Raw genomic sequence first — 224,276 nt, 5'->3', positions numbered from 1 at the left:
GTTTAGATTGGACATCGGGAAGAATTTTTTCACAGAAAGGGTGATTAGACATTGGAATGGGCTGCCCGGGGAGGTGGTGGAGTCACTGTCCGTGGAGATGTTTAAGGAAAGTCTGGACGTGGCACTCGGTGACGGGGTCTGACGGACGCAGTGGTGACTGGTTATGGGTGGGAATCGATGATCTCAGAGGTCTTTCCCAACCTGATTGATTCTGTGACTCTGTGTGGTTCTGTAATATTTCTGACTTATTAAGTGTATCGTAGCTTAAAACATCTCCACCCGTGGCTTTCCACCCCGGGTGCCTGGACCACATTTCAGTGCTGGGGAGGTACCTGGGCCACGTTCGATGCTGGGGAGGTGCCACACTGGTGCAGCGCCCTTGGCAAGCACAGAGGTGCCAAAGGCCAAGTGTCGCTCCTGAACTAGGCTGTGATTTCCCTCTTCAACGAATGTTTTCCCCATTTCGCCTGCAGACATTTCCCAGAGGTGCTTGAGCTTCCCTCTGCTCGGTGGTGACACCCAGTTATGGCAGAAACCCCCGTGCCCCCTGCCTGCCATAAATAACACACAGCACCCTGCAGGTAAATGGCACCGCCCTGGTTTTTTACCTTCACAGACCAGTGCCCCTTTACCATGAGGAGAGGGGTATGGGAATTGGCAGGGTGCTGCTGAAATCCAGTTTCAAGAGGCGGATGTGTGGGAGGCACAGGCAGCCCTGCCTTCATCCTTCCTGGCTAAAGCTCCCTGTACGGTCTCTGGGAAAAACCAGGCAACTCCCAGGATGAGCCTGTCCGTTTTGGGGTGAGACAACTCCCCTCTGCCTCTGCTTGTCCCTTGGCTTTTTAAGAAAACCGAAAGTGCAAAGACCTAAAGTGCTCTGCAAATTTTTCATCCCAGTCCACTTGACCTGGGAGCATCCCTTTGCATTTTGTACCACCAGATGAGTGCAGTGGCTTACTGCATGCTGTCTTCTTAACATCAGGGAAGATGCTCCTCTTTCTGTCCCAGATTCACCAGCAGGAAAAAAGTCCTGGGTTCACTCCAGGACTTCAGCAAAGTCCTGAGCCTTTTCTCCAAACATTGATAGGAGCTTGCTGTTATCTTCAGTGCAAGAGCAGCCCTACTCCTGTCCTTGCACTGGTAATTAAAATGCTTTGATTTAAATCTGTCGCTCCATTCCTACAGCTCAGCTCTCCTGTGACCCCCACATCCAACACCTGCCAGCCAAGAACACTATGTAGATGTTCTCCGGATAGGACCAGAGCAAATTTGTATAGCTGTCCTGGGTAATTACAGGATAATTACAGGCATGATTTATAGGGTAAGAAACACAGATAACTTTTTATCTGCCAGCAATAAAACTAATTCCAGTGACCTGTCTTACTGTGGTGAAACCAGGAGAAAACCCTCCCTCCTTCACTGAGTTTTGTGGAAGTAAGGGAGTAATCAAGACTGAGCACCAACTGTGTTGCTTAGGATGAAGGTAACCAAAACCAGCAAATTTTGGTAAAACTCTTGAGTCCTCAGAGCTCTGGCAGTGTCCTTTTAGGAAATAAAGCTGCTGGGCTGATAAGGTCGGTCCACACCCAAGCAACTTCTCCTGACTCCTTTGGCAGGCATCAGCTGGAGGACGGATGGAGGAGAGGCTGTGCAGCACAAAACCAAAAAAAACCACTTAATTGCCCTAGAGCTGTATTAAAATGAAGGAGAGGTTTGCAGCCTCCCGATGATGATGCTCCCAAAACACCAACCAGGAATGCTCAAGGAGCAACATGCTGGCAGCCCATCCATCTGCACCAACATTTTGGGTTAAGTAGACATAGAAATGCCAAAAACAAGTCAAAAGGGCCCGAATGAAAATTAGGCTTTTGCTCCCCCCATGCCTGATGTCACCATTTCACCCAGGCGGTTCAGCATCTTCTGGGAACATCAGGCTGGACTGCATCACAAAGTACCAGCTTGTTATTGGAATCAAGGCACCAAACCCAAACCACCGCCTGGTTTTATGGCTCAAAAATAAACTGCCCCGTAAATATGCCTCGAAAATAAATAAATAAAATTATCGTGATTTCCTTTGGTTTTGTCAACAGAGAAGTTTACGCCAATGCAAGACGCTGCCAAAAGAACTGGTCCTGTCCTCCCCTTACTCCATCCCTTCTCCCCATCCCACTTTTGGCTCAGCACTGGCAGTTTTTGGCTGGGAAAGTCATCTTTTGGGTGGGCTCATTTCTGGTTTGCAAGTGGGTGGTGGCAAGGGGAGGTGGAAAAGCCCTTATGGATACCCAGCATCATCCTTGCATCGCACTCTCATTTATTTCTTCTTCAGCATTCCTTGTTAAGTTTCCCACTGAGGATATTAACTTTCCCTCTCTCCTCTGTCTGTTTTTCAGTCGCTTCATTTATTGCCAGTTAACTGACTCGTTCGAGCTGAGCAGGGTCAGCAGATAATGGGAATCTGGCCATTTTTGGGGGAAAAGACACAGTGCAAATGCCAAGGAAATATGGCCAGGAGGCACTTGGAAAGCCAAGGTGTGAACATTTTAATTTACTGACTAGGAAATAATAGAAAAAAACTTTTTTGTTGTTACCCAAATAGTATAAATAGTAACACAGGTGCTTTATGGCCATTTCTCAGTTAATTATATATATTTAATAATGATATATGCTACAAATATGGTATCTACACATAATACACATAATATATAATATCATAGTAATATGTATATATGATTTCTGTATCTTACGTATATTATCCACACATGATATATTTTTCTACATTATATAAATATATATTTACAGCTTTTTCTATAGTATAAATATACATTTAGAAATCCAAGCATTTTTGTTATATACATATAATCCCAGGAGGTGTATCTGGGCATCCAGCAAAGCAAGCATGGATCCCCAAGGATCTGCATATGTATGTATGTGTGTATGTGTGTATAAAAACATATATGTCTATCAAATATATATTAATATATAATTAATATATAATTGTGTGTTCTGTATATCTTATGTATTTATATTTTAAATATTTATAAATTTATATTATAAATGCATGTATTTACACAGTTTATAAAACCTATATAATATATGTATAGTTATAGATTGTAATTTTTCTTTTTTATTTTTCCCAGTGAGTGACTGGGAAATGGTAAAAATGAACCTCTCAGCCCTCTTGGGTGGGGCACACAGGGCACGCTGCACCTGAGCTCCGCCAACTCCTGTTTGTCCAGCGAGTGCACCAACCACCTGACACATTCCCGGTTGCTCCTCCGGAGCTTTGTTTCCTGTGACCAACACCCATTTGCACTATTTCCTAGACAAGCAAGGGCTCATCAGCGAGTGCCATCGGTCCCACTCCTGCTTTCCCTTTGAACTGTCTCTGCGGGCTGGGGAACAGCCAAGTTCAAACAACCCGTGCTCGGGCATCAGCCTGGGAGGACATAGAGCATTAACGGATTTAATAGCACCAAACAGATCAAAGCTTTCAAATTGCATAATTAAAAAATATCCCCGAGGCACCAGTCTGTGATACCACAGGACGCCAACATGGGGTGCAGAAACCTGTGACTACATTCATCTGAAATATTTCCCAAGTGTTTAAAAAGGTGTAAAAATCCACTATTTATTTTATTTTAAAACACATTTTATTCCAACATATGAACCATGTGTAGTGGAACAATGGCTGTGCAAGCAGGACATGGGGCAGGGAGAACCCTGTTTCTTAAAATAAAGATTAAAATAAAATATTTTTTTTAATTCTATGCCTTTCTCTCTCTCTTACTTTTCCATGTTTAAAGCATGGACACACAGCGCACCTTTGGGGCAACAGCTGAAAGCCACTGAGTCAGAAACAAGCCTGGTTGCACCTAAAAAATCTCCTGTTAACAACCTCACTGGGGATGGTCCGGAGGTCTCGGATGCTCCCCCTTGGATCTGCAGGATTCTTGAACAGTGTTTTTGTAGCATAGCCAACAGGGAACACAGCAGAGGCGGCAAGGGCAGGGTCTCCTGGTTTGGGGGCGTTCAGTGGTGGTGGGAATAGCTGGAGCTGTTCAGGCGCCACAAGGGAATGGGGGTTATTTTGTCCACAGATAGGCTGGACAAAAGCTCTGGAATAACTCTGTGTCTATTTTTAACTCCCTTCTTGCAGGAATTTTGCAGCGCCTGGTGGCACGCTGGCATGCACACGGCATGCACAGCGCTCCCGATGCGAGTCTGAGGGCAGGATAATGTCATTTGGAATAACGAAGCCCTTCTTGGTCTGGAGGTGCTGGAGGCATTGACCAGCTAGAGGTTTCTATAGGCCCTGTCCTGTCAGCTGCTTCTCTGCACGCTCAAAGTCTTCCTACTGATATTTCATAGGAAACAAATCCCTCAGGATGAGCCCTTATGGCAAACGACAGATGAGCCTCGTCCTTACCACCACCCGGTCGTCACACTTTCACATTTGCCCCTGGGCCTGTTCCCACCACTATAATTAACCACAAATCAGGTGTCAGCTTGCTCTGTTGGACATGGCTGTAGAAATTCTTGGCATGGTGCTCTTCCTTTCAGGGCTGGGAGCCAAGCTCTGGAGACACAGGAGAAAAACAGCTCATTATGCCTGCAGTGGGGTGAGAGCTTTCCCCTATCTCCCCTACATGCTCAAGGCTAGATCCGGGACCTAGTTGAGACAAAGTGACCGTGGCTGGACATCTGTGTGTCCAGTCGGCAATCCCAGGTGGGGAGAGTGTCACAGCACTATGCCAGGCTCTGCCAGCTCCCAGCATCTGCATCCAGGGTCAAGCAGGTCCCCTGCAACAAGGAGCATGGTGGTGGACCTTGGAATGCTGGCAATGGGGGGCCTAACATGGGCCTGGAGGTCTGGAAGGGGTGGGACTGAGCCACTGGATGAGCCTCCCTCGCTGCCCCAGTGAGGCTGACTGGGGATGCTAACAGCAAACCTTCCTAGCCCAGAGGATTAGGGACTAGCACTGCTGGTGACTCCTCCTGTGGGTTTGGTGAAATGTCTCAGAGGGGGTTTGGTGACTGACTGGCAGCTGGAGGTAAGGGAAAGAGAGATGGTTATCAAGTCACTCCACTTGACCAAGTGGAGCATGAAGAGGTGTTTGACCGGCCAGTAGTTAGGTCTTAAATGTTGGACATACAGAAAGAAGGGCCATGCACTGGGGCATGGTGAACCTGGCAATGTAAAAAAACAAACGTGGATTAAGAACAAGACTAAAGGAATTGTTATCTCTGGTTTCTCCACCAATAGACCATGGGTTTTTTCTAATGAGTCATAGATCTGCAGAAAAGCAGAGGCCAACAACAACCTCTGGAGGTCCCTCCTCCAACCTCTGCTAGATCATGTTGCTCAGGGCCAAGGTTTTCATCTCCCGAAACAGAGATCCCACAGCCTCACTGGGCTCCATCATTGGATCACCCTCACAGAGAACACATTTTTACTTAATGTCCAACTGACACTTCTCATCTTTCACCTTGTGCCCATTGCCTGCCCTTATACTTCCCCTGCACACCTCCAAGAGGAGCCTGGCTCCATCTCCATCTCTGCTATGGCATTTCCCTTTACTGGGCTTTGTGAGGTTCCTGACAGACCATTTCTAGGGCTGAAGTTGTCAGGTCTCCTCTCTGGGTAGTTCCTGTTCTCAGTCATGAGAGAGGAACTGAAACTACCGACATGTCTTAATACAAAATCCCAGATTATCACAACAGGGAATGCCTTCAAGTAGTTAAGGGACACATGCCTAAGTACAGTAGTTTATGATTCATGCAATGAGGTGTACAGAATTTCAGTATTTACTTCTAGAGGTAAGTTTAATTTAAGGTAACATTAGAATCTGAATGAAAAGGGAATTATGTAATATTCTCATGGAGTTGAACAGCAGCAGAGCCTTAAGGTGAGAGAGAAGGTTAACCCTTAGTTATAGATCAATTTAACCACAAATTAGAACAGTAAATTTATCTGTGCTAAAATGTCCATCTCCTATCCCCACCGATCACAAAAAATAGTTTGACTGTATACTTACTTAACAACTACCTCTATATCTATTTCTTGTATCTGCAATTCTGTATTAACCACGTGCTATCAAATTTAAAGAGGAAAAAAAGCAGAACAAACAAAATCTGAGCTTCCTTCTGACTGCTGAGTTTCTTAACATATACACACATTAATCCCCAGGTTAAATAAGGACAAGAAGTACACGGGAAAAACCCACTTGCATCGTTCAATGTTGTGTTTGTCCAGCAGCCCTGCCCTCCAGCGTACCAGGGACTGTGCCTGGACTTCTGCAGCAGCCCCAGCTTTTCACAGCTCTCTCCCTACCAATGTCCCCTGCAGAGAGGTGACTTTTTTTTTTCCAATTCAGGACATTTCTGAATATTTTTTCTTGCACAGTTACCCAACCAGCTGGTTTCTGAGGGAAAACAAAGCCCAAGCTCACAAGTACACGTGCAGCAGCACAGTGGACTTTGTCCCAGAGAGGGAATGGTGCTTTCAGCCAACTCCTAGTCCTGCAGTGCTGCAAAACCAAGCAGAAGACCAACCCCAATGTGTCCAAGTGACCCTTTCCCCCCCCCTGAAATGCATAAAATTAATCCACTTCCATTTTATTTCTTGCAGTGGTTGTGTCCCTTACCAGCAGACCACCACCACCTTCCCAAGCATGTGCAGGATTACCTACACCACTATTGGAGTAAGGTAGTAAGGAACACTATTGGAGTAAGGAACATCACCTGTTCTCAAGCATGTAAAAATTCTCGAGGCCACCAGATCTTTTCTGGGCCCCTGTGGTTCGACTGGCAGAAGTGTATCCCTTGATGGTGGTGCTGCCAAGCACTCTGAGGGTGGAGCAGCCCTCAGTGCTGCCATGTCCTCAGTGCTGCCTTTAAGGGAGCTGGCAGAAAAAAACTGGACCCACTGCTTTGTTTTGTGTTAGTGGGCTACAGGTTGGGGTGACAGGATCGAGAAGATCCAACAGGAAGACGCAACTGAAGCCATCCCAAAACTGAATCGGCAACGTGAAGGTTCCTGACAGCCAAATGCCTCTCCACAGCTGCTTCTCATAGACATAACACGTGGTGTAAATACCACCTTCATGAGGTCACACTGCAGTAAGTTCACAGAGGAGGAATGAGGCGTCCTCATGGGATTTGGCAGGCTCTTGCTGGAGCAGATTCAGGATGGCCTCAAGCCTGGGGCCACGGCTCGGTGAGGTTGTCCTGCCCATGGGAGAAATCTGCAAAGAACCTGTGGTCCTGTTGGGCCCCCTAAGTCCCTTCAGGTGCTTATATTTAGGGAGATTTAGGAGGAAGACAAGAAATCCCAGATGCTAACCCATTTCAAGTCAGAGAGTTGTTATCATTGACTTGTTGCCTTCATCATGTTTTAATTTTAGACCTGCTCATTTTGGGCACATTCTCTGAAACTGTAGTCTATAATAGGAAGGAGAAGATTATGTGTTTATCACTACAAATGATCATGTTTCTCATGTCTTCCATGTCACTTTCTAGCCAAGTCATCCACTGCCAGGCAACCTCCCTGGAGCCCCTAGGAAATGCTCTCGAGGATTTTTGTGGTAGGACAGTGGTAGGACACTCCCCACAAAGTCTGCTCTGGTTTTTTACCCCTTCTGCAGTGGAAATGGGTGCATTTCATCCTTTTAGCTCTTGTCTGATACACACTGGACTTCCCATCTCCATCTCTGCTGAAGCAATCCTATTTCACACACTACCCTACTTAGTAAATCCTTTTATTTAAGGCCATGTTTGCTTCCCTTCCTTAGTTAGAGAGTGATGAAATCAGCTGGAATCCCTGCTAAAATGTTTTCCTCATGCTACTAAGTAGTCATGGAGAAGCCAGACGAAACATCAGAAAACAATTTATTTTTAGCATCCGCACCACTGCACGTTGTCCTTACCCAGTGGGGGAGTCAGAATTTTAAGGTCCCTCCCAACCCAAACCATTCCATGATTCGATAAAATTGCCACCATAATGCCATTTTGGTGTCGAAATCAGAATCTCAGATGAGTTTGGATGACATGTCACAGCTGTTCAGGCTTTCCTGGTGGCAGCACAAATCCTCTTGGAGCACTGTCAGCTGCTGTCCTTTCCACCCAAGCTCGGAGTGGAGGGGGTTAAATTTGCCCACAGTAGTGTTCTTTAAATGCTGGATGATAAATCTGTTGGATGATACATCTGCCTGTTAATTGTAGAACACATTTAACGTTTTATCCATTTTCAAGGAGGTACAACCCATGCCTTTGTTGAGGTCTTGAAGTCTTCCTGAGGGCAATAATGGTCCATTCTGGTGGGTCAGGCAGTGGCAGTGGAGAAAACATCTGGAGAGGAGCAAGCAAGCAGCCTCATGCCACCGAGTCTCCTCTCCAAACCAAAGCCATACAGGAGGTCTTCAACAAAAATGGGTGAAAGCGAGCCATGGTTGCACCTCGAAACCTCTTGAGAGGACATGACAGCACCTCCCTACAGAAGGGATTCTTCATTTCTTGATAAGAAATAGTGACTCCAAGGCTTGTGAGTCTCTCCCATCCTGCTCTGGGTGCTGGGCAGCAAGGGAGGAGATGACATCTGTGCCCTGGTTGTCAGGCAGCATCATGTCCTGAGTTGGCATTGGCGCTGCTGGAGGAGGCTCAGAGGGGAGTGGTGCAATACTTTTCCCATTAATCATTTACCATGCAGTGACGTTTTCTGCAGCAGAAGGGAATGGGCCTAGTGCACACATTTTGGTTTTCCACAGTATTACAGTGACTTGGTGCCTAACACTGCGCGTGTGTAAAAGGCCCATCCAGGCACAGAGCAGGTGTGTGGTACAGCTTGTGTCCTCCTTGGCGTGGGAAGCTGGTCTCAGGCTAATCTTACTCATCTGGCTGCAGCAGACCCCTGACAGCCTGTAGAAAGCCATTCACACCTCCATCACTCATATTCAGGAGCGGGTGTCCATGAGGAAGTCCTTACGGAGGCTGTATGTGCAGGGGTAGCAAGAAGGGCCAAATCTCAAGGTCCTGGCTAACCTTCTTACCCAGAAGTGAAACTGTGCTTTGACTGCAGCCATGGAGTGAAATATCACAAACATAAAGCCAGACCTTTCTGTCCTGGGTATATTTTCATGGAGGAGGGATCCTAACATTTTCAATCCTGATTAAGTTTCACTGGGGGTGACATGCAATGAGCCCAGAAGATCTTTGCCCCAAAGAAAACTTGTCAAGGGAAGTACAATGAGTGATTCCTAAGGATCATTGCTCAGCACCTCAGAAATAGAGGGTAGGATAGGAAACTAGGTCTCTGGATGTGTGACTTCTGGACAAGATGAGGCCAGTGAGCAGCCTGAGTGAACAGCCTCATGCCAGGCAGCAGAAAGAGCCACAGCTACTGAAAGATAGGAGACCTGGGGTGTCTCCACTGCCTTGGACTACACATGTTACGGGAGGATACAATGCCATATGCTCCATGAGCTGTTTTTTGTCCCATCAATAACTGCTGAAAGCCAACAGCACTTCCCATTCTGCATTTCAGTCCCGATCATATTCCACTAAAAATATTTAATGGTTGGACTTGATGACCTTAGAGAGATCTTTTCCAATCTATGATTCTATATGAGGGTGTGTGCTTCAAAGCCAGGCTTTTCACCTCACCTAAACCCCACCTGACCTGTCCAGGAGCACTTTCCCTTTTTTTTGCCCTAGTTTCATTAAGCTATGGGGTGAAACGCAAGTGAGTTCAATCTTGTGCTACGTGGCTTTGCCGGAGAAATCCAGGAGCAGCCAGAAATGTTTTACGAGCTTATCAAAGGCAATAAATGTTCTCTGCTTGAGTGAAGAGGCTTTTGCAGGAGTTTGGCTGTACTGATGCAGAACTAGCTCTACAACACAGGCAGGGTCCCTGAGCTTTATCCGTAGCTGTGGGCAACGACCTCAAATGCCGCCAAGTTCAGGCTGTGGAGAGCCCGCGACGGCACTGCCGCATCGCAGGGTAGCGAGGAGCAACCTCTCACTGAATACAAATTGCACTGAGAAGCCAAATCCTGCAGCTTTCAGTGAAAAAATTTGGAAAACGATTCACTAGGGAGAGCATGCCAAGGGGGTTGCGGGGTTGCCGGTTGGAAGCCTCAAATAAGGAAAGCAACAAGTTGATTTACTGGGATGGCAAACGTGCTGGGCCACATTCCTGTGCATAGTAGTGAGGGGACGGTGCTGTTGGCTTTGTCAGCCACATAGATTTGACCCAATGCTGTGCCAGGCAGCAGCTGAAAGTGCTCTGTATGGGCTGTATGTATAATATGACCAGGCTGGCCTGACCTTTGGCATCTCTTGTCCACACTCCACCACACTGGGCTTTAGGACAGAGTTTGCCATTCTGCCCCTGTGGAAAGTTTGGGACAGAAGAGTTCAGAAAATAAAATTAAAAAAAAGGTATTTTTTCATTGAAAGAGAAATAGGCTGAAAAAATCAAGATCAGAAAGTCACATGGCCACACAAGAGGTTAAACCAACAGGTACTGCCATGCTATTTTTGCTTGGAGCTGTTCCTGTTGAGCCTGAAGTTCAAGGGGCTAATCCCCCATCCCAGCAGCTCCTTGGCTGCTGGAAACTCTGCCCAGCCCAGCACAGGTGCCAGCTGTCCTCCCTGCCCTCTCTCCCAGTGTCAGTGCTGAGCTGACTGTGCTCCTGTGCAGCTGCATGGCAAGATCAAACCCTGCCTCCAGCTGTGGAACCACCACCCTGCCTCTTCACAGCCACTAGCTGCCTGCTCACAGGTGGCTCTGACCACTTGGGAATGCACTGGAGTGCTGCGGTCCCCCAGCCTGCAATAATCCCCATACCAGACCCTTTGGAGAGCTCCCAAAAGCCGGCATGGCAAAGCAAAGAGCTGGTTAAGGCAGCCTGCAGGGCTGCTGGAGGACCACCTCGTGCTCCTGGTTATTCAGAGTCCCTCTTTTACAGGTCTCCCATGAGGAATGCAGTTACTACAGCAAGTATTTATGGGCAGAGAATGCATGCAGCCCTGTCAGCCCCCTGCAGCCCTGCACAGCCCTACACGCCCTACATGGTGCTGCAGGACCAAGGCTGCAATGTCTGCACTGCAGGGCTGGGCACAGCAGCATCCTTGCTGCTACAGACATTTTCTTACCTGCCCCAGCAGCAGAGAACCTTGTAATAGGCATTAAAATGCTGAATTCTCAAGTGACACCTCCAGGATTGTGCTGCACTTTCTCAGCTTCTTGGGTATCTCCCAGCACCACCATCACCGTGTGTTGGTTGCAACCCCGTGGGACAGGAGATTTCATCTGAATGGCTGGGAAGTGGGGGCACAAAGCCACACAGCTAGGAACATGACAGCTTGTGAGGAAATAAGCACAGGATTTTTTCCTGGAGATGGAAGTTTGATGAGGTCAGCTGATGAATTCAGCTCAAGGCACAGAGCAACTTTTGCATTTTTTAGAGGCCTGGAAGATTGGAAGTTCCCATAAACTTTAATGAGATACTTCTGCAAAACCATTAGTAGAAGCTGTTGAAAAGCAAATTGTAGCCATTTATGGGGACCCACGAAACTCCAGCAGCTATTCACTCAAAAAGAGCTGGCAAAGCAGCTTTCCTTTCAAATTTCATAGTCCCTTTTGTCAAGAACTTCCTCCTTTCTCTTGTCAGCCTTTAATTAATTTTGCCCAGGATGGACATATTTTCGTTCCCAAGCTGCTTCTCTGTGGAACAGCCTGGAGCTGGATTCAGCTGGACAGATCACAGACTGGGCACCAAACCCGCAATTCCCTGGGGAAAACCATGACCCTCAGCAAACCAAGACCTCACCTGATGTAACTGAAAGGATGAGGTAAGAGATGGCCTCCAGGGAGCCCAACTGCTGGGCAATTGGATCTCTTAAAGCTGATTTAAAGAGACTCCTGATCTGGTCAGAAGAGAGGTGGATATGGCTTTTGAACATATCAAATGTCTTTTTAATGCCTTTAATGAAACCTGGGGAGAGGGTAAATTTCTTAGCTGCTCGACTCTCCTATTAAAAAAAGGCACATCTCAGCCTTTCCCAGATAAGAGAGCAAGTCTAGCATGTCACCCTTCACCTTCAAGCTTTGTCTACAGGGCTGAGTCATTACTGCAGCTAATTAGAGACTTCAAGCTGATTATGAGAATTGCAGTAAGTGGAGTTACAAAATCTCTGGGCCTGATACTCCTTAATACAAAAGCCACTTTACACTGACCCAGCCTTAAAATACCCTGGGATGATGCAAAGTGCTCTTAAAGCAAATGGGATGAGACCATTTGCATTTGGAGGGACCGGCACACATCACAGACCCCAAGCTTTCGAGGCTGATGGGGCTCTCAAAGGCTCCATCTGCCCCCAGGTGAGATGAAAGCATCTTCCTGCTTAAAGAGAGTCAGGTTTTCACAACAAATAAAATAAAAACAAAACAAAATATGTTCAGGCAACAACTACCTGAAGAGCTGACTGATATTGATCCAATAAAAGCATAATAAAAATGTTGCCCAGTCCATTTGCAGGTGCCCCTAGGGGTGTCTTAACCTCAACAAGACAGTAGAACTCCCCTCCGGGTCAACTCCTCAGAACTTCCATCACTTGGACACTTCTTAAACTTTAGGCATGTTTTAAACTGGATACAAATCTGAAAAGAAGAGCTCAACTTTTCCATATTAGTGACACAGAGAAAGGAAAGGATCTTCTAATTTTGCTTTAAAATAACTCAAAGCAATAGATTGCCCACAGAACAACTTTTGAACCAAAAATGCCAGAGATGCAAAATGCTCTTGTGGCCTGGAGGTGAACATTTGGGTACAAGTTTCCCTCTTTTCCCAAGAGGGAAAAGCCATCCTCCCCAAAACAGACAGGATCCTGCCAGCTTCAGCAGCCCAAGAGCTGCTCCATCGTCACCCGTTGGGTCCTCCCAGAAGCTGCCGGTGCTGCGTTCCAGGGTGAAGGACCACAAACATATGGCCATAATCTTTGCAGAGAAAGGAAGTTGGAAGGGAAGCCTTATCTCTGGGCTAAGCACAGCTCCGAAAATATGACAGCAGTCATGAGACCCACACCCCCGGTCACCCAATGTAAGGTTACTGCCATGGTGACATTTGGATTACAGCGTCATCTATCACAGCTTTGAGTCAGCAAATAAGTGCAGCCAATGGTTTAGGTTTCCCTGCCAGTAAAATAAAACAGGAAAAGTGTTTTGCTGGCAAGCCAGTGCCACCTAATCCCAGCAGCTCCCCCAGCCTATGGGGCAGGGAGGGAAGGAGGGAGCTGGGGAGTTTGAGCATGTGGGACCAAGACCTCTATTCACTCTGGGCACCACGAGGTCCTGGGTACCAGCATCGGGGGGTGCGCGGGAGCTTGCACAGAGAAGCCAAAATACTACGTTCCCTCCCACTCACTTCCCAGAGCACATCAGCCCCCTGATGTGCAGAGGCAGCGCTGCAGCTCCAAAGTATCCTGTGATACGTAAAGGAACGTGAAAATCCAGCTAAACCAGTATGCCCAGGTGGCAGTATCGAGGAGAACAGCTCGACCCTGGCTGGTGGAAACTGGGACTCTGTCTCCTTCATGCCCTACCAGCACTTCAGGCAAGGGGAAACCTCTGTGGTCACCTTTGCTCGACAGCAGATTAGAAATCTTGGGAAAGACTGTTCTACTGCAGTGGGAGGTTTTGCTTGGAAACAGGTACGAGCTGTGGGATAGCACAGGGTCAGCCCCACACCAGTGGGTTAATGGAGGGGATGGGATCAGCTCCGGTCCCTCCGTTGACAAAACTAGGGCTTGTATTGCTGCCATGGCTCTTTAAGGAAAAATTATGGGTAAGTAGGATGAAGAACTGAGAAGCAACATGTTCCTGCATGGGGGAAGAGATGCTTTTATATAAATAAATACATGTATGCATGTATACAAACATTTTCTAATTTAAATAAAAATACGTGTTTATGTGGCTTGGCGATCTCGTATTAAAACAAATAAAAAGATGTAAATATTTCTTCATGTCCTGAAACTTTCCTGTTGCCCTCACCTGTCTAGATATCTGATCCAGAACAAATGTTGTTCCAGGAGACAGAGAGGCAGAGTAGGGCAAAGGACTGGCACAGCTGGAGCTTGGAATACTTCTGGATCATCTCCTGATCACAGCCTATATTAAAAAAAGCACAACAGACCTTCCTGTGATCATTTTGGTGGCATGTGGTTTCCTACTTTCTCTCATTCAACCCTCACTTTTCCCTCTAGGACTTCTGTATTTCCCACTCTTAACCTGATTTTTCTCCAACCACTGTCTTCTGCCATGATGTTTCTCCCCCCTTTCCTTCTCTGTTTCCCCAGGTAGCTCTATCCTTTTCAGCAGCAATGCCTCTTCCTTCTCTGTTTCATCTGGACTAGCTAGAAGGACAAGAGTCCTGAATCCATTTCTTGTCCCAGATGCAAGAGTATCATTTTGGACCTTGAGATGGTCAGGGAGCACTTCCAGATGTGCTGTAGCTTTGCTAGAAAGGCTGTCCCTAGCAAGCTGGACCTCAGCTGGGTTATCTGCTCCTCTGCTTTATGAAGAGCAGGAGCTTGCTTTCCAACACCAGCCCTCTTGCATCAGTGTGTGGGTTGTGGTTTGTGTGTTTGCCACAGCTACAGTCCTCTGGGAAGTGCAGTGTTTATGGGAAGAGCAGAAAAGACTCCCTTGTTGTCCTTGTGCTGGCTGGATTACATGGCACAGAGAAATAACAGAGCTGCAAAGTTGCCATGTCAATTCAAATCCTTGCTTTTCCCATACGTGAGGTGCTCAGAGCCTGATTTGGGATTTCTTTTAAAATAAGGACCCAGCTGTTTATTTCTGATCCAGCTTCTCTGAAGCTCAGGAGGGTTTAGCTGGTTTGGAGCCTTCACACCAAACCAAAACCGGAGACATCCAGCAATGTGTGAGTTAGAAAGCAGGGAACACAGAAATAGAACTTAAAATATCAGGAGTGTATCAGCTTCTCTTGTATATCCTTCAGTTCTGCTGTGATTATGTCAGCAGCACAGGGCAGGGATCACTCAGGACCTCAGCACAGCCCTCCAAAGCATCGCAGTCCACAGCTTGACCTTCCTCCAAGGCAGCTTGGATGTAGTAGGAGATAAACCAGTGAATGTGTTTACAACCTGCTTTTTGCCAGTGCGCCCCCAGTACCAAAAATAACACCTCAAATGCATGTTTGCAGCTCGGACAGGGGGATTGTGGAGCTGTGTCTAGCAAAAGCCTGAAGAAAAGGAGCTACAGAAATATTCCACATGTCCATATTTCCCAAGGTGAGGAGGTGTGAGGGCCAGCTCCCTTGCTAAGAAAATGTGTTTTGCAGGAGGAACTGTTCCATCAACCCTGTTTGGACCCAAAATCCCAGGAGGAAAAAGTCCAAAACCTCTACTGTGGACTCGCAGCCTGGTTTTATACCATTATATATTAACTTATACTACGTAGGTAGCCAGGGATATTCCCAAATGCAGGTCCTTGATCACCTCTGTGGTTATGCAGAGGTTATATCGCAGCCACAACAGTTTTGTCCAAGCCAACCAGCCCAGTCCCAAACCATTTCCCAGCACCTCTTCTAGCTCTGCAATGGGCAAAGGGGTTGAGCAGAGTGGGCATCTTCCATACAGAAGAGGTCCTTGGTGCCTTTGGTGGAGGCACCTAAAGAGAAAGGCAGAGCCAACCAGGACTGCCATAGAGAGAAACACACTTTGAAAATACTCATCTGCAAGTGTCAAGGTGGAGAAAAAGCAAAGTGAGAAGAGAGGCATTTTTCTCTCTGGCTCATTGTACATTTGCATTTGCTCCCACAAGTGCACCAGCACCCGGCTGAGCAGCCATGGAGGAGCCAGCGTGGAGGAAAAACAAGCAAAACTCTTCCCTAATAAACCCGGTATGCAGTAGAGCTGCTACTGTGACTGCACATAAATAATAGTAAACCAGCATGGGAAAAATATCCATGGTTGCCAGGCAAATTAATGTTCCAGCAGAAACAGCAAATATAAATTAGCTCAGGGTGCACACAAAGGAACACAGCCTTTGTGGGGGCATGGGACACTTAAAAGCTAAATCCTGGACCAGGCAGTGGTGCCTGTTGTTACAAAAACTGGGCTGGGGAGGTGGGGTGCTGGCTAGGGAGGAGTTTGGCAGTGCATTGCTCCCATTAAATCTTCCCCATATGTTTTTTTGGGTGCAGCTGTAGCTAGCTGAGTCTCTCTGTACCTTTTCTCAAGCATGTAATAAGGTAATGGCTTGTAATTCCTCATGCACAGCTTTCCATGTCTTCCAGGTCAATCCAGCACCCCCATTTTGCTCTCCTGGAGCAGACCCTGGCTGTGTCTCCCGTGGTGTTTTGAGGCCAAGCTGGTCCCATGATGAGATGGTTAAAAGGCACCAGAAATAGCAGAGGCTGTTGAAAAGGCAGCTCTGTGCTGGGAAGGCTGCAGACGGACCTCAGGAAGGGAGGGAAAGTTGCATTACAATCCTGGCATTGATAGGCCCACATGCTGAGTGCGCTTTTCATCGCTGGCTGCTGCGGAGAGACACAGGGAAGGGTTACTGAGCCATTCCACATCCCAGTCCCACCGGCTCCAGTGGTGTTGATCTTCTTGTACTCCTTTCAGGTGGGGAGGAGAGGACAATTCTGCTTTTTTTCTCCTTAAAAATACATCCTTGTTGGACTCAGCAGCATGCTAGGACTTCAGTGGAATATTTTCAGTGCTTGTGAGTTGTCCCGTGGTTAAATAATAAACACAGCAGTAAAATGCCGGTACATTTTCCTAGCACAGAAGACAGATCATCTATTGTCATCAGTTCTTAAAAAGTGCTATTATTATGTGTGGTCCCTGTCCTCCTTTCTTATCCAGTTGTCTGTTCTCCAAATGCTTTGCTGGGAGCAGATGCCAAATATGTGTCATTAATTCTTACCATATATTGTTCTTTTGATATTCAGCAGTTGCTGTCAATGAAATGAGAAGTGAAAATTAGATGGCCAGTGCTATTCAGTTAAAGAGATTTCACTTCTTAATCCTGAAGGAGGGTATAAGCAAGTAACTTTACTCATATGAGCAACACTTGGACTGAACCTGTAAAAGTGGATCCTTTATAATTAATTCTGTCCATAAGCATTTGCCATCTAAGTGTTAAATGGCATAATGCAAGGAAAAAAATTGAACACCAAGAAGAATTTAGGTTTTAAAACACTGCAGTGTTTAAAATTCTTCATTGCCTCTCTGAATTGTAGAATCACGGAAACATAGAATATCCTGAGCTGGAAGGAACCCACAAGGATCATTGAGTCCAATGCTTCCTACCAATAATTCTACCAGGAATTTTTCCTCTTAAATGAAATAATTTTTTTTCAAGACTGGCCTGTAAATCCAGACTATAATGAGACCCACTGTGAGATTCACCATTTCCATGGGAAATTAGGGAGCTTGGCATGTCTGGATTGAGAAATACCCACAGAAAACTGCAAGGAACACTAACCAAAATCTGCTCCACAGAGGAACACATCCAGCTGGTATTAAAGAACCGTGTTCTGCTATCAAGGAGCAGCAATTCCCACTGACGTAAATAAACCCATCTGAGGTGTCCCGAGTCCCGGTTCAATGACAGCACACGTGATTAATTATGCAGAGACAGGATTTGGCCTTCCACTACCATCACAGGAAAAATTAATGATAAACCTGTTGATGCCAAATTCAGATGGAGGGTGTCTTGTGTTCAATTTTCCCAGAATAACTCAGGAAACTCCTATCCACGAGGCTCCACATGACCGTTTTCATTAAGCTGTACAGCATGTACCAAGCCCCCTGTCTTTAAGGTGACATTCCAAACCCCCATAGAGGAGGGACAGTTGTCAGGGCTGTGCTTAAAATAGATCCTTGTTTGTTGGCGTGACTTTTACTCGGCTCCCAAGAAATGTTGCACTGAGCTGTGCCACCTCTCCCAAAATGAGACATGATCCAGATGGAGGCACATCCTGCTGGAAGTTGTCTTTCAATCTGCCCTGGCTTGCACCCGTGTTAGTAGGGTTGGTGATCACCTCTGAGCATCTTTTAATCACACGGGAATCACCCAGGCTGCGTTCAGGAGTTTCAGATGGGTTGGCACACCTGGGGGGCAAACCTAAAACCTGGTCCCACGGAAGGCAAAGTGCAGTGATTTTCTGGGAGAGCCAAGAGCAGTAATTCAAGGTTCCGAGGGTGGCATTTGCTTGTGCTTAAGCAGTTTAATGACTTTTGGGGGACTGCAAGTATTTATAAGGACGCCCAGGGGCTCATGCCCCGTAGCACATCCATTAGTTCACACAGCCCTGGTGGTGAACTCAGTCCCAGCTATAAATAGGGCTGAGCCGGCGTGGCTGAGCCCACTTAAGCAGCTCTAAAGCAACACCTGCTAATCACTGGCCCCGGGCAAGACAGGCATGTGGAGCTTCCCTGCCAGGGTGGGTTTCCAGAGCTAATGCTGGAAGACAAACCTTTTTCTGACGTTACTTTCTCAAATGGAGTGAAAGCGATAAGGGGGAGCAGCTGTGGCGTTTGTCATGTTGGACACTGAGACCCTGAAGATGTCCACATGCTGGCAAGAGGCAAGGCAGAGAAGACAGGAGCTTTGGAGGGAAACATGAGACAGTAAAATCATTTTGTGACTCTTGCCATCTTCTTGAAAAAGCTCTCTAAGAAACTCCAGCTACTTGCTGAACAAGAGCTGGAAAAACAGCCTAAGTACCCCAAAAGCAACAACCCAGGATGCATCCTACCCAGTGGAGTGGATTGTCCCTGGGCTGTAAATTTAAAAGACAGGCTTCATTGCCACTCTTCTCCAGAGATGCCTTTTCACCATATTTTACTCTGACTTCAGGAGCCTCCTGACAGGGATGTGATACCTCCCATTACCCAGACCTCATCAGCTTGTAGTTGTGCAAGCATCTCAAATCTTCTCTTTTTTTATCTTGTCATATATCCCAGCTGGTTCAACAACTTCCTTGGAAAAGGAAGAAGCTATAAAAATATCATCTCCTTTCTAATGTTATGTCTTCCACCTGTCATCCACTCCTTCTCAAAATCCTCAAAAGTCAGGCCCAGAATTTTTGGCAGAGGTGCCAGCAGACAAGACCCGTGACTCAGTCACACTTCTCTTCTGAAGGTGAGAGCTGACGAGGGCTGGGAAAATGCCAGTGCTGGAAGCCAAGGCTAGCTCAGCTCCAGCTGATCCGCCTTTCCCAGATGGCCATGGATGACCGGGTCTGCCCATCACCTGGCAGCCCTGCAGAGTGAAAGACCAGGTGAAATAAATAGAAACCAACTTAAATATTGCTTTATAAAAGCATTAGGTGATTAGGAAGAGTAGGTTTTTTATTCTTTGTAACCAGGGAAATCCCTGGTTTGTCTCTGAGTCTGGCCTGTGGTCTAGTGGGACTACTGCAGAAAAAGCAAAGCAAACTTTTATTACTGCTTTTTCTGAGGATAACAGCTCCTAAGGTGACTGAGTTTCTCTTATCAAAGGGACTTTGAGACGTTTAAGGTTTCGTCCTTGGTGCCAAGGGGGCAGTGTGTGTACACTGTGACCAGAGGCCTTGATCCCTGTCTCCGGCCTGTGTTGCATGTGCCAGAGGGCTGGCAAACTTCACGTGATTAAATATTAACATTTATTGCAGCGCATTCACTTTGTTCTAAATCCAATGTAATCTCTTTCTTCCAGGAATGTGGTGGTTATGGTAAGTTGAACAACATGGGAGTTCAGTTATTATGCTTAAAATAGATCTGTACTGATTGTGAATAAAGCTTTCAGCTGAGTTGATGCCATACAGTAGGTGAATAGCTACGTAATAACAACATCTGATCCACCCTTCCAGATCTGATTTAATTTTTTAAGATTGGGCTTTTTTAATTACAGTTCTTGCTCTACAGCTGCTTGAGAAAAGTTGTTACATGTCTTTGAATGAAACTCTCCAGGGAGAGAGACCCAAACTATTCCTTTTTCCCCAGCTGGTGTGATTTCTGTTACAACTCTTACAGTGTGCTTCATGGAAGCATCACGTCTGGTTTTATGTACAGCAAATAAAATCTTGGCTCGCCTGTGAAACAATCACTTCTCAAATGTAGCAAGTTTGGGATCAAATCAGAAAAAACAGAGGAGAAAAACACATAAAAAGGGAGGAGTGTTAGATACTGGATGCAATCATAGTTAAGGCCTTTTTGTCTTACCATCTTCTTCATATTCCTCTGCTGTGTTGAAAATTGATGACTGCTTCAAGAGCTCAAATGTAGTGGCGATTATACAGCTCCATAGGGAGGATGTTAAAATAGTTACTGAGAGAGCACAGACAGAGCAGGATTGTGCAAATTCACCTCCCAGCCCCATCATATCTTCCATGGCACAGCTAGGTAGAGGTTGGTGGTGGATTAATGATTTGCTTTTCCCCCCTCTTCTCATGTAAAGGTAATAAATCTCTGAAAAACCTGTGCTCGTGTACAAAAGCTAACACAAATGTGTTCACCCAGGGGAGTCTGGAAGGGAAACAGTAGTTTGGAGAAACAATTCGTCTTTATAATATTGATTCTGTCAAAGCAGCATAAATGAAGAAAAGCCTTTAAGTCTGAGTACCAAAGCACAGCCTCCATTTGATATAATGAGCACACATTTTCGGGAACTGTGGTGGCCTGGGAGCTGCCTCCTTCCCAGTCTTCTGGCAGGTCAGCTCATGGGCTCGGATGAACCTGTTTAAATGATGGTGGCCTGAAAACTATCGCAACCGTTTGCTTTTGTGTACCCAGTGTAGCACACCAGGATATGAGTCAGGAGAAAAGGTGAGGCACGTCCTGATTGCTCCATGTTATTTAGCTGTTCAAAAGCGTGGGTAGAAAATCATGCGGTAACAGCACAGATGCCCCTTTTCTCCAGCTAGGACCCTTGCCTCGTCTTTTTGCTGCAGGTGGGAGTTTGGCTGAATTTCCAAACAAACCACAGCTCTGGGGTTGCTGCAGGACACACCACGCATTCACTTCTCAGAGAAGGATCCAGCTGGTGTCCATTCGCCTCCAGCGCTGCTGCACGCCTGGGTGGAACTGGCCATTAGATACGGCTGTCTGACTGCTGAGACTGTGCCCAGAAAGGGAAGAAATGCCTGTTCTCTGCCCCTCCAGACTCTCACCTTGAGCTGTGCTGGATCCCTGCTAGGTCCAGAGAAGGAACGTCCTGCAGAAAGGGCTGGGTGGGGATAAGGGCAAGAGCACAGAGGGCCCCTACAGGCCCCTTGTTCTCCTTGCTGAACCAAAAGATTTGGCTCAGTGGGGATGAGAGGAACATTTCATGGAATTTTGGAAAATTTCATAAGCCCTGTCATAGCTCTGTACCTAGGGTCATTTCCAAGCACAGGCTCTCCTGCTGTCACTGCCTTGGTCTTGCTTTTTAATCCGCATGATTTTCTCCTCAGCCTTCCCTGCAACCTCCAATGCTGGCCTTTGGCCCAGACTTCTCCATGGTGGTGTCAATCAGAGTTTTCTGAGCAGCACTTTTCCCCCGTCTCTGCTCCCATGCTATGACTCCAGTGACACACCCCAGCCACGCTGGCTGCCACCTGCACTCTGCTTCTGTCCCAGTTGTCCTCGTTTGCCTTGCCAACACCAAAGCAAACACAGCGGAGGCACTGCGCAACACTGACACTTCCCCCACCACGTGCTCCCACAGCTGTGTCCTTGTGGTCTTTGCTGGAGCTTGGTGACCTGCCAGTGTCCTTCAGAGACGTGCCGGGTGTGACAGTGCTGCCGTCCATCTCATGCCTGCCCAAGCAGTGGGTCAGGTCATAAGGTGGATGTTACCCAGCCACTATCTCCACATGCTCCAAGTGCTGACCTCCTGTCCATCCTACTTCTACCTTCCACCAGCACTATCTGTCCCATCTCACCTGCTTTCTCCTTGCCATAATAATATATCCATCCTTCCTTCTCCATTGCTCTAAATTCTCTCTATTTCTGCACATATTCCCCTTCTCCCAGATTCAGTAGCTTTGGTGATTATCCCTCAGACCAGCCTGGCTCTCTTCCCACTCCTCGTATTTCCACTTAATCAGCTCCTCCTATTTTGAGGTGATGTCCTCATCCTCCTTTCTGGTCAGGTTGTGTTTCTAACAGTTTCTTCTTTTGTGTCCCCTCTCTTTGGGTTCAGGCACTGTTTTTGTGAGCTTCTGTTACTGGTTTCTTTAACTCATCTCTTTGTTTTCTCCCATCTCTTGAAATCCATGCTGTTAATTGATGTTTCTGATTAGCTTCCCTCACTTTGCTTTTAAAAAGTGGGTTAACCTGTGCTAGAGTCAAAAACATACTAGAGAGAACATGCTAGAGAAGAACAAGGAAATTATTAAGTGCGCACACAAGAGATTATTCTCAACTCATTCTAAAACGGAAAAAAACCCCAAACATTTTATCTGGAGTAAATGGAAGATGATGACACATGATGCAAAAAGACAGGGAAGGATGCCACGATCAAAAATGAGGGATCTCATTACAGATAAGTTGTTTGGACAGTACAGTGTTACCTACTGGACAGGCAGAAAGTGTCTTAAGATGAAGCTCGTGAATTAACCAGGGGAACATAAAAATTTGTCATGATGAAAAATACCAGTTGCTATCAATAGCATATAATGGACTGAAAAATAAGGGTGAAAAGCAGCATTGATTTTGTGTCTGGCCTGCTTTTATCAAAGTCTATAACCAAACCCAGTCAAAATCAATAGCAAAAGTGGCTGGGAAACCACAAGGCAGCTTTGATCATGTTGCATCTCTGTGGCTTTGATTTTCAGTTTGAGGTCACTCAAATGGCATTTCTTGACATTTTGCAGTCCAACCTTCTTAAAAAAAAGATATCCAGGAGCCCCTTTATACCATGACACCCCAGTTTTTATTTTCCCAGTGAGAGGAAAAAAAAAACCAAGATAAACTTTGCGTAATCATTTATTACTTTTTCTACTCTCCTTTTGTTTGTCGTGTGCCCAAGGATTTAAGTGATTTGCCTTCTTGCACTCACTTCCCTGACCTTTTCCTCCTGCCTCCCAGCAGCGCTTCCCACATCCCAGGCAGAGTAACACCACGTAGGAGCCATGTGAGTCAGCAAACAAATTATTTGCTAAGGTATTAATCCCATTGCCAAGAGACATTTTAGCCATAGGTAGATGTGGAATTCACCACCTGCTTTGCGAACATACCAGGAACCAGGTGAATCATGACATAAAGAGTTTGCAGTAAGAATCCGGAACAAGGCAGCCCTTCTCTCACTGACAGGAAGTGCTTGAGGATTTTATGACTGGTACTTTTGATGGAGATACGTAGTAAGGCAAACTTTGCAGGCAGTATTTCTAACAGCTTATTTCCCCTGTAGGATTCAAGCAGTCTTCCAGGATTATCTGTGCTGATGAATGTGTCAACGAAGCATTATCACTTGGGTGCTTTAAGAGGGACGAGTGTCAGCTCCCAGAGTTTTGGCAGCATCATGGGTAGCTTGTAGCAAGATAGCCTGGGATTTGGAAGAGGAGCTGCAGTAACCCTTCAGCTGTGGGGTACCTCCTCAGCTGATATGGGAAAGTGGTTAACTTGCTCCAGCTCCCCACATTCACTGTCAGCAATTTCCATGCCAAGAGCAAAGATAAGAGGTCACTCTCCGCTCATCCCGTGACCAACATCATTACCCAGGTTCAAAGACCAGGTTGAAAGACCATGGACCTTCAGCACAGGTTACTCTGACCCTGTCTTAGTGCAGACAGCTGGGTTTGCAGAGACTCTCCAGCAGATATTTTTCTGTCTGACAGACTTTCCTTCTGTTGACTTCTCTAGTCTGGAAGGGAAAACAACCAGTGCTGAAGAGCATCACCATCAGACAAGTCCTGTGTTATATTTTAGAATAGCAGCCTCGTTCAATTAATAGCAGTAAGGATGGGAGGCCTGATAGTCAAGTGTAAATGTAGAAACTCTGAGACATCTTTTCTTCTCTGCACTCACCAAAAAGCAATGAAACCTCTGGGGTTTTCTTCCATCACCAAAGGTTTCTCTGTGCGCCAAAATGAAGCGTGTAATTTCTGTGCTCAGGTGAAAAGTAAAAGAAAGGAAAGGCTGGTTTCACATCATGGTGGTGCTTTTGGTTGTGTCTGCCAAGTAGCTCAGAGCTTCACAAAGGGCTGTTGCTTCTGCTGTCCTCTTCGTCTGAGAGAATTTGAGCTGCTCAGAAAAAGGCACAAATTCTGCATTTTTTGGGGAACAATGGAAATTTCTCCTAATCTCACCTTGTAGAAATAATCATACAGCAGCAGGAACTGATACCCTCAAGACCCATTTGCTGTCATCTCCATGAGAAGTTATTTTGTTATTTTGCTCTCTGGATCAAAAACCAGGAACTAGGATGAAAACTTTCTGTACCAAAATGATCAGTTTTTGGGAAGTTACTGTTTGGCCAAGAGGCATCATTTCTCTAGATCACTCCTCTGCCTCTATCTGGCAGGCATGCTGAGACAGCAGGGCAGTAGGACTAGAACTTCTATTTTCCTGTGCACCTACATTGCACCTATTCCTTTTAGAGATGCAAGGGAGACTGGGAAAGACTGAGTGTTTTTCTCCCCAAATGGAAGTGGATCACTGTTTCTAGCACAAGACAAAAAGTAGACATTCACCATTTAAAAAAAAAAGAAAAAAGGGAAAAATAAAATATCAAGCGTCAGAACTTCATGCCCGGCACTTCAGAGTTGTGTCTTCTCCTGTGCCTTCCCTCCAAGTCTTCTTCAAGGCTGCCCTGTGGGGACACCTCGTGGCTCAAGTGGCACCTTTGTTTTGGGTGCTGGTGGCTGTCTTTGGGGAAACAGCACCCCTTAATCACACCACGATCTGTGCAAAATATATTAACTGCCAGTGTGATAGCTGGGAGGAGAAACACAAAGTCAAATTTGGAGATAGGAGCTGCAGGGGAAAAGTCTAGACCCACTCTTCTAATGATTATTTTAGCACTTAGTGAAATGATAAGTGACTGAGTTCAAAGCCCCCAGACCTTCAGGTGCCCTTAAACAGCAGTACTCGGCTGCTGTGCATTCCTGCCGGCCAGTGCAGGTGAGTCCCATTAACACCAGTCCAGGCCTGCAGGGGGCAGGGGACAGAGGCGTTGAGGAGATGCTGCCAGGGATCCAGCCATGGGGATTTGGTTTGTGGCAGCTGAGATCAAACAGTTCCTCAGATTTTATTGTTACCAGCCTGGGCATTAACAAGAAACTTAATTTACCCCACGTCCAGTTTCGCAGCGATGCAGCAGCTAGATAGGAGCATAGCATACGTGGAGCCTGTATTAATTATTTCTGTGTTTTGGAATGTGCAGATGAAACACCTGGCACTTGCCAAAAAAAGCCAATCTCATCTCCTGTGGCTTTGCAGAGAAAAATGGGAACGGCTGTAGTTCTGTCTGGCTCCCACATATTCCAGGTATTTCCATTCAGTGACATCAACAAGCCCTAAACCCACAGAGGTGGCTTCTGGCTGGTCTCCATGTGTCTTGTCTCTCTCTCCTCAGGAAGGCAGAGCTCTGGTGGAGGCTCTCCTGGTTCTCAGGAGAGGCAGATGTTTATCCTGTGCTCTGCTCTGCAGACACCAACACCAGCACTGCCACCAGGCCACACTGAAGAGAAGTTACCAAACACCGTTTGTGATAGTATTTTATAATGAGGAGCTAGGCTTTTATGTTTTTGTCTTAAAAGACCACAGAAGCAGCACAGCCTTCCTCACCTGTATTTAGCTTCTCCAGTTAGGAGAGGAGAAGTCAGTGGGTTAGGATTACTTATTTTGTGGTTTGCCTGTTGATGAAGAGGTGGCTGAGCTTTCCCGCTCTGCTTGACTGTCACGCCAGTGTCCCCCGGTGCACCCTGTCTCCTCCAAAACACTTGCAAGGAAACTCAGACCATGCCCTTTATAGCATCCTCCAGCCAGGGCTTTCAACTCATTTTGCAAATGTCAGCTGCGAGAAGCTGAGGGGCAAAGACGGGTTATCTGGCTGCTGTTGGCCAGGATGTCTCCTGCAGCGCCAACAGCAGGACTCATTTCCTGAATTTATTATTCAATCTCTAGTGCTGTTCCTACTCGGGAATGGAAGAGAGGGTCACCAGCAGGGGTGGTGCCAAGCGTGTCTGTAGGTTATTCTCCTTGCCGTGGAGAAGGCACCTTTCATGTGGACATCTTCCCTGCTGGATGGAGGCACGTTGTCCCCACTGCTGGAGGTGAGGGTGTTTGGCCAACACTTTCCCTCTCCTGTCCAAGAGTTTCCTGGGCCCCCAGCCTTGTAACTGCAGATTTGGAAGATTTGTTTGCTTTCTCTTGAGCAAATATTTAAATTCTCCAGGCTCGCAGGTGGAGGGGAAAAAAAATCTTCCCAGTGTGACTCCCTCTCTACTAGCTCCATCTGGAGGCTCCTAGAAAACTTGCACTGCAAAATTATTTTTATCTGTATTTATTTATTTAAGTATTTATTTAGGATTTAAGGTGGTCTTGGCATTGATAACTGTGGTTAGCAGACCTGAAAAAAGAAAGCATCTGTGTAATTAGATTTATAGTAATAAATTATTAAAGATTCTGTAAAACCAAAACAATAGGCCTATTTCTGGCTAAGCTGAAGACTGCATCTCTATCTGTTAATTTTTCTATTTGCCTGCAGTTACAGTATTTTAAGCAGCTGACTGATCAGCCTCTGCTTTAATTCAATAGCATTTATCATTTTCCTATTCAAAGCTGCCACTTAAAGAGCTGTTGGAATGTTTTTTTAAAAAAAAACCCAACTTTATCTTTGAACATAACACATCTTCCCTTTAAGCTGCAAATAATTTTATTTCTGTAAGTTCCTCTTTCATTACACTGAGCTGTAGTTATCCTCTAGGATTTGCTATTTGGAATTCAAAATGTGTCTATAAATGTTAAAAAGTCCACAAACCACAGGAAACAGGGGGGGGAAAAAAACGAAGAAAAAAGGAAGTAATTCAAATGAACTCATCCATGACACCTTTCCTCTGTTTTGTAAATCCAGCGCTCTGAAATCTGCATCTCTCTTACCTGACAGAGAAGTTCTCCTGCCTTCCCTCATGCAAAGTGAGATTCAAAACCTATTGATTTGATAAGACACCTTATAACTATGCCCAGGTAAAAAGTTCTGTGATGAGCATCAGTGTAATGTTGATTTAGATTCATTCCTTGGATCTGGAGTTTTCAAAAAAAAGAGCAGAAATAGCTGTAGTGGGAGAACGATGATGTGACACAAACTTGAAATCAGTTTTTCATTCATTTGGGGAAAAGCTTTACTTCTCCCTCTCAAAAGAATTCTTGCTGGCAATGGAAAGCTGTCAAGAAAGCACAAAGAGATCAGCTTAGCAGCCTGCCTTGTACAGCTTTCACAAGCACGAAGGGAGGATTTATGATCCATGGATTTGGCGCTCCACAACAAGGAATGCCAGTCACGCTGAAGTTTTCAACCTTCCCTGGGAGCCTTTCTGCTGACACACAGACTCAGCCAGGAGCCCTAATGTTCTCAGCTACTCCATCCAGAAACTTTCCAGGAATGCATCTGACACTTCAAGTCCTAATTTCCCCCAGGATTTGTTTCTCAAAGAACACTTGTACACACTCACTCGGGAGCTGCTGTTTGAAGTCCTAACTTTTGTTCTCTTGGAGAGATACTCAGCAAGTGAAGAGTGGATGTAAGATCCCTTCCTGCATAGAAAGCCTGTATGTCCTGAAAATACCTCACTGCTAAGTGAAGAACAACTTTCAACACATGTGCATTTAGAGCTGTTTAAAAGATACAGTTGGTGTGAAGACATTCAGTGGCTTTCAGTCACAGAGTTCAGCAGCTGTTCAGTACAAGTTCCTGCTAAATGCAGGGGTAGGGCCAAGGTTGAAGCTCCCACAACCTCTGTGGTTGTTTCAGTATCTGATTACCCTCAGATTTGATAAAGACTGCACAAAGTAACCCGAGCCACAGTGAGAGAGAACTAACCACAGCAGGAGGAAATCTCCCAGAAATAAAAAAACTGGAGAGAGTAGAACAGAGGACAGAGCAGTCCAGAAACATGAATACAAAGAATAGCCACCACGTGGTAGCTTGAGAGTTTGTAAGTAGTGGGATAGTAAAGTGCGCAGTCAATGAGCAGATGAGAGATTTCTTGTTGAATTGCTTCACAGAAATCTGGAGGGAAGAGAAATGGTGTGCAAAATTCAGTATGAGTAGTCCAATGTAAATTCAACTGTTAACATGAGGAGTTTGGTATATCATGAGACAGTCTATCAAGTACTGAGGTTAGTTATGCAATTGTTCTGATACCCTATGTGTTATAAGCATTACACAAAGTGAGTTGTCTGCTGCAGAAGGCAGCTTTAAAACAGACATCAAAAACCCTGAAGAGCCAGATCTTCCACATTTTCTTTTTTGAAGCTTCTTCCCTACATTGTGATGCTTCTGTAGGTATGGCACAAAGCACACTGCAAGGGATTTAGCATCCCTTATTTTTGTTTATCAGGCACAGATGTGCACTCTTCCCTTTCCTTACTCTTTTCACACCAAGTAAGAGCATGCACTGGAGCTATCTCCTGTAACATTCACTGTAAAACACATTATTTTAAAATAAGCTGTAGCATGGTAATTACTGTAATGAATTCCTTTGGTCGCTGGGCTTATGTTGAAATGAGATTTCACTGACTGCATGGAACACCACAAGACAGTCATCACATTGGCAGCTTTCCTTCCCTCCCTAATTCCTGCAGAAGTGCCCAAACTGTTGTGAAAAGACAGATGTATGAAATTTTCTTCTGATAACTTCTCCATGGCTAAACTCTAGGGGGCTTAGACGAATAACTGAAAAAATACAACTGTGTGTATTTCTTGTCTATTCCTAAGACTGCAATAATGCATAAATTCTTGCAACAGCTGCTTCATAAACATTCATGGCATTCGCTGACTGTGCCCTGTCCCAGTTCTCCTGTGCTGCAGCACATTCCCATTATCTGAAATGCTTGTTTTCCCTTTCAACCCTATGTATATTCTTTGCTGCATCACTGTCACTGTACTCAATAGGTACCGTTATGTTCTGAGAGCAGACTTATTTTTACAGATAAGCTTATTGATGATGGCTGATGTATTCTATATTCTTGTTGCTAAATCCTCAAAGAAACCATTCAATTTGCTTATAATTCAGTTTAACCTTTGCTTTTTTGGTCAAAAAAGTTCTACTTTTGTATCCTTATTTAATGAAAACAAACTGAAAAAGAAAAATGAGATGACACCAGATCCGACAGACCAAGATTTACTTTAGTACAAGGCAAAAAATTCTATTGGAACAGGACAGTCAGCAACTTAGACAAAGGGTGGTGCTAATCATCAATAAAGCTTCTTAGAACTCATTTCCCTCAGTTTCTTAAAATAGGCTTTCAGGGTTTTTTTTATCTTCTACTAACAAACTCTGTTAGTTACGTAACTAAAACATGCAAATAAAGTGCAACAGACTACTGTGATTAAGCAACTTTTAATATTTCTATTGACAAACATTGTAAGCATAACCCGAGTGAACTGTGTATATTTGAAGTCTGTCCAGTGATAGACTCGCTGAACTACTGGTTCAAGGGCAATTACATTCTAAGATCATTTTCAGTTGAGCCATAGGATGCTGAAGTGATCATGGACTAGGACGTGTTCCAATAGTGCCAAATTCTAACCGGATTGTGCGTTAGTAGCCAAGGCTGAGGCAAACAATTATCCTGTACCATACACAGAAAGCAACTAGTATTGAAAAGACAAAAAGTTTGGTCAACAAACTAGTTTTACTTCTTTAATAACATTTTTGCTAATAACTCCAGAGGCACAACAGTACCAGTAAGCTTATGAACTTTAAAATGCACAATGGCCACAGACAGTTGACTTGGATACAGTAATAGTGTTTGGTAGCAGACCTAAAGACGACTCTTGGATTCTTCCACTCTTAAATGATTTTGTATTTCCTCATGACCTAGTCACGCACTGGAGAGGAATTCCACAGCAGTCTCCTTCTCTTCAGCTAACTCCTTAGCAGTAAGATCCATCTTCTCACGAGAAAAATCATTAATAGGAAGACCTTCAACAAACTTCCAGGTCTTGTCCTGATTGTAAACGAAAAAAATAAAAAGGCCCCACCACGTAAGAACAAGCTTTCATTCAGTCTGCATGAAGGACACTTTGCAGCATAAGAACCAAAGTTTACAGCCCTAAAAAACACATCAGGCAGCAGTTAGTTTTGTTTCAGATAAAGAATGCAACCAGCACCAGCCAGTCATGTCAGATTCTACTCATCTATCAGCACTTAGTTGGCAACCAAGTTAAATTACTTGGTTAAGAACAGCCCTCTCTGTGAAAGACTAAAACCTCCACATCCCAGCAACCGCAGTCCCACACAAAAATCACTGCTATTAACAAGCTCACATGACAGTTTTTACATCTTGCAGAAGATACATGGATTTAAATACAGTCTAGTTACCTTGATCACAACAGGGAATGAATATAGCAAGTCTTCAGGAACACCGTAAGAATTGCCATCAGAAATGACTCCCATCGAAACAAATTCCCCCTGAAACCAGAAAAGTAAGAGATGAACACATTTTTCACTGCTAGAAGAAAGCAAAATTTTGATTTTTCAACATCCTGTATTCTCCTATGACACCCTTTAGTCCAGAAGAAGACGGATTCTTTCCTCTGAACACACATACACAATGGAGGTCAATGATGCTGGCATGTAATCAAAGCAAATTAGGCAAACATGCACTTACTCAAAAGTAACATCTTACCGCTGGAGTACCAAACCAGATGTCCCTCACATGATCACAGATAGCTTTGGCAGCTGACATGGCACTGGACAGCTTCCTGGCCTTGATAACTGCTGCTCCACGTTGCTGAACAGTCTGCAATTAAGAAAAAAACCCCCAAACCCTAAATTGTAAAGCAGCAAAATCATGGCTTGGTCTAAGTGGTGTTAGTAAATGCCATGAAGAAAGATCATTGTACATAATTATGTAATTTCATCAGTCAAGATACAGTTCTATCATTAAACAAACGTGGCATACAATCCAGAAGAGTGTTGTCAAGACAAGAACATAATGGAACATTTCAGAGGCTGGCTCAATCTTTAGTACCTGCTTTACAGCTTCTCACATAACAACCAGACGTCTCAAGCTTTTCCCACCAAGAGACTTTGTGCATGTCAACAGTAACAGATGTCTAGAGCAACACTGTCAATTAAGGTTTTTTGCTGAATACCAATGTGAACTATTTGCTGGTCTCAATCCTACAATATTTACTGCAGAAAATTCATGTAATTCCTGAAGATAGTTGAACAGACCTCCTTTTATTTAGAAATTTTGTGTTTGTGAATTAGAGTTCTCAGAATAGGCTTCACTATAGTTTTGGTACAGCTTTATGCCAACCACACCCCAGTCCACAAAGCAAGAACTATGAAATCTTACCTTATCTTAGGTAAAGCATTCTAATACAGTCCAGCATTACAATGCACCTAGAAGGCCAAATCTGTTTTGGCCATGTAAGATATAGCTGGATCAAGGACAAGGACAGCTTTCTGCTTACACTCTGGCTCATGAACTTTGGTTGCCAATCATTTATTCCACAGCAACAAGCATGAACTGAAATATTACATCCAAAACAGGACAGAGCACTGCCATATGACAAAAAACATTCTCTGTCCCGAACTAAAGCTTCCTTGGCTAAGGTGTAGTACCTGGCTGTTTGGATGCCAGTAACATTGCAACACCAAGCAGAGCACAGCTATTCAGAATCACAGGCACCTAGGGCTTTCATAAGCCTGTCTGACTTCATAGATAGCCTGTGCTCTCAATCAATTAATGCCATTATTACAAAACTGCCCCCAAAAGTCACTGCAGTGAAATGGCAAAGGTGCTTCTTGTGTCAGACAAGTTTCACCTGAGTTATGATCAAAACTCTTTTTGCTGAATCATTTTAGCACTCCAAGTGGATTTTTTCTAGTAGGGTTTACATAGGCCTTCGTGCCTTAAATTTTTCAAGGGCAAACAACTGACAGCAACAAGCTACATAAGGATGGCTTATACTAGTGAGATAGAAGAGCTGCTTCACCAAGTCACTCAGGTACATAGATCACAATTTCAGATGAGGTTAGGAGAAAGCACAAGCACAGAATGACCGTTAAAAAAAACCACCTGTCTTACCAGGATAAAGTCTCCCTTCAGCCAGCTGTCATCTTTTATAGCTTCATAAACTCCAACTTCCTTTCCTTTCACGTTTACCTTCGCATGGTTGACATCTGGATATTGAGTGGAGGAGTGGTTGCCCCAGATGATGACATTCTTCACATCATTAGCAGTCACACCAAGTTTCAGAGCAATCTAATGGGAAATTAAAGATTTCCATTGCATTGACTTCAGTTTCTCAATTCACAGGCTCCTTTGAAAGCACTGTTCTGTTTGTGTTTAGCAGAGATAACAGAATAGGCTCTTTTTACCTGAGATTTGGCTCTGTTGTGATCCAAACGAGTTAAGCAGCTGAAGTTTTCCTTTGGTATAGACGGAGCTGACTTTGATGCAATCAGGCAGTTAGTATTTGCTGGATTCCCAACTACCACAACCTGAAAATGAAAAATGGGAAGATGAAGTCGGTATTTCTGCAAAACAACTCCCTCCAGTGAAATACACTGCTCTGCCTTCAAAGAAACTATCGAAGAAGTGAAGTTTTCTACATCTCTTGGTTGTCTTCAATGTGATTGTTTTCTAAGCGTGTTGTTCATAGTCACTCAGTCTTCTATAACTGTACAGAAAAATATTTTCTAGGTAGGTATTTTCTTTATAACTTGAGATTCAAATGTGAAAGAGAACAAGATTTCCAGGGAGATCTACATACTGATCCACAGCCTGGCTTCAAATCTCATGCTACCAGACACAGGAAAAGCAAGGTACATGCACACTAGTCAGTCCACAGTGACTTCACCAACGCCTTTTAAATACTCTTTAGTTTGGCTGCCACTGCTTTATATAATTGCTTTATAATTAAGAAAGCCAGAACAGTTACTAATCTCAATGTTCATAAGCAGTTAGAAGTAAAATACTGCCTCAGCTTAGATCCATTTATAGCTATGGAAAACTGATTTTTATTCATCCTTCATTTGTGCCTCAAATGACTAATGTTAAGCTCCATATACCCTCAATCACACAATCTGATCTGCAAACCTCCCTTTGTATCTCCCCTTTTGAAAGTGAGTTCAGTAAATTTTCCACTATTCCATAATAGTTATATTGATAGTTTTTATTCCAACTGGATAAAGAAGCAAACAAGTCTTTAGAAGCAGTAGGAAGTTCATCAGCAGAGGAAGCAGACATTAAAAAGTCAGTTACAAAGCACAGTCGGAGTCTGGGTTTGAGATTAAGAGCAGTGGGAGAGCAGCCCCATGATCCCATTAACCGTGCTGAAGGAATCTGAGAGAGAACAATTAAAATCTTCTAATGCTCCAAAGAACAAGACACAAACAACCCAAATAAAGCCGATTTTTTGTGCAACTGTAATTCCATATTGATACTGAAGTTAAGGGCCATTCTGTTAAAGCCACAGATGGATATGAAGTAGGCAGCTGCATGTAGAAGATTTAGTTCTCCCAGAGGAGAGAGATAAGGAGCAAAAGACTGCTCATTTTTTTTAATACGGTTTTGTGGGGTTGGTTTTGACTGTGGTATATTTTCCAGGGCTTAAGGAAAGGAATGCCTGCACTGAACAGGCTCCTGCTTGCGCAACATCATTCTACAATATATTTAGATCTCTACATAACCATGTTAATGTTTTAAATTCAGTTTCTATATTCACCTTGACAGACTTTTTGGCATACTTGTCCAAGGCTGCACCCTGAGACTTGAAAATTTTCACATTTGCTTTGAGTAAATCCTTCCTTTCCATGCCCTCTCTCCTTGGCATGGAGCCAACCAGAATCGCTATGTCAAGGTCTTTGAATGCAACTTCCTCCTTGTCTGTTGGAATGACCTCTAAAAAATGGAAAGAGGGGAAAAAATCAGTAAGATAAATACTCATGGCATAGCGTTAACAGGAATATTCTTTTGTTCATAAAGAGTATATAATCTAATCTGACAATATCACCACCTTCCCCTTCCAAAAACACAAGTATAGTCACAGATTAAGTACTTGCCAGTAAATGATTTATATGTACAAATTTTTATCTAAAGTGGAAAACACGGGAGAAATCTATGTAAAAATATAAGTTTCGTGTGTCTCTATTTAAATATATATATATTAGTACATATGCTACTCTTTACTTTTACAAAAAAGTTTCAATGGCAAATATCAACACAAGTGAAATTTTCCTCCCCCTCTAACAATCCCAACCAAAGATTCTGAATTGGGTTAGGTTACAATTCAAACCGAAGGTCTGAATTATACAACAGCTGGTAGCTACATGGGTTTTTTTCAAGTATTCTAATACTGTAACACCTACTCACTCCCTTTCTTCTGCTTGTTTAAAGTACCAGAACTTGTTTACATGACTTAATGGGTCATTTTTTATTTCATGTCCTTATACAGAACATATTTCTGAAGTCTAAAATTATGGTGTAGTTTTTTTCTTTAGCAAAGAAATATCTAAAGATTGTTATTTCACCACTGGGCTAGAACACAATGCACATATGCACAAGTATCTGACAATTTGCTGTCCAGGCTGAAACCCCAGGATTTGCTGATATAAACCAAACCCCACATATCTGTGTTGTCAGTTCTTTTCACAAAACTCATTTGATGTCATTCTTTCTAGCTTACAGCCTAAGTTAATTTATCTTCCAAAAAATATAAAACCAAGGATCATATAATATTTTCTTCTGTTAAACTTCCTGCCAGCTACAGGAACTCATAAATGCAGCAGCTCTTTTACAGCCTATTGTAGGTATAAGAAAAAATTCTTTTGGACACCTCTGAGCAGTGGCAGAGCACAGTCCTGCAGCTCCATCACCACACCTTCCAGTACAGTCATCATAGGAGTGATGTCCAGCAGCACAAGAATAAGAGGCTGTAAAGAAAGAAAAGGTTTAGTGCAAGTTGGGCATAATGAATTTTGTCTTGTACTCTGCCAGAAACTGCTATCTCCTGCAAGATTTAAAACCCATTTAGAGAAAACAACTTCAGCACAACCAACAACTGAAAGCTTGTGTAACAGAGCAGGACACCAGTTTTCCTCACTTAAAGAAGAAATTACTTGCACATTGGTAAATCAGTGAGTGTCTACAAGAAAACCAGTCCCAGGGACTGCAGTTGTGACAATTCAGTGTGAGAGTTACCTGGTCTTTGCCAAAGACATCCCCCTTGGCAATGCTGTAGAGCAGGGAGTAAGCAATCTGCCCAGCAGCTCCAGTCACCAGGACTCTGACAGGTTCACCCTGTAAGAAAATTAGACTCTTATCCACTGCTACACAGTGCAGGTCACACCACTTGAGTGTTAAAAATTAACAGTTACCACAGCAATATCATGGATTATTTAACCTAGATGCTAATGTGTGCCTAAATGCAGATCAGCCCCAACTCCTTGGATCATACTTCTGTTCTACCAGAACCACCAGCAATTTCTCTACTTGCTTTTACAGAAACAGACCACACTTGCAAAAGCATCCTGAAGAATCGCTCCTAGAATAACTTCCAAAATGCCAGGAATAACAATGTATTTGAAAAACTCTGTATTCCCCTTAACAACATTGTCTTTTCAACATAGGACAATACAACAAACACCCACTCATTAGAGTAGCCATTCATACTTGAAATTTCCTACAGTTTCACAAGCTGTGACACTTCACCAGTTTTCACATTCTTCTCCATTTTGAGGGCTGTTTCCATTAAGCATTTTGAATGTTTATTTGCAATCAAAGACTTACCGAATGCCAGAGACCAAAGAATCTAGCGGACTTAAAACTACTGCCCCCCTAAACTGTTTGGCAGTAATTTAAGAAATCCACAGACAAAAGGTACATTATGGACAAATCCAGACGCTATAATCCATAATACAACTGTTTATTGTCAAACTGACCCTAAACTCCACAAGACTGGGAGAAGACTGCCAACATGTTGCTATATTGCAAATAAAGGGGAAAAAAAATGCATGCTTTATAGTAAACATCCCATTTTGTTAAGCAGAACTAAGATCTGGGGAAATCCAGAGGTTATTCAATATTGAAAACTGAAGGCTGAGAGAGTTTGGGTTGTTCATCCTGGAGAAGATAAGGTTCCAGGAAGGCCTTATTGTAGCTTCTCAATACTCAAAGGGGACTTTAAGAAAGACTAAGACAAACTTTTTAGTAGGGCCTGTTATGAAGTGACAAGGAACAACAGTTTTAAATTAAAAGAGGGTAGATTTAGATAAGAAAATATATTTTCCAATAGGGCTGGGGAAACGCTGGCACAGATTGCTCAGAGAGGTTGTAGAAGCCCCATCAGTGGAAACAGTCAAGGTCAAATCGGAGCTTTGAGCAACCTGGTCTAGTTGAAGATGTCAGTGCTCATTGTAAGGGGGGGGTGGACCAGATGACCTTTAAAAGTCCCTTCAAATGCAACATTCTATGATCCTCTGAAAATGGAACACATGCTAAAGGACCTTCATAACTCAGTACTTTGCAAGCCTGTTTTTTGTATTTCCATGTTTCTCTAGAGGCAATAGAGCTGGGACAGATTGTGCACGGACAGGAACAAGCAGACTCTGACCGGGCTGCTGGAGTGTCAAATCCACTTTGTCAAATAATTAAAAGGTGACCATTTGAGATACAGACAAAACACCAGGCACAACTGAACGTGAAAGAAGTGATTTAATTGCATCCTGGGCTACATTACGAGAAGCGCAGCTTGCAGACAAAGACATTCCACTCAGTGCTGGTGATATTGCAGCTGGAATACTGAGTCCAGTCTTGGCACCCTGAGTTCATGTCCTGTAAAGTGAGGCTGAGGGTGCTGGACATAGCCTGGAAAGGCAGAGGATGGAGGGTGATGTAACAGCAGCCTACCACACCTTCACAGAGTGTTAAAAAAAATAATGCTTCCCAACACCTCTCCTAGTGGCAGATGGCAGAACAGGGTGCACTGGCTACAAAAGGGTACCCAGAGAGTCTGCGCAATCTTCTCCCTTGGTGGTTTTCAAGACTCAGATCAAAACACACATATGATACGATTTATCAGTGACAACAGCCTTGCTGTCAGGCTGGACTGGACAACCTCCAGACTTGGAGTGAAAGAGGGCGGACCGTGTGACCTCTAGAGATCCTTCCCAACCAACGTTCCTGTCACTGATATTTATAGGAAAACCATTTTGGGCTTTGAATGTATCCTCTCCACAGAAGTGACCAGCCAAGCACAGCTGCATCAAGCTATCCTTAAATTATTACAAAAATGAGGCCACCTACCCCATCTTCCCACATACCGGATAAAATGAGAGTGTAAGTGATGACGTTAAACTCCTGAACTTGTAGAATTAGACCTGGCCTGATTCTGCCTTCATTATGGGAACGATTCTTTAAATATCTGGTTACATGATTAGCAGTTACACAGCATTGAACTGCATTGTTTTCTTTTGAATCTGTCCTATTATGAGCCTCATCCCTCATGGAAACTCCATAAAGAGGGGGAAGGAGGACAGACAAACAATTCTTGCTGGTTTAAATCTCAAAACTAGTTTTGGTATTGTATTCCTGAGTAAGGAAATGTACCATAACATCTGAATGATGATGGACAGCATGGATTAAGATGCGTATCAAATTTTAAAGCCAAGTTTACAGCATGTTTCTAAGGAGATCCTACATTTTATTTATATTAAGGCAACAATGAATACTCTTTCATGGTAGCTAACCCTACTAGTTAGTAAAATGAGAATTTTTTCCCACTATATGCACTTTATATGCTAATTTGATTTAAACATAAAAAATGTCAATCTATCCACTAACATTACAGTGAATATTTAGCATAACAACAGGAGAAGGAAGGAGTAGAAAATAAAAAAGGTAAGAGATAGAATTATTTATTATACTTTTACTGAGACAAACTTAGCATTTAGCCTTTTTTTGGAAAAAAAACCCCAACAAAACCACTTCGGTCATGACTCAGCTCCACCTTCTCACCATAATTATGTTTGCTTACAACCATCCTTCCTGTTCTCCCCCCCAGTGTAAGGCTGGAGACAGAAGAAACACAAGCTAAAATAAAGTGAAGAGTGCTGCCTACTTGCTTTTTCTCTCCCAGCCTTCAGTCCACTGGATTCAATACATTCCCCAGACCCCTTTACTCCTGCACTAAATGTGAGCAATTAGTATCAAAGAAACTTCCATGCTGTCTCAAATCCAGAAGCTAGATTAAGAAGCCAAAAATGCTGTGGTTCTTACAAAATGTGGATAACACTCACCAAAGAAAGAAAAAACTTACATCACATATCAAAATTGGTCTTATTGAGCATCAGAGGCTACTTTTGGAGGTCGGATATTTAGAGAAATGAGTAGCTCCCCAGTGGAAGTTGTAGGTTCCAAACATTCATGTCCAGGCCCTTCAACTCGTGACTTGGCTCCTGCAAGACTACTTTCATGTGGTAGCTACAGGGGTGACCTTTACTCACCCTCAGGTATAGAACTAGAGGGCAAATTAAGCAACAACTAACTGAACTATTTTGTTTCAAAGCCTTCCCCACTCCACATTCAGCCAGTGTACAGTTAAATAGCTTTAGGAAACTAATGGAGTAGCAAAGGTAGTGATAAAAAGGATGAGGAAAAAAAACCCCAACAACCGAACATTGCTGGGTACCCTTCTTTGTGTAGTTCAGCAACCATGTAGGATTTCTCCCCTTCCTCAACTATGACAGATGAAAGTGAAGCTTCCAATACCAAATGAGGCAGTTGTGGGCTTATCGCCCTCCCCACAACACTTTGGCTGAAGAACTCAGTGCCTCGGTTATGTCTGTGATTTACAGGTGATAACAGCAGACCTAAAATATTAGTGCTATACAGGCAAATAGCACTACACTGCAAAACTGATTCAGGAGGTTACAAAGGTGAATTAAAGATAACTCACAACCTAACAAATGCTGTGGCAAGAACACCCTGTCTACTTTGCATTGCAAATTACAAATGAAAGACCTCCATATACATTGCTGCTGATAAACTTATCATCAACTTAACTTTTTTCCTGAATAGTAAAGCCAACTAAGCTATCCCACCTTGCTTCACAAAGCTGATTTAAGCATCAAGATAAACTTTATCTCCTCAAGAGTCTAGAGTCTGCCTAGGAAACTTTCCCTTTGCTCTCCCTTCTTTAAAGCAGAGATACGGGTGACAATAAACATGTTTGGAAACGGAGTAGAAAGTGTCAGCTCTGCACTTGAGGAGAGCCACCAGCACAGTCGTTCAGAGACCGAATTCCAAAGGCGTTCTTTCCTTAAGAAGTGACCTTGACACAGGTGCCCTGAAAGACTTTTTTCACTTCATTTATCTAACGGTGGTTGCATCAATAGACAGATAATTTAATTTCTGGAGTTTAAAGCCTCTGCCCACCACCACATGCATAACTAGAACAGCAAAGGCAAGATAAAAACAGTGACATTCTGAAAAGTCTGGACACCGAAGTAAATTACAACCAGCAGTTCTCTGTGAGATTGGTACATTCATGTCAGGCAATGATCTGAAAGCTCAGGTACAAACTAAAACCTGTTATCTTGTGTCACTCCTCTGAATCCACATTTTAAACAGAAAGAGCAGAGAAGTTTACAGACTTTGGTATTTTTTAGGGTATAGCTGAAATAAGCCACGTCCCAGAGCATGCAAGCATCCTTTCTACAGCAAAACATTAAAAGTACAGGTTTGAATAACAGGGTATAGAGTCTAGAAAAACCTGGAGATGTTTTCAGGGTTACAAAGGAAAGGAAGGTCTCTGTGCAGGTTTGTGTGTGCACACATGTAAGTATATATGCTGCAGAAAAGCAAAGCGCTGCAGTACACTGTAATAACCTCAGGGCAGAACTATGACAATCTGCACAAACAGCAGGATTTCTGACAGCACGCAGAGATTGAACAATAAAGACATTTCACAAGCACTTCCCCTTGAGCTAACACAGAACCGCTCCAAACCCGTTAAGCTCTCGCGGACTAAGGCGAAGGCTTTCCCGACCTCTCGGAGACAACGTCGCCACCCGCGGGGCCCAGCGGTGCCATCCCCCATCGGGAGGCACCACCGGGGCGGGGGGGGGTTCGCTCCGCTCCCACATCCCGCCCTCCCCCTCACGCCGCGCTGGCACAGACGCCGCCAGGCCGCCACCGACCCCACGTCTCCCGCTGGAAGGTCACCCCTGCGCGGCCTCTGCGGGGGCTGCGGTGAGCCCTGGGGCCGCCGCCAGGCCCGGCTCCTCCGGGTGCCGCCACCACCAACCACCTCCAGGTCACCCCTATCCCTCACACCCCGCGAGCAGCGCGACGCCATTTCGCGGCCACCTCCGCCCGCCGGATCCCCCCGATCCGCCCCGGAGGGACGCGGAGGGCGCGGTGTGGGCGCCGGCGCAGCGGGCCCGGTGCGCGGTACCGACCATGTTGGCGGGAGCGGCGGGAGCGGCTGCTCGGGGTCACCTCTGCGACGCGACTGCGGCCGCGGCGGCGCTGCGCCCAGGAGCCGCGGAGTGGGGAGGGGTGCCCCGCCCGCGCGCGGCCGCCTGGGGGCTGTAGTCGAGGCTACCGCCGACATGCACTACTTCGCTCTCTGAAAGAACTACAACTCCCGGCGTGCCCGGGGTCCAGGGCGCCGCGCCCCCGCGCTCCATTGGCGGTTGCCGCCCCTCGCGTCACCCCATTCATTGAAGCGCAGAGCGGCGCGTGAGAAGCGGAGGGGCGGGGGCTGCGGCAGCGCGGGCGCCCCGGGCTACGCATGCGCGCTACGTTGCGAAAGAGGTGGCGGCGCATGCGCAGGGCGCGGCGTGTGGCTGTTGCTGTGGGAAACAGGCGGGAGGGCGGGACGGGGAACCGGGACAGGCTCCGGTACTGGCGGTGCCGCTCCCGCGCTCCCCGCGCCCCGGCCCGGCTCCTCGGAGCGCTCGGTGGGTGCGAGTGCGCGGCCTGACCCTGCCCTTTCCCGGGGGGGAGGGCGTCCCCGGGAGCCCCGGTGAGAGCGGGCGGAGCGGTCCCCTCACGGTCCCCTCACGGTCCCCTCGCGTTGCTCGCGCCGCTCTCTCCTGCCCGGCCTGCTCTGGGGAGTTGCCAGCGCGTCCCTGCATCTGCAGCCCTTTGTCCTGTGACTCCGGGTGTCTTCCCTCGCCTCCTCCCTCACATTCCCTTCGGCCCTGCGGGAGATGGTGCAGAGCTGCGTTTCACACTTCACGAAACCCCCTCGGCTTGTGTTTAACCCTTTATTATTTTTAGGGAAAGCTGAGAGCTTACCTGTGCTATCCCGCTGCTAGAACTAGCGACCTCTTGTACAAAAATAAAGTTTGTCGTCTGCTTGTGTTTTGGACTATTGGGTGAAGTCAATTCCTTTTGGTCTGGCTTAAAAGTGAGGCTGATGCTAGTGTAAATACATCAGGAAAATACAGCTTCATAAACTGTGCTGGTTATGCTATAAAAGAGGGTCTTGGGTGACACAGTTGATTTTTCTTTTCCCTCGAATCTTGACAGGATTCCTTATTGCAAAAACTCTGTAATTCAGTGAAATCTTTAGTGAAGTCTCACTTGTGCCAATATATTTCTGCAGGATTAGTTTTAAATCTCGCTCTAATCCTTAGAGTAGATAGTATTATTTTTTAAAAACAGTCTAAGCAGCCTGTATGCTTATGCAATTTCTTCTTCAGTCTGTGACAGAAATAAGAAGTCACTCCTTTAGGGCAGTGGGTGTAAAAACCAAATATTTATGCTTGTCATGCAAAATGTTCTCCTCTTAGTGAGTCGTACTCATGCCTCAATTCAGAACGTCCTATGTCTTGAACAAGTCTTTAGCTGAACCCCTGACAGCTCCTGCAGTACAGAAAACTTTGCAGTCAGAGTGGGAAAGGTACAGTCATGCTTAGTTTATTTTAAATGTCAATCTGTACTGATTTATGTCAGTTAATAACTGTACATTTTTAATATGAATGAAGATTGTACCCAAGTTCCCTTCTGGGGATGAATTTAAAAGCCAAATAGCTGCAAGCAAAGCTGAAGTCTGGCTTGCTGTGAAGTGTAGAGAAGCTTGGTAAGTAGGAGGGAGCTTGTTTTACAGTCAGAGTTTTCCAGAGTGTCCTGAGGTGCTTTACCCTGGTGACTGTAAGCTCTTCTGCACCAGGACATTGTATGGACTTAATTAACACTATTTAAGATGTAAATGTACACAAAACCTGACATGGGCCCACATAAGGTAATTTCCACCAAACATAATTAGTTCAGTTTGAATTGATTCCTTATCAATTTTCAGGTAAATCACTGTTAGCATGCTGTAAACTGATTTGTCTGTGTCAGCATAGCGGATTGTATTGATTTAGTGGATTTCAGATAAGAGCTTAACTTGAAACTTTCAAACTTTCTGTAGGTAAGACTTCCTTTTCATTCTTGGTCCTTTTTTTGCCTAAGCTTGTGCTCCTGGAACTATTTGCTGCTGGAGATAACAACAAATCTTGTTGTTATGTTGTATTGAAAGTGATTTGTTATGAATATGATGGAAAGGCATTTGTAAATGCTTTTGTTTGTCACTTTATTTTCAATCTGTTTCCAATATAATTAGTCCAAGAGAGACTGAATTGTCATCTATGCTGATTTAACTGAAGATATTGTAAAATTTAGTGGTTTGCGAATGTGGTGTATTTTTTAAACTCAGCAAAACTTAACAATTCTAGCATTTCCTTCTTAAATGGCTTACATTTTGTTTCTACTTGTTAAACTCTAATGTTTTCCAAGCAAGATTTAAGTGTAGTTTTTTTAATATTCTTTAATGCTTCCCCATGTTTTATTAGTATGAGTCTCTTGTGTAGCACTTTAACCCAAAAAGCTGCATAAATGAAAACATTACGTGCAAATGAAATAGTGGAAATTTAGTATACATGTGAATTGGGCTCTTGGCTGATTCTTCAAATACATTTTAAAATTTTTGCAGTCAAAAGATATTGAAATACGTGGAAATCGGTAATTAATCAACACACTGAAGTATTAAGATGTTTTAATCTCAGTTTTCTGGGGATCGAGTATTATTTTTCAAGGCAACTAGTGGTTTTGAAGGGTAGTTGCCAGAATTATCTCTTAATTTTTTTTATATATATTTTAAAATTAATTATTCTCTGTTAACAGCTGGCTGTGTTCTTTAGCTGTATTTTGGATGGGATTTTCTTTTACTTCATTGCCATCTATAGAAACTGGTGAATATTTTAGGTAAGTTTTTACGCTTAATTTTCAGTAGTTTTTGAAGTTTTCTTTTTATCCTCTCTATGTATGACACTTGCAATTGTTGTTACAAAATCATGTCTCCTGTAGCTAAGTCTGTGTGATATGATTAACATTCAAAATGTTTAAGACTCTGTAAGAAAAATTAACTATATAATGGCTGGGTTCAATCCTAGAAATACTAGAATAGAAACAGTTTTGGAAGCCTCTTCTAGATTATTGTCCAAGGAAATAATAATAAGAGATTTTTCGGAAATAAAAGCATTGCAAAAAAATACTGAAATAGAATTAAGAGGATCAAAAGCTGTTTTGTAAAGTATGTGAGAAATCTATCATGGAGTTTATAAAAGATAAAGATGTAGATATAAGCAAGAAGAATTAAAATTGTAGTTTAGAAAACCATCACAGGATTTATTTTATTTTTTATTCCTGGTGCTAATGTTCAAAACGTTATTTTTCACTGTTTGTTTCTGAACTTCAGTCACATGATACTGCATGGACATTAAATGTTATGAGGAAACTGATGTATCTATAAATTCTGCTTATAATCCTGATTTTATTCTCGCTGTGGTTCAGAAAACTTTCTAAAGGATAAATTTTGCCTTCTATGGATCTGGTTTGATTTTATCCTATGGCTTATTTTTTACATGTTAACAGTTTATTTGGTTTTTTAATCAAAGGCGAGTAATTAATCATTAATTGATTTATACAACCTTTAGTGTGTTTTTGAGAGGTAGATAGGATGCAATAACACATTCTGTACTCATGTGCCTATGAAGAGACACAAATGATGTATGGCTTGCTTGTAATATGGTCCCTTCCAACTCGCATAATCTGTGACTCTGTGAACATGTATTAGTAATCTTTAGGAACTATTCATGAGTCAAATCTTAATAAAAATTGTCAACAGAAGGTGCTTTTTTATTTCTTTTTTTTTTCCCTAAGTAGTACAAACAGCTATTTGTAGGTTTGACAGAGCACGCTGTAACAATCCAGGCCTCCTTTGCTGTCTGTGCCTCCTCAGGTCTGAGGTGGGTGGTCTCTGGTTCCTGGAGTGCAGCTCAGGTGTTCAGGGCTCCATCACTGACCAGAGGTTTGGTAATGGCACCCCCGCTGTGCACCCCCAAAGCTGAGAGACCCTGGAAGCTCTGTCGTCATCCACCACCTGTGCACCATTTCTGGAAGATTTTCTTCTCTCTTCTGGTTGTTACAAGGGCCAGGGTATAGAGAGTCCCTGTTTAAGAAACAAAACCAAACAAAACCAACCCACAAAACAAACAGCCAAAATGCTCACACACACATGGCACAAAGACTTTGGTGTATTGGCTGTAAATTCAGCAGAGTTGATCTCTGAATTGTTACAAAGAGAATAGAAGAGTTCCTGGTGCCTGAGAAGTAGCCTTACTGGATTCTTTTACCTTAACACAAGTCTGTCTTTATCTTGGTTGAACAGAGACTTTGTGACAGCCGTGTGTGGATTTTTTCTACTCACTAATGTCAATGTGTGGAGGAGAAGAGGCAGGTTGGTTATCTAAACAAGAAGTGACCTGTGTAACAATTCAAGTTCTACCAAATCAAACCTTGTACTTTTAATTAATTGCAGCAATTTAAAAAAACCCCCAACAAAACAAACACTACCACCCCTTCCTCCCAGTAAATTAAGTTGATGTTCTTCCGAGTTTTTTAAATGAGGTAAGCATTCAGTCAAGTGGAAAAACAGCTTCTGCTAAGAATGTATGTTTGCTTTTTCTTTTATATGATTTCCTCTTGCACTTGTTTGTTATAACCTGATAATCAAGTAATAAATTTGATACAAGAGGTTAGCAGCCATCGTGATGACTTTCCGTTTTCTAGACTCAGTGCAGGGGGGTGAATCCATCTGCTTCCTTTATCCATCCTTTCCATGTCAGAATGACTGATGAATGTTGTTCCATGCCAAATCTCTTGCATAATGACAAGAGTTTTTCTCATTAGGTTTATTTCTTTGAATTATGGTCACGTAGTTTGATTAAAATATTTCAGGTTGTTTTACAACATCTGTTTGAATTTGTTTCTGTATTTTCACAGAGCTAAGTTGTTGATAGCTGCCATTACACGGACTAAATTTTTCTCCTTTTTTTTTTCCAAGTATTGAATAGTGTTTCAAAGAAAATATCCGTAGGAATACCTGGTAAGGAGAGTGATGTCTTATTATGTCGATTTTTTGGCATTAATTCTATAAAACATAATTCTTTGCAGAAGGAAAATACTGATAAACTTTTATCTTAATGACATTATTCATATTTGAAACATAACTTTTAAAACATGAATTTATCACTAATAAGCAAAAGAGCCAACTAAACACTTTGTGTCCTGTGTGGAGGTTTTTCTTCTGCTTCACAGATTCATTTTGGTATCTGGCCTGCTTTTGGAAACCTTATCCAAACTGATTTTTATGCAGCAGCAGAGTCTATGGATGGCTTTAGTACCATGTGTGCTTATAGTACTGACCATGCTCAGTGTCTTTACTGATATTTGATTAAAGAAAGAAGAAATTGTATTTATTCATTCTGCTCACATAAACAGAAGTACTCAATTTTTGTACATGCTTGTATTCATTCAGGCTAAACTGTCCCCGTCTCTGAAGAAAAGTGTAGGCACATAATTCCAACTGTGTAGATTCTATTGGCTGTACCAATGCTACGTAACTTGGAGTTTTCTGTAGCTCAAAAACGTGGAGACATATATTTTTTGTTGGTTTTTCAGTTCAGAGTCTTGACAAGGGTCATGCTGGAGCCCATGAGGATGGTTTTTTTAGAGCATGAGACTGAGGACCAATGTTTAAAACTTTTGGTCATGTCATGAAGTCATTTAGAGTTGTCTTGTGGGGCTGGGATGGTGCTGAGGAATGACTTCATTTGAACTCATGGTAGTCCTGCTGTCTGAAGCAGCATTCCAAGCCTTTTTGAGGGGGGTTGTCAGGCTTCCTGCAGGGGAGAGCTAAGGAATGAGTCTGCATGTGCCCAGTATAAATGATAAGGGAACCACATAGAAGAAAACTGGGAGATTGACCACTTATCTTGTGACACAGATGTTGTAAAAGTAAGCAGCTGCATCTTTGAATGGAGGAGACTTTCCCATGAAGTAATCGAGCAAAAAGAATCGTGATTATAATTTGTCTTTTTCTGATTTTATTTTTTTTTAGAATGATATACAACTATGCCTTTTTGTTTCATTTGCCATCTACCCTTACCTGTATGGAGTAACCATGGTAAAGCACTAACACATGTATGGTGCAAAAATTGGATCTTAATTGGATAAAAGCCTTTTGAATATTTTGAGTCTGATTGGAAAGGTCTTACCTTTGACTATATAGTAGAATATATACTTTCAATATGTCATGTGCATTTACTTCATGACCAGTAATCCCATTTATTGACAATAATGAGCCAAATGCAGTTTTTCAAGTTGCTCTCTCTCTGACTTAGGAGAATAGAAAGTATTGCTCTGAAATGGCCTTTTATATTTGCCTGACATACAGGGTCTGGCCTCAGTGTGTTAGGCAAGGGAGCTAGAAATACACCACAGTTAAATTATGGGTTTGTATCTCCAGGTGGTGCGTGAATTCATGGTTGAAGACTGAAGAAATTAATTTTGCTAAAGCAAGAAACAACAGGACATTAAGCTACTATGCCAGCTTTAGATGTACGCTTCAAAAATTTTTTGCTGCTCAGCATTATGCAGTAATCTTTAACTCAAATTGCAGGAAATATTTGAAATTCCATTCTAACAATATCCAACAGAGAATATTAAAGAAGCATTAAATTTCAAATGCCTGAGGGAAAATGTTCTCTTGCAACACCATGGGCATTTGGATCTCACTACTATATGCAGTATTATAGTCTAATATTATGCTTTACTTGGTCTAAAATGAAAGCCCAATTTTAATTCTATCTCCAAAAACTTGGCATACTGCAGTGCAAAATAATTTATTTGAATGTTGTTTTTTAATACATTGCAACTAACTTTAAAGCTTCCTCATATAATACTCCCTCTATGACTTTTTGTAATCTGACCCTTTCATTAGGACTTCAAATATATTGCCAAAGACTTATCTCAGTGCTTTCATTGCTAATTTACAAGTTATAAGATCCCAAAGTTACCAAAGAAGTTTTTCTCATTCTATGGAATTTTTCTCTTAATAAGACTAAACTTTAGTGTGTCTTTGTAAGTATATAAAACACCAAAGAGAGGACTAATTCACTCCTAAGATTCAGGTAATATGCAAACTCAAAATGGGGTTTAATAATATATTCACACAGTTCTGGGCTGGTTAATTTGGCAAACCCATTATTGAATTTAGGTCAAAAAAGTGCTGATTAAAGCTTTGTGTTTTTATAACCTATATATGCCTTATTTGATAGCAAAGCTATTTCGGAAGTGAATCCCCAGGTTACAAGATTTGGGGGAAAGGTTTAGAAAATTTCTAGCATGAATATATTTTTCAGTGTCTGATCAAGTATCTTGGTATTTGGCACAGTAAGGGCAAGTGCTGTGTTTCTGTTGGAAAAATAGTGGTCTTTAGAGAGGAATAGTAGGGTTGTTCTCCACCTGCAGCTGGCTTTTTTCCTGTTTGCATTTTTGACTGTTACAGGCAGAGTAGTGTCCAGGAAAATGTCAATACTGTCTTGTGATATTTCATACCTGCTTAGGGTTTGACAAGAAGCAGGTTTTTTAACAGTAGTGGGCCAGTTGCCTGTGAAATTGGACCGTTGTGACTTGCCTGACAAACAAGACTGGGGGGGGGAATGTGATTTAAGGACTTAAAACCTGCAGAGAGAATTCAAAAGAGCAGCATCCTCCAGGTGGCTACAACGTAGCCATGTGGGACATAAATTAGTGAAGTTTCATCAACAGTATCATTAGTTTAGCTGCAATGCTAGGCTCTATTCTGGCCAAATTAATGTCACTCATTTCTATAATGGAAGCTGGTGGAATATAACAGCCCTACCACAAGATCTGCTGTAGTGCTGGTGGACAGCAGCTTGCCTGCTGAGGGCCACTGGTGGGCTCTGAATTGCCACATTCCTTTTAATGGGAGCTGAGGCCTACTGAAAGTTGATAAGGTGACTGTTTTTCCATCTTAGTCGGTCTCAGGCAGTTGTACCCAAACTTCTGAGCAAGTAGAGTGAGACACTCTCTTGAAGATGCAGTTGTCATTGTATAAAATCTGAGAGATGATCATCTGTTTGAATGTGCCTCTGAGAAGGCAGGAGTATCCACCACAGGGTAATAACACCATCTTGTTGCGTAATTTTTAGACAGAAATGACTAAACTCTTAAAAAATACACCTTTAAAGAATTGTCTGCATTTTGGATGACACTTAGGTGGTTTTGTAAATGTTGAGCCTGTCTTCCTTGAGAAATGGAAGGCTTGTAAAATGCATTAGAAATACATCTTGAAAGAATAGGTCTGTATGGACTTCAAAATCTGTCTTATTACATGGCTTTGTTTCCAATTCTGTTGTCATAATTTTTTAAAAATTACATTTCTTTGATAATGGTTATATTAAGGGAGTCTTCTTTAAATAGTAGTATAAAGAAAAGCTGAACCAAATTTAAAGCTTATTGTGCTAATGTACAAAGCTATTTTCCACTCTTTCTTATCTGAGTCGTATATTTAGGAAGATGCTTCCCAATCCATTGTTTTGCTAGTTTTTGTTCTGATAACTTGACCAGATGCAGTGAATTGCAATGATTTGCCAAGTGCTTTTATCACAGAATGGTTTGGATTGGAAGGGACCTTTGAAGATCATCTCGTCCAACCCAGTGTGGGTGGGGACATCTTCCACTAGACCTGGTTGCTCAAAGCCCCATCCAGCCTGGCGTTGAACACTGCCAGGCTTGGAGCATCCACAACTTCTCTGGGCAACCTCATAGTAAGCAATTTCTTCCTTATATCTAATGCAAATCTCCCCTGTTTCAGAAAAGAACCGTTGCCCTTTGTCTTGTCGCTACAGACCCTCATGTAGAAAGTCTCTCTCCCTCTTTATGATAAGCCACCCTTCAAGTATTGAAAGGCTACAGTAAAGTCTCCCCAGAGCCTTCCCTTCTCCAGGCTAAACCCCAGGCCAAATTCACTCATCCTTTTGAAAAAGGGGACCTGTTCCATCTCTCCAGTCTTTTTTATGGCTCTTCTCTGGACATGTCTCTAACAGGTCCATGTCTTTTGCTGGGGGCGCCAGAGCTGGACACAGCACTCCAGGTGGGATCTCACCAGGGTGGTGTAGAAGAGGAGAATTCCCTCCCTCAACCTGCTGACCATCTTGCTTTTTATGCAGCCCAGGATGCATGAAAGTTGGCTTTCTGGGCCATGAACACGCATTTCTGGCTCATATGTTATTTTTCACCTGCCGATATCCCCAAGTCCTTCTCTGCAGATCTGCTCTCCATGCATTCATCCTCCAGCTTGTACTGATTCTGCTAATTGCTCTCACCCAGGTGCAGGACCTTGCACTTGGCCTTCTTGACCTTCATGAGGTTTATGTTGGCCTATGTCTCAAGCTTGTCCAGGTCCCTTTTGGTGTTATCTGCAGACATGAGAGTGCACTCGATCTCACTGTGTCATTAATAAAGATAATGAGCAGTACTGGCTCAGTCGGACACAGCACTTGTTACTGATCTCTTTTGGACATGGAGCTGTGGCAGTCTGTATACATCGTTATATGGGAGGAAGCAGACGTGGGTTTTAAAGGTTGGTATATCTTTTAGGTATTGGAAAAGGTCCTTTGTAAAAGGAATTAGTACATTTAAATTGGAACAAAATTCTTAGTGATGTAATGTCAGTGACCGAGGTGCAGCTTAGGACACAATTCATGTGAAAGCTCAAGATGGTTCCTGAAACACTGCTGGAAAAGTCCCCTCTCTTTTAGGAGTGCTGTTAACTTTGTTACTGCTTCAGCTGGCTGCAGAGGTCTCTTTGTGTGGAGTTCAGGGTAAGACTGGTGCTAGAAGACTTGTAACACAGTGCCACGCTTGTGTTAAAGTACAAAATCCTGGCAGCTGTGAAACAGTGGCATTGGTGGTGATTTCGTTTGAATAAATACTTGGGTAGTAAGCAGAGCTTACACCTTGGGACTATTTCAAAATAACTTGATTAATTGACATTTCATCAAAGGGCAAATTAAATATTGAGATTCCATAAAGACCTAGGTAGACTAGCTTCTTTGGCATCTGTCAGTGATGAAATTTAACTTTATCAACTTTTTCCTCTTGCTAAGAGTGTTTTTGGTTTGTTTTCTGGATAGAATTTTTATATGTGATATTAGGAAACCCCTTAAGTGGCTTTTTCTGTCTCTCTGCTTTGCGATGTATCAGGTTGCTTCCCTATTCAGTAAATTACTTAATAAATGAATTGCACTGCAGTCATGCTTGTTTTCTGAATCTGATTACCAAAACTATGCAACACGTTCAGGTCCAGAGCATGGCTGAACTTCAATGCAATGATCTTGAAATCACACACGATGTACAGGTGGGTGAACATTCCTTAAAAAAGCAGCCTGCAAAATATACCGCCCATAATGTCACTGAATAAATGCCAGCTTTGGCATGAGTGCTCTTTTGAAATGTGTGCCTTGCTAAGGTTATTAGTCACTCTGAATTCAAGGACGTGAGCGTGGACTTTGCGTACAGCTCCGGGAGTGACATACCTGTGAAGTGCTGCTGCTTGATTTTCAGAAAAATGGCATGCTGTGAATTTTGAAACTCCCTCATTGTGGATGAACTGCAGTAAATGCCATTTTGTAATTGAGGCCATGTAAGTTAGTTATTTTACATGTATTTCTAACAATGAAGTTTCAAAAATCTCTTTGCTGGGATCAAAGAAATGTTATCATCATGAAAGGAAATGCTGCAGTATTTGCTGAATAGGGCAAGGAAAGAGGAAAATGAAAATTCTGCATCTTTTCTCACATATATATAATTGTCATCTGTTTCATGGATTAGTGTGAAGATTATGCTGTTGGCTTTCTGTTTAAAAGTAGAGGAATAATGATAATGGTGAAAATATTGCTTCTTCCCTTAACATGAACGTGGATGAAAAGGAAGCATCACACAGAAATGTAGCAGCAGCTAAGACTGCCCATCATGGGCAAAACTGGCTTGACCTGGTGAAATCAGTTCAATTCGTTACCAAACTATCAGGGTAGGATAATGAGAAAATTAAAATCTAAAGCTTAAAAGAGCTTCCCCCACCCCTCCCTTCTCCACAGGCTCAACTTCAGTCCTAATTTCTTTCTCTCCTCCCGTCCAGCAGCACAGGGGATCAGGAATGGGGGCTGATACTCACAACAGTAATGATAATGACTAATTGCTATATCTGTTTAAATTCTTTTTTTCTCTTTTTTCTAATTTTTTCATTTACTTTTTTAAAACCCTGTGAAAGTATACAAAAGAACCAGGTTATTTGCCAGTGATTGACTGATGCTGTCAAGGCATCCTTCCTTGCATGTCCATCTGCAGAATAATTGTCAAGGAATAGGTTGTTTGCTTGGTACTACCCTTTCCATTACGTTGCCATTTACCTTACATGTAAATTGGAGCCACATGACAAATGGGTTGGTAAAAAGAAGGGGTCAAACTGTGAAGTGATTAATAATTAATTAAAGATATGCACGATGCAAAGAACAAAGTTAAAAGATATGACTGTACCACTTGAAATTTTTTAAGTTGTCTGATTCCTTATAATTTCAGTTTTTTAATTTTATGTAGTACCAAGGTAGTCAAGATTATGTGAGAGCTGGGATCATCTTTTTGAGGAAGGGAATAGAGAGAACATGCAGCATTTTAATGGTTGTTGGTAATTTGGGGCTGCCAAACCAATGCTGTTCATGCTGACATCCTGCCTTTTTAGACAATGAAATAATATGTTGGGGTAATTAAAGACAATTGCTTGTAATAGCAGAAAATTATTATAATCGTTTTGTTTTCCAGATAACAATGCAGATTTATAATTTCTGTGACCGCATCCAGAGTTTTACTGACAGAATTCGCAGAGAAACCATAAATAGTTGTTATTCCATTAAGCTTCATGTCAGGGGTATGAATTTAACTCTGTTTTATTTAAAAGTCCATCGGGACAGGTTTCATCTTTATTTTAAATGGATCCACAGCAGCTGAACATAAGCCCATTCTTGGTCATCAAAAACTTGTTTGTGTTTTCTCACACCCATTGGTCACAAGTCATATAGGCAGCTTGTATGGGAATGAACAGTTTTTGAAGGTTTTATAAGGAGGCTTTGAGTTAATCTTGAGGTGAAAGAAAGGCAAATTTCAAAATGCTTCTGCCTTGCAGTGATGTCATCAGGTAACTCCAAGCCTATTAGCAAACTTGGTCACTTGTATGCTATTTCCTCGTGTTCTGTGACCTTTACAGGATGCCTATAATGACATTTTCCCCTCCAGAACTGGGAAGGCCTTTGCTGTCAGCTGTTTTAAAAACTATTTGAAAACCAAACCAAACCAAAACACGTTTGTTTCAACGATTTCTTTTAAAACATAGCCTGAGTGTGATGCAGCCAAGAATGTTCAGTAACCTGGAAAGCTGTAACAGAATGTGCAACTTTGCCTATACCATAGAGTTACTATTCGATTAGACTTCCTTTTTCTATGTTAATTATTGTGGCTGAAAAGCTTCATGAGATTGTAAAGAGCAGTCACTCATAGAGAGGACATTCATATCTATGTTTGTTGATCTTTGGTGTTTTTATCAGTTTGGAGGTCCCACATACATAGTGAAGCTGTATATGCTGTGTTGAGAATTAATGCAGATTATTCTGATCTCGTTCACACTAATTGTACTGGTGCCAGTTTCTTTATTATGTTATGGTTTGTTATGTTTTTCCCCAGACTATTGCAAGCTTTGTCAGTGTAAATTTTGGTTATGTACATAATATAGCCTCTTTTAAAAACATTCACTCATTACTTTAAAAACCTAAATTTTTTTGAGTGATGTAAAAATACCTATTTAGATATAATTGCAAGGTTTTTTATTTAAAGCATTTTAGTCGTCTCCAGTTTTGCCTGTTAGCAAGGTCTTTTTTATCTTAAGAAACTAAAAGTGAAAGACAAGCAAATGGTTTGAGATTATATGAATAATTATGTTAAATGGTTGTGAAATAGGACCTGAGGAATGAAAAAATATGATACAGGAGCATCAGGATGGTTTTCTAAGTGCTGAAGGTTTTGATATGCTTGTATAGGACATGCAGCATAGTGACTGAGAGAATCACAGCCTCAGGGGTTTGGTCTCTGGCTTAAGCCAAAACTGAACATTCCACGGGGGCAGTTTCCCACCTTGGCCCCATCTGTGTGCAGGTACAGACCCGATCATATTCTTCGGATCCCCTTGCAAAAGTCGCCTGGACAGAGTAGATGCTCTTATAAAAGTTGCTTCGTAGAGGAAAACAAAGCCAAAAGGACTGGGAATGTAGTGCATTAACATCAGGATGCACTAGAGGGCCCAGGCTGCGTAGAACCATTTCCCAAGAGGAAAAATGGGTAGTAAGCTGAAGGAACCTCTGAGAAATTACAGCAATATTAGGAGGAGGAAGAACTGTCTGAAGCCAACAGGGCTCAAAACAGGACTGAATGTGGAGAAAGGTGATAGAATGACAAATGCATTCAACCTGAAAATGTAATCAGACAAGCATGTTCCCCTGCTGGAGAAGGGATTTAGCAACTTTGAACTCAAAATCATGTGATTTTTCTTCCTCCTCCTGGCTAGATTAAAAAGGGGAGTGATGTTTTTAATATTATATCATGCTTAACAAACCACTGCGTGCTGTGTCAAGTTCATTTTCCCTATCAGCCCTGGCTAAAACCCATTGCTGTCTGTAGTCTAGCCTGAAGGTGACAAGAGATTTGAATCATTGTAATTAGGCACTCATCATACTGCAAAAAGATACAACTATCTTGATGAATCAGTATGAAAAAAAAAAAAGCTGTGGGGGTTTTTTTATTTTTCTTTAACTGCAGTTGGTATCTTGGCAATGTAAGAGAAGAAATGAGTTCGGCAAGAATTGAGGCAGTTTCCTCGGCACGACAACAATTGTCCTGTTCTCTGTGCAGAAAAAGTTAAGTGTTTCTTGCCCCTCCAAGTCCTGTTGACACCTTCAAGTGTTCTTGGACCTGTCCCAGATTTTACTTGACAAACATTTTCATATGTCTCACTTCTTTCTGATTCTGAGAAATAATAAGAATTCACTTTCTGCACTTAAGCAAGAGGTATGAAGTGAGTTATTGTTTGCCTTTTAGAGTTGTAGCTCCAGGGCACACTTTTGCTATGAAGTACAAGTGATGAAAAAGTGGATCTGCCCAGCAAAGTCAGGTTTGTGGTTGGATATGGCAGGAATGGGGTATAAGGAACTTTATCCCTCTAGGGAAAGGTATTTCCCTGCATACCAAAATGTAGGTTTTGTGACCCCTATTACAGCTGCTTTGTATTAATAATCACATTTTGTTCTCATTTTTTACCTGTGTCTTAGAAAAAGTGTAGAAAGAAATCCTGAAATACTTATGGCTTTCACCAGGTAGGGGTGCATTGCTATTTTTACCTTTTCTTTCTGGGAATAATGAGTTACCCTTCATTCTTTTTCTCTGAAGATACTTTATCTTATCACTCATCCATGCATCTTTCCTCAAAGCTTGGATAACATTCCTTTTGATTATTAAGATGTTACATTGTTTGAAAATGAATCAGGGAATGGCATTTATTGCCCAGTAACATGCTTAATGTGCAGTGGAGTCTTGTCATAACCACAAAGTGTCTAAATTCAGAGTTCTAATGCCAATTTCTAAGTGCCCTAGTTTTCAAAAGTGAAATGTGAATATGGATTTTCATACTTATTTTAGGTAGTGGCAGTTGAAATGGAATAATGTACTTTGGGAGACGCAGGGAACCAGCAGTATGTTGCTAACCCTACGTGACTACCCTGTGAACTATGGATGTTTCTTGGGTGTTTTAATGAATATGTGGTATAGTTTAATGGATAATTTTTAAAAGTTACACAGTTTTGCTAAGTAATGTCAAAGCTAAACAGCTTTGGAATGTATTGAAAGTAGATTTCAAGCTGGGGTTTGTAAAAATTTACTCTTCTGGAGTGAGCAAACACTAATTTTGTTGGTCATGGAAACTGTGTTTTTGTCTCTTATGAGATTATGTTTTAAATCAGTTAATCTGCAGAACTAAAATATTAGAATCAATTTCGGTTTGCAACCTTAGATATTTAACAAGAAATGTACCTGAGAGTTTTCCTGTCTTCAGATTATGAACTAAACACAGCCCAACACAGCAGCCCTAATTTCCAGATGGACAACAGATGCATTTATATTCAGAACACTGTTATTTCCTTTTTTTTTTTTAATCACCTGACTTACGTGAGTAAAATCTGCTGAGTAAGGAAAGGGCATTTTTCTTTGATTACCTAAAGGGACACTCTCACAGTCTATCTTTCAGTTCCCGCATTCATTTTTGGAGCTTGCTGGCTAATTTGATGGGTTTGGTGGATAAGGTAGGGATCTCAAAAGCTCCAAATATGAATGTGTTTCTTGAGAATTTAAGGAATGCAAATTGGTGTCCCCTTCCCCAGACTCCTCAAGAAAAGACTGTGACCTGAGCTCAAGGATTTTTTTCAATTTGGCCTTTGATATCAGTCATTGAATGCATATGTACCGATGGCTGAGAAAGCTTATCGCTCTGGAGCAGCCACAGCGTGCTGCTTGTGCTTGGCTGGCATCAGAGGTGCGTGTAGTGGCAGAGGAGAGGGAAGAAAAGGGAATTGAAGGGCATGGCTACAAAGAAGTGAATGAGCTGAGTGTAACGTAGAAGGAATTTGGGAAACTTGAGAGAAAAGCAGGGAACCTAAACGTGGAGGTTTGGGATTATGGGGTTGGGCTTGTAGATAACCAATGCATAGAAAATCAGACAAGTTACAGTGCCCTTCACTATTTTGTCTGTGCTTTGGATTACAACCTGAGTGTGTTGTGAGCATACAAGAACACTGAAAGTAAATTTTTAACTAATGTGTAATTCTTGTTGCCATTTCTTTTTTAGTTTGATAACTTATTCATCATGGGCAATGTTTTCTTTGTTTTCTGCTGACAGAAGAATGCTTCCCTGTTCTTACATGTTGATATATTGCTTCGTTTGAGGGAGAATGTTGGTGTTGCCTGTAGCACAAATGATGTATACATTTGCATTTCTGGAACACTTTCAGAGTTTCCCATTTGCTTTTATCTCCTTAACAGAATGAGCAACTGTTTTCTAGTTTATCTTTTCTGAAGATCAGCATAGATTGTGGATTACAGAGTGCAATAAATTAACTTGTCGACTTTTGCCACACTTCACATTTATGTTATATATCTGAACAGTGTTGAAGATTTATAGAAAACTTTAAAAATTAATCCGAGATGTAAACACTTGAGAACAAAAGAGGTTTCTTTTAAACTGGATTTTATTCCTAAAAGCCTGCTACATAAAATTGCATGTCACTTTCTAGAACAAGCCTTCTAATTTTAGTTGCTAAAGGGGTTTTCTAGTGATTTATGAGACACCTGACTGTGCAAAACTGAAGGTATATCGTCATAATCCTAAACCTTTTTGTCATCTTTATTTGTCTAAACCAGAAAACCAGAGAATTTGAAAACACAGTGTTTAATAAGGTAAAAAAAATTACACTTTTTGTCATGTTGAGTTCTTCAGTTTGCCTTTAAAGGAATTTGTTTTTCCACTATATTGCAAAATAGACCTTGAAAACTTCTCTGTAGTCACAATCTAATTATTCGTTAATTTGTTACCCACAGTTACTGACTAGGTGAGAGAAATTTGTCAATTTTACTTTTTCAGTAGAATCAGATGAATTACTCTTTCCTACTTGTGGGCAGCATGCTGTTTTGTTTTCCAGTTCCAATATATAGAAACAGTTAGTTCTTGCCTCTCTGTTGCATTTTGGTATTCTAACCGGAACTGTTAAGCAGTAAAAGACTCTGAATTCTACCAAAAATCGGACAAGGCCTTTTAACAATTTTCTGAGAGGAAAGTTAATGATTCCTTCACCTATTCTCCTCCTGCCCCACTGCCTTTCCCCAAACAGGACCTTCCTTTTGGCCTTGGGCAGCTTTTTTTCCCCTTCCTTTACCATATAAACTCGATTACATGTCTCTGAATGCAGTTTAGGGGATTCCTAGACAAGGGGTAAGTCAGACCTGAAAAAGGAAAAGGATTCTTGCTCCCTAGAAATGAATTTGGAAGTTTACCTATTTTCTCCAGGTAATTTTTGTCTTTTAAAAGCAGCATATAATTTTTTCTTTTTGTGGTCTTTTCCAGTTCTTCTGGAATGTTCACCCCTAAGTATCTCATAAGTTTCCTTGCCTGTTGAAATTTAAGGACCTCTGCTAACTGTGTTTTCTTTGTCAGTGGTGTTTCTTGCCCTATGGATGTTTTTGTCTTAGAATTTGTCTTGAATTCAGACACTTTTTTGGAGAGCCCAATTATTTTTTTTTCCTACTATGGGTAGGATTGACAGCCTGAGGTTCTTTACCATAATTGTTTCTTAAATTATCCTACAAGCTGGAGTTTTCTGTGTTTTGGCAGGTCAGGTGTGTATGTTAGTACCTCTTTTACATGTTCTTTGGGTTTGATATATTATAAACTATTGAAGACCTGAGTTTAATTTGGTGGTGATGGTGTTAATGATGCGAGCTGAGAATTCAGCTTGTCTGGTTTTGGAGCTGTGGCTTTCATGATTTTTTAAGTGGTTTTAAGGGATTTTTAAAGTGTTGTAAAGTAGAAAAAATAGCAATTACCTCGTAATGGACATTGTGGTCTTCTCCTCCAGATCCCTGTTTGCACTCAACCTGAGTTACCACATGCATTGCTCTGAGAGATTGGGAATAACCAACAAAATCCCAACAGTGGGTGCTATGGAAGCACACAACTACATGGGAACATTGCAATGCGTTTTAGAATTATTTCTTTTCAAGTGTCACAAGTTTCATAAGTAGAATGGTAAGAAGTTCCCTGAAGTGATGGTGGATTTTTTTCTTTTTTAAATGGCATGTGGTAACTCAGGTTGTGCAAAAACACAGGCCTGGAGGATGAAATTGAAAAATCCTTTACAATGTGATAGATATTTTCTTATATTTTCCAACAAATAAATTCTAAATATTCTTATCTTGTTAGGATTATCCTGATAACAAATAAGCTGTACAGTTCCTGGTCATCTTTTTTTTTTTCAATGCTATTTTCTTGCACCTGTATTGCTTCATGCAGCCCCTCTGTCACTCTTGTGAGAGAATGATCATGATGGGTTTTAGCAAATTTGCTGAAGTTGGTAGGGCTAGACTCCACTATTATCAAGGTAAGAACCACCATTTATTGTGAGTCACTCATTTGGAACATTCTCTTCAGGACGTGTCTGATGAAGTACAATCCTAATTCTTTGTCTTCGAAATCACAAACCACCGGTGGCAGTCTTTGTTCTCTTAATGTTGCCACACGAGAAGCCTTCCCAAACATAGCTCTATGCCTTTTCCAACAAAATGGATTTTGGGTGGGCTTTCCCCCTTTCTGTCTGCCTTCTACACGTGATTAGTAAGACAAAGGAAGATTTGAGCCTTATGGAGAGGGAGTCAGGTTGAACTGACTGGAAGTAAGAAGTGGCATTTGAATTTACAGTTTGTGTTTACTGGCTTGGGACAACATCCTGCAAGTTTCCCACCTCCGCGTGTTTGCTGGCACATGTACCAAATTTGCTTAAAAAAATAGTAATAAAATAAAACTTCCTTATGCAGATCTTTTCACTCAAGGTAAGTTTTAGTGACATCTGTATTTTTGCTCTTGTTTTGACAACAGCAGTGTTAACATCTGCATCATTAATATCAAGGGCTACTGAATATTGATTGTAATGGAATAAATTTTAAAGTTATCTTTGTGTTGGGAATAATTTCCATTTAATTGCATTGAAGTCAATTATTATTATAACTTGAAGACAGAAAAAACATATTGAGAAAGGTTTGAACAAACTTTCATGTAGTGGCCAGCTACATCAGTTTGTGATTAGATGAAGTGCCATACATTTATTAATGGGACCATTAAGAAGAGTATCATTACATCAATATTGAATTTAATTTTTTCTCTCTTTGTTCTCATTGGGCAAATAATTATTGTAGCAGGTTTGAGAATGGGGAATTTCACTCCACAATTTTGTTTCATGTATATATAAAAGTGTGCATGTGTTTACAGGCAAGCAAATAGGTGTGACTTGCCTCCATATAAAATGCTGGTTTATGAGAGATATATCAAGAACTGCGTAGTATGAACGGGTGCTTTGAGGCTTAAACGGCAACCAAGCAAAAATGTGCAGCCTGCCCCTTTTGTCTATAATAGGGTCGACATTGGGAACCATGATCCCTTTGATCTTTACATAAAACAGATGAAAATGCATAAATTGCTTCTAATCAGAGATGAATTAAAGGAAAATAGCCTCCCGGAGGACAAAGCACCCCAGGCACCCATCAACAGCCTTACCAAATGACAGACCTGGAGGAGACTTCAAAGCTGCAAACACAACTGCCAGTGAAATCCACCAAGAATCAAGATGCCATTTAAAAAAAATAATAATTTTCACAGTTTACAAGTGCCTAGAACTCTCTCTTTAAGAAAAAGTGACAGAAACACACTACGTGGCCTTGCTTTTTAAGGCACTAAATGTTCTTTTTCTTTTAGGAGAGTTGATAAAGGCAAGACTTGCTTGTTTAATTTAGTCCAAAAATGTGTTCAGACATGACAAACATTGATAATTTTAGTGTCAGGTAGGGTTTACTCCATTTGAGTGGCATATTGTTTTGAAGCTGAAGTATATGTTTTTAGTGGAGGCAGATCAGACATTTATTGTAATTGCTTCCTTGATTGTCATTCTTATTTGTCCCTGTGAACACAAGCACAGTTAACATTCCTCAAACTGCAGAAGGAGGAGGAAGTGTAATGAAATATCAGGCTTGATTTTGGAGGTAAGGGAAGGAAGATTTGAAGCAATAATTTTATTATGAACATTTTCTCTTTGTGGAACAAAGAATAATTTATCCTGAGTTTAATCAGAATTGAGATCCTCTTTTAGCTCAGGTAACTCATTTAAATATTATTTAGATATTAATATCAGTAATGTGAAATATAAGAAATAGACTTGAATAAAAAATATTAATTGCAGGGTTGTTTCAAGGAAGAGGTAACCTGAACATAAATTTTTAACTTTTTCTTGGCATTCTGTTTATGAGATGATATCAATAGTGCATTTAGCATTTTTAAGAATATAGGATAAACACAATTTTATGGAGTACTAAAATACCACTTTTAATAGACTGATAAAGTCTTCAATATAAATACTGTATTTGGAAGGATTTTACCTGCTGCCAATTGTACACTTTGCTTATTTGTTGTGTACAGCATAACATCAATATCCAAGCCCACACAAATTTGAGAAACTCTTGGTCACATAAAAGGAACAAATGACATTTCCAAATATGTAACTGCATATGAAATTGTTCAGTGGACTGAATGATTTGCTGTAGGTGAGGTCAGAAAGGTCGCCTAATTCACGTTGTAAGAACTTACTTTCAGTTGCTTATGACCTTAATTGCTGCAACTGAAGTATTTTATGTCTACAGCTATTGGTTTTTGTAAGAAGTAAAAAGATTTTGCCAGCCTGTCTAAGGATGAAATTAGGAAAAATTGCTGAGGATTTTCATTCTCTTAAATTTTTTTAAGGTTTTTTCCCCCCTTCCTGAAGACACTGATATCTCTGTTCTTTGGAGCAAACATTTTAAATGGGTTTTGAAAAATTGAAGTTTGCCTATGGCTTGTGAGACCTTCAAGAACTACTGTTCCAAAGCTTGCATCTTCACTGAATGCACTTGTCTCACTTTTGGGCCACTGACCAAACTACGCTTGAATGAGTGGAGATCAACTCCTGGCACAACAGACATAGCTGGACTTCCTTCATAAGGACTGATCCTGACTGATCCTGTCAATCACCGGACTGGAATGGCAGAAGGCTGTAAGGCAGAGCAGGAAGTCTGTCTTGTTCTATCAGGTGGGATGAGAGCTACAAAGAGAGGGAAGTGAAGTCTGAAACTCAAAAAAAGGAAAATCAGACGTCTTGGATAGAACTTGATGACCTGTAACAGTCCAGAGCAACAACCTATCTGATTATGGACTTTTTCCCGGCATGAAGAAAGGTCTTTGCCACAGCTTACACAGGGAATCTTCCCCATTCCCTTAGCTTTTGCTCTGACACTACTTTTCTGCCTAACAGCCAAACCTCCTCTAATAATGAGTCATATTTCATTGGCTGATCAGCATACAAAGCCTGAAAACAAAGTCAATCATCCTTTCCTTTCGTGAGTACCTTGAGATTATTGCAGATAACATGCTTCAGCACTGCTGTTTGTTTCTCCTATCTTAAACTTTTTATCACTGTGAATCCCTTGGATTAGACTGGGCCTCATGTTGCTGGGGCTTCCATCTCTGTCTTAACTTGGCAAAGAGAAATCTCAGTTCACCATGAGTGAAAGTGGGTGGTGGAACACAGCATTAATGCCTTCCTTCTGTAGCACAGGTACAAGTTGCTACTGCAAGGCATCACATCTTACTATGCTTTTTTGTTTTTAAAGAGGGAACTCATTTTCTCAAATCCCCTTTCTAGATACAAGGGACTTTTTACTGTTAATTTCATATTTGCTGTCTCAATCTACTTGGAAAGGAAAGACCTTGTGTGACCATCTGCGTTAAGCAATCAGCATGATGGACTCATCAAACTCTTTGCAACATCTTCAGGCTCCCCCTAAGGTTGGTGTATGTGTTCACCAACCAGTTAAGAGTGCCAAAGTGCTGCTGCTTCCAAACTGGGGCTCACAGGGGCATGAGATGCCCCAGGGATCTGATGCTCAGTCCGTGACTTTATTTATCTTGGGATGGTTGCTGTGGTTATTGCGCTGCCTCTGCTTTGGGAACAGTTCAGTTGCTTATGTTGCAGGTCTGCAAAGTACAGGTTGGCAAATTAAGGCAAGCTGAAATTGGTGCTAGTGCACCACTGGCACTGAGCTGTACCTTGCATCAGTGCAGGACTGTGAAATCCCTATTTCACAAGTAGCTTAGCCACCCTGCAACAGGGTGAAAACCCCTTCATCCCCAAGGAAAAGAGAATTAGGGGTACAACTGGTATGAGCTATTGCATTTGTCCTCTAATAATCTGCCCTGCTCAAGAACTGGCACACTGAACTAGAGCGATTGTATCCTTTGGCTTTTCCCTCAATCTTTCAGTATCCACATTCAAAGCAAGGTAGATAAAGAATAAACGATTTAATGCCTTGAGTACTGCAATGCTCTCCTGCACAGAGATATCCAGTTCACCTTCTAGATGCACTCTCCAGCAACAAAGATATTTTTGAAAGAATTTATTTACAGGATTTCTCTACCTGCATGGAAATCAATTTTTTTGCGATCAGGATTTTTCTGCTTATAAAGGACCCAAACAAAGACTTAGAGTTCTCAAAAACTTTTAAACTTCTTCGGATCTAATAAGTTTGTTTGTGTTGAACAGGAGTCATGACTCTGACATGTGCATGCAATCAGTTCTCTCTGGTTATGATAATTTGATCAAGAATATGTATCCAGTTTTTCTGTTCTTTTAATATTTACTTTAGGAATTGGGTAGTGGTAGCCTAATGTGAGAGGCCTTCATCCTGGCAGGAATGTGTAGGCACTGCCATGCTTACAGGTTTCCTTGCAGAAACCCAGTCTTGAACAGCTTTTAGTATATCTGCTTGTCAAAATACCATTCTTCTTCTTTTTCTTCATCATCATCAACTTTGTTAGGAATTTGTGACCTTTATGGCTTTTCAGTCCACAGAGATGGAGTTATCGTGTGGTCTTGAGTTCATTTGTGCCTACATTTACCTTTTGATTTTCATCTGACACAGTATGCCTCATTTTTCTGGGCTGTGACTAAGCAGTGCAGTGAATTTGAATTTTCAAATTACCTGTAATCCCATTTTATTCAGGAAGGACAAAAATGTTTGTCACAGTCTTCAGTTTGTTCACTCCCTTGCCTTCAGCAGCTGAACTGACAACCATTGCTCTGTCTTCAGCCTCCTTTTCTTCAGAGAGAAAAAAAGACTAGAAAAAGCTGCTGTTTACCTGCCTGTAACTCAGTACAAGATATTTGGGGCTTGCTGATGTGCTGCTGCTGTCTTGATCTCCCAGAGGAGCTGGCATGCAGAAGGCTGTGTCCCCTTCCAATCATATGGAGTACAGAGAACAAAGCATGCAAGCACAGCTCAGTCTGTGAGGAACATGTCACTGTGAGATGCCTCTAGTTGTTCTAGCCTCTGCTGCTTATAAAAACAAGTTGAATCATCCCAGGTTATAGTCTGGCAGATTAATATAAACTGTGACTGGTTTTGGTTAGTGTTAATACGCCAGTCTTGTGTTTGTTCAGCAACTCTGATGCAATGTCTGTGGTACTGGAGTGCAGGGGGTTGAACCGTGGGAGAAGAGAATGAGTAGAGATGTCCTGGGGTAAATAACTGATAGAATATAGACTTGCTTGGTCACACTGTCCACTCAACTTCTACTGCTATGCTGGGGAGCAACAGGACCGTTCCAGGCATCTTCTGAGGTATTCTCTCCTTGTGGAACTGTTGTGTCCAGCTGACTCCAGCTGAAAACCCCTTGCAGATATCAGTGGTTCACATAATATCTCTCCTGAGAATTCAGTTTTAAGAAGCATGTTTTTGGCAGCCCTGCCAGCTGACACAGCTCTTGTTTTGTCCTTGCATCACTGGCATAATTGCACTGGCAAACTATCTGTAGAGTTACATGATGAGCTGGTTCACAGAATTGGACTGGCTTTGAATTGAACATTTTAATTTGTATGGCCTTATAAGCGGCTGTACCAGCACACCTGAAGGGAGATCAACAGCTTTGGCTTTTCTTAAAGAGGTCCATTATCAGGATGCTCAAACTCCTGGAGCTCCTTTGAAGGTATAACGCTAAAGAATTTTGGCAATAGATTTATAAAGAAGGTGTGCAAAAGTCTGCACAAGAATATTCTAGAAAAGTAGTGTTTTTATGACATTGGTGACTCAAGGGGACGTGTGACCATTACATCAGGGGCCTCAAATACTGTGCAGTGGACTCCTTTGTAAACATCTGAGGAAATATGTAGGTATTTTTTGACAAAACTTGCCTTTATAGATTTTGCCTTTATTTATATTAAGCAAATGTGACTTGAATATAGCCTATAATTTAAAAGATCCGGCCATTTCTTTAAAATAAATTATGTGAAGATAAAGAAGAAAATAACAGGTGGAAGAGTAGAATAGAGAGAAGGATTGCACCTGAAGTAAGGGTTAGGTTTGTGAGGAGGAGCGTATGAGATGGAGAAGTATTAACTGCATCTGGGATCAGCATCTGGGTGTCTGCAGTGGAGGGACAGTGGAAATAATAGGATGCTTTTATTTGAGATGCAAGGAGGGGACTCAGAGTAGTACTGCCTAATCAGCATAGAGAACAGGGAGACTGGAGCATCCTAAATAGGGATGGAACTTTTGTGGCCCTTATTTTTTAAAACTGATTTTTTTTACTGAGTAGTTGTGAACAACATGGTTGCTTTTCCTGCCAAAGGCCAGAGATTTTTTTTTTCCCAAGGTCCAGCTTAGGTATAGTAGGGCATGTGTTTCAAAGATAATGATTCACCCTGTAAAATAGAAGCAACTGAAATTGGAAATTTACTGGAATTTGCTGGAAAATTACTTCACTTTCCACTTCCAGAATAGTCAACCTGGTGAAGACTTATTTGGTTTTCAGCTCACACAGTTGAAGTTTTGCAAAGTTATTCACAACTTTTAAGTACAGTTGTAAAATTAGTAAAGTGCTTTGACACTTCTAAGTGGCACGGCTGCCACTCTGCCCATAACAATAAAAGCTTGGGCACTGGATGATGCTTTTTTCTAATGTTGTAATGTCTGCCTTTAATCTTTTAAGTAAACATTTTTACAATACTTATATTTTTGAATTATCCATTTAGTAGATAATGGTTTAAATTCCATATATATGTAGCTTGATTTCCACTTAACCAAGCACTTACACCCCGCTTTAGAGACGATTTTACTGACTTTGACCCCAAAATAGGTCATCCATCAGGACCTGTGCATTTCTTTTAAATTAAAAACAACCCGGGACTAAATTAAGAATAAGCTCACAGAGGTTGTGTTGTAGGTTATTTTGGACATGGAAGACACAAATGCAAACTGGCAGAAAGTGGGAGGAGTCTCATTTGAAATAAATAGTAATATTTTTATTATATATTTATAGATTATGAAACGACATCAAAATTTTAATTAATAAATCTATATTTAAATATCCGATACGTTTATATTTAAATAGTTATGGTTTTCATCAACTGTGAGTGAAAGGTAAGGAGTTGAGGTCAGCGTAAGGATTGAAAATTGGTATTTGAAACACAAGGTGGTGCCATTGTGTAAAGTTGTGTTTCTGCGGAGTTTCTGAAGGCAGTGGAGGTGAAAACGGTGTTTAAAAACTTGTGAGAAATGTGTACAGAGAAGTTAGGAGTTGCAAATGAAAGATTTTTAGCACAGGATGAAGGGGAGTGTGCCTGGAGTTCTGGTTTTGTGATATGCAGAAGGAAAAGGGATCTCTCAGCAAAGAGCTGTGCGACAAATTGATGTTTTATTTTGACTTTAAGTCTGCTTGCAAGTATTTTCTTTTTTGGTTTCAAACGGAGAGAGAACTTAACTCACAGTGTGAATCTAGGAGCCATCTCCTAGCAGCTTTATATTGTGAATATATCAAAACAAGCTTCCCTTGTGTTACTTCAAATACACCCTAAAATGCCTTAGGATTAAAGCAATCATCTGTAATACAATATCTGTGGCTCATTGTTGATTGGCTCAAAACATGAAATACAGCTTTTTTTTCTTGGAACAGTCAGTATGTTTCCTTCATTGTCTGCTTTACCAAAATTCTGCATTCCTTGTCTAATCCTGAGATATTAAAATAATTAAGTGGGATAGTCACAGTTTCACTAATGAAGCATAATTGAGCTTTGGAATACTTTGATATTAAAATGAAAAGAAAAACATAAAAATGGATTTGCTGAGCATATACACATTATTTCTATATATTGCTCCCTGGTTTAGGCAGTAACTGGGGAGCTGGCTTGCCTAAGGACACTTGGGCTGTCCTGCTAACAGGTTTTTTTAGCCTGCAAATCTTTATCACAGAGTGTGTGCAACTATGCTTATTGCATCTGTGAGAAGAGTTAGCTCTAACCAAAGTAATCATTATAACTTTAGGATGCAAAAATTTGATTGCATCAATGTTTATTCTTTTAGGTAAAGTGGTCAAAAGAAAATCGAAGTTTGGCAATAGCCATTCAGATCTGGTTGCTCTATGTAAATGATAAGTTTTTAATTAACTTGTTGGAAGAAACGTGTTTGAATTTATTCAGCAAATGCTGAATAATGTTTCTGAATGATTGTTCCTATTGAGTCAGATAAAATACATTTTAATGTGCTTTGTTACTTAAATATATCAGGTCCTAATAACAATTTATGTGACCTAGAAAACACTAAAGACTTGGCATCAATTTTCAAATTACTTCTTTCTTTCAGACCAAGAACCCTGTTCTGTAATAATATCTTGCACACAGGGTTGCTTATTATAGATGTTGCATATACTTTAACTGCTGTGCAAAGCACCTCTCCCATGTAATTACACAAGCATATTCTTAATTAATATGACTTGTGTTAGCGTGATCGAGCAATGGAATATTTTTTAGGTGTGTGTTTTGCAATCCTGAAAGAAGGCTGACAAATGAGGAATGTAGTTACTAAATACCACACATCTCAGGAAGAAATCCTTAGAAAGGACAAAGGCCAGGACAGCTGTGAGACTTCATGGCAATGAATTACCTTTAAAAGTCCCCACATGTGTATTGATGCAGGAATTGCAATATCCCAGGCTCCTCCTGATCTTTAAGGATCTGTATAGAAAGGTGTTGTCAGATATGAAGAGCACTTGGGGGAACCGGAATAGTTTGTTTGTTCCATGTGGAGCAACTTGACTCTGTCAAACTGAAATGCCTCTCTATAACTTCAGTATGCTGGAGTAATGCATTTTGTGTTCCCTGCTTTTGTAATTTAACCACGGGGTATCCTGAAGTTTGGACCTATTGTGCAATGTTATGCTGCTCAGTTCCATGCTGTGAATCAGTCACTTTTTTTATGTGTTTAGGCAATTTTTCATATGTCAGTGCCTGGAATACTTGCAGAAATATTAGTATTGAGAATGAAGCTGGAAGAGTTATGGTTCATCTCCCCCGTCCATTAATTTTGCCATTTCATTTTGTACTGCTGTAAGGCAGCACAGAACGTATGTTGTAGATCGTGATAATCATTAATGGAAATAAGACTGTGCACGTGCATGTGTAGCCATGTAGAGAGATGGTTTTGGCTCTGTGATTTCATAGAACTTCTGAAGTCGTGGCCATACAGCTACTGAAGGAGGAGGAGCGGGTCCATGACGTGAGCAGTTCCTTGCCGGGGACGTTTGTCCAAAGCCGCTTTGTTTGGTGGAGCACTGCTTTAGGGATAGATCAGCTGGTGCTGGTATATGTGGGGAAGTAGTGTAATGGTGCACGTCTGGGATGACGAGTGGTGGAAGCAAAAATTCAGCGAACCCAGGCCACTGACCATCTCTGAACTCACTCCAGCGAGTGAGGTAGACAGGAGAGTTCCTAGCAGTGCCAACAGGCATTTTGCCATTCCCATCTGAAAGCTCACTCAGTTGCAAACTAGTTGAATATTGAGAAACAGGTGTTGGGACTGTTGTGGAAATTTCTGATGCTTTTAGGGAGGAGGCTGCTGTGAAATGCAACAGCAGAGGGGATGTTTCATAAATAGAGTGCTCAATACATTTAAGTAGTAGTAGGAAGGCAAAAGTACCTACCCTCTTTCCCATTCTTCCATTACCCTATACAAACAAAAATTTTGATGGGAAAAAATATTTTATAGGATGTCACAAGCAGACAGCATGAAGTATGGACAAATGTACTTAAGTCTTCCAGCTGATACTGCCAAGGGGAGTGGGTCAGAGGAGAACAGATGTCAGCAATTTAGTCACTGTGAATAAATCTTAGCAATCTGTCTTGACGCTGGAGTATGTCTAGAGGCATATTCCCAGGAGACATTGAAGACTGTGTTCAGAAAATCTCTGGACAAAAAACCAGAGAAAACACTGCTGCTGTTTACCAAGATGGCATCCATCTCTGGGGATGCAGCAGTGGAAAGGGAACACCAACTGTGAACCACTGGGGAGGAAACACTGGACGTGGCTGTAGACACACCAAAGTCTTTGCCTTTTGTTTTCTCATGACCTGAAGGTATGAGAAAGACATGGCTGCTGTAATGTCTGTGTTTCTCATCGTACTGAGAGGAGACATTCCTGGTTTCAGCTTCATAGGCTTGGAGCCTGCGTAGGTATGAATACAAGACCTGCTTAGATGTGAAGCAGTGCAGTGAGGGACTGAACTGCAGTAAGACTGCCTGAAGAATAGGTAGGAATGTGTCTGTAAAACCAGAAAAACCAACAAACATTCTCTATAAAATTATTCCTTTTCATTTAGAGTGACATAAAACATGAAAAAGTCAGCTCAATTAAAGTATGAGGACATCATTTTGGGGAGGTCAGCTTAAGTGCCCTATCTGTTTGAATGTCTTTTTTTAGACAAACCCTGTGTTCTGGTGATTGCCCTTCCTCATAGATGTATGGCTCCACTAGAGCCATACTCATTTGGCTGAGTTTTCCCATGACTGCTCAATAATAGTACAGAGGGAAACCCACAGAGAATTAATCCAGTCATGGTTGTGCTAATTTCCAAAGAAGCAACTGAAAATAAGGGGAGTTTGTAATAAATGCAATATAAAACCTGTTTACATGACTGATTCTCCTCCCCACCCCCACCAGTCTGACCTTACCTCATTCCAGATTTCCCAGTTCTAGCTGAAAGCATTTTTGTGAAGAATGCTACCAGGAAAATTCCCTTTTTTATCTTGGCTATGAAAGACTTGTATGAAAGACCTTTCAATAGAAAGAGGGAATCTGTCTAAATGTGTTGCTATTGAAAGATGATTGGTTTATGGTCGCATAGTTCGATATTCTTAGGAGGACTATACATTTAATCTTTGATCTAGAAGTGATTTTAAGAGTCTGCTCATAAGCTAAAGGAATTTCTATCTACATGTGCCATCTTCAGCTCCAGATGCAACCAGAAGGATTGTATTTTTTCTGAGTGAATTTTCTCAAATATGGTTTCACTGGATAATTTCAGGGGGGTTCTTCTATCTTCATTTAGCTGGTATGTTGTTTTCAGATAAAACACTTTGTACAGGCTCCATGTAAATTATTTTTTAATTCTTTATTCAAGGAGAAAGTATGCTGTCCTCTTTGAGGTTGTGGTGCTAACACCAACAAACTAGGGAATCCAACAAACTAGGGCTCCCAACAAATTAATTTCTATGGAAGATGCATACAGTTAGGTATTATGCCTGACGTATTCCTGTCTGATTTCCAGGAAGAGTAATTTTAAGGAAGGTATGGCAAATCTTCAGGTATGAAAAGAGCGTCACTGAAGATTTATTTCCCAGATTTTAGGAAGTGAATATGATTTGAAGCAGTTCATTGACTTAATGGATTGAGATGCATCAGAGGCCTGAAAGAGTCTCAGTATAATAAAGGGTCAACACTGTGTTGTCTTTATGGGCAGTTGTAGCTCTCAGGTAAATAAAGCATTTATGCATGTACTTTAATACCAGTGAAGCCCAGTGTTTATAAACATGAATTTTAGTGCTTTGCTAAAGCAAAGTATAATTTTGGCATAGAAGTTGTTTGGGCACTTTTTTTTTAAAGCTGTTGTGGAGATTGAAATGGTGAGCTCAACTGGTCAAGTAGGCTTCTAAATTAAAATTGTAAAAATTGCAAATGGGAGTAGAAAAAATGTTGACAGTATGTCCCCCACCCCTGCTTTTCAAAAATGGAGGGCAGGTGCTGGTTTTGTGCATAGAAGCCCTTCCCACCTTTATATTTTCACAGTCTATGTAACAAACATCCCTCACCATCTTTACACAGTGCCTCAGCCACTGCTTGCAGAGACTTCTGTTGTCCCAGTTGTATTTTGGCTTTTGGTAGGGATGTAGGATAATTTCCAATTCTTTCAGACTATTGACTTTCCTAAATACTGTATTTTCTTCAGAAGTATAAGTACAAATACATGCTGTTCTTAATTATACTGAATACTGTTGAACCAGTGCATTGTGTATTTAATGATGAGAAAAATCCAACTCAATCTATATATTATTTTTGTAAAATGTACAATTAACTAAACTCATCCCTTTATGCAGTAAACATGCACTTCGGATAATCTGTTCAATGAGAATAATGCAGACATTACACCCATTCTGATATGTAGAAGATGATCCATGGGGGGAGAAGATATATGTGCATAAGTCAATTATTTGAGAATAGAGTCCTTAATTTCTTCAGGGTCTATAAAAAGAATTTTGGCATCTGCACATATTTATTTTAGAGATATAGGGGTAAATCTTCAGCACAGAGCATGGGGAGTTAACCATGGAACATTCATTAATGTTAATGGGATTTCTGTGGCTAATTCCCCACACTGAAAATTTAGCCCAAAGAGATTTGAAAAGTGATGTTGAGAAGCAAGTTGGTCGGTTAGCCTCATTACTTTCATGTTATTAACTGCTCTATCTGCCACTGGCTTTGTATGAACACTGAGATATTATACTTAAGAGTTAATAATAATGAAGGACTGTACGCTAAGTACACATTTTAATGTGGAGGTAAAATAATGCAGTTATGTGAGCAAATTTTGGATATTTTCAGGAAAAAAAATCTGCAAAACCATAGAATAGAAGGGGGAAAAAAACTATTAAGGCATATATTTTGACAGCAGAAATGGTTTACATTTCCAGTACAGCTTAGGCACCAAAAGGAATTTATTTTTCCTAATATATTTTACTATTGGGATGTAACTTCAGAACTGGCCAACTTAAGCAGGGGATTGGACCCAACGACTTCCACGTTCCTTCCAGCCTAAATTATTGTAAAATTTGGACTTAATATAGCATTTTTCTTAAAGCCTTTTTCGACTAGTTTTCTTTTGTAAAAGTTAATTGAGATAAGAGAGGAAATTCAGTTTCTGTTTATCTTGAAATTTTGAAGAATGGTTGGAACCTGGGAAAACATAAAAAGCTATTTCATCTGCTAAATTGAGAATATTGTTTTAAAAGGAAATACAGGCTCTAATTAAAAAAGTTTATCAGATTCATGGTGCTCCTTTTCTGTGTTGGGGATATACAACAGAGAATGTATGTGAAATATGGATATGTGTGTGTGCATATGTTTATTCACATTTTTTTTTTTTTTTTTTTTTTTGTATCTTAGCAGTTTCCCTTGCTTTTTAAGGGAGCTATTAAATTGCTTTTCCAGTTGTTATTCAGAGCAGTCAGGAGCCAGCCATTAGAGGGTGCTTCTGCACCAAGGAGCTCTCTTTCCTTAAAACCCAATTTACTTAATGCTAAGTATTTCTAGATTTAACGAGGAATCATTTTATGTTTCCTAGAATTACCTAACTTCCTCTTTAATTCACATTCCTATTCTTGGAATTCAGAGGGTTAAGATGCAGATAACTAAAGGGGATTGAGAGAAGGTGGAATGATTCCAAGCAGCAAAATTATTACATTTCATAATTGTTACAGTAAAACCAAAAGAAAATATACATGGACCCCATGCCAGTGAAAAAATGGGCTGGTCTCTTACCTAGTTAATGGCAGAGATAAGCATCTGTATTTTATAACACTTGCTGCAATATTCCTGTCTTGTTTAGAAATAGATTCATTCATTATAACCCCAGTTCACGTATTTGCAGCAAGAATAGTAAAATAGATGCAGTTTGCAAATTTCTGCCATTGCTAGTAAAGATTTAAAAATAAAACTGAGTACAATAAAGTCGGGGTTTTTTTCTCTAAAATCATGATTCTTCATTCACTAGCAAACTTAAAAGTGCTATGTCTTTGCAGTAAGGATGTGCAGGCAGCAGAGTAGGGAACGGGTTTTGTATTTGTATTCCTAGAACATTTGTCCTAGGAATACAAATTTAAAGCCTGCACTTTTGACCTGGGACACTGGTGCAAGGTGAGCGAAGGAGGATGGAAACAGAAAGATTTTTAAGAGAAAATTCTGCTGTTATGGAATCAGTTCCTAAGACTGAATAAAAGCCATTACATTTCACAAATGGAACATAGTACGAAGCAGTACATCTCAGTTCCGTGCCCAGGAATGATCACGAGCACTCAGCAAAGAAATCTGCCACCTGCGAGTCTTTGTTAAATTCAGCCCATGGGGATAGTGATTCTGAAAATATTCCTCCCAGAGAAGTTGATACATCTTTGCACTAATTTTCAAATTCGAATTAAGGATTTCTGATTTCCAGCTGCTTTTGAAAGCTGCCCGGACTTCCAAAGACCTTCTCTAGTAAAGTGTTGGTTGACAGCTGGAGGAACTGGCACAGAGCTCAGAAAGGAAAGGGATCAAAGTCTTCTTCGGGAGCTTCTTAAGAAGCTATATAGCCTTCTGAGCCTTAAAAAGGGTAGCAAAATATCCCTTCAGGCATAAGTGTCCACATCTTTATTGCACCAGTATAAGTTGATAATGCTCATAGTAGTATGTTTATATGAAGGGCTGCAGGTACTGTGTCTCCAGTTATACATATACAGCACTTGGATATCTTTTCTGAGATTGTGAGGACATTTCTTCTCAAAGGACAGTTCTTACATTGCAAGAACAGGTGGAATTAAAATCAGTGAATCTTCCTAATGTCATATTCACTATCAACTTGGGAATTGAGTATTTGCATCTATATTTAAGTAGTATAAATTTCAGCATCAGTGGGTGTGCTTTGTGAAGCCGACATCCATTGTATAACTAATTAAATTCTAATTCTTCCAAGATTTTATACGATACTCATTTGTTTGTGTTTCTTTTTGCTGTTAAAAGGTGTTCATTTTTTCTTTAGTGCTTGTACTGTTTGGTTCAGATTCAAGTAATTTGTTTTCTAATTCGAGAGTAGAATCTAAGCAAAAGTAAAACATCTTTCTTTGGTGTGGACTGAATAATTGGATATTGTGAATGATTGGATATTGGATATTCTGTTCTTTCTCTATAAAATTTGGACCTTCTGAATGAATGCACAGGTAACTGGAAGCATGTGAGTGCTGTGAAGGTATTAGGCATTGAAGGTTATGTCATGTCATTTTGAAAGTACTTGTTCATAGATTTTTAAGGAGATTTTTAGATCAGACCTATGAAAACAATATAACCAGGTACTAAGGAGATCTGTAATGCAACAGTTTATGATGTTTGCCCAGCAAACTTTAGCCCTAATCTGATAAGTGTGTTTGGCATTAGTCTCATGCCAATCATAATAGTATTATAATTTGGAGCAAAATATTGGTGTACACACTCTGCTCTCTCATAGCTTGGACCAATTGACCCAGTAGTAGTTTTTCCTCTGAGCTGAATGATAACAGGATCCTATTTTAAGTTATAAACTCTTAGAAACTTAGCTAGATGGATTTTTCTGCTGGTAGCATATTTGAGTAGCTGTTGTAAATCATTGGTTGAGTTCACAACTGGTGTTATAAAAGTAGAACCAGGTCTACCTAATCGTATACTTTAGTAAGCTAATTACACCTTCTCTTAGGACTCTCACCGCTGCGACCCAGGTTCGATTCCCGGCCCCCTGGGCAGATGGAGCTCGTCAGCCCTGTGAGGCAATCCATCTAAGAGAAGGTCACTCTAAACAAACCTACGTTCTGAGACCCTCACTGCCACTGTCCGAGTTTCACTCGGCCCCGGCAGATGAACCTCAGGATTAAAGGGTGGGCTCAGTTCAGCGCACGCTGTGTCTCACCTAAAAAAAAAAAATCCACTGCGCAGGCTTGAAGGGTTAATGACCTTTCCCAAATCTTCGCTCGCGAAGACTGGCCATTATATTATACTTTATAATTTTAACAGGATTGATTCTTTCAGTAAATATTTCTTGTATTAGCAAGAGCTGCTTTGTATTATTTTTTTTTCCAATAAGTCCATAAATCCATTGCTTAATGATGGAAGTAGAGCTAATAAGCATTTATATGAAAAGAAAGGGTAGATGAACAAATATACTGGACATGCTAACTGGTGGCTAAAGATAGTAAGGATACACATATTTTGATTGAGTAAATCTTGGCTCTTTCAAATCTGTCCACTAGAAAAACACCCTCAATATTCAACTAGACAAGTAAGACAGTAAGCCTGAAGCCAGAGAACATATCACCAGTATTATCTAAAAAAAAAAAAAAAAAGATGGCCATTTCTGTGGAGAACCAATTCACATTTCTCTCCATAGTTTGGCTACATGTTGGGAAGATGCTGCAAGCTACCTGGTTGTTTCTGAGTATTAGGAGTTGTCTAAAAGTCCATTTTCATTTCAGTTTTCGTTTAATATATAATACATATAAATCCCATCACTGCATTATTTTACAGAAGCTAAGAAGAGCCAACTCATTCATACCAACCAGAAGTTAGAGCACTTGCATACATGAAACTGAGGTTGGTGGATGCAATTACTTCTTCATCAGTATCAATATCCAGAATATCAAATAAAGATGCTGTAATATTCCACTTTTTCAGGCAGATGAAGCTAATCATGAAGTGGCACCTAGCAATGTTTATCCAGTGGTGATGGTATTGTTAGCAAGAGAAGTTTTCCTTAAGAAATGTTGGATGCTATCCATTATCTATGTGATTTCTTGCAGATCCTAAAACAATTTCTCTTTACTGTGGATACTCAAATGTATAGCAGTAGTGCTGGAAGTTAGTAAATCTGTTGTTGTTCTGTTGTAGGACAGGTTTGAGACCAAAACTGTTTTAAATACTGGTCAAAGACAATTGCAGGAATCTTACTGACAGCTGGTCTTACTCTGCTCACATAAGAAGTAGAATGAAGCTGATCTGAGCTTTTGACCATTTTGGACCTATTTTGTTTGCATTTTTAATAAGGCAGATTTCTGAAACTAGCTGTACTTATAGAACAGGTATTTCTCTCTCATGGTTTTCTTAAGAGTAGTAGAGCAGTTTGTAGTTCAGTATAAAAATCTGTGTATATTTTGGTTTTGTATATGACCCCACTGCTCAACAGTTTCAAATGTAATTATGAAAATGTTTAAACGAATGCGTTTCTTCCTTCAAAGTTGTTTTCCCTAATGCATATCTGCATAATTAGAACACAACATAAACTGTACTGTAACATCACAATCAGGAATTAATTATTGTAACGTGAAATTTTCATTTTTTTTGTCTTTCCTAACTGCAAAGGTGAGTATGGCTTAAAATTGAAAAAATATTAGTCCTTTTCATAGAAACTTGTTTGAAGATCATAAAGGAGTACAAAAGAAGAAAAGCTTTTTGTTTGTGTTTGCAATCAAATCTTTCTTAAAAGGAAGTCTGACACACAGCCATTGTAGTTTTTTTACTATTACATTGAAAAAACCAAGATACAAGTCTCACTGGATTAACTAGAATTCAAGTATAGCTGAAAAAAAATTAAAAATAAATGCTCTCAAACCAGAATCTCAATGAGCCTTGCAAAAGGCTATTCAAAGGTGATTTTCAAGTATTAGTGAAGCTTAATTTGTTGCTTGCCTAATTTATTGCCTGCATCTAAACAAATTAGGTCAACGTAAAATAGCTTCTGAAAAATTTTTAAATAACAGAACATTCTAGGAAAGAATGCAAAAAATACATTTAAAGATATTGTAGATCTAAAAATAATCTGTTTGTTCTAATAAGTTTATTCAACTCATACCATATACTCAGAAATACATTTCTGTTTTTAAAAGCAGCTTGCAAATTTGCAAGATTTTTGAGTTAATTCGATGTGTTTATGAACATTCTTTTGAAAATTCTTTAAATACACACTCAGTGAACATGAAGTGTATGAAATGTTAAAGGTAAGAGCTGTACAGTTCAGTGAGAAATTTGTTGGTACAGCACATAAACAAATGGAAAACTAAATAGATGTTCATGCTGTATTTTTAGTGCTACTCTTTAAATTAAGTGACATCCATACAGATTTGGTTAGTTGTGTGATAGATAAATCTGAAGCACTGCATAAAAATATAGAAGAATCTTATTTGCTTAGGTGCAAGTGTAGTTAAAATTCAGATTGAATTGTGGCTAACCCATTGCTTTGTACTTAACTGTTGTTCTGGTCACTGTTTATTTAATAGTAGCAGCCCATGCTGCAAGGCAGCTGATGAACTAAGATGCCTATGCATAGAGGCATAAATAACAATTCAGATCTGCTGTCAGTAGTACTGCTGTAAACCCACTCATTTACACCATGAATTTCCTATGCGAACTGGTGTTCTGAGTTTAACCAATATAAACCTCCTTCCTTGCAAACAGGAGTCGCAACAATGGTAGGGCAGCAGAACAAGGACTTTTCCTGTGCTTGGATTATTTGCAGGTCCTTCCACATCCTTTCTGCTTAGCTTGAAAAAAGAGAGATTTTGTTTCCTTCTCCTTTGGCTGACAGTAAGAAATAACTGTTACGACCTTAATTTTATGACCTACTGACCTTTAGTATTGAAAAATTGGTTTATTTACAACAGAAATCACTATCTAAAAGAATGTCGAAGAACAGCTTGACATTTAGTACTTCTGTAATTGCCTTATGTCATGTGTCAGTACTGGATATCTATAGTTTGGATCACTTATCTGCTATCTGGTTTATATAAAGGCCTTCAGGGTCTTTATCAAAATGTGTATATGAACTTTTCACTCTGTGAAGTAAAAACGCAGGTCAATTATATCTATTTTCTGTGACCTTCTTAACTTTTCACACCCACTCTGTCTGAGAGTTGTTATAGATTGTAATACTTGCCTGCAGTATCAATTGGAGAATGGTTCCTAGCCTCATCGGTGTCGTCAGAGGTGTGGCTGATACATAAACTTAAGTGTCTTCTTGACAAATGGCATTACCTCCCTCAAATTAATTCTGCTTAAACGTTGTTAATCTTATTATCTGTTCAGTTAATCAATAGCTGTCTTTCGAAACACCAATAACATTTATGGGAAGTGTGCTTCTGAAGGTGAGAACAACGGTAGTGTGGCAGGAGAATTCAGTTTCTGATCCTGTCATCACCTACTTGGGTGACAACTCGGCAAAAACTGTGCCTTCAGTTTTGACACACGAACAAGCAATTTGGTGGCAACAAGTTACCCCCAAATAAATTTTTTGTAGTATTTCTGCATGTGTCCTTGAACTTCAGCACACTCTATCTAGTAGACAGAGTTTTTAGTTCAGAGCTCAGAGGATGAACTGGACAGCTGTCTCATCCAACAATTCCCATTCTGAATAATGGCCCTTGTGGCTTTTTTGCCAATTATGCAAGAAATAATTTTAATTGATATCAACTGGAGATAAAATGTTTGTTCTGTTTTACGGCATTTACAGATTTTCAATGTTCTTACTATGTGACAAATAGTCTTAATGTTCTTAAGGAGTTATATGTATATTTCATTAGTAAATATGTAAATAGCTTAAAGTATGAAAACTCAGTAAATACAATTGTCATTGCAAAAAAAAAGGATTATTTGCAGACCCAGAAAACAATAAAACAAACCTCACAAAAAATAATTCAATGGAACATGATACAACTTCACAGCATATGGGAATAAATTTACAATGTATAATTTTCATGCCAGAATTCTTGAGTTATCAGATAATGTATTTCCTTTCCATGATTATTTTGCAAGCCATACTTAGGCCTTTCTTACAATAGAAGTTTCATTGTGTATTTCGATACAGCTCTTGTGTGTTGTTCACCCATCTACAAAATAGTTTTCCTATTTAGATTGGGGGAGTTGGAATAATTAAAAGAATTTGCTTCATTCATGTGTTTGGCAAAAATATTCTGAGTCATCAAATTCTGAAGAAAGTAGCAAGAGTAAATATTTGCCTAGAGGTTCAGATTTATGATAATTTATCAACTTTTTATTTGTGTTAGTTGGAAATACACCAATATTATAGTATGAATTATTATGCACTGAATAGATTTATAGAAGCATACCTGTATTTCTATTTCTTAAAGTCAGAGGTTGGTCTTAGTGACAGGGGATCTGATTTTCATTTATACTACAAAATCTACACTTCTTTTCTCAGTGGAAAAGGGATTTAAAGGAGAAATAAATGAATATAAGGATAAAGCTCACTATGCTACTAAAGATAGCCAAGATCTCAGGTGGGGAGTTTCAGTCCTGGTAGTTGTGAGGAGGGGCTGGCCTAGGCTCAGAAAGAAGGTGAGAAGGATTCTGAGTTCGGTGAGCATCTAAGAAAAGGGAGGAAAAAGAAGATGAGCCCAAGCCTGCTTATAAAGGGCAAGGTACCAAACTGCAGTGGTGATCTGGAAGCAGAGGCATGGGGGAGCCAACACAGTGGAAAGAATGGGGACCACCAAAGCCAATTTTGCAGTTGCCATTACAGAAGAATTAATAACGCATTTGATTCAAATTTGATCAGGTCAGTCTTTTGCTTTATGTAGCCAAAGTCATTTTTGATCTGATCTTGAATGACAGAATAGAATTCACCATTGTGCTTAACCACAGTCTCACTGTGACCCTGAACTGGATGCTGTTTGTAAAGCACTGAAGAGCTTCTGTTGATCTCAGACTTTGCCACTGCGAAGCAAAAAATGAAGATTAAAACCTCTACTTATCAGAAAATAAGGTTACGCTTTCTTTTAATAAAAGCAATCTGGATTCTGTGCCTGGTACGGGTCAACCCTGGATGTACATACAAACTGGGGAACTGCTGGAGAACAGCACTGCAAAAAGGGACCAGGAGGTCCTGGTTGATGGCAAGTTGAATATGAGTCAGTTATGCCCTGGCAGCCAGGAGGGCCAACCGTGTCTGGGGGCATCAGACAAAGCATCGCCAGCTGGTCAAGGGAGGGGATTGTCCTACTCTGCTCTGCACTGGGGTGGCCTCACCTGTCCAAAGGAGGGTCTCAAGGATGGTGAAGGGCCTAGAGAGGAAGCCTTATGAGGAGCGTCTGAGGTCACTTGGTCTGTTCAGCCTGGAGAAGAAGAGACTGAGGGGAGACCTCATGGCAGTTACAACTTCCTTGAGAGGGGAAGAGGAGGGACAGGCACTGATCTCTTCTCTCTGGTGACCAGAGACAGGATCCAAGGGAATGGCCTGAAGTTATGTCAGGGAAAGTTTAGGTTGGATATTAGGAAAAGGTTTTTCACCCAGAGGGTGGTTGGGCACTGGAACAGGCTCCCCAAAGCAGTGGTCCCATCACCAAGCCTGTCTGAGTTCAAGGAGTGTTTAGACAATACCTCAGGCAAATGACGTGATTCTTGGGCATGGTCCTGTGCAGGGCCAGAAGTTGGACTTCAATGATCCTTGCAGCTCCCTTTCAACTCAGGATGTTCTATGACTGTGTGATTTTATGGAATAGGATAACACAAAAGAATGCTCTGTGACAATTCTTATAAAATAATTCCTGGTATTTTATTATTTGCCAAGAAATTCTGATACCATGTGAGTAGTGAAAATTAATTCTGCAGCATTTTCTTTTATTTGGGCCTTCTGTCCTATAATATCTGCCCAAATCCACATCTGAAGCACCTTTACTAGTATATGTACACTTGCCATCGCAGCAGCTCTGTAACTTTGCCAAAGCATAGAGGGACCTGCTTTCTGACTGGCTTTGTATTTCACCTTGTTTCCACTCCTTAGGAGTGTATCCCAAACTACAGCAATATTTTGGAGGAGATTGCCCTTATTTATTGCTCTTTCAGTGGGAATGTTGTGTTTCTGGGAGCACGTTGGCCCACCTTCAATGGAATAGGTCATCAAATGCTGCCCTGTAGCCTGCAGTTTACTCTTAGAGGGGCATTTCAGACAATATTGTCACACCAAGCCTTGCTTCTGGCACATGAACTACAAAATTCAGATGGTCTGTTGTAGTCAGTATCTCCTTTTCTCTAGCTCTAGATTGCTCCTAGTATGTTTTCAGAGGTCATGTTCTTGGGATGCACTCACCTCAGGAGCTGAGCATTGCCTTTCACAAGCACCCCACTCTCCCAGGTAACTATGGAAAGAGAAGAAATGCAGTATTACTGCCCCAAATCACTCAGGCAGTGCACAGTTTATAATTGTTTGTTATGACAGCATCTCTATTGGAGGTGTCAGAAAGGACTCTTGATATCAATTTTGGCATTTGTTGAGGTTTCAGAGGGGCCAGGCAGTTATTTTCTGGATGATTTACTAAACTGAAGATTTTTTCTTAAACAAAACAATCAACACAGACACTGGCACAGGCTGACCATTGCAAAACATCTCCATTTGTCAGTAAGCTTTTGCAACCACGAAAATATCCCTGTTGTTCGTGATATTGTGAAAGCACACAGTTGGTATTGTGTGAGCCAGAAAAAGAACAGCTGGTAAATTCAATTCCAGTTTTACCTTAACGGTAGAGTTATTTCATCCCATTTTTTTCCTGATTCTAATCAGTTTTAAAGAGGGAAGGATGGAGTCCTTAAAGCTCAATGGGAGGAATTTTTATGTTTTCTTACCTACCTCTTGGCAATAGCGGGGCCCAGCTCATGGAGTTGAAGGAACATTGTAAATTCTGAGAGGCACTTTTCAAATACAGAAAGGTCACTTTGTAGTCATCATCCTCATCCCCATTGTGCTGGAATATAATGATGTGGGAAATGGTGAGATGTAGTTGCATAACTCTGAAAGTTACCATGTATTCCTTCAAAAGGAACAAGAAAGAATAGTTCCTCTGAACAAAATATTCAGACTTTACAATGCCATATTTTGTTACAGAAGCAAATTTTCTCTCTTTTTTTTTTTCCCTGTAGAGTATAACTAATCAGAAGGTATTTGAGATTAGAATTTGTTAGACTGGAGCAGTATTTTTGGGCAGATGTCCATTCTCACTGGCACAACAGTAACAAGCATTCCAATAATTAACTGATTAGTGAGTGTTCAGAGTCCAAGGAAAGGGAGCAGAAAAAAAGCTAAACTCAAGATTATAATAATTGACAAAATCTCTTCTCCCTTTTTAGGTACATTGAGAATTTTGCTTTGTCAGTGTGGAACTGAAGGGCTGTTCTTTAGAAGTCTTTGAGTTTTGACATTTTCTTACAAACTTTTTTTTTTTTCCACATTTTTAAGGACAAATTTTTGAAAAGTACGTGTCTTGCACACTGGGTATTTAGTGCTCACTTGAAAAATTACTTCTGTTTTTTTGGCAAGTTCCCTCCATGTGTCTAACAGTGAAAAAAATAAGGACTCAAAAGTCGTCTCTGATCTGTCAGTTGGGAAGGCACACGGCAGTATTATGGGAAGGCTTGGGAGGACACAACTGGAAATGCCCATGCAGCCTGCATACAAGAGCTTTGGAATAATTCGGGGAATTCATGTTAGGTTATCTGTCATGCCAAAGTCTTCTAGTCTTAGCTTGTGTTTTGAGTTTGTGCAGTAAGATTTTAGTCGGGGGGGAGTCTACGGGGGTGACTTCTGTGTGAAGCTGCTGGAAGCTTCCCCATTGTCCAACAGAGCCAATGTCAGCCAGCTCCAGGACAGACCCACCGCTGGCCAAGGCTGAGCCCATCAGTGATGGTAATAATGCCTCTGGGATAACGTATTTAAGAAGGGGGAAAAGTTACAGTGCAAGAGCAAATTGCAGCCAGAGAGAGGAGCGAGAATATATGCGAGGAATAACCTTGTGGACACCAAGGCCAGGGAAGAAGGAGGGGGAGGAGGTGGTCCAGGCACTGAGCTGTCCCTACAGCCTGTGGTGCAGACCATGATAAGGCAGCTGGGTCCCTACAGCCCATGGAGGTCCACGGAGGGGCAGAGATCCACCTGCAGTCCATGAAGGAGCTCACACTCAAGCAGGGGGATCCCTTAAGGAGGCCCAATAGAAAGTCCATGCTGGCAGGATCTGTAGCCCCCTGGAGAGAGCAGCCCACGCTCAAGCAGGTTTGCTGGGAGGACTTGTGACCCCACACTAGAGCAGCCTATTCCTTATGGGGGAATAGGAATATTCCCATGAGGGGCCCACGCTGTAGCAGTCTGTTCCTGAAGGACTGCACCCTGTGCAAGGGACCCACACTGGAGCAGGGGAGGAGTATGAAGAGTCCTCCCCTCAAGGAGGAAGGGGTGGCAGAGGCAAAGTGTGATGAAGTGACTGCAGCCCCCATTAACTGGGGGGAAGAGGTACAGAAATCAGGAGTGAAGTTGAGCCCAGGAAGAAGAGAGAGGTGGGTAGAAGGTGTTCTTAAGATATGATTTTATTTCTCATTATCTTGCTCTGTTTTGTTTGGTAATAAATTAAACTGATTTCTTCAAGTCAAGTCTGTTTTGCCCATGTCAGTCAGAGATCTCTCCCCATCCTTTTCTTTACCCACAGGCCTTTCATTATATTTTCTCTCCCCTGTCCCCCTCAGCAGGGTAGTGAGGGCAGCTTTGGTGGGCACATGGTGTCCCGTCAGGGTCACCCCACCACACCTTGCTTCTGGGCAATGTGCCTTCTCTCCAGCTGAACAGATCATCTGCCACTCAAAGGTGTGTGAGGGTTTTTTTAAGTCAAGCCATGGTAGGATTTTGAGAAGGTCACTCAATTTAATGACTTCCTATTAGTGAGAGATTCTGATCTAGGATCTATGGGCCCTGGGGAATACAAGTTTTGTTTCACTTGCTAAAGTAAGTAAGGAAAAAAATGAGAAAATAGATAAAATTATAATGTACAGTCTTCTTTTAATTTAGTCCATATGGAAAAAGATGGGCTGCTGTCATCCATATTTTTGCCAAAATGGTTCCCATGTTCAACAGACCACCATGCTACTAATCTCCTTGCATTTTTTTCCAAACCTCATTCTCACCCAAGATGAAGGTGTATTTACTAGATCTGTGTTGTGAGCTTTCTTTTTTTTTTTTTTTTGATAGAACTATGGGATTTAGTAAGTCAGCAAGACTTTTTGTACATTTGGGGATCAGTGGAAAGAAAATGCTATTTCCACTTGGTGCTATTTCAGTGGATTAGGCAGTACTTCAAAACGTACACATTAGCTTGAGTGATAATGCCTCAAGGTCTCCCAGCTCTGCTGGGACCATGATAGCTTCCTTGATGCCACCTGAGATTCTTGCACATGTTTTTCTTCATGGCACTCTTGACACAAAGGTCTGGTACTCTATGTGACACAAATTCTGCAATCATCTCGTAATTGATTCACTGTCTAAATGGCACTCATGGAAAGAAAATTAAGAGTCTAATTCAAAAAAGAAAAAAGTTCAGGCATAATACCACATTAACAGTGGTCCTAAAGTTGCATAAATACCACTGCTGAGTCCAGCTTTCAGTGGATCCTTGGGTTTGGAGAAAGTAGTGAAAGTCATTCATCTGATGGCCCACTGCAGAAAATCACTCAGGGAAGTCTGCTGGGTACTGTGTCTTGGAATATTCCCAATTCTCCTTTGAAACACAAACATCCTCTGCTGGGAATAGTCAGATGGATTGTTTAAAAAAACATAGCAAACATTTAATAAGTAGCCAGTGTACATAATATTTCAACTCATATTCTATATACTTAACATCTGTTGTTTTGTCAGTTCTAATTGATTTATTCTAAGTGCTTTTTTTTTATTTAGGAAGACATCATTTGTCGGTTTTGGCACTATAACTAATATCTGCAGATGTTGTGTTCAAAGCTGTTTCTTGACTATATTGACACTTCCCAATGTACAGCATTTAAAAAATTTGGCGTGACAGTCAAATTTTCCTGTCTAAACTGGATATTTAAAGAGTGGTTCCACTTTTGCGTATGTCAAGGTAATAACTATACAGTAAAAATAGATTATTATGTGTATCTAAGACGCATCAAGCACAAAATTATTTATTTTAGTAAGAGCAGCACATTTAAAGAAATGTTGATTTGTGTCTGTGGATGATGTGTATATAGACATATTCTATTTCTTATCCTATTCTTTCCCATGCATTATTCATTTTATTGTGGTCAAAAGCAACAGCTTACATACAACAAAATATTGTCAATGCTAGGTTCTTCTAGCACTTAGTTTCAAAAATACCTGCAGTTTCACTGGTGGTAGAGAGTAACAAATTGGCTCATGAGGTTTCTCTCCTTTTCCCAGTGCTAAGGCCCCATATGTCACCAGATGTCCTTCTTCCTGACTGAGATGTTTCTGTGGTCTTTGAAGACCAACTTACGTATTAGAGGTGAGCTCTTACCTGTTACTAAAACAAAACATCAAAGCTTGTTGGTGAATATTAAACTAATGTAAAATTCTGACTGCTCAAATGAAATGTTTTTTTATACTTAAGGGAAAGAAAATTAGGCAGCAATATGATGTTTGAACTTGGTCAGCTTCTTTGCTTATCTTGCCGCAGAACTGGAGCATCCTTTCAAGTAAAAAATGTTAAGATTATATTTAATTGAATGCATTTCTCTTCTCAGGAAGCCATAGTCTACTTGATTGTAAGCTTCAGTGTAATTTTGGGTGAATGATCTATAGTCAAGTGATTTGCAGAGGCATTGTGATTTGTACTCAATGGGCAAATAAGAAAATACTGCATGTTCTGGGTGTTTTGCATAATTACTTGAAATTTTATACTTGTAAGGACATATTTATCTAATTAATTGATTGTTCCAGGAGACACATGACTAATTACTAGCCATGTAGAAATTACCTTCGTTCGTCTTGCCTTGCTATTGCTAAAATATAATACTGAAAAAACCCACTGGTTTATAAGTGGACCACATCAAAATATTATTTATGACACATCATCCCAATTGTAGTGTACAATGCTTTTGCTGAAATATCATTTTGAATGATCAGTGGATATTCAGTTGAACACTATTATTCAAATATTGACTCAATTTGCCTTTGACATCCCATCTTTGTGTGAGAGCTGTTCTGTAACAACAAATAACATCAAAAAGTCAAAAGCTGTATTTCGTAGAAGTCTGATGGTTTAAATAAATCACAGTTGTGATTTATTGTAGTTAAAAGAGTGTGTTGCTGTGCCTATTTTCCACTTTTGACCTTCTTGCTTCCATTTATTCGTTGCCTAGAGACCTCGTTCAAAAATTCTGAGGCAGAAGGGAGGACTGCTGTCCTGGTTTAAAACCTGCCTGCCATTTCAGTGTCTTCCTACCTTCTTCCTCCATGCATGGAATTTCTCCCCATGGTATATCCGTGTCTGAGTTTAGAAGGAGATGGATGCAGTGACAAGCTAATTATTTAAAAAAGATGCAGTGTAACACTCTCCTTTAGGTCTGCTCAGTGCATCTTGCCTTGGCACACCCAACTATTTACCTGTCAGCCACATCAGGAAGTGACTGGTGTGGTTGCAGGCCCAACGTAGCTGAAACATCCAAATTTCTTTGCCTTGGGAACCAGGTAGACAATATTACCTATAAATTAAGAATATTGGATCCTTTGAAAGAGCAGCTTTATGAGTTCATCAATCTTAAAAAAAATGCTGTTGTCTTTAACTCAGCTGTGTCAGTCATTAGGAAACATTTTAGGTTATTATAAGGTACACTTTTCACTGTGATCCCTACCTTTCCTTGTGAAAGAACACAAAATATGCTGATTAGGAAGGTGGTAAAAATACTTTTGCATGTTGGCAGCTGGAAGAGAATCAAAGCGTATGTGAAGGTAATGACAGCTCTAAATAAATTTGTCACATCCTTTTTCATGGATGGTTCTTGGAAGTCCTAATGGTATTCAGGCTGTATGCTGGGGTTTTTTTCACTGTTGCTTGTATTTTAATACCTGACACTTTCAACTGGCAAAAACTGAGATGCTGAACTTTGCTTGCTAAGTTGTGTTCTGTTTCTAGTGTCACATCCATAATGAAATATATTAACATTTATTTGTGTAGATGAAGACATTGGGATCCACCAGTACTCTGAGAAGAAAGAACCAGGTAAAATATAAATAATCATAAGTGAAACTAAACAAAACCTCGAAATGTTCAATGATTGACACCAAAAATGCAGCTTCGAATTTCTTGTTGATATATGTCTCTTTATTTCTATGGAGTAAGGAAGCACAGAAAAAGATACTCTCTCCCAATTTATGTCAGAGTATTTGGAAACTTTTTAAACCAGAGAAGAAAAAAAAATTGGAAAAATATTCACTTTATGCCACTAGAAACGTCAGTGGGAACTTATACTCTGAATTCTTATGTTTTTTACGATATTCTCTGTTCTGTTCAGCCCAGCACATGCTGGGACCCCAGCAGAGGGCATCTCGAACGCGCCGCAGTGCCAGTCCGGCCTCGGCGCCCTGCCTGCTATCTGAAATGGCCATTTCAGAGAGAACAATCCATTTTCTTTATCTGATTAATCCTGTTAATCCTACAAGTTTCACCACGGGTCCAAAGGTCTGTTGGGCTGGAATTACCCCCTCTTTGGGTCCAGGGTAGCACAGTCATCCCTGTGGTCCACACTCTGCTGTCTGCGTGGCTCTGCCGGTAGACAGACGGACTCAGCCCAGTCCTGGGCTCAGTTGCAGCTCCCTTCACTGTCTGATGAGGCTGGGGGGCTCAGTAACACCAGCCCACCTGCTGGGCTCTGTAAGCCTTTCTTTCACTGCGAATTTAAGGTATCTCCCTTACAAGGTGAAAACATCGGGGCTGTCTTAATTTCTTCTGGTAAATTTCTGTGTTTTATCAAACTGTGCGTCCTCTAATATTAATATTTGCTGACAGCACTTGTAAGGATTATCATTCCTCTTTTCATCCTCTTTCCTTTAGCATCACAGATGAAGCACAGTTACTTAGAAGAGAAGCAAAAGCTAGCAGAATGTAAGGATATTTTCTGAGTTTCTTGTTACAGTAAGGCCAAATTGTTAATTTGGATTACTGATGTCTCTGGAAAAGCATTAAAATAACCTCAGACTGCTTCTAATGTAACTTTCTGCACATGTCATCCAAGACAGATGGTCACAGAACTACACAGCACAAGACAATTGAAAATTTGTAATTATTCCTTCCTGGTATATTTGCAATCTGTTTTTTTTTTCTGTCACTAAGCATGGTAGCGTGTATTGCTTCTCAAATCCAGTGTCAAAAGGAATCACAAAAATAATCCAGATTTTTCCTTATGAAATTTTACTTAGCAGATGAGCAGTAAACATTTTCCCAATCAGCTCTTGAATTGCAATACCAGCTGCCTTAAAACTGAAAATTATAACAAGTACTTTCAGGCAAAATCAAATTCCAGTTTAATAATCAGCTGCCTTCATAGAATGCTTTTAGCTTTTAAACATTTACACTGTTCCTGCATTACCTGGTTCAAATAATTTCAGTTCGTATTACCACACAGCAGTACTGTGGCAGTTAAAGATTTTTTTTATTTAGTACAATTTTTCTTTAGCTGAAGTTTTACAACTCCTGCATAGTTACTATTGCTCAGAGCATTCCTTAATGTTCAAACATTATTACATGACAACTCTGAAAAATCTAATTGATTTTTTTTTAGACAACTTCACCAAGGAATATCTGTGCTGTTACCAGAATGAAAATTTCCACGGAATTGTGCACACATTTGAAGGCAAAATGTGTTCTGGAAGGATTAGTTCTTTGCAGCACCATTAGGTGTGTTTGGAGCAGGTTGAAGCCCCGCTGGGGATGGGTGTACAGGTTCACACAGCCACGTGGTCGATCTACACCCACTGCAGAGGGTTGTGTGTCAGTGGGAATCAACAGAGCTCTGTGAAGGTGGGGAGGTGAGGAAGAGTTGCACACAGGGAGGAGCATCATAGGTTTACATCCCTTGTGCTCAGTGTGGCGTTACCTTACAGGCACTGCATGTCTGAAAGGAGAAGCAGGCCCGTTACATGCCAGCTCTGGCTGTTACGTGTTATACATGTGACAGGCAAAAGGAGCACAAGCTGCTGCACTTCATTGCTCTGAATACAGGGGTGCCCTTGGCACAAAGCCTGCATGGCACATTTTGGAAAAAGGAGCACTGGGGAACTTTATTCACAGCTGTTGATTTGTACAGATAGTTTGGTATCTGCACAGGCAATTTCCCATTTTGCATATGTGGATAAATATTCCAGTATTTATGAAGGCAACCACTGAAAATGTGATCTTACATGCCTAATTAATATTATCATAACAGTTACACCAACACTGGCTTCAGTCCAATAAAACACAAAGAGAAGTTGTATGCTGGTGTCCTCTTTTGTTGATATATGAAATCCTTCATTTTTTCACTCTATAGCACTCCTATTGTAAGCTCCTTTTTGCAGGGAGGTTTAAGCATAACTGCTAAGTCATTCGGTCTGGAAGTTGGCATACAAACTGACAGCCTGGAGCTCAAAACTTTTCATCAGGTTTCCTTTAAATAGGAACAGATTTTAAACAATGTGTTCTAGTTTCTCATGGTTTTTATTGTACACTTATGAACAGAGAACTGCTCACTTTTAAATGAAGAAATTTCACAAGTTATTAGAGCCTGATTCTCAGCCATGAAACAAGCCAATTACTGGCAACTCCAGAGGAAGCTTTGCCTCCTGGTTACTAGAATTAATATATTAGGCCAGAATTTCCACAGTAGTGTGCTGTACATTATTAAATTTGTTAAAGAACTTCAGCAGTCATGCAGTTTCTTCTTTGCTTGACTTGGCAGATTCTTCAGACCAAAGTTTCAAAAGCAAATCCTATAAATAACTATACTCTATAAGTTATGGCATTCACAATTGCCTGTTTTTAATACTTCTATATATGCATATATTCATGCATATATATTTTGCAGACATGTTAGTGCCTGCTTTTTGAAACTAGGCAATGAAATGTTAGTTCAGAAGAATAGAATCTGTTTAGGATTTGATAACTTAAATCTGAGTTAACATACTGAACAGGAGACACTTTTTCGTTGCAAGCTGGGTAAGGTCCTGAGAGCTTTATGCATAATTGCCGTGTGGAAGTCATGGTCAGTGTGGATAGAACATGCCAACTGTTCCTATGACTGAGCCTTCCAAAAGGAGATCCTTTGACAATAGAAACCACAGCCATTTCCTTCCAATGGTGGGTAAGTTTTACGCTTAAAGTCACTCCTAGGAATCTTAGTTTTGTGTTTCCACAGAAAAGGAAGCTCAACTTGAAGAACTTTTTAAATTATGTGTAAAAATGTTTGTACACATTCCCACACGTGCATACACACACACAGACATATATATATATATATACAGTCACCTATATATATACATTTCTCTACCTTCTGCCTTTTTTTTTTTAAAACTTTTATTTGACAGCCCGAGATTATCCTTGGATCCTGAAAAGCAAGAGAGCAGACAAACTGCGAGATGCACTCAAGGAGGTGGAGGTACGTTTCAGAAGGTTTCAAGTACAGCAACATCTAATCCGGTTTTTAGACCTCTTTCAACAGCTTTAGTTTTCATAAAGATCCAACTCTCCCAGTGATGATAAATGTGCTTTTGTCTGGTGGGCTGTTCTAAAACAGCTGCATCTTTGTGTGGAATGCCTCATCTGTAAACTTGAAAAATCAGAAGTCTGTTAACCGATAGTGACAATGCGTGCTGCCAACTCCACTCTCTGTTTTCTGTTGCCCTCTAGGACTTAATGCAAAACACTCCATGTGTGCTGAGCAAATGGAAGAACAAACATACCTGTCAGGTATTGTTATGCAGTGTTCAGTCAGTGGTGCCAAAACAGCCATCCAGTGATGGAAGCAGCAGTGTTAAAATGTTAACTAACACCGAAAATCATTGGGCTTTTTTTAATATATGGGCCCTTTTTACCTAGATTGGGTTTATTTAAATTTCTACTCCGAAATGCATGCCTGAAATAAAAATCTGGGGTTTATCAACACAAAAAATTACATTAAAGGGCCCTGATTGTGAGAGATGATTATTGCTGCTGTTGTTGTGGTTATTGTTATTATTACTTTTATTGTTTGGGGAAACTGAAAACATCCTCAGAATAGCAGGCTGGGGGACCAGTTAAAATATATAGACAAGTCTGTGGAATATGACACATATAATCTGTGTTATATTATATTTTTATGTCTTAATTATTTTCATGTCTGTCACTGTTACTTTATTCTTGTGTAATATGGGAGGGAAACTGTAACTCTAAACCAACTAGATCATTAATCAAGTTATGGAATAGGAGATATTGTGACATGGGGCACACATACAGCTATGTTCTCTGGCTGTATGAGTTCCACATATTGTACAAGAAAAAGCTTTTCACATCCTCATTACAACAGAGCAGTAGGACAGGTAGGAGAGCTGAACATGACATGTGCTTTAGCTCCTTAATCATGTGCTTCTTCTGAAAAACATATGTCATGAATTTTATATGTTTATACAGCCTTCATGAGGAATTGCATCATATTTGAAACTGCTCGGCATGGGGAATACTTGTCAATATAAACTGTTTCTAAAAAGAAATTTTATCTTCTAACTTTTATGCTTTTTCAGTCTCATAATTTTTTCTTGTCATTCAAATAGCTCCAAATGTGGGCCAACAGAATGAATATTAAATATCTGAACATTATACAGCTAAAATTCCAGGAATGTCTTTAGGAATAGCAAAATGTTTAAATATTTGATATGCCAAATGGTATGTAGTCTTTTCACCTCAATAATAAAAATATTATTGTCTAAGCTACATTTGCCTATCAGATCTTACCCCTAGTTAATGTCTATCATTCGTGTACAGATTACATGTATATATCTGTGAATGTTAATCTTCTAAAGCTTATTTAAATATTAATTGTATGCTAATTTAGAGGATTCGTTTTTTCCTGTTATTGTTGTTCTGATTAGGAAAGGAGTTTAGTTAAGAAATACTGAGTCGATTAGCTGTGAGTGTATTCATTTTCTTCCCAGTTTGCTGTCTCTTCATTTGCTTTCCCTGTCCATTCTTCCTTTATCACTTTCCTTCCCCTCCCATCTATCTGCATCCACCCTCATTCTTTACGAACACATACTTTGGAACAGTGAACTTTTTACCAGAATGTGATCATTCTGCCTTCATCATATAACACCTTTGGTTGACTGTCAGTTCTGTATAAAATCCTTCTTTTTTTATTTTTTGACTTAGCATCCTCTAAGTAATTTCAGGCTTACATCAACATAAATGAGACAAATACAATTTTACTTATTTCTTGTACAAGATGGGAAAGAAAAGAGATGGGTGCTTTTATCTTAGTATATTAGGTCTAGCTCCATATTGGGTTGAATAATGTAATGGAGTAGTTTAATTAGTTGAGTATTTTTGGGGTTTCTGTAGTTGGTTTTCATGGCCAGAGTATAAGTGATGGTGTAGGTTATAACATAGCCAGAGTGAAAGTTATAGATAAAAATCACAGTCATTTCTCTGTCCTTAAATTCTCCTTTTGGTTTCTCAATTACAAAACAAAATATCTTTTTGCATAATAGTGGCTGATTATTGAAATCTCCAACAGGGCTTAGAATGTTTTACTGAAACAATTGTGTTATTCCACTTTCTGTCTTCCTGAAAATAAAAGACCTCCAACAAATGAAAATAAAAGAGAGAAAAATGAATCATTTGGAAGAGTCTAGAACAGAAAAGCTGTCTTCTATCAATTTTGATGTCAGATGGTTTGTTTTCCTTCTCCTCATCTCTCTTTGAGCATTTTACAGCAATAATTGGACTGTCCCTTTTTGATGCAAATATTCTGAAGCCTCTGGAAAAGATGTTGTACGTTTATTTTTTAATTTTATGTAGAATACTAATCAAATGTTTCAGCAGAAAGTGCTTACCATGTAATGGTGGGATCTGTGGCATAGCACCACTGTATTCACAGCCTCTTTTATATGGATACCAGAGCTAGTGGGAAGAGTCCAGTTTGCATTAACTTTCAAGAGTAATCGAAAGCAATGTGTCAAACAAACAGCATGAAGAGCAAATAGTGAATTACCCTGATTGTCATAATTTCGATGTTTTGGGGTAAATTTGAGTATATGGTTTAATTACATTATCTTTTTTTTTTAGCTCTTTGGTTTTAGTAGCAATACATTGTCAAATAAACTCATGTATAGAAATTTAAGTATTGAACTCAACAGCCATCACATTTTTCAATAAATGTTCTTTGTATTTGAATCTGCCATATCTGTACCTGAACAAGGAATAATACTCTTTGTATTGTAATAACAATGTGCCATCCAAAAACTCAGTGGCTGCTGAACCTTGAGCAAGACAGAACAAATGGGAAGAAATCTGAAGGGTGATACAATGATAACAAGGCTATCCTTTAAAAGAGTAGTAGGATTTCCCTCAGATTTTGTGAAAAACAACCATAGGACTGCTGCTAGTGTGCCTTCTGTAACCTAAACATCAATATTCCTAATCCCTCACTGCTTCCTCCAACACTTCCATCTTAAAACTAGCCCACAGGCAAAAATTGGGGGCTATAATTTTACATATGCATCTGCTAAAAATAAATGTGCTGTCACACTAACCAAATGACCAATTAGACTTCATGCATATGTCTCAGTGAGAAATCTTGTCTATCCCATGAATGTATTTCTCGAAGTTGGCTTTTCTATAGGAGTTTGCCTAGAATGACCATAATGTTGGCCCAGCTTTCTACCTTTCTGTTAATTTTATGCATCAAAATCTCTCCTATTACTTTTTTTTTGTACAATCAGTGCACTAGAAGTTTCACATTTGCTTCCTTGTCTGTTGCCAAAAAAAAAAAAAATCCATTGACCTTTATTTTTGCAGTGCTAAGTACACATTCTAGTATTGCTTAGGGCTTCTGAAATGGATGATGTGCCAGTTCATGTAAACATAACCTAGACAGTACAGGGATTTTTGTCAAGGAGCTTGCTCTCATATTTAAAAGAGCTTAGTTGAGTCCTAAAGGGCTGAGGTCTTCTCTTTAGCTCTGTTCCAATAGGATCTGAACCCACACCATTTCTGTATGGTACTTCTGACCCCCAACTTTGATGACCTGTGTTGAGTTGCTGAAATAATCCTATGATCTTCAGTTAGCTGATGTCAAAGGAAAATAAATAGACCATAGAAGAAGGATGATGGGAAAAAGACAAGAAGTCTTTACAATAAGATGCCACTGTGCTCCTCAGCTTTCCCTCCTGAGGAGTAATAACCTAAGGAATTAATTTTATCGGTATTGTTGAGTTTACTCAACTCAGCTCTGGCTGCTTCCCTTCTTCTTGGTCTCCTTCTCTAATTCTTTGGAATGCTTTTAAGTTTTGCCACAAAATCATGAAATCTTCCTATGAAATTTTGCCATTGGTTCAGTTTGGTTTTACAATATAAGGCAGTAAAAATTAATGAAGTCTAGCCAAAACATTTGATTTCCAACTTTTTTTTAGTTTTACATTTGCATTATGGTGTTGAATTAAACACATGCCAACACTGTTATACATTTTATTGAATCAGAGCCAAGCACTGGCTATGAATCATATCTATTACCTCCTAATGAAAAAGATTTATGTATTCTTTGCTAAATTGTTTTGATTTCATTTAATTGTGCTTGTGTTGCAATTTACATATGCATATAAATGGTTTTTCTGTTGCCATCACTGGCATACTTAGAACTGGATTCTGAATTGAGATCCACAGCAGTGTTTTCTGACATGGCCTGTTCTATCACCTACAATGCCCATAAGCAAAGTGATTTAGCAAGCTGTGTGGTGACATAGAGCAGCACATTTGATATCAAAATCAAGTCATTCTGGCTAGAACACATGAGCAGCTAGCACCCATCACCAGTTACTGAGGGGAGCACTGCCCTCATATTAAATTCTTTTGGTTGCTTTTGATCACAACTATAAATGTCTTGTGTGGTTTTAGTTATTTGGAGCTAGAAGTACAAATGCATTGATTATTGTGAAACAGTAACGTGTAACAACAATAACTTCATCTGTAATAAGGCATGCAACACAGTAATTATGGTGGAGTGGCTAAGAAAGCAATCTGGAATGAAGAGGTGGGGAAAAACCCTGGGAACCTGCTTGAACAAGAAATGCTTTGCAATTCTCTTCTCCTTTTGCATATTCCTTTGTCAGTTGGACTCTGTAAGAGAAAACAGTTTGCAGCAATATTTTTTACAGGCGTATTTTCCTTCTCTTCCAATTTTAATCAGATAGAAGCAAATCCTGGCTTTGCTCCGCAGGTATCTTTTTAGGTAGAAGGGCTGATAAACAGCTAAGCTGCATGAATGAGGAGGCAAGAGCTAAGGTTTCTGAGGGTAAAGGAATCCACTCAAGTACATGCTTAAGTTCTACTAAACTCCGTAAGTCATGAACCAGTACTTAAGTCCTTTGCTTAATAAAAACTAACTCAAATATATATTAGACCACATTGCTATTGGGGAAGGGAAGGGCTAAGTCTTCCCCTGAGTATCCTCAGCTCCTCCTTATATGTCTATCTTGCTCATTGGAGGACAATTTTTGGCACATAAAGTACATAATCCCTTCTATCAAAGTCTTCACATTCAATCCTTGGTAATACTGATATTGTGGCCCTTCCTTCCCAGCATGTAGAATGACCACATGCCCAAACATTTCACTCAGACTACATTCAAGTACAAAGGCTCTGCCTATTCTTCCAATAGTTATGAAGTTGTGTTTTCATATTTTGTTTAGGAACACCTGGAGACTGTTTGAGTTGTAGAGATTACTCTTCTGATTTTATTTTTCCCGTCACAGTACTTCAATCTGAAAAATTTATGATGTGTTTCATTATTGTGAATTTCCTTCCCTAATTTAATATCTGTTAGATGGAATGATTTAGTGCCTGGTGTAAATAAAGCCTCTTACATTCGCTTTTATTCCTCAGAAATGATGGGCAGTTCCCTTGAGCAGTACTTTTTGGAGCTGAATCACTTTTTATCTGTGTTCAAGCCAAGTTTGCAATCTTCCCTATTTGCTTTATATTCATTTGTAATTATGATTGGACTGCTCCCATCCACCAAAATGTGAGCTTAACTATACAAGCTTATGTGTACCAGCACTTAACCCTTGTTATCATGTAACAGTCTTTGCATAGACTACACTGTGCGAAACAAATTGAAATAGTGTTTTCAATTTGAGCACATAAAAATTTTCTCTGTTACAGAATATTTTTGACCAAAGATAGTCTAGAATCATAGAACCATTTAAGGTGGAAAGGACCACTGAGATCGAGTCCAGTACCTAACTGGTACCTAACAGTACCAAGTTTATCACTAAAGCATGTCCTTAAGTGCCACGTCTACATGTCTTTAATACTTCCAGAGATGGTGACTCCACCCTTGCCCTGCTCTATTTAAGTACCTGCTTGTATTTTATGGTAAACTTTAGGAACTAATTTTTAAAAATCCTCAGTTCTAATCCAAAACATTTTTAAAGGAAGATGGATTAAATACTAACCTTAAATGGCCATATAGGGTGAAAGGGCTCTGATTTACTTTTTAAATTTAGACTCTGAAGTTCCTAGAAGGATGAACTTAAACCTATGGAGCAAAGGTGTGTTACCAATCATGGTAAGTTAATAGAGTAAAAATTTGTTAAAGTAAAATTTAACTTTTTCCCAGATTTCTCAAACTTCTGAGGAGTGTAATGGGAAAAAATGTTTTACTGTAAAATGAAAAGAAAGAGGGAACGCAATGGGGAAAGCAGTAAAAGCCATGGAAATTACACTATTTTTACCTTCTTTCTGTCGTTCTATCATGTCATACTGATAACATAAAGATCTATGCAATGTTGAAAATCCATAGCATTGGTTTAATGACTAGTTTCATAGATGTAAAGCAAAGCACACCCATTAGCACAATATCTTATGTTTATATAAATGTCTTGTCATCAAACACTGGAGCAGTTTTCATTAATTTTTATTCTAGCTCTGTAACAGGTATGATCTATGCCATTACCAGGAAATTATGAATTTACACCCTGAGTTTAAAAATGCTAACCTTACTTGATGCACTCAGGCCAAGAGTTTGCAAGCACATCTGCACACAGGGTAGTGGATGGACGTGTCAGCAGAATGACAAGCATGTGGCCTCATTCCATAATGCAGTCAGTCAAGATCCTTAACCATCAAAACACATTTTTTCCTGTTTGGCCTCCCCTCTTTACCTGGATGGGTGTTGTGTTTCCCTGCTCTATCAGGTAAACCTGGAGGCTACGAACAGAGTTCTGATTCACAGTGGGTTTTCTCCCAGGTTAACTCCAGTTTGTTTTCCTTGCTCCCCACAAGAACAGGAAGCCTAGGAACAACCTACCAGTATAGTAACACTTTCTGAGGGAAGGACGTAGCTCCCAAGCAAGGGTGTTGTGGAATAAACATATTGGAGAGTTTATTTGTATGATTGCACCATGTCTTCTGTTGGCACATAACGCTGAAAGTTTTGGGGTGTTTTCTCTATCAGGCTAATATTCATTCAGTTACTTAGAACTGAGCTTTCTAGAGTATGTAATTTTTCTTGATCATTGCTTACATCACAGTTTGGCAACTTCTGGGTTTCAGCCCTCACTTTTTCAGCTGGGTTTTTCGGACATTTGTAGCTAGCAGCAGTCAAACCTTGCTGGACTTCACATTACCACGTTGGAAATAAATTGTGATTTTATCTACTCTAACTTCAACATAAGGACAAATTGAAGTTTTGAAAGATTGTAATAAAAGCTGCATGAGTGTAACCGTGTCTAACATTTTTACTAGGACAAAACCTTAAAGGACATCTGTCATCACAGGGAATATTGAAACATTGACTATATATATTTATCAAGTGAATGCATGATTAGATTTTGGCAGGATGGAGGCTGATCATTTTGTTCTTAAAAATTCATTTCACATCACACGTATTTTTTTGTTTCTATTTCACACATCACTAGAGTTTATTTTCAAAAAATGTTGGTTAAAGATATTAGTCAGGGCAAGAAGATAATTTATTTAAATACACTTGTTCTGTTCTATGCTATGGAGAGCACAGAGCTGTAGTAATATAGCAAAATATGCATAACTGAGAATTTCTGTAACTTAATTATCAGGAACAGGGCATTGCACAAGGGGAAAGCTCAATTAGATAACTACATTCCTGTCCCTCATACTTTTTACTTATTATATAATCCAGTGGATCTCACTGCAAGAGAGTTCTAAAAATTATATTGCAAACATATTTGTCTCATATCTCCAGCATAGAACAAAAAGGGATTTTTTTTCCTGCTGAATTCTCCTACAAGAGCAAGTATTTCTCTAGTAGTTAATTTTTTTAAAAAACACAGAGGTTTCTTTAAAAATCTGCTGTTAGGTAGAAGAAAGAGCTGGAGTCCAAGATTCCTGGCCTTTGGTGAGCCCTCTGGACTTCTCTGCAACAATCTTTCCACTGAGGATTTCTTTTATGGATTTTATTTTCTGATTTCCTTTGCTGTAATAGTTGCATTCAGAAAATAACTAATGGTTTTATTATGCAAAAATAAACATTTTTCATAACTCCTCCCACTGAGAATTCTCTCTCTCATACAAGATAAGGCATCAGAAGGATCTGATAAATACTGTGACTTAGTCTTCAAGATTATATGTACCATTTAATTTAAATTAATTACACAGAATTATTCAATTAGCTCTGAAATAACCCTCTGACTATACTGTCAAACACCTTAAATTCTTTCTAAGAGAGACATCTATAACCTTATGTTGAGGAGTGAATGGGATTTATTGGAAGCTCACAGCTATCTCTATGGTAGGGCATCATTATTTAAGTTAAACAGTATATGAATGATCAGAAATAACAAGGATAGCAAAAAGGTGCTGGTTTTAATGTGTGATAATAATACAAAATTACATTAAACTCTACTTTATATATTTTTTTCATGCAGGCTGTGCAGTTATTTTATACAGAAAAGATCAGATCCATGGGTGATAGAGTGATCAGTGTCATTCCTTCCCTCACTCAGGACAGAATTTTGATCTCCATTTTTAACAAACTAATTCACTACATGTTATGTAATATTTGGGGACTTAGCATGCTGCTTCTTCAAGTGTTCAGCAATTGTAATTCTCGTACCCGTGTAATTCAGTGTGGTGTTACATCTCTCTCTTTCGTTGAAAGAGCTTTCAAAGTCATTATAAGACATCTTCACGTCAATGATAATTCATTTTTGCAATTTTGAAAATTAGGTTACTACATAATGGACAGGGGATAATATGTACCTTGGAACGTTTCACTTTATTAATGATTTTTGATGTCTTGTTTTCTCGCTCTTTGGATTTAGCTCCTCTTTCACTCAGGTGTCTTGGTGTCCCTAAGCCTTTCTGGGCCACAGCTGGAGAAAGTGGTGATTGACAGGACCCTGGTGGGGAAGCTCGTCTCCGACACCATCAGTGATGGTAATTACACCCATGTGCAAATCAATTGCCTGCATTAACAATAGAGTAGAGAAATAGTATGTCAACAGGTAGACTAATTATTGCCACTGGGGACTTGCAAACACAACAAGTAATTGCATGTAATGCCATAGTTACAACCCTCAGGACTAAGAACACTTTAAGAATAATTTTTAACATCAAAGTTTTCAGGCTTGTCAAATGCTGTGTGGGTTTCTAAAATTCAGTTTCTTACACATTGTAACCACTGTGAACATGCCATTTGAACTTGTCATGTTTATTTTGTTAAGTAGGAAAAAGGGACAGAACCAAACATTAGCCAATTGATTAATTACATGGGATAGTTATTATTAAAGTTATTATTAAAAAAGGCTGGGTAAGGTTAGTTATGTGGAGGTATTCTGATTTAGTTTCTAAAAATCCAAAATCTCACTATTGTTATTAACTAGTGACTGCTAAAAATAAAGTTTTCATTTAATGCAGAAGAAAACTTACAAAAACATGCCTGTTTTCTTTACCTTTATAATATGACTACCATATCATTGAGAAATCAATCAGGTATCTTGGCTTCTGCACAAACAAGAATATGAAATTTTAATGTGAGCCTTATTACACATGAATTATCTTCCAAATTCTTTAAAAGTAGGCCCACATTATATCCTTCTGGTAAGATTATGTGCTTAATTCAGGTTTGATCTTTAATGATTTATTTTCCTCCATACCCAGGCATCTATTGAATGTTGGCCTGGTTCTTTAAGAAACCTACAGTACTGTGTCCCTCTGATCTTTTCTTATCAATGTATTGTAGTTTAGTCATGAAAATTAACACTATTATGTTTGTAGAATCTTTATTTATAAGAAAATTTAACCCTAGCCTCATTTTTTATCAACTAATTACACAGAGAGCATAGAACACATCTACTTTCTTGATTCCTTTTTTTCCACTCTTCAATTAAGTTACTGGATTCCATCTCCAATATTTTGGCCTCAGTTTCCAGAGGGAGAATATCATACTTTCAGGTAACAAAAAGTAGGAAAGCATGGAAGCTAAGGTTATACCCAAATTGAATTTGTTTGTAGAAATTATTTGGAATACTCTGTCTTTAAGAAAAATAAAAAATTAAATTATATGTATCATGCCTTACCTTGGCTTAATATGTCATAGAAATACAAATATTTGTCTAAAAAATACTGCTAACTAAAAAAGCTTACAACTAAAAAAATAATAAAGCAATAAATATGGTTTCCTACATTTATACCACTGTATTTGTTATATAAACAACATTATATAATAGCTTGTCCTTATTTTCACTTTTTCAAGATTTTTCTAAACTTTCATGTTCACTAATACCCATGTCCAAAGGTGAAATAAAACTGCTTCTATTCCATTAAAGCAAACCACCCAATAACTCACTGCAATACCGTTTTTATTTTCAAGAACAACAAAAGATACTTTTATTATCCACACAAATAGTGTTCAAAATACAAATTTTTATACTGAACTATTCCTATGTGAGAACCACAACATAATGTTGTCCCAGAGGAAATTCACTTTAATTCAAAAAAACTGCACATCTTTCCAAATCTGATTTGGAATTGGGCTTGTGATTATCAAGTTGGCCAAAAGAAATTCTATATTTAGTACAAGAACCCTGTATAAAAATAATATTTCTTACTTTAGCAACTGTGTATACGTAGAAATGGATAAGGATTACAATCTGCCGAAATTCCCTATGAAATGTTATAATTCTAATTTGAAGTAGCATGTTCTCTTAACATTTGGAATAAAGGTCAGGTTGTGTGCACAAAATACAGAATTAATACTGCTTTTGTAGTGCTCCTGCATCTAATAAAGTCCTCCTGGTTCTGATTATTTATAGGCAAAATTTCATCAGCATCTGAGGTGTGCTGTGGCTCATCTTTGATGTAAACTGTGTCTGTGAGGGCATCAAAATATTTTAAATGTGTGCATGCATATTGAGGATACCACACTCAGTGGTTTTCAGTTTTCATGTGTGTGCAGGATCTCAATTATGGCACTAAGTTATAGATCTCAGTTATAGTCAGATATTTTATCACCTTTTTTTTTCCCACCAAAAAAAGCTAGAGTTAATGTTACATTTCAAAGGCAATTATTTGGCTTTAAACTCTACCCTTTAGCATTTGCATACCAGATACTTCAGAGTTGTGCCAGGACATGGCTGTTGGAAAATGCAAGTGGTTATAAATCAGACTAAATCAAAGCAAAGCTGACTAGCCAGTTTTCCATGCTTCCATGTAAGACTGAACTGTCAATCTACTTAAGGATATGCAAAATTTAGATTTAAGAATCTGGGATATTAGTAGCAAGTGCTTTTTTAAGTTTGTTTTTCAGAGATTGTTCCACAGGGTTCTATTTGTTTGTTTTTAAATCCAGTTCCACTTTATTTGGCATTTTCTTTTTAACAGAGGTTTCTGAGTTTGCAGTCTGAACACAGCTTGCTAGCTTTACTTTAAACATGTTTCTCATCAATTATTCCTCGGTGATCTGGTAGTAGTTACCCCGATGACTCACTTCGTACTCAGACATCTCTTTAAATGTGGGTGCTGCTTGAATAACTGGGAAAATAACTTGGGAAAAATCCTAAATACTATTTTCTAAGCAATTTTCATTGACAGATTTGTTAATCACTTTTGTATTAAACTATTTTGGTCTAACACGCCCTTACGATAGCAGCAGGGATTCCACTGTGCTTTTCCAGACTCCAAGGGAGTTTGTTCCATCTGGGTTATTTGTATTGTTTGGGTACCCCCACATGTGAAGCTTTCATCAAATTCATAACCCCCCTAAAGCATAATCCTGTATGTCTGCAGCAGCACCAGGAACCTTACGATGTCAAATACCAGATACACCTGAAGTACTAATTTGCATTTATCACCCTTAGCACAATCTTAGCTGTATTAGGTGCATTTCTGAAATACTGGTGGATGTAACCGTAAGAAAAAAAAATACTGAAGGCTGAACTGAGATGAAAGTTAATGTGGAAGGGCATAAAACATATATTTGGATGTAGTGGCAATTTGATATGAGATAATTTATTCGGGTTTGTGTAATCAGAGTACTCCTTAGGCTTTATTTCTCATTTCCGAGAAGGTCCTGGCAGGATGACACATTGATGTCTTTTAGGACGTTACAGGGCTTTCAGTGCAATATTTAAGACACTGTCTTGAAAAAAATTGCTTTTTGCAGTATCTCAGTGGAGTGTTCAGTACTTTTTTTTTTGTTACTAGAAACAGGTATTACAGTACTGACAATTTTTATTTGGGTTTCTTTTTCAGCTGTTCTTACAGACAATTTCATCATTTTGTCATTTGAGGATCATAGCCAACTCTGCTTAATTCAGTTTACAAAGAAGATGGATTCTCCTGATGTAAACAAAAGACTGGAAAAACTCTCTTGTTTGGACTTTAAGGTATAGCTGTCAATGGTGACTGCAAATACTGCAGGAACTGTACATTATGAATCACTGGTACTCACTGATACTGTATAGCAGCATAAATTGCAAACCTTTATATAACTGACCAAAGCAGCTCAAATTCTGAAAATGGCAGTTACTGAAAAGTAAAAAAAAAACAAAGATAAAAAATTATATGACATCCTGAGTTAACGTGTTAAAATACTGAGCCAAGAGGGATCCAGATTTCTACTATATTTACGTTTGGGCTCAGACACACATTTGAGTGACCACTGCTTGACAGATTACCTTGTGTCCATTGAGCAGCAGTAACTGACCCTTTGCACATTCTTGACATCTAACAAGCATGAAGCAAAATCTGTAATGGTAAACCTCAGTGTAAAAGATTTAAGTTAATGTGTTTTACCTCTTGTTTGTCGCGGGCTGAAAATACACACATGGTCAATTACTGTGGCTCAGCTGATAGACACAAACTCATGAAGCTCTGATACTTCAGCTATCTGTCTGAGCTCCAAGACTGCTGTAATTCTTTGCAGAAATCTGAATTTCCCTTCTAGTTACAGTGACGGAGTTGTTCGGAGAGTCGCTTTTACAATTAAGCCACTGAGTTAGGGCTCAAGGTAAAGAAGCTGAGTGTCTCACTACTGGTCAACTGTATATGTGACCTTAGGCAAGTGATTTGGTTCCAATGTATGTCAATTCACTAGTTACACACTAGTGAAGATTAAAATACTCCTTTTTTGCAGCCCTTTACGTGTGGGTTTGTCTATACCACAATCACACCAGCAGCTGAAAGTAGCCTAGAGAGAGCTGAGCTGGCTTTAAGCTATCCAGTCTGTATGTCAGTGGAAACCAGCTCATCTCAGGCTGAATTACACTGTATCTTGGATGGATTGGGCTGTGCAGACATAACTGATTTCAACCATAAGCTCTCTGGCATCAGGGCAGCAGCTGACCTTAGGTAGAAGTGCATGGTGCTACAGCAGTATGAAAAAATAATCAGCCAAGGCAATTAACTTTGAACAGGTGAAGTAGGAAAGGGACTGCATCCAATTCACTGCAAGAATGGAGAAGGGTCAAGCCTTTGCCCAAGAAAGGTAGAAAGATGCTGTGAGCAAAGGAGAGAGTTTGTATTTATTTCAGACTGGGTAAATGTTAAGGAAAACAATCTTGTGCTAGCAAATATTTTCCCCTTGACAACCCCTTAGTAATTTGCTTGCTGATATAAGGGAGCTTGCATCTGCAAGGCAAGCTTTTTAAGGATATGTTTAATTTAAGTTTTGCTATAATGTGTTTTAACTTGCTTGGTAGAAATACTTTCTGCTAGGATTAATATCTAATACATTTTCCAGGCTGTTTCAGTTCAGGGCCTCTTTTCAGCAATGGCTTGTGTTTGCAAGATTGATCCAGCCTCCATAACGTGGATTTGAGACAGTTCACTGTTCACTGGGAACTGAGCTGATACATACTTTACTTTAAAATGATGTGCCTTGTGCCTGGTTAAGGCTGTGCTTTGGAAGTGAGTGTGGTGTGTGGGGTGGCTTTTTTTTTTTTAACAGTGCTAAAGTTTAAGGAGGAAGCCATGGTGAACTGACAACTGCCTTTGTCGTTGGAGTGTGAGGGCCACAGCCCCTGACTTAATGTTTGGAAAAACCAGAAATATCTGCTGCACTCCTTAATAGGGTTGTTAAGTTTTCAGTTCTTTGCTGACACAGCTGAGCTTCTCAAAACACCTCAGTGTTCAACGTTAACTTTGCTTTCTCTTGAAATCAGTGGGAATCACTATGGAATACTTCACTGCCAGCCAAAAAAAAAGGCATTTGCATTTTTTAATTGAATGTTCTTTGTGTGAGGCTTGCTAGTTAGGCAGCTAAATATAATTTTTATTATCTTCAGAATTGCACCAGTGTGAGACTGCAGGAAGTATTATTCACTGCTGCAATAATATTATGTCAGCTCTCTACACTGATTTAGAGTTCTTCATGGCTGATTTTGGTCAAACTTCCAAAAGCTAAAGATCACACAGTCAGCACTAGTGCCACTCTCAGTAGAAACAAAATCGTCCTCAGTTGGAACTGTGCAAACTTGTAACAATAACAAATGGGGGGGTGGGTAGGGAAAAAACCCCATTCCTTAGAGCTGATTTTTTTTCAAGAGAAATTGAATAAAAAAGATAACTTGCACTGGTATAGAACTACCACGGGATTAAAATCTGGAGCCAAGACTCAGGAAATTTGATTGTAGCCTTCACTTCTGCCTCTGACTTTTGGTGTAACCTTAAGAAATGTAAATGACAAAAATGCTTGCAATGATATAATTAAATTTCTCTCATATTACCATTGTAATGATAAGCAACTTCACATTGTTTGGTGTCCAGGCTCACCATGGGCAAAATTGGCAGCAGTGCTGGACTGCCAGAGTGCTGTCAATAATAAGAACAGGTCAACCATGCTTTCCTCCTCACAGCTTGATATTTATCCAAAAGTTGTTTTTTTTACACAATGCATACCTAAATGAAAGAATTAATCTCTCTATCCTCTTCCTTTCTAAATGATTGAATTTTATTTACATTTTGAAACAATAAAAGAAAATTTATTATATGAATCACTACAGTTTTGAGACCAGCAAAATAGAATACCAACTATTATCATTTGCCTTTTCTCAGTGGCACGAGTCCATATTTGAGAGTGACATGTCTATTGCAAGACACAAAGGTTTACAAAAGATTTGTGGCTGTTATTACATATGAAATTGTTATGAACAGTTAATGCTAGTATACAGGACTAATTAACACATGTGGAAGTATTTGTGCTTTTCCAAGGTAATCAATGTGTTGTCACCCAATTAACTATTTATATATAGTTCTAATTCAAGTAGCAGCTACCTGTTAACTTTCGTGTATGTTTTATCTTTACACATCTAAGTATTTTGACAAGTAAAACACAGGATATTCTGAAAACATTGACCTTTTGCAAGTTTTTCCTGTCTGTGGTTTTTTAATCCATTTCAATTTACTGAAGGAGACAGAACAAGGAGTTAAATGTTTACCATGAGAGAACAACATTGGTAATTACTTTGATTTCAGTTCCTTTTGATGTGTATTCAGGGGATGAAGAGGTCAATAATATTATGACCATGCAAATAGAAAAGGGTTCTTTTTGACCATATAAAAAACAGCAAAGGATTATTAAAGCATTAACCTTGATTTTAATGGCCTTGGTTGAGAGCTGAGATCACAATTTGGATGAGCCTGATTATTTACTAAATACAATACATAAATGCAACGGGTTCTTAACACCCATTGCACTCTGGCATTATCGCATTACTGCCAGCCTTTGTTGCCTTGCAGACAGGAATATGAAAGCAATCTGTCATGTAGTGAGACTGGCTCCAGAAGCATTTCTCTGATAAGAAGACCCCCTGCCCTTTGCTAGTGTCTGGTCCAGTAGGCTTAGCCATGCGCTTAATCCCCAGAAAGTGGTTCGATTATTGCTGACCAGCAATGGCAAGATAGTTTTTTTTTCCCCTAGCTATCAACCTTCCATTAATTCCTTAAGCAGAAATGCGGTGCAATCTATATTTCCTTGGCATGTGTCACCCAGATGGTGCACTGCTCATGTTTTCAAATAACCATGCTCCAAATAACAGAGTTTGAATAATAAATTCCACAAATCCTTCCTGAGGAAGAGGCACAATTCTCAAGAGCTGCATAAACTTTACGCATGATGCTGTAGCTCATCCACATTATGCAGAAAAGTATATATTCTTTTGCAAAGCAGATGTTTGTGTTTGGATTCTTTAATTTAGGGAGGAAAAAGAAAGATATATGTTTGCTCAAATGCTGTAGAATATATTTAATATTTGATTATGTCTTAAACACTAGCCTTAGCTCCGTGGTCAGCTTTGCAGAACTTGTCATTTAATATGGCTAAGCTTAAATCCTATGTGGAGGTCGATGCTGTCAAGCAACCATGACTGTACATTTTGGTATTGATTGGAGTCATTGCAGTAAATTCCTTCTTAACTCATATTCCTTTCCATCCCAATCCCCTCCCCACAGATAAAAGTGTGAGCATGTCTTTTTCTGTCTGAGGAGATATTTTTCACATTTACAGACAGCCTATATGAAGATATATGTAGGCAGTACTCTGTGTGTATATATACATTCTTTTTCACACACCCAAAGTAAATGCTCCCATTTGCTCCTACTGTGCTATTTTATCACCTCAAATATTTCCTACATTTTTTTTCTTCCATCAGATTTCTTATATTGATATACTTGGACCAGAAGGTAGAAGGATGAAACGTCACCTGGCAATAAACTCTATGCAAGATATGGTCATTTGCTGGTGGTCAGCAACTAGTGATGGAGCATGGCCTTGGTCTCCTATTTCCTGTGAGAGGGACAGAGCCAACCTATTGCTATTAGGCTGTGCACATGGCAAATTGGAGGTAAAGTGCTGAACTCTCTTGTTGCATGATTTTTTCAGATTTTCTAAAGAAAGAACTATTCAACTTAAATGCATATTCAGCTAGATATAAAGAACAGATATGATCAAAACATAAGAAAGGAAGATCAACCATTCTAACCTTAAAAACAAAGGTTTGTTATTTAATTAAAAAAGCACCTTATTTAGTATGTTTACTATTTTCACATTAAGACTGGAAACCTGAAAAATGTAGCAAGGAAGTTATGTCTTTATCATGGAGTAGCTTTCATGTTGCTAAAACTGAAAATAAAAGTGTCAGAGTTCCACCAGAAAACTGAGTTAGAAATTGTAACTGTTGCATGCATGTCTGAAGCAATTATTTTACATTGGCTGCAATGTTAACTGATAGGCATTTGACATCTATTTCAAGTGTTTTGTTAAAATTTTATCTATGCCCAGATGGTGTTTAAATTGTTGCTATGAGTATTGATCAAATCAGGAACTGTTTTTTTCTGAAAGAAAAAGTCAGAACTCCTCATCTACAGGTGGGAATGTAAGATACAAGTTAGGACAAAGCTACAAGCTGACCCTCTTCCTGACACCTGCTTAGCTTACCTTTTTAGGCAGATGTTTCCGTTTCATCTGTTTCATTTTTATTTCATCTATTCAAGAATCTTTGAATCCAGTTTATTTTGTTAGGCAGAAAGATAAAAACAGAGCCATCTCTGAGAGAACTGGAGCCTGAATTTAAAACACTAAAGCTTTTCTGGACTAACGTCTTGTATAGATGCTCCTGTATTCGGAATTTTATTTTCAGTTTGTCTTAAGCCATTTTTAATATGGACTAAAAAGGCACTGACTGTGGGAGAAGAGCACAAACTTGAGGATCAGCTGTGGAATAGCTGTTCTGGATTAGCTATTAGAGACTATTTCCCTATAGGGAAAAACCCTAAGTAACACTTTAAAATAAGCCACTCTTACAAACAGCACCCTGTTCTCTGTAATTAGGGAAGATGTAAATGTTTTAATGTCTTGGAACTATTACTTTGATAACTAATATTTGAGTGAGATTTTTTTTTCCCTTGAGGCTTTCTATATATTGAAAGCCAAAGAGAAAATGTAGTTGAGACAGCTTTTCTTTCTTATTTCTTTCATTAGTCACTGTAGAATTGAAGTTTAAATTACCTCCAGCTCTGCCTTCTTTACTTCTTTTCAATTGACCTCTCTCCACTTGCGGTCATCTTTGACTCATCTCTCTCTTCTGCCTGCTCTACACCTGCAGTTCTCCATTCCCCCTGCAGCAATGCCAGATCACATAAAAAAATTACTCTGGGAGCTAAAACGCGTGGCTGTTCTTTGTAAGCTTTTCCAGCCTAGTCCCTGTGCCAGTTTGATATTATGAAACTTCATCCTACTAACATTTCAGACCTTATTTCTTGCCATGACTTCCGTATGTCCAGGTTCTGACAGCAACATTCCCATGCCTTTTTTTAATCTTTCTGCATCTTCCAGAAAGCTCCCTAATGCCAACAAAGCAGTTTGCAATCTCTGTTTTCTGAGGTGTTGTTTAGGTGTTGTTTTCTTCTAAGAAATTCACAGAAACCACCCTGTCAGTTCAAAGCTTTCTGTGTTTCAATTTTTATGTTACAGGGAGATTTCCAAAATCACAGGATTCCTCAGATTCTTTCTGTGTACCTAGTTTTATCCTTTTCTGGTTTAGACTCTGGTATAGTCCTAAGCACATCACTGGTGCTTTACACAGTGAAGATAATTCACATTCACTGAGGCTTTAGGCCTCATAATCCCTTTAATTTGGCCCATATTGTAATAGAAATATAAGAAAACTCTTTTTAAAAGCAGAACTACTAAATTTGACTGTTCAATTGCTTTCCCCTTTTTGATTCTTTGCCTGTACTTGTCTGTTTCAATTCTAAGATCTTTGGATGAAATTTCTTTTCCTCTATTTATCAATAAAATACAAACACTTTGCCAGGGCTATGGAAAACTTAGTCATATATGAACAATAAACTGTCTTGCTGGTTGTCAGTTAGGCTGTTCCATGTACTTGGAATGTTCAGTAAGGCTCAAGAAACTACCTACATGCGTAGCCTATAAGTATAACCTATGATATTATTTGGTTGAGGTTTTTAACCTTATTTCCTTATGGGCAGGAGTTAAATTCCTGTGCACAGATGGGAGAACATCATAACCCAGCAGTTCTAGAAGTAATGTCAACCCCCAACCTGCATTTAACTGAGGTACATTTTTCCCCTACAGAGTCTTGGAGGGGGACATTAACTTAACACCTTTAACTTCTGAAGGTCATTTGGTAGCTTAAACATGAGCAAAAACATAGTTAACATTTCTCGAGCACTCTAAACGGTTACTCTCCAGGTCACAAAAATACAGTGGTTCTGTAAGCATGCTTATTTTCCTCTCTTTGCCTCTACTCCCTTAACATTTGTAGTATTCTTCAGGTAAATGAAAACAGGATGTGCCATTGTTATGCATGAAAGTAAATCCATATTTATCCTATTTCACCAGTAATATGACAATGATTATTGTCAGCAGTAGAAGAATAAGAAGCATGAGCTGATTCAGTTTAGAGCATTTATCATAAAGAAGTGTAATCAAGTAATATCACCATTTTACTTGAAAGTAATAGTATCTGTTGGATAAAGGAGCATGATTATCTAGAATTAAGAGAAAAGCAGAAATTACTGAATATCAAGACCATAAAGAGCTGTTTGGCATATTGGGTTTGTGAAACCAAACCCCAGGCAATGAATGGGTGCTACCCACAGCCATCACCTCGGTGCTGACCTTTGAAAACCACAAAACGACCTGCCAGCTGCTGACACTCGTGCGTTGGGGCAGAGCAAAGGTAAATGGGGCACTTATTTGATACTACTTCCTGCCTGGAAGAATTTTTTGAGTATTATTGGCTGCTCACCAGAAGAGTGTGTATGAGGATGAGGACAGGAATAGCTCTGGGATGAGACAACTCAACCCCTTGTCATGATCATCGCCTGTAACTACACGTTCTGTGTTGGGATGATTCACATTGCCCACGGAGTATTTGGGGTATTGTGTACTTCAGCAGCTTTTCAACTTAATGAAAGAAATACATTTTACTTTTTAAATACACTGTAAATTTGATTTGAATTTTACTATGTGGCTTTATATTTTAGCATTTACTACTATTAAGGCTACAGGTAAGCATTATTCCTCTAAAAACAGAAATAACTTTTTCCTTGCAAATCTCAACTTATTTTACTGAATTTTTTTTCTGAGATCAGGGTTTACTGTATTGAATGCTGTAAGATTTGGTGAAGAATTGTCCCTTGAAGAAATAAAAGTACTTTTCTCTTTAGCATTGTCTTTGCTTTGGTGTGTGATGTACATTTGGACAGATACATCCATGTTGCTGCAGGAATATTTGTCTGTTGGACCTTTGTCTGCTTTCCTGTGTGCGTTGGTTTCCTCCAGTAAACTCATCCATTCTCTAATTTATTTATTTAATTATTTGGTGTTTGTTTTGTTTTTTCTATATTAAAGTATCAGTGATCAAGGATGTTATTTAAATTGTCTCCCTGTGGAGATAACGCTGGTGTTTTGTTTTCAAAACCAGAAGAGGAATCTTCCAGAAATTACTTCAAACAATTTGCTATGAATAAAAAGGATCTGATGTGAAATCATCTTTGGATTAAATGCTTTGAGAGAAAGTCCAGTTAAAATCAACATGAACTTTATTCTGCAAACAAAAATTAACAGGAGGTGCTGATGCCAGGGCTCAGTTACTGTAGTACTTTGCACTTGTCTTTGCCATGTTTATTTTCACTCCATTTAGTGCTAGTGTGAATGACTGAAATTATACTTCAACCTTGTGGAAAAAAATAGTTTCCCCTAGAGAGAATGTTATTTTTCTTTCTCCCAAGAGAAAATATTTAAGTTATTGCGTCCACATTTCACCTCAGATTTGTGAAAAAACACGGCAGATCTTTTCTGTGTGCCCTGTCCTGTAGTGCTCAGAAAAACATCCACCGTGTGTGACTGAATGGCTGAAATACCTCTCACACACGTACAGCAAAGAATGTAAAATCCTCCATGTCACATTGAGTTAAAAGTTCAATGAATAATATGGGATAAAGATGATGATTATGATAAATTTGGAAAGAAAATAAGAACAAATGTTGACTGGAGATCTAGATAGTAAGATTGCATGTAGGACTGTAGACCCAATGCATCCAAAGAAGTAACCTAGGGTAGGAGCCTTGCATTTTTATTTTACAAAGGTTTTGAAATAGGGTGGGTTTTTTCCTTTCATCTTCACAGTGCTGTATTTAGAACTATTTTACTCTAGTATGCACCACACTTCCCACTTTATGGTTCTAATTAAAATGTTTGTTGTTATTTGGAACCTCATGGTGTGAAATTAAATAAGCCACTTTTTTAGCATCCATAAAATAAATCAAACATTTTTTCTCATCTGAAAGACACACAATTCAGTCACAGCAAGCTTATTTCTCTGTTTCTTTTGTTTTCTTTTTTCATCTGCCTGGTAAGCCAATTTTCTGCTTAAGAACTACTGGTTAAAACTCTTACTTGTTTTGATAAGTGGACTTTATCCTTTCCCAGTATTCTATGCAAAATACTTCAATATTCAGTGTTCAAAGATTTCCACTGAGAAGAATGATACTGCCCACACAAGCTAGTGCTATTATTTTTTTCAAACATAAAATGAAAGAGTTTTAACTAGCATGGTTCAGGGCCCTTATTTATAAAGATTAAGAGATTCCTTTACTTGGATACTTATGATTCCTGACTCTAGGATTTGAGAGCCTGGCATTGTAGCATCCCTCATCCTGCTGATGAGCTGATGCAGAGCCCAGATCAGTACTGCAAGGGAAAACAATATAGATGTGCAGTAGTGGTGCATGGCTGCCACATTAATAAGAGAAATATGTATAAATTATGTGAACAATATTTAAATGCATGTACTGTATTTTTGTAGCATTCACATCACAAAACTAAAAGGGACTTTTACATTTTTTTAAATTATTTATGTCTTTCTTTTCCACGAAGTAGTTGGTTTTACTTCATGCAAGGTATTTCCAGAAATCTTTCCTGGAAATCCAAGGGTAAGTGCTTAGCCCAAGATTTATGGAAAGTACTTAACACTGAAAGAACTATACACACTGCCATGTGATCTTACAACTCGATGTTTTCAGATCCACTGCCATATCCCCTCCTCCACATATCTGACAGTTGTCCTACCCATTTCTAAGGAAACTCCTCCAGCTTTTGCTTCCCCATTCCCCAAGCAAATGATTTGTTAACTCGTTCAATGAAGTTCCAGAGAACTGCTGCTTACCAGGAAGAAATCCCACTGGATTCCTTTAAATGGACTGCTAAAGCACTATGTGCACTACATTTACTAGCATGTGGTTGCTTACCAGATAGAAGAACAGTTGGCAGAATACTATCTTCTTGGGGGAAAAAAAAGTTTTATTAGACTTCTTATCTTTCAAAAGCATTATCTTAGCCTTATTAACATGTTTCTGTAGCTGTATGTCTCTCTGCTTTACTTTTCCAGTTAGCGGCATGAAGAATGAATAATAAAAGTAACTTCTGACAGAGAAACTCAAATCTTCCCTCTGAGATGAAAGAGAATATCCATTTTTTTCCTTCAGAATGCAAAGTGGCAGTTACATTCAGTAAAACTGGAAGCCAGAACAAAGAGGTCTCTCAGCTTGATACTCTTCCTGCAAGAGGCACATGAGGCCACTGATGCATGAGATCCAATCTAAGGAGAAATGTTTCTCTTGTTTTCAGCCAGAATATGAACAGGAGTGTCTAGAAAAGTTTCCTTTAAGCCTTATGTGTTTAAACATTATGCCAAAACTTATGTTTTGAAAGGCAGCAAATAGTCTTTCTCTCCTTGCAGGAACTTTTTCCTAGTTTAGAATTGTGTTATATACATCAACCAGCCCTACCCTAGACTTCATTTCAAGGATTTGCTCTCAAAATTATGTGAAGCTAGGAAGCTTCTCATCTCAAGACTCATTAGATTAGCTTTCCAAAATGCAAGATTTTACTTTCTTTTGAATTCAAAGTAGTGGTCATCATTTTGTCCTACTTTTACTCTAAGAAGGCAGAAGAAAATTATGAAATTTGGGTGCAGTTTACTTGCCGACTCTCAAACGATCATATGGCAACGTTCATTTTTCTGTGACTGTTTCCATTGCTTTTTTCCATCAGTCACTCCTATAGAGTTGTGAAATCCATATTTCACATATTTTCTTCTCTATTGTCTTAACCTTCAAGGCCAGCCTATCTTCAGAATTGAATAGTGCTTTCATGCTTTCATCTCTCATAGGCTCAATTATTGTGTGGATCTCCATGACTTTCTTGTAGCTTGTGAGGAGATATCCAGAGAAAAACACTGGTTTGGGGTCAAAATATGTAGCTAAATAATGCAGTGCATTGAAACCTGCCACAGGAAGACAGAAATCTGAGTCCCACAGGGCCTCAAGGCTCATTTCACTGAAGTTATGGAAGCTTTGAAGACTTGCTTGGGCAAGACTTCTGTTTCACACATTTGAAAGGGAGCTACCCGGGTCTCTGTACATACTCTTAGGAAAAACTGCAGAACAAACAATACCACTTCGCTTTGTCTTTATTTGGGGTTAGAGAACTCTGTGGTCACAGTAATCCTTTGTCCATAATAACCTCTTTTAGGAGTTTCCTTACTATGCAATTTAACACCCTAATAAACACACTTCAGCAGCTCTAACATCTGCACAGTAGCCACTGCAACATTTTGTGGGCATAAAATGCCTAGTTGAGGAGGCTAAGTCATTGTTGAGGGAATGATTGAGGTGAGAAAATGTTTTTCAGACTATATAAATAATGTAATAATTTATTTCCTCTTTGATATACATTTCCATTGGTCACTACTCTGTTGAGATTGGTTGGTGAGGTTTTCACAGGTTGGATGCGTTGGTTTCTGTAGTTAGGTGCTTTTGCATTAAGTGGTTCTCTGCATGCTACTCATCTTAAAAGTAGCAAAGACTTTTGTATTTGTCAGCTGGTTTCCAGCCAGAGAACTGCAATAATCCTTTTTTTCTTTCTTTTGAATGAGAAACCCTTTTGCTGACAAAACAAGTAAAGTGTCAGAACAAAACATCCTAATCAGCCTGATCAACGTCCCAAGTAGCTTGTTTATAAACTTATCAGTTACTTCTGAAGTAATGGGTGGTATGCCAAAAAATCTAAATTTCTTATTCTCTTTTGCAGGATGAAAGACTAAATTATGTGTTCCATTGCTCTTGTGATCTATGGAAAACAAATTTAAATTGCTGTAACATTATGTGTGCATTTCTGTTTTCAACCTGAAATTTCCAGTTTTCCTTCCTCGTCCTCTCTCTGTCTTTTGATCGCATTTTTTACCCCTTTCTGCGTAAAAGGTGCTTTCATACCACCTGAACTTAAGGGGCTTCCAAAAATTGTAGCAGGTCAGCAGCTTTAATCTGTAGTGTGAAGATTGCTGTGGGTATACCTGAGGGCGGGGTTCGGCTCAGGCTGACATCTTCCTTTCACTCTTTATTTCTGCATGAACAAACACCAGCAAGTTTCTGACTGACTTGCACTACTCTCATTATGCTAGACATGGGTTTTACTCTCCCTTTCAGAGAAATAGCTTTTCATAACCTCATTTGCATCTTATTTACAGCTGGTTTTTCTCCCACGGTTTCCCTGTTCATATCCTCTACACCACCTCTCGCTCAAACCCAAATATCATAGGACATGAATCTTCACTGTCCCCACTGTTGTCTCCCCCACTTTATGGTACTTCCCATGTTTCCACACTACAGATTCTTGCTCTTTGCCAGCTGGTGTCTTTTATCACATTACGCCTTTGTGTTCTTCTTCCAGTTCATTCAACTTTCAAGTACCCCATAATGATCCTCCCTTTTCTGCTATCACAAATTCATCTATTCTGCATCTAAAGCTATGTGGCACCAAAGAACATCTACCACCTACTCATTTGGCAATATACAGTAGATGTTGTTTAAACATGCCATTGTTTCTACCACTACAGTGTAGTCCCAAATCTTCGTTCGTGAAGCCCAGCCATGACAGTGTAGTATTTTCTGTTACCATGGCCCTGCATCTACACATGATGCTCAGAGTAATCTATTATAGATTTTTTCAGTAATTTTGGGATTTCTCCCCCACCCCCCTTGTGAATAATCAGTTATTCTGATGTTCTGCTCATTTTCCCTCTTACTAACGTTGTTAAGACCATCCTCTCTTTTATCTTCTATTCTGCTAACCTATTATATAGGTCTGGACAAACAAATACAATTCAAACTATATTGCAGGGTTTTTTTAAATGAAATGAGTAAACCTTTTAGAAGTTAAAACAGTAGATTCCAAAGGATGCATATTTGTTTTACTTACTGACCCACAAGAAAACGTATTTGCAGTCGCCTATTTTTAAATCATCAAAATAAGAATAAATTACTACAAATGCCTACCAAAACCTCTTGGATTTTTTTTCAGGTTCTGAGTTTTGTCCGTACGGAATGGGATCCCCTCCATGCCAGCTTCAGCACTCACCAGCCTTACCAGGTGCACACAGTGGAGCACTCGGTGTCAGCAGCCAAGGAGCCCATGGCCGACAGCTGCGTCTACAAGTGCCTCAGGAACAAAATCCAGTGTGCAGCCATCACCAGGATACCGCTGCGATCCAGGGCCATCAGCTGCTGCAGGGATGTTACAGAAGACAAACTAGTCCTGGGCTGTGAAGACTCGTCAATAATTCTGTATGAAGCCTACAACCAAGTAACTCTGTTAGCCCAGGCAGAACTGCTGCCTGCTGTGATGACCTACCACCCCGCCGGGGCCGTATTCGTGGTCGGCAGCTCTCAAGGGGAGCTGCAGCTTTTTGACACAGCACTGTCCCCCGTTAAAATTCAGCTCTTGGCACAAGACTATTCACCTGAGGCAACTTTGCAATGCAGTAAACACTTTGAGGTGCCTAGCAGCCTCATCCAGATCCAGTGGGCTGCCCCTCCAGTTGCGTGTGTCAGCCCTGACAGCACTGATATTCATGATCTTTTGTTGGTTAGATTTGACAAAGGACCCTTGGGAGTACTTCACTTTAAACTTGGTAAGTTCCTAAGCACATATGGTGAACCCTGAGCTCTCAAGGAAACATCTGTACCCCACAAGGATTTTGTGGTTTGAAGCATGCTAATTTTAGATATATGGAACCATAGCCTGAAAAGCAAATTGTTCCAACAATATCTGAAGATATGAACCAAGGAGTTCTTTATCTGTTTCACAATGACTTAATACCTTTTCATATGGGGTCAGACAGGATAGGACCCCAATCTGTTGTCAGGTCAGCGTCCCATCATGTTCCCCGTTACTCTAATAAAGCATAACAATTTATCATATGGAAAATTCCTTTAATCTGTAGTATATAACTTTAGGAATTGTATTCATTCTGTAGCAATAGCCCTAACAAGCTAAAATAATCCATATTTAATAATAGAATAGTAATTCTATTTCTTTCCCAAGTTATTTTTTTGTGTGTATGATGTATATTTGTCCCAGTACTCTGTTATTCTGGCTTCAGTACATGAAGTTGCATCTTTTCTTTCCTTGAAGACTTTTCACAGAAGAACAAAGTTCTTCATAACCTTCAGAGAAGTTTGGTCTCTCAACTAATTTGCAAGGACTTGTGAATAAAAGGATTAATAATACTAATTTTAGAATTAATATAGCACTTCTCAATTTTGGTGTAAGGAGACTCTGAAAGAGTAAACCCACAACTATCTTCCTCTTATAAGCAGAATAACAAGAAGTAGAAAAGGAAAGCTAAAGGGCTTTCCAAGAGTTACACGGTGAGTCAGTGGCTGAACTAAGAATAAAACCCCTGCAGTAGCTCATCAGTGAGAACTGTATTCTTTTCATTCAAGTCAGGCAAGTTACAGTGGTGTAAATCCAATGTGAGGGCTAAAAAAAACAATCATTCCTAAACCCTCTGACTCCCAAGGCAGTGTTTCAGCAGGGCAGACAGCCATCCTGGAAAATTTCACCATTTTGCCTATTGTCCAAGAAAACAAGATTGCCTCTATAGATCTTCATGGGTGTTTTTAATGATTCTTTTGTATAAAGCTACTGAGATTAGAAACAAGCCTTTTTTAAAAAGAAAAACAAACAACCCCCCCAAAAAACCCAAAATAGCAACCTAGTTGACAGTAAGATCTGAAAATCTACTTTATTTCTTTACTTAATGAGACACATATGTGCTTTTGTGTGGGATAACCTGACTAAAAGTACCACAGACCTAAGAATTTGAAAGACTGAATTAATAAAACTTAACCAAGCATGGCACTGCAAAAAGGTAAATTAATATAATGAGATGTTTGCAACAAAAAAATGTTGAATTGACTTCTAGCTGTGTAGTTTTAAAAGAGCTGATCAGGATTATTGCTGTTGTCCAAAAAAACTATTAAAAAACCTGTTTGCAGGTTATCATTTATTTTAAGATAATTAGCTGCATTAAGTTCAATGACAGGTTTAATAGTTGCAGAGTAGCCCAGAACACTAATTATAGCAGCTATTTGATGTTTTTGTGCATGTTGGCCATTTGAAAAAAACAAACCCTCTAAATTATCTGAGTCCTGATTTTGGCTGGGATGGAGTTGAGCAGGAGGCACTCTACCCACCTCTACCTTGCTTTTCTTCAGTCCTCCCTTGTGAGGTTTTCTCACAACAGCTTTCCAGAAAGCACAGCTTTCCCCTTGCTATCTTTAGCACATTTATGTTCTTACCAACGCAAGCAGGCTCTCAGTACAGGGATTTAGAGGCCTTTCCTGCTAATTGCCAGCTTGTAAACTTAATTGGACTGTCTCCCTGGGCACCGTTCCTAAATCAATTAGGCAGTGAGTTGGCTGTCACCTCCTTTTCCCAAGCAGGTTGCCTGGAAGCGCACCACCCAGGAGAAGTCAAGCATCCAAATGGGAAGATGTTGACCTCTACAGCTGAAAGTTATCACATTTTAAAATTCATTCTGTATAATTACTGTAAAATCTCTTCTAGGAAGAAGGCAAGGCTCTCTCCCTCCTTCCCTCCCTCCCTCTTTGTAGTCCACTGTGCAAAAATGTGCTGTTCTCTGTTTCATCCTGGTTTTCAGCTTTACACTTCTGCTTAGTTTGCCACACTACCAAAGTAACTGTGTTGCTTAGCGAGCCCTTCTTCACAGCCTCAGCAATTTTTAGGTCTCTGCTGTTTAAGAAATAATGCAAATATAAGTTATACAGAAAATACAGGGGTCCATGACAGCAAGACCTAGACAGGCATTCAGGAGTGAAATGAAATCCATAATTAACACATGGCTTGAAATGGTTTCCCACAGAAGTCCGTTAAGGAACTATGTCAATGAGAATAAGCAAATATGTTTTTAACTTCCAGCTATATTATGATTTTGGACAAGTTCTCTGAATTCTCCATTGTGCTGTCTTTCCAGGAAAAGATTCATATTAAATATACCCTCAAACATTAATGGCAGATGTCTTTGGTGTCTAATGCCAAACTCATTTCCAAAAGCATTGCAGCTTCTTGTCATTGATGTCAGCCTAGATCCTGGATAAGGCCAAATGTGGTACTCATGCCAGTGGTTCAGCATTGCTGGCCTCAAAAGACGTTTAAAACATAATATTATATTTAATTAACATGAAAATAAGTATTTTCACATTCACTTAGTTGTTAATGTGAAGATTGCCCAGCTTCTGTAATACTTTAAAAACACTAAACATTTAGGAAGAATAAAGTCTGCCATAACTATTAGATATTGACAGGTTAAACGTGGCTATTACACATTGTAATGTCCACAGGCTTTAATACATGCAAATACATTAGAAAACCATGTCTTTTCTTTAATGATGCTAAAAAAACTAAGTATTTCTCTGTTACAAAATATAAATATGCCCCCCAAAGCATCAGATCTGTATATGCAAGTTCTTAGCAGGTTACTTCTCCTTAAGATATAGTCAGATGTTTTTCTTGACTTTTTATTTTCCTCAATTCTTATTTTGCATCACAAACAGTATTCACAACAACATTTATGAAAGTTGTGTGAGGTATGTTTTATATATATCAGGTCTGCTTTTCTCTGTTATCAGACTTGGTTTTCCAATTAAGCTTGTTCCCTTTCTCATCAGAACATTTTCCTTAAAATTAGTTTTTGCAAACAAGATCAGAATATAAATTGGGAAAATAAAAGAAAAAAAACATTATGTTTTCATTTAAAGAGAAGGAAAAAATAAATTTATTCTGGTCTCTTTCTAATATTTGGAGGAGTAGTGATAAAGAATACTCTATCAGAGTGAGCAAGACTTGCTAAAATGCCATGTGTGGCCTATGTTACATGATCATTTGGCTAGTCAGAGACAATAAATAACATTACTTTCTGCAGCATTTCAGACATCTTTTCTGCTCAGAATCTGAGATCTGCAAGTCAAGAAGCATTCTTCTGGCAAACTTGTTCTTGGTTTCGTGTACAACTGTAATTCAAAGGTCTCTAGGTGTTGATAACTTCGTGAAATCCTCTCACAGTAAAAATGCTTCACTTAGAGAATATTACCAAGCTAGAGGTAGGTTCCAGAACGGTCACAGTGTGGAGACTGATTGAGTAACAGTTACTTTGAAGTTGGAGCTGCTGTGCACTTGTATACACAGGTACGTTTGTGTGACACAAATGCTGGGGTTTAGTGTTCTTCAGCAGTATTTCCCTACAGAAAGGAGATGCTGTGAAATTTAATTTATTACCTAGCATACAGTAGTCATAAACTGTGAATAAACTTTTCCTACCATGTCTAAAACAAACTTCATTACCTGACTTTGTCACCAGTGAGTTTTGGCTACATTCGCTCGACCTCCATGCGTGAAGTTAACTGATGATTTTTCTCTGCTGTCCAAAACATGCTCAGCCTAAATATACCAAGATATGAAGGAGCTACCTCGTGTAAAAATTTAATACTGAAACCCATCAACTTAATTTTAAACAGTGGCAATTATTTTTAACTGTGCTGAAAAGTAGTCAGCTACTGTTTTACATACTCTGTATCAAAGTATAAACCCACTATCTTTGGTTTTAATATTTCCTGTTAAAGGTGTGATCACAAGAGGACAACTGGGCCTTGTGGAAATTATCCACCAGTACATTCGTTATGATGAGATACATGAGGCAATTAATGTCCTGAACACCATGAACTGGAACACAATGGGTCATCAGTGCTATATCTGCTTGAGTGCCATTTGCAACCACCTTCTTAAACAAAAGCTTACACCAGATAGGGAAGGTAAGAATGTAGAAATATGTTTCTAATGTATTTTTGTGGTCTCTTTGTAATTCATATGTGGATTATGACAATATATTTATTGACAATATAAAGAAGACAATAGTGAGTATCCAGACAGCCAGATTATGGTGCTTCATAATCACATATCATATGTAGACAAGTAATTTCAATAAAATCTGGGCTAATGTGTTAACTACATTTTAGTTTGTATCAATAGTGATACTAAAATAATGCATATTTTAATATACATATGCTATAGGCATTAATATATAGCATTAGCATATATATGCTGTAACTTCACTGCATTCTATAAATGTAGCTTATGTTACAGACAAACAGTACTGGATTGAATTGTTTGTTATATGTACCTGCTGAGACAGCACCAACTTAAGGAGGGATGTTTTTCTGCAACAGGGACAAGAGATTTTAGTATGTTTTTTAAGGTGCTTTTGAAGGGTCATTCTTTCATTACAAGATACAAAGTCTTTGAATACACTATCCTCTGCTGCCTCCTTTAGGATTAAAGCACTTGTCCTCACTGTAATCTGGCCCCCTGCAGTAGTAGCTGGGGTCCCTCACAAGAAATTATGAATTTTAGGTTTAGCCCCATCTCTGCTGAGGCCTGTTGTGATGCCTTCCTCTTGATTTGCTGTCTATCTTGAAACTCAATAGACTTCAAGATTTGATGTGCCTTGATTTAGTGAAGGTGTTATCCTCCAGTCTAGCAGGCAGACAGCTGGACACCAGGCATCTTTTGTAGCAAGAAAGAATACTTAGGATTCTGGCATGTTTGATGATAGAAAAACTCCAAGGTGTCCTACATCGCTGCCAAGCCATCAGCTATCCCATTTTGTGGGATATGATTTAAAAAATCTCTGCATTGCAAACATGACATGTTGATTCTAAATAAAACATGCTTTGAAAAGGACTTGTGAGAAGGGCTGAGCGTGAAACCCTTCTAAAAATATGTACATTATAAACAGATGTTTGTGTGTTTCCCCCCATGCAGCTCCCTAACACTGTTTACAGCAGAAAGAATTTTATTCCATCCAGGAGTTATTCAATCTGAATCTAACAAATTTGGCATGGTAATTTGTTTTCTTTTTTATTAGCAAAACCCAGTGGGGCCTTTTATTTATAGTGATGGGGCAGTTATCTCTGAGATCTTTATCCTGCCTTCAACATCAAGCTGGGCTATCTGATGAGTCTATAACTGTGATAGTGGTTACTCATATTCCATGTCGGTTGAGATGTTTCAGAAGTACAAAACATGCTGTCAAGAAAACAGCAATGGCAAGAGAGTATGTCTTGTTTTTCTATTTTAATCTAAATTGACTGCTGCTTTGAAAGAAAATACCTTTAAAGTTCGACTTATCTTACTATCTAGATTTAGGATAACACAAAACTAGTTTACTAACAGTTTGCCTGTGTTACTAACACAGTACTACTAGCTGATTTAGTGCTATCAAGCTAATAAAGTAAAATATAACTATGCTCGGAAGAAAAAAAACATTATTACGAAATACAGAAATGCCTAGTCCAAACAAACATTAATAACAGCAAATCAATGAGAATTTATTTGCCTAATGAGACAATACGTTATATTTTCCTTTTAAAGCAATGTTAGTATATAGCAAATAAATATATAGTAAATTCTCCCTATTCTGCCTAGAAGGCCTTGTACTATGTTGTTAACTCTCAAGCAAAATTCACATAGCATAAATATTATTGATCATTAAATTTCCTTTCAGCTAAGCATGTGGGACACAGAAGTGTACTGTGTATTTACTTGCATTATTTATAATTTTATATTAAAAAATTGTAGGAAAATGCCTAAGAGCTTGAGCTGTGGAGTATATCAGTCAGAAAATATTTAAAGCAGAGAGAACTTGTGTAACAAAAGGGTTTTATTTTATTGATTACAAGGGAGGTTATCCTGTTTCTCACCACTACATGCTGTCAAACCTCTAGGGTTTTTAGACCCTTTTATCTAAAATTTTTAAAGAACCGTGGGTTGAAGGAGATTCCTTTAGACCTCAAGGCCATCACAAGGAGGGTTTTATTACCTGCTGACCTAACACAATAATCCCTGAAAAACCGAACTCCCTTGTTGTTTGCCTAAGAGGACAAAGATGATTTGAGCTAATTGAGAGTTCATCTCTACTGGACAATCTTGTTCAGACTGTATTACTCTTATGAGTCACTTTTAGTTGTAGGCTGCTGGTGAGAACTTGATGTGTTATAGACTTCATTATCCTTTTGATAGCTTTTATTGCTCAAAGTCCTTGTCAGCTCTGCCTCAAAGTGAAAGTTTATATGGACATTTGTGTTTGTACAATCTGTCATATTTTAATTTCATCTGCCCTACAACAACATCACGTTTCATCAGTGTTTGAGGAGTTTGACTGACTGCAAACATGAGCAACCTGTTGTAATTGAAACTAATTCACTTACTTCATTGCTGCTGTGTTTGAACTCCACAGCACAGCTTGAGGCAAGCCTTGGAACCTTTTATGCACCAACAAGACCCCTCTTGGATACAACTGTGCTGGAGTACAGGGACCCAATCAGCAGATACGCAAGAAGGTTCTTCCACCACCTGCTCAGGTGAATGACAGTTTCAACTTCTATCAGCTTAAAATTAATTGCATATTTCAATAACTGCCTACTTTAATGTGGTTAACATTTTCCAAGAGGACCACCCCTGACAAAAATGCATTCATTGTTAATGTTTGTTTAACTTGCACTTTGGTCCCTTCAAATAGAGTATTTCAGATAAAGTGCTATTCAGAGCTCTTCTGTCATCAGTACACTTAAAATGAATCACCCTTTCCCTTTTAGCTTGATAGAGAAAAGAAAACATGCTTATGAGAGATTGATATTCAATAACTACTTTTAGATTAGCTATTGAAAGAGCTTACAAACTTGGAGAAAACCTTGCTAGAACACAAAAGAATGCTGCATGATCCAAGACATTCCTATCTCTGCACCACTGAAGTCTGAGCATTTTGTTATTCTTACCTTTAAAGTTCTCATATATAAATTCATGTCCCAGTAATTTTCAGTGAATTTTCAGTGACATTCCTGTAAGAGGAGAAAATGAAATGTTGAATTTGTCTGTAAATTATATAAAATCATGGAATGGTTTGGGTTGGAAAGGACCTTAAAGATCATGTAGTTCAACCCCCTCACTACTGTGGACAGGGACACCTTCCACTAGACCAGGTTGCTCAATGGCCCATCCAGCCTGGCCCTGAACAGTGCCAAGGTTAGGACATCCACAGCTTCTTTGGGCAACCTGTTCCAAGTGCCTCACCAACCTCACAGTAAAGAATTTCTTCCTTATATTTAACCTAATTTCCCCTCTTTCAAGTTGTACCCATTATTCCTTGTCCTATCACTACAGTTCCTGACAGAAAGTCCCTCTCTGTCTTCCCTGTAGACACCCTTCGGATACTGGAAGGTTGCTATAAGGTCTCCACACAACTTTCTCTTCTCCGGGCTGAACAGCCTCAACTTTTTCAATCTGTCTTCTTAAGGGAGCTGCTCTTACCTTAGATAATAGCAAATTCAGCTAGAATTTATAGTGCATTGGTTTATTGTTTTATTTTTCCTTCAGAATAAGTCAATAGCTTGAATTTCAATCAGTTATCAATATGCAGCAGTTTAACCTGTTCAGTTGTTCAACAACAACTATAGCTGAAACATTCCCTCTGATAATTATCCAGTGGATGAAAATAAGGATGAATCACCTTCTGAAAGACACAATGTTTGTAACACCTTGTTGAGGAGTATAGATAGACATAGTGAAAAGACGTACAGTAAACCCTTTTTTAGTGATTCATTCAGATTGTCTACATTGTCTGCATAGGCTAAACTAGGAACTGCAAGTTACTTTGACAGTACAGTGTGCTTTTTTTCAAATCTTAAAGAAAAATATTTTATATTGTCTTCTGCACTTTTGAGTCTGAAGAGGATCATCTTACTGGTAAACAGAACCATTCCAGTGGGGAAATTATTCCAAATAGATGAATGCTCCAATATTTGCATAACATGCACCAGCCTTTCACTGGAGTTTTCCTAATACACGTGGCCACAACTCTGGGCACAAACTCTGCTGTTGCCTTTCTCCTAGAAACCAGCAGGGAAGATCTGTTGCGGCAATGGCCAACTTGTCGTGGCTGTGGGCCAGTTGCCTGCGGAGGACAGATGCAGAAAGAATGCCTTGGAGATTGCTGAGAGGTGTAACTACAGTGCTCTTACATCTGCAAGAGAAAGGTGTATTCCCTCTGACTCAGGGTTTGCTTCCAAGTGCTAGCAGGCATGCAGAGGCATGGGGCCCCAGCTAAGCTGCCAGCCCTTGGGGCTGCTGAGTGCAGCTGAAACACTGACTCAACCTTCCTAAAACAAGAACCTTCACTGTCAGAATGCTGCCTGGACAGCATGGGGCACAGGCAGGAGGTGTGCAGAAGAGTATTTTACCTCCACCATAAAGCAGCGCTTGAAAAATCTACAGTTGTGGCAATTTTGAGAAAAATGTGTGCTATTTTGCTGTTTTCCTGTTGTCAAAGGGATTTGTATTCAGCTGAATCAAAGTGATAGGATCGTGTGATTGCTGCAGAACAGATGGTAATGCTTAAAGCTTATCTCAGAAGACATAATCTAAGTACAAAATTAAATGTTCAAATACGGGAGATTTATCTGATAGAAAGCAAAGAAATGATGTTCAGAGCTGATCATTATTGCATTAAAGTGGCTGTGCCTTAATTGGTGTTTATTTCCTTTTAGATGTTTTCTTCAGTGACTAGAATGATTTGAATGTAGGCTAAGCAGAGAAAACTATAGATTTGTTGAGGAATGGCAAACCATGGTTCTGGGTGAGTGAATGCCATCCAGGCACGATGCAATGTCTAGGAGGATCATAGGGAGGCACAATGCTCACTAATTCAGGCACATGGAAGTTGCAGCTGCTGCTATTACATCTGTCAGTGAGAGGCCAGCAAGACAAACCACTTCTGCCAGACTGCATTTAGAGTTGTAGGTTCAGAACAGGAGGAAAAGTGAGAAGACAATTATTTTCTTGCCCTTTTGGGTCAGCATGTTAAGCCCCTGAGGACACTGAAAATGGAGAGTTCCTCCCACTACCTGTTTGTCAGAGACAGTGGCTGTTTCAGGGAGTCAGGAAGCCCACATTTTAAGTCAGTTATATGCTCTCTGTCTCAATCCTTGTCATTCCAAAATGTTGGAAGTCAAGGAGACAAGGCAGAAGGCCAGCTTGACTGAGCAGGGATCTTCTTTTGGAGATAAGGCAAAAAAGGAAGGTGTATGCCCAGTGGAAGCAAGGTCAGGTGACATGAAAGAAATACAGAGATGCTGCTCACCACTGTAGAGAGAAAATGTGTGTGGCTAAAGCTCAGTTGGAGTTGAAGCTGGACAGAACTGGGGAGGACAGTAAAAAGAGGTTTTTTAAATACATTAATGGCAAAAGACAGTGCAGAAATAACATCAGCCTGTTACAGGGTGAGGATGGTCGCCTCACAAACAGGGACATAGACAAGGCAGAGATGTTTAGTGTGTTCTTTATCTCTGTCTTCAACACTGATGATGAACTAGGGGGGGTCCCAGTGCCCTGAGCTGGAAGACCATTCCAGTGAGAATTATAAACTCCAAGTTGAACCTGAAGTTGTGTTGCACCTGCTGAATGAGGTGGTTCCCAACAAATCTATGGGGCCTGATGGGATTCATCTGAGAATATTCAAAGATCTGGCTGATGTCATTATGAGGCCTCTCTCAGGTTTTGAACTGTGTTGGAAATCCAGAGAGGTCCCAGTTGACTGGAAGCTGGCTAACATTGTCCCAGTTTTCAAGAAGGGCAAGAAGGATGACCCTGGAAACTACAGGCCTGTCGGTCTTGCTTCAGTGACTGGAAAATTATGGAGAAGATTATTCTGGAAGGTAGTGACAAACACCTGAAGGACAGCACAGTCATTAGTCACAGCCAGCACAGCTTCATGAGGGGAAAGTCCTGCTTGTCAAACTGATTTTAAGACAAGGTAACCCACCTGCTTGATCCAAGAAAGACAGTTGATATAATCTTTTTGGATTTCAGTAAATCTTTAAAGCTTTTGATACCATTTCTCACATTCCTCAAGGGAGGTAATTGTCCCACTCTGCTCTGCATGAGTGTGGCCTCACCTCGAATATTGTGTGGAGTTTCGGTCACCACAATATATAAAGGTATTAAGCTATTAGAGAGTGTCCAAAGGAGGGCAACAAAGATGGTGAAGGGCCTTGAGGGGAAGCCTTATAAGGAGCATCTGAGGTCACCTGGTCTGTTCAGCCTGGAGAAGAAGAGACTGAGGAGAGACCTCATTGCAGTTACAACTTCCTCACGAGAGGAAGCGGAGGGGCAGGCCCTGATCTCTCTTCTCTAGTGACCAGTGACAGGACCCAAAGGAATGGCCTAAAGTTTTGTTAGGGGAAGTTTAGGTTGGATATTAGGAAAAGGTTTTTCACCCAGAGGGTGGTTGGGCACTGGAACAGGCTCCCCAGGTGGTCACAACACCAAGGCTGACGGAGATCAGAAAGCGTTTGGACAGGGTATGATTCTTGAAGCTGTCCTGTGCAGGACCAGGAGTTGGACTTCGATGATCCTAGTGTATCCTTTCCAATTCAGGATATTCTATGGTTCTACGATATGATTTATTCACTTATTTACCCTTATTCATTTAGCACTGAGTGCATGCAGGCTTATTACAAATAGCTAATGAATCTCTTCAGAGTGGATTTTTTTGTTACAACAGATGTGTTTGCATGACCAAACAAGAAGACTTGAATGCAGAAGCCCTGTAAACTGCCAATGCCAACTTGATGCAGCACTAAGGGAACATTTTGTTACTCCCGTATGAGCATGAGGAAACAAAAGCAAAGTGATCACTTTGTACCCTATTGCAGCAAGAAGTAGAAGACACATAGTGCTTCCTAAATTATGTGTGGTAAAATTATGGCCGATATTCAAAAACTATTTCTTGGCATAGAGTAAGGCCTTCTGCAATTCATTTGGGCTTCAGAGAAAGCAAGCAGCAAATGCACAGAAGTTAAATCTGGTGGATAAGGAACGAAGGAGAGAAACTCAGAGGTTTGGTAGGAAGAGTGAGGGAAGGAAGTGGGGTTATGAGCATGAGTAGAAGAGAAGGCATTGGGGATGAAGGCCTAAAGGCAGGCATGGCGATGTACAGCGTCCTTCAAAGAGAGCAGAGTGGGAATACAGAGCAAAATAGGGGAAGACAGCTTAGGATATGTGTGGTGGGCTATAGAAGAGACCAGACATATGAGGGATGGACAGGGAAGGGTGGAGTCTTGCATACAAGATTAAAACATTAAAACACTTAAATATTTCTTGATCTAAATCTGAAAAATGTTCATATAAACAAAAGTCTTCACCCCCCTCTCCAGCTTTCCTTTGAATGCCCCACCAATCTGCCTTAAGCCTTTTCTAGAAGGACCCACTCTGGAGAGAGAAGTATTAGTTCATTCTACATGCTGAGACAATCTTTGACCTGCCTGCTGAGTCTGCCAAAAAGGTGCCAGTTATTGTTGTACTTTTAAAGATGTGAGTGTCTGTATTTACTAGAATTGAGAAATACGGTTACCTGTTCAGAAAGGCTATCCTCACCTAGCCATGTGCCAGTGATTTTAATCGCTACTGTAGGCTGGAAGGTTGTACATCCAGTTGCAAATGACTGGAGACGTGCATTTTCACATTATCACTGAGATTATAGGCTAGCTATTTTCCTACCATCAGTGAGATAAGTTTCTAGAAAACGGTGGATGCAGCAATGGTAGGTTCCCTATTTAGGTATCAGGCACTTTAGAAAGAAGATGCTCCATCCAGCCTGTGATGGGCAAAGGAACACTGACAGCATGACTGAAACAGATCACAATTAGGAGGAGGGAAAATGCTTTGCAATATGTTTGACACAGCCACGTTTTTTTGTATGCATCATTACAAAAGCTAAGTTCTTAAATTTGCAAACCATGCAGCATCTGCAGCTTCCCCTAAAATAGAAGCTTAGAGCTTTGCAGGTGTAGGCCCTGAATGTAGAATGTGGAATACCTCCAAAAACAGGCGTTTGGGATACAAAATTAAAATTAAAGGCCTCTTAATTATATGCTGGGGATCCATTACAACAGTATTTACGGAATGGATAATTATTTTCACTCTAAATTCTTATCTATAATTAAAAAATACAGGAACTGAATTACAAGAACAGAAATGTATCTTAGGTGTTCCTTGCCACTTCAGTAGCACTCTGGTATTTTATTATGATGTCACTGCTTATAATAATATAACGCATTATATCATTATGTAAAATGTTGAGCAGAGATGGATTTATTGGGAAGCCTTGGGGAGCTGTAACCTCCTTGCCTCCACCCTTTTGCTACGTGTATTTGTGTGATGGGGGAGTGGCTGTACAACCTCCTGCCTCTGTCTAACAGCCTCATCTATCCATGTACGAAACATGGAATGGGATGGAATAATTTTTCACTCGTTAACTGTGGCATCGCTGACTCATGGCTTTGCTTCACTCTGATCAAGCATTCGTAAATTGTACTTGTCATATTTGCTAATGCATGAAATTATCTTGTTTGTTTGACGCACACACAGAGGCACAAACACATGCCTGCTCTGTTTTGTTCCATTTTTTGAGTGAGAAAGCAGGGCTAGAAAGTAAAGTCTGCAGCGCAGGAGTTGCAGAATTAAGATGCAACCACAGCTCTGTGGTTCTACTGTGCCCTTTCCTCCTTTGTAATTCTGTTTTTACGTTTGTGAATACTCAGGTTAAGAATTGGGGTTTTTTTCCTACAAGGAGAAATACTAAGAGTCAAAACCCATTGGACCTTTCCATCTGATAATTTCATTATGATAATGTGATTTGGTTTTTTTCCCATAGTACAAACATATTTGCCTGCAAACCAAAGCTCTGTTGTAAATAGTAACATAGTGCTTTTGCTTATTTCAAGAGCAAAGTGCAGCTCTGATCACATTTGATGGTAGAATTTTGGATGGATTCATGAAAGATTTTCCTTTGTGTGGATCCAAAAATGAGAACCTTCACCATGTTTTTACTGTTACTGTTTCTTCTCCTTCACAAATCTTCTCAGAAGTGTTGTACTCTTCCCAGTGTTCAGTGTTAGATGCTACTAGTTAAATGCAAAAAATTAGCTACATGTTGTGCAGAACTTTCATAAAGTGATATGACTTTACACACAGGCCTTGATGGAGCTTCTTTGTAAATAAACACTCTTAAAGGAGATGAGAAAGTAGGTGTTCATTAGCATCAGGGAAGACCTGCTTTCAGCCAGTACTGGTTTTTATCAATCACTTCACTATTCAAGAGTTATGAAGTGCATTGCTATACTACAAGACATGATGCCTTGACACAGTCAGTTATCATTTAAGTCCAAGACAGCCTTTGAAAAGCTAAAATAAAGCTCTTCTGCCCTGCAGGTACATCACTAATGCAGTACTAACTACCCCTTGGTAAGCAGGTTCCTGTATCACTGCACTGCAATCTATAAAGTAGACATTCACTGTGAGTATATCCATCCTAAACAGGACCCTAAATCAAAGGTGAAAAAGATGCCTCAGCTCCATAGGAATAGTTCCCAATCCCGTCTGCTGCCATCTGTATGGAACTGAGAGACAGAGTGAGCAAAGAGCTTTTATGATCCTTTTTAAGAGCACCCTAGAAGTAGAATCTATAATTATATTGGTACATAGTGTGTCACAAAATATGTATAAACATTAATGATGACATGGTTGAGGACTAAGAATGTCTTTTATATTCATAAGGTAACCTATTAGGCATTAAATTATGCCTTCAGATAAAATGACCACTGATGTCAGTCAGGTTCTCTATGGTGGCCACATGAACAGAATTCATCTCTATGGGAGTAAGTTCAGTAGCAGCATTTTGACTAAAGTAACACCTTCTGGAGAGGACTTTGAAGAGTCATTTTTTATTATCTTTTGAAAATGATCAAAACCAAAGGTTTTCATATTACCATGGGACTGATAAATGAGAATTTATATTGCTGTGATGGAACTACACATGAAAAGATTCCCCTGGTCATGCTTCTTGACCTGTTTTAGAAACAAGAAATAAAGGCACCTATTTAATGCAACTAGGTTATTTTTGCAGTTAAAGAGGTTAAATATCTCAGTAGAAGTTTAGAATGTCCTATGTAGTTAATGATTTTTTTTTTCTTAAACCAGCTCCAACACGGTTTTCAATTTCAGGCAGATACTTTGATGCTATAGGAATAGCTCTAGGATTTAATTCTCTAGTGATGATTACAATGTAAGAAATATTGAGAAAAATATTGGGGTGGGGGGGATAACAAATGATATGACATAATTGCTTGAGAACAAAATTCCATGAAGATAAACCACAAGAAATACCTGTCAGAGGTTTGCTCCTCAACCTAATGAGAGAGATTGCTTGGAGCATGGGAATAATGGCCCCTTCCATACCCTTGGAGCAGTCCCAGAGCTGCTTTATAGCAGTCTCGTTTCGCACAGCCACCAGCAGATGCTGTGTGGTGGCCCAGAGTGCCAGAAGTCCTCCAGTTCTCTGTTACGTCCCCACCCATGGGACTGCACTAGAAAAAAGGAACACGGAGTAGCTGTGCTGGGCTGATGTAGTTTGTGCCAAACCTATTCCCGTGTGCTGGTTAATCTGACTTTGATATTGCTACTTTCAGAAGCTGAGCCCACATCGAGACCATTGTTGTGTTGTGTTGTGTAACTGATAATCTGCCCTCATAAGGTGGCTTTTTCCTGCTGTACCAGCTGTGCAGTTTCCCTGAAACCTTACAGGCTTTGGACATACATTGAGAGCAGAAACAATGCAAATATACCATATTCATGGACAGAAAAAATCAAGAATTAGTTCTTAACAACACATCAGCCTTGAGCAGCTGCTGTAAATCAGCCTCAGCTTTTGCAGGTTATCAGTTACTCCCTCCCCATCAAGTCCACCTAGTCACTAATAGTATCTCCAAAAATCTCTAATTTGAGGTCCTGGCTGAGAACTGAATTTAAGATTTATTTTTTTTTCCTTAAAGTCTTTCCAAACTATTTCATGTCGCATCTCTTTACCAAGATACTTCTCCATTCATCTTCAGAGTCCTCCTGAGCCCCACCCTGAGCCTTCCCTTTACTGTATATGGATCATCTGGCAACATTCTGTTTTGAACTCAGCTCATCAGATCAGACTTTTCTCCCACTCTCTCAGACTTTTTTTTCCTGACTTTTCTCCCAGTTCCATCCAGTGCCCTCCAGGAATTGCTAACTGAATAGTCAGGCAGCCCTAGGCTTTCTGTCTTCAAATGCAGGTCTGCCTTTTATGGTTCTTCAGAACCAAAGAGCCTGCCAAGGAAAGAACACCTTAAGGAAAATTTAGAACAAAAATCAGCAATAGTCAATTGTCCAATAACTGGATGTAGTGTCTTGGGGGTGCACTTCACCTCTCATGACTTAATGTTGTATTTTTTATATGTCTCACATGCTCATCTAGTCTTGCTCTGTAGTTAGTATAAAGACATGGGCACCCAAAGGTTGAGTAATCCCATCGAAGGGAGATCTCTAAGATAAGCGTGAAGAATCAAACGTCAGTGCCTATCCCTATCAATTAACTATAAAAGAAGCCTCCCTAATTAGCTTAAATTAGCCATGTAAAGGTAAGCTGTTTGAAGATAAATGGAATGATTTGCACTGTAAATGTCTAGCTCCTATATCACATTATTACTGGCCAGTTAACAGAAAAATCTTAGATGCTCAGATGGTTTCTGTAATGGAAGGAGAGAGGTACAAAGGCAAGCAAAATATATATAAAGAAAGGTTTACAAAAAGCAGATAGGCATGCCAATCTCTTTAAAAATCTCCTTTTGACCAACTGGCCAAGATAGGAAAGAATGGAGATGTTTCTTAGTTTACACTGGTAAGTACTGAAGTATCAGTAAGAGAGATTATACTAGAGATAGATAAACAGTAATATATGACCAGGACTAGGTAAAATTAATTCAAAACTTCTAGAGGTAGACAAGCATAAAACATCTGAAATACACACTGTGGTGTATAACCTGTTATTTAGAATGACCTTAGCACCTCAGGACAGGAACATGGAAAATATTAAGTCAGTTTTCAAAACATCCTGGAGAGACCTTGAAGAACTATAGCCCTGTAAGTCCAGACTCTGTACCGGTGAAATTAGTAGAAACTATATTTTAAAAATAATGTGAACATACAGACAAATAACGTTGTACTGGGGGAGAGTCAGCAGGATTTATGTAAAGGCAAGTCATGTCTTAAAACTCAGAATTCTTTGATGTCGGCAATCATGTCAGTAATAGATATCCAGCTGCTACTGATGAAAGTTTGACCATTGAAGACCTTTTTGGAAGGTCTCCCACCAAAATGTCTTAAAGAAGCTAAGCTGCCACAGGATGAGAGGAAAGCTTCCCTTTCATAGATAAGTAATTCATTAAAAGGTAAGAAACAGAGTAAGAGTAAATGGTCAGTCGTCATGGAGGTCACCAATGGAAATTATAAGCATAGCAGATCTATACTTATAAGTAGCCTGGCAAAGGAGCAAATAGTGAGGTGCTAGCATTTGCTAATGATACTAAATTATTAACACCAGTGAAGATATGACCTGCTGTGAAGAACAGCAAAAGGGCTTCACAGGATTCAGTGCCATAGTGTCAAAATTGAAGATAAAATTAAATATAAGTAAATTCAAAGTGAAGCACATGGTGTGTGTGACTCCAAACTTCATGTATAAAATGATACAGTCTGAGCTCAATATTATTCTGGAAGAAGAATTTTGGTCTTAGAACTCTACAACTATAAAATACTCAGTTCATTGCTCAGCAGAAGTACAAAAAGCAAATTGCCTGCTAGGAATTCTTAGAAAAGGACTAGACAACAAAACAGTGAACTTCAGTTCACCTGAATTTTGTGTGTAGTTTTGGCGTCCCATAATCTGTAAAAGGATATAGTAGAACTCAGAAAGGTTTAGGAAGGGCAGCCAGGATGATTAAAGGCATGAAACAGTTTTAGTGAAAGGAATGACTAAATAGACTAGAACTCCTCAACCTAAAGAAGAGGCAGCTGAGATAGAGATCTATTAAATTGTGAGTGTTAGGGAGAGAGGAGCTCAGCAAATGACTACTCATTGCTGCTTCTAATACAAAAACTAGAGGTCATCAAGCAAAGCTAACACGTGGCAGTTTCAAAATACAGTGATTCTTCACGTAACATGTAATTAAAATATGAACCTCCTTACCACAGGATGTTGTGGATGATAAAATTGTATGTGAGTTCAAAGGCAAGGTTCAGAGAAGAGAAATTCACTGAGGAACGCCAGCCTAGAAACCACCTCTGGCTCAGCAAATCCCTGAATCACAAATTGTTGGAGACTAGGAGACTACTTAGGGAAGTATCACCATTTGTTTGCCCTGTTCTTATATTCCCTCCTTGGCGCCCAGCTGATGGCAAGGGATTAGGTCAGGTGTACCTTTGTTCGGAGCAAAATGGCTCTTTTACGTTCTGTGTTCTTGGACACGATGCTGTGCAGAAAAAGCATGTCATACTCAGTTGTTTTCCATTTGGTCCCTCAAAAATGTGCCAAAATTCATACAAAGTTTCAGAGAATTGCTTGTCTGTCTTTCCTGTGGCTGTATTTGCTGTAATTGAGTCGTTGTGTGTGGGAATTTCATGACCATTACCACTGCATTATTTTATTACAAAGAAATAATTTGGCTATTGACAAACCTCGGTAGAAAAAGTAAATGTACTCTAATGGATCTGTAACTCAGCAAATGATTCAAAATTTGGCCCTGCACCATGATTCTGTGAGTAGATATTTATCTTCAGGCAACCAGCTTTAGAAAATATTGAGGTAATGTGTTTTCTCTGAGAAGTCTTAGCACTAAAAAAACGCATCTTATCCAATGTCAGGCATGAGGGAGAATTGGCCTTGTTCCTCATGGAAAGTCAAGGAGGAAGAAGGTCTGTTCATCTTAACTTTAATACCAAATTTCCATCTGCTGCAGTTGGAAATTGCAGAGATATCACACGTATACAATAGGGATTTATTATAGAGGCAGCAACTCATCCTTAGCCACAGCGATGATACTGGGCCTCTGTTATATAGCTGTCTTTAGTGTGTAGACATGCTGATATGTTTGCTCAATAAAACCCAGCTTTCAAGACATACTGTTAAGTTTACATGATCACCAGAGTGAGAGGGATAAAGCTGGAAAAGAAGAAAAGCAGAAGCGAATTAATGCAATAAAGGCTAGGATTTAACAGACAGGGTTGAGTAAAATAAATGTGAAACAACAGGTGTCACTGACTCTTATCAGCATTTTTAATTAACACCTGTTTTTAGCCCAGAGTACTTTGGAAGAGTATGTTGGAGTGTGTCTGTATTTAAAGATAAAGATAGACTGTTGAGGAGTTCCTAAGTAGTGAGAGGTTGGAGGAATGAAGAGATTTGGGGGTGGGGGGAGCCTGTGTTTGCTGGGTGGGTGTCAGTTGCAGCTTAGAGAAACCTGAAGGAAAGCCACTATGATAAAGTTGCAAGGTAGGGAAATAGTGCTATGGCAACAAAATATATTCTCTTCAAGGAAAATGAGTATGAAAAAGGAAAAAAGGAGTGTAGAAAATTCAAAGGAAGGACAGATTACAAGAAAAGACGGAATCTAGTTTAAAAAGAAATAAGTTTTAATAGTTTCAATTTATATATTAATATTTTATTATAGTAATAAATTTCTGTTATCCAGACTTTTCTAGCATCTACTGTGGAAAATCTCAGAGGACTTGACAGATATGAAAGAGTTTTGATATGGAAGAATTCTGACTCACAGTAGGAAAAGATTGCTGTTGCTTCCAACAGCCCTATTCTTCAGTGGTCTGTCCTACAAGAACCCAGGCTAAAGTGATTGACCAACATCACATGGAAAGTGTGTGACATAAATGTTCACAAAATCAGGATCTTTAAACTAATATTTATTTGGTGTAGGTATGAGGCAGTTCTAGAATGTTAAACTGGTTCTGGTTAATTTGAGCAAATAAACAACGTATCTTTCTTTATACCTAAACCCACTACCTTTTCTAGAATATTTCATATATCTAGACTATTTCTTGCTAAATATGTACTTTCAGGGTTTAAAAGATCCCTTATTATTAAACTAATTCGTTCAAAAACTAACTTGGTTCACTTGAATATCTGACTCAAAACATAGAAAGCCTGTCCTGAGAAGAAGCATGTGTGTTTAAGAGAGTCACCTGAACTATTTCACACAAAAGTACATATAGGTTTCCTAGAGCAGAATATCACCCTGGAAGATAGGAATCACAGGGTAAGATTATTAACTTCTTTTTTATGTTCAGTTTTGGAATGACTTCAAGATTCACATCCAGTTACAGCCCTCAAGGGCTTTCTATGGTCAGAGAGTCATACTGTCTGGCTCCCCTTATTAGCTTTCTCTTTCCTCCTATTTTTTTAATTTGGTTTGCTTGTTTGTTTTCTTGCTTCATACCAGAGGGTACTCTTTGATGTGAAGGGCATTCAGTTCTATGCCCAAAAATCTATTAAGTTATAGGTGGATTTCCTTTAGGTCAGAGATATGTAGTTTGGCAGTATCCTTCAAGTAACAGAAATTTTGGGTGCCTTGAGATAGCTGTATTTTGTATTTGTATATTGGATTTTCTCATGGTTATTCACTAACTCTTACCTGAGACCTATTTGTGTATGACCTTTGAAAGGTTCCATAAGGGATTTCTTTTTAAACAAGTCACTCAGGCCCCAAATCCAGCACTTCACTTAACATGCCCATATTTAGGGCCTACAGAAAATTATAGGTCATAAACTCATACATTAATGCTTTGCTAAATCTGGGCCTGAAGGGATGTATAGATTATACCTGGACAACTTTAAGAGCTCCTGCATCTAAAAAACAATTTAGGAGATTATCCCCTTGACTCACATACATATAGACCCGGTGGCTGTTTCTCCATTAGCCTTTGGTGCTCTGCAGCACTTTCTCTTGGTCAGCTTGAGTGTATCTTAGAAGGTAAAAAGGTTTGTGTGTCCTGTTCAAAAGAGCTCATAACCTAAAATCCCAGTAGCATAATAGCAGGGGCTTGGCAAAATAATACTACCAAGCATCTCAGAGGTTCCAATGCATGCATTGATCCTTCTGCCACTTCCCTACTAACTTACAGAATCAGTGGTGAATCTCAACCAATTTAACAGAGGGTAGAAGTCTCAGAAATAAGCAAATGCTTGCAAGTTTTGTGAAAATCAGCAACCAGTTAGGGTTAAATAGAGTGCAGGAGGTTATCTCTGTCCCAGAAAAGCTACAGTGAAAGTTCAGCAGATAGATGTTCTGCCAATCAAGAGGTGCACTGCTTAACACCAAACAGTGTCCCCATTGCTCCAGCCATTGCTGGGAGGGAGATGAGGATACCCTGCTGGGAAAAGGACAGTGTATTGTCCAGAGTATGTTTTGGCAGGGTACCTTGGGAAGAGGAAGAGTTGTTGTGCTGAGGCTGTGTAAGAGAAAGCGTAAGATGGGTTCATTGGAGAGTTCCTGGTCTTCAGGCAGAATTCAGTTTCCTACAACTATATTATTTAAAATAGAGTATCCTACTGAACTCATTAGGGTGAAATCATATCAGGTTTTGGTTGACTTTTGCTTAAAGTGTTTTGGTTTGGTTTCTTTTCTTATGAAATGTAAGATCTTGATGTATTTATTCCTCTCCAGGAACTCTAAGTACGAGTTTTTCAGCATTCACTATAAAATGCAGAATATAAGTCTTTGACTAATACTATACTTTATACATGACAGATTACAAGCATTCTAAGTCATCAGAATTTTCCAAAAATTTACTTCCAAATATTTCATTAAAGTTCAATAGAATTTCAGTGTTGTCACTGTAAGGATGCGCTGAAGTTACATCGTCTGTACCTGGCTTCATAACACATCCCTATGTTTCATGTGAAATGTGGGAGTCTTTAAGCCCTGGTTTTGTAAATGGACTCTGAAGCTGTATTCTGATCTGCAGCTACATGCCTAAAGCAGTGGTGTTATGTTCAACAGCTTGTTGAAAACCAATCTGTCCCCGTTTAAAAATCAACCACTTAGCAACCTAGCCACGCACTTTTTGCGTTCTTTAACTTGATAATCTCTAATTATTCTGGCTCTGAATTCCAGTGAAATGGGGTTCAGAGTAATTTTATGGATGTCATTCTTTATTTTAATATTGTCTAATTTAAAAGAAAAATATTTCAGATAACAACAACATATTTTGAGGGGAAAAAAAAGAATGAAAACCATTTCTGTTCCAAAAATTGCTGATATGAGAATTTATGGGGAAACAGCTCCTTTTATGAATAATTATTATTATTGAGTTTAAGAAATGGGCAAGATGCCTAGAAATTGAATGAAAGAATGAGCTATTAAATTGAAATATTAAATGAAATAACTGAATTAAAAGTGATCATGTAAACCCAGCAGTAAGTGTTGGGAGCTGTAGCTGATTGAACATATTTTCATCATCTGTTTTGTATGCTGAAATACAATTACTTGATGTAAGTAAACACTTGATTGATATTCTGAATACTTTAAAATCTGCATATGCATCATGGAATACTGAACAATTAAAACTTAATTTCAGTGTAGTTTGATTACATGTAAATTTTATCAATATTCATTTTTTCCTGTTCCGTTTGCTCGGTGTATATTTAATATCCACTTTTTGAATGTGTATCACTCTTGATTGGACTGTGAGATGAGGAGGACTCTGAAATTTCTTCCATTAAAAAGGATTGCCTTATAAATATTATTTGTGCCACAGCTCTTCCCCTGCAGATTATTTTCTAAATGTTGTGTACTCTTATTGAAGACAAGGAAAAAAACTGCTGCAGCCCTCCTTTATCAGCCCAGCACAAGGAATATGCTTACATGGTCGATGAGCATGTCTAAGAAGGCTTGTTGGTTGTAACTAGTCCCTAAAGAAATGTTTCCATCTTTTCTGCACTATATTTCTTGCTTGCATGAGCTCCCTTTCCCTTCCTTTCCTCCTCCCTCCAAATGATTTTTTTTTCTGGTTCCTGGAGGTCTTTCGAGGCATTTTAATTTTATGGCTAAATATTGCAAGTATTTTCGAGTTGACCATTTTCAGCACGAAAAATGTATCTCTGTCTTTAAGTGACCACATTCAATTTAGCTGTTGTGGAATACATATGACATATATTTGTAGAACCTCTCATAAAAACCAAAGAGACTTCTTTTCCCTTCTCTGCAGGCTGCAATCCATGCATATTGTTTCAACCAACAGTATTTAAAATTGCTTTATTTCTGGACATCCAACAGGAAGAAACCCTGGCCATTTGATTCTCTTTTTATTTATGACAGTGAACAGGATAGCCTCTCCAAAGTTACAGATAACATATTTTTTTACTACTTATATATTTTATTTAAAAATAGAAGGCTTTCCTGGCATCTTGTCAGTTAAGTCACATCCCAAAATACAGGCAGACATCAGGTCTGCCACTTCACTGAGGAAGGCGGGTTTGGATTCTTCTCTACCTTGACCATTTTTGACCTGCATGACCTCTGTCATACCACTCACATTTCCCCTTGATTTCCTTGTCCACACTAATAGCCACTTTTTATATTTTTGTAGAATACAGAGAAACATTGCATACGTGAATACAATAGCAGCATTATTTTATTACATGAGAATTTGAAGTTAATATTGTATCTACTAAATGGCTTGCAGGGGGATGTTTTCCTGTATGTCCTACATAGTTAATTGCAGTTTGAGGGTTTTAATCTTGAAGGTCATATTTCTGTTGCCTGTCACTTTGACCAAATGAGTGGCTGAACTTCTTGGTTTGTAGGTGGATTTCCTTATCTCTCTTTTTCAAGAGACATATAAGTCTTGATTGCTGGAGTTATTGTGAAACAAGCAGTTGCAAGGTGGAGGAAGGGGTGGGAAGACACCAGGGCCCTGTAGATTCCATTTTAGAAAGCAAATATTGTGCCTTGTGATTGTGGCACAAGAACAAAAGGGAGAGTGTTTTGCTTGGGTTTTTTTTCTTTTTTTGAGGAGCTGATAAACTATAAGTGAGTGTGCTAACAACAGCAAGAGGTCTTCCCACGACAAAACATGCTTTATAAAACAGACATGATTGGCTTGAGGTTGGTCTCATGCTATATAGACCTCTCTCTAATGATTCCTGTAGATGAAAACCAACACAACTTTCATACCAAAGAGATTCAAAATAACCATTATCTTCTAGTAAAGCTGGGTTAAAAAACCCTGGACATTCTTGACTGATTTAATACTGTTTGCCTTAGTAATGCAAACTTGTCACTTGTCTTTAAAACCTTCACTTTATTTTAAAGTAATTCCTTTTATAATAAATTATGAAGTAACTGGGACTGTTACTTCCAGTTCTTGGTTTGTGAAGAGCATTTCTAGATACTCTTTATTCCCCCTTTTTTTCTTTGGTACAGATCTGAAAATATTGAGCTAACTTCACAGTTTTATGAATAGGGTCCATAATGGGACTGAAGTATGTATGTTGATTAAAGGGAAAAAAATTGAAATCTTTGTGAAACTATAAAGAAATGACAGCTAAGGCTGTTCTGCTGTAAAATCAAATGAAAAAGTTACTTTACATTTTTTGGTTGCAGACATTTTTGCCTTTGCTAAAGCAAATGTCATTCAGATAGTCTGTATATAGTGATAACTTTGGGAAAACAAAATAATGATAGACATTCTTTTTAGCTGGTCGTATAGCTGGTTTCTGTTTGGTTTCCAATTTCCCCTCTAACTACTAAGAATGTGTATTTAATCTGTAATGAGAAAAAAAAAAGTGCCAGAAAAAAATATATACATGATAGCTGTTCAAGATAAACATATTATAACGTGTACTTATTTGTCTTAATTAAAGCATAGCTTCAGAAGCAGCATTTCAACACTACATATTTTAGTGGAAAAACCCTCATAGGAATCATGCTGAAAAGCTTCAAACACCTATGATAAAATGGGGGTGCACTGCCTGCTTCCTAGTGATCAAGAGGTTAACTTTAATTCATCCCCTCCCCTCCCTTAAACTGGTTCTGTGAGGAGAGCTGCAAATTAGTACTTGGAAGACACAGCAGGGAGATTAGCTCTAGGGAGGAAAGGACTCCCCACTCCAGCTCTTAGGAACCTCACCTGGAGAGTGCATTTCCTTTTCTACTTAAGCTAACATATTATGCCTTCTTGTCACGAATGTTATTCCTTGAAGGAAAAGTCCTCTCTGGTTCTATCTTGCAATCTGCTGAATCATTCCAAATGTGCGGTGGAAGGGAGCGATAAGGCTGTAACAAGAGGGAGGCAGAAAACCGCTGAGGCTTTTGCCAGAAACAGGAATCCCGGCATGGTGCCTCTTATGGGACTCCTTTACCCACCAAGGGGAAGGAGGATTCCCATCTTTCCTCTTCTTCACGCCGTCCTGAGGAGGAGCTACATCACTGCCCACTGATTCCTAAGATACCACCAAGGCACAGAACTGTATAAATTCTGGTATCTGTGTCATGCTGCCTGACAATATTCATTTGGCAAACACAGACCCTGAGAAATCACAATGCTGCTTTTTGCCCCAGTCATCTCCTTCCTAAACTTCAAGTATCTACAACTGATACACTGTTGACATATAACAGGTGAAAAGGGGGAAAATTTACCAGTAATGGGAAAAATAGAGAAATCATTTTACATGAAATCAATCTTTTACCTCCCAAATGAAATAACACTGGGGTATTTTGTTGTTTTGCATTTCCAAAAATAATCCCCAAATCTATTTTCATAGGTAATTTTAAACAGTTAAAAGTGGGAAATAGAAGAAAATGTGTACAAATAAAATCACTTTCTCACAGTATATTGTCACATAATAATTATCTACATCTAGTATAAGAGAAACATTAGCCCAGTGCAGAATTTCCCATTGGGATTGGCGTTTGCCAGTGCCATGTTGTGCATATATATCCTCAGAAATCTTCTGATGGATGGCTTGTTTCCTTCCACTTCTATGGAATTCCAAAGGATTGCAAGCAACAGGATATGTACAGCCTTGCACAGTATGTCCATCCCATGTGGGTATTTGCTGTAATTCCCAGGAGATTGTGTGTGGTGTCTGGGTGGGAAGAAGGTGTCAGTCTGTCACCACAAATGGAAAGAGCTGTTCTTCAGCAAGCTCTCAACACACCAAAGGAATGGTCTCAGTGTGCCATGGAACAGCCCTCCTGGCTTAACTATGAAGTTCCACATCCACACTGCCCCTTCCTACTCCACTGCATCTCTATGTGGTGCTGAGGTGGCGCCTTCTAGAGCACATCCAGGAGTAATTTTTGCTTGTGATTTTTGCTCTTTTCCCGCTAATTTTACCTCATTGACACAATCTTCTTCACCACAGAATCTCAGAAAACTCTCAGGAGTCTGTGCCAGTACTGGGCTAAGGTAGTTATGAGACAAAACAGGGTCACCCCCTACCTTTTCAGTCCCTAAGGACTGAAAGTCATCTTTAGGATGACTTGACTGGATTATCATCTTCAGAAAGCTGTATTGAGGGGTCTGCAAGGCCAAAACTCAATACAAATTTCTACAGGGACCTCCAAAGTCATGTGAGATTTGGGATTAGTACTTTCTGTAGAGGATTTTGAGGTTCCTACCAGCATTGTTGGGGATACCATTTATCTATGTTGTGGCTGGTATCTTTGTAAAGGATTGATTCGTAATGATCTACAGTTCGGCTCCCTTCAGACACGACGAGATCTGATGGGACTCAACACTGAACATAACACTTCCTGAAGGTTTTAAACAATGAAGAAGACTAAGAGGTAGCCACTGTCCTACCTCACAGTTTTGCAATCTGAATATGAGCCTATCGAGTTTCCCCAATAAAGCTTTAGCATCTCTTTTTATGATTATTGCAGGACTTCGTCTGTCCATTGGCAGTATTCGATGCAGCTCTTAAATTAACCTCAGCAAGTGACATGTTTCCTTTTTCTTTCAGGTATCAAAGGTTTGAAAAAGCGTTTCTGCTTGCTGTTGACATAGGGGCTCGGGACCTGTTTATGGTGAGTCATTTCTGGAGACAGAGGCTGTTGTCAGGATGTTAAAATGGTTCTGTGTCATTTGCAGTCTTGGACAAATACTGAAGACAGAACTTTTCTACCTGCTTTGCCCTTTGCCATCATGGAACTCATCAGTAGGGATTAAGTATCTTTAGAGTAATTGACATATTCCCCAGCATGGCCTACAGGCCATCCTTTATTTTTCAGGAATTATTGTATATGTTTTTTAACTTTAACCTTCTCTGTCTGACCTGACGTGGGTGAATGTCATCTTCATTCTAATAAGTTTATACATTTCTAATGTGTTCCTTTAAGTCCAACTGCTGTGTCCTGGACACAAGAGCTGTCCATATCCTGGGGATCCTGAATGCTCTTAGTTTGTCTCTTAGGGTTTTGTGAAAAGGGACAAATTATGAACGCCTCTGCTGGTACTTTTAAAACAACAAAGCTCAGCAGCATCAACACAAGGGTTTTAACATTTTATGCACTCTCTGCCCCCTCCCATTTAATTAGCTACAAAAGTAAAATTAACCAGCTCTTAAAAGGTCCTCTGTGTGAGCTCTGCAGGAGGTTCTTGTTTTATAAGATCGTGCACCGCAATGTCACAGTGAGGTCAGATGGACAAAGCCAATCGTGCTCTCCTAGTCTCTCAGCATGTTGCTGCTCCACAGCTGATTTCATTGTTTTCAAAGAAACAATAGGAAAGGGCTTGTTGAAAAAAAAGCCCTTTGAACGATTCGTTTGCTTGACTCTTTTGCATAATGAAGACATTCTGTTGTTTAAATTAAGCTTTGACACTTGATGTTAATATCATTTATCCCATTAAGTCACTTGCCCTGCTAGTTTGATCTTGATATTTAAATTGTATGTTAAATTACACAATTAAATCCTGCTTTTAGGGGTTATGAAAATTCCCTTCTAATTATATAAAAAGTTGTGTGAACCTTTTGATGTTTTTTTCATGGCTCTAATCATCTGGCTTGTTCCATCTAATTAGAAAGATGTGAATACTGCGATAAACTTTCCTAAGTATGCATCAAAAGAATGTGATGGAAATGTCAGACTTTTAGGAAATTCATTACATGGTCTGTGTTTACTCTCCTCGATTTTTCCTCTTTTTAGATCGTCTTTTTTCTTTTCTCTTTTTATTGAACATAACCTCCTCAGTACAGATTTTATACCTAATCATGCTAAACACTGCCACAACTACTTATAAGATTCAGACTGTAGGATGTTTGGAGCAGCTTTTTATTGAGGGCTCTCCCACTGTACAGATAATAAATTCTCCCTAATTTTAGCCATGCTGGCAGAATAAATGACCCCTCATTTGGCATACCATCTAAAGGGCCCTCTTTCATATGACTGAGAGCATTTCCTACATGATCTTTTTCTCTTTCCTTCCCTCTGCTGGCAGCAGGATTGAGGGAGGACCTCTGTCCCGGGGCAGGGCGGGGGACACCAGTGTTGGGTCATGAGATGGGTGCACAGCTGCTAACAAGAGGGAGGGACTGTCAGTACTAGCTCCGCAGGTGATATCATGTTCTGCTCTCAACAAAAAGGTTCTCCAGCTTTTTTCAAGAGGAGGTTCAATGTTCACCAAGAAATTAACTCTATCCTTTCCTACTCTTTCTTTTTCCTTTCGTCTCTCAACACCTACTCTTCATTTCCCATCCTACCAATGCCCTTCATCATAAATATATACTTCCAAAGAGTTTCCCCTGGCTTATGTTACTGTGAGATCAAAACCAGTTCTTTAATGTCCTTGTTCTGCTTGCATTGCCTTTGAGATTCCTCATAGTTTCCCCTAAATTATGCAACAAGCAGCCCGCATACCTGCCTCCTCTAGGGAAATGTCCTTTTACTAATTCCTTTTCTAAGTAAGTTATAATGAACAAACTTTGCAATAAGCTAACAGTGGCACTACTGCAAGACCACTAAGTACAGGACTCAAGAAGCTGAAACATGCATAGGTCATTACAAGTATTTATTTGTGCTATGGTAGTTTCTAGGGAATTTGGTTTCATTGTGCTTAATACTGTGAAAATTAGATAGCCTGTTCCTTGAAACCTTACAGTCCTTCTAGGTATTAATATAACAATATTAATATTAATATAACAAGACTACTGCTAAGCAAGGTTTGTACATCCCTCACTTCTGCTTAATACTGAATGATTCCTGTGTATTGTTTATATAAATCAAAATGCAATTAATAACATACAACTTGACTTTACATATGTTTAAATCCTTTTAATCCATTTTTAAAATCTCAGATGGCTCTAGGAGTCACATCACCTTATTCCAGTTAATTAATAGAATTTCAAGAAGAAATAGTAGTCTAAATAAAGACATCTGATGACAAAGGCAAAATGAGAAAGAAACAAATCTGTTTATTAAAGGAGAACAGAGAAGCAATAAAAAAGGAAGGATAGAGAAGAGCAGATATAACATAGGCTGAGGCAGATGCAAACATTGAACAGCTGTCATCTGAGACTTCTGAGAAAATGTCCTGTATCTTGGAGAATTTATCCTGAGCATGTCTTTCTCCAAACAGGGCTCTGCAGCATTCCCATTATTTGTTTTGAAATTATCGCAGAGAAGTTTGAGGAAATGCTATCTGAGGGCTAGTTTCTTTCATAGAAATGAAAAAGAAAAAAAAAACTTAGAAGTTAGTCCTATGGCTATAGCATCACTGGTATGATGCCATAACAAGACAAAGATACACTGCTGTGTCTCTCCACAAGCTTTACCCTCATGTCACATCTAAGTCCATCAATTAATATCATCTCCTACAAAGTTCAATAAAAAAATAAAACTGAAAGGGCCATAATATCATGAACAACAGCTCCATTTATTGGACAGTGACTGATCCAATCTGTGACAGAAAAGATCAAGCAGTGGAAAGGTTGTTAGCTTGAAATCCTTTTATAGTACGTTCCAGCTCTCAGCTGCTGAAAATTCAAAAGGCCATCCCACGTACCAAAGGTAGCAGAAAAAAGTGCAAGGAAAAGACACTTTAATAAAACTGTCAGATCTTGGGTGATACACAGATGAGGGAAGTGCATGCTTCGAAGAAATGTTGGAGTGTTGCCCAGAAATATCCTATAGACAAATGCACATCAGTGTTTCAAATGACTTCTGCTCACCAACGGCCAGCTCTGTGAGTCACAAAGGTGAGGGTAAAAAAAGGAAGTAGTCCAAAAAGTAAGCAAACTGTTAAATGATAAAATACAGCCCTTTCAGCAAGCTCCCAGTAAGCAGCTGGAAATTGTTTTTATTGTCACCATTGTTTTTGAGAAGGATGTGATCTTTGGACTGATAAATTCTTAGGTAATTGTGTGAAAAAAAAATCTTTCATGAATGTTCAGGTAATTTAATTGTCTTTTTTCTGTCATTCTTTAAACCACCTTGTAATCTGGTGTTCCTTCTTTCTCTTTTTTAATTTTCTAGTTTAGTTCTACTCACAGAGTCATAAATTCATAGAAAAATCTAATTTTGCTTGTTTATTTGAATGAGAAACACCTAAATTTAATCTGAAATGGTCTAATTAGGAGATTTTATTTTGGTAATCTTTTCTTTCTAAAGCTTGTTTAGAGAGGAGATAAAAGCAACTTTTTTTTTAATTCTTCTTCCTGACAGCAACTTGAGGAATAACAAAGAAAGCCACTTAGCAACCTACTGCTAACCTTTATTTCTTACAAGGCCCCTGTTAGTCAATGATGGATATGTGGCATCTTTACATTTCTTTACCCAAAACAGAAAACAGGCAAAACCAAGGTCTGAAATACCAGCTGCTTTGACACACACGGAATGCACAGCTTCTTTGCTGACAGAACTTCTTCATTTTCCGCAGCTGTTTCCATCTTCTCCCCAAGTTTATTATTTAAAGTTACATGGAGGTGTGCAATACTTCTCATAGTTTAAACTACAAAAAGACAGTCATTAAGCGTTGTCAGAATGTATTTTAAGTGTCTGCCTGTACATTCAAATCTCTATAAGTTCAGACTTGTCCAAGAGCCCTTGGGTTTTCTATTGTTATCTTAATAAATAAGCTGACAATATCTGCTGTTTAATCTTCATAGAAGTCATACCTTGCTACTCAGGCCCTTTTCTCCCAACAACCATGTTAGACCTACTAAGAGAGGAAATACAGAGTTCGCCACAAGTTCGTAACTCATTACTTTGCTCCAAGACACTTGCACATTTTTTAAGTCACACCTGTGTTTGTGATGAGAAAAAGCTGCTGTCTCCTGCAGACTGTGGAGATCCTGAAAGTCAGGTCCAGGCTTTCTTGCATAATCAGTCTCAATTTCCCTAACGTTCTCAGTTTGGGTCTTTTTTTTTTGTTTTTTTAATTTTTTATTGCTATTATTAAATGAGGGGTTAATAAGGGCAGCACATCTTTCTGCTAACACTATTACTCTCACTTTTTTCATATAACTTCTCTCTGTAGACTAAAGTCACTTTTCTTGTAAGAATTTCCGTCATATTGATGAAAATGGCAGTAAATTCACACCAAGAAGGACAGTTTCACCTGAAATCTTCTGCATTACTGAGAATATAGTTGCTTTTATGGTATGCAGAGGTCAATATTTCCAGCAAATACTCCTTTCCCCTTTAAATTCCTGCATGCAGATGGATTGCAGAACAAAGGAATGACTCAAATCTCTGGATACCAAATGGCATTTTCAGCAATGAAGTGCGGGGAAAAAAAAAATTGCCAACTGTTCTTGGATTACTCTCACTTTCTGTGTCACAGTTCATGCACAGAGCAGCATGACGCCAAATGAGAAGGGGATTAATTATCTCTTTATTAATGGTCAAGGATGAAACTTTACTTCAATGGCCAAAACCAGGGGCAGTGAGACTGTAATTTGTCAGCAGGAATATATTCTTGAACAAATAGTGCTCTATGTAGTACTGGTGGTTTTCACCTCAAATATTAATATGAAATAAAAAACCTTGACTTTTGACAAGGTCATGTAGGGATAGCACAAGGGGAAATGGCTTTAAACTGTAAGAGGGCAGGTTTAGGTCAGATATTAGGAAGAAATTCTTCCCTGAAAGGGTGATGAGGCTCTGGCACAGGTTGCCCAGGGAAGCCCCATCCCTGGAAGTGTTCAAGGCCCCGTTGGATAGGGCTTGGAGTAACTTGATCTAGTGGAAAGTGTCCCTACCCATGGCAGGGGATCGGAACAAGATGATCTTTAAGGCCCCTTCCAATCCAAACCATTCTATAATTATATATAATGATACATCCCTGCTGCAGCCCTCTGATTTTTAACCCTAAATGAAGGAGTAGATTCAGAGTATTAACAGCTATTCATGCTAGACAGCAACATTTTTGGAAGGCCCCTTGTTGTCCAGGAGTGACTCAGGAATCATGTCAGCTGGGTGGATGTTAAAACCATTGAGCTGCTACTGTTGCTCTTATTACCTCCAATATCAGCCCGAGGAGGACCACCATCACCTTACTCAAAGAACAGTGAGTGAACATGACAGTCTTCAAACAAAAATTAGTGCCTACAGATCTTTACCCCAAAACTCATGTACCAGGTGGAAACCTTCGAATCATAGAATCATTAAGATTGGAAAAGACCCCTAAGATCATCAAGTCCAACTGTTAACCCATTACCAACAGGTCCACCACTAATCCATGTCTCTAAGCACCACATCTACTTTTAACACGTTTCAAATACAGGCTGTCAGCCAGAAGAGTTCAATACTTGAGGTCTGGTTTACACAGAGCCACCTCCTGTCAACCCTCTTTTAATTCGTGTTGCACCAACAGACTTTACTTCAAAAGTAGTTAGGTTTCTTTCATACCCTCAGTCAATAGCTTCACTTTTATTAGTGTGTGATTGGTCAGTGTTTTATTCATTGCTGTATTCAACAGCACAAGTAAGATAATAAATTTGTATTGGGCAGGAATTAAAACGTAATGGTAGGTTCATCAGTTCCATCTGTGTTTGTGATCTAAGTAATAAAAGAACCTCTTTCTTTCAAAATCCCTTTTGTTGCTCCTATTGAGATTCATTTTAGATTAATCTCTTTTTTTCTGCTTTATTTCCAAAGGACATCCATTACCTTGCACTAGATAAGGGTGAATTGGCACTAGCTGAAGTGGCAAAGAGAAAGGCTAATGACATTGATACAGAATCAATAACTACTGGAATTGGTAAGAATTAATGGTGTTTAAAAAGCCCTTTTTGTTTTAATCAATACTTGTCCTGTAGAACATGGTGTTATATTTGTAGGGGAGTTATTGTTTTGATTGCACTGTTTTCTTTGAAAGTGAGACTGTATTTTTATTTGTAACTAAATAACTGGATTTTTATTCATAACTAAAGAAAGAAGCTTATAAAAATAAACACCAACTCTCAAACTTTGCCTTTGAGTACCCATATGAGGATAGCTATGAAGCAAAAAATTTATACTATGGCTATATAGAAAAGTTGAGGCTGTACAAACTGAACTGAGTGTGAGAGGTAAGGGATTGAATTTGAAAATTGCTGTTCATATCAGCATTAAAGGCCATGTATGGCAATCTCATTCACCTGCAAATATTTGCTGGTGCACACTATATGAATAATGGGAATCACATCCATCATTAATGCTTTGGCAGCATTCGGATGGAACACTTACTGATGTCAACATGGCCTCAGATCCTGGCTTTAAAGCAGCAACTTTGCTTGCAGTGGGATTCTTGCTGTTCCATAAGGAATATTGATGCAAAAGTTGCAGCATTAGATTAATTGCTAAAACACAGACAACTTTTCAGGCAGCGGAACTCATTCACTTTCTCCTTGTGTTTCTTCTGAACCGACATGGAGAAATATATGCAAATACTTCAGACCCCTCTGATTTCATACTCTATAGCATGAACCAAGCAGAAGGTGTCTGTGTCTTGGCAGTTGACTTCCATCAGAGAGAAAGTAGAAAAGGATAAAAAAAATCAAAACCACAAAAAGTTTATATAAAATATGCACAGTTCTGTGTTGCTTATTCTTCTGCATCTTTGAATATTAGAGGAAATCACTGAGCTTTTGTTCTTGTTCCATGCCAAGAGGTAGAATAGGTTTAAAACTCAGAAGTGTTTTTCATGAGTCAGAGTCACAAAACCTTTGAGATCTTGGGTAACACAGGATTCTTTTAGAGCTGTACATCTCCATGTTTACCCAGAGCATACAAACAAATGCCACTACAATACATACAAATGCAGAGGCATTGTATGCATTTATGTGGCTGTTTCTATCAATTGCATAAATCCATGACTTTCAGGGCTATGCAATACAGTATCACCTCCTTTCCTCTCCGGCAGAGTAGGAATCAAGCAGTGCCTGTCCTGAACTCTTTTCTTCAGGGTGTTTAATTTTCATGCTCAAGTCACTTCAAGCATTTTTTCCACCACAACTGGACCTTTGGTCAATCCCTTTCACCACTGGAATTCCAAAAAAGAACATTTGTTATGTTCTTTCTTTACAGAGCACTCTTTAAAAAGTACAGTCACATCTCCTTTGCTTTCTCTTCTCTTACTTCTTAGGTATTTGTCTGCTGCACCAAATATAACTGAGATACCTAGGACTTGCATCTGATCATTATCTATTCTCTGACACTGAATCCAGAAGATTTAAACTCTAGTATGTGTCTTAATTCCTTTCAAACTACCATTATTACTAGATTTCTGAAGTTAGGCTATTTTTAAGTTTACTAAGAGCCTTTTATAGTATTGGAGACATATGTGCAGGGAGAGGGACAGGGAAAAAAACTGAAGTGATCACAAATGTTTTACTTGCATATCAAATGTAATACACGTGTTACTACAGTTCATTATGATTATTGTGTGCAGGCACAGTCTTCCCCTCCTCCAGACCAGTCCTACAGTTACCTCTGCAATGCCCCATTAGCATAAATTATTAAAGTCATTTTATATGATAAAGTGTTTTGCTGAATAATTAACTATCAGAATGATTTAAAATAGTTTTCAATGCCCCCAGGGACAAACTGTCACTGAGATTCAGTCTCTAAACAGTAATGAATTTGCATCCAATTCATTTTGTATGAAAATAATCAGGGATCTCCCATGAGTTTGTTTCACTGCAGATTGGATCTCACCTTAAACATGTGAAATATCAGCCACAGATTTTGTTTTATTATAGCTTGTTCCAACGTCCTTTCTTTATGATGTTATTATTTCATAAACTGTTGTTGTCAAAGAAGATGACATGAGGTATGAACTTCGTGGACCCAATGAAAACAAAAGATAAGAAGTGCTTTATATGTAACTTGCTATATTTTTCTAATATTTTGAGAGGGGGAGAAAAACTCATGCCAGAGCCAGAAGTTCTAAAATGCAGTTTCAAACAAGTCTCTATCCCCTAACCATTTCCCAAGCCCAGTCCTCTTTGTCTAGTCCCTGCTCTCTGGAGCCTTCAGCCACTCGGTTCACCAATGGTCACTTCCCAGGTCAACCCCCAAACTTCTTGAACACCCACTTCAGGCTTCTACAAGAAGACAGTAACCTAAGCAAACAGAGGCAACAAAGTGCAATCAGTGCTACTGAGGTTATACTGGGCACCTCTCTACAGCACATTTCAAATATATATATATTACAGTATAATATTTGATCCTAAATAGTACAAAAGCAAACCATTCTCGTGTATCTGATGAAATTTCCTGAGTTAACCCATCCCCAAAATTCAACTCAGCGCTACTTGAAAATAAGATGAGTCATTGCTCCTGGCTCATTCCCAAGCCTTTGAAAGTGCTCCATCTTGCCCCAGATATATTTAATTTGTCAAGATATTTCTGTGTACAAGGCTCACTTCAAACATAATATATTTCAAACTCAGACTTTAGGAAAAGTTTCGAACTCCTACAAATAATGCAGAATGACAATATAATTTCATCTGAAAAGTATAGGTGTCATCCAGAGGTCTGTAATCATTGGTAGATTCCTCACATATATCAAAATTTATGTCAAGATAAAACTAAAAATAGATTGATTATTTTAAAACTTTCTGAATTTTGGTCTTTCTCAGTTCATCACATGATTGTGGTTTGGTAGACACCATTTTGGAGGAGCCACCCTCAAAGCTAAGGATGTTTGTGGGCATATGGTAAAAACACCTGTAGACCTCCAGAGCACAGCGGTTTGGTGAGAATATTGCTGAGCAAGATGAAGTGTCAAGTGAACTATGGTTTTGGCAGAATCAGATATTTTGTTCACCTGATTAAAATCTTCTAAAGAAAATTATTCTCATAAGATTTTATGTTTGACAGCCTGTAAAAATGCATCTTGAGAGATGAGAAGATTGAAGTAATGGTCCCATACATCTCAGAAGCAGCATTAGCTGTCTCCTCTTTCCCTGCTCCTATTTGATCAGCAGACCACTGGCCATAGATACTGTGGTTTCTTCTGCCAAAGATTTTCTCTTGAATTACTTCTGTAGAAGACCCATGAGTTCCTTAACGAGGTCAAGGAGTTCTCATTTAGCCTAAAATGTATGCTGTGCACCTCATTTCACTTGATTAAAAGAGAGGATAAATATTTATTCAATATTGACAATATATGTAGGCTACTAATAAATTCTGTTTGTGGGTGTAACCTGGCATACACTCTCCTGGAACAGTATTGTTTGTGGTGGTAGAGTGTGTCTGTTCAGTGCTGTAAACTGGAGGTTGCTAATGTAAAACCTGAGTTGCAAAGAACTGACATGGCACAGCCTGTTAAGAAATGCCATAACTAATAATGATCATGGAGGTGAAGAACTCAGCCCTTCAGACATCATTGCTCAATGAATATCCAACAAAGAGCATATGTAGGCAGTGTCAGAAAGTTTCCCAAGGCCAACTTCCAACAAATTACATTAGGGCCTAGCAAGATGATTTTAACCTTCAAATCAACAGCTTTCACCCAAAAGGGATTCATGTTGTGACAAGACAGATAACTGCTGCATAGTTGAAAGGCAAATTGGGAAATCTTGTATTTCTGCTTAGAAAATTCAGAATATTAGTAACACTAATGTTTAGGCAACATTTCTAACAGAGGTGTCTGAACAAAAACACTGATGTTCAGATAATTTTATTGTTCTGAAATGCTAGATGGGACTGACTAACATTCTGGTGATTCACTAGTGTCTCATGAAAGTGCTTGAGGTTTTCCCATTTAAAATAGAATTTTAAAATATTTCTGAAAATATTCCATAATGTTTGCAAGCAAGATAGGAAATCTTATCAGTTCTCACAGAGACTGAAGTCCAGTTTCCCACACTGTTTGTAAAATGACATTCAAAATGCAGGAACCCTACATGCTTCACCTTATTGGCAAGGGGCATCATCAGTTTGAACCTTAAGTGGAGAATTTATTTATTTCATCTTAGTTCTGTGGTAGTGTTTTATACTGAATGGCTCACATGGTCTTTGTGATAATTTATAATGGCACATGCTGTGGTGTTTTGTCTTCCATACGGTGTATCAGAGATACCAGTCTGGACTTGCATACAGCCTGCTACCTCCAAATCACTTGTGATTTACTCAGATCTTCCCCTATTTCTGACAGTCCTGGGGAGCCTGCTTGCATTTCAAGACCATGTTTAGAATTGTGCCCCTGTGTTTGTAACTTTCTCAGGCCCTGCATTAGCCTGATTGGTAACATTTCTTCCTCTTCTGATCCATGAAGACTCTCAATCTCTCAAGCAATAGACTTCTCCCTTACCCTCACATACCCTTTCTGGCACTGATGGCAAAACCTTCTTCATTTCCTGCTCTTCCTTGGCACACACATCTTTCTCTTGTCATCTACTGAGTTTCAAGTTAACTGAGAATCTTAGCCTTTATTTCATGGCATGATTTTTATTTCACTGTGTAACATGTTTATGGCATGCTTCAAAGGTGTTATCCCGTACATGGGTGAACTGTGATCTAGAAAGACTTGGGGGACACCTGTTTATGCTACAGTTTTTTTGGAGTTCTGCTTCCTTTAGTGTAGGTGTTAGATCTCCTATTTATTTATTTAGATTTTCAGTTTAAGTAATTCAAAACCTTTGGATTCAAATCCTTTGCTTTTATTTTTCTAATAATATGACTTTTTCGCCAGAGAACCAGAAAAACATTTTTAATGAAAAATGTTTTCTAAGTATGATTGGCAGTTCACCTATGGCACGAAATTAGTTTCCACAAGCACTTTTTTAATTTTGTGCCACCCAAGATGAGTGTCTTTGAAGATCTGTAGTAATTTGAAATTATTTAACTGTGTTCATGTATACACTCTCTTGAGCACATCAAGCCACACACAGCACTTGATACAGAGCCTGCTAAACACAATAAAAATATTTCCACCATCTTCAGTGGGCTTTGGATGGGGATTTTAGCAAGTAATGAGCTCATGTGTAGGCCTGGCATTACCAAGACTGCTGCCATCTGCAAAGAGCCTGGTCTGGAAGGATGCTCTACTTGATGTAGACTGGTTTCAAGAGGAGTGAGCATCAGCCAGCACTCATTGCGTGGCATCCTATTGAATTCTTGGCCTGGCATACCTGCCTCCGTGACAGTGTAACAGTATGTTCCCAGAGAAGTGGATCTGCTGAATTTTCTTCTATATTCCGATGATTAGCTTCTTGTTAATGACGTGTTTAAATTTCCAACTGGTATTGAGGGGTTACAGGTATTAATTAGTTGTTTCCCTCCTTGTGTTCTTTTCAAGAAGTGAAGTTATTTGTTTTACTTAAGGTCTATAGTGATGCCAAGCTATTTTTGGCTCCACCTCATCTCACCTCTCTGCTTGCTTGTGTCATGGTGTCAGTTTTGATCTATACCTTCCCACTGCTAGATAGCTTTGCCTAAAGACGTAACCCTCAGCCCCTAATAATTACAAGTACATCAAAGGCTAGTTGGTTTGCTTAGCTGCAGAGGTCTACACAAAGATCTGTGTATGTTCACTTGAAAGAGGTGTATAGTTTTGTGTCAAGCTTTAAAATAATCATGGTGTTCCATTTTTTTCCCTTCTTTATTGTGACATATTCTTGGCTGCTACATAACCTGATTTAAAAAGTACCACTGTATGCCTGAAATGAAGACACTATTCTCCTTAATATTTTAATTTCAATGATCCTCATATTTTGTAATATCTGCCAGCAGTAAAACTATACCCTATTTAATATGAAAAAGTCTTACCAGAAGTCATAGAGTAACTGGTTTTTGCTTTCATTTTAAAGTATGTGTTGAGTAGAAAAAAGAGAAAAATCAGTAACTGGGAGAGCCAGCTTTAGGGACTTAAATATTTTGTATCTATAGCCACATGCTATGACCAGTTTATAAACAAAAAAATTACAGTATTTCCAAATTCTGGAAATCAAAAGGAGTTGTTTGTATCTGATCTGGTTTTATTCTGCTAACAATTAGGGTATTGCAAGGTATGTGAGGTCACACATATCAGACATCTTATCCATATAACCCCCAGCCAAGCTGATGCACACAGACAACAGTGAATGGGTGACACTAATTACCAAGTAAACAACATATTTTCTGTGGACATGTATCAAGAAGAAAGTTAACAAAGTGAAAACAATTCACAGAGCTATTCCTTGGGGAAGGATCTAACATGATAAAGAATAGCTCAGCATAAGAGATCTGGAAGGGATGCCCATGGCATAACATTGAAGTGAAGAGAAGAAAGTCAGTACTCAAGCTGCTGACATTATGGCTAGGAATTTAAGTAGGAATTTGACTTCTCATCACTGACTCCATTGACTGTGGTAAATTTAAATAGAAAGCACACGTAGTTAAAATAGCTGTTGAAACAAACTATCAAAGACATTGATGCATGGAAAGTGTCTTTGCATGGAGACTGAATGAATACCTTTCTGGGAAATAGGTTTTAGCCAAATACAATTTATGCATTAGTCAAACACATGTTTTTCTGGCTTGGTGTAGGATACCTGGATGAAATTTAATAGCCTCTAATTTACTGTAGGTCAAACTAGATGATTTACACCATAGTATAATATTCATATGTTCTGGATTCCACTCTTGCCTACAGCTCTGTGAAAAAGCCCCTGGTAAATCTCCCATTAGCTTCAAAAGGCCCACATGTAGGCTAAAAGACTGCACTTAAAAGCCACATAATATATATTCATACATCTCATAGCATGCACGTGTGTGTGTACATTAAGTGGGTGTTATATTTATACATACGCAGCCAAAATCTGGCCAGTCATAAAAATAGCTCCAAATCTGAACACGAGTGCCAGGGGAATTATTGCGTATTTATATTTTGCTTCGTGACATCAGCAGTCACAGAATCCACTGCTGCTGTTTTGTTTTGTTTTTGTTTTTGTTTTTTCTGAGAGAACAAGAAATAACCACAGCAGGAGGTGCTTTCATAACTACTGGGAGCTGCGGATCTGTGTGCTCGTGGTGTGTCAGAGGTATGTTTGTCTCACACACCCTAGAGCTGTCCCTCAGCCTCTCGTTTTCCGATAGGGAATTCGCCGATTGCGTTTCTACGCACTGAAAAGGGTTGGCAAACACATATTTGCATGGCAGTTGGTATGTGTTTTGTCCTGTTTGTTCTGCGTAACGTAACGTGATGTGACAGGCTGTAATTCATCACATCAGTTGCATGACAGCAGAGGAATTGGAAAAGAGATGTAATGGTGGGCTGATGTGAGGTGTCAATTTAATGTTCAATTGTAGTATTTCAACATTAAGGCTTTTTATAATGACCTACCAAAGAATTATCTCCAGGTATTCCCTGCACAGGTGCGATTTAGGAGGAATGATCAGGCATAGCATAGTCAACATCAGGAGAAGGCTGTAGATCCCTTTGCTCAGAAGCAACAGCTCTTGTAAACAGGAGGACCTTTGCACATCTGATGCTAGATCAAACAAACACATTGAAGGACTATTTATTTATTTCCTTCTCTTTCACTGCACTCCCCAGCCACACCACAGGTCCTTGAGTGGGAAAACTGTGGAATTGCCCACGGCAATATAGGAGGTTGAGGCTGTTTTCCTCCAAAGACTCCTACACAAGAGACTGCTTGACATTTCACCCCTGAAAAATTCCCACAACAGAAGTGAGGGTGTTAGTTCTTGTTGAATGCTTTCAGCCTAACAAAACCAAGTTCCCTGTTAAAATCCCGTCTCAGGGCTGGGACATTCTAATCAGGACATGGCTGGTAAAAGCCTTAGGGAAGAGCTCAGTGGGTCCCAAGGGTAAGCTTTGCACCCATCGCTGTTCTCAGTCATGCACTTTCTGAAGTGTCAAACTTGGCCACAAGATGAAAAGAAATGATCTGTTTAAGAAAAAACATTGGTGAAGAACTGATCAGCAGTGCCTAACACAAAGCCGTAAGTACATCCAGAATTAGTGACTGTTTTCTTTCCTCAACATACATTCTATATTTAATTACAGCTATTTGAAGTGTCTTTCCCCTAAATATCCTTCCTGTTGGTTAGTCTGCACTGAGACTTCTTTTTACTTTAAATCTCAGTGCCATGAAACTGCCGCAGCTCCTCAACTCATGCCCTTCAATGATATTTTCCACAGCATTCAAGATACCAAACGTCCTGAATTGTGCTAGATTTCAAACTGTAAAATTCAGTCTTAAAAACAGATTGTGAGGCAGTGTTGGTTATCTCTGCAATGCTGATATTATGAAATGGCAAAATATTTTAATACGATGAAAAGATATCATTAATAATAGCTTATAAGCATGTATGGTGATCATTTGAATTAGTTACTTACTGCAGGTACACTGCCAGTGTCCCACCTTTTCATCTTTATGATAATCAAAGATGCAACAGCCACTTGATTTCTGCCTCCTGCCCTCCCAGCCCAGGGACACCCAGCTCAGTCCTTGCACACCACATCAGTAAAAAGTTAGTGGGTAGGTCTCACATAAATTAGATCCCATGGATTAACAATGTTTAAATAGTTTAAAAATTTTCACTGTAAAGGAGCATGGAAGCCAATATTCTTTCCTGTAGATTTGTGTTCAAAACCTATGCCTTTTCATTTTTCAAAAATATAGCCTGACTTCTCATTTTTTCAAAAAAAAACACATTATTTCATAACAACTGCTAGCTTATATTTTTTGCTTGATGAAACCTCCTGCTACATCTTACTGTGGTTATTCATATACCTCTGCTGAATTTAGTAATTTTCCTTGCTAATGTTCTTGCTGTTAAAGCCCCCTCTGGAGATATCCAAATACACCAGATGAAGAGCAGATTCTGGGACCATCCCAGAGATCTTGTAGAATAACCCCAGGATATGATTTTACATCACTTGGTAGGTGCTGGTGAACCATCGGGAGCCTTACATGAGCTCACTCTCTAACTGAAGGATTTGGAACCCAGTCTAAACTTCTCCTAAATCATCATTTGAAGTTCCCTGATAAATTGCACCACATCTCTACTTAAATAATACAAGCTTTTATTAACCAGATGAAAGATGATGGCTTCGATTAATTATTTATTTTACTACATAGGATGCATTTTGACCAAAGAAAACAGCCACAAAGTGCTTACTTAGGCTTTTACCACCGAAGGACCCAATGTTTAGTTCACAAACACAAATATGGAGCCTGTGTGGGCACACTCTGCTGCAATGTAAGCCCAGATCATCCTGTTGACTATGCTGCTGTTGCCTCTTATGTAAGGGAAGAGTTAGTACCACAGCACTTCACACTGGTCACTGTAATAAACAGAATTTTAACAGTAAAACATTCTGGAAAAAATCCTGATTTCTTCAAAAATTCTTGAAGGAAGCACAAGCTTTCGTCAGTGCCTTTTTTTCATATATTATTATCAACTTCATGGCCCCAACCTCATTCCTTGCATGTTTGCTAGTTTTGCTGTCCACTGGTTGGGATTAGAAAGAAGACAGCAGGTTAAGAACCGGATGAAATTAGACCTTTACCATCACCAACCTACTGGGTGACTCTGGCCAGCTCATTTTAGCCTTCCATTTTGGTGCTTTTGTTTTCCTGTGAGGACTGTGTGAGCTCTCTGTGACAGGCTGCCCATGCACATCCCATGCCACAGCCCCTCGGTGTCACCTTCCCAGCGTTGCCCTCCCAGAGGCTGAACACGCGGTCAGGTGAAGTCCATTTTCTAAGCTTACTTATTTTCTACAATTTTTACAAAATAGGGCAAAAACACAGCCCTGGGAAATCAGCCGTAATACTCTAGTTCGTGTCTGCCATTAGGTGTCAGTGTGACAACAACCATGATACACAAAGGCTATGCCGGGGTGTGCAGGGACACTGCCCCATCCTGAACTTCTCCTTGTCGACTCAGGGAAAATACGGTGTGCAACTGAGAGGAAGGAAGAGGCTGAAGAAAGCAGTAAACATTTTATTTCGGGTTTTTTTCCCTCACCTAATTGAAATTATTTACTAACAGATAAGTCTGTTTGCATTTCATTCAGTGCAGGTTCCCACTGCTGCAGTTGTCAAAGGGTAATATTTACAAAACCAGGACAAGAGTTTCTGCACACACTGATCTAACCCTATTTTGGGGAAAAAGAAACAGTCAATACTACCAGTAATTTGCAGTCTGCAGGAGGTAGACTGCTTTGCCCAATGCAAATGTTAAATTACTCATGTGAGTTGATGCCTGCCAATTTGGTGATTGTAGATGGATCCTTCACGAGTTGTTTGAAATACTATATTAGAAATTACAACTAAAAGTTCCACTCGTTCCAAAGAAAAGAATATAAAAACTTTAAAACCAGTTTTGAAACAACTTTTTGTGTCAGAAATATCTTTTTTTTTTTTTTTTGGTGTATCAGTGGCATTCATGATGAAGAAATGGTAAAATACACTACATATATTAAGGAGTTTGAAATTGTTTTTAAATAAAATTTCAGATGCATCCCAAAATGTAGCAGACAGTTTTTGGTTATGTGGGAGTTTTAAAAGTTACTATAAGCTTATAGAAGTTTTAAAATAAAAGTCAGGTTTTTGGGGGGAAAAGTATTTTAAGAATAAAATTAATTTATAAAATATTCTCTGCTTGCCTCTAGTATTAAGAATAGCTCAAGGATAGCATTTTTTTTTGCCTTATGTTTAGAACTGTAAATGTTTTCACCATTAACTTTAATCAGATTTTGATCAGGTCAACATAATGGCTAAATCAGCTTGGCCTTCACCAAGATCAGTGAATCTGTTGTTCAAGAAGATTGGGGTTCAGCTTTGCCTTCATCTTTTCTGCTTTGGAAGGGAGCAGATTGTGAGCATCGCTTAAATTTGGTGTTGGTTTTTTCCTTTATAATGATAGATTAAATCTGAAGTAACTGTGATAAGCATCTGAGCGAGCTGGCTTTTTTTTTTTACCTACTTCCAGTTTTCTAGTAATTGCATGACACAGAAGTGGTTAGTCCTGAGCATGCACTGCACAGCCCAGGACAAGAATGCTCAGATACCATCCCTGCTGCAATTCCCCAAGTTGAGTAGTTGCAGTTCTCTTCAAGAGGGCAAAGGCTCCCAGACTTCTGTTAGCCCTGCCCCCCTTCAGTTTGGGGATGGGAACTGAAAAATGTCATGTGCCAATTTGACATTGTCTTTATAATAGATAATTATAGGCTTTAGGAATAGAAAAGATGCCTGATTAAATGGCTCCAGCCATCTGCTGTTGCAAGATTGTGAAGTAATCCTTGACCATTTTCATATTAAGAGTTGCCACGCTGATGTTCTCCCACTCCTTATGTCACTCAGCTTGCCTAGAAAGCTATCTCCTATACTTCAGTTTTCTGGCATCCTAGCTCACTTTTGCTTTATACTGTTTTAAATAGCAATGATTAAATCTTTATATTGGTACTGTTGGGGGGCTTGAAAGTTCCTGCTGTCCCACACATCAGTTTTGACTTCAGAAATATAAATTGAAGAGCTGCTTATTTTTACATGTGGTTGCAGATCAGGTTCTTCTTCCTCTTCTTCTTCTTCTTCTTTGTGGTACAAGGGGAACAGATGAAAAGCCACCCAGGTTAGCAGTTTAAAAAAAAAAAACAGCACTGGCCACTGTGGTTGGTTGTACCCCTGATCCATTGGGGCCCCAGGGTAGGTGTAAGACGAGGCTTCAGGGCCAGGCACGGGCTGTTCATGTGGCACTGTCTGCCACAGTTAGTTGAGCCCAAAGGTAATTTTGTTGATTTCGAAGCAAAATCATTAGTCAAATAGACCTGAAAGCAGCAGAGAGCTGTAAGCCTGCTTTAAACTGAGCACTCTTCTTACAGAGATAGTATTGCTTCAAGCAGCTCTTTGCAGATCAGAAAGGATCCTGGTGACAGGATTCATCTGACAGATATCCCTCAGTTACAGACTGGTATGAATACCAGAGTGTTTTTTCTTTTTAAAACCTCACAGAGGTAGTCCAATGCAGTTTCCAACTGCAGCCTAAACCAGTCCAAAAATGTGTCACAAAATGTATGGAAGAGTTTCCACCTGAAGTCAGAGAAGAGGCAGAGGGAGCAGAATAGCAATCAGGCCATAAGGGCACAGTAATAGCCAGATAGATATTAAACATCTCTGGGTGATGCACTTCTGTGTGAGAAGGACTGGTGGTGGCATGTAAGGAAGGAAAAGGATCACTACAGCAATGCAGGAGTGTGAAAAGATGCCTTTGTAAGGGCAAATTTTACCTATTGAACATTAATTGCTTTCCATGGATACAAAATGCACTTTAAGTGATGAAAGGAGTGACTGACAAGCAATGCTGTATTAAACAGATATCAGAGAATGCAATGTAGGTTAATTATCTTCTCTTAAAAAAAATTTAATTTTTTTTTCTGAAGAGGTGAGCATCTGTCTGAGACAGAATCTTATCTCCAAACTCCTGTTGTCTGCTTCAATGAGAAGAGGAGCAAGAAAGGGAATGAAATGGGGTGGTGAGGAGACGCCAGCAGGAACCATGGTGAATTTTTTTCCTTGGCATCAAGCGTCAGCTCTTTGCATCTCTTCCCATGGACTTTCCTCCTGGTTACCTTCAGAAGCAGAAGCAATGCCAGGAACTGCCCACAGCTCCCCCCAGGGCTTTGAGCTTTCCAAGTGGTATCCACAGCTGCCACTCCAGCTGACATAGTTTATTTAAATAGGCAGGGAGAAAGTATTTGTGTTTGCAGAAGGCAGTGTATAGTGTAAACTACCTCTGTGATGTTTTAAAAAGAAAAAACACTCTGGTATTCATGCCAGTCTGTAATTGAGGGATATCAGTCAGATGAAGATCTTCCCAGGGAGTGGAAGGAACAGCCTGGGAATAAAAAACCCACTGTTTTTATGAAGTTGCATTTCCCCTTCCAACAGGGCATACTAAGCATGGTGTGTCTCCTCCTCAAAGCTGAACATTTTCCCTTTAAATCAGTCTCTTCCAGTGGAAAGGGGTGGGAAGGAAAGTGTCAACCCATCAGTCGGGGTTTTCAGGTGCCGATAGGGTCACATCAGCTTTTAAAGCCTTTGGGCACCCAAACCACAGAATGTGCTGGTGGTTATCAGCAAGTCTGTGCAGCAAAGCTCTGGAGCAGGTGAGTGACAGGATGCAAATATCTATCAGGGAGGACCTGCCTCTATATCTGCTTCAATGCCTTTTTAGCCACACCTTTCTGGTAAATTGTAAAATGTCGGTCAGGGTGCTCTGGAGATGGTTAAAACTAGGTGTGCTCATACCCCAACTTCTTTTATGTCCTAATGCCTTGAGGTGCATTTAGAAAATGCATCCAAGTTTTTTCTTATATTGTAGGATTTAGCCAAGAGACACTGAGCAGAGCACCGTGTGTCATTAAGAGAGCTTAGCAACAGGATATGCATGTGTGTTTGTGTACATATGTGTGCATATATGTGTGTGTAAGCACACAGATTACATATATTCACACCACAATAAAGTTTTAGGTTTTGTAGTTTTAAAATAATGTGTTGGTACCAACTGTGTAGCACGTTTTCTGTACCTTGCATCAGTGTTGCTAATTTTCTATGCAGACACACACACACAGACCCAATAGAAACTTGGCTCTCATTTTAGGAAAACTTACCTAAGACATTATCAACTTAGTATCCCCATTCTTAAAGCATAAAAGGCTCTAGAAAGTCAGTATTTTTTAAGTGACTGAAAAGAACATGTAAGCATTTTCAGTTTTTCTAGATGGAAAGCTTGCTCCTGGTAAACTCTGTAAGTATTAAGCTCATTGATATCGGAGTGAGTTTAGTCTATACAACCTTCCAGCATAAATAACATCTTTCTTCCATGAAACCCACTGACTGCAAGCACATTAGTCTGGCAGAGGCTAGAAAAAAATGCTGGTTTATAATTTGGGCTTTATTTAAAGATAGGATCCACATTTTTCCATTATTTGGATTAGGCGACTAAGTGGTCCCAAGTTTTTCTTCATTAAAAGAAAAAGGAAAAACCCTCCTTTTAATATGTGTGTGCTTCACACTTTTCAAACTTCAATAGCATAAAATTTTTCACTTGGTCAGAAAGCTGATTTAATTTGCTGCTAGGTTAAATGTTAAAGGTTTCAGTCTTATGACCATGAATTCTCAAATTAAATTCAGTGCATTGCTTAAATTTCTAGCTGCAGTGCATTTAGCCTAATTGCTTTGGTAAGTTGGGTGCTTCATAACTACTACTCTTCTGAATTTTCATCTTTAAAGGTGAGCAAAATAAGCCTGAGGGTCACAGGTGGGCTAGCCTGCTCTTTGAGATTCACCTGTGGGGTCTTTGGATATCTCTTCCAGTCTGACTGCATCCTCAGACCATGTCTGATGAGACTGTTCTGCTGACAAGGGAGAGCATTTAAACACCTGTAGGTTTTAGCTATTTAAGCCCAAATCAGTTTTGAAGCAGCAAGAAAGGCTGAGCAAAATGGTTCAGATTTCAGTCAGTTGTCAACTAAATGTGTGCACTGGGCCTTTAAGTATTTGGCCAGACACATCTTGATTGCTTCTCTTTTGTTTTTACCCTTGGAAAGTCAGCTGGATAATACCCTGTAGCAAAAGTCTATTCTGGGATGCTGTAAGTGGGCTGGGCTGGGGATGCCTGAGCAGGGGGAAATATGGGAGGGGGAGCAGGTGAAGGGAGAATTAACAAAAAATGGAGTTTTATTCATGTATTTCCAAATTTTTGTGAGCCAGGCTATTTGCAGTCATTTTCAGTTTTCTTGTGATGTTAAATATAAAAATCATGGGGCTATAAAACGATCCCACTGGTGCAGTCTCTAAGGCAGGCTCTTCTCCTTGGGGACAAGTCACAATGCAAACGTGGAGGTGATGGAAGCAATCGAGGAAACTTCTACCAACGGCACCCTCAGAGGCAAGCCCTGAGTGTCTAGTTTTTTCCTCTTTGTTTACAGTATTTTTAAGGCTTTGAGTTCTCACGCAACATATATGTCATTAAATGGCTGATTCCTCTTTGCACACGTTGTTGTGATGGCCTGTGGCAACCTGAATTAATTGTTTCAGTAGTTGATGGTGGTTACTAGCCGTAATTATTATAATTTGCATTTATAAAAACTTCTTTCATCTAAGGATCTCAAAGTGCTTTTGCACACATTTAATTAAGCTTCACAACATCCTGTGAGGTAAGTGTCAAGAGTGTTGTTATATCCATTTTTACACAGGTTTCTCCAAGAAAACAAGGTCAGTCTCTAACGCGACTGGTATTTGGTTCACATCACTCTTGCACAGGACGAAGCAACTAGCACAGCTGCAGGAATTAGGAGTGCTGATCTAGGTCACTTTGCATCTCCCACATAGCTCTTGCTGCTGCCACACTGTGTGGACACACACACTAAGCCACTGCAAACACAGTCAGAGCAACCTCAGCCCAGATTTACAGTCTGAGATGGCCCTTTCTTTCCCAGGAGCACTCCAGCAGCAGAAAAGTCTTGGGAAGAAAAAGAGATAAGCACCTAACATGTTGAACAAGACGACAACCCATCATGCAAAAGACCTGTTCTTTCTGTAGTTTTCTCCCTTAACATTTCAGCCTCTCTGCAATCTGCACACAGCAAGACATTCTACTAAGCTGCAGGCAATGTAAAGTTACTCTTTACTAGTCACTCACTTGCTCTAGAAGAGGCTTCACACACTTCATCTCCAGCCCTTACCAGCCTTAGACCCACCCTTGTGGGCAATCAACAATTCTGAGATCTACTAAATCCTAGATTACCACTTGACTGATATTTAAAAGTGAGGATCAACCGAAGCAAAATAGACTTGGAACTTGATGGGGCAGCAAGAGGAGACAGTTTTCAAAAGCTCATTTCTTTTTCAAACATGTTGTTTAAATTGAACCTAGCTCTCTGTAAGCTCTGTTGATCACCATATTAGCCCTGAGGAAGATAGGTCTAAGTAAGGGCTTGCAAATTGAGTAAGTCCCGGGCCATACCTTAGTGAGTTCTTTACCATCCTCATCAATTTATGTTTACATAAATTGTTTACATTTGGCAATGACCAGATTAGCTATTTGGAAAGAAGTCTGCCTGTGGCTGCACTTGTTCCAAAATAAAAGCCACTTTGCTTTTCTAAATTAAGTGGACTTTAGAGAATGACTATTCTGAATAATATAAGAAAGAAAGCAATTTCATTCCTAAGTAGACCATTCAGCAGAAATATTCTGAAATAATCTAACTGTCTGATTTCTTGTGTTAGCACTTTTTAAGGCACTGACATAGTCGCACAGTCAACAAAAACCAACTTTGTTTTCAGTCCATTGTTTTCCTAGAGAGGGTGTGCCAATGCAGGGCAAGAGTCAGAGATTCTTTTCAGTTCCCCTGAGTCAATGCACAGGATTTATTGTGGTCCACGTCTCTCCTGTGAGGGAAGGAATGCCTGGCAGCCAGAGGAGAAGGTCTGGCACATCATTTCATTTTACCTGATGCTGTCTACTTAACTTTCATCAGAAACAGGGGACACTCATTTGGCGAAGCCTGTGTTTTCAGTGAAGCTTTCTTATGCTTTTCCTCTGCTACAAACTTGTTCATGTCTGCTGCTGCACAGAAAAGAAAAATGTGGCAGCAACCTGTAGCTTGGGAGAATATAAAGCCATGGGAATCCCAGCATCATGCCCACAGAGGGGTTTTTATTGCAGCTGCCAGAAAGCTTTTAGTAACTTCAAATCAGTACTTTTGGAGTATGTTTCTTTATTTGGAAGGGGGGAGGTAAAAATTCTACTCGTATTATCTCATGTTGCAGAAACTGAGACTTGATGGGTACTACGTTATCCTTTTCGGACCTCTATCACTCCCAAAGATACAAGATGAACTCTGCCTGCCCAGGCACCAGAGTCGGTGCCCCAGGGAATTTCTTCATATCTAAGGGATATGCAGGATGTGTACTCGCATGCCCTTGCTGCCTCTCAACTCCAGCTGTACATGCAGTTTTGCTTTAGGAACCTGTACCTCCAGTATTGCAATACCTTTTTCAGTCTCTGTCATCAAGAGTTTAAATACAGTTCAGATCAGTGTTAGTGGCCCAGCTCCAAATTAGGAGAATTGCTGCAATTCGTTATCTTGACAAATTAACTGGTCTGAGGCAATTCCTTTTTGAGAGAGATACAATTACCTAACTCTTGAACTCTAGCCTTGCTCCGGTGCTATGGTGTAGTTATGCACCTGCTCAGAAAGTGTGGATAGTATGACTAAAGGTTTTCCCACCTCTAAGTAAAATTTCTGCACTAGGAGCTGATCAAAAAAAAAGGCTGACTTAAAACCAAGGTGGTCTTGTTACATAGTGGAGGGACAGTGCTGGAAACGCAAGATCCTTGTCCCAAAAACACCATAGAAGGGCCTGGCAAGAGAGTGTTATATCAGAAAAACACATCACCAGTTGTCCCATCCTCTGTTTGGAATCCAGCTTCCCGGTCCAGTGGAAGAAGGCAGCTTTCCTGCTCCCAATCCACCACGTAGAAAACAGTAGCCCATGCAGACCCTAAACGGAGATTTTCTTTGGAAAAGGGGGGAAAAAAATACAAGGTGTTTTCTCCCTGGGATTTAGGCAGTAATTTCTAGTTTCAATCCTTCAGTCCTTATATACCTGGTGAAAAATGGGTTTCCATCAGGTACAGTATTCCACTCCTGATGTGGACAGGAGCTGGTGCTCTGAGAAAGGTGATGACCTCCAGACTTGCCCTGATTTCCCTCACCTCCTGGCCTGGAGGACCAGCTCCTTTCTGCCTTTTCTACCAAGCAGTGAAAATACATCCACAGTTAGACATTGTTCTTCCAACCCAATGTGGGCAGATGCACTTCTCATCCGCTTCCCTGTGGAAAGCAACTCCTTCTGCCCCTCAGCCATAGCTCACCTGTGGGCATCATTTTTCCTTGTAAAAGAGCTCCCAGATGCTGAAAGATATTCCTTAACTATTCATTTGAACCACTGCCTTTTGGAAACTCTGTTTGGGATAAAGCTGTCCTGCAGAAGGCTTGTGTTTGCCTAGAGCCTCTTTGTATGGACTTGGTGACTGGGAGTTTCCTTGAGCTCCTCTTTGAACTCCAAGCCTTCAGCATCAAAAACATTTAACCCTCAATTTCTTTTCTGCTTTATCAGTTTGGCCAGCTTCCAGCTGGCAGCATTCATTTGCAGGCTTCCATTCTGCATCCTGTATTTGCAGATGCATTTGTCTTTCAATTAACCCCTTGAAATGGTTTTCTTCTCCCCTGAGCCTACCTGCCTCCGGTCTGGCCAGCACTTCTCCCTGCTCTGGATGCCTGAGGGGCAGAAGCCAGGAGTGGAGAAGCTGGGTCCTTGAGCTGGAAGTGCCAAGCAGAGGGTGTGCCCCGTACACAGGCGTCACGGAGAGCAGCTGAAGGAACACGCAAGTTCGGCAGCGCCTGCTTTGCCCATTGTGGGTTGGGGCTTGCAATGCCAGAGGCACTTTTTGCCTATGTGAAGTCTCTAGAGCATCACTTATGAATAATATCTTCCCTGAATGCTTTCGCCAAGATGCTCTGGAGCACGCGCCCACATTTCCACGCTGCAACTTTCCCCCCCAAACAATGGGAATGTCTCTGCAGCTTTTGCCCAGCTTTCCTTTGGAACAGCTATTTCTAGATAGTCACTTAAAATGAAAAAAGAAGAAGAAAAAAAAAAAAGGAAAATAAAGACCTCGTCTAAAGCATCACTTACCAAACAAAGAAATTGCCTAGTCACCAGGAATGCCCTCCCTCCTGTACCTGCTGTAATTACTGAGTAATAGCAGCCTTAGGTTGCTCATCTTGGCACTCCAGCTGGGTAACGTGCATCCACAAGGAGAGGGAGAACCACTCGCCCACTGCCAGGATTGCCAGGCAAACTTCACACGGGTCGGGAAACCCGATAAAATCTAGAGGTGCAGGATCTCTATTGCTGAGACACTAGTCAAGCCTTTGAAGTGAGAGAGCAAATTGAATTGAAGCAAATCCTTGGTTATTCAGTCTCTGTCAGCTGGCGACTCACCCCGGCTTGGTACTACCACATCTGGATCACCCTGTAAGACACACCTCTTTTTTTTTTTTTAATTCATTAATATTGGCACTGCTAGGGGAGTTCCTAAGGAACCTGATTACTTAGGCTCCAGGGAGATATAAAATGAACTGTATAGTGGTTAGCTTAATTTTGTGTATGATTCTAGCTGAGCAAATGAGTAGTAAAGATTGAAATCTCAACCAAAGCCAGTAAAGACTTAGCATTTGCATTTGCAGAAAATTTTAAAGCCAGTTTTCATGGCAAGCTGCAGAAGGCTGCTAAGTGAAGTGTAACTGTCTACACTACAAAATAAAAAGGAGTTCTTTATAAATGTTAGCTACTTCTTTAGTATTAGCGCATAACTTTTATATTCATTCTTACATTTCCTGGAACACCCACTGAAACAGTTTTGCAACTGCTAATACCTCTGATATACCCCTAACATCCAACTAGCAAAATAATGACGTTATGCTACTATTAAGGGTTGATTCTATTAGTAGTGATGAAAGTGCCTTATCTTCTCTGGTATCAAATTGTTAAATTACAACAGAAACGGGAGATTTTCAGATTTAATGCACCTATTCCAGCTCTCTAAGCACTAACAGCTGTTCTCAATGAGTTTTAAAAGTACTATAAAACAATATTTCAGCAATTTGTATTTGTCAAATGCAAACATGTCAGCCTTGGGAATTAACAAAACAACAGAAAAATAATCTAAAAATAAGAATCTATGGAAAACTAGCCCCAAAGAAGCAAAGAAGTTTGAAGTTGCATGTTTCCACACTCACAAACAAAGCTCTGTGGTTTCCCTGGAGGAATTTGTTGAAACGAAACAATTTTATTAGAATATGTTTATTTAGAAAGAGGTTTTCAGGAGAACAATTGTAGCCAGAAAAAAAGAGCTGACCACACTCAAGTAAGTAATGGAAGTTTCCACTGATTTTGATACCAAAAGGATTTTACCCAGTGGCTTTAGAAGTAGCTTCATGTAGTTTGAGAAAACCTGGGATAGAGTTAAGGTAGAACAACTTGATAATGTGTGAAATCAGGCTTGGTCTCATGACTCCTGTAACAGTTACTTGCCTTACAAAAAATACCCAAAATCTCACAGAATCATGAGAGCTTACTTTCAACAGGTAAAAATAAACACTTAAATTTAAAAAAAAAAAAAAAGTTAATGCATAATAAAAGGAGATATGAACATATTCACAAAAAATTAGCTATTCAAGTAAATAAATTATTTAAATTCCTAAAAAAAAAAAGAGTGTGATTGTTGTTATTAAACTCTACTGTTTTACAACTCTCATTTTGCTTAACCATTTGCATTTCTTCGAACCATTGATTTGTTTCTCTCGGAAGAATGCTACTGTTTACCTCTTTATTTTTGGTAAAACAGCAGTGTGTCTGAAGTCTGTGTGGTTCACTGGGAGTTCATTGGGATATATTTGCAACTCCTGAAGCAAAAACCTGGTATTTTATCTTTAGAAGGAGTCACATTTTTTGAACTTATTGAATTTTTCAAAGATCAGCATGAAGAGTTCTGATTAAATGCTTGCTTCAGCGTTTTAAAGGCTTCTTGTGTCCCTGTTGCCTAAGGAGGTCGTACATGAGGATTGCTCTGTAAACATCAGATTGTACAGAATTGGCTCTGCGTACCATGCCAGGCACACAAAGAAGAAGTCAAATGGCTTATCTCTCACTTATCAACTAGTTTATTTTTCATGCCCAAAAAAAGGCTGCTAGAGGAGCAGCTGCTACTTTGTAAATAATTTAATGGCTTCTGTTAAGTAGAGCTGTCAATTTTGCCAACAGTATTAAAAAGAAGATTTTCATTTTGCCACGGATTTGCACGTTTTAAAGTGTGTTTTTATCCCTGAAAGTCCAGTGAAGGATTCTGGAGAATGGAAACAGCTTCCGATTTGCAGTCACAGATTCAAAAGAGAATAGGTACAGCTAAATAATGACAGATGTATGAGCAAGGAAGGTGTGATATCTCATCACCTGTGTATGTTGCTTGGAGAGCATCCTGCTCATTAAAGCTTAGGAAAACTTTTAGTGGACTTGTAAAGAAACATATTTGGCTCTCTCACACAGATGTTAGATGCAGCAAGAGCATTTACCAGCAAATTTTGAAAATGCAGAATGTGCATTGTATGGTTGTGTGTGCAGAATGTGCGTTGTGTGGTTGTGTGTACAGAATATTATCCTAATGTTGATCACGACAAAGAGGATTTTTGTGAAGATTTTTAGCACAAAAAAAATTCATATTATTGCGTCTGATAAATTAATTTAATGATGAAACAACAACATTAGCCATGATAGCAACTCTGAAGGTTTTAAAATTCAAATTCACATCCCCAGATCCTAACATGTTAAGCAAATACTATGTTAGAATTTAAAACAAGAGTTTATTGTGCAATAAGCCGAAGGAAGGTCCCAGAATGCCTGAATACAAAATCTTAGGTGAAACTTGTGGTCCCTCCAGTGCTAGCACAAAGTCAAGCCTCTATTAAGCACCAAACCATAGTCAGAGCCCTCATCTAGATGTGAGGACCACCACCCTCTCCTGGCTCTATGGCATTGTTGTCAAAATCCTTCCCTTTTTAATTAAATGTGGGATATGTTGCCTCTAGTTTGGGAAGGGCTGTGTTGTTTAAACAGTGTTCCCTGTGCATTTGTTTTTCCTGCTTTAGCATTTCTCACAGGGAACAGACTCCATGTCCCACAACAAAAATATTTATTTCTTTACTCTAGAGCTCATATCTGATGGTTTTGTGGCTTTGCACCACTCCTGGCACCTGATCCTATCTAATGTTCAACACTGCAGCTGTAGACCCAGACTAGAATAGGTTCAATGCTCATAACTTGAGGTTCAGATATTTATTTTAGATATGAAAAGTGAAAAGAAATTTCTTTGCACTCCTGTGGGTAAGAACCCCCCTCTTCCTCCAGCTTTGGCTACAAGTGTGCTTGCATATGACAGACTGCTCTGTTTTTCATGAGGTTCCTATGGATCCAGTAGCATTATTTAACACAGTGTAGCTGTGCTACATCCACAGTGCAAAATATCCGAGTCACTGACTGTGGTGTAATTAATTGCTCATAGCACTCATATATTAGAAATATGCCACGTAAGGACTGTATACATCCAAACTGTAGCCCACTCAATGTTAAAAAACTGCTAGGTACCACCTGGAGCACATGCCTGAGTTACACTGAAGTGATTGGTGTGAGAGGGCTGTGGTTTACTCAGCTCTGGTTCTCAGCAGGTATGAGAAAATACAAATTAATAGCATGACGGAAAGCAATCAAGACAAACTTGACCCAGTTCTAATTTGTTTCTTTTATCAATACACACTCCTCTAACAACATCTCTCAGGGTTTTACGTTCTGAAATGCCCCCACTCCTTGGAATTAGGTCAGCCTCAGGAGTGATGGCTTAGTCGAGGACATCAGAAATTGATGGAAGTTTGTTACTTTAAGGGGGTAAGTTATGTAGGCCTTAGATGTTATGAGTAGGTGGACAAAGAAAAAGAGAGAGAAAAGAAAAATTAATTCTACCGCTTTGACTCGAACTGTACATCTGAGCTTTGATATTTAGAAAATTAAGAGGTTTGACACTTTGCTCCTTAAAAAGCTAAAGCCAACTGAAGAGGGAGGCTCTTCAGGACCGAAGACTTAGTTCCAGGTGGAAGCAGGGCAGTGAGAACTGTGTTCCCAAGCAGAGGCTGTCAAAGCTTGTCCCACAAGAGCTTTTGCCTAAAAGTGGATTTTGCCTAATTTTTTTTTTCCCCTATCAACAGGATTTTTGTTTAAGCCCTTCCCCAGAGTTCTTCGTGCACGTCAAAAGCAGTTTCTCCTGAACCTTTTTAAGTTCTGCATATTGTTTCCCTCCTCCTGGCTTCTCACTCCACAAGAAGAGGTCCCCAGAGAAACCTCCTTTACTTGCCCTGTAGTTGAGTTTCTTAGACATAAAGCATTGCTCGTACACCTTTTTTCTCCTCTCCTTTTTTTCCTCTCTGGATTTTTTATTCAAGATGGAGGACAAATTGCACCAGTGCCAGTTTAGCACCTTTGTTTATTGTAGCATGGCATGCATGCTTGGAGGTGTGTTGCCCCCAACACAGTTGACGTTTTCAACTATTGTCCACAGTGCTCCATGTGTGGGAAACAGCAGCACAGGCTGTGAGAGTATCAGTTACCTGAGAAAGTCAAACTGGTTGCCACACTTCACCCTCTCTCTCACCACAGATGCTAATAACATTTAGGTATCATGAAGAGTAGAACTAGTCCACAGCAGTCTTGCACCATTGGATATTTAGGACTGGGAGATTCAGAAACGCTTACAAGTAGATTTGCTCTCCTAAGCCAGTGACTTTTCAGGGTCTGCAGACAAAACATAGACCAGCAGCATGGCAAAACTCACGAGAGTGTTATATGCTTCCCCCTGCCCATGATATTGCCATGGGTATCATGCAGATTAGCTTATACAGGATCCAAGAAGGCAGAGAACAAGGGGAGAAAAACAGGATTAGAAGAAGGGAAAAATGCAAAAGAGTCTTACGATTTTGAGAAAAATCTTTTAAAGTCTTTATCTGTAACAGGATTTTTTTTTCCTTTATCCAAACTCTGCTAGCCTGCGATTTGATTTATTTATTTATTTATTTGAGGTCTGACAGCAAGAATATGCAATTCCTCCTCTATATTATTAAGTGGTTCAGGTATTTTCAAACAATTCCCTTTCCCAAAGGGCTTAGACTGGAACTTTTGAATGGAAGGCCCCTGATTCACCTGCTGGGCTTCATGTCTTCATTGTGAACCAAAATATTTTAAAACAAAGCTGAGGGAAGTCTTTATTTCTGAAGGAAGGAGTTACACATATCCTTCTGGAGGACCAGTCCAGTTGATAAGATTTTGATCCATATGGCAACAAGGAAATACTCATATGCAGCAGCTTTTGGCAGCCAGCTGTACCTTCTGTAGTTGACAATTTAGAGAAAGCATTTCCTCCTTGCTGACTAGAGCCAATACACACTCGTTCCCTGCCTTTCTAAAACTCTTGGATGTGTTATTGTTGATGGTAATTAGCTACTCAGCCTCCTTTTCAAGGGGAAAAGTCAAGGTGAGAGCTGTGTAAGCATATGGTTATCCATTCAACTTGATCCTTTACAAGAGAGGACACCCTTGTCCTTATTGACATCTAAGGCAACCAGTTGGCAACTTGGTTGGTACTTTTAACTTAAGTGTGACACCATATCTTGGTTCACCTTAGCAGAACTTCTGGGGCAGTCAGATGAAGAAGACCCATCTTGTGAAGCTTTTGATCAATCTTCAGAGCCAGGAGGAGGGTCCAAGCCACCTGCTCCAGGCCCTGCCACCAGACCACCAGCACAGAGCTGTTCCCACAGGTGAGTGGTGCAGGGAACGGCACATGGGAAACATCAAAGATATTTCATAAGGCCAAGGAAAATCCTGCATTTCCACAACAGAAAATGGAAGGGGGGGGGAGGGAAACAATTAACTAAAATAGTTTTGAAATGTGTGTTTGATATCCTGAGCTTTCCTGACAAGTGCATTTGTCGTCAGCACCATGACTGTAAATGAAATGAAACATTGAGATAGTAAGAAGTAACTTAAGAAAAACCTGGAAGCCTGAGGGATGTGGCATGGACACAAAGAAATCTCCAGAAACACAGCATTTAACACACACTAGCACAACCATTTTCAAATTAAATCATTTGGGCAAATGATTCCTTGTTGAATGTGGAGTGAAGAGAAATACAGCAATGGAAATGCAGCAAATTAACAGTTACAGGTGGTAAACAGAACTTTAAAAAATCTGACGTGGTCTTTACAGATTTCTGTAAGCATATCTCTAGCCTGTGACCAAAATCCCTGGGATGATCTTTTGAGAATGCTCTTCTTCAGAAGTTGGTTAAAACCTTGAACTTACCTATTACGAGAGAAACAACAGTTCTGATGACTGGGATTTTTTTCCAATGCTTTTGTTGCTAGTGAACCTGCACGCCCCCTTTCAAGGGATGAGAAATTAGAATGAAATAGCTCTTCTGCAAAGATTCAAAAAGCATTTATTTCTCTTATTTTTCTTCATGCATTCTTGACAGAAAAAAAAAATAATTATTTTTTTCCCAATGATTATATAGATGTGTAGTATATAGACTAATTTTTATTTTCTATGCTACTATACATAGGAATGTTTTTAGTAAATCTAGTGTGAGAACATTGAACTTCCCCATTGAATTCATCCTAACCATTTGTACATAACTGTGCTGAACACACTTCATGTGGGCAAAACACACATTTCATTCTCTTTCTGGAAATCTGTATGTTACCTAGTCTTCTGTCATGGGGACACGCATGGGGAGATGGAGCTTTTTCAGTATTAAATGTTATTCCCATTTTACCAACTGCTTACCACTAGTGAAGTATTTATTTTACACATAACCTACAACTTTTAGGATACAGGATGCCGTCTAAAGCTTTCAGAGCTATCTCATGTATTTGGAGATTGAACCTGCCTTTAAAAATATAGTGCACAATTGTTCCATCTTAACTTTTGGGATGAAGATAGCACCATATTGATATGGGCAAATAATAAAGACAGTCTCCATGATGGAGACTACACTGACTGTGGAGGACTTTCCAAGTGCTCCAACAAAAGGAACTCTTTTAACAGCACACTAGAGCAGAGACTAATCCCAACATGCCTCTGATCCCAAGTTATAAACATGCTATCCTCCCTTCAGCTCACCTTTTCCCTTTCGGAGGTTGCTATGACTCACACGTCTCTGGCAGTCCCACATCTGCCTTTGTCAGGCATCTTGGGAGAGAGATTGCAGAGTTCAACTTTACTCCCACTCCTGGGCTCCCTGGTTTGACCACGTTGGCCTGCACCTACCCAGGTGGGTCACCATAAGTTGCTGAGCCTCATGAGTGGTTCCTGGCAATCGCCGGAGCTGCACAAACTGCTGGGATTTCCCAAGGCTTTTGGTTGCCTCTTGCCAAGTTGGAGAGGATATAGCAGGCTCCCACCATGCTTGTGGATACCTGTTGGTGCAGTTGACCTCCCCTGGGAGAGGCCAGAGTGTTTGGTGGCCGCTTGCAGAGCTGTGGAAGAAAATTTCTCACAGTTCCCCTGGCTGGCCACAGCTGCCTGAAGCCTGCCAACATGAATTTAGCTTTTAAAGGCACTCCCTGTGACAACACCAGCCGGCTGGGAAGGTCATCTGCTGAGGTGACTCCAGCAACTTCTTCCCTGTGCTTAAGAAAAGCCGCAGATGGTTACAAGCACTGTGGCTTGGTTTGCCTCCAGTTTCACAGAGTTTGTTTTCTTTAATGCGTCTGCTGCCAGGTCTGCATCGGACTTCTTCATGTGAAGAAATCTGTACGAAGAAAGGAAGTTTTGAGTGTTAGGAGCCTGCATAAATAGGACCGTTCTCAGTTCTGCAGTTGTTGCAGTGTTTCATCTCTATGTCCAAGATACTCCAGCATTACTAGAGATTTACGGTTTTGTAAAGGTCTTCTTCTGGGTAGCAGCGGTTCCCCAAAGTCCTATGAGACATCATAACAGGACTTTGCAGTTGTTCAGCAAGAGTACTCAATCACTGCTCTTTCTTCTCTCAGAATCTTTTGTTACCTGCCTTGGCTTTACACCTTTGTACCACCTAGTCACACCAAACCTGTGGAGTTACTACATTACTGCATTTCTAACACTACCACTCCTGTCATACCCAGATACTGTCCCAAATCTGCATTTCAGTCAAGTTCCTGGAAGCTCATCTCCAGCACATACTCAGACTTCTTTCTTTCATATCAGCTTTGACAGAAACTTTGTTTTGGGGGAGCTGGGGCATATCTAATAGGTTACACCTAGGCAGAAGTTCTGGGCAAGGGCCCTGTGAAGACTAGCAGAAGACGTTTATGTTCCACTTGCTTAATAAACCTGGTTATTGATGCCCTTCAGGGGGCCTGACATCTACATATGTGTAACTGGAGCCCAGTTTTCAGGCTGCATGATTAAAAAGTCACTTCCATTAACTCTTCACATCATCATCTCCTTGGCCTGACCAGGAAAGCCGTAGTCTGGAATAGACACAGGGACAGAAAAGGGACGGAAAAGGCTGGAAACAAAATAATCCTTCATAAAACAATCTCAAGGGTTTATTTCTTTGAGAACTTGTTCTTGATTTAAATCCATGGTATTTTATGAAAGTAGCAATACTGTTCCTGCTAGTGGAGAGGTGTAGTCAACTTTTTGAACCATACACACACATACAAAGTTACGAGCAGTAAAGATTCCAGGACAACACTCCAGAGAGCAGCATTTCATTTGCTGTGTGATTTCTTTCACTCTAACATAAACAGGACAGTTAAATACCACCAACAATGCACACTCCAGTGAATAATTTTACAAGACAAAGATCTTATCTCTGTCTTATATTTGCCATTGGCCACTGCCATTTTCTCCTTCCAAGTGTCAGCTATGCTACAGCCCAGCAGTTCTTGCCCTCCCATTATTCTTGTTATCTATTTATGAAAACATTTTGATCGTCATAACCCTGCAGCAAAAGCCTGCAATTGAGGAAAATATTTTGTATGCTGTTGTTCAGAAGACCAAGGTAGCATGCTGATTCTTTCAGCAGCAAAAAGGAACTGATCCACTGCCCATGGGACAGCTTGTTTCTGGATGAGTCAACTAGTGAGTGCCTGTGACCATGCCAGAGTTTGGCACGTAAGAGTCAGCACAGAGCTATGGCTGCACTCACTTCTTTGCTGTTGGCCTTGGCAGCTGCAGTGTGGATTTCCACCCCAGCAGTGTGTCATTCTGTTGCCTTACCATAAGGCATTGTGGGTTTAAATACCTTGCAGTTGTTGGCAGTGTCAGGATGTGTGTGAAGATGTGTTGGAAGGTTTTTTAGCTTATTATCCGTCTACTTTGTCCCCATCCCCCAAACCAGAATTATTTTAATTAGGCTATCTATTATTTTAATACAAGTGATTAGGACAGAAGGTAAAAGTGTATATCATCACAGTGCTTTTCGTCATAAAACTTCCTTGTGGCTTATGTACTAAAAAATATACATATTTCTACTTCTCTATAAGGTTTTTATTTAAGCTCAGAAGCATGTGTCTATATTTTGAATCTGTAGCGTCACTGATAGAACCTCAGGAAGTGTTAAGAGCATCTTTCATATCTGCATATGTTGGCTATAAAATCACCATGGAGAGAGAGAATTAGAGTTATCCCACAACATCCCCTTTTGTGTGTTCCATAAAAAATGACACTAAATGGATTTCTTACTCTTACTTCAGTGTTTCATGCAATTAAAATAAGCATTCATCACAGTAACGGCATTTCTGTTTGTTCTTCCACCATCAATTATCTTTTTCAAAAGCCCCTTTGACCACGAAGCAAACCTGGTCTTAAAACATCAGGAATGTAGGCTGAGAAATACAGTCTGCCAGGTCCAGGTGTAATCCTACAAGCTGCTCTATCTGCCCTGACAATTTTCAATTCCGTGTCAGAAGTGGGATTCAGCAGCTCAGCAGTGCTATTCCTGCCCAGTTGCTGCAGCCTTCCTTCTCATTCCCTGCCACTGCTCAGCCCGGGAGCTTCATGTCATCGAGAACACAACAGCAGGCAGATATATATGGCTTTGTGTGAAGTTGCATTCTCAGTTTCTACATCTGTAAAACTGAGATAATATATTACCAAATTCAAAGGGGCAAATTAATTAGTCAGTGTGCGTACAGCACCTCGAAAGTACAAAATTAACTCTTCTTAGCCCACAAGTGCTCGAGATGCATCGAGGTGTTCTCTAGGGCCTCTTGATTCCAGACAAAGGTCCTCTTTATTAAATTAGATTGCTAATGTATTAACGCATTAGCACACTTGAAGAAAGAAAAGTTTGAAAAAGCAATTTGGCTTCATCACATGAACGGCGTGTATACTTAATGGAAATTTTTCCAGCATTCACAAAACAAAGAAAAATCAATAAAATGTCTGCCAACTGTTCCACTGAAAACATTTTATAATCTATAGCACCGAGAATCCCGAGCCAAGATAAACCAGTGTTGCTGACAGAAAATACTGACAATTACTTTACATTGATTCAACTTGGCCCAGCCCAGACTGACCTTGTTTATTCATCTCAGTCTATTAATTCATATTAACTTGGCATCAAAATGGGACATGTGGCATGTGAGCTGAAGACCCATTTGTCTATCTTAGACTCAGATAAATGTAGTGCATTGAGTACTTCTAGTGCCTTGAGCTCTTAGGTAGATTTATATGCATTAGACAGAACTGGTTAAGTTCCTTTTATCCCCGCTGGGCTTTTCATGTCTGTTGACTGTAAAACTAGAAGCTCGGTAGAGGTAACATCTTCTTCTAAGCCTTCGGATATACATGAAATCCTCCCAGTACTGGTCAGTTTTAAAGACACATCCAAAGAGGATGGAGGGGTTTAAGCTCTTTTAAAATATAAAAATAGAAAGGTTATGGCAATTTGGCAGGCAAAAAAGCAATTTGTGGGTCTCGGCAGAATCCGAGGCCATGTGTGAGAAAGCTGATCAAGACACTACGGAGGAGATAATGGGGTCGAAGAGCAGAAGAATCCCCCTGCTTTGGCAAGCAGCATAATCTGGTCTCCAATGAAGTTTCTTAGTTTCTTTTACTGAACCAATAAAGCTTAGTGTGATGGGAGAGTTGCATTACTGCAGCTTAAAAATGTCTCGAGAAAGCTGATGAGGAGTGTTGCTTTTAGTTGCTTTACATATGCCCAGCTGCTCTCATAGCTGATGCCCAACTGGTAGTGTGAAAACAGAGGCATGGGGAAAATCTGAGCTTTTCTTTTAATTATTTATGTCCTCATCAGTAATAAAGGGCTTTTTATGCCTGGAATGTATTATTTGTATTATCAAAGCTGAGCCAGATTTCACACTGTGGCAGTTAAGAAAGTGGGTGCTGCACAGAAGCATTCACATTTTTATTCTCACACCTACACTGCTGTCATATCTGAAAGTCACCCTTGGGTAAAACACTACTTGAGTCAAACATGACTACATCCAGAGAGGAGGAAAAACCACCCAAATGAGGAGAATCCTCCCAAAGGAGTTCCCAGATGGCCTGGCATTGGATGTTTAGTTTATTTTCTTTATTCGACTCATTCTTGGTGAAGGCAATGCTCCCTTGGACTTCACTGAGCACTTGGCAGTTTGTGTATGGCAGGACAAGCAGCGAGCCAGCAAGCCAAGGTGACACAACATGGCCTCCAAATTTCCAGTTACACTGCATTGGGAATGGATTGCCTTTCCACATGCCTATGTAAGCAGATTAATGATGAGTGAAGAAACCAAGACTATCAAAACCAAAAAAAAAAATCCATCTGTGTTTTCCATAACACGTAGTTGGTGCTTTCTTCCCTGCTGCTTCTTCACAACTTGGATTTCAGTGGTGGAGTGGTGAGGGGACAGGATTTAACGGTAAAAATTGCAGAAAAATCAGTGCTGCCTTTTTGGTCTGACATACTCCCATCCTGGCATTCACCCAACTTCCTCCAGGCTGGGCTGCCAACAGTGCCTGGTGCCTGCTATGTGCAGTGCACATCCCTAGCCCGTCTTGCTTAACAAAACTGTAATTGCTCCAAAAAACACCAGCTTTACACCTCTTCTCTGAATGACAGGACAGTGCTGGAGTGACTGCACGGCCAAATGAGTGATCGTAGTGATGCTCAGTCAACAAACCTACTGGCATCTGATAGAAAGGGCTACAGTTTGTAGCCAGGAAATTACACAGGCTGCTGTATACTTGAAAAGATAGAAAACAAACAAAACAGCTTTGCTCTGCTATGCAGTATCTCCCCAACTCTGCAGTCATTGCTCCCTCCCCTTCTATCACTTCTGTTTTGTTTTCAAAGACCCACAAGTTGCAGACAGGCAGAGGACACTGAGCCTGGAGCGGGTGGCCACACCACCTCCCTGATCACAAAACCCTTTCCCAGCAGCCAGGAAGGTAAGTGAACAGGTCTCTTTCAAATACGCACAAGGGTATGAAGCTAAAAATAATGGTGATTAATATCTTGAAAATTTATTTGGATCTCGGAATAAAAATAAGTCAAGCAGCATTGCAGCATGAGCTTGGTTTGTGTGTTCCTAACAGGCAGAGGCATGAGGACTCAGCTACCAGCTCATGGAAGGTAGAATAAGTTCAACAGATCATATGAATCTCCTTATCTTGCGGCAGTTATTCATGGTTTAACAAAAACAGGCAGGGTTTATTACCTTCAGCCATTGTTGCTCTGTTACTGGGTGTGCAATAGCAGCAGCAGAGCCTCACTGCTTGCATGGCTTGTGAAGCAGCAGCATGCACTGCTCCTGCAGGGCTTCTGGAGTAAGGGAAGGTGGCTGCCTTGCTTCAGCAGCGCCTGGTGTCTCCATCGTAGCAGTGTCAAGGTAGTGCAGCAGTGTAGTAGAGGAGCAGCCCAGCATGAGAAAGTCACGGTTAAAGAGTTGTCCTGTGAAGTCAGCCATGCAGGGATAGGTGAGAGTGTTTGCACAAGGGGTGAGACGAGGACTTTTATCTTCTGCCTTGTCCGGGTGTCCCATCACTCTGCTGGCAGGTGTGTAGGAACAGAGCCAGTCTCCAGGCATGCTGGCAGGGTCAGTCGAGGCGTAACTGCAGTTCCAGAGCCACAGCTGAAACAGGTCACTTCAAACGAGCCAGTTATGGGTGCACTTCCACCTTACAGTGAAGCTGAACCAGCAGCTTGCCACCATCGAAATGGGAAGGTCCTGCTGCCCCCTCACCACCTTCTTCCACCCGCATCCATGGGAGCTGACAGCATAGTAACCCAACCCAAAAAATTGCTTGTTTTCTTTCCCGTGGGCTTTTGTCCACCCCATGAGCTGAACTGCCTCACGTGGGGATTAGAAGACACCACAGACAGCACCAAGCGAAGGGGAGAAGGACATTGCCTGCAGCAGGACTTCTTTTTGATGTTGGCAGCTCTTAATTCGGCTCAAGCTGTAACATGAAGCCTCATCCTCAAGCACCTCCTGCAGCAACCTGGCGGCACACAGACTGAAAATCCCTCCCGAGACAGAAGGCGAGCACTCAGGCAGGCAGGCAGCCCATGCCCCACCACCCCAGAGCTACCCCAGTACAGGCAGACAGGTGTGCTGCAGCCAGGACTGTCCCAGGGTGTGCATCCCAGTCCTGCAACAGCTCTCCACCAAGCTGGGACGATGTGGGATCCCCAATCCACTGCTTGCCTTGCATCTCCACACTGCCTTATCCACAGAAATCATGGTTGCTTTAACTTGTTGTAGTGTTTGAGGGAATATACGTATCCTACATGTATAGACTAGTATAAGGAATATATTAAATATTTTAATTCATCCATTGAATAACATGATATAAAATAGCTTTGTTTTATTGAAAAGTGAAAGTTACTTAATATCATACCTTTGTTTGTTTCGGTTTTTCAGTGAGTGAAGTGGAATGTAAATAACACTGTGTTTTCTTGGGTTTTTTTTTCAAGGAAATATGAGAGCCATTCCTTCGGAGCAGGTGACCCATTTCTGATTTACTTTTTTTATTTCTGCTTGTTATTATTTACTCTATTTTGAAGCTTCCTGAAACTCCCCAAGCCTGTCCCTGCAAGCTATCTGCCTGCAGGGCTCTCACTGAAATTGGTAGAAATGCTCCTATACTGCTCTGCTAGAGCAGGGCTTCACCTGCTGCTTTGTATTGAGCACAGAGCATAAAAGTCTTGCCCTCCATCCATGTTTATCTTACATGAAGTAGCCGGTGCTCGTATTGGCACTTTCAAGACCTCAGTAAAGAGGAGTGAAATACTGCCCTATGGTTTCATGATAACTTTGAACTGATTAAACTGCAAGGTGCTGCCAAAAAAGGTGGTCCATCCCTTCCCCCACTGCCAGCCTCCAGTCCTGTTGTCCTCCTCCCTCTCCTGCACTGGCTCACATCCTTGCAGCCTACAAGAAGCCTGATGGGGCAGGAGAGGAGGAGACCTCCATGTGGGCAGGGAGACCGTACCCTGTTCCCCAGATCCTTCTGTTACAGTTATCTCCTGTGGGAACATTCCCCTCTGGCCTGGTTTGGTATCCCAGGAGGTTGGGTGTTGGTGGGAGTGCATATAGAGCACATATATAGAGAGCCTATCTCCAGAGCTGATGAATTGGCAGCACCAACACACTCCTTCAGTTCTACTTTAAGGGAAAAAATAAAATTATGAAATAAAATATAATAAATAATAAAACAAATTTCACGACACCGTGGATGGAGGCACAAGAGTGCTTGTGTTTTAGCTTCCTCCTAGTTACAGTTCTTGTTTAAACTTCTATTTTTGATGCCAAAGTGTTCAGTGTTTGGCCTCAGTGCAAACAGATCATTAAAAAAAAAAAAAAAGGAAAGGAAACACTTCAACCTCCCAGCAGAGCAGGATGGCACTTATTTATTTCTTTCATTACAAAACCAGCCTGTGCCAAGTAAAATTGTGTTCCAAGAGCTGTTCTACCAGTCCTGGAGCACTGAAGAAGAACACACACCGGCCCCACCTCTGCAGCCTCCTGCGGGCCCTTGCACATTTTCACTGGGTGGAGGATGGGGAAAGGCTGGGGACCAGTTGCCAGAGCTCACCACATTAGAGTCACACCAATGGGAAATCCTCATACTCAAAGCATGTCCCTGTTGGCCTTTGGGTGATTTTGGTGGCCTCAGGATACAGAGTACAGTGAAATAAAGCAGCAGTGATGGTCTGGAGGCATTGGTGGGATCCCTGGATTTGCAGCCGGGTTAGCCAGCAGTTAACTGCTCCTTCCCCGAGCTGTGTGGAAGATGCTACTTGATTTCATGTCAGGAGCTGAATTAATAAACTGAGAAGTTAATTTGAAAGCTCTGGACTCTGACAATAAAATCCACGAGCCCAAATGTACAGGCTGTATAACAAGAGTGATACACGGAAGAAAGCTTTGCCATCACATCATTAAGGACTTATCCAAGGGAGTGGTTAAAGCACTCTTTGGTTCCAAAAAGTTACTGCAGTTGAGTGGTCACCAGTACTAAGAGCTGGTGTGGTCAAAGTGTGACCTCTGTGACCTGGGTGGAATTGGCTTGATTTCAGCACACATCGCAGAGCTGCTTGTGCGTGGGGAAATGGGGCACTTCCATCTGAGCTTCTCTGGACCAAGGGAAGGCAGCAGCCCTTCACCTGGACACCATCACCAGCCTGCTCCATCAGCACATTGGTGGACAGCCTGTTCCCGAGGTCCCACTTTCACCCTCCTGCTTCCCTGGGCTGGCATCCCCCTGCCACCACTTCCCTCATGTTGCTTCAGAGGGAGCTCACACAATACTGGGCTTGGTGCCACCCAAGGGGAGCACACCCAAAACCCGGCCCTTCTTGCACAGGCAACTCTGCAGGAAGATCCCTGCAGCTGCAAGACGGAGGATTTGCTTTGCCCTCCTTTGCCAGTTTGTTGGTGAAATTCTGGGGCCAGAAGTGACCTATTGCCAGTGCAAATGGCCACAGAGGCCTCAGTGGGGATGTATCTGATATGGGCCCTATCCTTTGTAGGGGCACCATAGCACGTGTCTTCCTCACTCGCTGCTCTCTCAGCTATGAGGAAGCTTCTCCTCCCTGAAACTCTAAGGATCGTGCAACAAACTGTTCCCAGTGACCTGCCAGAGCAGCTGGCTGTCACACAGCCAAGCAGTGCTCAAGCTGTTGAACAAGATTTGTTTCTGGAGGAAAGCATTAGCCCTACAGCATGAGAGAAGTGGCTCAGAGGCAAGACCCTGTTGCCACGGGGGCCACCTGTGTCCCTCCAGCAGTGCCAGTGGCTTTGCACGAGCACAGGTGACATGTGTCCTGCCTGCAGCCCCTGGGTGTGAGGGTGATGATGGGTGAGGGCTGCTGTGGTGGTCTCAGATCACAGGTAGGATGAATGCAAACCACCTTTGCCACGCTGGTTTGGGACCGGCACTGGCCAGAGGATCCCAGCACTGAGGACGAAAGTGGGGTCAGCATAGGTAGATGCCAGAGGAGTGAGGATAAGCTGGAGCTTTTCTTGCCCTGAGCATGGCTTGCTTGGGTACAGCTCCTCAGGGCTCGAAGCAAATGAGAAGTGTGCATCTCATCCACAATATTTGGAGTGCTCAGGATTTGTTCAGCCCTGTCTTCCAGGAAAGGCTGGAGATGAGATTAGGGTAGCCTGGAGGACCATCCTGCTTGAGACCCAGCCTAGTCTTGCTGCTCTGAGCAGGCTGATAATAAAGGCCCCTCCTCATCTGTGTTATTCTGGGATTTGATCATCTTGAGCAAGCTGTGTAGGCTAGTTCAAAGAGTCTCCATTTAGCAGCACCTAGACTTACGTAAGCAAAACCAAGGCTCCAAACACCCTAGTCACCTGCCTTGGTAAAAACAAGAGCCTTTGGAAAACATTTATCTCAACTACTCTCTTGTTTCTGGACCAGAGACTGATCTTATATATGATAATTTAAGATGCTGAAGTCAATGGTGCCTTATGACTACCAAATGGTTGTTTTAATATGTTACCACTCAGATGAATATCTGTCAGCCAGAATGGTTTTATGTGATGCTATTCGAGGGAAACAAGGCATTTCCAGTGAAAAGTAGTACCTATGGGTCCTAGCATCAGGCATATCCTTCCACACCGTCATTCCCGCAGCCTGGAATCGGGCAATCTTCATCTGAAAAGAACAGGTGTTTAAAATAATTCCCCGTGGTTCCTTCAATTATTCCTCTCTTTCCCACTCTTGTCCTTTCCCACTTTCATCGTGCCCTTGCGAATAATCCCCGGGAGGAAAAGCGCAGCCTCCTGGGAGCCATACAGCAGCGCGGGGAAGAGATTTCTCTGTATTTCCCACTACAGAAGAGTAAAAGGATCCTCCATTCTGCCTCAGACCTGTGGAGACAGAGCAAACCACAGCCTCCATCCTGCTATCCCTGCAGGTCTGAGATGACTTAGTGGCTTTTCAATTACAGGGTGTGCCTTCCCCTACCACTCCTCCCTTCGCCTGCTGGAGCGGGACCACATCATTACCATGCAAAGCCCCGCGATCTGAACTCTCCAGGGCACAAGTAGATGCTCTCCTGTCAGGATATTCATGTTTTCCTTCTCTAGATGACTAGCGGCTCATCACCATAGGGAGCAGCACAGCAGTGCTGGCTTCCCCTGCTCCTGGACACCCATCTTCCTGCACTATGAAAATCAACTCTCACCAAATTATTACGGTGTCTTTTATTGCCGGGGTGCTGCATCAGAAGAGATGCAGATATCAGAAGAGGCTTCCAGTCATTACTGCTCTTCAGCCTTTGATTAACATTAAATACCTCTACAAGCTTGATGCCACATCACAGACTTCCCACACGACACCATCAAGTCTTCTTTCGTGTGACCAGAGAGGTTTGCAAATAGGATTTTTTTGAAAAGTATTTTTTTTAAAAAGCAAGTAGGTAGGTCTGCAGAGCTCATTTCATGTTCAGCTCTCCCCAGACAGAGGCACAAATCACAAACCCCAGGTCCATTATCTGAGAGCCTGATGCACTCAGGACCCTGAGCCTTGAACTGCAGTGACCTACCCAAACAGCCTTGAACTCTATATGATCAAACATGATGTGGGGTTTTTTCCTAGCCCAGATTCACCTTCCCACCTATTCTGTTGGTGCCCAATGGAACCACCAGCAGAAACCTCTCTGCATCAGGCCCTGACACAGCTCTAGGGGCAAAAGAGCCACCCCTTCCTCACGTTCAATCACTGATGTTCCTCAGGGCTTTACTGAATAAAAAGAAAAAAAATAAACCATGGGGTTTTTTTAAGCCTCCAACATGTGTCATTCAGAGAGCAAGGAGAGCCCACAGAAAGCTTGAAGCCACCCAAAACCCAAGGCACATACACACAACCCCAGGACTGGGGGGAGGAAGACAGCTACCAAGTAAGGCACCTCACAACCTCCTTGAAGAGAGCTAAGAAGTCTCAGTGGTGAAGCAGTGCTTCAAGTTTCCACACTGGAATAACCTGGTGGGGTCTGGGATGCAAGCACTGATTCAGATGAGACACTGGGGACACTTTCTTGTCATCTTCAAATTACCTCTGAGAATTAACAAGGGGTTGTATTGTTGCCAGGCCACGTCTCACCATCTCCCTGCAAGGGAAGAGCCAAGCAATGGGCTGGAGTGCTTCATACAGTGCTTATTTGGAGCCATTGCACTTTTACTGCTCCCTCCATGCTGAGGTAGGGAGGTTGTGCCAGGGAATGCTGTTTCGGAGGGAGATCTCTATCTCTGTGGTGAAATGCACATGCCATGAGATGGAGCTGCTGCTCTGGTAAAGGTTCCTTATGAAGCTTCAAGAGTTAAGTGAATTTTTTTTTTTTTCATCTTTCCTGGAGTCAAGGAGCCAGGGAATCACTCACATGAATCCTGTCTGCCCTCACCTGTGCAGCCTGACACAGCTCTGAAAGCCACCTCCTGGGGCCAAGCCCACCCACTCTTCCCACGCCAACTGGTGTGTTTTGCCCTCCGAGACAGGACAAACACACGTTTCCCTTTGTTTCCAGCTCCACACCTAGTTTTCTTCTTTGCATCATGAAGGGCTGGCTACTCATCTGTAATTCAAAAGAAAGCAATGACTCACTAGACTACATCGCTTTCCAAGGCAAAGTATTTCATGCATTTCGCAGGCACGCTAGCCTGTGTTATGAAATAACCTCTATTTGTGGCACACGTTCTCCCCATCGTCGTGTCCTTTGCAAAACCAGAGGGCTGGAGTTTCCACCCTGAGTGCAGGATAGGGCTTTGTGCTTAAATCACATATTTGCATTGTATGTGGAATGCAAAATGCCATCCCCACATAACTTAGGAAACCTGGCTGGCTACCCACTGGCATTAGCCCAGCCTTATGCTGTTTGCAGTATATTTTAATTAAAAGGTAACAAAAATCTAAAGTTTCACTTTCACCAATAAGCTTCCAGGCACCAGGTAAGGGGTCTCAAAGGCAGGTGGAGCCTCAGCTCCCAGCCTCTCACATCCCAGGGGACACCAGTGAGCAGTTGCTGGAGCTGCAGTGCCTGTTTTTTCCAGGAACAGCAGGGGTGGGGGGTTGTGAAGGTAGGCTTAAAAAAATGTGAGAGGTGCCTTACCTTGAACCACAAGGCAAGCTCCACCACTTAGGGCTGCATCCTTTATTCCCAGGCTAAAATGGGACAGTGTCTGCAATTGTCTCATCTCCCAGGATTGGGATGGTATTTCCAATATCTGTGTTTCTGTCCCTCACTGCCTGTCCCTGCAGCCTGCCTAATCCTTCCTGTATTTCCCCCACAGGAGACTAGAGACAGCGGGTCTCTCCAAATTGTGCACTTTGGTCTGGTGTGATTGAGCTCCCACAGCAAAGAAGAGGAAACCTCACCGAGGTGGTGAAGTTCACGGGAAGCCCTTCAGCAAACTTCCAGCCAGCCCTGGATCTGACCCCTAGCAGATGACAAGACAACAGGCTTAGAAAATATCCTGCCCTTAGACTTCCAAATTATTTCTAAGTTCACATGAATGTGTCCACGCACAAAGTGCCTTATGTGTGCTTGTGGAGGGCAACTTGGTGACGTTTTCATCATGTCATTTAAAGACATCAAAAAAGGGAGTAATTGCAGATACCCATTTACTGTACAAACTCAATGCTGAAAAATTTTTGGGGGCCTTTCTTGGATGAATCCATAAGCTTTTCAGGAGGAAGTCTGTAATTCTCTATGCATTATATGTTTTTACAATCTTCACTTGGAAGCAGATTTGAATTTCCACTTAAGGCTCTGAAAACCGTCCTATTGAGATACCAGCAGATAAGATCTTCACTCAGGATACCTCTGTGAAAGAGCAGCCTTTCACAGTTGGCAGTATTTTTCAAAGAATGCTCTCCATTTTCATATCTAGATATATCATCTTAGTTGAATAACCATTATTTTGCCTTGAAAAAAAGATGCGGAGCCTCTTAAACATCATTCCATTGGAGTCCAGATTTTAATCTGCCTCCTCTAACCACAAAGAAAAAATGCACTGAGAAGGTAACGTAACCTGTTCCAGCCCTCTATTTTTTCCTGGCAGTGAAGAGAGGGACGAGCATCATCGTGGGTCTGTCTTCCCACCATTTGATCAAGCGCAGAGTATACGGACACAGATTTTTTGTGCTCAGCCATAGGCACGTGTGGATTAAGACTGAGCTTTTTGGGGAGCATTGGGTGGTTGCAACCTAGAGCCAGTGAGCTTCTTCAAATTGGTTTTATATGGTGAGCAAATCTGTATGATGGACTGAAAATAAAAGTAAAATGTGAAAAAAAAAAAGAAATCCACAAGCCATTAGAAGTATTTTATTAACCAAAAGTCTGTATTTACCCAAATAAAATACTTGGGCTTGCTGTCACCAGCCATTTCCCCCCATGGGTCAAAATTCTGCTGCCTGATGGGTGATTTTGGTTGCACCATTTTAGCACTTCATCCCAGTCAGCACCTTTCCATGAGTGTATTCAAAGGATTCAAAGACATTTTGGTTTGTAGTTTGAAGGGAGCAAAGGGGCTGCAATCCATAGGATTCTGTACACCTAACAGGGAAAAATAAATAAGGAGAGCTTTGAAACAGAGCAGGCTGCTGCATCACCTCCCCAGACAGAGCCATAATGGCAATGGCCATTGTAAAAGAAGATGCCTTTAATGTCCCATAAATTTAATTTCTGAAGGACACACAGCACAGCGATGGACCACGATGACGGAGGGCTTGTTCTGCGTAAGAGGCTACGACACATTACCTTGCCATACAGCTATTTTGCTGAATTGCAGCCATATTTCTGTCAGTACAAGTGATGGTCTATATGAGGGATTAATCTGACACCAGACAGTGATTCTTAATCCTTCAGTATATCATAATCTATTTACTTTGCATGCTAAGAGGATTTCAGCTTAAAAATATAGAGGAAGTGATACTAGAAATGTACATAAGGTCCAGAATGCTGTTTCCTAAAATTGCAGGTTTTCAGTTAAAAAAAAGAAATCCTCTCATGGCTTTCTTGGAAAAGTCCTGTATGTCCTGGAAAAAAAAGAAGTGTTGAATAGGGATTTAACTGGAAATAGGTGTATGTTTTCATTTCGGCTTCAGCCCTGTGACCATTTTCACCCTCCTCCTTCCCCACAGTATTCTGTGCTCCACTGTACGACACGAAAGAAGAGCTCTCCAGTACAGCAGCTTCCTCAGCTGGGAGGTATATCTGCAGACCTTTTTTGACTAAATCAAAACAGGTTTGGAACCAGCATGGGATTTTATGTGCATTAGTTGCTACTCAAAGTGCATGAATTAGCAGCAACTGGCTAACACAGAGGTCAGCACAGGGAAAACCACAAACGGATGGTTCCTTATTCAGCTGTAATCACCTGTTTTCTCTGTGCTCTGCCAGAAGGGCTGTCTACAAAATAGCTGTAGTAAGTCATGTTAGTGGGTACGACTTCTGAAACTTGCCACACAATTTATAGATATAATTTTTTAATAATTTAATTCTTGCTCAGCCATAACAATTTGCGTTCCTGAAGCACATCCTGCACAATAAAGAGGAGTTGGTCACCCCAGCCAGAAGCAACCCTGGCCAGCCTCTGCCCACCTCTGCACAGCCTGGTACCGCTAAGGGTGTTCACACCAGCACCTGTCACAGCTCCCTGCCACACGTGGGGGGTTTAACAGCAAAGCTTCCCGAGCAGGGACTCAACTCGGAGCAAATACTCTGATAACAGCAAATAGGTCATCAATTATCCCACCAGGCATAACAGCTAACGACAGCCCAAGCTGGGGAATGTTCTCCCCTCTGTCCCTCTCCCCCCTCACCCCAAATCCTGGCCCTCCACTTACAGGCCGGAAAGCCCCACGTGCCTTTGGAGCAGGCTCTCGGTAGCCCAGGCAGCTGCCGGCACTCGGGGAAGAGGCGGGAGCTTCACAGCCTGTGCCGGGTAACCGGCGCGTCTCGGCGCTGTGGCTGCACCCCTGGGCCACTGGCAGCTCCGTGCTCCAGCAGCAAATGCTTTTTTAATAAAAAAAATAAAATAAAATAATAAAACAGTAGCCATGCACCCAACAGCCTTCTTGCTTGAGAGGTGAGGCACGAGCCACCCCGGCAGCTGTCTCAGAACGGGGTTGCCCTAAAAAGCTTGGCAATCCTGCCGGCGCCTGCCCCTGGAGCCGGGCACCAGGCAGCGAGTGCCACGGCACTGTGCCACCTTACCTGCCATGACTCATGCTCGGGGTGGCTGTGCCTGCTCAAGCCTCGAGGAAGCCCACACCGGGAGAAGTTTGCTCCGCTGCTTAAGCTGGCAAAACAGGGAGGGCGCCGGGGCCCCCCCGAACCCGGATATGACCCTTCCCAGCCCACGCTCGCCCACCAACAGGCACAAGTCATGTCTTGCCCACCCTGCTGGCACAGACTGAAAAAGAAATTTGAAAAAAGTGAAGCCAAGCATTGAAGGCAAAGCCATGATTTGATATGATCTGGACCAGCTCACCTCTGTGCCTCCACTGCCAGCTGGGCTCAGCAACCAGTTTCGACACCGTGCTCTGAATCTGTGTGAGAGGGAAAATGCCCAAATTCCGGTGTGGGAGTTGCGGGACAAGCCATTGGCCAGTGGCACAAGGCGCTGCTGGGGGAGAACACCAGCATCCCTTGGACTCCCAAACCCCAAAACAGACCCTTTGCCCAGACCCACTGTGGGGCACTGGATGAAGAGTTTTAGGACTACATCACCAAAACCAAAATTCAGGCTCCCCTCTTGGCTCTGTCTCAGCCTCACTGATTTACTGAGTTATAATGGAACACAGTTTATAAGGATGAAGAAGTGTGCACAATTTTTGTCTAAAGAAGATGAAAAGTGTGTATTTGGGGGAGTGTGAGTTATACACCTACTGACTCTTGTCTCTCAGGTGCTCCTTAAATCTGGGAGGGCAACTCTGACTCGTTTCGTGCCCAGCACAGATTTTTTTTTTTTTTCAGACCCAGGAGGGCTGTGTTAATTTTTGCATCTTTAAAAGAAGGGCTTGGGGATGCATGGGCTGCTGCACGGGACCCAGCACACATGGCCCTCCCTTAAACTGCTTGTACAGCCACATTTCACTGTGATGAGTGTCTGACCTGTGCTTGCAGAAAAGAACAATTATTTTAGAGGTGAAGATACATTTAAAAAAATAAATACTCGAACATATGTTATCTATATATATGCACAGAAGGGGACAACAAGGAAAAGAACCACTTAAAGAAAAATCCCCTAAGACTGACTCAGCTGCACTCGTCCCCTCCCATCGCTTCCCATTGCACCGTGGGGTGCGGGAGGCCACCCCTCGCCTCGGGGCTATGCCATGGCCACGACCCTGGAAGGATGCACGGGTGGCACCTGGGGCTGACCCCCGTTGGTTTTCCCACCGCAGCAGCAGCAGCACTGCCAGCCCCGTTCGCATCCACCACGACCCTGGGGCGGGGGGAGTTGGGACGAGAGGGAGTGTGTGAAACCCTCCCCAAAGTGGCCGCACGGAGAACACCAATGCCTTAACACCTCTCACCCCACCACGGTCTCCACTGCTCCAGGAGTTCCTGGGAACACCAAGGATAGGAACACACGGCACAGCCCACGAGCGTCCAGACGCAGCGGGCACTAATGCGAGAGCACAGGGAGAAGCATGGGAATTTGGGAGTGCTCCCCGAGCAGTGTATCAGTGACCCAAGCAGGGGAGCAGTGGCCCCGCTGGTGCCCTCGGCTCTAGTCGTTTGCGGGTAGGAACAGCCCCGGCACCAGCTGACAGCTTCCAACAACTGCAGGGAAGGTCTGGGGAAAGGAGAATAAAAAAAAAAGGGGTAGGGGGGATTGTCACGAGCAATAATTCATCCCCCTGTCTTCCCAGCCGGCAGCGGGTGAGGATGGAACGGCCGGGAGCCAGGGCTGGAAGCATGAATGCCGAACACCCCTCCCCGCACAGCGGGCAGAGGTCTGGCTGCGGGGCTGGGTGTCCGAGTGGCCCTCGCACCCCACCACCACCACTCAGGCGTGCCCGTGGGTCCCGAGTTTGGGGGACTGCCCCACCAGCTGCGGGGGGATTGCTGTTTCGGCCAGTGTTTGCCCATCCCGTGAGCCCCATCGACACCGCGGCGCAGCAATAAATCAGTAACCAATTAAGCGTCAATTAACGAAGGAGTGGGTCCCCAGCCCACACCTGCAGAAGTGGCGGTGGGTCCCCCTCCAGAGCACTCACAAACTCATCACACACATCCCCCTCCTGCTGGGACCCCAGAGGAACTCTTTCCCAGCACCTCACTCTTCCCAGGGAAGTTTCACGAGGAAGAGGAGGCGGGAGGGAGGAAGGAGCACAGGACACACCACTGCGTTTATTAGTTTAGATTTTATTGGGGTTGGGGCGAAGAAAGAAAGGGGTCCCTTACAGTCGAAGGGGTAAGCATGGGGTTACGGCATCAAAAATCACGCTTACACGGTCCCTCTCCTCCCTGCGGGGCAAAGCTGCCGGAAAGCCCCAGCCCAGGCGGGCGAGGCAGGCGGGCAACGCGGGGCTGCGGCACCGACCTGCCACCACGCACCGACCGACAGAAGGGGCTCAAGAAAACCAGAACGAAAACCAAATCAAAAAACACACCCCGAAAAGCCGTGTGCCCCTCCCCCAGCCCCAAAGCAGAGCTGCTTGCCCCTGCAACCCTCCCCCCAAAAAATAAACCAAAACTTTTTTTACGGCTTTTTTCTTGCCTTTTTATTTTTTTTTTCCAAAAGTTTTGGGTTTTTTTGGTTTGCAGGTTGCGGATCAGCTGGGCAGCCTTTCCCTCCCCCTTTGCCTCCCCCTCTGGGCGTCCCCCACGGCTGCTGCACACCCCTGCCCCCAGCCCCGGGACGGCACAGCCAAGCTTGTGCAGAGCCCTCGAGGATGGACGGAGGACATGAGACTGGGAAAGATTCATTTTTAGGGAAGAAAATTAAAATTTAAAAAAGATTATTTTTTTGTTTGTTTTTTTTTTACGTTCTGTTCCACGTTAGACTCTAGATAAATGCCAACCCAACAGCATCAACTAAAAATAATCGTGGTCACTGGAACGGACCTAGTATTTACATTGTTCCCGCCGCTCCCCGCGGCAAGAGGCTGTACAGGACCGGCAAACCGGGGCTTCCGTGCTCGGAGGGGCTGAGGGTCCCCGCACAAAGCTGGGGGTGGGGGGGCACCGGCAGGGCAGGAGCCAGCCTGCGCCTCTGCCCGGGGGGCAGCAGGGGAGACGCTAGGCTTTTTTAATTTATTTTTTTTTAAACTCCTCTTCTGTTGCGTTTAAAAAAATAATAATTATAATAAACCTGGTGGAGCGGTGCAGGAAGCAAAATAAATATCAGTCAGTAGAGATGGGGGTGGCAGGACCTCCCCAGGGCATCGCCACTGCTAACAAAGAGGGAGGAGGAGGAAGAGCCAGAGTCCTGCCCAGGAGGCGGTGGGGGGACCCCAGGTGGGGGGTCAGTGGCAGCTTGGGGGGATGGTGATCGGCCCCTCACAAGACCTGGAAGCGCCAGGACGCCTGGTCCTTGTAGTCGAGGCAGTCGGGGGAGTTAAAGTTGAGCTTCCAGGAGGCAGCAGCGGCAGCAGCGGGCTCCTTGTAGTCCAGGCAGTCGGAGGAGTTGAAGGGCAGCCCCGTGCCGCCGTAACCCTGGTGGTGGTGGTGATGGTGGTGGTGGTGGCCCGAGCTCTGGCTCAGCGGGTGGTGGTGGTGGTGGTGGCCTGGCACCGAGGAGGGCCCCATGGGGCTGAGCTGGTGGGGGTGGTGGTGGGAGTGCATGGGCGCCAGGTAGGAGCTGCAATCCACGCCCCCGAAGTAGGACGAGGAGGGCGGCGCGGGGTACCCCTGTCCGTACCCCCCGCCTTGGCTGTAGGACACGGGGTAGCTGGCGGAGGCGGCGGTGGCGGCGGGGCCGGCCCGCTGCATGCAGGACGCGGCGGCCGGAGGCAGAGGCTCAGGCACCGTCACCCCCGCCGGCGCCGCGCCGGGGGAGATGGAAGCCGGGCTCCAGATGGACGACGCCGGGGTGCTGAGAGATGCCGGGGCGCCCACCGGGGCTGAGGAGGCCGAGCTGGAGGAGGAAGAGGAGGCCGAGCTGGAGGCCGCTGCTGGCGGCGTGAACTGCCCACTGCTCTCGGAGCCCGAGCTCTCCCGAGCTGGCGAGGATTTCTTCTTGGCCGGGCGGCTCTTGGCCCCGCCGCCGCTCTGCTGCTGCTGCCGGCACTTGGCACGGCGGTTCTTGAACCAGACCTGGAGGGAGAAAATGGGGTGCAGGGCAGCAAGGAGGGGTGGTGGGGTGAGCAGGGGGCCCAGAGAGCCCCAGAAGGGGCTCTTCACTCTGTGAGCACCCAACCAACCTCACCCTGGCACCAGTTCTGAGAGCACCTGCACCCAGCCATCAGCACATCCCCCCACACCCCAAAATAAAAAAACCCACCCCCGTCTAACACCCAGGCCACACCACATCCTGCCAAAAGCAAGGATGACCAGGGTCAATGGCTGAGGTGTCCCAGCTCGTGCATATCCCTGTTGTGGTGACAAAATATAGTTTTGGGGGACAGATCCTGTGTTGGGTGCTGCATGCATATTCCAACCCTTTGAGGATCTGGGGAACAGTGCCCAGAGGAAGTACCTCTAGGAAGCACTCAGGTAGTGGGGCTGCTGTGCTCTGGGGCAGGTGGAGTGTGACAGAAAAATATTAATAAAAATAATGTTATAGCAAGAGGATAATAAATAAAAATAAATGTCCCGTCTTCGGCTGAATAGGACAAACAAGTGGACCGAAGCCCAAATGCACCCCCGTCCCAAGGAAACAGGGATGAGTGTGGACGGAACACTCAGTCTGAGTGGCGCCAGCTGAGCTGGGACGTCCCTGCATCCCCCCAGCCCACAGCCATGCAGGATTCCCCCACGCAGCTCCGGTACCTGGACTCGGGATTCGGGCAGGTTGATCTTCAGGGCGACTTCCTCCCGCATGAAGATGTCGGGGTAGCGGGTCTTGGCAAAGAGAGCCTCCAGCACATCCAACTGCGAGCGGGTGAAGGTGGTGCGTTCCCGCCGCTGCTTCCGCGGGGTGGCTGGGGGATGAGCACGGCCACACTGGTCACGCTGGATCCCCACGCACCTCCCGCACATTCCGCAGCACGGCGGGAGCCCCGGGATCCCTGGTGCAGCAGCTTGAGATAAACCCCTGCTGCTGACCCCAAACTGCAGCAGTGCCCCCACACCCCCATGGCTGCTGGACCCCGTCTCGCTGAGGGCAGGGTGAGGGGCGCAGGGCTGGGGAAGGGTCAGGCCTGGCTCCAGAGGGAGCCACGGGGAGATTTCGTTGTGCCGAAATAAATCTACTTTTTTTTTCTTTATTTAAAACTTTTTTATCCTTAAAAATCGCCGCAAGAACGAAGAAACCCCCAGAACAGGGGAGAAACTCAGCTAGACCCCACTCTCCCCAGCCAGGGGTGCAGGCAAACAGGGGGACCCACCCCACAGCCCACCAAAACCGTACAGCCCCATCGGGTCCTCCAAAACAGCCTGGGACATGAACTTTTCGCCCTCCGCTTGCTGGAGGATAGTGGAACCGGGGGGAGGAGGGGGGGGGCGCAGGCGAGGCCCGTGGTACTCACCCGGATACCCCACGGAGGGATGAAGCAGGTCCATGGCAGGGCCCGTCAGCCCCAGCCCATTCATGCCGTAAGGGGGCTGTTTGAGGTAAGACATCATGCTAAAAGCCGGGTAGTTTCTTCCAAAGTCCCGCAGAAAAAAAAAAAAGCGAACCCAATTCAAAATCAAATCAAATGTATGGGGTGGGAAGGGGGAAAAAGAAGGGAAGGAAAAAAAAAAAAGCCGACAAAAAGTAGCCCGGAAAAAAACCAAACAAGAGGCAAAAAAAAAAAAAAAAAATTAAAGGCCAACGATAATTTAAAAACGGAGGAGAAAATCAGCGTAAAAGGACTTTTTTTCGTTCCGTCCCGCCGTCACCGCCGCGAGGTCCTCGAGTGATCGCAGGTGAAGTGAGGGAAAAATAAAAATGAAGGAGAAAAAAAAAATTTAAAATAGTAACGACGATCGGGAAACGGGCGGATTTCTTCCCCGCACAGAGGCGAGGCCGGAGCGCCTGGGAAGAGAGCAGAGAGAAGCGGGTGAGGCTCCGGCCGCCCCGAGTCCTGCCGGGGGGCGCCCAGAGCTCCCGCAGGTCTGCGCCCACCCGGCGCGGGGACACCGGGCGGGCGGCTTCCGATTGTTAATTTTATTATTGTTTTTTTAAACGAAGGCGAGTTGCGCGCAAGTGCCGAGAGGCAACAGTGCCCGGCGATCGGGAGAGATAAAGCAATTATTTAAAAAGATAATTGGATTAGGAATCAAAAGGAGGTATCAGAGGAGGGAAGTATAATTAATTTAAAAGCGAGCAGACGGGGACGTTTTAATTAGAAATGGATAAGAGTTAAAAAGGGGAAAAGGAAAAAGGAGCGCGCCGGCAGCCGAGCGGGCGACAGCGCCGGCAGCCGGGACGGGACGGCGGCGGGGCCCTACCGGGGGTCTCCGGCAGGGCCGGCGGGGGGGACGGACACATACACGGGACCCAGCTCGGAAGGCAGCGGCCGGGTCGGTGGCAAAATCCCGCAGATAAATGCGGAGGGGAGGAAGGAGCGGAGAGACCCCAGGCGGTCCCGTCGAGCCCCGGGGGCAGCCACCGCTGCCGAGGCTGAGACAACTGTCCCCCCAGCCGGGGGTATGGCGGGCACCCCGGGGAAATTCTGGGTGGGGGTTCGTGGCACCCCCCGGTAGGCCGGGGCCGGGTGCAGGTCGGGTGGCAACGCCGTGACCCGCCGTTGCATAACTTTGTCGGGGACGCGGCGGAGCCGGCCCGTCCCGGCTGGAGAGAGGTGGGGAAAAAGGGGGAAATAGAAGCGAAAAAGAGAAAGAGAGGACAGAGGAAAATCCCGAGGCAGCCCCGGCCCAGCCGCGCTCACCACCCCCGCTCGCGGTGCCGCGGGCCCGCTACGCTCCGTCCCGCCGCCCGCCCCGTCGGTGAGCGCGGTGCCCGCCGCCCCCGCCCGCCTCACCTGCGCGGCCACCTGCGGAGCGACTGAGCGCCCGCCCGGCGGGGGCTGCGCGGGGCAGCGCGGGGCGGAGCGGGCGGGGGGGGGGGGGGGGGCAGGCAGGTGAGAGGCGGGCTGGGGAGGGGGGCCGGGGGGGGCGCTGCCCGAAGCCGAGCCGCGCACCTCCGACTTGTCGGGGCGCCCCGCGTTTACCTTGCCCGGCGGCCCGCGCTGTCGGGGCGATGGAGCCGCGGCCCTGATGAGGATTGATCACCTACCCCCGGCCCTACCCTTGTATGTGCGCGCAAAGCAACTGCGTAACCAGCCTGGCGCCAATCCCCGGCCGCTCCCCGCCTGACTGACAGCCGCCCGGGCAATGGCAGCGCGGGGCGACGGCTCCTCCGCACCGCCCCGCGCCGCTCCGCGCTGCCCCGCGCACCGACCCCGGCGCCGCGGAGAGCCGGCCGGCGGGGCCAGGGCTGCGGGGGGCGGGCGCGCAGTGCCCCGCACAACCTCCGCGGGGAGGGCGGGTGGTGGGAACTCTTAGAGAAGTGCGGGGGGGTTGGAGGGTCCGCTCCGCGCCCGCGCAGCTCTGTCCCCCCCCTCGGGAAGCCCCCACGCCGCTCCGCGCCCCGCTCCGCGCCGCCCTGCGCGCCCCTGCCGCCCGAGGAGACCGCAGAAAAAGTTTCGGCCGCCGCCTTCGCCGGCGCGGAAGGCACTCCTGGGGAAGTGGGAGGCGATGTCGCCCCCCCCCCCGACGCCCGGGGGCTCTCCCAAACTTTGTGTTTTAAAATCCCAATAAAACAGAAGCGACCGCACCTTTCCCCGCGTGTCCCGATTTTAGAGGTTGCTGCGCACCGCGGGGGGCAAGGGGGGGAGCTGGCGGAGCCCGCACGGGAGCGGCGGGGAAGAGGGTCGAGGTGACACGGGGCCCTCCGCGCCGCTCCGCGGGATCCCACTCGCTGCTCGGGCCGGCGGGGTCGGGGCGCGGCGGCCGCGCCGGCGGCAGAGCGGACCGGGACCTCTGAGGAGGCTCCGGTGCGCGGCTTTTGTTGGTCTCCCCAAATCAACTCCCTCTAATTGCAGTGGAGCTGAAAGCGAGCTAATGTTCAAAGGCGCTGCCCGCCGGCCCCGATCGGAGCGCGGTCTCCCGGGAGGAAGACTTCCCTACACCCCATTTTATTTTGTTGTCGTTGGGGGGGTTTTCCCTTCTTTTCAAATCTTTTTCCTGTGCGAGGAGGGAACCGTCTAAGCCGGGCGGGAGGGAGCCGATGAGCCGATGAGTAGAGAGAAGGAGGTTAGCAAGCTCCTCTGCTCGCCCGCAAAAGTCAGCGACACGGGCACTTCTCCCCTCAACAAAGGCGCCGCGGCCCATTCACAAAAAAGCAAAGGGAGGAGGAGGGAGGAGGAAGACTTTGCGGGGGCAGTTCTCCCCCTTCCAGCCCCTCTTCCCCGTTTTGCCCCGGTCCTGCCGGGGCAGTTCCCGGCCCGGGCTGCGCTTCCCCCTCCCGCCCCCGCCACCTTACCATCCCTTCGCTCCGCCGGGGCAGTTCCTGTCCTGGCGGACAGCAGGCACCCCCGGCGGCTGCCCCTCACTTCCCCCCCCACGCACACCAGGGGGTATCTATGCCCCCCCCAAAGTCCCCCGCAACTCCCGCGGTTGCCCAATCCCCAACTGCGGACGCCTCCCCGCAGGCTCGGCCGGGGGCTGCGGGAAGGGTGGGCGCGGAGCTCGCCGCCCCCCCGAGGTGATGGTCCTGGCGACTCTGACCCCCCCCTTCCCTCCGCCGGACGGAGCCGGCGCCCTCCCCGGTGCGCCCAGGTAAGGTCGGCGGCGGGGCGGGAGCGGCGGGTGGGCAGGGGGCTGGGCTGGGCTGGGCTGGGCTGTGCGACGCGACCCTCGGCCCCGGCTGCGGAGAAGGGCAAGGGCAGCTTGGGCCGGCTGCAGGGCGGGGGGGCCTTCTGCGATCGGTTTGCCGGGCTGGGGGCGAAAGACGGGGGAAACACACACACACTTATTTACCCCTCAACCCAGGGACTGAGTTACTTTTTTCGCATCAAAAGCCAGGCAAGCACCGGCCCCCCGAGGAGGGGAGGACGCCCGCCCACGGCCCCCGTCGCCCCCAGGGGCAGCCCCCTGCTTTGGGGCTCAGCAGTTCCCGGTGGCCGGCCGGGCAGGGAGAGCCGCGGGCTTTGCCGCTGCCTCCCCTCCCGAGCCTCCGCTGAGCTCCGCAGCCGCGGAGCTCTCGGAGCGTGTTTCCTCCCGTTCCCAGCCCCTGTATTTCTGCGGGAGGGGGGCAGAGGAGAACGGCGGAGCCCGCTGCCCCAGCAACCTCGGCGCCAGGGTGCTCCGCGCATCTTCCCAAACTTCGCACAGGACCAAATCCACCTGAGGGATCCGGGGCAGCTCCCAGTCCCCCGGGCCGGCACAGAGCCCGCGGCACCGGCGGCTGCTGGCGCAAAACCGGACTCTTCCCTCCTCCACGGGGAAATTTTTTTGGTGGGAGCGGGAGGGCGCAGCGGGGAGCGGGCCGCGGGTCGCAGTTGTACCTGGGACCACCGGCGATGCTGGGGTCCCTCCCGGGACGGCAGCCGCGACCCCGCGTGGTTCAGGCTCCCCTCTGCCCGCTCCGCTCTCCGCGGATGCGCTCCTTACGCGCCCGGAGCCGCAGCGAGGCTTTGGCCCCGCACCCCCCACGCCGCCGGCGGGCGACATCGGCCCCGCGGGGAAAAGTTTTACCTCCCCTTCCCCGAGTTTCGTTTTATTAAAATCAAACGAAAAACTTTTCCGTCTGGTGGGTTTCGTTGCGCTGGCGAAGCGCCGGCGGCCGAGGGGGCCCGGGATACGGAGCCCCGCTGCCCCCCCACCCCCGGGAACGGTCCCTTCCCGCCCCCCGCGTCCCCTCCCCGGCCCACTGAGGGCGGGAGGGATGGAGTTTCCCAGGTAAAGAGGAAAGCGGCAGTTACGGTAAGAAAGATTCGGGTTTTATTGAAAACTTTATATATGATTCGGTGTTGTAATAAATAAAAGAGACGAGCTCCACGAAGGGACGATGCGAGCGCGGGACACGCTTGGGGGCACACGGACGGGGCGGGGTGGGGGACGCGGCCGGGCGCAATAAATAACGCGGAGCGGGCAGCGCGGTCCGGCCCGCGGGGGGACGCGGGTGGAAAGTGTCGCGCTGCCCCGGGCCGGGCCGGTCTCTGCCCCCGGGCTGCCCCGCTCCGCTTGCAGCCGCTCCCAGGGTTTTGTGCCAGCTCTGGGGGAGAAGCCCCCCGAGTAAACCAGAGCAGCTCGGCTCTACTCCCCGGGAGATGTAAAACTGATGATATAAACCACTGGTAAATACAGCACATTTTTAATAATAACTGGGGTGGATCTGACCTAACTATAAAATGTAGGTAGCTTATTAAGTATTACATATGGCAGGACTAGATGAAACCATTCCCAATGATTTTTTTTTCTCCTATATCCCCCTCTCTAATCCTATTACGACAAAAACATTTTTATTTCAAAACTCAGCCCTCCTCCAGCTACAGAAACCAGGACAGACTATTTCTTCTCCTCCTTCCGCCCATCTCCGGCATCGCCCGCACGCCAGGGGTCTCGGCGATTCCATTTCCAACGCTTTCGACAGGAGAGCTGAGCCCACACGGAAATCATGGGACAACGCGAGTTCGCTCGAATGGAAAACAAAAAACAATGGAGTGGGGCCCGGCACAGCCTAGATCTGGCCTAAGAAAATGGAAAAAAGTTTAATTTTTTTTTTCAAAACATTCTTTTCTTTTTTTCCCCAGTCTCATGTCGGCATGTTAAAAACGTAAGAAAGACGCGCTGCGATTTCGCCGCCGCCGCGGGAAGGCCGCTCACTGGAGAACGCATTTCTCTTCCTTCTTGGCCATCTTGCCTTTGTTTTGCTCGAGGGTCCTCTCCAAATGCTCGTCCTCTTCCTCGGCCCTGCGGAAAGAGGCGGCGGGAGGCGCGGTGAGGGGCTGCGTGGGATGGGCGCCGGCCCCGCTCGCCTCCGAGTTCCCCCACGGCCACGGCGCCCGCGGACTTGGAACAAACTTTCCGTGGGGACCGCGGCGGCTCGGCGGGGACCCCCCCCCTCCCCTTCGCCCGACTCACTGCTTCTCCTGCGCGTCCAGGTCCCTGACCAGCGCGTCCCGTTTGTTAACGAGAATAACGAGTTCGTCCAGCAAAAGCTGCTCTCGCCTCTTCTGCGCCTCGGTCTTCTGCCAATCTGCGGGAGAACCAGAACAAGAGCAGCGGTGAGAGCCGCGGCCGCCACCGCCCAGCACAGCCCAACCACGCCGAGCCCGCGGCCGCTGCGGCGGGGAGCCCGCACCCGGCCCGGCCCAGCTCGGGACAGCCCGGCCCGGCCCAGCTCGGGACAGCCCGGCCCGGCCCAGCTCGGGACAGCCCGGCCCGGCCCGGGGCCCTTTCCCCAAACAGGCTACTGCGGGTACAAGCGCAGCCCGGTGGCGTTTCGCCCACCTTGGCTTGGGGGAGCTCAGCAGCTACTTCAGGGTCGTTTGGGTGTTTCTTTTTTTTTTTCCCCTTTTTTCCCCTCTTTTTTTTTTTTTGATTTCTTTTAGTGTGAATTTTCTTTTTTGTTTATTTTGGTTTGTTTGTTTTGTTTTGCCTGTGTAATCGACATTACCGAGACGCCCCTCCCGGAGGAATTGCCCGCTTCCCCGCAGCCCGGCTCCTTTCCCTGCTCACTCCTCGCCCGCTCTCAGCGGCTGGAGGAATCTCACACTGCGCACCATATGCTCCGCAGTAACTTTAAAGGCAGGTATCGCTTAATTAGCATTTTCCACTTTGAAGTAAAAATACACTTGCTACAGAATATCGCAGGGCTCTCCTCCACCTCCGGCGCTGGCAGCCAGCGGCAGGCGGGCCGCCTCGCTATTCCCAAAGGGATTCCCTCTGGCCGCGGCCCGTCGGAGCCCGGCCCGGCCCGGCCCGCTGCAGCCCCCCGGGGCCGCCCGCAGCCTCCGGCTCTCCAGCCAGACCGCGAGGGCTTGTCGCTGTCAGTCAAGCCCCAGCCTTCTCCGCCTCCCTCATTAAGAAGGTAAACAATGAAAAGAAGGAGCAGTAGATTATGAGGGAGATAGCAGGACAAATGAGGAGCGGGAGGGAAAGAGGACACCGGCTCCAAAAAAAAAAAAAAAAAAGCACCGGGAGAAGCCATCGCCACCGGCCCGGCGGTGTCCTCCTCCTTCCCGGCCGCGCTTCCCCATCGCGAACGGGAGAGAGGGTGCAGTCCTTTTGGCTTTCTCCCCCACCCCCCCGCGCTCTCCATTGCCCTGGGCGATCATGTTAAAACTCACATGGCTGGTGCTTATTCAGATAACCCGAACAATGCTCCCCACCGGTTACCATGTGAATCTTCACAAACCCCGCAAGAATGCGGTGGTTCAAATCCCCCTGACCCCCCTCCAAAGCCAAATTTATTCAAGACAGCAAACTGCTCAGAAGCTTTATGAAAGCAAGTGGTGCTAGAGGGAATTTCAGCCTTGTATTTACAAATTAAAAATTAGATGCATCATCATGCAATAAAGGTTGGAAGAGCGGCAGAAAGGCAGGAATGTGTAGCCGCTTTTATCGCGCCCTCGCACACGGGCCCACGAGTGAATCGCGGGTCCACACGCCCGCAGGAAAACCCACGGCGACACGTGTGTGTGCGGGCACACTGCGAGCAGCCAACGCGCACGGCCGCGTCCTGAGAGCAGGGAGGGAGTCGGTGCGGTGGCACTTGAGCCCTTCCCGGAGCACAGGCCTGGCAGGGCACTGCCGAAACTTCCCAGGAGTTTTTATATTTTTTTTTCCTCCTTTTTCTCCTTCTTTTCCTGTTTCTCCTTCTTTTCCTTCCTCGTTTTCTTTTTTAAAAGTGTCCCTTCCCCCTCCGCCGTTGCCAAGGAAATAATTTTCCAGGTGTACACAGATTAGAAGTGGAGCTAGCAGCCAAAATTACTGGTAATCCAAGCCATTTCTGCCACAAAGCTGCTTTAATTTGGCCTTTTAAGTGCTACTTTTTGGGGCAGTCTCTCGATTTCCACTGCTGCTTCCCCTTTTGCTCCTTTTGGGTAAGGCTCCTTCAGTTCAACCTGTTTAGAACACAGTGCCCTGCCACTCTACAAGTCAGAGCTTCCCCAAACTGAAGGGTTTTACCCCACAAATAATGCCTCTGCACGCGCAGTGCGAGCTCAGCATGACAAAACCAGCCTGAAAAGGGCCACGGCAGCGAACCGGACAGAAAAGAAGGAGAGAGACACAGCAGAGACTTTCAGGGGTGTTTGCTTCCCCCCACACGTGGCCCCAAACTTTCAGGTTAACTTTCCCCCCGCTCCAGCTGGGAACTGTGCTGACACTCAGGCTCCCCAGCACCTCTGGGCACATGAAGCTCTGGACGAAAAGGGACTTGAAATTATCTCTACCTGGACTTGATTTAATTTTTTTTTTCCATTTTGATGAATTTCACTAAATATTTTTAAAGCCTTTTTTCTTTCTTCATCTCCTTGTTCTCCAGTTTAAGCAGCAATTTCAGTCTTTGAAAAAGCAAATTTTAATCAGAATATTTCAGTATAGATTTTGCTCAGTCCTTCAGTACCATCTTTCTCTGTTAAGTCCCTTCCTAAGTGATACAGTTTTTCTTGCCCTGTGTAGTAAATAATGTCCTATTAGGACTTCATGGAACAAATTTGTTTATTTGTTTTGGGTTTTGTTTGGTTTTTTTTCTGCATTTGCTTATTATTAATGTTTGAAATACACCATGGGAAAACTTGCTGGCAGAAATTATTCCCTTGCAGTTTTACTTCGATTTCTAGAAAAGGATTCTGCCTTTCCTCTCCACAAAATAAATAAGAGTCAAGCAGCAATTGGTTAAAAGGGGAACTGGCTCAAAGTATTTAAATAACAGTTTATAGGTGACTACCTTGCAATTTTGTTTTATCCAACAAAATACTGCTGGACAGCAGTTTTGGGAAGCATCCCTATGTTTAAAAAAGCAACTGTGTTTAAGTTTGATTCCTACCTGTTGTGCCTTTTAAGCCAGGATTACCTATAACACCTGTCACATACAGTTACCCAGGCTGACTGCAGCTCTGGGAAGCTACAATATGGGCTGTGATTAATTTGAAGATTTCAGAATAATACTGTTATAAAAGCTACACTCTGCACAAAAATAGGATTAAGCTCTGAGGCTGTATATGAGCTAAAAGTGTTGAAAGCTAAAGCCCCCATGCCACCACTTGCGATGGGCAGTTTAAAATGACAGAGTTTGCTAAATTCACATGGAAGTAGAAATGTTTTCAATTATTCATCTTCATTGACTTCATATTGTCTTTCTTTTTCCCCCACTGCTTAAACTGATAATTACTTTGAGCAAACAGACGTCCCATAGAAATGCTTTAATAGAAATGGTCGAAAGTTCTCGTAGTAAAACCTTCAACCTTGCCACTATAATAAATAAGCCCGGCACTTTGATGAAAATTAACACTAGTTTTGTAAAGAGCACATTGGGGGATTGCAGTCAGGTCTTATCTTTAGTTCCAGTCAACTAGCAATCCTGAAAGAGTTTGCATCATCATCAGAGCAGGCCATTTGATAGGATTCTGCTGCTGAACCTAATCAATCTATGGAATACTGTGGCTGCGCGGTGTAACAAAGCTAAAATAGATTTACAAATGGGGTTTTAGAGGATAAGCTCCTCCACAGGATTACATATTGATTTTAAATATAAAAAGCTTATCATATAAACCATAACTACAAAAATAGTGAACCTATGCATAAATCCTTTTAGAAGAGCACCCACTTCAAACTATAAGCCAAGAATAAATCAAGATGTACAAAATCCAAAAGAAGATCCATTTCTTGGGCAGAAAATGAACACACCACCCCAAGGTGTGCAAAAACGAACTTATCTTTTCTAAGGAGGCATTAAAACTCGACTGAAAAGAAAAAAAAGAAAGGAGTGAGAGGAAAGGTAGCTGAAAGTGAGCCATCCCGGCACTCGGCTACAGACGCAGTAAAAACCAGTCTCTGAAATGCAGCACCTTGTGTACACGAGCAGCCAGCTCCAAACAGCCGGACGGGATGCCTGGGAAGGTGCAGAGGTTAAAACAGACCCCGTTACCTGCATTTTCTTTGGCCTGTTAGGCAGGGAGTTCCGGCCTTTCTCGGTCAGAACAGTCCGAGGGGAACACTTTGTAGCTGGGAGAAGGCAGCGCGTTAACTCTCTCTTTCTTATCTCTACGGCTAAATGGGGGAGGGGGGGGGAATTTGCCTTTTTTTTACCACCCTCGGTCATTCATGTGTTCCTCGTGAAGTGCCGTAACCCTCCAAAAGGCTATTCAGCTGCCTGTGCCTCCATGTTAGCAGCTGGAGAAGGGGACACTCTCTCCACATCACTGAACATCCTGACGGGCAGCACCTCCGGCCGCCAGCGCTGCCCGCACGCTGCCCATGCAGGCACGGCAAGAACCGCCTTTATCTGCCATCAGCAGGCTCCTACCTTCCGCAAGGCTCTCTCTTTTTTTTTTTTTTTCCTCGTCAGCAACTAGCTAAGTAAATTGCTTGACAGATTTTTAAACAGTATAGTCACGCGTGCGAGAGTTAGAGCAATTTACCAAAACAGTAATTACCACCTTTCAAAGACTTTTTAAAGTTCCAGTTTGGGTTGGTGCATTCTACCTTTCTTTTAGACAAACAAACCGATCCCATTCTGTTAGATATACACATACATATATATGTGTATTTATTTTTCTTCCTGCCCATACCTTCAGGTTTGGAATTGGTGCTGCCAAAAGTGAGATCTGTCTTTTCAACTCTTTCGGGGAACACAAGCACTCATTAGCAATCGGCTAAATGGCCTCGGAGCTGACAGTGCTGGGCTGTTCAGGCAGCCCGTGCTTCTTCAGGGAAATCGTATTATAAATGGCGTGGTTTTACCAGTGCTTCCCAAAAAGTGTATCTTTGCATCTTTTGAACACAGAAAGCAATACAGCACTGACACACACACATTGAGAGGCAAGATGTCACAAATGTGTGTTTTGAGTTTTCACAGCCATTTTCTTGGAAGAGTTTTCGCCTTTAATATGTTCTTTAGGTAGGTGTTAAAAGTTCTAGAAGACTAATAATCTTATTGAGAGCTAAAATGCAAAATGAGGACTTTGTTGAATATATATAAAAAAAAATTAAAAAAAATTAAAAAATAACTAAAATTCTACACCACTTATGTTTGCTTCCTAAACCTCTGTTCACTGTGTCACCAGTAGCAATTTAAAAAAAAAAAAAGAAGGAGAAAGGGAGAGAGAAGGAAAAAAGATGATTTTTTGGAGTTTGGGCATCCCTCTCTGAACTTACAAAAAGAAATTAAAAAAAAAGACAGATTTTTGTTCAAGACAATGTGTGAATGGCACAGACTCCCAGACATTCAAAGGCTGCTGCTGGGACATTTCAAGGAAGTATATATTTATAAGGCAATTAAACATTGAAATTTTGTATTTAAATACAGTATCTCTTAGCTCCTCTCTAGTTTTAGATTATTTTATGTTTCAAACATTTCATCAGTGTGATTCCAAATTAATCTGGGTTGTCTCTGCAGAAAGCAATGTATATATTTATGACTCAAGATTACCCAAGAATACAGTGAACATAGTCTTATGCAAAAAATATAACCACAGATGGAAAGATATGAAAAAGCCACCTGAAACCTGCTGCTTTTTTCCAACAAACTTATGCTCCCAGTGAAGTCTCCAAACTAATTAGAATTGATTTATTATGGATCAGGTACCTTATCAGGTGAAGAAAGAAATTACCATGGACAGTCAAAGGGTTGAGAGGTCAATACGGAATAGCAAAATCAATTTGCATTGATTAGACAAAAGGTCCATTTTACAGAGCCCAAAGGATTAACTTTAAAGCAAACATCTTTGAACTATAAGGCAGCATTTGTGACTGAGAGGTATAAGCGGGGCAGCATTAGAAAACACTTAAGATATTTAAATAAGAAAATAATGCAAGCAATGGTTTAAGCTATCTGGATGTTTATTTTTTATTATGAATCATCCCCAGGATTATTGTACAATTCACTGGAAAGCCCTATGGAAAGGATGCAATTGTTTCATTTATCCCGTGTCAATCTTCCCCTGAGTGTTACCTTCATTCAGGTAAGGTGACTAAACTGGGGAGAGTTGCAGAGAAAACAGAAAATTTGTGCAAAGGATTGCACTAATCCTGGTGGTGCTTGTGATGAAATATTTACTTGACAAACATAGTGTTTTACCACCAAAACCAGTAAGACTTTTTTTTTCCCCCAGTGAGATACTGTTGTGAAACAGGTCTGAAACATTAAAAGGAAGGAGGGTCCCTTCTGTGGGTCACCCCTTCCTTTTTCCTGCAGCACCAAAAGGAGCGCAAAGCCATAAGAGAGACAAGAGAGCATTACTACAACACAAAAATATTAAACCCTGGACACATACTTGATACCTCTTCATCACTTTGTTTCCAAAGTTTATTCCAATGAGACCATACTTCTTTGTCCCTTATCTTGGACTTTCATTTTTTTTCCCTCCCAAATAAAACTTAAGAACGGGATTGCAGACTCAGCATATTTGCTGTGTGCTATTGCTCGAAGTGATGTAAATATCAGCGTTATTGACGGGCTTCAGAGAAGCCTCCACACTTGGTACTTTCAGGCAGCCACCTTCAGCAGTGAGCATTTCCCCCCCTCAGCACCCAGCATTGCTCTTACCTTCAATGGCAAGCATTGCTCTTAGCTCCCGGTTCAGCAGCTCGTAGCGCCTTTCTAGGTCATGTTCTTTTTCCCTAGGCAAGTTGCAAATGTTCATCAATATGTTAATTACTAAATCATTAAACACTTAAAAGCACCTTTAACTTACATTGATTTTAGGACTCGCAACTGACTTTTCTCTTTAACTTTAAGCTACTCCAAACAAATGATACACAAACTTAAAACCTGGCTCAGGTGGCCTATTCAGTAACAGGGGCTTTTCTTTTTGTGTAATGTTGGCTTTAATTCCGTCAGTTTAACTCCACTGTGCTACAGGATGCAACTATTTCATATTCACCTTCGGAGCGGCTGTTGTGGAATGTCCCAAGTATAAAATATTCCCCTGGATGTAAGGAACAAATTCCAGCATCAACCTATTCACTGAGATAATATAACACTGGAAGTATTACTGTATATACATTCTGCCCGAATGAACAATAAAAATTAGACAAGGGATTAGAAAGCTTAATATTTTGAAGGTAGAATCCTCTGTCAAGTTCAGACCCAGTATGAAATAGGTGAGCAGAGGCTCTTCCCAGGGAAGTATGCAGGCATCTACACTAGGTGGCATTACGGAAAGAAATATCATCCCACTGAAAGAAGCACTCAGGGCACAGAACGCCTCTGAAAACAAGCAGCATCTTCTCCCTCCCTCCTGAAAAAAGTTCATTAGTTCTTACTTTGCAGTATTGGTGGTATCACTGCACTGTGACTGATTTACCAATATCCCTTCAGCAGCCTGGTGCTCCTGAACTAGCAATGGGATTGAGGATTTATACAAAGCAGGTAGCAACTTAAATTTACTCTCTCTCTGAACAGACTCCACCTGACTCATCTGAGACACAATCCAAATCTATTTGTGCATTTCTAAAACGTAATTTTATTCTACTGTTGGTTCTTCGAAAACATAACAGTGCTTAATATTTCTTTAATTTCGTTTTTCACAGCTCTGGCTAATCTTGTGTCATTGCATGCTTCTCATTTTCGAGTCTGAAACATGAGAAAAACAAGTTACTCGATGTGTAACACATCCACACTACTCACTTTTCAGGGGTTATTTTTGAAGCCTAATGGGAAGAGAGTAAAAATTTTTTTGCATCTATCTGAAGGGTAAATATTCTGAAAAATCATCCTTTTGTAAATACATATGTTCATCTGTACTTACAGAAGAGAAAGCTGATTCATTCTTCTTATTAAGGCATTCTTCTTATTAACCAGCATGAACCATTCCTGCATCATAGCTTCTTCTTCTTCTGTGTTTCTTCCTGCAATCGAAAGAACTTCATTACTTATTGCAGCATTTCACAAACTGAGCTACATATTTCATGTCAGGTTTTGGAGTATCAGTCTCCAATATCACTGAGCACGACAAGGCGAATTCACAAATAGTAAATATATCATAGGACTACAAGTCCTGCCTGCTTCATAAATAAATCTTTGAAAGCAGCCATTCTTCAGCATACATTTTAGTGTTCTTTATCATGCTGTCACCCTGACCTAAATTAACACCTTTTAAAAAGGACTGTATCTTTTAAATTCTTACAAATGAATTACAATATTGCAATGCTCCCAATCTAAAAAACCTTACTGATAAAAGATGTCTGATCATCACCAAACACAACCACAATCTCTGTGGGCAAGATCCACTCCACCCATGCAAACCCAGCACAGTCAGGATGATGTGGTAGGGATCAAAGTAGCTGCAGAGGAGATGGCAATCCTGAACCCTTGGCCAAGGTGAGGGTAGCTGCTCAGCTTCTGTGTTTATGGCCACTCTTTCAGATGATAAGCTGGAAAGAGCTGCTCCTCTCCGCAACTTGCAATCAAAGGGAGCATCTGCACAAGTACAAATAATCTTGGGATCCAGGTGCCTGAGGGTCCCCATATGCGTATGTATGTATTTCCCCAGCCCATATTCATCCCAGGCAGGATGAGGATCAGGACCCTTCATGGCCCACCTGCAGGCAGTACCATGCTCTACCAGACTCTCTAACACTCTGCGTCACCACCCCTGCACCATCAGGACACACGAGGGGAAAGGCAGATGAGCATCCTGAAGGCTCCTGACTGGGCTTTCCACGTAGCAGGGCCGCTGAACCGAATTCCATCTCCCTGAGCTTGGGGACTAGGAGAAAGTCCTTTGTGGAGGCTGCGCTTGTGTGGTAACCTGCCATTCTCACCTCTCAAGTTGAGCTGAAGAGCAAAGACTGTATGGTCCTCAGTGAATTATGAAACTCACACATTTCATATGCTTAAAATTAATCTCGGGAATAAACCTGGAATAGTGGCAAAGGAGCATGAGCTGGGTCTTCTGTACGCTTCCCAGCTTTGGTACTGCTTCACTGGGAGACTGTGGGCAGATCTCTAAGTTTAAGTGCCTCATGTGCAATACAGGAATAATCACCTGTACTGATCCTGCAACGGTTCTGAACGTTAATTCTTTGGTGTTTGTAAAGGGTTCTGAAATCTCTGATGCAAAGTGCTGCACACTTTGGGATGCCATCTTATTAACTTGAACCATAGGATCCTTAGTTGCAAAGAAGCGATTTCTAGCACCTGAAGCTGGAAGGACACCAGAAAAAATATTGGTTTGCTCTAAACAAAAAAGCTTTCAGTTTCTGGATGAGTGTTTAAAATGCTTGCATGTAGGTGCTTGCCACGTGCATGTTCACACCCCAGTGAAGTGTGCAAGCCCAAATCTACATGGACAACCACATGGTCACCAGGGTACTGGTGCACCCTGCTGCCTGCAAGGGAAGGTCTCAAGAAGATGAACAGGGAAGTGGGTCAGCTTAGGGTGGAACTGGTGGACCCATATAGTAACAAAAAGTTACAGCATCTTCTTTCTGATGCAAGACATCTGCCCATACCCATTTATCACCCTGCGAAGTGCCTGGTTGATGAAGCTTCCTGAAAGGGTGCTTTTAGGGTCAAAATTTGCTAGCAGTGAGACAAGAAGGGCAGAGCATCCCAAAATGGGGATGGCCCTGCAGCCCTTTTCCAAGCAAAAGCAGCAGGGTCCAGCTCCTGGACAATGGAGCAACGAAAGAAGAAATCTGACATGTAGAAATGCTCTCCCTCAAGACCTCCACTTCTAGTTTTGTGCATAAAATATCACACCACGGCATTTACAACAGTATTCAGCAGTTCAGTATACTTTGCTGTTAAGTTACAGATCAAGGGCCTTGCTGCTGTATTGGTCCATCTAACAGGGTCTGCTTTTAGAAGTAGATGATAATCAGTATTAGCAACCTTTTGTTGAAATGCATCAAGTAGTTGGAATTCATTTAGGGGAGAGGGCAAGAAGAAGGGGATTCTTTTTTTTATCTTTGCAAAATGACTAGTCTATTCTGTAATGCATGAGATGAGATTTTTTTTTAGCAGCAGTGTGGCAAAGTTCTCACAACCAGACATCCATGGCTACAGTTACATTTCAATCAATTAGTTAGTTTTGGGGTGGTCTGGGATCTCTGGCTCAGAGATTATAAATACAAGCTCTTACTGCATTTAATTTTGCAAGCCTCGAAAAAGAAATGGGAGAGATAAATGTTTCCAAGGTGTTTGACTCAATAGTGGTTCTGAATTTGACTTTTGTGCCACGCAATTTCAGGTTAAAAACATAAACTTAAGATATAATCTTCTTTCTGTTAATGCATTCCTCCTAAATAAAGTTAGTTGCAACATATAATGAGAAAAGATCTAGGTAAAGCTTGGAGCTGTCGAGTTAGATCTGCACAGGTGTCTGTTTAAATATATCCATGCTGACACCAAAGCACATGCAATATCCATAGAATAGGCCGGTTTAAAAGTGAATTAACAAAGTCTTGATTGTTTTTACAGAATTTTAAATCTGTTTTTGTATTCGCTTTGGACCCATGTGATGCCCTGACACCAGTCATGTGATATCGGCTGCGATAGGCACAAATCCCCGGGCAGCAACAAAAGAAGAAAGAGCAAAAAAGAAAAAGCTGAGAAAAAGCTTGCAATTTGGAAAAAGGCCAATTTTACCCTGGTGAAGGCCTTTTTGATCAGTGAAATGACACATGTGTGCAATATTAATAGTAGTCAATGCTGATATTTTATTTGTCGACCGTCAGCTTTTAAATTCTTGTGCATGGACTTGAAACAGATTCTTCCCAAGCAAGCAAAATAAAGATGAACTCCCATGTATAAGAAATTTAAATAACTCTTCAGCAAATACACTAGCATTAGAGCATTACTTCATTTTTTTTTTCCTTGGTGAGAGGATGCACATGAAACACTTTCAACAAAGAAAAACTGAGTGTTCTTACTGCAGCGATATTGCAAGCTAAACTCACAGTTACAACTTCTAAATAAAAAATTCAGAAAAACCCTTTCTTCAACACAGTTTCACTCTGTAAAACGCTGCTGCTACGGGGGTGGTGGTTGTTTTCACTTTCCAAGTGTAAAACAAGTATTTAATTGACTTGCAACAAATACTTGAAAATTCAAATTGGGAAAATGTCTGTGTTGTTCTTAGGAAAAAAACCACAACAAGCTGTACAGATTATTTAAATGAAGCAAAAAACCCATGCTGGAGAACAAATCGATCCCACACATGCAAACCCCTTATCTAAGCCAGTACAAGATGCTGAAAATCTATAAATAGCTCACAGATCTTAAACTTAAATTTTTTCCATAATACATGCATTACACTATTGTTTTTGATAAACAACAACAACAAAACCCTTTTAAAGCTAGTAAGTTGGACCATTACAAATTAATCCTGACTTTAATAACTGGTTAAAGACCCCTTCAGCTTTATAAGTAACAAAAAATATTAAAGCCTGTGATCACAGCGAGCTTTTCTCATTTCTCCTCTAACCATTTGTTATTTAATCCAATACTAGTAATCCAATTTGTCCATCAGACTTTTAAAGGGCAGAATGCAACTTCTCCAGCTTAGACACTTTTCAAAGTACAATATATTTTTCAAATGAATGCTGGATGTTTCATTTTTTCCCCAACTGTTCCTAGCTCTAATGTATGAGGAAAAAAAGAACAAGATGAACATTGTTCGTACTGATTAAGTAAGAGCTCATTAAAGAGCTGTCAGTGCTGTACTTTGAATATGCATGAAGCATATAATCAGATCTAGTACCGTCACTAGAGGAGAATACGGTAAGTACAAAGGATTGATTTAATTACTTAGAGTGGGCTGTGGTGGTAAAGCAGTCTTGTTAGCGCAGAAAGAAAAGGAGGTTGTATTCTGGCACGGTTAGGGGAAAAAGGCAGTTTTAGCTTCTGCCACAATACCTAATCTCAGGATAAAGCACTTTACATTGTAGCTTAAAATGAAGACTGCCAGTTTTCTAAAAAGACCAGAATTCATCTTATCTTGTTTAACCTCATCTGGTTAACTATCTAGCAGAACATATTTATTCTCTTTAACACGTAATTATGCTTATACCTTTTTATCCTATAGTTCAATAATGACTTCTGAAAACAGTCTTCAAGTAAGAGCGGGTAGTGCTGCAAACATCATATGCATGCAAACTGCTTGGTAAGAGATTTGAAAAATGCAGAACCAGAAACTCAGATGAAACAGTGAGTACACGCGCCTTTATGTGAAAAGTCAATACAGTTTTTAATGTCAGACTTTAACCTGAGGAGGGTTCTGGCAGGGTTTCTCTAATTTATTTTCTTTCCCCCCCTCTCCTTTCTGCTTTTTCCCCCCCTCTTCTTTTCTCTTCTCTTTCTTTTTTTTTTTTTTTTTCTTTTAATTAATTCATTCTTGTTTTATTCTTCCTCTAGGAATCCAAGGGAATTCTCTCACATCAACTCCCAGTGCCATTTTCTAATTTCATTGTCTGGCTTGAGTGGTGAAGGATGCGTGCTCTATTCTTCTCTTCACTTGACATCTACCAGAACCCTCCTCAGTGATTAGGAACGAGCCCAACACCAAGCCTCAAACAGCACAGGACACTAAATTCTGCCCTCAGATACGAGAAACTACTACTGGCTTCTGAGTCGCGATTCCGAGCTGTAATAGCTCCTGCACAGGATTCAACAGAGGCTGCAGGGTAAAGTTTGGCAATTTTGTCCCTTCCTGGAACAAATTCTAGTGATAATCAAAATGATGACAGCAAGCATTTTAATGATAGCCAAAACCCAAAACCCGAATCACAGCCCCAAGCCCCCTTCCTTTCTCCTGTGGTTCATCCCACATTATTTGAAACCAACTTGAGTCAATTTTCTTCGGCAATACTCAAGAGTTAGAAGCATGGTAACAAATACATTACCATTTTTTGAGAACAATATCAGCAACTAGATTATTTTAATGTTGTACAGCTTCCCAGCAGTCTTTTACAAATAGATTTTCCTTCATATTCTTCGGGATTTACAAATGGATTTTTGTTTACACTGTAAGCTAATTATTTGTTAAATATTTAAATAAGAAGCATCTTGACAAATGTCTCTTCTGAATCAATTTGAAAGAACAATTTTTTTTTCCTTTCCTGCTGAAAATGCTTTCAAACTCAGCCAGCTACCACAATATGAATGTACCATTAGACCCATTATTTTTAAGCCATTTGGGCAGCTAGACATTAGATAAACCCACTATGGATTAACACAGTAAACCTGTACATTGCTAAGAAAACACAGAAGAAAATGCTACAAAACACTGAGAATACCAATTAAAAGGAAGAAAAAGCAACAACATGCAGAGACAAGATTAGTTTACAGTGTAAATGGATGAACACAGTAACTCCTCTACACTTTATACTGTTGTAAATCTGTCAAGATAAGACAATAGATTAATATTTTTTAAAAAATCCTTAACTGTAAATGTATTTAGCTGTTGTGCAAAAATGAATTACAACCTATGGAAGATAAATAATAAGGAGTTTACATCAGCATCCAAAACCAGCCCATTCAGTTTGGTAAGAAATAACAGGTTTACAGAAATCACTCTGTATGCCGTCTTAAGCAGTAATTGTTTTCAAATTTTATTTGCACTGTGTGTAGTGTGTGTGCCATGGTGTCATGGTTAAACACAGAAACCTTCCCATGTCTCCCCATTTACCTCAACAGAACTACATGAAAAACAACCTACTTAAGACAGAGCCCATTCTTCATCCATTTGCTGATGTTTACACACAGTTTTAAAATAGAATAGAAGAAGCTTTCTTCACTCAACACACTTGGGTGAAGAGGCCAGCAGGAGAATGCCAGTGCATGGGAACTAGAGCAAGGCAAATAACAACAAAAACTGGCCAATTTCGCTCTGCTCCTCTTTCTGGGCTATTTTGTAGTTGACAGAAGCTTGGTGACTACTGAGAGCCGTTCAAATGCCAGTGAATTCCACAAATTTAACAGGAAGGTCTTCTAAAAACATACCCCACTGTCTTTATTTGCTTGCTTAAAAAAAAAAGTTGCATTCACCCAATCATAGGGACGAGTTTTTACAAGTTTCTGTATTAGGAGCAAGTGGACAGATTGGCTTGTTTACCTGAAGGAGAACATGAATAGCAAATAAAGAATAGTTCTAGGATGTGTCTCATCTTGTCTCATAAGAACCTGGGGAAATTCACTGAAATTGAAGGTGGTGTGTTTAAAACCGATAAAAAGAATGATCGTTCCTCAAAGCCTCATCATTTACTAGTAGAACTCGTTGCCACGAGGCAATGTTGAAACTAAGAGCTCAGCAAGAATTAAAACCGGGTTGAATGTTGAATATGGAAAGGCAAAGCTGTAGCAATAAATATTCAAATAAACAAACAAAAAACCACAGGACGTAGGAACTCGATCCTCCTGCTTTAGGACACGAGCTAACCTTTAATTTTTAGAGGCTAAATTAAATGTTCCCTGGGGCCAGGTTAGGCGGTAACCGGCCTCTGCGCAGTTTCTTGCCCCTGCCTGGGCTCAACCCACACCTGTCCCACTGGAGTGTTGTGGACCAGACTGTGAGGCTGATCCACTGTGGCAACTGCAGTTTTACTGAAAGGAAACATGGGAAGAGACAAGAAACAACGCTGGGTGTTTTAGCTGACCAACCTCACGTTGCTAACAAAGGCTGGTGGAAGGTCTCAAACGCTTCCAAGTCAGCGGCGGACTTCCCACTGATTTTAATAGTCTTCTCATCTTGCTCACTGCGAACAGCTTATGCACAGACGAGGTCTTGTTTTTAATGTGAGTTACTGAATTTAACAAATACTTAAGCAGAAAAGCCTATATTCACATCAGCTATTCTTTGTAAAGGAGATTTACACGAGCCCTACTGCAAAATGCCTCCAACGCAACTGAAAGCTATGGTGAAGGTTTTTAAATGACTAGCGATCCGCAAATTTTCACTGAGTGAAACTGAGGCATCCCAAAAGAGACCTATTTTTTGAAAAATCCCCCTTCTCTGCTTTCAGAGGGCTACCTTCAGTGGAAACCTCAGAATTTTGGATAAAATATTTTTTACAAGTACTGTAAGTGTCAAAACACAACTGACAACAGACACTCCACAGCATGAATGGATGGGCTGCTCCGCCTTGAGCTTCAAGCCTTGCATGTCAGCTTTCCTCCAGAATACTTCCTCCTTTCAGTGCATGAGGACCTCCTCAGTTACTAAAAGCCACTGAAAATGAACCAGAATAGCCACCAAGAGATAAGCAGATAGGACTGTTGTTTAGATGACACTGCAGAAGAGCTAGCTAGCAGATGAAACCCTAGCACAAGTTTTTGAGTCCGAACTGGATGGGAAAACACCTAAGGAATATTAGAAAGGCAAATTCATGGCCACTAACTTGCTGTCTGAGAGCAGTTGAGGAGACATTGATGTCCACACAATGGAGTCCCATAAAGGTACGTAAGGACTGCCAAGAATCTGCCAGGCAGAGTTACATTGCAGTGTATTGTCTGACTCTATTTCAGCCCCCAAAAGTACTGTACCCCTAATGAAACAGAGCCACCGTCAAAGGAATGCCTTTATCAAAAGCACGCATCAAATTAGTTTAATATTAAGCAGGAAACTTGTAATTTCTTTGGTTCCTGAAACATAAAAAATTCAGAGACTAGTTAAAATTTTGAGAGCTGTGTAAACAAAAGGTTAGGGTTCTGACCACATCTTGGCGTGTGCGAGGATTTATTCTACCTGCAGTGGGACTGACTCACAGGAAGACAAAACATTTGTGGCCTGCAGTCTGAGCAGTCTAAAATTATCAGAGGATTGAAACTTCCACAAAAGATGAATTGCCTGAAAAACTGCTGATTTTCTCTATGTGATGAGTCAACACAGCGGCCACTAGAAAATAACAGAAAATCAGCCAAACTAAATGCTTGGGATGGATAAAGATTATAAATATATTTTAAATGTGGTACCATCAATCCAGACCAAGAAATTTTGTGCCCCTAAGTTCAGTCAAGAAGTGAGATTCAACTGAAACATCTGGAGAGATTCCTATAAGAAAGTGATGCCTCATGGACAGTGCCTGCGGGGATCCTACCACTGAGCAAAACCAACGCTTGTCCTTTATCACCCTCTGGTATTCTCTGTACCCAAATTTTCTCACATAGCACAACTTCAGAAGATGCAAAGGCTTGGGAAAAATATACATGAGGCCTTTGCTTGCGGCACAGGAAAACATGCATCATTAACTGATACACTCAAGCTTTTGAAACTATGGAAAAAATGGTAGATCATGCTTGGAAATCCACGAAGAAAGGGATGATGGTCTGGGCAGACAAATTATTTCCTTTGCAGGTTGACGAGTTGGATGCTATGTTATGAATGACAGTAAGTTCTCTATGGCTCATAACAACTCCTTAGATCAGTTTATTACCTGTTTACTTGATAAGTTATGACTGGGTAAGATTCTGAAGTGAGAGGCTATTTACCTAAGAGTTGTTGGAGTGCGCTCTACTAGGCAGCGTCTTATTCCATTTCTACCAAATGTTGCCTTCCTTTAAAACACATTCACCTGGAGCTGGAAAAGGGTGGTGAACACTATAAAATTACTTCTTTAATGGACAGGCCTGAATTTAACCCAGGCAACTGCCTGAAGTAAGATGATAGTTTGCAATGATTGTGACCTTGTATCCGTGTCAATGAAAATGTCTACTCTTACTGATAGTTGGTGGGTTTGTACTTCTGGGATCCAAGGCTTCCCAGGGCTGACTGGTTGAGTTCAGGTAGGTTGAGGTGTCCCAGGGCCCTACAGTTTCCAGTTTTGACAGAAAAGATGCTTTTGGTGGTAAATGGGAGAAAACCGAGAAAAAATAACAGTGCTCTTTGCAGACTGCAGTGGCATTGTGGGCCAGGAGCCTCGGGGTGACCAAAGTGCCTTTCTCCTCGCCTTCTCTTTACAGGCAGACACTGATTGTAGAGAAAGCCAACTTCCAGGCACAAAGCCAAAGGCTATGCCTACCACATGAAAGAGCATTTATACTGCAATACCACAAAGAAAGATGGAAATCAGTTAAAAGAAGCAAGTGTCTGTTGGGTCTTGTAAGACTTTTGGAAGGCTTGCAAGTCTATTCATAGTGCCTAGGGCTCTCCCAGAGTAGTCTCCTGCTATGTGGGCAGTGCTGTGCTTGGGCTCTCTTCCTCAAGCTGGCTTCAACCTGTTGACAGGTTCTTTCAAGGCAATGATGAGGCTACAAAAGCCAGGGAAGTGCATGGAGAGGAGGCTGACTTATCGCTCAGTCCTTGCAGCCAATGGCAATTCTGGGTTACTTTGAGGAAAAAAATAAATACAGTCATTGCTGCTGCTGAGCTGCTTTAATGATTTAATGAACTTGGCCTGGGAAGGCTGAACATGCACCCTGCCCACGTTTGGTCTTGGAAAGGTCATTTCCTGTGAACTTTTGCCTACCAACCCACAGACCTAAGACTGAAGAGATGTGAATTTAAGGGTCAGAGCCATGAACCTTGTTTTGTGGAAGCTTCTGAGATGTAGAAACTCTGTGTATTTGGATAAATACTTCCAGACGGTCTTCCTTTACCAAAAGCAAGTCAAGACTGCTTTGCAGGAACTGCTAATGGTAAGAGATGGAGATTGGAAAGCGTTTGCCAGTAAGAGACTGGAGGCAACATCACAGAAGGGAAACTGAAGAGAGGCTGACAAGCCTCGGGAACTCCAGAAGTTCTCAATCGCTCATAAAATGTGTGATTCTGGCAACTACAAAATGCATACTTGGGCAGAAATTTGTGTATGTGTTTGTGATCTGGACCCTGAAGACTCCTGTCAGAAACTCAGCTTACCAGCGTGCCAGTTTATTTGCATTAACAAATTTTCATGAACGGCTTTGCAATGCATGTCCAAGCAGGCATCTGTGCAGAGCTCTGTGGGCTTCAGGTCAGTCAAGTCACACTTGGATGCAACAGGGAAGCACAGTTACCATACTGTAAATGAGACCTTGATCATAGTGTCACTGCACTTTTTTCACCCAGGGTTTTTTGGTGGTTGTCAAAACTCCCATTACCATAAACCTGGCAGCAAGTTAATGTTCCTGCACACTGGAGAGAGAAGCACCTTATCAAATGCTTTATAATATTGCTTTGCTTCCAAAACCAGCAGTAACTACCAATGCATAGTTTTGTGAACTGTTATCATGTTATAGTAAAAATCACTAACTCTTTTACTCATGTCAAAAACCTTTCCTTCTGCCCAACGCAAATTGCTATCAGTAATATCCTCCCAGCCTCCTAATCGCTGGCTATATCCATAGGGAATGTCCACAAACTACTACCAGCAGAGACTCAAACCATGTCGTATATGTATCATTCACGTATCCAGAATTTTTTTTTAAATGCTTTCACTCACTTTTTATGCTCAATGTAAAAAGCTAAGTGGCAAAGATGTTGTTTTCAGCGATACTTCAAAATTTTCTATCTTGACAGAAAGGCTGTTGTTATACTGTCCTTCCTCCTACTCTGCTTTGGCATGTGCATCTTTGTCTTTCACAACATGGCCGGACAACTCACTACCATCTTGTTGTTTGGCAATTTTTTGGTTCACCTGAGATTAATCATGCTGAGCTAAGCAAAACAACAGTGCAGGAAAGCAAGACTGACAAACTGCTATAAAACTTATGGTGGTATTAATTAATTCTTTCTCATTTAGGCAAGATATGAGAATATGAAAAGACCATGATTTTTTTTTTCTCCTTATGCACATGCATAGATATTTTTCATACTGTCTGCTTTGCAAGCTTGAAGAGGTAACAAAACCAATTTTTAAATTCATCTCTCAGGCAAAACTAAACATTCATCATTTTCCTCCCTGAGCCCTGACACTGGTGAATACAAATCTGCATTTACTTTTGGGAATTCCAAAGAGAATTGTGAATTCAATTGTTTTTAAAAGATGAAATTTGGCTTAGGGAATAGGATGTTCCCTCCTAGCTCACCCCTCCCTCCTCTAGCGTGGATTTCTATTGCAGACTGGATGACTCCAGTAAGGAGCATTCAAGATGGTATAATACAGGCTGGTAAATACAGCTCGATAATCAGGGTTGTGAAGGTGCAGAGCATATAAGGGATTTATTTTTGATAGTGAATCTATACACATATACATCATCAAGCCCCCACTGAGAAGCAGACCACTCCAAGTGATTAATACAGCTAAAGGGGGCAGATAAGAGATCAATGACAAAAATCACCTGGTAAAAAAAAAAAAAAGTAAAAGGTGTTGCATTAAAAGGGCTTTTACTTTGCATGAGAAACAATACTGAGAAACCTGTATTTTAGCACTTGTACTCAATAAGCACTCTAAAGTATGTCGGGGATGAGAACAGAAACCCATCCTTTCTAATAATCTTGTGACAAAAGCTAAAAGACATCATCCTATTAACTAGTGATCTCAACTGCTAATGCGGAGTACTTCCTGGTGCCTTTTATGTAGAATGCCGCTATTAAAAAACCACTAAACATTCACTGTGAACAACACAGAATCATTCATCTTTTATCAGCATCTCTTGTTAGAGGAGTATGAGAGGGGCTGAAGGTGTCATTGATATTATAGAGCGGAAATTAATCAGAAATTTTTCTCATATTTTCCTCATCACACTCATTTACTTTTGTACAAATTTCCCCCTGCTAAAAAGTTCATACCCAGCCCCCTGTTGTACGCTTTTAAGTTGAGAATATTCAACGAGTGCGTCAACTGAAAGGCACCAGGTCCCAACACAAAAAGCATTCGAAATTCTCATTTAGTTGTCTTTATTTTGCTAGCGCCATGTGGTCCTTGAAGATGTAGAAAACACGGGAAGCCGAGTAAAGATCAGAGCAAGCTCATTAGCATTCTGACAAAATTGGAGTGGTGGAGATGTATAGTTTGCCTAGTTTGTCGTTTTGAAAGCTACCGGTGGTAAGCTTTCTATTTCATTGTGCTTTTGTCTTTTTTTGGGGTTTTCAACGCAGCGGGGTGGTTGTTAGCCTAGGTTTTCACAGTGCATTGTGGGAACCTTGCCTGCACATTCAGCCTATATGGTATCATTCGAGTTCAAGTAAAAAAAAAAAAAAAAAAGTAATTTTTTTTCCTATTTATTTCATAACCACCTATGCTAATGCGTAATTGTCATCTGGCTGTCAAAGCCCATCCTGCCCGACACCTGGTTTATAAAGTTAAAAAAAACCCCAAACCTACAAAAATAAAATAAACTCTGAGCTGTATTTAAAAATAAAACCTTTTAAACATGTTGCTAGTTTTCTTCAAAAGACAAGATAAGAAGAAATTAATTTAAATTCCACTGTTTACAATAAACTAGAAATGAATTTGAGGCAGATCCACTTGATTAGAATTCAAAAGAGACTCTTTCACTGTATAAGATCCCCAGTTCTATTTCAGAGTCTCTTGAAGGAAAGATGGGTTTATGCTCCAGAATTATGTAAATAATGAATTACCTCTTAGAAGACCTATAGAAGTTATTACTCTGGTCATTTGATTTTTTTTTTAGTTTTTTTTTTTTAAACACAAGGCTCACTTTGAAGGGCTAAAAGGGCTACATTAATGCTGCTATTCGACATGAACGTTTCCAAGTCGCAATGAAATGGATAAAGGTCTTTTTGGATGAATTTATCTGCTAAATCCTTGTGGTTGCCCTCCTATCTCAGATGATGACCCAAAAGAATGTCAACAGCTCATTTCCCAGAGAGCTGGGAAGAGTCACTACACACGCCATAATCTGCACGTTCTCAAAGAACCATTTCAAACATTACATTTCACAAGCTGTTTAAAGAGATTTTTTTTTTTTTCTCCTCTCATCTCCACTATCCTACCAATACTTTGGACATCAGTGCCTCGGAAATGAGTGCTTTAACAAAGTTGAAACGTGACTTTTTACGTATTGTGTTGGTGGGTTGGGCATACACACAAGCTCGTACAAGCACCACGCAACATGTGAGTGACAAAACATGCTTCCCATTCCCTTTGCCAAATTCCAGACACACTGTGGCAGGGGCAAGGAAATATTAAGAATCGAACTATATTAAGTCACCCCTAATTTACTCATTGGATTTTTTTTTTTTAATATAATGTGTGTCAGGCTGCCAAAATCACAGATATCCTTTTAGTAGGAAACGATAAAACCCAGCTTGAAAGGAGTTACAATGGTCTAGATTCGGAATACACTAAATTTCACAATGAAGTGCAGATTCAGGATTTCTTTACTTAGCAAGGGGGAAAGGATAAACAAACATTAAAAGAAAGGGCTGCTTTATACAAAACCTTCAAAATTCTTTCTTTTTGCTATGCATTTGGACGGCACCATTATCTTTATCATCAAAACAGACTGAGAGCTGCAGCCAGCCTCTCCTGAGCAAGAAAAGCACATGGTCAGGCCAAAGAGGTCTTTAAAAAACAAACAAAAAAAAGTACAAGAAGGTAAGTGCCTGAAAACAGAAAGCTCTGAGATAACCCCATAGCTGTGTGGAGCGACAGATCTAAATTTTTCCATCATATTTATAATCTATAATTTCATTCTATGCCTCTCATTTCACTCACGTGAAATAAAAGGAGGTGTTGCCACATTTGAGCTATACATGAAGAACTATATTCCCTCCTCAGCTAAGAGCAACACCATAACCCTGAGAATTAAATAGCAGACATTATTCTAAGCTTAACAAAAGGCAGAATTTTGTCAGCTCTGAGATGCCACCTTTATTTCAAATCTCCTTTTAAACACTCAGGTCCTTTTTACTCGGGTTCCAACTCCCAGCAGAGGCAAATAACCTGGAGACTGTTATCTGCACGACAGTAAGGGCAACCGAATTATTTTTCTATACTTTGCCATGTGCTTATAGCTGCAAAATTATTTATCTCCTTCACTGCATTCTACTATGAAAGTTTCCTCTAGAAGAATCGCCGGGACCAGCCATATCAAATTAGAGGGCAGTCAGGAGTGTCTAAGTCCAGCTTTAAAACAAATATCATAACAATTACTTAGCCATATGGAAAATAGGGTATGTCTTTCCTGAAAGCTTTTATATATTTTCTATCTCAAATTTCAACTTCATTAGAAACTATTTCTGACTAGCAAGCTGCAAGATTGCTAAATATCTAACTGTTAACCCACCATGAAGAAAGAGACTCTTTTGAATGGCAGAACTTTTCCAAGATGCAAATGAACAATAATCTAATTTTGAGAGTAAATTAACTGAAGGATTCATTTTAATATGTTTCAGAGTCTCCAAAATTAAGTGACAGTTGCAGCCTCTGCAATACACAGACATAGGCGCACTCACACTCACGTACATGTACGGCACCCCCCTACACCCAGCTTCCATCCTCAGGAGAACTCACATTGTATTTATGTTTAGGTTCTTATGACTTAAAGGCCAGATGTTTCACAAATGACCAACAATTGGAGGTTAGAATAAATTAATGACTGATTTCTGAGCTTTGATGGAATTAAGCATACTTCTTTTCTCAATGTGCCATGTGAATGTTTGCCCGTTAAACTTTTTTTTTTTTTTTTTTTTGACAAGTGAGGCCACCCGGCAGAAAACAACTGATGCAAAACCCAGGAGTAATCCCTCTGTTTAGTTCAACACTGTGGTTAGCCTTAACACTGCCTCTATTATCCAATGGATTTAGAGAAACTTTCATTTATTTGTTGGCCTCAGTCTTCCAACTTTGTTGCCTTCTTTAAAGGACCCAAGACCCATTCCTATGTAAATACATTTGCATAGGGCCACAATGAAACTTTCTGGGGCTCGGATTAAACTTGCAGAACTAGATAGCTGCACTGCGCATATTTGTGATCTTCATGTAAGTACTTTCCCAAATACATATGAGTGAATGAAGCCCATGTCCACTCTGGCTACAGGAATGCCTGGAGTTTAAAAGAAATGCTCCACTGCAAACTACAGACCAAAGCTCCAAATGCTGAAGC

General features: G+C 41.4%; 4 protein-coding genes and 1 long non-coding RNA gene across 24 annotated transcripts in view; 2 read left to right on the top strand and 3 right to left on the bottom strand.

The window, feature by feature from the left end:
• The first annotated feature begins 6 nt into the window (after positions 1-6).
• LOC108499214 lies at positions 7-3,779 on the top strand. The gene is made up of 4 exons (XR_001875464.1): positions 7-581; positions 1,186-1,321; positions 2,391-2,529; positions 3,138-3,779. It is a non-coding gene; the product is annotated as an uncharacterized LOC108499214 (long non-coding RNA).
• Positions 3,780-29,837: 26,058 nt separating this feature from the next.
• On the bottom strand, positions 29,838-40,761 carry MDH1 (malate dehydrogenase 1). 2 transcript variants are annotated; one of them, XM_017818900.1, is made up of 9 exons: positions 40,638-40,761; positions 35,380-35,478; positions 35,015-35,111; positions 33,905-34,080; positions 32,556-32,678; positions 32,263-32,439; positions 30,853-30,966; positions 30,546-30,635; positions 29,838-30,171 (listed from the first exon to the last, which is right to left on the bottom strand). In XM_017818900.1, the coding sequence occupies exons 1-9, from the start codon at positions 40,638-40,640 to the stop codon at positions 30,046-30,048; spliced, it is 1,005 nt and encodes a 334-aa protein (XP_017674389.1). In that variant the 5' UTR covers positions 40,641-40,761; the 3' UTR covers positions 29,838-30,045. The 2 variants fall into 2 exon arrangements, with proteins under 2 accessions (XP_017674389.1, XP_017674388.1); XM_017818899.1 differs by lacking the exon at positions 40,638-40,761 and adding an exon at positions 40,226-40,549.
• A 262-nt stretch (positions 40,762-41,023) lies between these two features.
• Positions 41,024-188,387, top strand: WDPCP (WD repeat containing planar cell polarity effector). 7 transcript variants are annotated; one of them, XM_017818976.1, is made up of 19 exons: positions 41,024-41,141; positions 43,354-43,434; positions 84,858-84,942; positions 86,614-86,658; positions 87,490-87,540; positions 89,997-90,067; positions 90,319-90,378; positions 98,958-99,072; positions 102,388-102,521; positions 106,785-106,976; positions 115,523-116,132; positions 120,145-120,333; positions 122,817-122,940; positions 142,476-142,539; positions 148,609-148,711; positions 173,251-173,383; positions 179,915-180,009; positions 181,538-181,566; positions 187,365-188,387. In XM_017818976.1, exons 3-19 carry the CDS (start codon positions 84,882-84,884, stop codon positions 187,413-187,415), a joined length of 2,127 nt encoding a protein of 708 aa, XP_017674465.1. In that variant the 5' UTR covers positions 41,024-41,141; positions 43,354-43,434; positions 84,858-84,881; the 3' UTR covers positions 187,416-188,387. The 7 variants fall into 7 exon arrangements, 5 of the variants coding, with proteins under 5 accessions (XP_017674465.1, XP_017674464.1, XP_017674466.1 ...); XM_017818975.1 differs by having other exon boundaries at positions 173,248-173,383; XR_001875494.1 differs by lacking the exon at positions 148,609-148,711.
• Positions 188,388-193,474: 5,087 nt separating this feature from the next.
• On the bottom strand, positions 193,475-195,814 carry OTX1 (orthodenticle homeobox 1). The gene is made up of 3 exons (XM_017818776.1): positions 195,718-195,814; positions 195,020-195,171; positions 193,475-194,344 (listed from the first exon to the last, which is right to left on the bottom strand). The coding sequence occupies exons 1-3, from the start codon at positions 195,812-195,814 to the stop codon at positions 193,589-193,591; spliced, it is 1,005 nt and encodes a 334-aa protein (XP_017674265.1). The 3' UTR covers positions 193,475-193,588.
• A 4,282-nt stretch (positions 195,815-200,096) lies between these two features.
• EHBP1 (EH domain binding protein 1) overlaps positions 200,097-224,276 on the bottom strand; it is a 213,110-nt gene continuing 188,930 nt past the window's right edge. For 12 of the 13 annotated variants that reach the window (XM_017818883.1, XM_017818885.1, XM_017818886.1 and 9 more), the window contains 4 exons: positions 209,098-209,197; positions 207,894-207,967; positions 201,263-201,377; positions 200,097-201,091 (listed from right to left, as the gene is read on the bottom strand). In XM_017818883.1, the coding sequence (XP_017674372.1) occupies positions 201,001-201,091; positions 201,263-201,377; positions 207,894-207,967; positions 209,098-209,197 (380 nt within the window). In that variant the 3' untranslated portion in view covers positions 200,097-201,000. Of the gene's footprint in view, positions 201,092-201,262; positions 201,378-207,893; positions 207,968-208,759; positions 208,923-209,097; positions 209,198-224,276 lie in introns of those variants that run through there. The other variant, XM_017818893.1, reaches the window with a different exon arrangement.

Source organism: Lepidothrix coronata, unplaced genomic scaffold (assembly GCF_001604755.1).
Source record: "Lepidothrix coronata isolate B3197 unplaced genomic scaffold, Lepidothrix_coronata-1.0 Scaffold71, whole genome shotgun sequence".
In the NCBI taxonomy this organism is placed as follows: Eukaryota; Metazoa; Chordata; class Aves; order Passeriformes; family Pipridae; genus Lepidothrix; species Lepidothrix coronata.
The sequence above is the reverse complement of the archived record's forward strand: the minus strand, read 5'-3'. Positions and strand labels throughout refer to the sequence as shown.

Bases quoted from the DNA above. Each gene is read 5' to 3' on its own strand.
- MDH1 (XM_017818899.1), bottom strand. From the start codon at position 40,534: ATGGCGTCGCGCTGCTCGCGGGGTGTGAGGGATAGGGGTGACCTGGAG. The intron at 30,967-32,262 runs GTAAGACAGGTG...TCTTAATTGCAG, and splicing joins TGAAGGGAGACTTTATCCTG to ACTGTTCAGCAACGTGGAGC. The intron at 30,636-30,852 runs GTAAGATGTTAC...TTCTGGTTTCAG, and splicing joins TCTGGTTTGGTACTCCAGCG to GGGGAATTTGTTTCGATGGG.
- WDPCP (XM_017818975.1), top strand. From the start codon at position 84,882: ATGTCCTTCTTCCTGACTGAGATGTTTCTGTGGTCTTTGAAGACCAAC. The intron at 90,068-90,318 runs GTACGTTTCAGA...GTTGCCCTCTAG, and splicing joins ATGCACTCAAGGAGGTGGAG to GACTTAATGCAAAACACTCC. The intron at 173,384-179,914 runs GTGAGTGGTGCA...TTGTTTTCAAAG, and splicing joins GCACAGAGCTGTTCCCACAG to ACCCACAAGTTGCAGACAGG.
- OTX1 (XM_017818776.1), bottom strand. From the start codon at position 195,814: ATGATGTCTTACCTCAAACAGCCCCCTTACGGCATGAATGGGCTGGGG. The intron at 195,172-195,717 runs GTGAGTACCACG...CTCATCCCCCAG, and splicing joins TCCCTCCGTGGGGTATCCGG to CCACCCCGCGGAAGCAGCGG. The intron at 194,345-195,019 runs GTACCGGAGCTG...TTCTCCCTCCAG, and splicing joins TGCCCGAATCCCGAGTCCAG to GTCTGGTTCAAGAACCGCCG.